Genomic DNA, 288,358 nt, shown 5'->3' on the forward strand with positions numbered 1-288,358 from the left:
TTTTGTACACAGTCTTTACTCCGAATTTGCAGATTTCTATCGAATTTGAGCAAAATCCTTTCTGAAGAAGTTCGTCTGTCCAGCTGTTCGAATACAAATTAACACTATAATTACAAAATGGATAGAACTAAATAGATAGGATTCGGTATACAGATTTAATATCTATAATGCAGACACCTGCCAAAGCTTGAGACAAAACAAAGGGTTTATAGTCTGTCGGTCTGTACATTCCGAAGCATGTAACTTCGATAATTCAAAAGCGCAATGACTTAAATATATGAAATTTGACATGAGATTTTGTGACTACAAGTTCAGTTAAGCTAAATTAACGTCAAAAATATTTCATAACTACTGTGCGCCAATACCATGCAAAGCATTTTTTGGCACTAGTTTATTAGAAAGTTTGCGAGAAAGATTTAGGGAGAAAAATCCCACAGGTTCCCTTAATATCTTTTTTCTTCCGTTTCTTACTAACAATAATTACTAAGAAAATCATTACTTAGAAGCGCTATTAGAGACATGGAAATTATTCTCATTTAATTACTTTCAAATATTACATTATATTAAAAATAAATCACGTTTTTCCGCACATCCTATTTTTTCTGAAATTTCAGCATTACACTTATTATTGTTGTAGAATCAACATTAATTCTTTCCATCTTATTAAGTGGTTTTCTACTACTTTAAGCCAATTTTTATCGTTCCAAGGGGCTTTCGAAAATTATGGAAGAATACTCACTAATTCTGTAAAGTTCATGCAACTAATAAAATCTTTGCTAATACTCATTGTTCAAAATTCTGCTCATAATATCTATTGAAACTCATTTCACAAGCATGTTTGTCAGGGCAACGTAATTGCGTTAACAGCAGGAAACGAAACCAAACAAAGTAAAATAGCGTGTAATCACCGCTGCATTTATTTTGGTGAAATAATTTTGAATGAGAAGCGAACTAATCAAATTTGTTTCTTTTCTCATCTCTGATGGAAAAGATAAACATTTGTTTAGAAGTTTCTAAGGAGAGCGTTTCATCCGTATTATTATTCCTGACAGAACAATCGTTGTTTGCGAAGCATTTCTATAACATGCTTTTCGTAAGGATTCTTTAACCCAGAATAAATAGAATCTGACTTTGTTTACAAAACTTCACTGAACTGTTTAAGCTGTTTATATATCATCGAACAAAGAAACCTGCGTGGAAACAAAAACATGATTTATCAATATTTAATCGCTTCTTCCGATGTTATTTATGATATGAACAAAAGTGGTGCATGATATAAAAAGCAAAAATATTCAGAATGCCAAAGGATTCTGAATTTAATATTTATTAGAAAAACCTAAGTTTCGTGATAGAATAAAATGATTATAATCTATTACTTATATAAAGCTCAATGTGTGTGTGTTTTGGCGCTCTATAGGCCAGGCCGTTTGACCTACAGCTACCAAATTTGGTACATGTATACCTTGGAGGTCGGGAATGTGCACCTGGGGTCCTTTTTTGAATTTTTTTTAGAATTTTAATTATTAATTAAAAACTAAATTTTAAGCCAAAAAATCTTTTCATATTCCCCATCGCCAAATGAATAAGGCTTCAGTTTTTTTTTCTTTTTTTTCATGCTAATAAGATTAGGCTTATGATTTTTCGGCCGATTATTTCGAAAGATTCTGTTTATTTTCTTAAAGTTTGATGCATTTAAAATTAAACATTGTTAATTAATCGATCTTTCAGATTCATTCTGAAGTACTTTTGAATTAAAATAAAGCAGAATAAAGGGAATTAAAAATGTCTAATCTGCATAGCATTACCGTAACTGGCGTTGAAAATTCACGCATGCGCATTGTGTTCTGATTGTTGACAACGGATGTGGACTTGATTTAAATTATTTTTAGGTTAGTTGCATGCTTTTGTAATTAAATTGTATTTATGTTAGTTATATATTTTATGTATATACTTAGAGTTTTAAGTACATCGTTTTTTAAGTAGTTTTTTAACCTGTTTTCAACCGATTATTTTAAACGATTCGTTTTATTTTCTTAGTGCTTGATGCATTTAAAATTAAACATTATTAACCAATTGATCTGCTCATGATGAATCTGAGAAAATTTTGTGGACAAATTCTTGAAATATTACATAAATCAAGAAAGATATTCTTTAGTGCCCACAAAGTTTAAACGCTCAGTGACTGTTTTCAGTAATCATATTACAAAAAAATACTTTGTTTCAGTAAAAAATATTATTATATTAATTGCAGATTGATCCTTTTCACTTTAATTTAAAGTATAAATTCTACGGGAGCTGAAAGAAAACGAGAGAGATACATATTACGTTATGACTGAAGGCTTTTATAATATTATGAGTGAATTATATGACTATCAAAATTTGAAGTTTTAAAATATTTTGATGAAGAAGCTATTAAAGTAGGAATTGCATAAAATATTTAATTATTAAAATTTTACGAACGTTAAGATTGGCGAATCGGCTGGTAGCCAGAGGCGGCTAGTAATGATATAAAATGCTATCTTTTACAGCACACGAATATTGTACGACATTAATCAATATTCGCAATATTGTATAATATTGTGGAATATTGATTAATATCATACATTATCGTACAATATTGTGCAGAAGGTTGTGCAACCTGGGAATTCAAGTTAAGGTGAATGTCTTATATAGAAATTTGTCAAATATTTACCATAATTGAGCAGTGGTATTTCTTGGTACATAAGCAGACGTTTGGTATTAATTGGATTAATGAAAAGCCTTGGATTATTTTATTCTACTACTGCGCCTTTCTGATGTAAATAAATTTCATCTTAGTTACAAGAGCGAGAAGTAACAACTATGGTAAAATCTGAAATTATTTGTTGTTGAGGATTTGGGGATTAATAATATCCAAAGCACAGAAAACTGAAAATGCATGAGTTACTCAACTTATTAGATTAATAATTCAATTTATAATTCTGATAATCTTATTTGGTATACAAATTGTATTTCGTTAATAAACAAGGAATCCGTTTATTTTTCATCTATTATGTATAATCAATAAATAACCAAGGCATATGATGCTTACATTACAGCAGTACATCGCCGATGGGAGGATCTCTCTAGCAGCATTTATCTATGAAGAAAGTTTTGCACCATCGTTTTAATCCATAATCTTAAAATTTTCATTGCATACATACAGGTTCCTTCAAAATAAAGGTCACCCCCAATAGTACCAGCAGTAAATTCTCTTGTTTTTATAAATTAGCAAGTGATTAATCCTTATATAGAACATGGAGTTAGTCTATTATAAAAATTTTACCTGTTTGTCCAGGTATGCTAAAACAGATCTATTTTGAAATAAAACGTTTACAGGGAAACACGAAAGAGGCTGTTTGTCAATAAATTATATAAAAAAAGAGGGCTATGCTAGATAAAATGCAGAATCCATATTTAAGGGGAAGCAAGTTAATAATAGCGCAATCATGTTGCAAATTAATAATTGCACGAACATGTTGCATTTATAGATACGGTAACAGCTAGCAAATAACTATAATAAATATAAATCTTTGTAGAAACCCAAAGTTAATATTCGAAACATATTGCTGTCAGAAATTGTTTATTTCGAACATTGTTTTACATGCAACAGATATTTTCTGCTCTTTTGAATTAGTGTTCTATTAAATATGTTTCTTTTTAAATTTTATATTTAGAGCACACCGTTAAATATCTCTTGTTAGCACTCCTTCTCTCTGCATTTTTCTATATTATACTATGCTGTAAGAAATGCTTCATTTCTATATTAGTCGCCTACATTTAAATCCTATGAACGAAACTTTCGTATACTTTATATAAGAAAACGCGTGACCATGAAATGCTATTTAGTTATATCAGAACTTCTTAACTAATCCTTTATTTTTTATTTTATTTCCCGGGATAAATTACTACTTCTTTAAACTATGCGATCTTAATTAGTGCAATAGGAGAAATATTCTTGATTTTTTTTTTGATATTTTAGAATTTTTATGAAATAAAATAGCTAAATAATCATCCCAATTGACTCGCTAATGTGTTTTATTAAGAATGTACACAAAAAAATTATTTTGAATTTTTAAGAATTATAAATAAAATATTCATCTGTAAAAAGAAATTGTTTATAAAATGATTAAAAAGGATCAAAATATTAGAAGTATGAACAACACTTAGTCCAAATTAATGACAGATGAAACCGTAAATGACTAAATGAATTTGCATGTTCTAATTCACATTTTTTGACTCAAATTGGAAAACAGGTTGAATTGCTTACTAACCAAAAGCAATAATCTGAGATAAAAATAGCCTCACCCGCGCATGGATACGACCCAAGATGCTGAGCTGAGTCGATTGCAGTGTGGCATAAAACTCGCGTATTTTAAAAACATCCTGGAGATCACTTATAACTACAAAAGAAATTGCAATATTTTACGGGAGAAATAAAACAAAAAAATAATGAACCTTATGGAGTCTGTCACAGACCATGAATCATGAGTTAACTCGCAATAATTATTTTCAAAATTTTTCTTACAATTAAGTAAACTTGTGAAATTTAAGAAAAGATTTAACCTATGGTTTCCAATATTAAATTATTTAGAAGAGGGAATTTGTATTTTTATAGCCCCCATATTCTGTCAATTTCTTCCAATTTTTTTTTCATATAAAGGATTAAGATAATAATCATAATGCAGACGATTCCATTACAACTAGAAAAATATCTATCCATCATGAACTTTCTTTTTAAAATCATCTTCTTCAGTTTCCTATTTTGGTACTAAAAATTATTCTGCCAGGAGAAAAATCGCGATTTTTTTTGGTCACTTTCGAAATTTATAAGAGATCATAGTATAAGTTATTGGTTTTTAAATTTCAGATATTCCATTTATCATAACAATAAAAGCTTATAAAATTCGGTGTTACAGGACTTCATTTTTTCATCTCTTAAATTCTTTAGAAATTTCAAACTTAAGCATTTTAATCTCTTGATCTATTTAATCACTGTAAATTTATATCAAGAAAATGTTCTTAATTCTTCTTATATCTGATGTGATATATAATTTTCTTACAAAATGTGAATCAAACACTGTCTCCTGAACATTGTACTTTTCTTTTCTAACCAAATTTCTGAATATTATTTATACAAAGTAAATGCTGACAGGATTTCTTGTTCAAACTTTCTTTGAATCTGTTCTAAAACTGAGATATTGCATGAGAAATAAATGGAATATCAGAAAATTCTTCATAAAATTATCATTTGTAGAATTGATATTTTTAGTACACTAGACATTCTATCTATGACGTTTATATGAAAATAAAAAGCAATTACATTAATTTTTTGACTCCATATGTGATTAAAAAATTAGCGTAATTAAGTTTTGTGAGGTGACGTTTGATGCGTAAACTTATAAACGTTATCTTACTAAAATATAATAAGAGAGGGAAAAAATCTGATTTTTTAGGAATATGTTCTTGTTGCTTTAAAATAAAATTAGTGTAACATTAAAAATTATAAACAAAAATTTTAATTAATAATTAAATTTTTAGAAAAAATGAAATTTAATTCATGAAAATTTATTAATTAATTAAACATTCAATAATTTGCACTATATAATGATTATACATTGATCAGTATTATGCATTGCAATCAGTATTATATACTGACGATACTTTTATGTAAACTACTATGACAATGGCATTTTCAAACAAAAAAAAACATAGAAATCATATGTTTTATTACTTTTACTTAGAAGATACCAACGATATACAAGATTTCTTACGTGAATGAGGGATGCGGAAACCTAAAATAAAGCTTACATCACTTTTTTTTAAAATAAAATATAGTTTATTTCCTTATTAGAAGTAAAATAACTAATTTTATATTTATTAATTCCCTTAAACTATTAAAATATGAAAGTATGCACATCATTAATAATGAGAAAATACATTCATTTTTTAAAAACAACTAGCTATGTAATTTAAAAATTTGTTGGAATCTGTGAGTTTAATAAAGAAATTTAAAAGCATGCTTGATTGCAAATGGAAGGAATTAATAATTTTATTATCTTTAGCGTTTTTTTAATTGCATATCTTTTGCGTAATTGAGAAAAAAAAAAACACATTTTGAATTGCAAAATGAAACGACGTTTTTCAACTCTTTTAAATGAAGAAAAAGAATTATATTAATTAATTTGTTTGGAAACGAGCTTCTAAATCATGTTATTTTTTTCCTTCGTTTTAAAAACATTTACTTCAAAATAATAGCTGTTTTTCTATGCGATGCAGCGAAAAGAGTAAACCACTGCTCAAACGAGAAAATAGTCATAAGAATAAAAACGAAATGATGAAATGAAACGTTTCAAAAGTCATTACCATTACTCATAAACGTGCATTTAAATCAGAATTTTTTGCATATTTTAATCAATTCCCAATGATTTATTTCCTCACAATGATACAAAAGAGCTTTTTTTTTCACATGAAAAGAAATACTACCATCAATGAATGGCAACAGAAAAAGAACAAAGCAAGAATGTATCTGTTATTCTAAACTGGCAATTTTTTCCATTCTTTTTTTACCCTTTTTTCAACTGTAATTTATCGTTTAAAAGCATTATTTTGCGCAGAATAACGAATATTCTCTGAAATAATTGCTCTCATTTCAGAAACCTCGTTATTACCCGAAAGATTCTTGTCGTAAGTGCAATTTATTTGGAACATTCTTAATTGCTACATCAATTACTTTTCCCTGATCATTTGCCATGGCTTGGATGCGTGTTTAAGACGTAATCTGACTTTACTTGTCCACTACTTTTAAAGTTTTAAAGAGGAAACTGTAGAACGATCAAGATAAAATGCACTTTCTACTCTTTCCTCGCGATATCTTCGGGCTAGGCAGTCGTTAATATTTCATAAAATAGTTTTCCTTTCGAAATGCTCGCTTTCCTTCATTAAAATGAATTATACCAGTTCTTTAAACGGAGAGGCTGGGAAAAAAATGGAAGATTAGAACATTTCAATTTTAATGAAGACATGGTAAGAATGAAATCTAATATTAACGTTAAATGGTGGTTTCACAAGTGTCTTTTCTTAAAAGCGCTTTTAAAGAAATTTCTTAAATGCATAGGCAATCAAAAACTATTTCCTCCATTTATTCAATGGTTTGACTGACTTCCTTACCATGAAATATACGTTATTCTATCAACTTCTCTTTAAGAATGTTTTGGCATTCGAAACTGGTTACATTTTTATACACACAATTTTACTGGATCAGATTATTCTCTTAATATTTTTCATATTGTAGCTGTTACATAACCTCTACTAACTTCTCTTTTGATACAATTGATGGTTTTACCTTATTAACATCAAAGTACCCCATATCCTTCTTGGGCTTCGTTATTAGATTTATTTTAAGTGAGCGTCGTGTATTTTTGTCTCCGTGTTTGTTTTGTCTTGTGAAATGTGGAGCTTTGAAAATAATTAAATAATTGTTCCTGAAATTCGTCTATTACATTCATCTACTTCATAATCAAGCTGGGCCGCGGTGGCCTTGTGGTAAGGTCTCGGCTTCGGAACCGGATTGTTTCAGGTTTGTGACCCGATTCCACCGAAGAACCATCGTGTAAGGGGGTCTGTTGCACGTTAAATCCGTCATGACCAAATGTCGTCCCGCTGGTGTGGTGTGGTGTGGAGAGGGGGTGCCAGCTCAGGTGTCGCCTCGTCATCTAACCGCGGTTCAAAACTACGAGGTCCGTCCCAAAATAGCTCTAGTGTTGCTTCAGACGGGACGTTAATATAACTAAACTAACTAAACCAATCATAATCAAGCTATAAAGAGTCTCGTCCCTCAACAATATAAAATATTTGTAAAGTAAAAGTAATAGTTTAAATTTTGTTTCTGATCGATTCATATCTTTTTTATTATAAGATAATCGCCTACATCGCAATTTTTGAAGCTATATAGCTTGTTTTCAAATACAATAAATGAAGGTGAATATATTTTTCTTAAGAATGAAATATAAAGCAGCAAATAAGTAGAATTGTGAAAAATACAAGCACAAAATAATTAAACATATAACAATAACACAGAAAGCAAAACATCAAATGCTAGATTTCCAAACAGATATGGTAAGCAACTGATTAGGGTTGCTTGGTGGAAGCGGTGTCGCAGATAGGTCAAATTTAAAAAAAAAATATTGACCTAGTTACAAAATAAAAAAATTGCAAAAATATGAATGCAATACTCCAAACTGTAAGTTTTATAAATTAAAAATTATAAACATATTGTCGAGTATAATTATTCAACTAATTGTATACTTCATTCTGTCCTCTTATTGCGGTTTTTAATACAGAGTGATAAGTGAATAATAAATAATAATCGATGCGTGTTTTTAAATGATGAAATCAAAACATTAACTTAAAATAAATCATAATGTTGATTATTTAAGAAAATTGAAAAGTATAACTGATTTTAACAAAATTAGGAGCGTTATTATACGCACTGTCTGTGGTTAAAAAGCGTAAACATGTTAATTATTATTAAAAAAATGAATCATAAACATGTTAATTATTTTAAAAAAATCAATCATATACATGTAAATTATTTTTTTAAAAATTAAATTTAAACTAAATTTATCAAATAGAAGATGTTTATTATGTGTATTGTCTATGATTTCAAAATTCTTAAATATGCCTTTAAAAATAATAATTTAAAAAAAGAGAAAAATACAAAACTTACATCTAAGATATTCAAAAGAGTGAAATGGAAACGCTTTATGTTACTGGATTTGAAAGTCAGTTCAAAAGGATTCTTGGCCAAAGAAATTCTTTTACAAAGAGATTATTCGCATGAAGAAAAAATGAAATCTAGTCCTTGACAACTTATTTGTGAAAGCTTTCGAAACCATCATTACCCATTCTGTATTGCAGAAATTTTTAAAGGTTAAGATAAAATTAGAAGACATTTTTAGACATATTCTGCCATCAAATTTTTCTTTACAAAAATAGGTATTATGTGTTTAAATATTGAAGGGAAGAAAATATGCGGAGGGGGGGGGGGCGTATCGAAGTCATTTAAAAAAAATTATTTAAATGAAATCCTTTGTTGCAAAAATGTTCCGATTATAACTATAAATTGCCTTTAATATTGCAAGCGTGCCAAAAAAAAGTTCATAATTCGAAGAAAAATAAATAAAAGAACCAGTGGAAGTGGTTTATACAAAACATTTTTACATACTCTCTGATAAAGGTTATATCTTCCTCTCTACTTTGTATAAACATTTTACCATGGGCAAGAATGTAAACGCCGTAAATGCTCAGATTTTTTTTTTTTCATAGTCCGATAGTCCGTACTTCGTTGCATGGTATAGAAACCCGATAAGTGTGTATAATAAACCTCTTGTCATCGGGACAATTGTTATAAAACAACCTAATAACTGTTGAATGAAATTTTTATTCGATTAATTGCCTAAATGTGCGTTAACACAAAAGGGTTCAATGCGTTTAATACAAAAATATCAGAGAAAACTAACTCTTTATCTTGAGTGGCTTTTTTCCGATTGATTAAAATTAAAATCTGATGCAGAACTATATAATAGATGTCGAAGTATTACATCCTAATGTCATCCTTTAAATATTTCTTTTTTGAGTTATTGGGTTTTCATGTATACATGCATACCTACTGACCAGGAAACGGTCAATCATTGACTGATTTGGCTCCAAATTTAATAGGTATATGCGCTTCAGATTCTAAATATGTGTATCAAATTTTATTCATCTAAATATTTTCGTTTGTAAGCTATATTGTTATCTTGAATTCAGACAAACGGACAGACAGACTTCTCTTTGAATTTCGTTTACAATTTAAAAGGAGCTTGTAATCTTGTTATAAAAACAGTGTACAAGATTTTACTTTTCTATCCCAAGGCGTTTTGAATTACTAAAATCATAAACAAATATACATAATTCCAAAAATATGGAAGGTTATGTTTGGAAACGAATAAATTCTTTGACTTCATATTTTCTGACAATTACAATATATTCCCCTCATATGCAAGAAAGGAAAAAAATGTATCCAAACTTTCGGCATATCATAACATGACAATTATGCTTGATTTATTTATAATGTCTTCATATGGCTCGATTGCAACAACTATCCTTTTCTTTGTAAAACGATCTTACATCACGCAATTTACCGATGGAATACCACATAGATGAAAGTTAATTCTAAATTTTATAGATGAATTCTAGTTAGGATGATTGTTGCTTGATTACAATATTTTTTTATCATAATATTAAATACAAATCTAAAAATATTGTCATTACGATGTTGATCAACGTTGTTTTATGTAGATTTTGCGATATAGTTTTTGAAATATTCATAAACATTGTTAAAAATTGTATTTCCAATATTGTTTATACAATACTCTACAATATTTTACAATATTCGGCTTCTAATTGAAAAATTGTGCAAGTGACTTTATTTGAATAAAATCCTAAATAAATTGACTTATTAAGCGAAAACAAATATATTAACCTAGGGTGGTGAAATTTTAGGACTTAACTGGCGAGATGCGGTCTACGAGACCGCATTTCATTTAGACCCGAATAAATTTTTCTAATGAATGTATTAGTATGAAAAACTGCCAATATATTTTGCAGATATTTTTCTTCATATATAGATATGTTTTATATTTTTTTTCAAAATATATTGTCATTGAAAAAAGTAAATGAGTTGGAACATACATTTTCTTCTCAAATTACATATTACAATAAATAATATTCTTGAAAAAGCATATTACTTTTTACTTTTTAAATCATATTTATTTTTACAGTATATGAAGGTATATAGAACACAATATAATGTAAAATTCAACGATTATATGAAAAATAAAAAAAATGACAATGGGTAAATTTGGCCCTTTTCTTATCGGCTTGTGTAACTTTCATAGCACGGTTTTCTAGGGCATTTCAAACATATAGGTTAAGAACTAATATAAAAATCAACCTATAAATTCTGTATATATCTCTCTTGGTATATTAATATATTTTATAATTTTTTCAAAATACATTATGACTAGGAAAATTGATTATGTTTGAACATGCATATCAAAATCAGTTCAATGCGAAGTTTCATCGAAAAAATCTTCTGTACAATTATCCTTATCACTAAAATCACTTTCTGCTTCATTTAAAAATGTCTGGAGCACTGCTTCATAATAGGATCAGTAAACTGGATGATGTTTCGGGCCCCAAGTTTTAGCGCCATCTGCTAAGCCTTGTTTATCACTGGGACACTAACAGGGAGATGCGGTCTTAGAGACCGCTCTCGAAGAAATAATTGAATTATTTTAAAAAACATCTGCTGAAATCGGTTGAAAAAGAACACGTGTATTGAAGGTCACGAAACAGGAAGCTACACGGTCAATCCATTCAATTGAGCTAAAATTAGAATAGGGGTGATAGAAAATTCATCGCTAGCGGTCTCACAGACCGCACGTCCCCAGTTATGGGTTTAAACTGAAATCTTACATTTAAAATACTTTTAAAAATGTCAGGCTATCTTTAATATTATTCAATATTGTATAACATTGTTGATACAGTATTCGGTATTTACAATATTGTTCAATATTTCCAAAATATTACATCATATAGTACTACTTGGGTTATCACATTAAAAAGGTTTCCGATATTTTCAAATACGGTAACTCTTTAGTTGTATATAAAATTGAAAAATATAATGTTCATTCTTTTTCATCCAAAAGAAGACTATTGATATATTCAGATAGATTAATTACATTACTTTATGTCAAACAATTATATAAAAGGAAGGCACTGCTATTAAATTATTTTTAAAATTTATTTAGAAACATTTTTTTTAGAATTAAAGAGAAGAATTGCATGAAAGTAAAATCAATATCCCTAAAATGCTACTTTTATAAATTTCAAAATGTTGTAAAATGGATCCTTGTGCAATTATATATTCCAGAAAATTATTGAAAAAACATAGTTAACATGCGAATTAATGTTTCATTGGTTATTAATCTAATTAAAAATTTTTATAAACGTTTTTAAAGAACATGAATTAACTATGAAGTAATGGCAAATATTATCCTATTGATATCCAGGTCCATTGTTCAATTCTTTTAAACGTTATTCGTTTTTTACATTAGGTAACTGAAAGATGCTTAGACGCCAAATAAATATTAAGTTGAAATTCATGTCGGGTATCTCAGGAATAGCTGATGGATTTTTAAAATCAATTAAAAAAGACTGTATGCAATAGTAATGTATTGTTTGTGACTTTTAGCTTTGGAAATCAAGGAATTTTATACCGCCAAATTGAAAATTTAGTTAATGTTGCAACCAAAAGGTGGCGCTACAGATGATCTGAAACAGGCGTAATTAAAACGAAGTACTACTTGAAATCGCCATTCTGTACTTCATTTTTGATTCAGACTCGGCACGTTGCTGTTGCAAATGGTGGTTACAATAAAAATGCTTTTTTTTTAAACAATTTTTTTTTTGTTTTTATACAAGTCCTGTTTATGTTTTGTTTTGCGCCGCTATTCCTATTGCATTCTGTTTTTTCTGTTTATTAATTTTTAAATCCGTCATTCATGAAACCGGGTATCTATCATGGACCCTGGCGTCTTCAAATAAATAACCACGAAATATAGTATTTTTTTTTTTTTAACTTTCACCCTTGTATAAAATTTATTCATGTTCTTTTCAACTTTCTTGTATGTAAAGAAATTATTACGGTCCTCGAATATTCGTCATCAGGAACTTGATAAGTCTCCGTAACATGAATTTCCATGAGTACAAGAAATCCATTCGTTCAATTATGTCTTTTTGTCGATTCGCTTGTGAACATGGCAAGTCATAAGTCATATCACTGACTCTGCAACCACCCGAAGGCACACGAATAAAGAAAACTGAATGACCAGACTGCCGCAACAGCAATACTTGCGGGAACTGTGTGTGAGTCCTAAGGGCCGCCACCGGCCACGGTACAACCCTTCCCGAAGGAAGTACGTCCCGCCATTGATGGGGGAGGCAGATCCCCCACCTTTTTGTGTACCCTCCAAGGTGGTGATATCCAACAACAACTGGTGGAAGCATCTCATCCTCATTTCGGGGTGTCCTCCACTGGGGTTTTATGAACATGGCAAATCAGAAGTAAAAAAGTAATTAGATATATGGAGTTTTGAAAGTTGTCTTTATACTACTGTTTAGACTTTTTATAAAAAAAAATAATGCAATCAATAAAAAAAGGCATTTCCAACTGCCGATGTATATGACCAACCGGATAGTTCAAAAACGCAAACAACAATTTTAAATTAGTATGAAATTTAATACAATCAGTGAAAATGTAATATGTCGGATTGGATAAGGTGTCGGATACGAACTAGATAGCTCAAAACATGAAGAAACAATTCTAGATTGTTATGAAATTATATGCAATCAGTGAAAAGGAGATATTCATGACCATCGATGTACATGCCAACTAGATAGCTCAAAAACAGAAAAATCAGTTTTATATTATTATGAAATTAAATTCAATCAGTGAAAAAGGAGATATTACGACCGACAATGTATGTGGCAATCAGGTAGCTCAAATACGGAAACAATAGTTTTAGATTAATATGAAATTCAATGCAATCAGTGAAAAAGATATATTCCTGACCATCGATGTATATGCCAAAATCAAATAGAACAAAAATAAAAACAATTATGAGTCAAACTGATGTATATTAACCAGATAACTCAAAAGTATAAACTACAATTTTAAGTTTGTATGAAATTTTAGACACATTACTAGTTGATTGTCTGTTTTCTTATCTATACTTGTGTTTATGAATATGGTAATTCAAAAGACTCAGAGTTTAATGAAGAAAACTCAGCCTGATTTCTTCCAAACGTAACCCTTAACTAGGGACGTGCGGTCTGTGAGACCGCTAGTAATGGATTTTCAGTCACCCCTATTCTATTTTTAGCTTAATTGAATGGATGGACTCTGTAGCTTCCTGTTTTGTGACCTTCAATACACGTGCACTTTTTCAACCGATTTCAGCAGATGCTTTTTAAAATAATTTAGTTATTTCTTTGAGCGTGGTCTCTCAGACCGCAATTTCCTGTTATTGTCCCAGTGATAAACAAGGCTTAGCAGATGGCACTAAATCTTGGGCCACGAAATATCATCCAATTTACTGATCCTATTATGAAGCAGTGCTCGAGACACTTTTAAATGAAGCAGAAAGTAATTTTAGCGATAAGGATAATTGTATAGATGAGTTTTTCGATGAAAGTTCGCATTCAACTGATTCTGATTTGTATGTTCAAACATAATCATTTTTTCTAGTGATAATGCATTTTGAAAAAATTTATAAAATATATTAATATACCAATATATATTTATATACAGAATTTATACGTTGCTTTTAATACTAGTTCTTAACCTGTATGTTTCAAATACCGTAGAAAACTGTGCTATAAAAGTCACACAAGCCGATAAAAAAGGGTCAATTTTACCCGCTGTCATTTTTTTCTTATTTTTCATATAATTGTCTAATTTTATATTATATTGTCTACTATATACCTTCATATAATTTAAAAATAAATATGATTTAAAAAATAAAAAGTAATATGTTTTTTCAAGAATATTATTTATTGTAACATGTAATTTGAGAAGAAAATGTATATTCCAACGCATTTACTTTTTTTCAATGATACTATATTTTGAATAATTTCTAAAACATATCTATATATCAAGAAAAATATCTGCAAAATATATTGGCAGTTTTTCATACTAATGCATTCATAACAAAATTTAATTTGAATGCAAATGAAATGCTGCCTCGTAGACCGCACCTCCCCAGTTAATTCCTAAAATTTCACCACCCCAGTTAAGGGTTAATAAACGTTCTTTTGTTGCAACAAACGCCCTAAATAACTAGTTATGTGTTATGAGATATGATAATAATGCCTTTAATTGAGTTTTAAATATTGAAACACATATATAATTCAATTTTTTTCTGTTGTGGAGAGTCTAAGAATGTAGAAATTGATCAAAATCCATACATTATTGTAGCTTTAAATTTTTATTTTAAAATTGCAATGCTTCTTCTTTCTATATTTTGTTTACATGAATAAAGAAAAGAAAACATTCTTTGATTATGAAAATTGCAATATCCAGACTAAATAAATAAAGAAAAAAACATGAAATTCTGAAATAAAGATATTGAAAAAGTTTAATTTCTTTATTCTTTTGTATAATACCATGTTTTTCTTCACATGATAACTATAAATGCACTTGCAAATTTTCTTTTACTGCAGCGATGCTTTTAAAAATGTCAATTTTGCTTCGTTTGAGCTTCTATTTTTATACTTTCGTTTGCTAAAGTAGCAGTAAAACATTCTACTATTTCTTTCATTTTCAAATACTGTAAATTTTTATACTTGTATTTCTTTAAAGAATTCGAAATTTATTCAAATTGAAAAATGTTTTTATATCTTTCAAACATCAAATAATTTGAAATTCAAATACTTTTTATCCTGATAACACCTACAAAAATATATGTATGATGGTTAAACAAATATTTAGATTTGAACAATTTTTCAAATGAAATACGATGACTACATAATTTTAATAAATATTGGTCTCCATGTTCTTCAGGGTAAACAATTTTAGTAGAGATTTCATTTCATGAAGGATTGAGAATGCATCATTAATAAAAGATCTGATTTTGAAACTCTTAGAATTTATGATGATTTTAAAATTTACACAACAAACAGAAAATATCTCTTAATTTTCTTTCCAGTATCCTATGTTTAATTCAAATAAAAAATAGACATATGCATATCTTTAAGAGTGCATTTGGAAGACAGACATGGAATCCTTGAGACAAATTTTTCTCTTTGTCTTTTAAAATTTTATGTTTTCTTTTCTTTTGTTTTCATATATTTTTCCTTTGAAATATCATCCAAAATTTAATCATTTACTTCTGAAATAACAACAAAAAGAGGATCTTCATATATTTTACGTCAGAATTTTTATTATTTAGGGTAGAATTTAAACGAAGACTTCATAACAAAAATAAAACTTTAATATTGATAATTCCGTGTTGTTTGCAATATGACATATATTATTTAAAATGTCTTCAGATATTCAGATATAATATTGTTTATTCTTAACTGATTCAGAAATTATTTCTTTATTATGCAGCAACATTTCAAACTGGAAGGATTCATAGCATTTTACATTGCATGTAATTCATTTATAAAAAAAATATCACAACTTCTAATTTGTATTTTCATAGTTTTTTATCAAGTTCATAAACCACCAGTAATAATCTTACAGCTTACTCAGTATTTTTTTAATATTTATCAGTTATAATTGTATACTTAAAAAAATCTGAAATAGTAAAATGATTTATAATGTGAATAAACTGTATAATAACTGAAAATTTAATGGGAGAGCTAAAAATATCTTACTATAATACAACCATATTACCACAAGATTTTGTAGAATATCTCCATGATGTTATTCATTTTTTCAAATGTCGGACAATATCATGATGATATCGTAACGATATTTTTGGGTGTTTTTTTTTTTAAATTTATAGGACAGATACCAAACCTTTTGCTTTCTTTATTAATTTTTTTTGCTTTTCTTATGGCAATTATAAAAAGTGGACTTTTTTTCCAATTTTTTGAAGCCCTAGCATTTATGTTGTCAAGCAAGAGTAGAATTGTTAATTTACATGGAATAATAAAATAAATGTATGAAAATATTAAGAGAATTTTAGAATTTTTAAATATATTTATAATTAAATAAATATTTTGCATGAGCTTTTCATTAAAATAGTTTATTTTATCGTAAATACACTAAAATATGAAAGAATGAAGAATAACAAATAAATATGAGATGGATTAAAAGACCTTGACTGATGTTAGAATTAAATATAAAAACATTTAATTAGAACAGAAAAACTCGATTTTCACTAACATTCGTTTTTTAAAGTAAAATTACTTCTTTTCGCGGATAAGAAACGATTGGTTATTAATTTGTCCATAGATGGTGCTGTACTTTTATAGCAGAAAAAATGTGCATCAAACCAACATAAATGTCATTGTTTGTTTATAAATTTTATTTACATGTCAGGCTTTCGAGATATTTAATTTAAACGGGAATTTTGCAGGCTATTTAATGATATACACAATCGATGGTAAATGTTGCGTAGATTGAATTCGAATGTTATTTTGATGTGAATAGTGCAATAGGAGGCGTTAATGGTGAAAAATGGTTTTAAATTGAACAATTTAAATGTCCACTAACTGATTGTGAAGAAATTAGTTCTCTGTATCAGCTAGAGATTTAATAATATTTGTAAGGTAGCGATTCTCAACCTGTGGGGCACGACCCCCCCCTACGAGGGCGCGAGCACACTACAGGGGGGGGGGCGTGGTAATATCCAAGAGAAAATATTATTTTAAAAAATTGATTAACTGGCTGAAAGGAAAGCACACATGCACATAGAAAACAAAATACATTTCAACATATTTAATAACTTATTAAAGTAAAACAACTTACTAAATCAAAATTTACTTAATTAAAACAAATTTAATAATTATTAGCGACTTCCTGGGGCCTGTCTCGCAGAGCGAAGTTTTTCGAAGGAAGGCTTAATATTAGAAATAGTCACTCTCAGTTCTGCCGAGATCTATATTTTGTCTTCAAAGAAACCACAGCATAAAATCCAGTTTCACAAAGGTAGGATGTTGAAAATGGTAATAGAATGCGAATGCCCTTGTTTATAGTGCAGAAAACTCATCTTTCAAAAACTTCCAAAATTCAAGTAGTGATTTATTACTAAATTGTCTTTTAGTTTCGCCACTTGTCGTGAAGTCTATGAGTTTTTCTTCCTCATCAATTGAGAGTCCTTCGGGAGTCTTGTGAAATGGATCCCTAACTCACTCGTAACTTACTATCAGTTTGTCGTCAGAAAGAAAATACTTTTTAAAATTCTTTGCCAGCATGGCTAAATGATTTTCAGTGGTTACAACAACCACTTTTACATGTTCTTCTTCAGCCTTATAAGTTTCAGTACAATCATCCACATTTGCAAACGTTGGATTTCTTTGCTTTAAATTTCTGCTCCACAATTCCATTTTTTTACAAAAATTATTAACTTTATCTCGTATACAACATATGCGTATTTGCAACATATGCGAAGATTGAAGTTATTTAATTTCTCGAATGTAGCGACCGAGTACCTCAATTTCATCACAAATAAACTATCGCGAAAATTCTCAGCCTCCGGTCTGTTTTCTTCTTCTAGGAAAATGGCGATTTCTTCTCTAAATTCATATACACGTTGGAAAAATTTCCCACGTGATAACCATCTTGCCTTGCAATAAAATAGTAACGCTGAATGTACTGAACCCATGTCTTTACTAAGTGCGGAAAAGATTCTCGATTTCAGGGGTCTCCTTTTTATATAATTTACTACGGTTACAACCGTAGTTAATACAATATTCAGACCGGGACTCATTTCTTTCGAAGTCAAAGCTTCTCTGTGGATCATGCAATGTGTCCAGACGCACTGAGGCGATTTTTGTTTTACAAGTGCTTATATACATTGGAATCTTCCGAACATTGAACGAACACCATCGGTGTATATTCCGACGCAATTTTTCCATTCTATGTTTGCCTCATTCATAAAATCATTTAAAATAGCAAATAATGCGAGGACCGTTGTTTTTTCTATTAATTTGCAGAAACGTTGTTCTTCTACAACTGATATATTATCACAAACTCGAACATAGTCAATTAAATGAGCATCTTTATTACTATCTGTTGCTTCATCAAGTAATCAAATTGCTTCATCATTGAAAACAATTTGTCACGCAACTTCGAGAAAAGCTGATAATGTACATCTTCAGCTATATCACCAATTCGAAGAGCAACAGTATCATTTGAAACAGGTACGGACTACAGTTATTTTGAAAAATTATCTCCAAACATAGTTTCTACAATCTCAATTGCTGCTGGCCAAATAAGCTCTTCACCAATGGCGTGTGTGAGGTTTTTTACATCTGGCTATTTTATATGAAACTTTGTAAGATGCAATTAAAGCTTTTAAATTCACAAAGTTTTTTTAAAAAATAATTTTTACTTTTTATATGATTTTAATTTTAATTCGAAAATTCTCTGTGTTTGTTGACGTACTCACTATGAAGCGTTTCCAAATGTCATTTAAGTTTATTAGGTTTCATGCTGCCTGCAGCCAACATTTTTGAGCAAATGATACACAGGGGCTTTTCTTCTCCATTTACTTCAGTACTGGTAAACCTTAAATTTAAGTATTATTGAGAATATTTTCTTGATTTTATTTTTGGAGCCACGATCGTCTGTGTGCTTGTTGATGCTTGACTGTCGTATAATGCTCCCTTACTTCCGCTTAAAAATTTATTCGCGAATCTGCATGAATCTGCTGCCATAAATATTTAATATGGTGAATTGCAATTAACACGAAAACATATATAACATACACATTCGCGATATATTCGATAGCGATAGAAGGATCGACTCGAATGAGACTGGCTGGAATAGAAACTTGCGTTATCGAACATTTTCCTTTTTCCTATGAGAAAACATCTTCGCATGCTCGAGACGGCATCGGTCGTGTGGATTCTCTTCCACAAACATTACTTATTTTTTTCTCTTTTGTTTAGTCACACTTCTGTTTTATTTCTTTTATTATTCCCAGTGTAAAAAAATGTATTCCCAGTTTTTAAATTTAGCTCATCCCATCTAGATCAACTTTCATTAACGAATTTTTCTAATTTTATATTCTTTTAACGTTATCTCTCTGTTATACTGTTTGGCTTTCATTTTAAATATAATATTTAAATTTTCCCCGCTTTCATTCGCTTCATCTGTTCACTGCCCGCTTGGCAAAATGCCAGATGTGATTTCTCGCCAATGTTGGCTCGCTTTTACTCTTTTTTTGGCAGTTAGTTAAAAATAATTTAAAAACAGAATACAATATAACATTTTTGTTGTATACATTTTATTGTAAGCGGGGGGGGGGGCGAGATGAAAATTATGATTGAAAACTGAGCCGCGAATACTGAAAAATTGAGAAACGTTGTTGTAAGGTATAAGGCCTTCTATCAAAAGAATTTAGATTTAAGTTATTTTTATTTGTGGAAGCAAATGCACAATGCGGGAAGAATTTTAAAGGACAGAAGATTTTCCGGTACCAATTAGTTGCTTTCGCATTTACTTTTAAAATTTATCAAAAATTTTTGGTACATTCCAGATTTTATTATTTGGAAAGCAAATCTCTCTTATTTGAAAATACATAAATTATAAAGCTGATTTTGCTGAGAATGAAGTATCAAATTCGAAAAAAAAAAATAAAAAATAAACTGTGCATTGGTCTCCTATAAAATTCTCGAAGGCCTACTTCCTTTCCGTCGCTTCCTCCAATTTATAACAAAATATTTCTAGGGTATCTCCAAGTTGGCTTTGATATTCTGAGTGTTTCGAAATATTCGTAATATATGTAACTCCAAGAAATGGACAAGTGTTTACCTGTAGATATCAATGAAATAGTTTGGTGAAAAACTAAGTATTTTATTGCATTAAAATATTCTGAGGAAAATATGGTATTGCATCCAAAAGGAATCGATATAGAAAGAATTTATTTGGCTTAATTTGTTGGAAATGCTTTAATTATATATTAGATTAAGTTGGCCATTTTGTCAATATCATGTAATAAATATTCAGAAATAGAAAAACATATATGTAAGATTGAAGCCCTCTTTCAGGCCAATTCATACCAAAATTTGGAGCGTAACTTAATGAAAGTTATAATATAGCATACCAAATTTATTTGTTTAAGCCATTATGCTTTTTATTTATTGCAATTACATGCATGAAAAAGAATAAGCGGGAAAATGGTGATGTCGTCGATTTGTATGAATCGGTATCTAATACATATTTATACTTTGGACTATAAAAAAGTATTAAATTTCATATAACTATTTTTTTTTTAATTATTGAGCTTGCATATATGGAGAAGTGTGTGAGACAGTCAGATTCTTGATGGATTAGCTTTCAAACTGGATTCTGATGTATATTTTAGATAATAAACATATGTACCAAATTTTATTTATCTAGTCTACACGTTTTGTTTTTAGCACCCGCACTTGGGTAACCGAACAGACTGCATGCGTTTACATGTATGAATGATTTTCTTCCAAAATTTGATAGATATCTGCAACTTTGCTGATAAATCCAAATACCGAATTTCAGCCGTCTAGCTCAAAGCGTTTTTGAAATATTGTGTTCAATAAATACATAGACATTTTTTTAATATGTCTTTTTCTGAATCAAAGAGGTCCTGGAGAGGAAGATTTGTCAAGATCTCGAATTAGAATAGTTTGACGTTAAAAATAATTTCTCTTAACGTACTTCATATGGGAGAAGATAATGCGATTGTAGAAATTAATATTTTTGGGTAAACCAATGGCATAATTTTAATATGAGTTTTTTTCTACTTTCATTTTATACAGATTTGCTATATTTTGAGTTACTGCTCTTTTATGTTATTAAAAATCTACGCCTTTTTTTTAATGGGCAAGAAAAACAGATTTAAAAGCCCATGTAAAACAACTTTCGCCTAGATATTTGTAAAAAAAAAATGTTAAAATTTCGTAAGCAATAAATAAAGCTAAGGATAAAAATGGAATTTATTTTAGAAATAATAAATAACAAATTATAATGTAGCTACATGAAAGTATGTGATAGCGTCTTTGTTTACTGCTGATAGAATAATACTAAGTTAAAATAACTGGGCTGCTTGTTTTCTTGTTTATACCAATAAATCTTGCCAAAACCACTTAGGAATACTGAACACAAAGAATGTAAAACAGTGCATTCTCGTTACCATAAAGAAGAAGAAAAAAAACCATCGCAATTTATCCTCTAGTAATACAGCAATTCGGTAAACCGTCAAAGAGCCCTTCTTAATTTTCCATCTCTTCGAATCCGAGCTCCAAGGACAATTTATATTTCGTTTTTCGATCTTTGGTTGTTGTATTTCATATTCTTTCCCAACCCAAAGAAGGGAAATTTGAGTTATGACGGCGACCGATTGTCTCCCCCCCTAAGGCGATATTATGCGCAATCAACAGCGCATAAAATAAAATGTTCCATCCAACCTCTCGAATATATCAAAGCAGTAAAAGGCATTTTTTTTTTTTAGTTTACCGTATTAAATCGTAGACGTGCACACTGGAGGCCATTTGCAAATGAAGTATCTCTTGTTTACCCAATTCCTGTTTGATAAATATTCAAGTTTACATTCGCTTCATAGATTTCGGTTAGCGGACCTTTTCCTGCTAACATCAATTTAGTAAATGATATTGGGTTTATTGAGTGTTCGGTGACAGTGTTTTTTTTTCTTTTCTTGTTGATGCATCTTAATTTATAAGCTATTGTTGGCTCAGTAAATTTATGAAATAATGTTGCGAGAGGATTCTGCCTTGAGCAATTTCTTTTAAGCAAGTAAATGAGAGGTTTATTCAAAAAGAAATGCTTGTTGGAACAAAGACGATGGATAAAGCTCCAATATGATGTTCTCCAAGTAATTAGTTTCCATTGTTCTTCAATGAAAAATAGCTCAATTCATTGTTCAGAATACCTATACATAAGTATGAATAAAATTTAAGAAAAATTCTATAAGTTTCATTGAACTAATGAAAAAAGAGTGAAGTTTGGAAAAATCTCTTAATATTTTCTTTCTACTAGATCAAAATAAAGACAATGGATATAAAATTATAGACTAGCACATTGATTTTATGAATACTGACATAAAGTGGTTACATAAATAAAAACAAAAGTATTCGAATTGACTTTTAAACCTGTTGAAACATCGTGGATTAAATATTTTTAATTTAATTTTGTACTTAAACATATAAAATGATTAGAATTTTCAATGAAGCTAAATGAAAATAATTTAGTTAAATATTTACTGCGCTGTAATATTTAAGAATTTATGAAGATTGCTTGGAACAAATATTTTTCTAATCGTCACAATCAACATTTCTCTAATCGCCATAATTCCTTGACGGTAAATTCCATGTAGACAGGAAGCACAACGGCGTTTAAAATCTTATTTTCTTACTAATTAACTTAAAAATCCGTAGATGGTTAGCTTTTAAGAATTTTAACCAAACTAATGATGAACTAATGAAATATTTTGTAGAAACTTACGCGAAATAATGATATATTTCATCTAATGGCTTTTAAAAAAATATATTTCAATAGAATGAATGTCAAATTGTTTATTTTTAACTGACTAATGAAGATTTATCATGATATTAATTAATATATAAAAATAAATCAGTTATAGACTAATTTTGATTAAAGAATATGAATTAATCTTGTTAGGATATACAAATGGTTTTTATAAGTTCAGACGATTGTGAAAAATATCATTACACTTTTTAAATTTTCATAAAATAGTGAATAATTTTTCCATTTTAAAATCATAAAACATATTCAACGTTTCAGAATATCATACTGTTTTAAAATTAAAGTGTTGAAAATTCAATATTTTGAATACAAATTTTAATTAAACAGTAAATTAATTTGTAGAAATTAATTTGCTCTATACCAGTAATATATAATTTTAATTACATATAAGTAGAAGTATTACCATTATAAAATACAGAGATGATTTAAAGTTACGATATTCTGAATATGGTCTTGTTTTAAGATTAAATGTTAAATTATATTAAAATTTTAAAAAAGTTTTATTTAAACATATCTCATATTATCTTCTAAGTAGCGAAAATGTCAAAAGGAAAATGTATAATGGACATAAAACTGATTGTATAAATATGAAATTTAATGTGATGGAAATAAACTTACAATTTTATTATTATTTTTAATCATGAATTAATCTTTATTATTTATAATTTTTTAAATAAATTGATTATTCGAATTTTATACAAAAATATTATGTTTATTTATATTATACAATAATGATTAAATGTCTATTGCAGTAATTGCAAAAACTGTTTTATTACAGTAATTGCTTTCTATTGCAGTAATGCAATAGAAATGCTACTACGAAACTGTTCTATTTCAATAATTGCGGAAAATTTACAAATTGTTTTAAGGCATTTATTTGAAAAAAATGCATATAGTTACATACCTTTTTGAAATTAATTAGACTATATTTTACGAATATTTAACCATACAGATTAATTATCTAAACTCTGCTAATGGCATGCTGCATTGCCTCACTGAAATTATTTCTTTCACGTTATTAACATTAAAAATATTTTGAATGATAAATTGAGAAATAACTTCAATGATTTCATTTTTTTAAGATACAGTTTGAAAGAAGCTAAAAATATTTTAGTTACTTGAAATAAATATTTTTAAAATAAAAATATTAAAAGTTTTCTAACAACATTCTATAATATTTTTGAATTAAAATCTTAGCTTCATAAATCCATAGTTATTGTTTAATATACCATAATTTTAAAACTAGATTATTAATTAATTGAGATAGATTAAGCTGATTTGCCATTGAAATAATCGGAAATGATAGAGCAGAATCTTCATTGAAGTTTATAATTTTTTCTAATTTTCAAAATCATATTTCAAAATAGAGACTTTTAACTTCCAGCCGGATGAAAATATATGCCAGGTTAGCATGTGTAAAGCAGTTTCAATGTGTTTTCGAGTGAATGTTAGGGTTTTTTTTTTTTTTTTTTTTTTAATTCGGATGGATTATGCTAATTTTTCGTTGCAATCGGACATGATAAAGCAGAATCTTCATTGGTGTTGATAATTCTTATTCTAATGTTTAATATCATATTTCAAAATACAGAGATGTTTAATCTCCAAAAAGATTAGATTATATGCCAGCTTCACACATGGTAACTAGTTCACACATTGTAATGTGTGTAGTAGTTTCATTCTGCTGATATGCCAGCTTACCATGTATGAAACAGTTTCATTCTGCTTTCGAGTGAATGCATGATTATTGATTGCTAGGTTTGTTTTTTTAATTCGGATGGATTATGCTAATTTTCCCTTGCAATCGGAAACGATAAAGCAGAATCTTCATTGGTGTTGATAATTCTTATTCTAATGTTTAATATCATATTTCAAAACACAGAGATGTTTAATCTCCAAAAAGATTAGATTATATGCCAGCTTCACACATGGTAACTACTTCACACATTGTAATGTGTGTAGTAGTTTCATTCTGCTGATATGCCAGCTTACCATGTATAAAGCATGGATTATGCTAATTTTCCGTTGCAATCGGAAATCATAAAGCAGAATCTTCATTGAAGTTCATAATTCGTATTCTAATTTTCAAAATAGAGAGTTTAATCTCCAACTAGATTAGAATATATGCCATATATAAAACAGTTTCATTGTGCTTTCGAGTGGATGCGAGGTTCAAATTTCACATTATTATACTCACGAATAAAGCAATACTGTCATGAAATATTTTTGTGCACGATAACTAACAGACAAGACTCAATATTTCGAATAAGACTCTAATCAAATATTTCTTTTTCCATATCAAGCAGGGTAAAACTGGAAGATATGGAGGAACTTCAAATACTTTCATTTAATCTTCCCAAATTTCGATTATTTTTTTCTTTAATAACATGAGAACTAATTTTAGGGGGTTGTTTGCTATGTTCTGTACAATCTGTGGATCGATTTTAAAGCTTGTGGGATTAATTTTCTTTTCTGGCTTCGGGTTACTTGAGAAATGTCTTTTCTCAAGCTGGTGGTGAGGGAAAAAGTATTCAGACTTTCTTTTTCAATAAAATTAAACAATTACGCCATGTTACTTATATTTATTGCTTGTAGTGTTTGCTAAAGCATTATTGGAAACTGCTTGCAAGAACATTAAATTTGCTGAAGGCTTATTTTTCTCAGATTGGTTCCTGAATACAAGTTTGAAAATGTGATTCTGTCTGCCAACGGAAACAAACTTTTCAGTTGACTTTGTACATGGAAGCTCTCGAAATTAAAATTTTTATTTCTTGTAGTTATTATTTACAACCCTCGGATTTATTCAACATATAGCTAGCGACTGACAAATATGGCGAAATTCAGCTAATCCGTCGTTTTTCGCTTGCTATTTCCTCTTCTTTGCCGCTACTTGATGGAGTGATTGCAATGAGCATTTTAAATATGTGTGAATGCAATTAATAAGAAGTATTTGGTGAAAATTTGTTTGATTCCTTCAGTGAAAAAGCAGTAAGCGGTTCTTCCACTGAAAAAAATTGGGTAAAAGAAAATCAACTATGGATAATGTATGAATACTTAAACCACTACCAGTTATATTAAAAAAAATATCCACTGTAAGCAAAACTGTGCTCTGTTTAGCTACAAATGAAGTTTTAAAACATGTTGTTGTTTAAGTTGATAGAGTGATTGCAATGAGCATTCTAATATGTGTGAATGCAATTAATAAGAAGCATTTGGTGAAAATTTGTTGATTACTTCAATGAAAAGGCAGTATGCGGTTCTTCCACTGAAAAAAAATGGGTAAAAGAAAATCAACTGTGGATAATGTATGGATACTTTAAACAATACCAGTTATATTAAAAAAAATCCACTGTAAGCAAAACTGTGCTCTGTTTAGCACAGTTTTAAAAAGTGAAATATAGAGTTTAAATTTCATAATTTTGTTGTGATTGAATTAGTGACCACAGGAACTTTATATATCGTCTTAATCTACATCGTAATATATATTGTAATGTACATTGCTCTACATTGTTATATATGCGATTCCTGTTACATATATCGATGGTATACCCTTCAGTAAACAAGTAAACTAATGCATAAAAAGCAGAAGATAAAGAAAGAAAGAAAGACTTGTGTTATGTAAAAGATTATTTTTCCCTTAGAAAGAGTTTCTTTTTCAATAACAATTTGATTGAGATTCAAGCTTTTTTTAACAATTGCTAAACTCATTATTTTTTATACTACTTAGATTTGTAATTAATATATATTACAAATATTCTATAAGCAGTTGGTTATTTTCTTCAGTGTTCTTAATACGGATACGTAATTGACAAGGTTTTTTTTAATCATCATTTCTGGTTTTAAGTGAGAAAGTGTGAGAAACAACAATTTTGAGTAAATAATAACTCTTGGCTTTTTAATTTTACTATGGGAACATTTTTATGAATAATTGTTACTTTTTCTATCAAGGAAAAATCATCGTTTTAAAACTTTTTTTTATTTACTTCATGTTTATATGAAATTTTTTAATCTGATTTACTCCCTTCCATATGTGTTACACCATATGTTATATGTTGCACATATGTGTATATTTGAGTTAAAAATATCACAGATATTTTTCTTGCATTTTTACAAATAAAGATTAAGCCCAAATATTTCCAAAACTATCGATTTGTAAGAGTCCATACAAAACATATTTAAACACCTGCCTAATATATTATATATATCAGATATGATTGGAAAAGATCATACAGAGAAAATTAGTATGATATTGTTTGTGTATATTTTTTATCACCCAGAGCGGTTTCTCTCCATATCAATGCACAGCTACTCACGTACTTTACAAGTTTACAAATATTTGGTGAATAGTGTTTGAGCACCACCATATAGCCCAGATTATTTTTCATGGTTTGTTCAGATAAAGAACATTGAAACGTCAGATTTTTCAATCGCATTGCAGTGCCATGAACACTATTCGAACCTGTTTCAATATTAGTCAATAAGATTTCTAAAATCAATACAGCAACACTTGGGGAGCCAGTGGATAAAGTGCTTACCTTCGTTAAGTGCAGAATAAAAATTAACATTTTATTCTGTAGTCTTGCTCCATTTTTTAATTGCATTATTTATGCATTCGTTTAAACGTAAATTAGGATTAATTTAACGTTTTGAAATTAACAACAGCGCTACTTTGGAACTGAATCCTCTATTTTGATTCGCAGTCGAATGTCAGGAAATAATTCTTTATTTTATCGATTTCGAATAACGGTTTTTCTAAATATAATACATCTTCGCAGCTTTGGGAAAATATCATTTCAGTAAATGTAGTTCTCTGATTTAAAATATGTGACATGATTTACGACCAGACAAGTAAATAATTTCCATCTAAACCTAAATTTTAAAAGACAAAAGCTATTCCAGCCATCTGTCCCTAACGATTTATAAAGATAAAGCAAGTGTTCCATATTCATCACCTGCATTTTCTTTTTAATGTTAGAAAGTCTCCTTTTGTCTCAAAAAGCACAAAATTGATTTCACCTCCGAACTAAACAGAATTTCAAACAAACCGTAAACATTCCGCCGGTCTCTCTGCCTTACAGTCGTCAGCGGGAATGAAAGTTTTCTCTTTAACAAATTATTTTCCTGGATTTTTAAATTCACGACTCAGTTAAGGTTTGCTTTCCCCATGGTTTTCTCAATTTCGATAATCTTCTTTTGTGTTTTAGATTCGGTTTAAACATAGCGTTAGAGTCTAGGTCGGTATATTATTTCAAAATTAGTTTCAAATTCTAGAAAATTCATTAACTAATTAAAGATGTTTTTTCCGACTTAAGCTATAAAAGTCAGTTAGCTGAATTTAAGCTATTTCTTACGAATACTTGATTTTGAACTATCCCTAAAGTTTCATAATGAATTGTCTCATCAATTCACACTCCTTTGAATAATTCCTTACAGTTTTCAAAAATATTATAATATCGTTAAAATAGAATTAATAATGTAGAAAGACGATGTCTTTAATTTATCCATCAGCGGATGCACGGGGTCTTTATGATCCATCCTTTCTCTTTTGTTTACAAATTCTGCGAATTTACAAAAGTTTATACTTGTTATACCTTGTATATCTTCATGGGGGAGTTAGAAGAAGAATGATATTAGAACAGCAGATATTAATGAAACAATATATCTCATTTTTTTAAAAAGAGTTTTGGATTCAATTTGATCCCTGCATATGCTAACGTTTCAGATTCTTTTAATGTGATGAGTATGTCAGGTAGCAACGTAGATTCTGAGATCTTCTGACGTATTCAAGTTTTCCTACTTATAGACAGAATGATAATAGCTCCGATTCGTCACATATTCATGACATTTTGGAAAGTGATTATGATACAGAACTGAAACAAAACGTGGATTCTGAATACTCCAGAAAATTTGATCGAATCCTTTCCTGCTCTTAAAAAATGTAAAAAGTCATTACATGACATTCATTCTTTTATTATATAAATAAATTATCTTGAAATTTATGTTAACAATTCATTTTATTCTGAATGAGAAATAATAAAAGTATTTCTTTTGAGTATATATATAAAAATGAAAGACAAAAGATATGGATTTTCAAAGTGGCATGTTTAAGTTTCTTTTACTAAAACAATTTCAAATTTCATAAAATGTAGATTTTCTTATTTTTCCAGTATTTTTATACAGAAAAAAACTGCTCTTATTAAAAATAATAACTTTCACATGAATGGAATGAGGAAAATGAATTCGAAAAGATGTGAAAAAAAGAGGCTAAATTCTATTTTAGTCTTTCTTATTAAAAATAGCATTTGTATCTTAGATATGAATATATTTCTATGAAAAAATATTTATATATTCTGATCATATTTTATTTGTATGCAAATAATCCATAAGATAATGAGTAAATGTCTGAAAATTTGGGGTAAAAATGACCTCGCGCGTGTGCTAATGTAAAAAAAAATATATATATAAATAAAAAAATGCTTGCATGTGCTGAAGGATTAACATTATAATTTAAAATGTTTTTGAGTAACAAGCACTGCTGATATTTACTCTGAATACCTGTTAGGAAATATATTTAAAAGTTATAAAAATATATTTAAAAATTAGAAGAATAGATTATACTATTATATCTGTTAAACAAGGAGTTTTACTATAAGATAGTGAATGAATTCCTCAGCTTGTATAATTAAAAAATAATTCTGCTGAATCATAATGTTTTAAAATCATGTTATGCATCCAGCTACAGAAGGATATCTTATGTGTCGTAAATAATTAATCTATTTTGTGAGATGAGTTTATCTGTAAAATATGCTCAGCGATTTTCAGCCACTATACCGTTTAAAATCTAATTGAGTTTCTAGATGTTTCGAAAATTTAATAGATTTCTTCAACAGGCTCGAAATCTAACAAAGGTAAGAATTCAATTGACGTCATGTCAGTAAAAGATGTGGCTACATTTATCAGATATTGGTAAGTAGTGAAGTCGGAATTTGAAATCTTGCGGAATCGTTGGACTTGATCGAGAAGTACTTTCAATTGATTTGACAGAAAAATATACATTTTTATTGCAATACCAATAGAATAATAAGCATTTGTGTAATCTGCAGATTGAAGTGAACGATGGAGTGTTATGATAATTTTTATGGACAGGTGAAGGAACGTTGTTCCCTCTGACAAAATGATTCCAACATGCAAAAGACAGAATGACCAATAATTTCTTCTTTGGGAACCCTGAATAAGATAAGAATAACTTGAATAAAATAAGAATAATTTGAATAAGATTAACATGTGGATCATTTATAGAAATTTTCTTTTTATTTGATTGCAACACCAACAAATCAGCAATTGGATACTACGTCTGAAATGACAAATTATATGTCTTCATTTTTTTCACAACCTAGCAAGTCGGTCCGAACTTCCTTAACTCCTGTTGTCTCTGGCTTTGTGGGAAGGGGGTTAAAAATTCATCAATATTGTAATCACTTTGTGAACTGGTTGTTTTGAATTTGGAAATTGTATGCATGATCACTGATACTCATCGATCTATTTTTGAACATATTATTTTAATATAACTTTTAAAAGTTTTTAGCAGAATCAAATTGATATTAAACTCTGTCATCTTTTCTGCAAGTTAGGTGGTAGCAGAATGCTACAAGTGCATAACAAATGGCACGAGCAATGTATTTCTGCTTATTTAATATTAAATAAAAAACGGAAACAAATAATAATAAAATTCTGAATAATTTTTTTAAACTTTAAAAATCCCACGTTTAACAATACAGCCATTATGTTGAGTTCGAACAAATTGTTTCACAATTCGCAAAGAAAATAAGATATGTAAAAGTGCAATTTTTTAATGTCTGCATAGGAATATAATTATCATGCAAAATTAACTTTGAATTTTATGCAAAAATCATTGTATTTAAAAGAAAATATTGCCAAGTATTTAGCAAAAAAGCAGATCTTTTTAATGAAATAAAAAAATCCTTATAAATTCTAGAAATCTTATACGTGCCCTTTACTAATTAATTGTTTTTATTGTAAAATGAAAAAAACAAACTTTCTGAGCTAAGAAAAATTAATTTATTTCATTAAAAATATTTTATTTTGCTGTTGTTGTTTCAGTTTTCAAAAGAAATAAAAGAAACAACTAATTATACCATCAGTTTTCTAATAATAATGAGATTTCTAAATTATATAATGAGTTCGTATTAATAAAAATTTTGAAGTCATTAACAATTGTTTCTGAAACGTAATAATGCATTCTTTTATTTAAAATTATTCAAAATTATATATTAAAAAAGAAGTTTTAGAAACAGTGGAGTTCGACCAATTGTATATGCAATTATGATATACGCAAGGAAGTTATCTGAAAAAAAAAAGATAGATGACTAATTAATTTTATTTGGGAGTTCGATTCTCCTGTAAGATATTATGGAAAAGTGCCATTAATAATGTATCCATAAATAACTTCATTTTTTTCGCCAATCAATTACAAATTAAGGGAAATTTAAAATCACGATGATTATCAGCACAACAAAATGATAAATCTTCAGAATCCATAAACAATTTATTTGCTGTTGTAAAATGACGACGTCTAATATTTTTAATATGTACATGATATAAAAAGAAATATGTTGTAATTTGCAAAATAATATAAATAGAAATATTCTTTGTTTCTCTTCTTTTTAATGATTTTTTGGCCAATGAACTTATTTTAGATTTTGTAACTAGCTACAATTGGGAAGGGAAAAATTCATATAACATGTGAGGTCAATGGGATGAATTCTTTATCAAATGAGGAAATATAATTTTTGCCAATGACGGTTGTATACGACATAAGTTAGAAGTCTAGAGATCATGAAAATATAAAAGTAATATAAAACTTTATTTTTTATTTTTAAGCCTTTTCTTTTTTATAATATCGATATCTATTTTTCTCAAATTTATAGCAAGATTACAATAAAAATGCTGCCAAAAAATTTTATTTAATCAATTTTTAGTTCTTTTTAGTTAAATTCTGAATATATTAAAAAGAGTATTCCGCAATCAAGCATACAATTTTAAGCTTCTATCGAATCAAAAAGTTAATAAGAAATAGGTTTATCAAATTCCATTTTTGCGAAGATTCGATATTTTGAAGATATAACATTGTCCAAAATTACAGCATAAGTAATAGTAAATCATATTACTGAGTTAGCAGATTTTTTATAACTTTTCTTGGAAAATAATTTGAATTTTAAATCGATGTTTAGAAAAATTATTTTATGAAAAGGGTAAATTAATCAGAAATTGAATTTACTTGGGAACCCAAGATATTACGCTTTGTATTTCCTAATTATATATTGCTATATAAAAAGATTTTTTGGATTGATCTTCAATTACTAGCATTCACTTAATATTTAATATGTTTGCAAATATTTATTTACTTTAATCATCAAATCTTTTGTAACAATATGTTAGAACCTACAGAGATGTAGATGGTACAGAATATAACTTCATATGCAGAATTTAATAAATATATTTCATGAGACACGATAAGGATTAGAAATTTATTTATGCAAAATAATTCTATAAAACAAATTTTTAAATGCATTTATAATTTTCTCATAAAAAGTTGAAATTGTTGCAAGAATACAAATAGTACAAAACTTTAAAGCTAAGCAGAGTTCCGCCTTTGCATTGGATTTTGGAAATTTTCTTAATCGTCTAGACCTAAATATTTAAGTTTTTACAATCACTGTGGTAAATATGTTTTTAATAATAATATTAAAACCATATGGCAGGCATTATTCTTTGATTAAAAATTTGTAAATGGAAGTATATAAAAAATTGAAACGAAATTTAATCTTTTCATTCCTAAGTTCATTCGAATTCCAATATCTCAAAATACTGAAACGCATGAATATTTCTTTTAATGATAAAAAATCTTTATCCTTTTAAAAATCACAATGATCTCATTTTAAGGGATTGTTTATTTTTTTAAGGAATTGATACAATACAAAAGAAGAACCCTCTTATCTGGTTGCTACTAAGCAAATATGCAATCAGACATTTTTTGAAAATTCTGGGAAAACATCAAAGTCCACCAAATTTTTCCTTACGAGCTTCTCTAACGTACAAAGCTAGTGCCATGGGAATTCAATTCTTTTTTTGACATATTTGTACGTGGTTGAATCTTTATTTTCATCGATGTTGTTGCGCTTTAAATAGAATTGTTGTGCTTTAGATAGAATTGTTGCGCTTTAAATAGAATCAATGAAGCATCAGAAGTTTTTCCGTTACTAGTATATTTTCTATAAAATCATCATTTTATATGACTTAGAAGCCTAACATCTACCATCACAATTTTTTTAATTTATTCCTGTGGTAATATAAGATTCCACTCAAACAGGAAGAAGATCATTTAAAATTGAATAACTGAAATGAATTTGTTGCTAATAAAGTATGATTTCAAATCCTTCACTTATTTATTCACTGTTGGATAAACTTTTAATTGCAAAAGTAATACTGATTTCCATGGGCTTGTTTATTCGGCTTTAAGTAAAACGCAATTAGTCTTCTTTAAAAACATGCAAATTTAGTTTTGCTGTTCATTAAAAAGTAAAAAGGACTTCATTTCTTCTTTTTGTTACTGTGTTTTAGAGAAGAGTCTCTTAAAAACAAATATGAGACCTTAGCAATATATACAGACAAATTTAACATATTTATAAAGAGTTAATTAAAATATGTTCTTGTTAAGTCTGAAGATACTAAACAAAAAAAAGGATAGTTAGTTCTTAACTAGAATTCAGTATTGCTTTGTTAGACGTCATTTTTAACAGCTAATTTGACTTGATAACGAAATTACATTCTTTTTCCATAGTGATCAAACGTTTTTATTTATTACTTACATGAAAATAAGTATCAAAAACAATTTTATTTATTGTGTTTAGTTATCTGTAGAATTAAATTTAGCTACGAGCAATCAAAAATAGTTTTATTTTTTGTTTTTATTTTAAATGTTAAAATATTGTTGGATAATTTTAGAAATTTGTAAGCTCACTAACTGAATTTTTATATGAGTATTTTTTTTTTTGAAAATAACGAAGATAATTTGCTACTATATGTAACATAGTTTTAATTATATAATGTTAATTACAAAACATGGAGTATTTTCATTAAATTGTTGGTATTTAGTCATTAATAATTATTGTAATAATTAATTTAAGTTCAGACTTTGAAATACATTTTTTCTTACGCGGATTAAATCTTGTTATTCATTCACCACTTAAAAAGGAAAATTTGAAAAAAAATGTCATGCTTTTTCTATTAACATAATTTTTGCAACTCAAGCCAAAATCACCTTGTTAAGTTTATATACAATAACAACTAAGATATTATAATACAACAGAAAGAATATCAAGAAATGACGATAGAATATATAAGCATTAAAATTTAAAAAAAATATATAAACATCAGATTTTTGATAAGTATTAGCAATTAATTCTTTGATATTTATTCCAATCTAATAACTAAATATAAAACTAAAAATTGCAAAGAGAAATATTCAAACTCAAATAAATATTAGAATTTCTCTGTAGATAATTATGTCTGATTATGTATCTCTAACTTTGTTTTTAATGATTTTGCGATCGCTTTTCTGCTTCATGTAATATGCATTAAAATGTCATTAATAAGTTGAGATAATAAAAACCAGGAGTGTTTCACTTTTCTAAGATATATACTAAAATTTCTTTCATATAAGTTAATTCCCTTAAATAGTTAAAAGAAAAAAGGAATCTTTGACAGTTATTCCCAAACAAAACTTTTGATTTCAAAGGATTCACTTTCATAAAATGTGTTCGTATATTTCAATCTTTTAACTAAATTTGCATAATTATATTAATTGTGGACTTAATAAAAAATCGTGTTCACAAGTTATATTCATTAAATAAAAACCAAATTAAAAATAAGCTGATAATTCTTGAAAAATAAACAATTAACTAAACGTTTGAGATACACACAATGAACGGAAGGACACCTTCAAAAGCTGAATCCATGTTTGAAATAAAAATCCCCTTTAATCAACAAAATTTCGCATATCTAAATTGCCTCTTAAGACAGTATTTTAATTAGAAGCCTCTAAGAATTCAAATTTAAAATACTTGACAGTTATTTGATCATAAATGGCAGCTAGTATTCTGTTTACGGCCACAACCAACAATGTTATTTTTCTCTTATTTCTCAAAATTTGAGGCATAAAAATAACTTTTATCTATGATTTTATGTTTATTTATTTATTTATTTTTTTCGTCTTCGTATCTTTTCAAGCATGTTTGCATCTCTGAGATCTCAGACATTAATGAGATGAACCACCAGAAGGAGAGGGGGAACATCGTGTATGCACGCAAAAAAACGAAGTTTGCAAAAGTATTTCGCTGAGGAATTTCTATAATTAAACTTTACCGAGAATATGTTGTGGTACAACGGGAGTGAAAGCAGATCTTGTTCCATTGAATTAGTTTATGGGGGGCTTCTGGAAATATTCGTTCTGACTTGCATCATTTTACGAATGAAATATTAAAAAAAGACTTTTTATTATTCTGTCAGAGAAAACATTTCAAGATATGCATTTAGATATTAATTTTATTGGGGGAAATTTTGCTTATTGATATTTTCAAATGAAGTGAAGTGAACCAATGTTCTTGTCAAATTATTTGAGATATGAAAAATAAAGATTATTTATAGTATTCATAGCATGATTTTGAATTAATGAATTTGATTTTAAAAATATTCTTTCATCTTACTAAACTATAGAAGAAAATAATTTCCTTTTTTGTATAGAAAATATATTTTATTAGAATGTTGGATATTTTCTAAGTTATGCCTTGTTTGAATGTTTAAGTAAATATTTTTCGAAGTATAATTTCTTTCAACAAAATTTTTATTTTAATAAAATTTTCTGCAGAACTTCAACTTTGAAGACAATCATAGATTCACTTTTCAAATTCAGCATGATAATTTATGTGATATATCTTTCCGAATATTTTTGTAATGATTTGCAAATTCTGTTTTGTAAATTTTTTTTTTAAATCTCATATAAAAAAATTACATCCTTAGATTTACATTACAACATTTAGAAGTTATTGGAAAGATAATGACTGTTTAATTTTTGCTGAAGATAATTTGATTACTGAATATCCTATGTAGTAATATATATTACTAAGTAAGGCTCATGTGATTCCCGGTTTTGTTGTATTAGGGATTTGTCCATACTGATACTCGATTGTACTGATTGTTCTTTTACTACAGCTTACAAATTATACTTGATACAGCCAGTAACCAATATTTTTTCCGGAAGAATGATTCTGGATGTTAGGCATATTAGTTCTCACACTTACACCGAGAATAAGAGAAGTTGAAAACCAAATTTGCATTATCTGGATCAGATTGATTCTGATACTCGTCTGTACCTTGTACTTATAATTAACAATTTTATACAACATACACTCGGCAACTATCGCTTTGCCCTTAATAGGTACTAAAATACCATTCGGAAATAGATATTAAAATTGAAGTGGGACTTTGATAGTTGACTTTATTTTTGTATTATATATTTTTTAAATATTATTAAAAGTCAAAGATTTTTATAAAGATTTAAAAATCAATTGCAAGAATTAAACTTAATTTTGTTTTAATTTATTATACATTTAGTTTCGAAACTTAAGTATCTTTTCTTAAATATATATTTTTTAAAAATAATTATATTCTAAAAATTCTATTCAAATTCAAAATTTAGTTTTTATTCGCTTTCAAATAAATTCTTATTATAATTTCGTTGTTACCTATTTTTATCTATTTTAGTTACCGTTTTTTTTTTCAAAAAGAAAATTGTTTAATACAAAATGCATTTACTTTTTCATCAAAACTCTCATTAATCGTGTATGATTTACACATTCACGGGCAAATTTTAAATGCGGGTAGAACTATTCGATGTCATATTTTTATTTTCTTTGTAAAACTGACCCTCTTTTCGAAATATTTATGGAGCATTATCCTAATGGCCGTGACAACTAAAACAAAGTACATTTTTGTTATTTGTTTTATTGAGGGATGCAGCCAACATCTGTATTCATGAGCAAGATAAATATTAAACTGATACAACCGAACTGTTTGTGATTGTGCCAATAAATATTGCAAGATACAAAAAATAAAGAAAGATTTATAAATATTTTAGTTGCAAGAAATGGTAACAAATAATGTATATAAGAAGCCACTGCACTAGCATTGTTGTAACAGATGTAGAGCTACGCACTAAGATTAGATGGTGTTGAACAGTCTGATACTTTGTTTTCAAGTTGATATGATGATCACCCTGATACTTTGCACCATATTGATATAAGAATCCCTACAATGCTTTATATTTAGTTGATCTAATATCTCCCTTATAGTATGACTCCGATATTTTGGATCAGATTGATGCATTATTGGAAATCTCAAGCGAGATTGGAAGCTGAAAATAATTCCAACGAATGTGATTGATACGAATATGTCTCCACAATTGGAATTTAGCTTGCTTTACTTGAGATGCTTTACTTGCTGACGAAGTTGCAGCTTAATTGTGATTGACAGATGCTTGAGAAGAGGAAAGAAAAATCTAAGTTAATTCAATTAATGTAGCAGAAGGCGAGAATGATTTTGAAATATGTCATCGATTGTATAGATTTATAACTAGGACAGTTCTGACGATTGAGAAAATAAATAACACCATACATATTCATAGTATCACTAAAGAAGCCATCCAAAATAACATATTTGATCTAATATTTTATATCAGGTTAATATATTATCACCGATTGAAAACAAATGAGCTCGAGGAGAGTATCAATTTAGTCCAAAAGCTGATACCACCAAGTTCCTGATATTCAAGATTTACATCAGTTTTGTATACCATATACTTTTACAGAGCTGATACAAAATATCTCATTGATATAGTTTCACCCACTCCTATTGCAAAATGTTACGAATTGTAAAGACGTTATTGTGAGTGACGAAGATAATGATGCTGTTATTTAAAAACAACCTTTTTCAAGAAGAAAAGCTAAGGGAACTGGGAAGTTTTTACCTTCAAAAAATCGATTTTTCAATTTTACCCAAAAAATAGAGTAAATTGTGCTGATTCCGGCAATGTATAACTGTGAAGGTTTCAAATATAGAAAGCTCATAAATTAAATTTTTAAAAATGTAAACAAAGGTGCTTTAGCATCAAATGTAGTCCCTTAAACTTTTTAAAAAGACTACATTTGATGAGAACACTAAAAACGCCATTATTTTGGTTTTTTTAACATATTTTTTTTTTAAATTTTAACATTCCCAGGAAGGATACGAATAACTCAAAAAAGTAACTTCGAAGTTTACAAGCTGCGTGAACTTGTATTTTGTTTACATCGTGCTTGTTCCTTTGTTCTGGCTTTCGTTTGTTTTTGATATACTTTCGTTGCTTCGCCTTGATTGTTTTCATCAAATTGCGTTCATATTTCTAGTTGTTTTTCAAATAACATAAGTAATAATTTCGACGTAAGCAGTTTGGAAAGCGGAAATTGCATCCTAATCAGATTTCTGAAAGGAACAGAATGTGATGTCTACTGATTGCGATTTATTGAATGCAAGTGCGTCGAAAAGAAAATTGAATAGCGGTGAAAATTAGTTTTCGGAAGATGTGGAGAACAGCGGTTATTTATGCTATGAACAAAATACAAATGTCATAGTAGACATAAATATTTTGAAGACACTTTTGAATACAATTTCAAAATGTAAGCAATGTAATAGTTGAAATTACTTTGATGTTCTTGAGGAAGTAAACAATCGCAAAGCACTTGTTACTTCTTTACATTATATTTCCAAATCATGTGGTTATTCCACTAGTGCAATGACTTCCAATATATCTAAGACTGGTTATGATATAAATACTCGTTTAGTGTATGCATTTAGATGTATTGTAAAGGGTAAAACTGCTGCTCATACATTTTGTGCAGTAATGAATCTGCCTCCGCCACCTGCAAAATTTGAACGTTTCAACAATTCGTTGTCTACTGCACTTGAAAAGGTTTGTTTCAAATCAATGATGAAAGCTGTTGAAGGTGCTGTGTCATTAATATCAGATATATCAGTGACATTAAATGGTACCTGGTAAAAAAGGGGTCATTCATCTATGAATGGTGTCATCACAGCTACATCATTGGATACAGGGATAGTGATTGACTTTGAATGTTTATCAAAGTATTGCTTCACATGAAAAAACAAATCAAGTAATTGGGAAAACTGCCAAAAAAATTATGAAGGTTTCAGTGGTGGAATGGAAAGCAAACAGCGTTCTGTTTCTACGAGAAATGTTCGCTATGTGAAATATCTAGGGGATGGCGATTCTAAAGGATACCAAAAAATTAGTGATTCTAAAGTGTATGGGGAGGAAATAATGGTAGAGAAGTTGGAGTGCATTGATCGTGTCCAGAAAAGAATGGGCCATTAATAAGTGGTGAGAAGTATGTTCGCAAGCATTCTCTTCCAGAAAAGAATGGGAGCAAGGTTAAAAACCTTAAAAAATAAGCTCAAATCAACTAAGTTAGCAGATGGAAAGAAAATTGCGAAACGTGGTCGACTTACAGATGCAGAAATTCTGCTAATTCAAAAATATTATGGACTAGCAATAAGAAGGATCGCTTCCAAGACAGTGACTGAAATGTCCAAATCAATTTGGGCAATATATTTCCACAAGCTTTCAACTAATGCCAAGCCCCAACACGGTTTGTGTCCTTTGTGCTCTGACAGCTGGTGCGGATATAACAAAAGTTTAATAACTGGTGAGAAGTATGTTCACAAGCATTCTCTTCCAGAATCTGTTTTGCTGGCAATTAAGAAAGTTTTCAGGGAGTTAGCTGACAAAACGCTTCTGTCTATATGTCTCCATGGGCAAACTCAAAATCCCAATGAGAGTTTTAACAATTGTATTTGGGAAAGAATTCCCAAAAACACATTTGTAGGCATTAATACTTTGAAGATAGGAGTTATGGATGCTGTGCTGTGTTTTACTGATGGTGTTTCTAGTCGAATTGAAGTCCTTAAACACTTGGGTATTACACCTGGAAGAAATACATGCGAGGCCTTAAAAAAAAAACGACATTTTACGCATTAAAGAAGCTGAAATTATGCACCAAAAAGTTAGTAAAGAAGCTAGAACACTTAAAATACATAAAAAAAGGTATCTGAAACTCAAGAAGCTCATCTTGCTGGGTATCTACAGCACGATGAGTATGGGCCAGGAAAGTTTTAAAAATTAAAATATTTTAATTTGCATGTAAATATAAGGTTTTTTGCTGATTTCTCAAAACATCTTTTTTCCAAATTGAGGTACGCTTAAAAAACATTTTTACATTACACATGCATCAAATTTTCTAATATGATATATATAACCATTAGGCATATGTTAAACCTTGTTTTATAAATTTTTGAGCAGTAATATTAATTTTAGATGATATTTCTATTAAAAATTATCACGTATTTTTGAGATTTTTCCTGATATGTAGTAGTAAATATTTTTTTAAGATTATTTTTTTAATATATTAAAATGAGAATGAGTTCACTGCAATTAAAGAACTTTTGTTTACATATTATACCAATTTTGGAATGATTTTAGACAGAAATGTGTTTTACGAGCGTACCAATGTGTATATATGTTTGTAAACATTTCCGCATCGCGACTCATTTTCAATATGTTATGAAAAGAAAAATACTTCAAGAAATAATTATTTTTGAGTTATTTTATAATTACATCATTACACTCCTTTAATTTGTGCAATATATTAATTTAGTTTAAATTTTTACTTGGAAAAATTTTCCTTTGTTTACAACTGAAATATTGACAGTTTTCGTTGTCGAGAACGTCCCAGTTCCCTGGTTTTTGAGGCAAAAGTATTAAATTGTTCAAAAATTGTCACTTAAAATCGGTAAAAATCAGAGTACAAAAGTGAGAAAATATCACAATGTTTACAAAAGTAAATAAATGTTTTGTGAAAACTTTGTTCAAACAAGGTCGCAGACATTTTTGCAGTTTTATGATATTTGCAAATTTATTTTGCAAATTTATGATAAAATTCTGTAAATAATGTATTTCTCCTAAACTATTCAAAAAAATTTCATCTTAAGAATTTTTTTTTATTGTGAAGTTTATAAGTGGGCAATGATACTTCATTAAACAAAGATTGCACATCATTTAAGAAATGAAAAATATGAAGAATATTTCAAATCAAAAATACAACAGTGTGTGTGGGGGGGGGTAGCCCATCACGGGCTAGACGATTAGAGGACGAAAATGTGCATTTCGGGGTGATTAATTTTTTTAATTTTAATCAGAATTTTTAATAAAATGTTAAGCTAAATTTTGGTTCTTTTATGCGATATCATTCGAAAATATTCTAAATAATAATTTTAATATCGTGTTTTGAGCAAATTTTCTTACAATTTATTTCACAAAAAATGAAAATAAAATTTTATCTGCGCGAGAACATTAGAATACATAGGAAAATATATATTTTTTTATCTACGTGTTGTCCTCTCATTGACAAAACTTCTAATTAAACGATTAAGAACTCTACTTGGAAAAATGTATTTCTACAGCACGTGTCTGTAAGAAACGATATAAACATGAAGCGAAATATTTTCTAGAAAGAAAACTTAACCCTTTGCATTCGGAAAATTAATTAGATGCATGATTATTAGCAGAATTTAAAAGTTCATTTCATTGTGAACAGGCATAAAATAGAAGGAATAATTATTTTTTAAAACCTCATTCTGTCTTTTTCTTATATATATATATATATAGCTAGTTAGGTTCTAGAAGCTTTTCCACTGAAGTTTCAATTAGTGACCACGAATCACCTGTCGAGGTCAAAGGGTTTAAATATATAAATTAATAATTCAATGATTTAGTTATTTAAAACAAACATTGTTTATAAGTATATACAGTAAAGTCTATTCGAATACAGTACTATTACAGAATTATTATATTACGGTTTTATATATTTAACCACTTCATTGCCATCTCAAATACGGTGCGAAAATCAGCACCCTGAATTTATTCAAGACAGATTATTCTAAAATTATAAAAAAAAGTTGATTATTCTAAAATGGCCATTTTTAAAATTTCATAACTCGGTCAAATTTTATCGAACAACATAGAAACTATTTATTTTTAAGTTCTAAAGAGCTGAATATGACTCCTTAGGATCAAGGCACTATTTAAAATTTAGATTTCTAATTCTTCATGAGTACATTTATTGACTGAAACAAGACAAAATAAAATATTATTATATACATACATTATTTAAAAGCTTTTGAATGTAAAATTAAAAAACTGAGTTTTGTGACTAATCTGATAAATTTTTATTCAGTGATTTTCTAAATTTTTTCGCAAATTATTAAAACACATAAAACTTTATTGCTGAATCATTATATTTTCTTATTCACATTTAAAAAAATATTTTTGATCTCGACAAAAATATTTTTGTATTAAATGGTTGAAGCCCTTTCACTTTAAAAACCAAATAATTTTATAGGAACTGATAGAATATTAGAGTGAAACATGGAACAATAAACTGAACAAGGTGAGGTTTTTATATTAATATGAATATCAAAACTTAAAGCTTAGTAATATTTTGACGAAGAAGCTATTAAGAAAACAAATTACAGGAAATATTTAAATTAAAATTTCGTATAACACTAATCCCGCCGAACCACTTGGTGACCAAAAGTAGTTAGTAAATAATAAAATATAACTTTTGCTCTTTCCGCAAAACGTTAAGGATGTACATATTAATAAAATAAAAGTAGATTTGAAAAAGTCCTTTTCTTCTATTTTATGTTACAGGAGCTATTTATGATATTTTTTTTATAATGGCACTTATATTTATGATTAATTATTTTCGACTTCATTTCTATTTGTAATTCAAGTTGTTATATGCGGATGTTGATAAGGAAATTAACTTCACTTTATGAATTTATTTATTGCCTCCTAACACTAGTTTTTACTTAAATCGTATTTCAGCCCTATTTTTTTCCAGAAACTGAATTTGATTTTCTTTTGTGAGGGAAGCAGTGATTAAACTTTCTATATTAAATTGTATTTTAGAGTAAAAAAGTATTAAACGTGTTATTAGAAAAATAAATTATCAAGACCAAAAATAATGTTTAGATAAACAAAATGATCATTCCTTTCAACTTTTTCATAATTAATTTTTATTTTATGTTGTGTAAATCAATTACTATTTCTAAGGCCTTATAAAATATCTTTTCTATCCTAGTATGAATTATCAGATGGTTTTTTATACACGTTCAGTAGTTATTTATATAATAAAACCTTAATGATTCAACTTCCCATTTTTTCTTGAAATCATAATTATTAATGAATGTGAAACACCAGTATACTATACGCATTTCAAAGTTTATGCTTAAATATTATTTACAAAATCATACTTTGACCATAAATAGAATATCTTTTAAATATAAAAGTTTTGTCTGTCATACGTAAGAAAGATGGCAAAAGCTTCTGTGATAGTTTTTGAGAAAGATGATTTTCTTTTAGAGAAACCCTCTCGGTATTTGTATGTAATATCTTAAGAAATATTTTTTTTTCAAACTGAGCAATTATCAATCATTATTAAAAATAATATTTTTTAAATTATATTTCACATAAATAAAAGGAATAAATAATTATTTTAAGCATAAAATATACAAAATAACACATAGTTATTCCTTGCATGAATGAAAATAATGTATTGAAAAAGATTTTGAAAACTATTTATCTCAATTTGCGTTTCTCTCACGATCTTATTTTTATTCCTGAGACAAGAATATTCCTTTTCTTTATAGCACAAGACAAATTGGCCTACACCTGGAACTAAAGAAAGCGGCCTTGTTGGAAGCATGTGATCCCCATGTTAATGGGATTCCTCCTACCCAAGAGCAAGCCTAAAGTGCAGACAAACATCACCGAATAAGAGCATTCGTTTGGCCTATTGACTACGATATCTTCCCCCTCACACCCTGCAAAGAGTGGAAAAATCCCCACATGCCAGATCTGCACATGCGTTCCTCTGCCCGGTGGCTAGCCGTTCCATTCTCCAGGCAGACGGAGAATTGAATCTTGAAGCTCAAGATCAGGATCTTTCTTTCTCCCGGCATCTTTATTGGCTTCTGCTCCTCACTTGTGTGCATGCGTTCATGGCTGGGGAATAGTGCTCTCCGGATCGCCTGGTATTCGGCGAATTTCTCCTGCTCACTAAGTTTATCACGGCTTTGCGCGACTTGCAAAGTATTCGCCAGATTTACGATCGAGTCAGGAATTCATAAAGACTCGTATAAATCGTGGGAAATATTTGGTACTTTACATTTAGGGTGCTATATCATCTGGCAGATTTATTCGTAAACTTTGAATGGAATCTTGTGGATGTGTCGTTTGTTGGACGTATATTACAAACGGTTAGTAGAGCGATATTACTTTTTATATATTTAATAAAAATTAGTTAAAGAGGTTTTTTTTTCATAAATATGTTTTAAAATGAGATTATTTATTTTTTGCTTTTTATATGAAAGTTCTCTCATCATGTAAGGACTATCTTTGTCGCCGAGAAATTCAACATATGCCATTTTTGTGAACTCTTACTTAAAAATCGAGTTATTTTTAAGTAAATTATTTACTTGAGTGATTATTTAAAAGAATTGTATCTGCATTATTTTTACAAACATTATTTCATAAGAATATTGGAACCTACTCCAAATTATTGAGAATACTTCCGAAGAAGTGTTTATATATGAGAAAGACGAAATATAAACTGATCATTTGACTATATCAAATATAAAATTCATGTGCGTTTGTATATATTTGCTTGCAAATATTCAAACTAATTCTACAAAATAATTTTCAAGACAGTCATCTTCTATTAAATAATTTTGCTGAAAATCGAACATGACATCCAATATCATTTTAAAAAACTCTTCACTGAGCAAGTTGCCTATTTATATGATTTTACTATTGTCTATGATATGCCACACCATTTTGTCCAGACATATAGACAGTGATTCCAAGACACTAAGCACACGAGTGGTCAACACACGTTATGGTTCTTTACGCGGCTTCATAAGCAGCTTACCTAGTCGACAGCTGCAACCCACAGAAGTATTTTTAGGGGTACCTTATGCTGGTGCCCCAAAGGGACGTTTGCGATTCATGCCACCTGTAACATCCCCACATTGGAAAGGTGTTCGACTTGCAGATCATTTTGGCCCTGTATGTCCACAAAAGTTGCCAAATATTGCAAATGAAACAGAAGCTTTGAAGAAGATGCCACTTGGTCGATTCCAGTATCTCAGAAGATTGTTGCCCTACTTAAATAACCAGAGTGAGGATTGCTTATATCTGAATATCTACGCCCCCCAGTCGGGTAAGTGAAATTTTAGCTTTGGTTTTTAAGAAACAGGTATTTTATTACAATAAGAGACACAAAGTGACACCTTTTACGTATGGCAATTTATTGATATTAAAATTTGTATATTTACAAATTCTATTAACCCTTTAAAGGGCTATTTTTTTCTAGTCATTATATATTAAAATATTTTTAAGATTGTGATTGGCTTAAGAAAAGTGATTCATTTAGCTTATTAGATAAATTTCTTTTGATTCATTAATTAATTTGGTTAATTAATAATTAAGTGACAAATCAAGATACACCATTTTGTGCGAAATAAGGAAATGGAGCATCTAAGGTTCCGTCTGGTTGAAATATTTGTCAGAACTTACTTAAAACTACATAATTCCATACAAAGATTGATGAATTTGGTGGGAAACATACTTCCCATGGCCCTAGAAAGGGTTAAAGTAAAAAGCCTAGAAGTGAGTAAAATAATAAAGAATATTATTATACTTTGCAAAAAAAAAAAAAACTCAACATTATTTTATCTTGTGACTTTATTTTCTTTTTTACATGGTGATTACAAATTTTCCGTGATATATAATCATTAAATAAAAACTTTTTCTTCTGAAGGTAGTGTTCGAATTATATATAAAAATTAGGAAAACGAGATACTGTTTTCAGCTTTTAGTAATTTTGATTAAAATATAGGTTCATTCGTCTCAATATGCAAACAATTTTATAAAGCATTTTTTTAAAAAAAATTACAAAGCTGATATTATTTAGAAAACGGAAAAAAATTACTTTCATTCAGAATTAACAACAATGCATTATATTTGTATATATATAAAAGGAACTATTAAAGCGGGCTACTTGACGATTTCAGTGTTTTTATCTAACTTTATTTGTAAAGACATCATTTTTTCATTTATTTTACATTTACTCATCGATTAAAATGAATATAAAGTACCGGAAACTTTCTATTATATAAAATTACTTCTACGAAAAGTTCCGATATTTCAAGAATAAAAAAACATGTTCCATCGATTTTTTACGATGTTTGAAGTAACAGAAAATCTCAAACTGAATATTATAAAGAATTAAAAAATATTTTTTGATACAAAACAATTTAATTTGCGGCAATAAAAAGTTGTATTCAGTTTTTATTTTATTCAATAAATGAGATAACTTAGTGTTATTTCTGAAAAAAAAAATTCGTAAAGAACTTCATAAATTGTTTCCCATAAATATGTTTTTCCTGTTAAAAAATTGTATATTATATTAAAGCATTTTATAGGGATATTATTTTTAAGTTTGCTGAAACATTGATGTTTTTTTTTCTTCTTGTTTTCCAATATAACGAAATCGCAATGAAACAAAAAGAAATAAATTCTTATAGCTAATGGACGCATTATTAAGGGATGCAACTTCGTAAATCTATCTTTTTAAAGCGAACATGGATGTAACAGGAAACAATTTTGTTGCACAAAATAACAAGGAGATTTCCACTGCATTTCCTTTTATGTTTAAATTGTAACATCAGATCATTTTCTATCGTACATACTTTTCTTAAAATAGTGCCGGGGGCAAGATTGTCTCATTTTAAATTTATTGCCGAAGTGAATGTATATTCAAGTATTGTTTCAAAATATAATATAATTGCAGAACATTTGAAAGTGAATTTTCGCAAAACAATTAGTAAGCCCCGTTCTATAATGAGATTTCTTAAAAATAATTTAGAAGTGGATAATAAAGAAGAAACCTTCATTTATTTAATGAAGGCTTTATGAAAAACGAAAGAACGTTTATCTGGAAATTTTCTTTTCCAGGAATTAGAAACGTTTATCTGGAAATTTTCTTTTCCAGGAATTAGAAACGTTTATCTGGAAATTTTCTTTTCCAGGAATTAGAAACGTTTATCCGGAAATTTTCTTTTCCAGGAATTAGAAAATTTATATAAAATGTTGGTAATAAGAATAGTGAGTTAGTTATTTAAAAAAAAAATATTGAATAGTTTCACAAGTTTTATATTTTTTGGGGCAGGTCCTTCTTAAACGTAAACCCGTAACTGCCAAAGTTAATTTTCTCAAAACCAGTTTCGAAAATTTTAAAATTGTGACTGTTTTATAATATATGCTATTAATTGTGGTAAAGAAAATGCAAAGCATCAACAATTACATTTGGTAATAAAATTAAAATATTTTTCGAAGGTTTTCACTGATTGATAAGTGAACAACCAATGTTGCTTATATTTTATATAGCTAAAGCTAATAACAAACAGTCTCATCATATTTACAGATAAACGTGCTCTTAAAATTTATGTTTCTATAAACATTTTTCAAAATGTGAAACAATCGCACATTGTGAATAATCTGAAATTTCAACCTGAGCTTTATCATAATGATAAAATTCATCAAGGTTAAAAAAACTACAATTTATTGTAAGATAATAAGAAATAACCTCTGAGCTTTTGACTAAATACTTCCTTTAGATAAGAATGCTTCTGTTAAAAATAAGTAAGGATCTGGGATATTTCAAAAATTTAAAATGTTGGAAATATATTTATAAGCCTTGTCCATTATCTTTCTTTTTAAACAAATTGGCAATCGGTAACCTTTAGAAATGAAATCAAATATATTTCTTTAATGCATTCATAGTGAACTAACGCACTGTCATTTCATTCCAAAATTAGTGTAAATTAATTTAGAAAATCAAACGAAAAATAAAGAAAAAAAAGCTTTACATATTTTAGAAAGGCATTTTATCTTTCGCTATCTAACAATGAAATAAATATTATCTCGATTTTATATTCGATATCTAACAATGAAAAAAAGCTTTACATATTTTAGAAAGTCATTTTATTTTTCGATATCTAATAATGAAATAAATATTTTGAATAAACAAATGAGATTCTCATGGTTATAACAAATTTCAAAAGTTTTTTTTTTTAAATTCATCTTAATTCATTTTTGATATATAATTACAGTTAACTATACATAATTCTGACAGTTGAAATATAAAAAATACAATTTCTCACCTTATTGCATACTTGAAACTTCGTTGCAAATTTGCTCAAAGTCATTAATATTATAAAAAAAATAAACATACGTGGAATCCGATAAAATAAACAAGCTTTTATTTCAGAATTTTATAAGCAATTTTATAGTGTGACATTCTTTCTAAACGTTTATAATGTTAGAATTATTTTGGGTATAATTATAAATAAAATAAAATGCGTACTAAATCGCAATTGAAATTCACTGAAAATTATTTATTCCTTAAATGATCCATTAAGTTCATACAATAGTTCCTTACAGACTTCTTTTTCCAGAATATTAGAAAGGATAACTAAAAACTTGAGTTCATTTTTTTAATTCCATGTGACATCCTTTCTGGAAAGTAAGAGCTTTGCCTAACTTAATATGCGTAAATGTTTTGCTTATCCTTATTTCAGGAAATAACGTTAATTCTGCATTAATATTCAACAGCATCAAATTACTATGAAAGCTTAAAAGGACGGCAAAAAGGAGGTTGTATAAATTAAATCTAGAGGGAAGAAAGAATCTACAACTTAAAGTTTTTTAATTGGGAAAGCCAAATGCTAAAAAATTTAAAAAGAATGCTTGAGGAAAAAAATAACTTTTTCAAGTTTTTTTGGTTGATGTTTATATCTTTATTTGTAACTGATTTTTTTACTGCATTTCAAGAATTCATTTCATTAAATTTACAGCTCTGTCTTTGCATTAATTAGTATAAATTAATTTAATAAGATAATTGTGATACAAACTTTAAAACAAATTTTTTTAGGTCATGTCGTTTCAGAATTTGTGCCTTAAAAAATTATATCAGAATTTATAATTAGATGCTGTGATAAGTAACCAACAAGGTGTGATTAGTAAAGAACAAATAGCTTTCAATACTAAAAATAAGGCAATTTATAAAGCATATATTATAAGCAATCTTTAAAATAATATGAATTCTGAGTTTATCAAAATTAGGAATGTTCGTTATATTCAAGTAAAATTTATAATTTTATTAGCTGTATTTTTAAAAGGTATTCTCATAAAAAGTTCATCTACCAATTACTGGTTAAACATTAACAAAATTAATATGTATTTACTATTAAAATTAACAAAATAAATATGCATATAATATTTTGGAGAATTATAGAGACTGTGTAATGAAATTTAATATACACAATATGGACAATATGTATGGCAATATACTAGCATCCGCTGTCTAAACATATTTATAAAAGATTATCATCTTTTATAAAGGTTCTCATTGCACGAAATCGAGGAAATTTCAATATAGTTTCCCTAACATGGCTCCTTGAATCCTGTGTATATTGGGATTATCAAATTATATTTCATCTGATAACCTGATGGAGGGAGTTATATATTTCAAAACTTCAAATGTAATCATCGCTTGTTACATGAAAATAAATAAACAAGCAGAAATAACTCAAAAACGAGAAAAAAGAATAGGGAGCAAAATGAAGTGAGTGTCTACTTAAACTGGTGCAAAATAGTGTCTTGTCGGTGATGAGCCGTTCGTCTGCGAAAATTTCTTGTAATAAATTTTATGCAGTAGTACTTATTATGTAGTTTGCAAGTGCTATTACGTGATTTCCGTATTATGCAAACAACATTTTGCATAAATATTTCGCCTTGAACGTATGAATGTAGTTGAAGTTATAGTATCACAATGTATTATAATTTGCCAATATACATAGATAATAGATAGTAGACTTGTGAAATGATTTGGTTCAAAATTTCAGATAATTTGCTAATTAAATGATGAGCATATGCCAAATTTAATCCATATAGTTCATTATTTTTTTAATTATTCATGAAATATGCTCCTAGAATAGATAGTTATGCATACCTTTGAAGGACTGGCATAAAAAATAAATAGGCGTCTATTACATTTCGAATTCAAGGATATATAGATATTTCCAAATTTTTTTCGACGAAATCTATATTTCTGAAGTTTTTCAAAATTTTGCAGTCAAAGTTTTTTTTTTTTTTTTTTTTTTCCAAAATTTATCTTTCTTATCTTTATATAAAAATGTATTTTTTCGAAGAGAAAACAAATTGTCAAAATATTAGGCCTTTTTAATTTTTTATGAATTGTATAAAAATAAATATAAATGTGTGTGAGAGTGTATAACATATAATACCTGCTATAAATAATAACATGTAAAAGTTATTAATCTATTTATCATATGAATAATAATGTGCATATATTTAAGTATGATAATTATACGAATGATTATACAGGGTGATCAAGAAATAACAGGAGGTGTTCGGAGCCATGTAGGTGTTATGTACTGGACGAAATATAACAAAATCTGGCCCTCATACACATTAAAGCGTGCGGTTTCGATTTGTCAAGAAAAAATATTAGTATTAAAAAACGCCGACAGTGAGGATTCTGACGCTGCGATCGAAAACTTCATTATGTAATTTGCATATACGGATACTTTGTGACACGATATCGAGGTTAAAAGGAAAGGTTGATGGAATTCAATTTATTCTGCAAGAATTTGCCCGTAGATGGCGTTGTCATTACGTCAACGTGCCTTATTAGTCAAACTGTTTTATCAGAGGGGTGAAAATGCCAGTACTGCTTCGTGAATACCGGTGGTTAAAACAGTTACGTAGAGGATCAATGACCATAACTAACTTACAAAGAATGGTAGAAAGATTTGAAGCAACAAGAATTCTTAGCAGCCAGGCCAAGGACGTAAAGTTTTCTTCATGCAGAGGACGATTTCTGATTGTAGGGCTATTTGATAGCTTGAAAGGCGTTGGTATCAAGGACATGTCCCTGACATTCCTACTTTAAAAGAACAAATAACATTAACAAATAACAACATGTTAGACGAATAAAAGCCGATATGCTGCGAGCCACAGTCGAAAACCTCGTGTACCGCATGCAATTAATTATTGGAACACCAGGCTAGGTCAAATTTGTAAGTTGCTATAATAAACATTTGTCATTAGTATTTGGCGTGTTGCTATTTATTGTTTTCATTGGCAGTTATGTATTCTTTTTTCTCACATTATGCGCTTGCAATACCAGGATTTCCTTTGTAGGTGCTTCTTAGTACTAATTTTTTTTTTTTGTTGACAAATCGAAACTGCATACTTTAATGCATATGGTGGCAAAATTTTGTTATACTTCATCCAGTATATAACACGCTACAGGGCTCCAAACACCTCCTGTTATTTCTTGATCACAATATATATGTAATGTAATAATAAAGAACCATAGTAAACCATTCAGTTAAAGAAAGATTCAAAGTTGTGTACTAAAAGAAAATAATTTGTAATTGTCCAAAATTTTAAAAGCGCATATAAACAAATCTGAATTAAACATTTCTTGCAACGTTCTTAATTTATTTTTATTAAATTCCATTGATGATCCCATACAAGGAGAATTTCGTTATAGTGATTCAAAGACAAAATCTTTCAAGATATAAAATATATTTTCGTGAATCAGATTCTTAGAAGAGATTTTTATCGTAAGTCGAAAACGATGTTTGAAAACATTTCATACAGAATTTTGTTGTAAGATTTATGTTGCTGCTTTGCTTTCAACAGAATATTTGCTGACTTGTTATGGGAGGAGAATTTTTTGCTGTTTTGAAATGTCACTCTCAGTTTGTTTGAATTTTGGCCTAAAAACTTTAAAAAACGTGAACTTAAAAAAAATTCATATTTACCCTCTTCGAATTGTTTGTAAAGTTATGCTTTTGCAATAAAATCTGAGATTTCTTAAAGAACTTTTACTTTAGTTTTCTTAAAAGTAATTGAAATTTAGAATATAAAAGAATCCCTTTATCCTTAAAAACGTTTTTAAAACCTATTTTTATTAGTGTTCTAAAAAATAAAATTTTTCTTATTTCAATCTCCCTTTATTAGATTCTAAATTATAATTCATAATTATAAATATAATTATTCTTGAATTATAAACATAATAATATAAACCTATTATCAATTCCTAATAAACATAATTGTTCTTATAACATAATTTTTCTTGAATTTCGAATGTAAATTCTTAATTTGAATTTAGAATATAAAATCAAAAAATGGCCGCCGCAAAATTTCTTTTTAAACATATTTTTATTAGTATTTTAAGAAATGAAATTCTTCTTATTCAATCCCCATTTCTAAGATTATAAATTATAATATAATATGAACATAATTATTCTTGATTATAAATATTTTATCAGTTTCGAATAAAAATAATTATTCTTGAAATTAATTTTGGAATATCTGGTGTCGTTAATATGATGAAATTGAAATTAAATTATTCGATAAACTAATAACTAAACTCTGAATATATGTTCCCATTGATAATATGCAAAATTTTTGTCATGAAAAATACACAAACGAATAAATTTCAAAACTCTAATACACCAGGAAATATTTTAAAATATTATTACTCAAAATTTTATCTTTGAAGCGTGAGTATCAAATTAAATAAAAGTTTATGGTAAAATAATCAATAAAAATTGGTAACTTACAAGACTTTTAATTAAGTTAAATATTAATTTCTTAATTTTAAAGACTTTCCTTGTATTAGAATCATAAAGCAATTTTACCTAAAGATAATTTTATTTTTAATTATTCTTGTTTTTGATTTGCCGATTCCATGTAATTTTGCATTTCCATCTAACTAACATGAATTAAATAATTTTTTTTCTGAAAATAATCGTACTTTAAACGAAGAGTTATGACAAATCAAATATTATTTGCTGTCTTTTTAGTAATTAATATATAATATTTCAAATTAACTTAGCAAAAAATTATTTTTCCTTGAAGCTTTCTTTAAAAAAAATCTGCATAATCTTCAAAATAATTTCCAACCGATTCATGCGTTAAATAGTTATTTTTTTATAAGAGATTTCTGATATATTTTCAATATTTATAAAATGCTACTATATTTCTTTTAGAATGAAATTAAAAAAAAGACATTCGAAGTAAGCTTACATTTTAATCTGAATGATATCAAATTAAATGTGTCAACTGCATTTATTTTCATTCTGAAAATATAAAACAAATGTTATGAATGAAAAAATGAATAATACTTCGCTTAAACTAGTTAAATTACTTCTTCTGTTTTACACGAATGATATCGATTTGAAGAAATTTTAATAAACAGATAACGGTCTATTGAGAATTATTTGCTTTGTGTTCTCTTATGTCTCGAGAGTTTCAAACCTGAACGAGAGTAATGGGATTTGAATTCGAAATTAATTGTTCTAAACAAAAGTATTAAATTGTTAAGCTGCTTACTATCTAAGAGAATTTAATCTTTAAAGAAGATAGCATAAAAAAAAGGGAAACAACTAATTTGTATCTTTTGTTTTAAATACTTTTACAAATGATAATATATTATACAAGGACCGTTTAAAATGGCTAATATATCATTTGAATTTTTTTTTCTTTTTAGAAAGAAATAAGTATTTATTTCCACAATAATTTCACTGTGGAAGTTATAAATTATTTTCAATTTGAAATTTCACTTTATCACAAAGTTCACTTGGAATATAAAACATGCAATTCACGCTTTTAGTTTAATTTGCATTCTAAAGATTCTTGTCGATTTTTTTGGGGGGAAGGGGAGTTAATTGTGTTAAATTAATTGTGTTTTGCTATTAAAATTCCCTTGTAACTGTATAACACTTTAAACCTTTAATTTAAGATTGTTCTTACGAATTGTCATACAATTTCTTTGACTTGATCATTTGAGACAGTATAAATATTTATATCATATAATACGTCAGTATAAATATTACGTCATATAATATGTCAATATAAGTTTTTACTTCAGTATAAATAATCACGTCATATAATAAGTCAGTATAAATTTTTACGTCAGTATAAATATATACATCATAATGTATTTGTCATCTTCATTAGAAAGAAAAGAAAACGAAATACTGAATTCTTTTCTTTTATCGGGGTTCGTGATCTGTTGCATATTGTATTTACGAATCATATTGTATCACAAAAATTAGATAAAAAATAGACGTAATGGCAAAACGTCGATAAAAATAAAGTTTCAAATTCTAGATGAAAACAAAAGTGATATTAATCATTCTTCCAGCTGATTCTTGCTCATTTCGGAATATACATCAATAAAGTGAAAAGATAAATTTGAACTTTTCCAGAAAAACTGAAAGGGTACAAAAATATTACGAGAACATCTCCAGCAGAATAATAATGATGAGAAACTGCATTACTTTATCCCTTTCCGATTAAATAGTGAAATAGACAAATGATTTAATAAACTTGTTAAATCAATTTCAAAATTCAAATCTAAGATCAAAATAAAGTTTAAGAATTTTTCAAGAAATTCGGTGATATGGAAAAATTTGTCGGGACATAAGAACAATTAACAAGGAAATTACAATACTATAATATATGAAGGAATGGCATTAACTGTCATAAATTATACACATAATTTATTAATCCTTCAAAGCTACTTATATCGAGAATTCTTAACCCAAATGAAATAAAAATAAAAACAACAGTGTATGCAGCATAATTTCACATGCTTTTTTTCTCATAGCTATTTACCTTTTTCATATAAAAAATATTTAAAAAAATCATATTAAAAAAATTACTGAATTAATCAGATACAAATATTTATAAGTAAATTTCTTTTCCCGTGATGTTTAGAATAAAATTGTTTTTAATTCACTTGATACGCTAGAAATCTGCATCGCATGTTATATAATTCATCAAACAGACATCAATTTTAAAAAAATAATAATAATTTGCTGTACATTTTCCGGCAGACAAATTAACTTTCGCTTCCTTGTTAAAGAGCCTTGGAGCCCTGTATCTCCCAAATACAGAAATGCCAGTATTCCTTTTTTAATGATTTTTTTTTCTTTTCATATTCAAAAATTGCAAAAACATATCGTATCTCTAAGGATTTAACATACAAATAAGAACTATACTTAGCAAATGGCTATGTGGAAAAATTGTAAAAGGAAAATGGCTCGACTCTTCCTTCTGTCAAAGTGAGACACTTTTAAGAAGAAAATTTAATCAATCCTAGAATTTAATTATCACACTTAATCGAGAGGGAAGGTAATTTTATAAGAATATTTCAGTGATCATCGTTCTTTGTTTGAATGGTCGTTTTCAGATGCTTTAGTACTTAAACAGTTTTAAAAAATTATACGAACATCGTGAAACACATTTATTTTTAATTTCCTGTGATTGAACCCTATTTGAAATTGTTTAACTTTTTTAATATCATATAATGAAATAATACTGTAAATTTTTGTTACAGCTTTAAAAGATTAAAAATGAAGAAAATTTGAAAACTTTAAAAAAATTAAATGTTAAATTTGTGAATTTATGATATTGCATTCGATTCCAACAATCCGTTGTATCACTGGTAAATAACGACTGATTTTAAAAATGAAATACTTTATTCTTTCACCTTAAGAAAGTTTTGCAAATTTAATTTTAAGGCGAACTGAAAGTTTTATAAAAATAAATTACTAAGAATTTCTAATTAAATTATCTTAACATTTTGCAAAATCTGAAACATTAAATTAAAGTTTTATGAGAAATATTAATGGATGTATGAAACATACATTTGTAGCTAAATTTAAATCCAATATAGGAGTAGTTAAAATAATATAATATATTTTTTTTTCATTGGACTTAATTTCCATGATATACGCGAAAGAAAAATATAATCTTATTTATTAGAAATATTCAATAGGAAGAACAATGCCATTAAAAACAGTTATAATTTAGAGTAAAATAAGAAATTTATTATGGCTAAATTAGATTAAGGTTTTAAAACATAATATGAGAGCTAAGAACTTCCTTTAAGTATATAGCAGACTTTGTAGCAAATAAAAATGTTGTAATAGTATTATAAATATAAAAATGTAATAATAATAATGTAAATAAAAACACAAATAATATGTCAATGAAATAATAAAGAATAAAAATATAAAAGATTTATAATTGTTTACATTTATATGATGAATCTGAAGAATGCCTTTTTTAACTGCGGTAATTGTATACATTCATGGAAAAAGAAATTTTTCTTCTGTTTCGGCATGGAATTTTAGATTTATTTTTCCATAAGCCGATAGATGTTTCAGATTTATATATTTTTTCATTAATTTAATATTTTTTATCCTTTGGAATCCTATCCTCAAAGAAAATGAATTTATGAATTTATCAGTAAAAGAACAAAAAGGAGATACGTAAAACATCTTTTAATTCATTTTAAAAAGTCACATATCTTAAATTTTTGGTAGTATTATATATTCAAATGTCTAGACATACCGTAAATTCAATTTAATGTCGATAAATATATTTTGATTAAGAATAAATTTAAAAACATTTTCACCCTTATTTCTTTCCAATTATTTGCATGAAATATTCAGTACATTGATATTGCAGGCTTTTGAATAAAATAAATCATAAAATGAAATTTATTCTTGCATAAATGATACTTATCTTTGCTATACAGATTTATAATGAATTTCATGAGTAAGAATTTATTTTAAATTTGAAATTAATGGCGGAGAAATTATTGCAAAAATTTTAAATGATACGTTATAAGGCTTTTTCAATATTTTAAAGCGTTTAACATATAAGATTATTAAATTCATTTTATTTATTATATCTGTTGTAATTTCTTTTTCATTGGTTAATTTATGTCTAATATTTGCAAAAAAAGTTTATAATATCATTTAAAAAAATTATATGTTTTTATATAACTTATTAAGTGGTTATTATTGTTATATGTTTTAAATATATATAGATATTCTGGAATTTAATCTGCTTTGGTCTGTTATGAAGTTAATAAAATTTCAGTTTGAATCTGCCTATAAAATCACACAAAAAAACCATTAGCGCAATTAAAATTTATACGAAATAATTTTATGTATTTCCTTTTATAAATAAAATCCATTCTGAAAATGTTTAGTTGTTTAAGTAGAAATAAGCACAATAATTACAAAACGTTAAGCGCTAGATAAATGAAATTCGTCTCTCTGAAAACATCTATAATAACTATATATTTCTTGTCAACTTAATATTTTTGCAATAATAAAGAAATTCTAAAATTTAAAGTCTTTTTTTTTCTAAAATCTCTATAAAAATTATTCCTTTGTGTAATATTTCGTTTGTTCCATGAGATGATTAATGTAAGTTTCCTAATTGACAGTTATGATAATTATACAGACAATTTTATACTTTAATTTCAATCATGATTTAAACAGAAATTTTTCACTTGATAATTTAAAAAAATCCTTATAAATGATAAAAAGATATTTATATACTTTATTAGTGCGTAGTAGAAAATTTAAAAAAAGAATGAACGCATGATAATATAGATATTTTGTAAAGTTAAATGACTTTTGAGTCTTCGATGTAATTGAAAATTAAGATTTGATGCATTAGGAAGTAAAGCATAAGTTTATTTAAAAATTAAAGAAATCACCAATAAAAAACAAGTTTTTATTCTATGATTGTATGATAAAAATTTGTTTAGAATAAGATAATAGTTAATATCCCATATTTTCAGTTAAACATGTTGAATTTCATTTCCTACAAAACATTTTTTTTTAATATGCAGCTTCTATCTCAATTCTTATGGACAAAATCATAGAAATCAGTCAATTAAAAAAATGCATTTTAATAATACTGTTTAATTTTGGAGAATGATTTGTAAAATTAAATGTGTTTAAATGAATTTTGCTTTTAATATGCATATGCTCCATAAAAAATTTATCCATAGTAAACTTAGTATTACGAAAACGAAAATCACGATATATAAAAGAAATACGTAAAATTTAGAATTTTTAAATACTATGCTTAATAGAGATGAAATTTTATTTCATTACATTTTTAGCTCATATTTCTTTCAAGAACTTAAACTAAAAATTCAGAACATCTATACTAATTATATTCAAATTAGATGCATTTTTATTAGAAAAATTCGTTGTCTTTATACATAAAGGTGATAAATGATTCTTTGTATATTGAAGATAATTTGAATATATTCAAGTATTTTGCAATTTTATTTCTGTATAATAATATTATTCTCGCTATTTCCTAATGTTAAATAAAGATATTCCTCAATGTTGAAAGATAACAATGACTAAAATATGAGCCTGTATTCAAGCACCATTTTGCTTTATGTCGCTTGCATTGTAAAATGTTGTAGTTCATATCCAATAAGCATGTGATATACGAGACGTTTTGTATTTAGAATGATTATTTCTAAAAAAAAAGTTATAATTGATTTAGCTGTGTCAATGTCTCAACATCGGGAATAAAAACTCAGCAGATCAAAAACATCAAAACCTTACATTTTGAATTTAATGTTTTTACTTTTGTAGATATCACAAATATATCAGAGAAGAAAAATCATTGAGTTTTCCTAAAATTCTTTTCCTGAAAAGTCTATTTCTGAGCTTATTTTTTCTAATGATGCTATTATTTTGTTAAAATAATCTCTCTAAATAAAATATTATAATTAGCTAAGTTAAAGATGATTATATAAAGTTAATTATAAAGTCAAATGTAAAGCTTTATCTATATTTGTTCTAATAAATAAAAATAACCCAAAAACTCATTAATAACTGCGATTAAAATAAAATTAATGACATTATGTAGTTGAAAAATTTTTAACGATATTTTTTAGAGATATTCATTAAAAGTTTTATGATTAAACAAATACTTTTTTCGTATTAAAAACAATACGTTCCACCTTAAAAATCGTTTAGAAATTAATGGCATTAAATGAAGATCTTAAAATAATTACGAAAAATAAAGTATCATCTTTAATATTATTTTTTTCATTAATTTATGGATGAATAAAAGGAAATTTCATTTATTAAAAAATGACGTTTCATTTTTAATCCTATGAATATAAAAATTATAAACTTATTTGAATTGGTTTTTTTTATTCCACAAATTAAAAAAAGACCTCATAATACATTTTTTTAAATAAATATACGTATGGAATACATATTTTCGCTTGCTGTATTATGTAACTTAATTTTTGTTATTTCAGAGAAGTTCACATTAACAATGAAAATATGGGAAAATAAATAGAACTAACTTATTCAATTTAACTAAAAATTTTGATCGCAACGAATAATATAAAATTGGCTTTAAATAAAATTTTATATATTACGAATGTGATGCTTACTCTTCGCAGACATGTTATTAAAAACAAACTGTGAAATACGAATCAGAATTTAATGCAACTATTGTATTGAGAATCATATGCTAAATATAATTCTTTAATGCTGAAAATGTGTTCTTTTATAGCAATGAAATATATAAAATAAAGTTTCTTAAAAATATTCACTCTTATTTCATTATTCAATTTAATTAGAAATTATGTTTATGAATTCATGTCCTTAATTCAATTTTATTTTGCTTTTTAATAGAAATTTTTCTTTAATAATAAGTAATATTCAAAATATGATAGTTTAAAACTAGAATTCATCAGGGATTTTTTTGTAGAATAGTGTGAATTAGAAAGCAAATAATTCTGAGGCACAATTATATCAATATTAAAATTGATATATTTAGGAAAATTATCCCTTTTTTTTCATACATACACCCACATTATATATAATATTGTACGGTAGTAACATTTGTTATAATAAAACTGTAAAAAAGTGCAGATAATACTAATAAAAATTTTAATACAGTGCCTGATTCACGCAAGTGGAAACAAAGAAATTATTTTACTTATGAAATCTATATCTTACTGTAAAGAATTTCACTTCCATAGAGGACTTTCAAGCACGACGCTGAATGGATATGGTTTTAGATTCAGATTGTCCTGATTCGTTGAATAAGGTAGATAGACTTAGATAGATTATTCATGAGCTAGACTTGTTTTCACACATTATCTTTAAAAAAATCCTTGCAATTGTAACTACACAATATATTGATAGCAGATATCTTTTAATACCTTAAACATATCTGCTATGAAGATATTGTGTGAATAATATCTTATATTATTCACACAATATCATGATATTGTGTGAATAAATCAAGATATTATGTGATTGCCATCACATGTCATGCATCATGATATTATGTGATTGTCATCACATGTCATGCATCATGATATTATGTGATTGTCATCACATGTCATGCATCATGATATTATGTGATTGTCATCACATGTCATGCATCATGATATTATGTGATTGTCATCACATGTCATGCATCATGATATTATGTGATTGTTATCACATGTCATGCATCATGATATTATGCGATTGTCAAGATATTATGTCAACATATCAAGACATTATGTGATTGATATCACTTGATATTGTGTGAATAATATCAAGATATTATGTGAATAACTCAGTACCTTCATAAACATATGAAGGTACTGAATTTATCATAGCGTCTTTCTGAAACTGTACGCCATATCTTTTCAGAAAATCTTTTAATAAGCGATATTTGGGATGTCAATGGCCTTCCGATTCTTTTACAAAATTGACGATAATTTTTACTTGATATTCCGAATTCTATGGAAAATTAAAAAAAAAAAAAAAAAACTTTGCCAGACAAGTTTATCAAAGCACAGTATTGACTGAACTATAAACCAGAATGTGTCTTACTTTTGACAAAGCAGGTCTCCTCACAAACCGAAAGAAAGTCGATTTATCCAAGATTCGATATATTGTTTTGAGGATAAATTTCATCGAATGAATCATGTGACAGACTTGATGGCTCTTTGAGTCCACTTTATAATGATTATACTTGACTGTCAGCGATTTCTAATAGCTGTCATGACTTCTACTGGGTTTTATTTCAAGTATCCGTAAAAAAAAAATCTTCTGTATTATTGGTACCATTCTATGTCGAAATTTTGTAACTCAGCCTGCCTGTAACTGCCCAAATGTTACTTTTTGAGCAGAATTTCCATGCGTTATTCTAATGATTAACCAATATGTGAACTAATTTTTACTGTTTTATATACTAAATACATAGAAAATATTGTAATCGTCAAAAAAAATACGAATTGGAGATTTTGGTGAATCTCCTTTTTTTTACCTCTTTGAATTCGACAAACTCATTTTTGAAAAATGTCTGTATGTCTGTGGCAAAGACAATTCAATACCTATTTTGCCTGAATGGATAAGATTTGGGATACGGTAATTACACTACTTTTGCTGATATCTATCAAATTTTAAATAAATTCCGTTCAAAGGAAGTCTGATTATCCTGGTGTCCGAACATGCATTCACACAATAACTACAAAACGAAGAAAGATATGTAGATAAGACTCTATAATGTCTACAGTCTATAGAAGTCTATAGATGGTATGTCCTTGTATCCGAATATGCGTTAACATGATAACCATAAAACGAAAAGAAGGAAATATATAAAATTTGATACGGATTTGAAATCCATGGTCTACTTATAATCAAATTTTAAATTAAATCGTGCAAGAGGTTAACCGTCTGTCGGTCTGTACTTTCATAAATAAGTAAACGCGATAACTCAAAAACACAATTACGTAAATATGTCAAATTTGGTAGTGGATATTTGTGACTACAAAAGTAATTTTTTGTCCATGTTTTGTTTTAAGTCGGTTGGGGAAAACGCGACTAAAATACAAATTCGGTTTTATGACACTATTAACTTGGCGAGTTTTATTGCCAAAAAACTCGCCAATGATAACTCGATAGATGCAATAAAAGTAGTAAATTCATACCAAAGGTGAATATTTTCTAATTATTGTACCAGAATGTCATGAAAGGTGTTCTTAGGAAAAACATCTTTATTAGAGATTTTGCGTGAAATTATGAGGAAACGCACTCCCGCTGGTTTTAATGCAAAACAGCATTCATATTCTGATTTCTCAATGTATGTTTTTCAACATAAACAAACGAAAAATCTATACATTTTTTCGCTTGTTCATTTTGTATGTCCATTATGTATATGCAATTTGATAATATTATTATCAAAGAATCTTTCAGTCATGTAAGGTTAATTCAACTGAGAGTAGCGTATTCATCTAACGGTGGATGTTTTCGATCAAATGGTAAGATATGTTTATGTCATATTAGGAATGTTGAAGAAAATTCTAATATGCTTTCAAACAATTCCTAATAATAACTATGGCAGGATAGTGATTCCTTGGATTTATTATGAAATGCATATGCCTAGAGTTGATTTATCTGGACAGTAGCATAGCGACCCTGAAGTAAAGAGGGTGTAGATCTCTGGTGATCCCCAGTCTCATTGAACGTTATTAGTACAATCATTTAATGCGTTTATGTGGTTTCTTGAAATAAATTACATGCAGTTGGTTCAAAACACTGCATAATGCCCTTGAGACATTTTACTTTCGTTACATCATTGCAGGTTTGTGGTTTTCTTTGCATTTAGACACCTGAATATCACGAATCCATACTTAATAAATAACATCATTTTATTTTATGATATATAATATTTATTCTAAATTTGAGTGTACTCAGTGCTGCCCTCTTTATCTGAGTTAACTTCAGGAGTAAATGAAAATTATTAACATGAAAAATAAATAAAATCTATATACACAGATTCATTGAAAACAGTTAGCGTGTTATATATGATAAATATGCTTTATACTTTTAATACTAATTAAGTTAAAACATTTTTTTTATTATTTAGAATCTGATACTGATACTGAAATTGGTTTCTCTGAAAGAAGCAACTGGGATTAAGTGAAATCTTTTCAATTCGGGATTTACGAAATTTACTTAAAAGTCTGAAATCACGAATCCTTACTTGAATCAATAAATAACATAGTTTATTTTAGGAAAATAACTATTTATTTAGATTTGAGTATGGTAAGTGTTGCCCTCTTCTTAATGTCAATTAACTTCATGAGTAAATTCGAATGATTAACATGAACAATCTATATGCGCAGATTCATTGAAACCAATTAGCATGTAGTGTCTGATAAATAAAGTTTAACTTTTTATACTTTTAATAATAATTAAATTAAAATATTTTTATTATTTAGAATGTGATACTGAATTCTATTTCACTGCAGGAAAAAAATGGAATGAAGCGAAATCTCTTAAACTGGGGATCTACGAAATTTATGTGGATAAGTAAAATAATCTTCATGGCGATTAGATTAATTGCTCAATTATAGATAAAAAGGAAATGCTTTTATTTCGTAAAAGAAAATGCAAATAAAGATATTAATACTTGTTTTTCACCGTCTATAGTTTAACCAAGCACATATTAACACAAAAATCAGATTTTAATTTTTTTGAGTGGATATATATTATTACACTGCTGGAAAAACAAAACTGGCCTTCATATTCAGCGTACTTTTTACATTCTTTAAGAGGAAAAATATTAATAATTCTTTTTTAAAAAAGCATAAAAAATATTCATTAATATACAAGTATACCGAATTAGATTTCTGGTTTAGAGAATAAAAGCAATTATCTAAATATGCTCTTTTCTTAATTAAATTTCCAAAAGAGTTCTGCAATTCACTTAGTTAAATAAAAATGAATTAAAAGCAGTTGTGATATGAAATTTCTATTAGTTAATGAGCTTTTTTGCCTGGAAAAGTAATGAATGTATACATATTCATATTCATACTTAATTTTGATTATTTTTTTAATTATATAATGCTTTATTTTAAGAAAAATAATGATTGTTAAGTGAATAGGTTTAAAATAGATAAAAACCAGCATTTTATATTAATAACAACATAATATCTTTAATGAATTGTTATTAGTTTAGATAAAAGAATTAAACAAATACAATTTGCATAATTAGATATGAGAAATAAAACTCTAATTTCTATGGAAGAACAGAGTTTAAGTAGTACAAGAAACGATATAAAATATACAAAATAAAAATAAATTTCCCAAAACAAAAGCTGTATGTTTCAAAATTATTAAAGTCCTGTAACAGTTTTGTGACGAAGAGAGATTACTCTTTCTATGATCAAAATAATTTAAGGGTAAGAAACAGTCTTTTATTTTACTAATACATAAATTTATATTTTATGTCAAAAACCGAACTCTTCAAATCAGTCTTAAAAATCACAACCATTTTAATTCCTACTGAAAATAAAGTGAATACGTGTGTTTGCGTCCGTGTGTGCGCTGCAGCTCAAAATTTATTTTAAACCAATTTAAAAACAATATCTTAACACCTGATAAAGTTTAATGGACATATAATATTTTGTCTAGTTGTTAATTATCAAAAAAAATATTTTATCTATATTTTAATTCTATATATTTCATTGCTGTAGCGAAATTCAAATAATTTGCATTTGTTTATATTAATAGTTCCTCTTGAACTATTTTTCAATTGTTATGAAAGTATTTTAGATATGAAATTGCTTCATTTATTTTTCTACGTTCAGTAGATTTCGGTATAAATACTTTTAAGAATTTTTTAAAAAATTTCTTTCATACGTACAGTTAAAGTTTAGCTTTAAATTTTTCCCCCAAATTCGTCCATTATAAAAAAAAAAAAAAAAAAAAAATGGTATTTCCTGCAATATAAGTGAATGCATTCTGGTGGAAAATTAAGGAAACTTATAGAGCAATGGGCAAAATTGTGTAACTTTAAAAATTAAATTAGTATAAATTACATGAATATTAAGTTTTAAAGTTGAAAAATATTTTGTTGAGAATGCCATAAGGACCATATAAAATACACACTTTATTCGAAATTTTAGTTTAGTTTAATTATATTAACGTCCCGCAAAACTAGAGCTATTTTCTGACGGACCTCGCAATTTTGAACCACGAACAGATGACAAGGACAACACCTGAGTTGGCACCCCCTTCTCCACACCAGCAGGAGGATCGAAATTTTAGCTATCCATTAATCCCAGTTAACCTACTGATCATCAAAGGTGGTTAGTATTTAATAAAGTAACATATTTACTCTTATTGCTTTGGGTTCAACATTTATTTCATACCAAATGAGTAAATATGATATCATGTTTGATCACTTCAACAATACCTTCTTTAGCATCTAAGTGACATTTAAGCCCTAGCTGTCCTTACAAATTTAGCGCTGCTGTGGCATGAAGGTTTATAGAATGAATACCAGCTCAGGTATCGCCCTCGTCATCTAACCGTGGTTAAAAATTATGTGGTCCGGGCCAAGATGGCCATATTATTGCAACAGGAAACGGGACATTAATGTATATTATCTAAACCAACAAATTTTGTATTTCAGTCAATTAAAATTTGATACTAAAATTGAGCGTATAAAATGTGGTAGACAAATATATTACCGTTTTATAAAAATTATTATTAACTGTAATAAAATTTTAGGTTTATCTATGGAGAATAAAGAAATGCTATTCATATTTGAAACTTTGAATCTTAAGTAAAAAATTTTGATTACTCCATGTTTAATATGATTTATATTATTTCTATTGGTATGATAGGCTTTATTTCGAAAGACAGAAGACCTTGGACAGAAAAAAAAAGCTTGCAATGACATAAACATGAGTCAGAAATAATTAGGAAACACGAGTTATTTCAACTGAATTCTAAAAATTTATAAAGATTTAAATATATATGTATGGCTTGAAAATACAATGCTAAAGAAAGACCTATGTCACATAGCAGAATAAAAATCGAACTAAACTTTTACTTTAAAAATTGTAAAAAATTCACAAAATGAATGATTGATTGTAAACAAATATTGCTAGGAAAAATTTATGCGCAGTTTAGAAAATGCTGATACAAGAAAAGCGAACTGCAATGTTGAAGCACTTGAATGGTTTTAACTTTTCGAAGGCAAGTTCAACAAACTAAAGTAACCTATCAAATTTCCTTATATATTGGATCAGCACTCCCGGTTTCAAGGCACTTAGGATGGAGATCCTGAAGTTTACTGAATGTTTTCGATGTTACTTGGGGAGCTGCTTTACTGAAAGCCTCTAGCTTTCGTATACATTGAAAAAAATACTAAAAATCGAGCCATGTTAAAGCTGAACGAATATAAACCAGTTTTGCGTATACAATGATTTGAGAAAATTTTTCAATCATTTTGAATTACTTGATTCATCTTTATATACATTCATATTTGAAAATTTTTCTAAAAAAAATCTATAACATTTCAATCAATCTGGAAAAAAATCAACATTAATTAATTAAAAAATATACTTAAAAAATTAAAAATGTATTTTTTCTCAAGCGAATTCAATATGCTAGAGCAACTACTATAAAATTTGATAAATACTTTATAAATGCTTCTATGAAGCATGTATTAGTATTTGCTTTTTTTGTATTACTCAAATGCTAGGAAATAATTTTATTAATTTTAAAATACTACTCTTAATCGTTTTATTAATAACTAAATAATTATTTTTTTAAATATAATTAACGGTTATGCAACTTATTCAGAACTATGTTGTTTCGCTCTCAAGAAGTATAAAAATACTGTAAATAAATACGTTCGGCTAAGTTACGCTCGGCTGCTTAAGAACAAGGAAATAAGTAACAAGTAGAAGCCCCTTGAAAGGTATTGCTTTTCATTTTCATTTAAAAATAAATTAAATATTTAAATAAAAGGTTATATATATATATATATATATATATATATATAATATGATAGTTATTAATCTATTTAATTCTTAATTATTTTTTTTTTACTTTTTTATTTAATTATTTCTAACGCGCTCTCTAAAAGTCAACGAACGGCATTTGGAATTTTTACGTTTAGAAGCGCATTGCCAAAAATTCCCTAATTTCCATACGGCAAAATTATTAATAGCATACATTCCAAAGTTACCTAATATTCATTTTCTTAAATAGACAGATATCGGAGAAATCTCTATAAGAATCTCTTTTTCAAAAAGATTAAAAGAAAATATTCACTCTCACCTTGTTTCTCGATGTAGACAGACGCAATTCATTGCTTCTCCCCATTTGTAATTCATGCCAATCCGTGGAAAGATAAACTGCATTTCCAGTTTTTCTTATCGACCAGGCACAATATATATATATATATATATATATATATATATATATATATATATATATATATATATTGTGCGTGTGTGTGTGTGTATGTACATGCAATATATGTGCAACATTTCTAATAAGAACTAGTAGTAGTTTCCTAGTAAGAACTTCAGTAAAAGTAATGTAAGAATTCTACTTTTCTCATTAAACGGATGTTATTTTAAAAGAACGAACTAATGATGCATTATTAAATAAAATTTTAGTTTATTGCCATGGAAATACAAACTTCCCTATACTGTGTCTAGAAATATGGACAGTATTGGAAATCTTGTATTTTCATGATAATAAACTGGAATTTTATTTAATAACATATCATTAGGTCGTCCATGTGAAAATCATTTAGTCAGAAAAGTAATGTCTTTATACCTTCAAATACCGCTGATATGTTTAAAAATGATAATACAATATATACATATATGAAAATCGCTTTTTGAGAAAAATTATAACTGAAAATTTTAATTTGTGTGTGGTTTTTTTTTTATTTTTAAAATATTGTTGGCATTTTATATATTTTTTTCCTTTATAAATATCAAAGGCCTTTTCAAAACAGCTATAATTCTGATGCAAGTGTCCATAATTCTTAAGTTAAAATTTTCTAAATAAGGAAATGTTGTCATTTTTTACTTGAGAAAAATCATTCCTTAAAAAAACAATTTAAGAAAAGTTAATTTTTCTACTCTCCGACTACTGCCAATGTAATTCTATATTCTCAATTACAGATTCATAAAAGATAATAAGAAAGTGGTAATATGGAGAAATAATAAAAAATGAAACTGATTTATGAAACCAATAGAAAGGAAAATTCGTATTTATAATAGTTAACAAAATGACAAACCTCTCAAAATATTTCTGAATTCTCATTGAAATGACTTGAAAAGAATAAAAAACTTTCTTACAAGTCATCCTATTATTTTAATAATTTAATCATATCCACGCTCTTAAATTTTTACTTTTGAAATTTACATTATCTATACATCCTCTTTATTAAAATGAAAATATAATTGCCGTATGTGGAACATGATTTTCACAGCTCAATCTATCCTCAAGCCAAAAATTCATACCCAAAGTATTAAATTATTTTTAGCCCTTTTTCTTAAATGTTATCGCAGTTTGGAAGAAGTTTTTCTACCATGGAGACAAGACAAATAATTTCAAAGTGTTTTTCTTTGTAGTGTTATGAAAAACTACAACTGTATATCATTTTATTTCCCATTTTTAAAACGATGTCATTTCCTCTGAACTCAAACAGAATTTTTATCACGAAGTACTAAAATTCGGCGTTGAAAATGGAAATTGGAGAGAAATGGCATTAAACATTTGCAAAGATATAAACCACACAAATTACCTCTGGGCGAATGAAACCTTTACTAAAATGTCCTGGACGGTTCAGAAAGAAAAATGAAAACTAATGTCTGGGAAATGCAATTTTTTATTTTTACCAAAGTTAAGCATTAAATTTTATAGTTGATGAAGCAATTCTCACAATGTTATATTTCCTTTTTTGAAAACTTCTCGTTTTTATCCTTTCTTTCAACAATTTCTTTTTTTATTTTTTCAATTTTTCATATGCATTTTAGTCTTTTTATTAAAAGTATAAACATAAGCTTTCTAAATAATAAAAATAAAAGCATCGAGTTGAATGAGTTTCAATTCAAGAGCAATAAAACTTGGTGGGGGAAAAAAAACAACGGTCTGGCATTTGAGCAAATCGACACATTGTTTTTTACTTTTATTATTTTTATTTTTACAAACGAAACTGTAGCGAGCAAATAAAAAGTGCCCGAATAATGTAGAAAGTATAAAAGATACCAACATATATCCTCATGAAGTACAGACTATCTCCCAGCTAGTTCCAGTTGCAAAAAAATAACACAGATAGCAAAGGAGGGAGATGAAAATAAATATACCTTCCGTTTTTCCATCCTTTTTCAACCGCGTATATTTATATCACTTCAATGTACAGCAGCAACTCAAAAATGAAAAAAATGGAGCGAAGCGGACCAAAGGGAACTTGGCGATTTACTCGAAATTTTAGCTGGATATTCCAATAGGAATCAGGATGAAGTAAGTTCGAAAAGCAAAAGCGAAAGTTTAAATGGCTACCATCTTCTTCTGGTCACTTGTGCCTCTTTTGGCCTATATAACTGGAAGAAAGTATTTCTTTCTCCTATATCGAGTAGAGGGCTATAAAGTATGGAGTATTGTTGCATAATATTTTTTTTCTGAATAAATAAAACAGAAGGTCTTTACCATTTCCAGGTGCATCGATGCCCGCTTGTGTATTGAGAGTATTTCTAGGTCTCAGTTCGTATCAGAAGGGATGCCATCTCTTCGGTTTTTACGCTATTCTTTGAATTTTAGAATCGTGAAAAAAATTATACTGCGTTGTGAATTTTTTTAAATGAAAGAAAGAGTATATTTTATGGGTTATTTATGTCTTGGAATATATATTTTCTGCCAGACTTTCAAAGACTTGAAATCTATAAAATGTTTCCTTGTCACTGAATCTAAATATTATAGAAAAGCTGGACATGCATAGATATTTATCATTTCACATTGTTGACGCTTGAGTTAATACTTTCTTACTACCACCAATAAGCATAATATTTTATTTATTTATTGTATTCTGCTAGTAAATTAAATAATTTATCTCTCATTCAAAAAGAATAAAGCAATTAATTTTAACTTCAAATTGCAAGGCCAATTTTAGAAAAAAACTCTTAAGTGCAAACAGATTTTTTTCTTTCACCATAATATAGAACATGAACAAGATATTTTTCAAATAAAGAACAAAATAATGCATGAAAGGATATAAATTGAAACAAATTTCACATTGAAAATATAATTAAAGATAAATAACTTTCACATTATACCTTATACAAAAAGTAAAAGGAAAACTACTCAAGTACATAAGAAATAACGTTCCTTCAATATTTGTAAATACTTCAGTATATATCACTCACATGAGTAAGAACACATTACAAAGAAACTTTCCCATTCACATGAATAAGAACTCATTATAAAGAATCTTCGTATCTCGTTCTCATGAATAAGAACGCATCGCAAAGAACCTTAATATTTTATTCACATGAACAGAACTCATCACAAAGAACCTCAATATCTCATTTGCATGAATAAGAACGCATTACAAAAAAATCTTTATATTTCGCTCAGATGAATAAAAAGGCATTACAAAGAACCTTAATATTCCAATGACATGGATAAGACAACATTGAAAAGAAACTTAACCCTACAGTGCATTAGGCTATATGTTTTTATTTCCGTTTATGAACTTCACATGATTACTCCAAAAGGCAACAATGAGGGATTGGAAAACCTTTTCCAAATACCTTTTGATAAATATTTATAGAAAATACCTACATACCTGATTATTAGAATTATATTTAAACTTGATACTCATTAAAATATCAAGATCGCTGTTTCATTATTCAAATATTCAAGAATAACTTTGAAGAAATAATAATAATTGCTGCAGATGGGCCGCATTATAAATGATAGGATGAAAAAATAATTAAAATTGTAGATGTAATATTCACTAGCATTATTACTTGTCTTTATAAGTCTTAAGTTCTTCCACAAATTACGCAAATGTTTTCTTAACTAATCTTTGGCTACATTTTTTTAAATGCCCAATTATGCATGGATACACCTCTAAATGACACTTTAAGTACATCTTTAAATTACATTTATTGATAATATAGGAATTGTTTTTTTATTTAATTTTTAGAAAGTTTTCTTTGTAAAATCTTTGAAATGTATTTCTGCCTTCACTCTTTGAAAAGTTACCTTCGCTTATATGTTTTCAAATTCATGCGTCTTATTCATATTTTCTCAAATTCTGAATCTTTCAAAATGATGTTGCTAAAAATTTCATATATTAGAATCTAATTTATATTTTTTGTTGAATTACGGTAAAAATATTTATTTTTCACTAGATTCTGAAATTCCTGAACTACGGAATAAGTATATTAAATAAAATTATATAAAATTTACTTCAAAATATTTTATAGATTTTTTAAAGTTTAATATTTAATAACAAGTTTTGAATTTTAAATATGACGTGTTATTTATTAAATGAATTCCAATAATTAAAAACTGTTTACAAAGACATCTTATTCCTGAGTTTAGGAAACTGATCAAATTATCAGAACAATTTTGGACAATTTGTTTAATTAGTTTTTAATGTAAGAAAATTGTTTTACATATTATTAATAAAAAAATGTATATTCCTTTCAATTTTCTAAAAAATTCTAATTTTTTAATTGATATATTTCTATTTCTTAGGTGTTTTATGTAACTTTTTTATGCAAAATTCTAAATATATTGCAACATATTTTTTTTTCGTAACATAATTTATCCTATAATTTGAGCGCTGTATTCTAATATTTTTGATCCCTACGACGTGATTATAAATAATTTTCACTATTTCTGTTTCTAAAAGATTTATTTAAGTTTAAAAAAATATTTAATGATTATTGATTGCAGTTTATTTCAAATACTATTCATACTAGTTTTCTTGCATTAAAATTTACTTGAACATATTAAAGAAAATGAAATATTTTTTTACGCTCTGACGTATGAAAGCAATAATGAATCAATATTTATTGTTTAAAATATTTTATTTTCTATAATATGCCCTTCTTCGCTCTCACGTAGGAAAAACAATAATAAATCAGTATTTATTAATTAAAATATTTTATTTTCTTCTCCTCTCTGACATCTGAAAAATAATAACAATTCAATATTTACTACTCAGAATATTTTATTTTCTTTAATGTGCCCTTCTTCTCTCTGACGTAGGAAAATCAACAATAAATCAATATTTATTGCTTAAAATATTTTATTTTCTATAATATGCCCTACTTTGTTCTGATATAAGAAAATAAATAAATAAATCAGTATTTATTACCTAAAATATTTTATTTTCTATAATGTTCCCTTCTTCGCTCTGACGATGGAAAAGTAACAATAAATCAATATTAATTACTTAGAATATTTTATTTTCTATAATATGTCCTTTGTTGTCTTTGAGTAGAAAAAACAATAATGAATCAGTATTTATTATTTAAAATATTTTATTTTCTATACTATGCTTTTCTTTTCTCTGACATACGGAAAGCAATAAATTTCCAAATAGGAAAACAATGTTTAGTAAATCCATTATCCCATTCCATTTCAGAGGTTATGAACGCGATACCTACACGAGACCTTGTTGTGTATTTATTAACCGGAGCGCGCATGTTCCCTTGCGTTGAGATTGACAGGAGACAGCGGCATTCTCACAAGAATACGTGACTCGCATTCCCCTAAATGGCAGCAACATCTGGCACAACAGAATGGAGTGTTCCGACTAGAATAGTCATATTGGTCATCCTCTGGACAATGCCGTCATTCAAATTCTAACGCGGCCTGGGATGACCATTGCGTTACAGTGTAGAGGAATACAATAAGACACTAATTAATTCTAATATGGCCTACTATCTGCCCCTGAGAGCTAAAATGTATATTTGTATTGTTTTACCTACAAACAATTTAGCTTCATAGAGTTTATCTTTAATATAAATAATGTATAAAGTGATTCTATAATGCATTCTTTCATATAACGATTCATATGATTATAACAACGTAATTTGCTTTAAAAATATATATATATATATTTATAATATAACTTTAATTGAGTAAATTTGATGTATTGCTTAGATAATATTCTTCGTATTCTAAAGTTAATATTCTCCCTTAGAAATTATATAATTTTGAATTAAGCCATGAACCTAATTAATGTTGAAACCCATTTAACGGGGCTCCCCTTTTAATAGCAATTATACAATATAGCGTATTATATAATTAGCTTTGTAGTGCCATGAATAAAGTCCACTATGCGTTGGCCGTCGTCGTTTTCATTAATCCGAATTTTAGATTTATAACTTACATGCCACAAAGATTTGTCAAATTCAATTTATTTATTCTACATATATGAAGTCCATAAAAGCACTAATAGACAATTATTTCGTTGAATTATTTATTTGAAAATTCGATGCAAATTTAATAAATGCAAATATTTTATGTAAATATTTTCGATGCAAATATTTTAACGAAAATAATCATACCCTTCTAAAATAATCTGCTTATAACCTCCGAAAGCAGCTCTTTAATCATCTCTATAGTTACAGAAAAATAGCCTAATCCTTGCACATTTTCATCTATGCAACAAAGACATAAGTCTTTTAGTACGGTGTGATGATTTCCCATAAAAGGATTCTAACGAAAAAAAATTATATGTATCCTCATAATCACCGCAATCTTCTCTTTATGTAATGAGGCCTCATCTTATTTGGTTCGGATGAATTCTCTTATGATATCATTTTCTTACGTGATTTTACGTGACTCTTGATTTCATCTCTAACAAAAGACACTAAAAATGGGAAAACGTATGTGATGCGGGAAATGCATAATAGAAAGAAGAAGAAGGCTAATTCAATAATGTGAGTTCAATATGTGGACAAGGATTATATTTTCATACGAAATGTTTCCAAAATTATGGGTATTCTGACTAATAAAAGATTGTTGGATGGAAACAAATGCTAAATATAATAATAAATTAACGACATAAAATTTGATTTAAAAAGTGAAGTGGGTATGTAACTATAAATGGCAAAATAAATGAATAATAAATTGAAAAAAAAATGAATTATTTATTTTAATTCAATTTATGTTGCATGCTTTTTGAGTTTCAAGTGAAAAATGATTTTTCATTTTTAAGAAAAAAAATATTTCAAATTGTAAAAATTCATTTTTTTAAAAAATGTCAAAGCTTTTAGTTATCCATTAACTCACTTTTTATTATTGCTGTTAAATTCAAGAGAAGTTGTTTAAAGAAGCATGTAAAATATTTTTCACCAAAGGCAAAATATTAGAAAATGATGTAATAATTTCATTATGAAAATATTATGATAATACATAATTAATAAATCATGACTAAGTCTTATTATACTGAAAGAATAGAATTATGTTATTTCTATAACATATACTGTACGAGGAAAAAAATCAAATAAAAAGCATCGATATTTTTATTCTTAACACAAAAAATGTCTAAAATACTTGGCACAAAACATAACAATTAGAGCAAGAGAATACGGAAAAATATAATATCAAGACAAAAAAAAAATCCTGATAAATATTAGACATAGAAGATTTTATGAAGATATATTTTCTGTAGCAAATATATTATATGAAATGGCACGTGATAAAATAATTTCTTTAGTGATATCATTGTAATCAGCAGTTAAAGAGTCATAATTATACCATGTTGAATTATTATGAAAAAATCTCTAATTTTGTGTAGTAATATATAAGTTAGAAGAAATATATCTGAAAAAATGTATTTATGCTTTCTATTCTTAATAAACAATTATTTTTTATGAGGTGACGACGGAAAAGCCTCAAAAAGTGAGATAAAACATGCTGAAGAGAAACATAAAACAAGTTATTTTAGGAAGATAAAAATTAATGGTTATTTTATTTATTTTATGAATTTATTACACAAATTTATATATTACAAAAAATCATTTACAAAGATTCATTAATAGGTTATCACTATTTATTTACAAAAAGACAAATAATTGATTCCACCACGAATAAAATATATCCCATGTATTAATAAATCCGATTTTTGCTTGATAAACCTGAATGAAATTTTTTTCTTTAATGGAAAACATTTTATACTCATGTCTCTATTTTAAATATTTAATGATTCAAAATCACACTTATACAATAAAAATATTTTTATATATACTTATGCAATGAAAAACATAAATTATTTAATAAAGAATTTTATGAAATTCTAAAGTTAATGAATCTTAGGTTTTCCATGTATTACAGACACGTAAAACTGAAACAAAATACCTTAAAAATTAAAGTCGGCGAAAAATTTCACTCATGAAATATATCAGCACTTCTCATTCAATAACAGTACTCCTTCATCGCTAATTACAAATGTTTTGAAAAAGGCAGGATGCTGTCAGAATCTTCCATTACCTAGACACAATTGAATGTGAATCTCCCATCGCAAATTGTCAAAGTTTTGCCATATATTTATTGTGCGAGATAAACTATTCCCACTCCACCTCTCAACCGCAGTAGAGATACAACTGATAGTTAAATTAAACCGAAAGACAAACGAATAAAGTCAAACTAATTAAAAGGTTTCCGAAGACACGGGTCTACGAAGCTGACTTTAATATCCTGTGAGATTGGATTGCGAAATTGTTTATCGAAATAATTAAAAGATAGGAACGTGGAATATTTGCACGCGGAGCCCTGTTTAATAATTCCGAGCATTAGATTTATCGTAGCGAATTTTTCTTCGAAACATATCTACCTCATTTTGCATAGGCACAATAGGTTTTCGTAAACGGAAATTTGAAATTGTAATAAATAGCTTTGCTTTAGTTCGGTTTCGAAGTATAGTATTCATTAAGTTTGTATAATTTTTTGAATTCTACATTTCCAGAATTGTATGAGGCAAATTAAATTTGTATGCAACAAATTAAAACTAAGCTGAAATTTTAGGATTAATTATAGTCAGCATTCATCAATAGATATCTCATAAATTAAAGTTGTCGGATTACAAAAATGAAAGATTTTTCGCAATTTCTAAAAAGGAATTATATGTAAATTTCATTATTTAAATAATATGACCAGAGTAATGCAATAGATAAGCCTAAAATCAAAATGATTAGAAAAATTCCAAAATAACGAATTTGTTTTGCGACAGAAAAAAAATTTTAGAAGCAATTAATTTAGATTTTTTTTTTTTTTTGAAGAAAGAGTTTAATTTATTTCTTTGTAATATTTTGTCACAGAAACTGAATGTAAACATTTAAGAAATCTTGTATTAATCATAATTAAATTACTATATAAAATTATATAATTAAATTGTTAAGGGAATGTCTGAAATAAGAATGATTATTTTATTATCTTAATTTGTAAATTTTGCCTTTCATTTAATTAAAATTTTAATTAAGATGTTAAATATAGCCTTTTAAATACATACGTTGAAATAACGAAAAAAAACCCTACTTTTCCGATATGCAATATTTACTCCTCTTTTAAATATTGCAAATCTTTAGAATCTTCATGTTTTCTAACGTTATCTTGTTCCTTCATCTGTCTAAATTTTATTCAAAAATGCACATTCTTGTGACGGGAATTATTTTAGTCAAAAATATAAATTCTTGCGAAGAGAAACCATTTATTACCAGCTTTGAATAGCTGTTGCTTATAATAGAACATCTGGAAGAATAAGATTCATATTTATATACTTTCTCTCAAAGAATAAGATTTGTAACTATTTCAAGCGTGCAATCTATTGAAATGCTTGAATTCTCAGAAAAAATTAAGAATTCAGTTCAGTTTTTCTTGGCTGTTTTCACATTATGTCATAAACATAATAAAACGATAAATAAAATCTTATAAAAATGCATATCAAAATTAGAATGTGACACTGCTTGTATTTTAAAAGTGTTTTCCTCAATGGTTTTTTTAATAGAATTAATTGATTAAAATTTCGAATTATAGTTTTAATATTTAAAAATAAATAATCGAATTTAATTTTTTTTAATTAGTTCATGCCAAAAGTTTTATTAATGAATAAATTTCTATATAAATACGTAATGGCTCTTAAATTTGATTTTAAATAGAATAAATTTCTATTTAAAATATATCTTAATATGCATTCCGCAGTCATTGCGTTTCTTATAAGAACTGAACATAAGCAAACTTATACTAAACAGAAATAAAATGTAAACGTAGAAATTTTAGAAAACGATTTTTTTTCCATTTATTGCGCCATGAAAAGTTTAGAAATTTACATGGAGCACAATTATAGTGCCTGGCGCCATCTATTGGTAAAACACAATAAGTAGAATTTTATGAAATTACCTTGTTTATATGTAATTTCATTATCATACTTGGATCTTGATAGTTGAGTGTTGATTTAGCATTTTAAAGTTATTGTTGAATTATTAAATGGGTGTGAGCACTGAAACAATCAGTTTCTTATTCTGGAAATGCATCCATAAAAAATAATGCCGACTTATGACGCAATTAATTTAATTTCACATTATATCTCTTTTTATTGAATATGTATACAACTATGAGAAGATTCGGAATCGTGTACTTTTGCAAGAACAATAATGTTTTTCTGGGCAGGTTTATGGAATAGAAGTTTGTATTTATTTCTCAAAACTAAGATCTTTTTTTCTAACTATGCTGTAAGTATCAAAATTTGGAACTGAAACATGTATCACTTTATATGCAATATTTTTGTAGCTGTTACAATCAGTTTAACAAAACTCTTTAAAATACTAAACCAATCCCTTGCAATCCAAAATAACGAATTTTTCGTATTAAAAACAGTTCCCCATTATTCCCTGATTAAATATAAAAAGCTATGCCATTAGGTTGAAGTTTATTCTTATTGAGTTAGTTAAATATATTTATCTTAAATAATCTGCCATATCTAAGGTAACGAACTTTCTTGCTTATTGGAACCTCTTTACTACTTCAAAAACATCCGAACACATTTTTACACTGAAATAAAAACTTAACGTAAAACCATATTTGTATTGTTAACTTTTACTTTGTATAGCTATTTAAAATTTAGAATATTCTTTAAAATCTTTCTCTACATGATTTCTAATTTAGCTTTTCCTGAAGACATAAAACATTCAAACATATTTTTACATAGAAATAAAAACGTAAACACATTTTTACATAGAAAAAAAAACGTAAAATCACATTTGTATTGTTAATTTTTACTTTGTATAGCTGTTTAAAATTTAGAATATTCTTTAAATTTTGTTTCTCTAAATGATTTAGAAATTAGCTTTTCCTGAAGATATAAAACACAAGTGCTTTAAAAATCATGTGCAAATCTGAATTTTTATCAGTCAGTAGGGAGTTGTTAACTTACAACTTAAAACATCATAAATTAATTGAAGTTTTTAATTTTCCTATAACAAAAATCATTTAAAAAGTTTATTACAATCGAAGATGAATTTTGTGCACATATGAATGAAGTTAAATGATTAGGTAAAATAATTATAGATAGTAAAATAAAAAGGAATAATTCTAATATTACAAAATAAAGAATATCGTCTGTTTTTTTTGTTTTTTTAAAGCCAGTATTCCTAATAATGAAAAAGCTTTTCTTTACAAGTATCAATATTAGAAAACGTTTTTCTTAACTTCTTAAAATATATTTCTTCATCCTTTTTTCCAGAATGTATGGAATTATCTTTATTGATGAATATTAAGAAATTGATAAAAACTGAAATTATTTTAGGTGCATGGATTTTGATTTCTTCAAAATATTTAATGTAAAGAACAATATTATTCATATAATATATTGAGGATATTTTGTTTTAGATTCGTTTAGTTTATTTAACAATCGTACTATATAAAATTTAATTTAACAATGACGTAGGATATACAGAAAAAAGGTAAAATATGGGCAATAATTAATTTCGGCAATTTAAGAAATATATTTTTCCAATTTATTTAGTGTGTTTTTTTTTTTTTTTTCCAAATCAAATTTCTTGGGCGTTTGCGTCTAAGTTAAACCTGAAAAAAATTCTATAAAACTTATTTGGAGCTAAATTCTTAAATACGTTGTCGAACGCATATACTAAAACTAATTAATTTTGCTATGAATCCATTGTTTATTTTCGTAATCCAATTATTTTTAAAACATAACGGGAGTGGAAAAACACTAAATTGTAAAGAAAAGATGAAAATGGCATATTTATACAGCTTTGGCATTTTTATATGATTGTATACTATCAAAAGTACTGAGTGAATGCTAAAAAAATAAATTAAAGATCCTCAGATGTTTCTTAATATCAAGATTAATTTCATTAGACAGAAAATGAAAAGGAAATGCTGCAGATGTTCTAATTAGCAGGCGAAATGCAATTACATTCCATTCACTACCCACTATTAATTTTACGGTCCAGAGCGCCGAAATAAAAGATAAATGTACGGATAATTCTTTCATACAAAGGGACATAAAATTTATACACGGATGCTCTTGTTCTACAGAAAACTCCTGGTTATCAGAGGGAAAAAGGATTTCTCTTATTGAAAAAGAAATACTGAGGATAAACTAAATGTTCTGAATGTTCTTTTTATCATTTTAATGAATTTCTTCTTTTTATTTTATATCTATCTTTAATTTTCTACTTTATTTTTATTTTATTTATTTCTTTCCTATCTGACACTTTTCTTATTAAAAGTGTAAAGGATTTCAGCGATCAGTCTTCTGTAAAATTAACACCTCGAAGAAGTTTTATCGTCGTCAAACAAAATTGGAACCACGTAGGGTTGATTTTTCTTTGAATTTTTCTTTCTTATTTCAGAACTATTTCCTGGAACGAAAAGCTGTCTATCTCAAACAATTCTTTGGATTCGAATTCTCTGTGTAGTATTTGCATAAATGTAAAAAGGAAAAAGAATTATTTTTTCGTCGAAGAAACTTGTTATTCGATACTCGATTTTATTATAATGGTATATTGTTGTCTCGCATTTCTATTAAAATTTAATATCAAAATATCTAGAATTTCTTTTAGAACTTTATCAGCTGAAATCTTATTCCAGAAAAAAACTAATTCAGAGATAATTAATTCCATATTTTGTGTATTTAGTCTGAATGGTAACATTTTTGTCAACAATGGAGTACTTGTAATATAAAATGTTTCAAAGGGATTTCATAGTTTGAAATTCAGCCAAAATATATTTTATTTTGCTCGTTTTGATTTATAGTGCAATTTTAAATTTCTTGGGAATGTATTTTTCTATCATTTTCCAACTTTAATCGACTTCTGATGCCTCATGGGATATTTTGTATCTGCTTTTGAATTCAAAAACTTCTTATCATATTGAAATGTTTATGGAGAAGGGAATATTTATGTCAGAAGAATCACAAAATTTCTGAAGATTCCCCATAAAATTATTTTTTTGTGTTTAATGCTATATAAAAATTACAAGAAAACAATTTTTCTACTGGAAATTCTCTTCTGAGAATTTTGAAAAAAGATGGCTGTTGCTAAGATAAAAATTAAATCAATATTTTTGTGTATTTCCGCTTTACAAAAATATGACATATATAACAAATAATATACCACAAGTGTGAAACAAAAATAAATATAGTTGTTATATGGATGAACTATGAGAGTTGTACAGAACTCTAGCAACGAAATGAAGCTAAAAATTCTTTATGGTATTCAATTTAAATCTGACTGTTGCATCTTAAAGTATCTATGTAAAAATATTGATAACTTTTATAATTGATAATAATAATAACTTTGTAGTTCTTTAGATGAATCATTAATATTTTTGATATCAATTATACACGAGTAATGTTTTTTATTTTTACAAATAATTTATTTGTATTAAAATTATCAAAACGACCCAAAATAAAAATCTTTAAAAAAATTACTGTTGAGATTTTTGCATTCATTGAGTATTTTTCAGCATTGAAATAACAATAAACATTGAAAATCAAATTTAAGAAGGCTTTTTTTTAATATTAATTTAATTCACATGCTATAAGAAAGAAAACAATTAATTGTACTTACGTCATGATGATACCTATTTAAAATTTTTATGCTTTTATACTATACATTTCTTTTGATGTCATTTATTCAAAATTTCTTCTTGCAAATATTTATGTGCTCTTATAAAAGTTAAGTTTCAGAATTCAAGGAAAATAATTCCCATTATATTCCTTGAATTCCCAAATCTTCTTTTTTCTTTTCATTCGAGTTCAGATATGACGGGCTCTTGAATAGTGACTACAACTTTAAACTTGAATTTCTATATTTTAGGAATCTTTCTTAATCTTTTTTAGGATTCTTCTTCTTTAATCTTTTTATTTTTACTATTTTATTCAAGGATTTAATAAGTTGATATGCAAAAATATCTTTTTAAAAATTTTTGTTGATCAATTTTTAAATTTACTGCCAACACTCAGAAAATTTTAAATAATAATACTTGAATAAAGCAAGAAAATTTTAATTTACGTGTGCTTTCTACCAGTTGCTTTTTCTTCCATTTCTTCGCCTTTTTCAATAAATGAAATGTTCTAAAGGCTCATTGAAAGCTTCGATAACGTTTTGTCTGTAGATTACTACACAAGATTTCTTTTCTTTGAATTAGGGACTACATTAGTTTAAGTTCTTCTACAGTGATTAAGAAATTTTCTTTAGGACAGAATTATGTTATTTTTTTATAAATGGAGTAAATAGCTCTTAATATAATGGCTAATTTTAATAACATTAATGCATTTTTTTAAGAAATTCGATTATTATAGTTTCTGAAATCAGGAATTCAATTAACTTCATGTATGGTGTATCCAAATTTTTAGATAATAAATACGCTGTAGCAGAAAATGTACAGAATGAAGAATATGGGTTAAAAATATGATACAAAATATCAAATAAAAATTCAATCTATGAAATAAATTTATTTAAATTTCAAAAAATGCAATAATTTGGTTTCATCATGGAAAGAACTTTGAAGTGAATGCATCAATAATATAACACTTTTTTAACATGCATAATTAATATTATATCCACAAGCCGACAACAGACTGTATGCTAAATTGTTCGCCAATAATCGGAATATTTAGATTTTAGCATTACGATTCCAACTCTTGAATATATTATTTATCAGTATTCTTATCCAATCTAGGTAAGATCATTTTTTAAATTTAACTTATCATGCTCAGAAATTTAAAATATCCAATACTTCTCCCTATTGTAAAACAAATTTGTTATTTATAAAGGAAACCAAAATATTGCAATTATTTCAAGCCTAACAAAGTCTGCTCTGGATTTTTTTCAACACGATGGAACATTTTTTGTGAGAGATATCACATCATTTTAATAAAAAAGATATTATTTTCTTCTTCAAAGCCATTATTATTTTGTTTTGCTTCTAATAATCAGAAACAAAAATGAAAATTCAGCTGCTATAGCGTGGAGCATTAATTGTGAGATTAAATACTGCATTCAGAATATGTTTAAATAAAAGTAATTTTGCTGCCTAATTTTCTGTGTGAATTACCTCATGGAATCTAAAACGTTTTTAATAGATGGAAGTGGCATTTAATGACTTCATTTATATATTAAAAGAAGCGTGTTTTTTACAACAAATACAACAAAAAATTTAATAATATTTTCATGATTCATTTATGATATTAGACAGATTTTAAATATTTGTTTCCAAGTATGAACTTTTTGACACACATCAATCATGATCGCAATTTGTCTGAAAGATGTCAAGAAAAATGTAATATAAATTTGCTTTTGATTAGATAAAAACTCCATGAAAATACAAACATCAATTCTTTTTGTTGTTGACAGTTAGTTTTGATGCAAAAAATAAACTAAAATAAAAAATAAACTAAAAAAGTGAAAATATTCTTCAGACAAGTGTTAGAGCGTTCAACTTATCTAAACTGGCATAAAAGACCAATTTAACAAATAGAAACTAGTAATTGGTAATACCTGAAAGACTAGATATCCTTTCTGTAGCGTTGAAAATGTTGAAATAATTTTAAAAATTTGCTTACTATGAATTTCATTTACGTGTGGAGAAGAAACCTGATAAATAAAACATAGTCTTACTAACTACATTTCTAAAATTTTCTATATATTTTTTTATTATTCTTATTATTCTGTAAAATATACCCAAAGCAACTCTAAAATAAACTGTTTCTTATTGCACCAAACTTTATATGCTAATCAAGTAAATAGATAGTAAATTTTAAAAAAAAAATTGCATCTTTGAAGCTAAAAAAAGGAAATGAGAAGAATGCAAATTCCATAAAACACAATTTATAATAGATATTTGCTAAATCTGAATAACAAATGCTTGCTGTTATTGTCATAATTCCCTCTATATCAATATCTTAAAATGATGATTGATTGACATTATGATTGTATATTGGTTTCTGGATCGAAGGGATTGAAGTTCATGTCCTAGTTCCAATAATTATTAGCAAGTAATCGGATCGACTGAACGCTAAATCTGCATTCCTAGATCAACAGCCTTGTTGATTTTGCACGAACTCTATATATAATAATGTACTAGTGGGCTAATCTTCCATGTTCCAGACCAAAATTTAAAATTACGTTGATATCAAAATAGGCCACGTGTAGTTAGAAAACAGGACACTAATCTAATTAAACCAAATCATTTCATTCCCACAACTAAGATCCTGTCATCAGAAATGTATAATCTTAGCATTAAATGACAAAGTAATTAATATCCGTTCTCTATTCATACTAGTGCTTCCAAACAGAAATGTATCCATTTGAAACCTATCGGTTTGCAGGTCGTGTTTATCATCTTAGACATCAATCAACGTCTTATTAACAATCTAGCCTGAAAGGGCCGGAAGTCAATTATTTTGAATTATGAAAGTGATACTGCTGACTCAATGCATTTGACGTATCGAAATAAATCAATGTATTCTCTCCATTCCCATTACAGGTCATCTCCGTTATCTCTTCTATTTCATGATTGATAATATCTCAGGTTTCGATTGCTGAAAATTGTAGCCAATAGGAAAACGGTGGAAGGAAGAATCTGGATGTAATTGGACAGAAATAGGAAAGATGCAATTATTTTTAATCGCCTATGATTGATGAGAACCTTGATTAAGAGCAGAGTTTCTAAGATGTAATTTCTTAAAATGGTTCATTTTATTAAATGTAAATGTTGATATAGTGTAAAATGATGCTCTTAAATGATAGCATCAAATAACTTCTAGTAAAAATCTTCAATATCAAGTTTTAAAATCATTTTAATTTTCTTAAAAATGCATTGATTACTTTTAAGTTTGTAGTTTCACGGTAAACACAGGATTGCACTTAGAATAATGAAAAACTAATTTTCTGAGCATACACGGTATCATTAGATCAAAATCTCTGGATTATAAATAATGAGCCAAACCAAAACTTCCATGATAATGCCATTTCTTCCTTCATTAAGATTTATCAACAATATTGCACATCGCAATAATTCCATGGATAGGTTAATTGACATTAAATGAAAAATTTAAATGCAAAACAATTTGACTTGAGCGAGGTTATTTTTAAATATTTTTATTTAACTTGACAAGTTTCATGCCATTTGTAAAATGATTACTTTTTTTACACTCTGAGTGCTAAAAATATTTACACGTATTTCTTATGATAATATTGTTTAATATTTTTGAGCTCAGTTACCTCTTTGTCATATCTTTCAGTTAAATTTCGATTTTATAGGTGCCATCTGGTTGTGAATATTATAAAAAAAATTGGTTTTTAAGTTTCTGTAACTTTAAAATCATTTTCTTCTGATGTTAATTTTATTCTTTGCTATTATTATAATCATTACTTTTTATTTAGGATTTTCAAAAATTCAATGATTGGCAATGCAGTTATACAATCTATTAAATGTTTGAAAACAACTAATGGATTTTTTAAAAGAAATTTCCTATTTTAAGAAAGTATACTGAGATACTGGACAGGAAACAAAATTAATATTTTATGACCTAATGACTGGTAAAACTTTTCATAATGAAACCAAGAAAACGTCTTTTTTTAAAAAATTGTTTTAAGACAGAATTTTTTTTTTTTTATTTCAATTGTCTCAAAATGAAATGCGACATACCTTTGATTTCATCTAAGCTCAAAGTTAAGACTTCAGCTTAGCAGAATTAAACAATTGTTTAATATCATCTACTTATAAAACATTTAATTTTCATTTAAATATGATCAAATAAATAAACCAGCAGATGTGGTCTAGTCTAAATTTTTTCTAAAAATGCAGATATCTTCCTTCCAAAATTTGTGACTTTGACAAAGTTCCCGAACCCCAAAGTGATCTTTTTTTTAATACATGAGTATTTCGCAGTAATTTAACGAAAACCTTTATTTGTGTATGAACTCCATACCATTCAAGAAACATAATTGTAATAATTGGCTTTTGAGTTGAATTTAATGTTTTTATTGAATCTAGCTTGCTATTTCAGGTAATTAATCGTTGACATGGGATTAAGAGATAATACCAAAAATAAATAAAAAATGACTTTCGGAAGTATTTTTTTTTTTTGAGAGAGATATGAAAATCATAGTTTGGCCAAAAACTACAATTGTAGGCATTTTTTCTTTTTTACATAAAATTTTTTATGTATTTAAATCTTTGCTTTTTTAAATTATTCTCTTTACATGCTTGTGAAAGTACAGTCAGAAGATACTTTCATGAAAGCCTTTTGATTGATTAACTGAAAAATTTCTTAAAAATCTACACCTTTAAATCATTAAATTGTAAACTAAATTTAATTATGATAAATTTCACATTTTTGAAATAACTGTCTCTACATGCATGAAAAAGTACAGACCAACTCCTGATAAATCTGGCTACAAATTTGACAACGCTATACTTTATAGATATTAATCCTGCATATCAAATTTTATCTGTCTAGAACTTTATGTTTTATATTCTATCGCGTTCTCATTTCCTCGGACAGCCAGACAGATTGTTTTCCTGAGAATGGATTTCGTTTAAAATTTGATACAAATCCTATAAATTTGTTGTAAAGATCTTATAAAAAATTCCATGTGTGTTGCTCAACGCATTTTTCAGTCATCAATTTCAGAAACAGATAGAATTCCAAAAATGTGTTTTCGAGAATCAGGGAGTCTTGAAAGAGGAAATTCGAAGTTTCACTTTTCAGTCCGAATTTTTTGATGATTAGAATACCTTATCGTTATAAACTTCGTACATGAGAAAGCGAATAAAGTTCAATTTTTTGGAAAATAGGAGTGTTGTTTTCGTTACTTTTCTTAAATATTCTTAGGATCGTTCATGGTAAAAAATTCGTATTCTAAGGATTTCACATTGTCTATATTTTAATCTTGCAAAGACTATATACGTGAAAATGGCAGTTATGCTTGGGTAATAAGTGGAAGAATAAAATTTTTAATTCATGAATAAACTAATAAGAATAAATAATTCTAAATTAATAAGATAAGCTAATCGATAAGATAAGCAATACCAAACACTGAGGAATACTTAAATGAAAACAGTGACTATGAAAAAATCAGAAAGAATGGGAGTATTATTTTCAAGTTGTTCTATGGAATTTTTTAAAAGAATTAATAATCTTGACTATTCATATTAAGCAAAGAGCATAATGTTGAAAGAAGATGTTGACAATACATGACTTTGTTTTGGAAAAAAGAATAAAAATGTTTTGAAGAATATACGATCATAAAACAAATACTTTATGCAAAGCATATTTATCTTAACATCTCTTTTAGCAGTAACTTTTTTCAGGATTTGTTGCTAAAAACGTTTTTTTAAAACTTCCTCTTCCTTCCCTTTTTGCATAAAAAGATTAAGGTTTTTGAACTGCTTTTAATTAATAAAAAAACTTCCTCCTTTAAAAATGTATGATCAAAAACTTATCTAATTTCCTTAGTGATTTATATTAAAATATTTTCAATAGATTTGATTTTCCTTTTTGAAATGCAACACTTATGTTTTTTTTGAAATTATATAATGCTAATCAAATTTCATTAAAAAGTCCCATGAGATTAATTTTCTTATAAATGCCAGGACTTATTTCTTGAAACATATGTACGAAACAAATTATATTAGAACTAAAAGGATCGTTTCAAGATGATATGTTCTCTATTTGTTCATTTAACATGAGCTTTCCCGCCTATTTTCATTCACATTCTAATTGAATTAAGAATCTGAAATCTTTATTTCAGAATTCAGATCTGAAATATTGCACACTTGATTGTTTTCGAAAAGAGTTTAATATTCTAATAATCTTAATAGTAAATTTTCACATAATCGACCAGTTTATTTGAATTTCTATTCCAAATGAGCAGCGCTACAATTGTAATAATTAAAAATAAGTATCTGAAGAAATTATTAAATATTTATAATTCTATGTCTAATATAAATTTATTTTCAGAAGAGGTGACAAATAAGAAGTTAAAAATATGGCATAGTTAAAATTTATAAAGCTATTCGTTTTAGAACACAAATGAAAGTATATTTTTTAATCTTTCTTATGATATATTGTTGGTTCCTTTGAACATGTCAAATAATTTCCTAGGCGTGTTATAAGTTTGGAAAGTATAGTAAAAAAAATTAATTATCAGATAATAGAGCATTAATATGCTGAAGGAAAGGTTAAATTCATCATATCAAATGATACACCTTATGTGAGACGAGCAGATTTTAAAAACTCATTGTGCTCTTAACAGGGAAAAAGACAGTAAACATGAGCACATAAAAGTGCAAAAAGGCGAAGATAACTTAAAATCACGAGTAGCTAAATAAAAATCTAATAGTTCAAATACTACAGAGCTCAGAGTTTTGCAAAGTAATTTTTATTACTTTCCTATAAAATGTATAAACACTAAAGATTTTTTCATTCAATAGAAATACTTGTTTTCATATTTATCTTGGTATTTATTAAAAATTTCTAATTCATCTTGATACAGTTGTTGTGTTGAGAAATGTTATTTGAAAATGGTTTTATAAATTTTAATTCAGAAAACATACAGAATAACGGAATTCTGGGTCCTCTTATTATAGAAAAAAATGAATTAAGGGCCAGTATCCTAACAGCGCACATACTGTATTAACAATTTTTGCAATATTCTATAATAACAATGTTTGTTTGCAATATTTTATAATAACAATGTTTGCAATGTTTGTTTGCAATATTCTATAGTAACAATGTTTGCAATATTCTATAATATTATTGCCCAATATTGTATGATACAATTTCATGCAATATTGGATAATATTGTACAAAATATGTTTTACTTGATTATTACAATTGTTTTCAATAGAAGTTATATGTGATTAGATCTGTAAGCGTTGCTATTTATCACGAAGAAAGGAAACAAATGCAACTAACAATAAAGCCGGCATCCAAATTCTTACACTTTAACCCTTTTATTAATCAATAATTATTCTCAATGAAATATAACAATCATATGTGTTAAAGTGTATTATTTATTTTTCTCTTGTTAAAATTCCATTTGTGTCGGATTTGATTCTTATATTTTTGTCTGTATATATGTCTATACAGTATTCAATTTAAAATATATTCATTATATTTTAAATTAAATATTGTACTCAAATTCAATTTCTTACTAAATGGTAATAAAATTTGTTCGTTTCGTCTTTTTCTATGTATGTCTATGTATGTACTGCGATAGCAATATTTTTCTTAATTTGCATAAAGTGAATTTAATATATATATATGCTTATACTGCACGAATAGATATTATATTTCAATAATATATTCATCCCAAATAACCAAAAATATTGCCTGCATTAAGGAAATTCCTAATATCTTTTATAGTATTGTGAAATCTAACTTCCATTTAGTTAAATTAATAGAAAGGGAATGTGAAATTCATTTTATTCGATAACAAATATCTTATAGCAATAAATGATACCCAAAATACATTCTCTGTCCATTTGAAAATGCTTTTCAATTTACTTACGATTAAAAGTATCTAGCATTAACTCATTAGATCAATAACCCATAAAGGTTTTAAAATGGTGAAATATCGGCAAAGGGATTCAGAAAAGTGTTTCGACATCATAAAATAAAAGATTTGCAGTTTCTAATGTTATAAATGTTATTTTTTGATAATGGATCGTGAATTTTATTATCCACTTAAGACTTATATTTCATTCCAAATGTTTAAATTATTAATAATTTTAATACAAGATGGTCCATGGAGACCTATGTTTTTCAAAGAAGCTCCAGTTTATTAAATTTTGGTAACCATAATATTTAATGCCATAGGAATAAATAATTTAACATGCCGTCTTCAAAGATTTGAGTGCAAAAAACAATTTTCTTTAAAGTGCTTGTGGTTTTTACGATTATATGATTGGAGTCGTTCTATCCTATATCTTATTTTTATTTTACTAAAAAGTTATTGATTTTGTTAATTTGACATAAATAAAGGCTTTAATCCTTCCATTTTGAGAGGTTCACGTTTTGGTTATGCAAATTCTCCTAATGATAAAAAAAAAATCGAATCGTACATAAGGACATCTGATTCCTAACTCTCCAATGCAACACCATATAATGGTTTTTTCATTAGGTAATAATTTCAACAATATAACATCATGATTATACAGTAGGGAGCTGATAATTTATAAAATTGCTGTTATTTATTATTAGATTACCATGAGATTTGGCAATAATTCGAATCATATGGAAGAAGCTATCAACATGGGGAGGAGTAAAATATCAGTAGAGGTTTTCGTCTTTGACGCATCAACCAACCTCCATATGATTAATAAATCTTTCCACGTGATAATAAATTCCAAAAAATTATTTTTTCTATTAGATCATATCATCATGAAACCGCCCATAATATACTATGCTGCCATCTTGCAAATATATATGGATCATATGCTTCATCTGTAATTTAACTTTGCAATGATGATGTAGAGACCAGTGCCGATGTTCTTTAACTTTCTGTATATTATTATATACTTAGTTTGCTATTGCCTAAGGATATCATTGAATTGAAAGTTTAAATAATTATGTATAAGGGAACAGAAGAAAGAAGAAATAGGGGATAAATTAGTTTTGTTAAGAAATAATCTATAACAGGCTTTGAAAGGAATTAGTGACAGTCAAACTTCTCCTTTGATTCCTGTGGGGTAGTATTATCTTTTGTTCGGCATTGCATCTCGGGAATTTATTATTCCAAACAAACGCAATGGATCATACACTATATTAGCGGTAGACTTTATCGAGATACCTTCTATTTTATGACCTTGATTTTGACCATATCTTTGACCTATTTTGATCATGTGGTGGAGTTATTCGTGCTTAATGACTACCTACCAGATTTATACACGAACGGATAAAATTATATGAAAATTTACCTTTTTTGCATAAACAAAATTTGTAACTATTATATTTTCTAATAACGTAGGCTCGTAGTAATGATAAATTTCGAAATAATTTATGCAAAATATTTAGACTTACTCAATATCAAATGTTTCCCATTTTCTCAAAAATATTAGATACTAACCTCTTTGACAAAAATATGACGATTGAAGTCAAGTTTCTGATAATAAGAATGTTAGTTATCTAATGTTTCAGAAAATACTTCAATGTCAGTTAAAATTATTAAGCCATAAAATACCTTTACAAGACAGTTTATAATTGTAACTTCTTATCACAGTGCTTTAATGGAAATATGTGGTACCACAAACCTAAATAATCTGTATTCAATTATGCTGGAAAACATTTCTTTTTTCCCCTTTAGAGAGCATCGACAGTTCTGTTTTGTATTCTGAGAACGATAGCTTCAGTTGTAATGCTAACGTCAAAATTGTTATTATTTTTATTATTATTTTCTATTATTTTTTGAGAGCACATTATTCAAAATGAAACAATCTACAGCTAAAAAATAATGAACTTGAATTTTATAAATAAATAAATCTTCTTGAAATAATTTTAATATGAAACGTGTAGAAATAAATCCATGGAAGGAATTTTTTTAAAAATTATACATGGAAAAAAAAGTTGATAAAATTATTTTAAGATATCCCCATGATATTATTTCGCATCTTGAAAGTCCTAACAGAAGAAACCTTATTTTATATCAAGAACTATATCTTCCTTCCAGTTATTATCATGAATATTCGAATCTCTCTCTTTTCAGCCATTTGTGAATGCAAAATAACTCTGCTTCAAAATAATTACATTCAAATATAACGAACATTGATGGTTGTTATAAACATATAGATTCTTGCAGAATAATTGAACTTCATTTTAAGAGCATTAATTATGTGCTGGTCATTTTTATTCTTCTTTGGGAGATTTATTCATTCCTTTGAGTTAATTCTTTAACCTATTTAGTTCATTCCTTGAATTCCTTTCAAGAAAGTAACCATTTATATGGATAAAATTTAAGACTTGGAATTGTTGCTTGCGGTTGATAATGACAACGCGAAATAGAGTATAAAATTTCAAGATTCCTAATTCCGAAAAAACGATGTAATTTTATACATGGCTGAATTTAATGATTATTAAGTTTTCCAAGTAAAGGCCCATAAGTGTAACAATTATTCGAAACGAGATTTTCTATTCGAGAGGTGGCAATTCAATATCTTAACGAAATAATGATGACCTCATTATTATTTTGTCCAATAGCAAATAAACGTATGAAATATTTCTTTAAAAAATAAGAAAATAATGATTTGAAACAGTTATCCGTATTCTTTTAGCCTTATCAATAAGCCTCATGAACATGCAGAAATATTAGAACTCATTCTACTTTTCTACTGTGTAAGAAAATATATTAAGTGATATTTCAACAAAGTTGTTCCTAAATCTGTTTCGTGAAGTTATCTTAATAATATTGTGAAGCATATCGTGCTAATAGGCAAAATTTACGATAAGCATCTGCTGGGAGGTTTGGAGATAATCCGCTTATTTCCCTCTGTCTTCTGTGAAAACCATCAAGGAAAGTTGTTACACATGTTGCTGGCAGAATAAATCAACAATCAAATCATCTGATATACTTAATATATATATGTGTGTGTGTGTGTGTGTGTGTGTGTGTGTGTGTGTGTGTGTGTGTGTGTGTGTGTGTGTGTGCGTGTGTGTGTGTGTGTGTGCGCGCGTGTGCGTGTGCGTGTATTAAAAAATATAGATATTGCATTATAATTCACTTCTCATTACTCTCAGAATGTTGTTTCGAAGTTCCGTTCCGTATTAGATTTTTTCTTTGATAACTTGGAGTGTTAGGTATAATTTTTATCCTTTATTCTTAAATTGCGTATTTATATAACAAGTAATAGAATAAAAGCAAATGTTTCCTATTTTAAAACTAGACTCTAGTCATTATAAATTTACTTTGTTGATTCCCAGTTCTAATTTTTTCGAATAGCAATCTTCGCCTGAAAATGTCAGATCATTACTAATTTTGTAGTGATTTTTTTAATACTTGTGTCGAAGTATTAAAAATCTCCTTTAATATCCGAAAAAGGGAAATGAAGGAAAAATCATTTATAAAAAGGTGGTCAAAATCTAGTAAAATAATCGCATGGGAATATTAGAAAAATTAAAAAGAAAATATTATTAAATATTAATATGTTGCTAAAATTAAACTTCTTTACAAAGAAAACGCCTAAATAATGTTTAATTTTTAACTATTTAAAACTTTGAAATAATTTATTCGAAATGCACATTTTTATCATCTAATACATATATTTGTCAAACTGAACCGCTCTAAGGCCTATTTATCTGATTAATAGTATGCCGACACGCTCATACGCTTACAGACAGAAACTTCCTTTTATAAATAAACTCAAATCTATTATTCAGCGCTATTACCATATAGCAAGAAACTCAACATTGAGTATCCAGTAGCATCAGAAAACCAATATACTAAAGAATAACCAGAAATCCTCTCAAGTTTTCTGAAATAGAAGAAAAGCTCCAAATACAGTTTGATTTATTTAACCCGCGAGCACTCGCACCCATTTTCGAACACGAGAACTCGCTCCCGGTATCTCATACCCTAATTCATTTCTGCTATTTAAATATTAATTAATACTGTTTATAAGCAAACCTTAGGTAATTAAACATCACAAAACGATGCATTTAAGAATTTAAGTGAATTTAATAATAATTACTTACATGTTTAGACACAATTTTTACAAATTACATACTGATGCTCTACACAGAGACTCCTTTCACATTTTTGGCACATAAACCTTGATTTTCTGTCTTTATTACATGGACAAAATGCACATCGTTTATAGTTTCCTTTGAGCTTTTTTGCAGGCGGTTCACTATTAGTAAATCCCAATTCCTTAGAAATGCTTGGATTTGTTATTATTCCTTGAGGCTTACGGTTTCTGTGTTGTTCTGAAAGAGCGAGTCCCAGTGTTTTCAGAAGCGACATTTCTTGAATAAGGTGTATTACCTAGAAGCTTGCTAATTATATTCCTGGAAGGCTTCCTAACATTTTGCCGATATTTTGTCTTTTCCCATTTTGTTACTTTATCTTTACCTATATAACAATCTGTTGTTGACAGTGAACATTCATCTTCTATTTCTGTCTCAATTTCAGTGGAAGAATCGTGATCGCTGCAGTATTTTTCATCCTCAGAGGCAACACTATCGTCAGATAACGGTTCATCGTCACTAGAAAGTTTCTATAAGATGTCGTAACTATTCACTTTCTTCCTCGTAATTCATATAGCGCGTCATACTGCACTAAACTAAGAGACAGAAATGGAAACGTTTGACGAACACGAGGACTCGCATGGGTATGACATGCCCCCAACCCCTCTTTCTCAAAATCTATTTTTAGAACATAACTGGTTTTTCCCCTAATGAAAGAATGTGGCCTTGGATGCAGCTACATGAAATTCTGGCCTAATCCGAAAAACAGGAAGTAACAAAAACGCTGAATGAAAATGGATCGGGCATGTCATACCCGGTGCGAGTGCTCGCGGGTTAATGCTGTAGATACAGGCACTCAATCATTAATGCCCCACAAACTGGATTAACGCCAGCATTACAACTGGATTAATGTCGCAAATCTAATATTAACCGCTATTAGCAATTATTAATACTAGACATGAGTAACTTATAGCAAGGAAACTCAACAATGCATATTCAATAGTATCATAATATCAGTATACTAAATAGCATCTCAAAATCTCCTCATGTTTTGGCAAAATATCATGAAATGGAAGAAAATTTCCATATACAGTCTGATTTATTTAATGCTGTAGATATAGGCACTCATTTAGTAAAGCTCCCACAGTCTGGATTAAACCAGCATTACATCTGGATTAACGTCTCAAATCTATTATTCAACACTATTAGCAAATGTTAATACTAGACAAGAATAACATATAGAAAGAAACCCAACAATGCGCATTCCAGTGGATCAGAATACAAATATATTAAGGAATAATCAAAATTTCCTTCAGGCTATGTCAATGTTTTCTGAAACGAACGAAAAGCACCAAACATAACCTTGTTTATTTAATGCTGTAGACACAGGACACTCTATCATTAATGCCCCCACAACCTGGATTAACACTGCAAATATATTATTCAGCTCTATTAGCAATTATCAATACTTGACATGTCTGGCATAGCAAGAAATTCAACAATGTGTATTCATTAGCATCAGAATACCAATATACTAAAAATAGCTAAAAGTGTCATCATGTTTTATCAACGTTTTCTGAAATGGAAGAAAAATTCCAAATGCAGTCTGATTTATTTAATGCTTTAAATGCAAACACTCAATCTTTAATGCCCCAACAGCCTGGATTAAAAGCTACAAATCTATTATTCAACACTATTACCAATTATTAATGCTGGCCACTTGTAATATATATAGCAAGAAACTCAACCATATGCATTCAATAGCATCTAAACATCAACATATTAAAAAAAACTAAAAATCCCTTTAGGCTTTGTCAAAGTTTTCTGAACAGGAAGAAAAGTTCCAAACACAAACTGATTTTTTAAATGCTGTAGATGCAGGCACTCAATCATTAATGCCCCCACAGCCTGAATTAACACCACAAATCTATTATTCAGCACAATTAGCAATTAATAATGTTAAACACGTGTGATATATAGTAAGAAACTGAACAATACGCGTTCAGTAGTATCAGAATACAAATATATTAAACAATAACCAAAAGTCCCCTTATGTTTTGTCAAAGTTTTCTCAAATGGAAGGAAAGTCCCAAATACAGCTTGATTTATTTAATGTTGTTGATGCAGGCACTCAATCATTAATGTTCCTGCAACCTGGATTAACGTCTCACATCTATTATTCAGCGCTATTACCAATTATTAATATTAGACCCGTGTATAACATATAGCAAGAAAGTCAAAAATGCATATTTAGTAGTATCGGAATACAAATATACTAAAGAATAACAAAAGTCCCTTCATGTTTTGTCAAAATAGAAATGGAAGAAAAGTTCCAAATACAGCCTGGCTTATTTAATGCTGTAGATGCAGGCACTCAATCATTAATGCCCCCAGAACCCGGATTAACACCTCCAGGAATATGTATTTAGCCGCCTCACTACACCTGAGCGCAGATGTAGCTGATAAGGTAATATTTTGAATCATCTGACACCACAGTCTGGACCACCATCGATATAGATATATAAACATTATTTTAATGAAACTCGACGCGTTTCATCAAAGTCAGTTTTATGTTGTAATAATTATTCGCGTCCCTAATTACCAAACTGCAAATGACGGCTAATTAAGCGAGCCAAGGAAATCTCCATCAAGAAATTCAATTGATACCGTGTCCAAGTTAATTGCCTTTAATTACAGTGTCGCTGAATGTCGATTCGCAATTTTTGAGAAGACCTGGTTGAGAAATCTGCGCTGAATTAGAAAATTTGGTAAGGCTTAGACGTGATTAACTCTGAGGAGAGGCCAATTTTGTTGAAATAAAATTATTTTTCTGATGGCGGTGTAATCTATCAATTTCTTCTTACATACGAACGTCCTAGTTTTTTTTTTTTTTTGAAACTATAATTGTTTCCCTAATTGACTGAAACAATTATCTAACTGATGACAAGACAATGGTAATTAAAATTCTCAACCTCATTTTTCAGAAAGTTAGCTTTTTCCATCATATTGGATTTTCTTCCATTTTCTGTTAAAAGAAAATTTTAAGAATCTTCATTAATGCTTCTAAAGTCGATAGCGGGATTTTATGAACAAATCGAAGAGAAAAGAATTTTTAAATTTATGCGTTATTATTTTTACATGATATTAATTTTGTTTATATAAAATACAATATAATTAAAGGTTTTTTTTTAATTTTGAAAAGACTTCAAGATCAGTTTGTTATCTACAGATCATTTAAAGATAGGGGATAGAACATAGATAAGGAGATCTATTTTCTTTATTTGCATGTTCCAGTTTCGACCAATGGTTTTAAATTCTCAACAGCTACATTCGGATTGGCATCGCAAACGAAATCTGATTACAATGTAGAAGACAGCGTTGGCAATCCCAATTCAAAACTTTAAATAATGATTTATTGTACACGATATCCATCGGCATGGAGAATATTGGAAAACGAACTTTCTATATGAACTCGAAACTCTATTATAAGACTTTCAACAATATATGATATATGAATAGCATTTGTGATGAAAACTTTTGTTACCAGGAATATTGGCTATGTATATTTTCAGTTATCTATTTTCTGTTATATTTTATGGTCTTTATACTTTGAATAAAATATTTTTAATAGTAAAATAGTGACAGGCTTAAAAGCCATGTAATTTTAAGAATTTTAAACTTATTCTATTTTAGGGTGCTGGAACCTTTCTAATGGAATCGAGTTTAATGCCATTAAGCATATTAAGAGTCATTGCAATTTATTTCAGATGTATCTAGTCATATGTGGTAATGTAATTTCCTTTTCGTAATTTTCAAGTAAACTGTACAGATAAATGGCAGAATCTCCATTTTTTCGCTTTCAGTAATGGATGAAAATCACTAGATTGAATATTGGATGATGTATTAAAGAGTGAGTAGCTTGAATTTCAGTGCCATCTGTTGCATAAAATAATTTTTAAAAATTTGATAAATTCCGAAAACTATTTCCATGGTAGTTGAATTGATCTCATTAAAAACACATTTTTTGAAATATTTTAAATTTTTCGAAATTAATTTTTTGCTATCCCATTATAGAGCTATAATGGGAAAAACGAACTTCTCTATTCAGGCTTAGTTAATTATAAGTTCAAACATTCTCTCTACAGTGAGTATTCCTTCCTTCAATTGCGAAATTCGGTATGCCTAAGTCAAATTGTATACCATGTTGTGCACCAACACACATTCACACATTCTCCTTTATTATTAGTAGTGATTATTACTTTCGGCTCCTTTCGATAAGATTTACAAAATTATAGCAAATTAGGGGGTATATAACACCTTTTATTTTTAAAAATAACTACTGTTTTAGTAGATATATACTAGATGCACCTGTAAACAAAGAATATATCAATGGTTTAGATCACTGACTTTATTTGTGTTTCCTTCAAATTATTTTGCCCAATATAATATAATATTGGGAAAATATATATAATAAATAGATATTGCAGTTTATAGCAACTAAAATTGCTATAAATAGATAAATCCATATTGGTATTGCTATAAATCGTTTAATTCGATGAATTAAAAGGATTTTTGTAAACCTTATGATCAATAGGTTACGTTTTTGAAAAGCATCATAAAATAATATTATTATATTTAAATAATTAATAATTTAAATATTTTAATGTTATTAACTGAAATTAATATTGAATATTAACTGTTACTCACGGTCTTGCTTTGTTTCAATAATTTCATGGTTTATTAATGATAATGTTGCTGTTGAATTAATTATCACTAACTTTCATTAAAATATTACTAATAATACAGTATTTGAGAGTAAAAATTGTAGTATTTGTAATATAAAATATATAAGAATATATATAACGAAATTTAAAATTATCAAATAATATATTTTTACGTTTTAATAAATTTCCAACGTAAATTCGTTTGGGAGAAAGTAACAGCATATTTAATATTAAAACAAATTATTATAATACACAAAATATTTCTATCGTCTGCCTCACTATCTTAATTTGAAATAAGAAAATAGATTGCAAAAAAAAAAAAATCCGTATTTTTTTTATTATTATTATTATTATTTAGAAGCAGACATAAAAAGTGTGTTAATTTTTTTTTAAAAAAAAGTTAATTTTTGAACAATAAATTTTTAAACAACAAATTCAATTAAATATTGTGAGAGTAAATTTAAATATATGCATAAAACAGGGAAAATAATTGAAATCAACAATAAATTCATTTGCCCTACGGTCATTAAAATCAAATAAAAAAATATTTGAATTTGTTTTTAAATAACAAGACAAATTCAAAATAATTTTGAAGGTAATGAAAAAAAAATCAATGCCAATCAAATAACATTAAATTTATTTGTAAATATCACTCTATTCCATGTTATAGGTTATTTTAAATGCAATCTACTATACAAATTTTGTATACCAATGTGTTGTATGTTGTGCAGTACTCTGTATGTTCAGTAAATATGTAATCTATAATTAATATAAAAATTCTAAAACGAATATCATGCTTCATAAAACTTGGGTACTGAATCACAATTTCAAGAATGAGTTTAACAAAATTGAATAAACAACTTTTCAGAATATTTAGATGTATGAGTATAAAGTTTGTTCAAAGAATAAACGTTTCAATTTTATTAATATAGATATTATTTAAGTCATTATTTTTGAGAAAGAAACTTTTTAGAATTTTAAATCGAATCTTTCGTTTTTTTTTCAAATTTTTATCAGCATTACTTGTTAAGATTCTAAAAATTTCGCGCATATTTCATTTACATCCATTTCCTAACTGTATGTGTATCGTTTATAGTTGCATTAGTTCATTCCTATTGTACTTCAATGTTAAGCTTTGTGATAACTTTAAATCATACATTTGGATCTTTAAAGTGAAATAAATGATCGCGTACTAGCAGTGGCTGTCGCAAAACCAAACATATGAATAATTTAGGTAAAATGAATATAAACAAGAAATGATTGTTTCACGTTTGATTAATCAACGTCCTAAATTGTTAGACAAGGATTTTCGCTTTCCATGAAATTAATTTCACCCTGGAATTTGGCTAATGGAGCAAAAATATTTGCAAACGCTTAAGTAGTAAACAACAGAGACCCTTAAATGGCTGTGATTTGAGTAGGCCGGATCGTTAATTATTTGTTATCAACAAAGCCAGGTCTAGGCTTAGGGTAGTATCGCTTAATATGGTACTCAAGTTAAACAGGCGAAACACAGACTTATATCTTTGCATAGTCCTTATCTTCTCTTTGTATATGGAGTTTCCAAATTATTGCAATCGTCAAAAAGTTTGACCTCGAGATTTTGATGAATCTTACAACGAAAGGCATTTTTGAATTTACACTTGCATGTCCATGCACACGATAAGTCAAAAGTGCAGTAAATTAGAATGATAAACTTTGACATGCAATTCTAGTATGAAATTTTGAAATTCGGGAGAAATTAATCCTGTTTACATGTGAATGTGATCTTACAAACGTCAAGAACTACATAAATGCTAATTGGAACGTGTTTTGTTTCATTTGTTTCTCATTTTGAAATTATTGTCCAATTATGTTTCATTTCTTCTTATATTTTGAAATTATTGTTCAATTATGTTTCATTTCTTCTTATATTTTGAAATTATTGTTCAATTATGTTTCATTTCTTCTTATATTTTGAAAGCAATCTGTCTTCATTTCATGCATATTTATTTTAAATCTGTTGTGGTTTACTTTTTGTGCTTCTCCGTATTTAAAACCTTGTGCATCATATTGCAAACTGACATGTCGATTCACAAGCTTTCAACCTTAAAAACTGTAATGAAGAATTGTCTCTATTAACTGTCCTTAAACTTCTTTATCATTCCAATTGTGATCTATTAATTCTAATATGTTTATCGATTTCTTGTTATTTATTCTAGTTTATGATCTATAAATAATTGTTAATGCCCTACAATGGTTAACAATGAATGGTAATGTTGTTACATGATAGCAATTACTCGCGACTGTACTTATGTCCTTAGAGAATGTGGGTTTCACTTTTTCCCACACATATCCACTCAAATTATAAACCGGAACTAGTAAGATCCTGGAAACAAGAATACATTGTAATACATATGTCTATACGGATATTATTTAATTTAAGGATCAAATCCGTCAAAAGAACTGCTTCTTTCTTGCTGTTTTTTATATATATATATATATGTAAAATCGATAACTCAAAAACGCAAAGAAGTATCTAAATAAAATTAGGTTTGTAACTTAGCTATAAAATTATTATTTTGGGTCAAGTTTTAGCTCCAATTGATGGAAAGGAGGGAGTCAAAAGTGTATTTATTTTTCATTATAATACAAATGCGCCTTGCAGTGTCATTACATGAGGATATCGGAATGCGGCAGCCCTCACGCGTGTGGATCATCGCGATTTCGAGAGTGTATCGCTTTAATTTTTCCGCAGGTAGCATAGTCTGGGTATATAAGAAAACGGCAATATCGCACAATATTGTGCTATATTACACAACATCATTGAACATTTAACAATATTATACAATATGCCGGATATTGTTTCATATATAATGTTGCGCATGTACTACAAGGGTACATTACCTCGTTTTCTTTCTAAGTACGAAAAATACAGATGAGAAAATAACACGGAGAGAAAGAAAAAAAAATCGGCGCTGCATCGTCTTACTTAACGAGAGTCAAGGGAAGAATATTTTCACTGGTTCTCTCTCTATTTTTTTTTTCAAATGAAGTAAGACCAAACTTACGTTAATGAGAGTAATTTAGAAATGATAATTATTTTAATTTCTTGTATATGTATAGTGAAATGCATTATAATAGAGTGTTTGGTTATAGATGGTTACATTTATTTTAGCATTTTTTTGAGTCCATGCAACATAAAATTTTCAATTGACTCCAAAAAGTTTCTTTAAATATACTGAAATTGTCTTTTCAATTAATGTTTCTGTGTTGTTATATGCGAGTATTAAAAATATATATTCAGTCATTTGAACATATTTTAAATAGTATCACTCATTTGTTTTATGTAATATCACTCCACATTCTTGTATATTTTAGTAAATGAGAGACTTTTTGCAAATTTGGAGCAGAAGAGTAGGTGTGGTGTTAGGTCCACATGTGAAATTTTATCCAACAACAATTGTTCGGTTATCATGCAATTTTTCGTATATATATATATATACTTATGCAGAGCTTGCCTCACTTTTTCAACAGTAAAAAGGCCTAAATATATATGCATTCCTGAATATTAAATTTTTAATGATTAAAATAGCTTCCATATGCAATTTCTTGTTCTAAAAATGTTCTGTTGCAGACAGAAATAAAAAAAAAAAATGTTATCACCAATATTAGTTATTCTAACTAAGACATTCTGAAAAAAAATATATGAATCAGCTTTCTAATGTAATATTTTTTTCTAAAACAGATGATATTTGTCCAATTCTAACGTCACTTTTTTTTCTTTGACAGAATGGTATCGAAGCACAACTGTTAAAGCATTTACGTTCACAAAACTGCCATTTCTTGGCTATTCATTTCTAAAGGGAAAATTTATTTTATTACCAGACGTCTGATTCTCTTTTAAACAGCTTTTGTGTTTTACTGAATTTCATCTGCATTTTGGCTATTTTTGCGAGATACTTAAAAATTTATTTTAAATAAGTTGCATCTAAAACAGTAAATTTAGCATACCCACCAAAATATACGAATATGCACTTATCCTAGATGTGGAATCAGAAACCATTCCATATTTAATTTTTATAATAAGTTTATTATCTTAAATAATTATTCAAATGTGATGTTGGAAGTAAATTTCATATTTAAATTAACATGAAAATCGTGTCATGTAACTGAAAAAGTTGAAAAGGTGTATCTCCCTTATCATGTAGTCTGAAAGATGTCATGTAATTGTAGTAAAGCACATTGATTGGTAAAAGTGTATCCCAATAGATCTTAAAGAGGTGACTTAAAATTTAATTAGAATGGCTTCACAAAATGAAATAAAGAAACTAGAAAGTAGATGAATTGCACATGTGGTTGCGAAAAGAAACAACTCAAAAACTTGACAGTTTTGAATTATTTTCTTTGTAAAGATCGGATAACCCTATGAAACATTAGAAACGCCTATTATCCGGAATTGGAATTTTTAAACATCATATCCATAAAATTAAATTTTTATCACGGAATTAATTTATGTATAATGCATTACGTTTCTTTAAAATGCGTATAATTAGTGAGCATCTGAAATTGATATTGATTATGACTTTTAATCAACCAAATTGTTCAGATAAATATAAATGTTGTAGTTTGTAATGTTTTTAGTTAGTAGGATCCGTAACTGTAATGCTCAAATAATGAAAGAGACACCTAAAAAAGCAACTTTTTTTATATATATTCCAACCAAGCTAGTGGCAGGATATTTGATTCTCAATACCACATTTAACGTCTTGGAGAAAAAAAAAGTTGAATTTGTCATTGAGAAAAAAACGTTGAGCTTTTATTCAAAAACGATAAATCTTTCAATTTGGTTTGGAACCTATAATACACTTTTTTAATTGCAATTTTATCGAATTACTTTATAGAATTTTATTGAAAATATATTTTAAATATTTTTTTCTTTCGCAAAGCATTTCATTGAGAAATTATTACCATAATATTTTTCATTTTCCACATGATCCATTAATGTTGCAAGAAATTCCACATTATCATATGTTTAGTATATACTTAATTGTATGAGTCCTTATCATTCACTAACTTTTGTGCCGTCCATTGAACTCCTATCTTAACCAGCAAGTTTCCATTTTATTTTGGTTGTCTTCGCTTGATAAATAGAGTATTAAATTTGCGACAGATAATTCTCGGTTATAGTATTAATATATATTAAGATTTCTCCTTATAGCTTCTTTACGTTATTCATTGGTTTCACTTAATAATTCACATAATAACACACTCATATAGTATTAATATACATAAAATACAATTGCTCAAAACCTCTATTGAAAAAAATAAATTTAAATTTCACTAAGATTTAAAAATTAATTAATTATTAATTAAATTTCATTAAAAAATTTGCTACAGGCCATCAATTTAAGTGATAAATTGCCTCTATCTAATTCAAAGAATATTTCTTTTAGCCCATTTAAATGCTCATGAACGGATAGACAGAAAGATTTTCGCTGATGAATACCATTTAAATTTCAATGCCAATCTAGAGGCATTGTTTAATGTCCACATTCAATTTTCATTCTTCAAGCTCATTTCATTTTTGAGTTATAATGCATATAGAAAGACATTACAACTCAAAAACTAAACAAACATAAATACAAAAAAAATTATATATTTTTTTCTTGTTTTATCATGAAAAAGATGACAATATCTATATCATGAAAATGTAAAGTTTCAGTTAATTACAATTCTTTATCTACTGCTGTGTTCGAGAAAGTATAAACAACCTAACTTTTCAATCAGAAATTTGAATTATTCATTCATTTATACTTGAAATCAATTATTTTTTTAATTATTCTGCTTTTAAGTAATGAAAATAATAAGATATCATCATATTTTATATTTGGCCTCATACTGTATTCCATTTCGAAACAAATTGTCTGACTTATCTAATTTATTTCTGGAGTTAATCCGTCTTCAGTAACCGAGTTAAAGTCACCATTCCCAGTAGCCTCTCCAAAGCCAATAGCAGAACCATCATTCTTATGTCATCAAGGGCAATAATAAACGCCATCCCGTGAACCGTATCCATCCCCTTTTCTATCGAACATGGCTGTATCATACGCCCCGATTCGCGAACTGGCTAAATGACACCCCGGTTATTTGACCGCCCCATCCACTGGAGTACATGTAATTAAAATTTCCGGGTAGCGCTAAAATCAAATTAAGTCCCATTTATCTTAACGTCAAAGCACCAATTTACCGCCCCATTTAGCTAACACAGGATACCCCTTTTTACTCCTTGTTATTATCCAGGGAGGGTCCAATTTATCCAATCCAACCCCCCCCCCCTCCTCCCAAACTCTGTAAATCTCTCGCCGTCTTTCGCTCCAGAGAAAGACAAGTTTATTAAGTGATAAACGGTGAGAAACTTCACTTGATTTCCTAAGTGCTTCGTCTGACGGCTTCTGTTGGAGTGACAACTAGCAATTCCCATTTATAAAGACACTTGCTCGTTCTTCGATACCCATTTATTGGTTGATGAGATTAATAAAGTTACTAAAAAGTAACAATGTCGCTTTAATTGACATGATGTAGCCCTTAAAAATGGGGCACGGATGAAGGAAATATGATTAAGATTGGTAGAGTAGTGGTTAAACTAGGGTTATTTAAACAAATGGAAAAGCTTAAATTTTGAATGCGATGTTCCTGGTAGATACTTCTTGAATTATTTGATAATATTTCATTTGAAATGGTTCATCAGTTATTTATTTATTTACTCTATCTTTCTTATTTCCTTTAGGTACATTCCTTATTTTTGTATGAGGTTTTAAAAATTGTTGCTAAAAATTTAAATAATTTCTTTGAATTAATATTAATAATAAATCAAAATTGAATTATAATTTTTGATTTCATAATTTTGATTGAAACAATAATTGTATTTTTCTTGAATTATTTTATTGTATTTCATTTGAAATGGTTCATTAAGTACTTATTTATTTATTTACTCTATTATTTAAATTTTCTTTATGGGCATTACTTATTCTTGTATGAGGTTTTAAAAATTGTTGCTAAAAACTTAAGCAATACTTTTTCTGAATTATTCATAATAATTCAAAATTGAATTGTAATTTTTGATTTCATAATTTTGAATTAAGTGATAATTGCAATTTTCTTGAATTATTTCAATTGAAGATATATTTATATTATGATAATTTCAATCAAATACTAAATTATTTATTTGATCTATCTTTTATATTTCCTTTAGGGTCATTCCTTATTTTTGTATGATGTTTTAAAAAATTTTGTTAAAAACTTAAACAATAATTTTTCTGGATTATTCATAATAATTCAAAATTGAATTATAATTTTTGAATTCATAATTTTGAATCAAACAATAATTGTATTTTCCTTGAATTATTTGATTGCATTTCATTTGAAATAATTTATCAGTTATATATTTATTTATTTACTCTATCATTTAAATTTCCTTTAGGGGAATTTCTTATTTTACTATGAGGTTTTAAAATTGTTACTAAAAAGTTAAACTGTTTTTGAATTATTAATAATAAATCAAAATCGAATTATAATTTTTGATTTCATAACTTTGAATCGAAAAATAATTGTATTTTTCTTGAATTATTTGATTGTATTTCATTCGAAATGATCCATCAGCTATTTATTTAAATATTTTGTAATTTAAATTTTTCTTTGAGAGCATTCCTTATTCTGTTGTGAGGTTTTAAAAATAACTGCTAAAATTTTAAACAATAATTTTTTCACACTGTTTATGTTTATTTCCTGAAGAGATTTCTTATACTTTTATTCCTCTCAGCTTGTAATGGAATTCATAATTCTATAGAGAGCTGCAATATTTTCCAGAAATTCAAATTTTAATTTTTGAACACTAAATCTATTTTCAAATATAAAGTTGCTTCAGTATTTTTTTTTCTCATAATACAAAATCATTCTATGTCAATAAATTTTTAATATCATTCAAGTCAGAATATTCTTCAGATAAGGAAAACAGACAGAAAACTGAATTAAAGGAAATATGTTGTTAAATCATGATGCTGAAATAATAGTTAATTTTAATCTTGTTTAAGCATTTTAATTATATTTTTATAAATACATAAAAATTCTTTAATTATTACCTATGAGGAAATAACCAGTTTTTTTCAATATGTATAATATCAATGTGTATTATAAGTATTGAGTACAAAAAATATAACTTTTGAATAAATATATTTATTGATTTTAAGAAGTATAAATTTTGCTATGTTTCACAAATATAAATATACATTTGTGGAGCATAAAAAGTTTGAAAAAGCTTCATTTATCGATATTAAAATGAAAATATTACTCTATTAATCCAGGATTCTAGATCGTAAAATTTTCCTCAAATTGAGAGTTTTCATCTGAAGAGCCATGTATTATTCATATTAAACACAAATTTATAGATAACCATTGATCTTGAAAGGTTTATATAGAATTCAAATAACTGAAATGCAAAATATTTGGTGACTGTTAAGTTCCATTTCATTACGCTAATTAATTTTTGAGTTATTCAGGAAAATGGACACCATTACTTAACAATTTCCACCAACTCCACTAGAACAACATTTGCATTGGAATAATTTCAGAACGAAAGTCTACCATTTCCATATTGACTGTTGAAGGCTTCCAAAATTTTAATCACAAAATGAAATCAGAAGGCAAATGAAACAAGTATAAATATTTAGTTTGTGGCTTTCATTACATTGTACGCTTGTGCGATTAGGCCGAAAGGCAAACTCTCTGTGAGCAACGTTCTGATAAACGAATCGGCAGAGAAAACTTTCGGCGGAATTCCAGGGGTAATCTAATCCACACCGCAGAGCAGCCCATGAGATAGCAAATGCAATCTTATTAGAGAGATGAGTCAGCAGCTGCGGTAATAAAACTACAGAATGCATACTGAAGAAGGAAATCCACATTGGATTGTCATCAGCTTCGTTATTCTCAGCAAATTTAGACCGGATGGAAACCGGTGTAATTAAGAGTGAAAGAATGTGGATTATTTTTAAAGCTTCAAATGCTTTATTAAAAATTTCAAAGCTTACAGTTTTCAAAGATTTCTCTATAATAATAGTGTTATAAAACAATTAGATTCTGGAAGCTCTAAACTATAATGTTTGTAATGGCTTTATATATATATAATAGAATATAATGCTTGTAGGGGCTTTATATAGAATAGAATATAATGTTTGTAACGGTTTATATAGAATAGAACATAATGTTTGTAACGGTTTATATAGAATAGAACATAATGTTTGTAATAATTTATATATAATAGAATAGAATAGAATATTTGTGATGACATTATATAGAATAGAATATAATGTGTGTATACTTTATAATAGCGAATAAACTAAGAAATTCTGTTTAAAAATTAAAAGATCATGCAAATGCACGGTTAAATTTATAAGTATGAGAAACATTGTTTGCATATAGAGAAATTTAGTTTATCTTAGATGTGCAATAAAAAAGGTCAAAGCTTAAGTAACAAAAAGATCCTTATGATCACATTAATTGATAGTAAAACAATCAGAAAAAAACCCATTTAGCAAATGACTGACTGCCAGATTTAATATATACGGTAACTACGTAAAAGTTAGACATCTATCTGATTTTTCAAAAAAATATTCGCTAATTAATAAATCCCGTTAAATAAGTTTTAATAAATTTGAAAACAATGTTAGCAACTGAAGCTTTAAAAAGCAAGGTTTATCTAAAAAATACTTTAATTATTGCTCTTCATCAGTTAAAAAAATGATCTGTCTATTTCTAAATTCCAGAATTTTTTTTATGTAAATAATATAAATCGAATATAATAAAAATAATATGAGATCTATGCATTTTCAAATATACTTTAGAAGAGAAAAAATTCTAATTAATTCATATTTGCTTTAGGCCAGTTAGAAAAATCTTTTACCTATAAATCTTCCTATTAGTTTAAGATTTTTTTTAAATTAAAATTCTTCAAAGATTTGTGCTTGGCAAAGTTTTAGGCATTAGTTTTTGTAGTTATCTTACATATTATTTGCTCAATGTCTAGACTAATTTTATGTCCACGATCGTGATTTAATTCCATTATAATTAAAAAATCATGTTCTATTAATAGAAAAATTTTTAGATTTTTAAAAATTTTCAATTAACTTTATCATACAATTTGAAGGATCAATTCCAGTAACAATTTTCCTAAAAACGTGCGAAATTTGTTCTTTTATCAAAATATTTCTAGGACTCATGAATTACTAATCAATTAAATTTTGTTGTTGAGTGCAAATTACGAAATTCAAACAACTTTACACTAACTAACTATTCCAAAAGTCTTTTCAAATATTTAACGGCTAATTCTGATTATTTTGTGAAAAGCATATAACTATATAGATTTTACACAAACCATTTCAGAATGTATACATCTATTTGTTCACTCTAAACTTATTGTGCTTAAATTTTCCATTTTACAGTATAATTTAATTAATCAAATATAAATATTTATTATTATGTATGGTTAATAATTACGATTAAAATATTAACAAATATGCACGGTTAAAATATTAACAATTATGCATGGTTAAAATATTTACAACTATGCATGGTAAAAATATTAAAAATTATGCAACGATTAACAATTCATCGTTTCTTAACATAGAAACAAACAAAATGATATCTTAATACAAAATAAACCAGAAGTTTTCTTTAACAGACTTCTCAAGAGTTTTAATCAATAGGAGTATGTGTAGACATTTTACAATATTTGGGGGGAAGAAAAAAATATATTGTGTAATCTAGAACTAAATTGGAGAAAAGCTGTTGCACGTCATTCTGCTTTTTGACATTAATCTCAGCATTTATCATTCCGTTTCTTTTTGGACTAAGTGCCCAGACTAATACTGAACAGAAGCTTATCACGATATTTCTTTACTTTTGTTTCAATAGTATAGCTTCGCTTTCAAACAAGAGAAGAGAATGTACGGTCAATTATGTTGCCCCTGGAGAGCCCGGGGCCGTGTAGTGACGTTTTTTACCCCCCTTTCTCATTCTGCCGACCATTAGTGGAAAGTTTCAGAGTGTTTCTAGAACAAATTATCCAGGAGGCAGTTTTTATTACACGCTTATTAAGCACGTAAGGGTTGAGTACAGGAGGTCTGTAGTTTGACATAGAGAGGAGAAGTGGTTTAGTTTAAATCGCAATTTGCTGAAGATGAAAATATCCGCAAAGCGAGACTTTAGAACTGTTTATATTGAGTGGAACATGGTTTTGAATGAAAATTCCCGACAGAAAAATGCTTTTATAACTAAATATGTTATACCAGATAAATTTATTGTTAAAATAATCCTTTTAATTAATGAATGAAAGCTATCTTTTAGAAGAAGTGTATTTTCATTTGTTTAGTACGAAATTTGAAGGAATAAATTTAATATTTATTTTGGTATCATTAAAAAATTAAACAAATTTCCATTTTCATTTATAATAGTGATTTTTATTTTCCAATATTCTTTATTACTTCAGTTTCATACTTGGAAAGAAAATATTCTTCCATTCATAGATAAAATAATATATAATCTTATTAATAAAGAAAACCTGGAAAGAACTTTCAGTAAGTAATAAACTAAAAATGTCTTAATATTTTGATCAGTAAAATGATAGTGCAATGAAATTAACTAATTTGCAAAATTTATTTCATTCAACCTTAAATGATATCGTAATTCTTGCCATTATCTTTTATTATTTTACAGTATATTTATTAAATATAGTTTTCTAAATTATTTGATTACGTAGCATACTTCTATTATGATTCTTTTTTTTTTTTCATTTGGGAAAAACAGATATATACAAGTAATATCTGAAATAATAATTCATACACTTATATGATGCTTTCCGTTTGCATTTTTGAAATAGTTTCTAAAAGGACAGAAGACATATTTTTACTGTAGGAAAAGATTATAATAGTTAAAAAATTCTTAAATTTACTTACTTCTCTTTTCAATCACTAGGATTTATTCATTTAACTAAATTTTATTTTTATGTTAAATTTGTAGTAAGTAAATTGGAGTGAACAATTTACTTCTTGATTCAGCAGCATTAAAGATTAATTATTAGAAAATAAATTAAGAAAAATAATTTTTAAAATACTATTAAAAATATGTTTTTAAAAACTCTTCTTTAAACAATAATATTTAATAATGATGTAGTGATTTAATAATGATTCATTTTATATGAACGAAAAAAAATTCATATAGCATTTTCAATATATAAGGTTGTGTATTTTATCAACATACTTAAAATTTAATAATTTTTTTACTAGTTCTGAGTAAAAGAGGTGAAGAAATAGAAATAAATTACCACTTTATTTAATATACTTTTATTTAAAATCCATAGAAAATAATAGGTCTTTGGAACCCACAATAGTTCATATAAAAAATGTAATATTTATTCAATATCACTAGATTGAAAACATGTTCTCAAAGTTCCTGTTATAAAGAAAAAATATAAAATTTATAAAATCCGAAGTGAATCTCTTTTTCAACCAGAGATCTGGTTACATTTTCAAAATTACTTCCAGAATTACGCAATATGATTGGGTTACATTTAGATATTACTCTATTCTACATTATTTTTTAAGTAACTCTATATTTTATGTTTCTACATAAATCATATAATTTTTCATGTAATATGTATTTTAATTTTCAAATTATCTTTCTATTTATAAATTTTTACGTGGAATTAACTTGGTTTCCACTTTGATTTTCAATGATATCTCTTTAATTGATCATATCTTTTTACATATATTTAATTTCACTTATTTAATAATTTTAAAAATGAGATTTTGAAATCTAATCACTCACTACCAGGTGAATGAACTAAATAGTCGGGATTTCTTATTTCTGAGTATTTTTAATGGCAATATGTTTTAAAAATATTTTAACAATTATTTATTGAATAGTGTTGCTTTTGTAGTTAAATTTTTATTGCATATGATTGGTTCTACGTACTAGTATATTTTATAACCATAAATTCTACGATTCCGTGATAATTTAATTGTAAGTTATGCTAATGGTTGGAGAGTAAAATTTAAAAAAAAATATCTAAAGTGTAAAAAAAAAATGTACATTTTAATTAACTAAGATTAAATTTTGCTTTCGCCGTTTTTTGTTAAAGGAATGCAACGGTAAACACTTGTCGAAATAGATAGTCGGTCAATGTCCGACATTACAGTTGAGCATATGGCAACATAACGACAGTTCCACATTAGTGAATTTGTGTTTGTATCACAAATATATTTTCGATCGAAAATGTCACTTTTTGTGCCAAATTCTCCTCATTTGTTGGAAAATATGATTTTCTACTTTCCTTTAAAGAAAATAGTGGTTGAGGTACATAGAATAATCTCAAGTATTTACTGCGAATCTGCTTTTAGTGAAAAAAAAAAGCCGAGATTGGTTTCAACACTTCAAACCGAATGTTCACGTTGTAAGGATATTTTTTTCTCAAGGATTCACTGCAGTGTTATATATTGCGAAATATTATAATATATAAACGGAATGAAACCTTCGCAGGGTATCAGCAATGAATGCGTTTAAATAGAACATTATAGGAAGAACGATTATTCAAATTGTGAAAAAGATAAGGACGTTTCGATTATACTATCTCATTTTCCATTCAGTTCATAATAATATCACCCTTAGATAGTAATTTTTGACTCCTCATTTTTACCACATTCGATCCAAATCGCAAGAAAACTTCTATAAGCCATCATTTATTCGAGTTCAAAATTAATATTAATCATCAAACGATTCATTTATTTTAAATTGATTCATTGACATATTAATTTTAAGAAATGTAACAACGCATAATGTTATAAAAACCTAAGTTTATTGTGGCATGTTATTATTCAATCTTTACCACAATTAGAACAACATTTTATTCATGCGTTTTAACTGTTATATACTATTTTTTCTCGTATTTAAATATTCCTCCCTGATTCATAACAAAGCTAAATGAATCAGGGAGGAATATTTAAATACGGGAAAAAATAGTATATACCAGTTAAAATGCATGAATAAAATGTTGTTCTAATTGTGGTAAAGATTGAATAATAACATGCCACAAACATCAAAAGTTAAGCGAATGTTAAACAGGTTTTAACCTGCCTTATCCTAAACAGACGATCATTGATATATTGCTTGTTATATAACCCTCATGTAGAAACTCTTGAATCGAGAGCAGGTGCAATCCTAACTACTCTCTAAAAGCCCATTAAAATACTTGCCTTTGACCAATACACATAGCTGGCTTCGCACTGATTGGTACAGGACCTGACAATCACAAACGACCTCTAAATGGTGTCTATTGCTGTTAGGAATGTATTCCGTTTGTACCTTTAGTGCTTTATAGAGTGCTATCAGGTAAGCACTCAAACAATTAATTTGAAATTTAAAGCGGATCAATGTTGTTACTTTAGACATAAATTGAGTGTAAATGTTTTGATCCTGTTCTAAATTGTAAATTATATATATATATTAATGAGATAAGATTACATTTATGCATAACTTTATATATCATATATTTGCATATAACTTTATATATTATGTATTCGTTTATAATTTTATACATCTTAATTTACATATTATTTCATATATATATATATATATATATATATATATATATATATATATATATATATATATATTCATTTTTTTGTTATTATGATATTAAAAGTTAATTAAAATGGTTTTTAAAAATATAATTTTAATTGTGCAGTTAAAAATGGATATTTTCTTTAGATTCTTCTTTTTTTTCTATTTTTTAAACTATAATTCATAATTCATCATTTAAATTTTTATATAATCTGACATTTTTTTCCACTTCACTATCAGATGGCGCCATTTTCATAGAACGAAAATTAATTAAAATAATCAATTAGCTGATAGTTAAATTTTTAAAATATTAAAATAGTTTATTCTAATTGATAATACCTAAGTTTATGCATTTTAAAAATTGAGTAAAAATTCAATCAAAAAATGTCATCTGTACGAGTATGAAAAGGGTGGATATGATAAAAGTGAAAAAAATAGTTTAATGCAGTTTAGATATAGTTATATCTTATAACAAAGATACATTAATGCTTAGTTGAGATAGATTTACGGCTTTGAACCATTTTAGATGACGAGGACGACATCCCAGCAGCTAACACCTCTCGTATCCTACACACAATATCAGAAAAAATGTATTTCACTACCGAGGATTCACATTTTTTAAATAATAAGCTGAGATGTTGAATTCAACTCTTGATTAGCCATTTCGATTAATTCAAAATGTTTAAGCTTTAAAAATATTTTACATTGTTATAACAATGACAAATATAACAAAGATGTTTTATTACTAACAGGAATAAAATTTTATTTTTTTGGTCAGATATATTTTTGTACTTATGAGGAAAAATAGGAGGACAGCTATAGCTGTATTCTGACGAGTTGGCAGGTGTTCTTTGTCCTCAGGCAGACGAGTGCATTTCCTGAGAAGGAGAAAAAATATAAAACTTAAAAGGAATAGGCGAGAAAAAATACGATTGAATTGAATTTAGCGCATTTATTTTTTTGCCTTCTTCTAATTTTCAATGCAGAGAGCTGTTGGCTAATTCGGTTTTATAAAAGAGCGATATGCAGCCTGATCTGGTAAATTTCCTTCAAGTTCATTTATGAGAGTATTAAAATAGATACGTCAGGTATAAAAAAATTCTTCGTCATATTCACTAACTCGTCAGAATCAAACTATGCAAATTTGCAAAAAAATAGAAATTAAACAGTGATTATAGTGATCGCTTTTGAAGCTGCTTAAAAAGTTGTCAAAATATTAACGCAATAATCGATTTTGCCACCATCCGTACAGTAAAGTGTTAGAAATCATCTTATTAAAAAGAAAATATTTGACCGATGATAGTTTAGGGTTTGTAAAAATGGAAAGTTACACGATAGAACAACATGTTTTCATAGCTGAACAATATTTCAAAAATAAAGAAAATCTGGCGGCCACAGTTCTAAAATTTGAGAATTGACCTTCTAGATCGTGTGATTTAAAACAATTGCATTTCTTTTTATGGAGTTATTTGAAGTCAAAGGTATATGCCAGCAAGCCCACAAGCACACTTGCATTGAAGGATGAAATTAAACGCCGCATCAACGAAACTCAGCAACATAAATGCAAAATGGCCATGGAAAATTTCGATAAAAAAATGCGTATGTACTGGCAGAGCCTTGGAGAAGATTTGTCCTATGTATTATTCCATACATAACCCTATACTGTTTATTTTACGATTCAATAAGAATTTAACAATTTAAAGGGAAAAAATGGGTTTTAATTTAATTCAAATTTTGCGTTAATACGTTGTTCTAGCGTGTAATGCTCCTTCTTTATTAAGCCTAAACTATCAGCTGTCAAATTGTTTTTAATAGTGTTACCAACACTTCACTGCACCAATGGTGGAAAATTCAAATCTTGCGTTAATTTTGGGACACACTTGATGTATATACTATTGAATCTGTATTTAAAACTTAAATGAAATAATTTATACAAACACACAAGGAAACGGTTATTATAGAAACTAAATCAAACCTCTTCTCATATTTAATTTCACAGATTTTTCTTCCTCATTTGTTAAATAAAATAATATTTCTAATATCATTAAGCAACATTTTTTTATCATTGATAGAGGAATCACTATAGTAAATTATTAAAACACCTTTGAAAAGAATTACACTTACATCTGAAATGCTAATCTAATGATTCTTTCGAAATCATTGCCAAACTATGGGAAGCACTTCAGCAAAATACCTGCCCTGAATCTTAAAGTCTAAGGTTAGACCACTGTTCTTCTCATCAAAGGCTGCGCGTGAGCTCAGGGCTGTCTTGTGGGTCATTAAAAAGCCATAAAACGTGCCTAGGAGGTAGGAAGTACATGTTTCTAAATTTACGCGTGTTAAATGATGGTGAGATAAATGCGTTTTTAAATGAAATGAGAGTTTTAATGGGGTGCAGATCTCCTATTCGAATTTCAGATAATGTTCAGGACAAGAAAGATATCTTAGTGCGAATCCTCGAAATTCTGAGCCTGAAGCAAGGAAAGTTTGTTGTTTTCATCTGACTGCTTTGTTTTAGCTTTTCATTTCACAGGATTTGTACACTGAATGGTTTTTCTACAAACCATCCTTTGGGTATTTATTTTTTCGTATGTAACTATAGTACAAATGTTTTTTATGTAAAATGTTTTTTCGCATGTGATTATAATATAATCTGAATTTCTTCTCTGATGCATACAGATGAATCAGAGAAGCCTCTGTATCAGTAAAATCACCTTAATTAATCACTGATATTTTTTTTTATTTATCAAATGATATATTTAGCAAGATGTGGTCTAAAGTATAAAGGTACAACATGATATGGCTAGGAAATAAGGATTAGAAATAGACGGTTACAGGTTCCATATTTTGGATGTGATTTCAATAAGTATTATATATATATATATATAAGATTACTATGAATTATAAACTGTAATTCGAAACATCATCTAGAGCATGTAAAAAAATCGTAAAAACATGTTTTAGCGTTGATTTTGCAATCTTTATATTGATTTTAAATATCAATTACGCCTTAACATGTAGAGAAAAATTGCATTTAAAATGTGCTTACAATGTGTATATGTATAAACTCCAAAACAATGGAAAGTATTTTATTAAAATTAAAAATTGTATTAAAAATATTTTTTACTTATTCATTAGAATTAAAGGATAAATGCGACGGATACAAAATTCATGTCACAGGGAAACGAAATCATTTTTAGTTTTAAATTAGTATAAAAACAAATTTTATGCAATAATATGCATCGGAATCATAATTAAACAGTAATATTTCAGTATTAATTTTTAATTTCAAATCTAATTAAAATTTTGTAAAGTTCCTTGCAGTGGAAAATTGCTATCAAAGCAATTTGGCATGTTAAATTTAGCAACTCTAGGATAAAATATCTACCATCATGTTTTATTGAAATATTGAGATGATGTACTAATTTATAAGCATTGAGAGGTTAAAAACTGGTACACCAAGGTGTACTTTATCAGTGCTTTATTGATGTGCCTGAGTTATCAGTTTGCAGAGTTTCTCTAAATAAAATACAAAGTATAAACTTTTCCCGTAGAAGTCGGCCAAGAAGATAAACTACGTCTTCATACTGGATATACCTAGTGTCTCAAGATTGCTTTCATTGACAGAAAATTTCATATTTTATTTATATCATGAATTTAATTTGATTAAATACCCAAATGATGGTAATACAAAACAGTTTTCATGATTTTTATAGTCTTATTACGTGATATGAGCTCCGATGATGGTAATCACTTATTGAAATTCATTTGAACCAAAACTACTCCAATACAAAATCACTGTCAATGGAGAGAAATTATTTAATCAAACTTACAGAGATTCAAAAACAGCTAGATTTTGTGTATTTATATTTACTTTGCCAAATATTTTGTTAAAAGCTTTGCTAAATTATATAGGATTAATATTATTTAATTTTTAAGTGCACTTTTCCACAATAAAATTTTATTATGGCGATCTGTATATATTCTTATTATTTTAACTTTCATATAAACAACAATTGTATATTAAGCATTCTTTATCTTGATTAACTTCCATCTTAGAGAAAACATTTTGTAACGAATCTCAGAGTTTTCATTGTATGGAATTTATTAGTCTGTATCCTATGAAAAAGTATAACATTATGTAAAAATATTACACATTTTGTAAATATTTCTTTCAGAATATTGATACAGTAGTTACTATATTTAAAATAATCATATAAAAACTGTCATGTACCTTTTTTTCTATAACTCAGATTAAAATTTTCAATGTTACAGGGCATTAAGTGCATCAAGGCATGCAATTCTTTGAAAATAATACATACATTTTTATTGTTATTATCTTTAATAGTTACTTTATCTACTTATTAAGGCTGCTATGGTCCTGTAGTAACATCTCGGTCTTGGGGGGTCGGAGGGCTCCAGGTTCGAGATTCACTAAAGATCCATGTGTATGTGGACGTGGCAAACGTTAGATCTGAGGACGCGGGCCAGATGGGATGCCAGCTTAGATATTGTCCTCGTCGTTAGACAGGGATTTAAATTTACTGGTGAAATCTCAAAATATCTTCATTGTTGCTTGCAAAAGAGAAGTTAATATAAATAATCTAGACAATTTGTTAGATGCATATCACTGATCAGAGGAAACAAAACAATAAGAGCTGATAAAGTAGAAAAAATATCATGAATTATTCTTCTGAAAAAAAATAAAAAACTACTTAAAATTGACTAAATTTAGCTGCATCTAATTAATAAGATTCAATAATATATATATATATATATATATATATATATATATATATATATATATATATATATATATATATATATATATATATATATATTTCCGCTGTGGTTTTCAAAAAGTATTAAGGCCTATCCATTTTAGCAGACATATTATCCAATAATAACCCTTGCCTTTATGTTCCATACCAGAAGCAGAGTTTTCATTGGAGAGTCTGAATTTCTAATTCATTATTTAGCCAATCACTTTTATGGTAGAGATGAGACTTAAATGTTATTGATTAAACAATTCCCCATGAAGCTTTGCCCTTCGCTCAATCGACCACTATTGAGGCCATATGCGCTTGAAAGGCACATATTGATTTTTAATCGATATTCAACCACTCGTTATTCTAAAGGCCAAATTCAAACTAAGTGTTTTACATTAAGTAAGGCTTGTGAAATTCAATTCGTGCAGTTGACTGCATTTTACACCAAATGAATGATATTTGAATCAGAATTGCTTTGATGAATTTTTATTTTGTATCCATTGAAAGTATTAAATCAATTATTTAAAACGAAAGTTTATGGGAAAAGGTCTCTTTTAGAAATATTTTAATGAATAAAAAACTGTGGAAGCCTTATGAAAACATTTATATTTTTTAGAATGCATTTATTATTTTTCTAAAACTTTTTTTTTCTAATTTTAGAATGAAAAGTCATAATTTAATTAATATTGTCTTACGATGGTATTGGTTTTATTAATTGCTAGCCTTCTTTAGAAAAGAGCTTGTACATTTGGTAAAAATGCTGGTTATATGTAATTTTTTTTTCAACCAGTTAACTGTTTTTGATGAATAGACAAGTCATGGAAAAAGTACAACATTTTCGTTATGACGAGTTTATTCGTCATGAGTAATAAATAATGATAATTTGTAGTTTTAATTACAATTTTATTAAAAACTCAAACATATTCGTAAATTTCAAGATATTTAAAATATTTTGAGGCCAAATTGAAATCAAAGGAACAAATAAGATTATTATGCATTGTACTATATTTGCGCAATGCCATTCTCTAACAGCAAATTAAAATAATAAATTATTTTTTATGTCTCTTTTCCTTCAAATGCAAAAAGAAACCGTTAGTTTAAGTAAATAAATAAATGTGATTATTGAAATAAAATAAATAAAAGCCATTTCATTACAACGTCATTTCATACTACACATACTTTGTGTTTGACGAGAATACTCGTCATCGCTAAATTTTTGCGACACAATTTGGAAACACATTTTCCGAAGAGGTTGAAACAATTAACTAATTCATTAATTCGAATTTTTTTAAGAAATTAAGAAAATTTATATTTGTACCCTTTAAAATAGATCTGTGCTAAATTTGGTAGTTCGAGGTCACAAGTTTGTCCTGTTTGAATTATAAAGTTAAGATAAGTAAATAACAATGAATTTCCTTTATTTTGGATTTCATTTTTATGCATCTATGTAAATCTACAGTACTAATCAAAATTCTTTTTGTATTTTGAAATGTAATCAATATGAAAAAAAGCCCGTTTTTACGATTTCTTTCTCTTTTTAATTTGTATGATAAATTAATGATGTATAACTAAATTAAATAAATGACTGAATTTAAAAACTAATTTCTCAAAATATTTATATTTCACAATAAGTTATATTTTATACTTATTTTAAGTCTGTTTTTATAATGCTTTAAATCACTTTGTTTAAATTGCTGAATTAAAAACAAATCCAGCTAATAAAACTTTTTTAAGAAAGCGAATTGAGATGAGACTTTTTGAAAACAGTTTGTTCGTTGTTTACCCATGGTTTAGTCTTAAGAAACATCTGCAATAACATTTTGCGCAATATCAGTCTGCTTCAAGTTTATTGACTTTTTTAGAAGTTTCTTCATCGTTTTTCAAATCAAATGATACGATGTTTCCCAACTTACTACTTTCTCTGAAGGAAAAAAGAAAGAAAAGAAATCAGTCTCTTACAATTCGTCCCGTCTTTGATGGTATATAAACATAGAAAATTTTAAGATTAAAACTGAGCTAAACTTACTACATGTGATTTATTTTTAAAAGATTAAAAATTAGATTTTTGATCATTAATCGTAATGTTATCTTAATGTTTTCTAAGACTTTGAAGAAATACTTCAAATATAAATTGTAACTTTCAAAAGTATAATATTATTATTGATTTTCCCATATTTCCGCTATATGAAAAAATGTTTAGTTCTAAAAGCAATTTTACAAACAATGCTTGCACCAACTATCATGAATCTATGGTACACTACAAATTAATTTATTATGGGATTTTTATGGAATTAAATCAATTTAAAAATTAATTTTAAGGATAATAATAAATAAAATATTAAATGAAAACCTGCAATATAAATTACGATCAAAGGGTTGAAGAAGCGTATTGATTAATTTCCTAAAATGCAAATATTTTTGCGTTTTGAGATTTTTTTAACATTGTGTTACAAAAAATTAGGCAAATATAATTCATTAACATAGTTTAAATTATACTTACATCGCGGTATATTATATTTATGCTATTTTAAATTTGCATGGTAAATGAATTCGTTTGACTGATGCAGAACATTTAAAAATTTAGAATCGAAAATAACAATATATTGTAAATATTTTTATATTAGCACAATTACATATTATCACAATCGCATAATATTATAGCATATATTTGCATATTATATTATCATAATTACATATTATCACAATCGCATAATATTATAGCATATATTTGCATATTATATTAGCATATATTAGCACAATTACATATTATCACAATCACATATTATTATAGCATATATTAGCATATTAAATTAACATATATTAGCATTATTATATTAGGATATATTAGCACAAACACATTAATATATCCGAGGGTAACGGGCAATTCTTATTTCAAAGTGAAAGTGAATCGATCGAGGTAATGATGTAAAAAAAAAAAAAATCATAACTTTTATTGGCATCTCTACATTTTAATCTTTTAAAAGAATTTTTATTTGAACTTTTAATTTTAAGTTTAAGTTCTAAAATTTTGCCGAACACTTTTTGTGTTGGATAATATGGCTAATGAAGGTAATATTTTATCTTCTCTATTTTCCTCAATAAATCCATTTCTATAGAAGAAGAAGAATCAAACAATGGAAATCGTCTTTTCTGTAAACAGGAGTATTAAATTCGATTCTCGATATATTTTTCATCATTCCTGAAACTAAGACATACATTAAAACACAACATCTTTGCAAATGTCGGCAAAATGAGCTGAAATCCAGTAACAGAATCAAACAAATGCATTAAAATCAAACAAAAGCTTTTATCTTTCCCTTTCAAAAATGGATCCTTTTTTGTTGCTGTTGTTTGCGAAAAGCATTCACTCCAGAATTTATCTCGAGCTAACTCCCTCAACTCTGGATCTGAACCATTTACAAAACGAAGATTCATTGAACAGGGTTTGATTTTGCGATATTCTCTGTCAATAATCCTTCCTCCCGGATAACATTTATGATTTCCCATAATGGTTTTATCAAAATCTTCATCTTTAAATGCCCTACCTAACCCCTGGAAATAATCTTTAAGAAAAATGCAACTCCAGTATATAAAAGCCTATCCTGCAGATTCGCTAATAGTCTTGAAAAGGTTTAAACATTCTACGAATTCCTAAATGAAAAAAATAATAATAAAAACAAACAGCCGATGCCTTCTTTCTTTCAACAGAGAGTGAATGAATTCGTTGCATTTCTTGAGATTCATTTGGACAATTCCATCTATGTTATCAATAGGAAAAAGGAAATTTTGCTCCCTTTCTTTAAAGGAATATTTTTCGATTAAGGTCTTCTTTTCATTGCTTTCCCGATCGAATCTTCGGTTTCTTTCAAGGTTGTACTTTCTTTATTTTTTTCAATGCTCTTTCCTCTCCTTTCTTTCTTCATATTCTGTTAACCTTTCCTTATTTTTTTTTCTGTCCACGTGCAGGAGAAAAAATATCAGAGATCAATATAGGGTTGCTGGAAGGATTCCAGAAAATTTACTTTTTCACAGAGCATTTTGAATGCTGCGATGTAATTAGGCTATTATGATATCAAAACGTGAGAAAAAAAAAAAGTAAACGCCGTCTGTTCTCCACTTTACGCCTCAGGCTGTCTTCAGTAACCTTTAGAACTTTTGGGTTAGAGATAAATTAAAACATTAGAGCTGCTGGGAAACAAGCATTGTATGAAAGCTTTAAGCTCGATCTTTTAATAACAAGACAATGAAAAATTTTGTATTCTAAAATATAATACAAAAGAAATATGATTAATGTAATTTATATTATTGCGAAGTTAAAGAATTTTTGGGCTATATTTTGAATAAGTTTTTAAACAAATACAGTTAATTGGTTGGTTATGTTTTCTTTTTGTTTTTTTGTTTTTTTGGCATAAAAGCCAAATCTGGTCATGCTGCGCCAGTCAAATGATGAAAAGAAAATTCAATGATAGTAAAAGGTTCTTTAAATTAGGTAAAAGTAAAATTAGAAAAATAAGCAACTGCATTAAAACTACACTTTAAAATGCATTAATTACCGACATATGAAAAAAAAATTATTTGAAATGGATAAGGAACCTGAAGAAAATTAACCAAACCAATGGTCTGTAAAAATTTAAATATATTAGGGTGAGGACTGTCACCCACTAGTTCACGTAAGTCCACGATTACTGCATTAAAATATCGGAGGAGAAGATTATTAAGAATAGGGCACTTAACTAAAACATTACGTACATTTAAACTTGTATGACATGTCGCACATGTTGGACATAGCTCATTAAATAAGATATGCTTGTGGATGAATCAAGTATGACCAATGCGGAGCCGAGTTAATTTAACATCGAGTTCATGCACTCTGTAAACAATTACAGTTTATTAAATTAAAACTAAAACTTTAAAAATAAATTTCAGCAATCATTAGGGTAAAATTTATAGTTTTAAATGTTAATAATTATTAACTGGCCTATTATTATTTATGAAAATGTAAAATAAATATCATCCAACAAGAGTTGCATTTATCTTATTAAATAATAAGTTCTAAAAGGGCACTTTCGTGTACCCTGAGAATAATTGTATCTTATAAACTTTAGAACAGTTTAATTAGAAATAGATTAAACCATTGATGTCAAAGATTAAGACTGTAGAATGAAAAAATGGAATACTATGCATTTAAACTAGCAATTCTTGTATATGTATACTTTTTTATGTATCTCGGAAACGGCTCTAACGATTTGGATCAAATTTTATATTTAGATAAGGTTTTACTTTTTAAGTTTATCTATAAAGGTGTCTTTCCTGAAAAAAACAATACTTTACACAAAACAACCCATTTTTTTGTAACTAACTATTAGAATAAGTATATTCATCATCTTGTGTTTAAAACTGTGGGCAGTACAGTGTAGTAACCAGAACAACATGAATGACACGTATGTTGCGGATCATTGGTTCGAATTGCGCCTTTTTACCTACAGTATTTATATTGAATATTTTTATTTTTTAAGCTTATCTATATAGATGACTTTCCTGGAAAAACCCTATTTTACACACAAAAAAGCACATTTTTTATAACTAATTATTAGAGCTTCTTTTTATCTGTTTTCATGCTGATAATACCTTATAGTGCCAGCGAGAGTTCGATTTCACCGTGGTAAAATTGTGTGTAAGTTCAAAATTATAGGTAATGATAAATAAACTGGGAACTGAATATTGTAATACAGCAGATTGTTTCGAATAACACGTTAAACTAAGTGTATTCATGATTTTTTTTTAATGAGAAATTCACATGTATGTAAGATTGGAAAATATTCATATGTAATCAGTATGGAATTCGTATCTAAATTTTTTTTTCTCCGAAAAAACATAATTCTACGAAAAAAAAAAAAAAAACTACAGAACGTAGTTTGGTTTTCCAGATATTATTAGTAACTAACCAGCCGGTGATTATGAGGAATGAAAAAGAGCAACATCATCTTTTCCAGATATTATGAGTAACTAACCAGCCGGCGATTATGAGGAATGAAAAAGAGCAACATCATCTTCAAATTTCTCATTATGAGGAATGAAAGAGAGTAACATTATCTTCAAATTTATCATATTTAATTGGCAAATTCAATAAGAAGAAACTAAAGGAATATCATTGGACATTTAGAACGTAAACATGTTATTATTTTTTTAAATTATAGGTTTTATGTATTTTAAATGGACATGAAGAAATTATGTGTTATTTATTTTAAAATGGACATGCATCGTGAAAACATAGCTTATATCCATCTAAATCAAGATTGTGTTTTTATGATCAGATGTGTACTTCAATCCAATAAAACAATAATAATTTCACTTGCCTCATTGAATAAAAAAAAAAAACCTTTAAGTATTTGGGGAAAGACTTGAAACAAACACAGATAAATCATTATTTCAGCGTAATAGTATTTCAAAGTTTTTTTTCTGTACTTTGTAATATTTGGAACAAACTTTAGATATAATTTTTTGTCATGCTTTTTTACTATGGGTTTGGTGAATTCTATCCGTTTTTCAATTTTTTTCTGAATTTCATGAAACCAATATAAAATTACATTCTGTGTAACTGATATGCAAATGCCAATTTTCGAAAACGATATTTTGTTTCATACTGAAAGAATATGTATTTGGGTTGTTTTTTTTCGGTTCAGTATTCAATTTGTTTCATCTTAGGTACTATATTGTGCAGGATTTTGCCTTTTTCTCATCCTCTTCTATCATCAAACATACATACTGGACAAGATACGAATCTATGATTTAACAGTTTTCTTAGAAGAGTTTTCGAATGTGATTATATCTTAATAAAAGTGATAGACAAATTTTTGTGAGATGTTCAAAAATATCAGGAATGTTTTTTTTTTCCTTTTCTTTTATTGCATTATTTCATAAATTATATAAAAGTAAATGTTTCCGTTTGGAAGTTAGCAAATTAAACTATAACTTCATTAATAAATGTTTTCATTTTATAAATCGATTTATTTCTTACAAACTATCATTTTTAAAATTAAAATTCAGTGTCAATCTTGGAAATTTCTAAAGCATTTTACAATCTGAATTTAAATTGTAAATTATTTTTAAAAAAATCTTAAACAGCATATTTTATATAATTTATTTTCATTCTGAAATTTTCGATTCAAATTAATTTCTATATCACTGAATTTGTAACGATTTTTTTTTGCTTTTAATTAAAAGCTTTTTACTGTCAATAATAAAGCATTCAATTTTCCTGATTGAATAATTGAAATTGCTTCTACAATAAAATATAGTAGTAAAAGCCTAGTAATAAATAATGCCATGAAACAAAAGTTTGAGAAAGAATTTCTGATCAAAAATAAAAAATTAAAAAATTGCATAGGAATTATTCTGATATCGCTATTACTTTAATGATAGGATATAATTCTCAGTGGGAATAATTTTAGTCCCATAGAAATAATTGCTTCGCTAGAGAAATAAATAATTTATACTTTTTTTTTTGTTAAAAATGTTTGAAACATATTTATGTTATTCTCGTCTGTTTTTCTTGTTGAAATTGAAGCAGCCGATTATCCTCTTTGTGAGGATTTAATATTAATGATACAAAATGTAACTTTATTCAAATACCTGGATATATATACTAGTCTTACAAGTACAGAGATAATTATTTTTAAACTTGCCACTCCATTCTAATAGGATTAAAAATAATCCATCCCTGGCATCCACTTAATACATCTCGAAATAAGATATCATAATCAACATGCTTCAGAAATTAATTGCATTTGTTTTAATTGCATATTTTATTTTTCCCCGTGTAATCCCTCAAACTGAATTCCAAATTCTTGAACATTTATTAATTATTTCTTAATTTAATATTTAATAAAATGCTCAAATGATTTATTTCAAAAAAAGGCTTTTTTTTATTTCATAGTATATAAGAATTTGGTAGTTCTTTCTTTGAATGTATAATTGTAAATTATCGGGTTTCGATTTAACAACGTCTTATTAAGATATGGCGAATCAAAATGAATTCAGTCATTCATTTATCTGTTTAGCTTAATTTAAAATTTATTCTTTTGAGATTTCCATTACATCGTAGAGTATAAGTATTTTAGAATAAACTTAATATATATAAAAAAAATAATTCGAGTTCAAGATTATGTAATCAAAAAGAACTTACTTCTAGAAAATGTACAATTCAAATTAAATTTAACTTTCTCGGAACACTTATCATATCTTAATACTGTTGAAGATAAGATTGTGACAATCCCTCAAGCAGATTCTTTCTTAAACTTCTTTTTTATTCTTTTGCTACTTAACATAATTTTGCGAAGTTATGAGTACAAAGGAGTATCCAAATACAGAGCTCGTCGCTTTTCGATTTTTTTTTCTTTCCCTTTACGATAACAATAACGAGATCCATCTGGAAAATGGCCAAGATTTGAACTAAAACCCTTTAAGAATCATCATCATTTTTTCCTTTCACTTATATAGATATATATATTTTGTTGTTATATTTTCCTTTCTCGTATTTAACCGGGGCTGTTTTCGCCTTTATGTCATCTGTAGCCATTGTAGTAATGCAACTACCGTGGATAATGTTTTGGGGAGTAAGTGGCGAAAATAGAAATGGGAAAACGGAGACAGCGATGAAAGAGATGTGAAAAAGAAAGACGGTTCCAGAGATCAGTTTATCTTCCGCAGAAACAGAAACAAAGATTCATTGGCAAAATTAGTCCCAATCCCCAAACTATACTTAGAGGGTAAAAGAAAGCAGTTGCTATTTTGCTGGATTGACAGTATTATATGAAACTGTTTCACGAGAAGGATATTTATCAAGAATTCATTTGATAAATTTATTTTTGTTCCCTTTATAAAAATGTTCTGTTTATGAAATGGTTGTCACAAATGAGAAAACATAATTCAGTACCACCAGATGGCAGCCCAAAACATTCCCTCGATACCTCTGATGGCATCGCTAAAAGGAACTGTTTTGCTGATTGGCAGTATTATATGATATATTGTAGAAAATGTTTCTCAAGAATTCATTTGATAAGCTTATTTTTTTTCACCTTTATCAAAATTTCCTGTTTATGAAATGGTTGTTATAAATGAGAAAACATAATTCAATACCACCATATGGCAGCCCAAGAGATTCCCTCGATACCTCTGATGGCATCGTTAAAAGGAACTGTTTTGCTAATTGACAGTATTATATGATATACTGTGTGGAAATGTTTCACGAGAAGGGAATTTATCAAGAATTCATTTGATAAGCTTATATTTGCTGCCTTAATAAAAAAAATTATTTATAAAATGCTTGTTATGAATGACGAACCATAGTGCAGTACCATCAAATAGCAAGACAAAAGATGCCCTCGGTACGTTACGACATCGCAATAAGGAAGTATTTTTGAGTCGAAACTGGACTGAAACTATTGTACTATGTGGTATTTTCAATTTTAAAAAAAAAACCTAAGTTCTCTTTTCACATTTTAATTTTCACTTATCTCTTAAAAGACTCACAAGCAACACACTCAATACAACATTACTTACATATTGCACTTGTGACGCCCTCTGTATACTTCAATATTCTTCGCACTGAGCATGCGCCAACAATTATGATGATATGGGTAGTCTAACCAATCTTGTTAGCTAACTTCCTACGCCTTTTATTCAGATTAAATGGTTCTTTAAATTTCTTCGATGTGTTAAGGTCATTTTTTACTCCATCTAACGCAGGGTTTCTCAACCTTTCAGTATTCGCGGGCCAGTTTTCAATCATAATTTTCATCGCCCCCCCCCGCTTACAATAAAATGTATACAACAATAATGTGCATTGAGTATTTTGGATTCTGTTTTTAAATTATTTTTAACTAACTGTCAAAACAAGAGTAAAAGTGAGCTAACGTTGGCGAGAAACCACATTTGGCATTTTGCAAAGCGGGCAGTGAATAGATGAAGCGAATGAAAGCGGAGAAAATTTAAATATTATATTTGAAATGAAACCAAACAGGGAGATAACGGTAAAAGAATATGAAAGTAGAAAAATTCGTTAATGAAAGTTAACTTAGACGGGGTGAGCTAAATTTGGAAACTGGGAATACATTTTTTCGAATTATAAAAGAAAAAAAGCAGAAGCATGAATAAACAAAAGAGAAAAAAAAGTGATGTTTATGGAAGGGAATCCACACGACCGATGCCATCTCGAACAGGCTCAGAGCAAATATTTTCTCATGTGAATAAAGAAAATGTTGGATAACTCAAGTTTCAATTCAAGCCAATCTCATTCGAGTCTATCCTTCTATCGCTATCGAATCTATCGTGAATGTGTATGTTTTCGTGTTAATTATAATTCGACATATTAAATATTCACGGCAGCAGATTTATACAGACTCATGAATACATTTTTAAGCGGAAGTAAGCAAGCATTAGATGATAGTCAAGCATCAACAAGTACACAGACTAGCGTGATTCCGAAAATAAAATCAAGAAAATATTCTCAAGAATACTTAAATTTTGGATTTACCAGTACTGAATTAAATGAAGAAGAAAGGCCCCCTGTGTATCATTTGCTCAAAAATGTTGGCCGCAGACAGCATGAAACCTAATGAACGTAATGACTTTTGAAACGCTTCAACAAACCCAGAGAATTCTTCGAATTAAAATTAAAATCATATAAAAAGTAAAAATCATTTTTTAAGAAACTTTGTCTGTAAATAAAAAAGCTTTAATTATATCTTACAAAGTTTCATATAAAATAGACAGATGTAAGTAAACCTCATACCATTGGTGAAGAGCTTATTTTGCCAGCAGCAATTGAGATTGTAGAAATTATGTTTGGAGATAATTTTTCAAACCAATTGCAGTCCATACCTCTTTCAAATGATACTGTTGCTCATCGAATTGGTGATATAGCTGAAGATGTACATTATCAGCTTTTCTCGAAGTTGCGTGACAAATTGTTTTCATTACAGCTTGATGAAGCAATAGATAGTAATAAAGATGCTCATATGATTGCCTATGTTCGATTTTGTGATAATATGTCAGTAGTAGAAGAACTACTTTTCTGCAAGCCAATAGAATTCAAAACAACAGCACTTAATTATTTGCTGTTTTAAATGATTTTATGAACGAGGCAAACATAGAATGGAAAAATTGCATCAGAATTGGCACCGATGGTGCTCGTCCGGAAGATTCTAAGGTATACAAGCACTTGTAAAAAAAACTCGCCCCAGTGCGGCTGGACACATTGCATGATCCACAGAGAAGCTTTGGCTTCGAAAGAAATGAGCCCTGGTCTGAATACTGTGTTAACTACGGGCGCGCCCCACAGGTTGAGAAACGCTGATCTAACGTATATATATATATATATATATAACCAATTTTTCCTTGTGGAATTTTAAAAAGTAAGAAAAGTTACACAAAATTAAGAACAAAATAAAATATAAACATTTATATACATAATTAAAGTAATTTTAACTAAAATAATGGAGATTAAATAAGCAAGGCTAATTCCAATTATGTACGACAAAATTAATCCTTATGAAAGTGGCTTAATTTAGCAATGGGTGATACAAGTTATTTTTCTATTTTCCATTCATAGATAATCGGTGACACCAAACAATAAATTCAATTTAAAAAAAAAACTAATAATTTTATAAATAAACCACAAAAATATCTGTTTTGATTAAATTTAAATTTAATCAAACAAATTTACCAAACACAATGCATAAATAAAATTGTAGAATAGCTTACAATTAAAAGCAATAAATCTTTGGTTTAATTTTTAAATATTTCAAGTTATAATAAACTTTTATCAGACTGGAACCACTTTCCAAAACTTTTTTCTTCTTTTCCTACAGTGCAGAGCTTTTAGAAGTCTGAGGCGGAATGAGTTGTCACACATTTCTCTAGGAAAGGGCGGTCGTTTTTCTTGCCTCGTTTTTCTTTTTCCCTCACTGGCCTCCCTTTTGCTTCACCATCTATCAGTCACTTCCCTTTCCCCCTGTCACAGGCCCGACAAGCAATCAAGAAGGGTTGAATGATGTATCCATTAATATTTTTCTGCCTTTATTTCTCACCTAAGTAATGAACACTTACTAACGAAAAGAAATTTTCAAACAGAAATAAGAAATCGGTTCGCGAAATGGTGGGCCATTTCGAACGCCTTATGTATTTTCCTTCGTAAGACCAATTTTGATTACACATCTTTCTTATCGAACGTAATAGCAACGTTACGTGCCAGTAAATCTTTAGTATTAGTTGTATAAATTTTCATAAAAATGTTTCTGAAATACTTATTCTTACAAGAATTAAATTATGCTTCTTTATATATATATAATTTTAAAAAAAATAAATATTTGTTTAATGATATAGAAATTATTTTGAAAGCATACATTTTTTATGAGCTGAAAAGGTAAAAAAAAATTTCTGGAAAAATGGATGTCGAAAAAATATTCTGAAGGAGAAAAATTTATCAGAAATGTTTAAGATATCCGACTACGTTCAAAAGAATATTTTTGAAAAATTGGCTTTTTTAAACTATTTATGGTTTTTAGATGTATTGCCAATTATAAACACTATAAATACAAAACAATATTTGAAAATATAATTAATTTTGAGAAATTAGAAAATTTGCAGTAAATTTTAATGAATTTTTACCAAAACGATTAACACTCTACACAAAATTGCAATGCAGGAATCCTATTTTTTTTGTACACAAGTTATAGAATATAATGATGAATGAAATGAACCAAAATATAAGAAACATTTTGAGATGCAAAGAAGTTATGGGTAAAAATATACGTATACACACCTTTTTTCCACAAATTTACAACTTAATTTTTCTAAAAACACCTATAAATGAAAAAGTATTTCACCAACAATAAAACTTTTGGTTCATTTCATTGCCCATATTATTTAAAACACACGCTGAAATTTTTATGTAAATACCTCTAATAGTTTTTGAGATATCATGTTAACAATGGAGAATTTTTATAAAAATTAAAGTTTGAAAAAATCGAAGTTAAAAACAAATTTTAGCTAAAAAATTGTTTAAATACTCCTGGATGATAGGCCAGGCCTTCCTTTTCCTAGAAAATACTATTTTGGAAAGAGGAAAGTCTGAACTACAAGAAATAATAATAAAAAAAGATCTCACCAGTGTGGTCGATAAACAGGGTTTTTACCGTAGTCGGATACCTTTATAAGTGATCAAAAATCCCATTTAATAATCTCTTTCATTTGCATTAGTTTTAATTAATTTTAGAACCGTTATTTCTAATTATATTAAAGCATTCATGGAGAGTACAGTTAAAGCAGTCAAATATTTATTCCACCGATAAATGACGGATATATTCGTCAATAAAAAAAAATACATATTTGTATTTTATTATTCGTCACATTCACTACGAAATTGTTCTAGAAATATTTCGAAATAAATATCACTTTTACTTAGAAGAAAAAAACCATGACATTGCGAGGTCTAGTTTCATATTAAAACTGCCCTTGAATGTGTTAATAGTGAATTAATTCTTTGTAATTTTGTATTTCAAGACTAAAGATTTATTTTATCAAATTAAATGGCTTTAACCTTCAGATTATTGACGAAAATTTACTTTATGCTTTCTAACTAAATACCAAATGTATATTTTTTTTTTTAAATCTTTATTTGCACAATTGTTTCCTTTAAATTCTTATTATAAATACAATTGACGAGTCTAATAAAAATTCAAAATTTAACAAATATAATTGTATAGTTAGAGATGTTAACCTTTTTATAAACCTTTTCAACTTTATAAAAATTTAATATGTCAGAAAGTAAATGAAGAATTAGTTAAAAGATTTCTTCTCTACAGAAGCAGAATTTGAAAACATGAAAGGCATTATATTTAATAGAGGGCATGTAAAAAGAAATAATTGCATGAATTTATTTATTTTTTTAATTTTTAATGTTCATTCTTATTGGGAACTTTATCTACCATAAGTAATATTAAACATAATTCTATGTCCAGCTTTTAATCACACGTGTTAACAAGTGCCATAGCATTATAGCATTATTTTATTATTTAATTTAAAAAAATAAGATACCTATTAAATCAAATTACAGCACACTGGCTTTATTTAGATTAATAATGGATAGTTAAATTTTCATTCATTTTAATATGTCATTATCCATTGAAATGAAACTTTGGATACTCATATAATTGATTAATAGGTTCTCAAAAGAAATGTTCGGATCAATTTGCTAACCTTACCCAGTAAATACTGTTGCTACATCCAATTCCATTTAACAACCGTTGTCTACATCCAGTTCCACTTAATATATTTATTTGTTAAAAAAAATTATTTCTCTTCTGTTGTCAGATAAGCTATAAATGTTTGAGGTTATATTTGACAATTATATTAGATGCAAGCTATATTTTTAGGAAATACTGTATGTTGCTAAAAGTCTACATATAACATTTTTCAAAATAAATGTACCATATTATTACCTGAATTATTTATTTATTCTCTTACGTAACCTATGATTATTTTCCTATAATAAAAGTTTTTTTTTTATTCCAAACAAATAATCATGCATTTAAGAATTAATTACGAAAATAGGATTTTACTAAGACTTTTAAATTACACTTAATCCATGAAGTTGTAAGAAAAATAACGTTACTGTATGAATAACTTCATAGGGCAGAAAGAGTTTCTGAAACATTCCTTTGTTTTACTGTATTACTTTTATTGCAAGTGGACAAAAATAAATTCAAATTCCTTTTATTATCAAAAAATGATCAATAACTCTCTTTAAGCAATTCAATAGCATTTTATTAAGGCTTTTAAATTATATTTAATCCATGAAGTTGTAAGAAAAATTATTAGTATTGTATAGATAACTTTATAGGTGCAGAAATAGCAAATTTTGATAAATTTCATTTCCTTATAATTGGGTATGCATTCAATAACTACAAAAAATAGCATGGAAAATCAATAATAGATAAGTAAGTTCTGATTTTGAAAGCATATTGGAATTGCATTTAATGTGTAATCAAACATTTCAGAAAAAATTGCTTTTTTTATTGTATAACTTTTATTGTAAGTGGACTAGCCTAAATCAAAATTCCTTTTATTATCAAAGACGATCAATAACTCTCTTTAAGCAATGCTGTGGATTTAAGTAGATGACTGTCGTATTCATTTCCGTCCTTCTCGGAAATTGCAGATATTTAATCTATAATATCAGTCCACTTTCATTAGGTTCGACGAACTTTTAACCAATAACTTTGCATCATCGATATTGAATGACGCTACGAAATGAAATGGCTGGAACGATTCCCCTGATTCTTCAAGAATGAAATAAGAATCTTCTTCAAGAACGACTTTCTGCTGTTTCTTTTTCTTATTGAAACAGCTTGAAACTTTTCTTTTTATTTGAAATACGATATAATAGGAAATGTAACAGGAAAAAAAATGTAAAAGTTCACATGTAGAAAACATTCGATTATGAAATAGTATACTGATGCAATAATCTAAGAAAAGTTACATATCACGAAATAAAATGAGAAAAGACAATCTTTCAATTTCTTCAAGAGCGAAATAAGTTTTTCCTTTTAAACTATGTTATTTTTTCCATTTTTGAAAATTAATTTTATTTACTTTGTGTGAGAAAGGACTATTGGAATCATTATTTCAATGATGTCATCCATTGCATGAGAAAAATAATATTCTCAAAGAGTTGTTTATTTATTTCCTTATATCATATAACACATGATTTTGTTTTGGTTTGAAGTTTTTGAAGCCTCAAAATGTGTAGGAAGAATATAAAGGGCATGTTTCGTAAGAAGTTATCATCCGAAGAAGCATAAAGAATAAAACGGGCATCAACGCAAAACGGCGCGGTGATTTCAAAAAAAAAAAAATCCGTACATTTTCAAATTTAATTTTTCTAGCTAGCAAAATGCGTTTTGGAACTAGAATAAATTGAAGTTTTTTTTTTTTTTTTTTTTTTTTTAGCTGCTGATTTTCTAAAAATTGACCGCTGAACAATACAATAGTCGCGTGATCATTCCAATCCAGTTTAAAGCAAGCAAAAATAAAAAAAATAAAAATAAAAACTGGCCTTGAAAAAACGTTTTGGATTCCAAATTATTTTGGCTCCACATCGTTTTTCTAAATATCGACGCATGTGTAATCTGATAGTCACGTGATTGTTTTAAACCGGTTTCAACAGGTTTTTGATGAAAAAAAATTTTTTTTGAACTCGATTCATTTTGAGATGGTCAAAAACCACCGCGTCTTTAAATGTCTGTGATTGCGAGATATGAATCATGTGAGAACATGATTTTGTTTTTCTATCGGATTGAAACCAAGTGATTGAAAAAAATTTAAATCAAGTCCTCATATAATGACTTGAAATTTGAGATGGCAGATTTCAGTTTTTCTTTTTTTTTTTGTTAATTTTGTTTACGATCAACAAATAAAAGGAACTTCTTTATTTAAATAGAACAAGAAATATGTTTACAAACTTTTGTCTTCATTTTTATTATAGATAGCTAACGTAGAGAGAACCTTTTAATTGTAGCCCAGTAGTTAATTTTTAAATCCAAAGAAGTTAGGATGCAATTCCAGTTGAAAATAGGCACCGCAAGATGAAAAGTGTTATGTTGTTTAAATCGATAAAGACGTTTCTAGAAATATTGTTTTAACTTTCATTTAGCCTTCGATCCTGTAAATTATACTTAAAAATCGAGGTCCAACATTTTAAACAATAATAGTCCATTCCTATGCAACTAAAACTTGCTGAGTTATGAAGGTTTGAATTTTCATATTTTATGCATATCAACGACCACACATAAGAAATGTCATTCATTAATTGCTGCTTTTCCTCATGTCCACCACCACTAAACAAAACTATCTCCTCGAGTCATAATAATCAAAGTTTTATAATTTATATTTTCATAAGTGCAGAATTAGCAGATTTATATTTTAAATGTTAGTATCTCAAGAATATTTCATTATAACAACTTCATGAAATTTTGCAAAATGTTACAATTTTTTCAGGAATTATATTTTGTGACTCAAACCACATAAAATATAAATCTTTAAAACGTCTTTTATTCTACAAGATCATATTGTTATTCCTCTTAGCTTAGAAATTAATTGTTACGATTAGTGTGTGATGCCAGAATGTGATCATAATTAAAATTTTAATTAGTTTTAGATTAAAAGCACGCATAATTTTAGAAATAGTTTGATTTTTTTAATGAATGTCAAAATTAATTCGAATGTTTCGAAAGAAAAAATATTAAATCTGATTATATGGTTTCTATACTTCTATAGAGAAAGGTTTAAATAATATTGGTCGAATACTCTGCTGTGAAAGTATTTTTCTGTTTTTTTTTTGTACTTAAGAGAATTTTTCAATGTTACTTTTGAATTGACTACGATTCAACAAATATCGCAGTTTTTTACCAGTTTCGATAAATAAAAAAAAATATTGAAAAATTATTAAACTGAGATTGTGCCAATTATTTACACACTTTAAAATCAGACGTCAGTCTTAGCGCATTCAGATAGCTTGTGGTGAAAGCTTATAAGCCAGTTAACAGCTACGCTACACGAGCAATTGCTTTTGTATTGTCGTCATGTTACTGGGCAACGAACTGTCAGGTTCTATCTTTCGCTGATATTGATTCGCAACATTGGTGATCCGGACGTGATCCTTCAACCTTCGTACAGCTGTTGTCACGCAATCTACCCACAGCAACACAAAGCCGTCAGGCTCACTTGACGCAGCAACACAAAGCCAGCAGACTCACATGATGCAGCAACAGCATCCTCAACCACTCACCCACATATGCTAGCCATAACACTTGGTGGTACTCAAATGGGTACAGGCACATTAGACTCAACAGCCAAACACATCACCACTCAACAGCCACATCGTTCGTCACATCTTCGCCTCACTGGAGGGAGAGTCTGTGGTGAAAGCTCATAAGCCAGTTAACAGCTACACTACACGAGCAATTAATTGCTTTTGTATTGTGATCATGTTACTGGGCTGCAAACCAAAAGGTCCCAGGCTTTATTCTTCGCTGATACCACTTCGAAATAAGCTTCTAATTTTAGTTGCATTTTATATATAAAGAATACTTACATTTTTGTTTTAAAGTTTAAATAATTACTTTCTCTTTGTTAAGCTAATTGGATAAAATGATAATGATAAAATGAATAAAATATTTGTTTGAAACAAGATTTGAAAATAAAGTTCATTTTTCAAATAATTCATGCTAATCAATTTATAAAAGTATTTGCATTTTTAAAATGGAATATTTATTTGCAATATCTTTGTAATTTTAACTTTGTAATAACAGTTTTTGAACCAAATTACACGACTAAGCAAAATCTATTCTCATCGCATTTGATATTTCAGACGATCCTAAGTTTTGCTGTCAAAACCCGTAAATGATTGATTACAACGAACTGAATATTCGAGATTGAATGTATCATTAGTTGAATTGTTGATAGCATCACGTGCTCTAAGTTTCCTGAAACAAATTTCAGGTCTTTAATGTGGAAGGGAAATACATTGATTTTAGGATGAGAATTCTTGTTGCAAATTATAAATACTGACTTTTAGAAACTCTTCTCTTTCAAATTTCGGTAATGAGTTTTAGAACTGGATTCCAATGCTGGATCTTAAAATTTAACACCAATGCAAATTTTAGTTATTTGTTTATTTTTTAAAACTTATGTACTTTAAAGGTTGCGTAGTATTTTTTTAATTTATAAGCATGCAGGCAAAATAATAAAGCCAAATTATTCCAAAAAATATTTTATGTAATATGGGAATTTTTTCATTTAATATATGTATATGTATTTGAAGTTTTAAATATATTAATAACAGATAAGGGAAATATTTAGAAAGTAGTAAATCGATCGTAGTTATCGAATTCATGAAAATAATTCGTAATAATATATTTTGAATTTATAAGATGTTAAATAAAGTTTGTTAACAAAATTATCTATTATTTTGTCTTCATAAATCACAATGTAATCGAAATATGATTGCATATTTAAGACGAAATATTTAATAATTACAAATCTTTATATATATATATATATATATATATATATATATAAATATATATATATATATATATATATATATATATATTCTAATATTCTTATTATATAGAATTATATATTTTTCTACGAGCCTATTTTCTAAGATAGTATTGATTTGTTGCAAGAAGACTCTTGGGAACTATACTTTTTTTATATATCTCATAATATAGAGAAGTGATTTATAGCAGTATCGATTTGTTTATCTGCTAAGATCTTTTGTTATCAGACATTGCATTTATATGAAAAAGTCTATGAATTCCATTTTTATGAAGCAGAAATTGCATTAAGTGAATCCACCAAAGAGTATTATATACCTTTGTTTTCATTAATAATTTTGAATTTAAGATCGAAAAAATATAGAAAAAAAAATATATATATAGAAAAAAAAAACCTTCTCTCAAATTTTGAGATAAAAAACGCACCAAATTAATAATAAGAAGAAAAAAATCGAAAATTTTAATTGAACAGACTTATTAATAAAACAGAATTCCTATTTAATAATTTCTAGGAGATAAAATCACTCATTTTCATTATTTTGGCATTTTTATATTTTTGGCAGACATTATATTTTTCATATTAAAAATTTTACTTATTTGTTAAGTATAATTAAATAGTTTTGCTAATAATTCTCTAGTATATAATTACGAGAACGTATTTTCACGCGTAGAAGAAAAAATTACATTTGGCTTTAAATAAATAATTAAAAAATATTATTGTTCCTACCACGTACATTAGAAAAAAAAATTATAGTTTCTTCAATAACATTGCCAGTTTTCATTGAAAAACAGATAATTACCATCATTATTCCTGTGATATTCTGACACATGATTTTCAAATTAATCATAACATTTTCATTTCGATATTATACACTTTGAATATTTTTCATTCAGTAAGAGTTCATTTAATATGGCATATTTATTTTACAAAAAGTGCTTATTTAGCTTTTTATATATTAAGAATTAATTAACCATGCTTATTGAGGGCTGAATATAATATATTCGCTTAGTATATTTTATTTATAGGTGATTTCGTAATCTTAAATAAACGAAAAAACTCTGCGACCATTTGGCTGAATAAAGTAGTTAAAAAAAAAACCTTTTTTTATAGTTTCTTCAATAACATTGCCAGTTTTCATTGATAAACAAATAATTACCATCCATATTCTTTTGCTATTCTGAGACATGATTTTTCAAATTAAACATAACATTTTCATTTCGACAATATACACTTTGAATATTTTTCATACAGTAAGAGTTCATTTAATATGCTATTTTTATTTTGTAATAAGTGTTTATTTAACTTTTTATCGATTAAGAACAATAAACTAATTAACCATGCTTATTGAGGGCTGTATATAATACATTCACTTAGTATATTTTATTTATAGGTGATTTCGTAATCTTAAATAAACGAAAACACTCTGCGACCATTTGGCTCAATAAAATATTAGAAAACAGCTGTTACAAAGGACCTAAACAAAATTATTATTATATTACGAATTTAATAAAGAATTCATATTATATTAAATTACTGTTTAAGTGCAAAATTTCTCCAGAAATTGCAAGTAAGACATCAACATATTTCAATATTCTTATATTCAGAACTGCTTGCACCTATTAGAAACTACTTAGTGCCTAAAAAAAAAAAGGAGATTCACTTCTGTATTGTGTAATTAGTTTATCCATCATGTTTCCAACAAGAGCAAATTGCAAGCCTTAGATCAATATCAGCATTCGGTATTAGTTTTATTTTTTTCCCTCCTTTTGTTACTATTTTCATTCTTTATTGCAACTACGTTGGTAAAATTAGTCAATATCGTAAAACGCTGACTGTCGCGTTAAATGAAGCAATCATAAACGGCTTTACTTTATTCTTTTATGTTTACTTTTTATTTGTTTTCACTGCAGCGCAGCAGTTTATCAATGTGCTGGTATCTGAAGCATGAAGAAAATACTCACTTTTTCTTTATTTTTTTTCAATGCACGGCGTCTAACATTGTGTCATCTCATTGACTATCCATTATTTATTTGTTTGTTTTTTCTGTGTGTGTACGCTATAGTAGCTTGTGTATAGTTTTTTTCCTCCTTGATTTCTTTCCCACGCAGAAATACGAAAATTTTGTTTTTGGTTTTGCTCCGATTTGTTATGTCGCTAACATGTTATTTTCTTTTACTCTTTTCTTTTTTTTAACAATTCACCGTGATAAATAAAGACAACTAAGCAGAAAAGGCACGATAAATTGACGTAAGGGAAAACGATTTTGTCGTTAATGTTGATTAGAAACGCTTCGATCAATTTTTAAATTATTTCTTTTTGAGGGATTCTTTTTTTTTTACGGATAGAAAAGAAAATGCAACCAGGGAATATTCAAAGTTCCAGTCAATAACAACATATGGAAAAGAAATTACTGTTTTGGTAGTTCCTTTTGTTTTTAGCGTATGACACGTTTGACATTTGTTCGCTAATTGCTGCCACAGTTACTCTGACAAATAATGTAAAAGTAACAAATCGTACTTTCATGATTTCTTCGCTTTGATTTTATAAAGCATTTTTCTGACAAAATAAGTAGTTAAACGAAGGGAACCAAGAATAATTTATATGCAACGAAGCGTTTATTTTAATGAAAGAATAATTTGATTCAAATGATGAGTAAGAAAATGGAAAAGGAAATGGCTGAAATAATTCGTAACTTGTTAATTATTAAGTGTTTTCTGCAATTATATCCATAATTTAAATGCATTAAATTTGGACAATTTATACTAACTCAATAAAATATCTGCTTATTTAATTATTGTTCATTTCACCCCACCCAAAAAAAAGTTTGGAATACAATGTATGAGAATTCTATAGAATTTTGTAAAATCGTTTTGTTTTGAAAAGATATATTTGATGATATTGGAAACATAAAATGAACAACTAAGGTTATTTCTGCGTAAAGAGTTGAAAACCAAATTGCTTGTTGTCAAACGAAATACTTCAAACATTTAGAATTGCACATACAGATATTTCATTCTGTCAGCCCAAATACTTCATTTTGCATGTACTTTTCACAGCTGTCAACAGAAAAATATTAAAATGAAACAAGCATTTCATACTTATTCCCTTTAAAATTGCCTGATTCCATAAACTGTCAATAGTGAATATATAGTTATTTTCACAATTTCATACAACTGATGTAATATAATGCGCATCTTTTAAATTCTTGATTAAATGACTGCTTTTTTTATTACTGATTATTAGGGATTGCAATACCGGTATACCGGGATACCGAATACCGGTATTTTGAGCCATTTCTACAATTTTGTAATACCGGTATTCACACGTTTAAATACCGGTTTTTCGGTATTTACTAGAAATTTTTTAAATTGTCTCCATTATATGTTCAGGGATCGCCAACATAGCAAAATAGTATGCGTTTTCGTTTTTATGTCTCCCTAACGGGCGAAATTAATTAGCTAATTAATGGCTTAATTAATTGCTTAAATCTAAATGAGCGAAACATGGATTATCCCTGAAAGATTATACTGTATCCATAACGACAGAGGGGCAGCAGTTATGAAAAAAGTTGGAAAGTTGATTGGTGCAAATCAGCAGTTGTGCTATGCACATGGAATTCAATTAGGAGTAATAGATGTATTATACCAAAAATATAAAGAACAGAAGAATTCAAACACTGTGGATATAGAAACTTCGGATTCCAATTTTGAAGAGAGTAAGAGTGAGAGTGATATTGACAATGAAGATAATGACAATGTAATTGTTGAAGAAGACATTGATAATGAGAATGAAATATTAACCTATCAAGAATTGCTTCCTATAATTTATAAGGTTAGAAAAATTGTTAAAATATTTAAACGTTCCCCTATAAAAAATGATATATTATTAAAATATATACTAACTGAAAATAAAACAGAATATATGTTAATATTAGATTCTAAAACACGTTGGAACAGTTTACTCCTAATGATGGAACGATTTTCGAAGCTGAGAAATCCAATCCAAAAAGCAATAATCGACTTACACCTGTAAAGTAATTTTTCAGATAGTGGATTCGACTTAATATCCAGAACTATATCAGCTCTACTTCCAATAAAACTGACTATTGAGGCATTATATCGGAGAGATTCTAATTTATTAACAGCTAATGCAACAATAAATTTCATGTTGCTGAAGAACAGCACACATTAGTATATGAAGAATTATATATTACATTGAATAATCGCACAGAAGAAAGGAATATCGAAATAGAAAATGTCTTATGGTATATACATAATTCTAATGATTTTAAAAATGAAAATGAAAAGAAAGAAAAAAACAACCAATTCAAATCTGATTAAGTTAGAGTAAAGTTTCGTAAAATTTTTTTTTCACAAACCTATACACATTCAGAAGAATTCGGTTCAATTATCGAAGATTATGATGTCACTACTATCGATAGTGAAAAGGAATTGTCTCTTGAACAAAAATTAGAATTAGCCATAAATAAATAAAATAAATAAATAAAAAATTCAACGAATCAAAATACAATACAGAAATTAGCTATATCCAAAACCATCCGATAAGAAATCGATTTATTTGACGATGAGGAATTTAGAGGTAAATACTTGGAAAAAGTATATCGCGCATTGCTAAGAGTACCACCAACTAGCGTAGATGCCGAAAGAGCGTTTTCGACAGCTGGGAATTTTTACACAAAATTACTTTTCAGGCTTAATGACAGTACAATGGATGCATTATGTTTTTTAAGATCACATTTCAAAAATTTGTAATAGTACCACAGACTGAATAGTGATATTTACACTTTTTTTGTGATTTAAATAAATAAGATGTTTCTTTACTTTTTTGTGATTATATACTGTTATAATTTATAAGTTATAAATTATTTTTTGTGATCTTTACACTCTCTAATAAAACTGGCAAATAAAAAAAAAGAAAAACCTCTGTTTTCTTTCTTTTTCCAAAATTTCTAATACCGGTATTAAAACCGATATCCCGGTATTAAGATTTAAAAAATACCGAATACCGGTATTGAAATTTCGGTCCGGTATTGCAATCCCTAATGATTATGTCTATGAAATTTATAAATGAAGAGTTTTTTAAGTAATTGAAGAAAAGATGAATTCTCTACTGCATTTATACATTTTCGTAATTATTATGGAAAAATTCTTTTTCCCATGATGATTAAGATTCCTTTATCTTAAGTATAGCCGGCAAACATCTATTACGGTGTTAGAAAGCAGTAAAAGTGCTTATGGGAAGGCATTTAATGTTTATAAATCTTGAGGAAGGAATTTTCTCTACATTTAGCCAACATAGCATGTATTTTTTTGCGTAAAGTATAATAAAATTAATGCTCTGACATCCTTTTTGTAGCTAGATGATATGCAAAATATATTAGGTGTTAATCGTAAAATTTAGTTAATTGAATCTTTTAAAGTAGAATTGCTTGTTTGCATTTGTTCCAATACAATTTTGCTTGATTTCTAAGATTTCAAATCTTGCAAAGTTTAATCGGCACTTATAATCAAACTATAAATGCTTTTATTAGATACCACTGCTCATTTTCTTCTTCTTAACCTCTTTAACCTTAAAATAGAATCTGCCGTTATGTAAGCTGCCAAATCTGAGCATGCGCCAGTTGCTAGACGTTTTCGTCACATAAATTCTATATAATTGAAGACCCTTCCGATGATGTTTCTGAATTTCCTTCATGTTCTTACTTAATCATTTATTGTAATGTCATCGTGTGTGTGTGTTGCTATATAAATAGATGCTTTTGATATTTTGCAATATTCGATGTGTAAATCTCCAATAACTTTATTATACGAAATACGATAGGAAGAAATCAAAAATCGCATGTGATTAAATCGGAAAATTATAACAAAAACATCTATAAACCTCTTATACAAATTAAATTGGAGTGAATTCTTTGAAACTTCGTGACGAGTTCATAGCACAATAAGTGCTTAGGTACTTGTAGCATTTCTAGATTAGCTAATGGTTTTCAATGTATGTTTCTTATAACAAAAATCAACATCAGCAATTTTTAAATCGAAATAAAGCAGATTCATGTACATGCAATTACAGATTTCAAATTAAGCATGAAAATATTATTTCAATTTTCCAAAACATATTTTGTTAAAAGTTGATTCTATTATACCTGTATTTAATTTTCTTGAATCTTGTATCCAGCATCAATTAGAATTCGTATCTTGCATAGAGATTTCCCAAGTTTATTAATATATGATAATCCAAATTCTATATTTTATTTCTGATTATATGGCACATTTTACAAATAAAGTTACACTAATTCATTAAATTTAGATACTTGGAATTTCTTAAAACATTTTGTATGCATTTATACGAAAATCCCCATAGTATACTACAAATTATACAAATTATTCGAGTAATCATGCCGTGATGTGCAAAAAAATAAATTATTTATATTTCGAACAGTTCATTAGATAACAAATTGCTTGATAAATATATTTTCCTCCTTTTAATCATAAATTAATAAATAGTTTCTTCTTTAATGTGTGCTATGCTTTCATCTATTTCGAGATTTTACTCTGAAGGTAAACAGTGGATCATCTCTTGAGATGATGAGTAAATAAAAGCAAATGTAACTGGATATTTTCTCTCTAAATAATTGATTGTTGCGAATAAGTTTCGTCTCCTAAATAACATCTTTATAGACGAGTATAAAGACTAACTCAGAGGTACAGTAAATGACATTGAAATTATCATTCGTGTTTCTTTTCAAAATTAAATGCACTTAGCGGATTTTAAAATATTTAAATATTAATTTTTACCTTGATGGTAAATACAGTTTCATCAGAAATCCCTTCAAAATATCCTGATTAAAGCATTTTGTAACATTGAAATTGATTTAGATAAGATGTTAAATTACAAATTTTAAATAAAATTAGAATGTTCTAGAGCATTACTGCAATTCATCATGCACTCATTGGAAATATAACTTAAAGTATTGCTTTGCAGAAACAGGTAATATTTTGTTACTAAATGTTTATAACATGGGTAAAAAGAAACCATTATTTTAAAAAGTCTCCTAAAGCCCGAGAGCAATTTTATAGCCATATTTCCTTGTTTAGAACATTTCCAACAGCCATTCTCTCTTTAAAATCATTGTTTGGCACTTCTGGATGGTTGGTAGATTTTTCTAACCCTGAAGGTCTAACATGAATAAAATGCATTTTTTTTCAGATAATATATTTCAAGAACATGAGGTTGAAGGGTTTATACTGTAATCAACAATAAGTATGAGGAATAAATTATTTAACTAAATATCCCCCGTAGTTGTTTCATATTTTTAGAATAGTGATGATAGACCAAAATTAAATGTTGAACGTTTTAGAAAATGATGTTTTATTCTGATGTAAAAACTTGGAATTAAGGATCAACTTAAGGAACATCTTCTGGTAATTATTTGTTTTATATTTCGAAGACTTTTCAGAGTTTCCCTATTTTGTTTTAATCATGATTATGTTTTATTGTTTTTAGTTCTAAAGATGTAACTTGAATAAAATGCATTTAATCAGATAATGTAATTCAAGAAAAAAAATGTACATTACGTGTTTAAATGGTTAACATCGCAATCAGTATGAAGGTAAATATTAAACTGAACTTCATCAAGAATTTTTTTCATATTTTTAGAATAGTATTTATAGACCCATATTAAATGTTAAATACTTTAGAAATGATGTTTAATCCTAATGTAAAAGATGAAAGTACGGATCACCAAATTTCACCCCATTTTCCTAGATTTTTTTTAAGTGTAATCATGTTGATGAAACACTATCTATAGGAAAGTACTGAAATTGTACTGTATGAAATTCCTGTATTACCGTTTTGTTACCTACCTCTTTAGAATTACCATCTTAGTGAATATAATTATAACTATTTATATTTTAAGCAGGGTGAATATTAGTGAAAAATAAATCTCACACCTGACATTCCTTTTATTTATCTGTTGCATTCAACTTTTCTTATAATTTCAGTTCCATGCATGTATGGAGGCATAAAATTTTTATTCTTTAAAATACATTTTTTTAAAAATTTTATTTAAATATTCTATGATTATTTTTGCAATCAAAATGAAGATTGCTATAGATGATTGTTATACATTTAGCAAATGAAAGGAATACACACTTTGTGAGGAATTTTAAGAATTTATTTTCTCTTTGATTTAAAATTGTTTACAAAATAACATTAGAGAGGAATATTTAACCAATGCTACTATAGTTATTTAACATATTAAATTGATATTTTAAATTCTATTGAAAGTGTGAAATAGTATCTTGAAAATCAAGAGTTATTTGGGTAAAATCTGAGATTAAAGTTCACTGTACAATTTTGTACTGATATTTGAGATAAGCTTGTCTGTCCCCATTGTTAAGATTATAAAAGAACAGCGCTAAACAAGTTGGTCGACGTTTGGAAATTTTACCAAAACGTGATCCAAATACTGAGAATGGTGAGATTTTTCACGAGGGTCTATCCGCTCAGAATTCTAAAACGACAATAGGAGAGAATTCTTTTGCTTTGCGAATAACAAGTCCTCCTAGGAGTTCAGAACCGGGAAGAAAGCAAGTCTCTGGAGATCTTGCAACAAATGTGGACCTTTATTTAGTTTGAAGCTCTGAATTTTGAGAAGAATGACAAACCAACTTATTTCATTTATATTTAAAGCACGGTTGTTTCCTTAAGTACATTCTTGTTGATACTGAAACCAAAAAGAGATCCTTATTATAAGAGGAATGTTGAAATAGAGTCAATCTACAAAAGGTCAAAGTCATAGAACGTAAATGTGTGTGTAATCGGATTCCTAACCTTACTTAATTGAATACCGTAAAATTTTATCAAACCATTTATCTTCATACAAGAAAACACTTAATGTTAAATCTAAACAGATCGGAAAGTTTGAATGTACATTTCATGAGTGTGAATAAATTCACTCATTAAACCTATCCTTGAAAACAATCATAGAAAAAATTGTCACAATTTATTCAAACAACTGTTAAACTGGTATATGATAGGCAAATGATTTAATCGACATTTAAGGCTTCAACAAAATTTCAAGACTATATTACCTAATTTCATGAAATAATACATTCGCATAGAAGTGTATCAGCATTTCTTAGATGTTTCTAAATTAATTACATTTCTAAATTAATTACATTCTTTGATACAAAATTGATTTATATTCCTTTATTTTTATTATATTTAACATTGTTTTTTACATATTCATTTAAGAATGCTTCGTAATAATGTTGAAACTTCGCCATCGCTCTCATAATATTCAGGAGTCCTTTGGATTGTAGCACTCGTGTATTCTCTAAGCTAACATATTATTTTAACCTTATCAGAAATTTATTATTTGTTAAATGGCCAATTTAAAGTAGGGTTTGGAATAAATTTGATTTTATTATTTCATTATATCTATAATAAAGGTGGAATAAATCAAATTCGAATAAAATAGAAATTAATTAAAGTTGAAATCTACTTTTTTATAGTGAAAGTGTGTTTTTGAATTCTGACTTCATTAAATTCTTTTAACCACTTTGATCACATTATCACAAAAATATTCAAATATAAAATCCTGTAATAGTCATCGATAATCATACTGCATCGCTTATAAATAAGCGCGAGTTACAAGTTTTTTTTCTCTCTAGTATACTCATTGTTTGAAAACGTAAATTAAGAATAACAAGTAGTCTTTCAAGTGGTTTCCAAAACAAAATGTTCTCGCATCGTTAATCTAATACTATGTAATTCTTTATAGTTTCGGATTACAAAAAAAGAAATATGCATTTGATATCTAGTTAATAGCGAAAGACTGTTGAATTTCGATAGCTCTGGCGTTTCTCTATCTATTAAAGTAATCAAAGATAAAAGATAAATTATATTTATACAAATCATAATCATTTTGAGAATCAAAAATTTCTCTTCATTCAAAATAGCAGAAATACAACAAGGCATAAAAGCGAGATATTCTTAAATCATGAAGCACTAGTATCGAAATTATCGAAGTATTAGTGCATCTCTGATATCGGTTTCGATATCAGAGAATATCGAAGCCAATTATTCTCTGAACTTTCAGGTAAAAAAGTAAACTGAATCATTTATTATGAGCGCTAAAATAGTGACTATACAAGTTGGTTCATTATTAAATTTCATAGGAGACTTCTTAATTATTTAGAAAAAGTATAGAGTAATAACAAAAGTAAGTAGAGATGACGAAAATATTTTAGTATATAAGAGGTAAATAGTAGAGAGGGCACACAAAAAAAACCAGTTTTTCAATGGTAAATGTGCAAAAAATACGCGCATTAAGATGTAGATTGTTTTGCTTAGATCATAATTGAAAACAATCAATTGGCGTAATTGACCGCATAGATTTTAAGCAGTAAGCTGTTTTCAATATTTCTCCAGATACTTGCTTGCAGTTCCAATTTGATGGAGTTCAGATTATTACAGGAAGCTACTTAAGGTTCGAATTATATCACAGCAAATGGATTAGTTCCGTGGCTATAACGATTACTTAACTTGGCAGTCATGAATTTCTTCTTTACATTTAGATTATATTTTTTAAAGTCCCATTCAAAATGGAAAGTAGATTTTCAGTTGTTCTTAAAAGGAATATGTTATGCAAAAGATTCTTGCTGATATTCTTATCTATAAGCCTCTGCTATGGATTTCGATTACTCTGAGTGATCTTTCTTTCAAACATGTGTTATAGAGAAGGTTCAATCGTTGAAATATTAGTTTCTTTGAACTATAAATATATTTTTCATTTACTTGTTTTTAACATTTTGTTTAATACTCCTTTTAAATACAAATTTTCCAATACAAAATTTGGCCATTTTGATCCCCTCCAACAACCTTTATATTTCTGCCAAATATTTTAATTACACCTTGTAAATGTAACTAAGAATGATTCAAGGAACTTAGAGCAAAAACATTTTCCAAATTTTAGTATGTCCTTAAGGATAATCACTAATACAAAACGACAAACAAGAATCTGGTAACGAAATTAGTCGCAATTAATTTTCACACAACATATGCTTGCAAAAATAATATTATAATATGAAGAGTTCAAACGTTTTATGACTAAATAACGTAATTACCGAAAAACAGATGCTTTTTGTTTCCACTGTGTCTATTTTTCTACTAGTTTTCTGGCCAGACATCTTTTTCTATGTCTATCTGTCCAGACATGAGCTAATTACATTGTCTCTTAAAAATCTCGAATCCAAGGCATGCATAATGAATTGAATCGAGGATATTCGTTGCATTGATACCAGCTTTATATCATCAACGGTACAAATTGAGAAACAAATTTCTAGACTAGGTACTCGCCTGTTAGAAAGCGTTATTGCTACTTGTCAATTAAAGCTCCAAAAGTCCTTCTAAAGATATTATCAGCAGTTTACAGTACGATAAGCATTGCAATTTGCTTTTAGGAGAGAATGAGAATGAATTGCTCTTATTTGATTGCTTTATGTTCTCATAATGGCGATTTCTAATACTTATAGATATGTATCGGGGCATTTATGACCAAACTTCCTAACACTTATTATGTTTGCTTTTGTTTACAAAACTAGGTCTTTTATTTAGCCAATATTGTTTTAAATCTCAAAGAAAAATTTATGACCACAATTATCATAAGGTGTTTTAGAAATTTGATAAAAGTTTTGAATATTTGATATACATATAAGTAAAAGCACATTTTGCCAAAACACACCAGAAAATTTGCGCTCTTTAAAGCTTTAATTTTCATAGAATGTTTGCTTTGTTCACCACTAAAACATATAAAAAATATCGGGAAAATGATATACATAAAAGTAAACTTCTATGAAAATGAATTTATGTGATTAGCAAATGCTTATATATTTAAAATTTTATTTCAATTTATATTCGAAAATTCATTTGCATATAGTGGGTTACATAATGTTTGCAAGACAAATCCCATATGAATCTAAAATATAATACTTATTAAAATTGCATATTTTTGATCAAAATTTGAACTTTCAAATTGCAATTTAGGGTGAAAATAATGACAATAATAAATAAGAGCTGAAACATATATATTAGAAGAATGCAAATTTGAATTGCAAAATATATATATAAGTCGATACATATAGACAATGTAATACAGTATAAAAAATACCAGCAACGGTTTATTGTGATTAAGTTTAATAATATTCTTTAAAAATAAGATGAACATCGACTTGAACATATGCGAAAACGTTATAAGAACTATCGTTTTAAAAATGCAGGCTTTACTTAATAAAAATCTAGTTAACTTTTTTCGTTTTACAAATACTGTTATAGTTAGCCCTTTATCACAGTAACATATTGCACGCAAATATTACACGCAAAAAGAAATATTCCGCTTCATAAGTGACGCAGTCAATTTAAAGCGCTTGACAGCTAATCCCTTTTTATAAATTACAGTCTTTAAGGGATTATAAATCCAAAACCGTACGGAATAAAGCTTATATAATTTTTTTGCTCTCTCTTTTTCTCAAGTCTTTGTTTTTCAGCTCTTATCTCCAACAGCGTTATGTTTGTATTCATTCTTAGTCCATCACATGGTAGGAATTTTGCATTTTTTGTTCATTTTTTTTTTCCAAATCCTCTTCCATTCATAACTCCAGAATGCTGCCGATAAACGAATATCTCTGCATTGAGACACTAGTTATGCAGAAGATCATAGAGAAAGTTGACATCATCAGTCATTTTAATGACTTTTAGATGATTATTTCTGCCCTCTCGTCGATTATTTCGCTTTCGGAAGAAGATGAAGAAGAAAAAAATGACTGTGTTTGACGAGTTGAGCGATGAAAAAGAATTATAAAAGATTCTTTGTTCTTTGTTAGTCTGGGTGTAATGTATTCTCAGAGGTCATTATTTACAGCGGCTATTCAGAAAAAAAAAATACAGAGGAAGAAGCTTGTGCAAGCCTCTTTCTTATTATTATTTCTTCTTTTTTTTAACTTACAATCTTTCTCGTTGAACTGAGCTAATGTAAATTGATGATAATAAGTGTTGACTGATTGCCTCAGCTCATCTTAGTTTGTTTTAAATTTATTTTGTGCGAAGGAAGCTAGCGCTGCCGCTTTCAAGGATTCTTTTCTTTTGTTCTTGATGGAAAACAATGAAACTAATTTAACTAGCTCAAAACATTGTTGGAACTATCTCATATTTTAAGTACCTGGAGAAAATACTTGTATAATTTTCATACATAATATCATTTTTTTGAAAAGATTAAATATTTTTGGTATGCTGATTTTATAGCTTAAGGTGGAATTCTTATAAATTGATATAAAGCTGAAAAATAATAAAAATACAAAATATTATATAAAATCTTTTAAAGAACAAGAAAAATATGGCTATCACAGAGTATCCAAAGAAATAGCTTGTAGGGCATATTCCATCTAGCGTCTTCGGTTCCTTTCGTAACTAACGCATATTAATTATTAATTTCACATTTTTTTCTGAATATGAAATGCAAATTTTTAAATTAATTTTTTCACTAGTTGGAAAAGAATGAATAAATTATAATTTGAGGTCAAGTTTTAAATACAGTGATGAAAAAAATACTAAATATACTCGCATGATAAAATTCTATTGATTTAAAAATCAATTATATTGTTTACTAACGCTAAAAAACGATATAATAAATGTTACAATACATATATTTTTTTAAATAAGCCATTATATACTTATATTTTCTTTTGTTTCTGTTAAGAATTTCAGGTATCAGTAAATTTTAAGACACAAAAATAATAAAAGTTTACTCAATCCATTGGTACGCATTTATTAAGAAGAATATTATTACGGACATTACAGAATCCGGAAAACATTGACTCTTATAGTATTTTGATCACGATTAGAAGCTCTTAGAAACTACATTTTGTGATATGCCTCTTTTCTTGGTTTGTTTAATAATGCGATTATCTTCACGTTTTTGTACAAATATAGAAAAAAAGTTATTAGAAAGGTTTTAAAATTAGATATCGGAAGATAATTTTCAGCACTGAATATAATTCTTTTATTCTCAAAATTTACTATAAAGTATATCAACAAATAAGTAGCATTAAACTTTTTACATTAAATCCAAATGCTTAAAAACGAGTTGCAAATTTTAATGCAAGAATAATAGAACTGTATAATGGCATTTCTTTTGATAAGAATTTAAAAGGATATAAATTTATTTAACTGAAATAAAGTTTTTGTTTTTTCAATTACCAAATTCTATTCTTATTCTTCTATTGCCAAATTCTATTCTTACATATTCAAATTTTAAATGATATTTAATAGAGTCAGATTAAATTAGGCTTTTTTTAAAGCTTTAATATAATTGTATGTAACTGAATAATTGGGACATGAAAAATAAATTTCTTCTTTTTGCTTTTTTGAGCAAACAAATTGCTAAAGAACTTAAATTTCAAAATTTTTCAATCAAGTAAGTTTCGATAATTTAAATATCAGTTTATGCTCTTAGTCTAATTAGTGCCAATTATTAACCATAATTTAAAACTAATTTTGAAAATAACAATGACAGGATATTACTGTTTGAAGATTGTTAGTAATCTTATATGTTCTAATTTCCCTTTCTACAAAAAAAAAAAAAAAAAAAAAATATGTTGGATGAAAATTAATTATTTATTTATTTGAATTATGGTATTATCTGTATTTTACATTATATAAATGCATTTTATTTTTACTTTGTTTATTATTTTAGTTTTTTTTAAATACCTTTTTTGATTTTAGCAAAATGTATCCAAGAGTTTCATTTTTGATGCCAGTTTATAAATAATAATAGCCACTTAGTAATCTTTATAAGATGAATTTCTTGAAAGTGAAATTCAAAACGCTGTAACAAAAAAAAAGAAGTTAATTAAATTCTTGAAGAGTTTTTCATCTTCTTTTCCAAAAGTGAGTAAAGTCGTTTGCTCCCAAGAAAAAGTAAAAATTTGAAAATCTCGTTTCCTCTATTTTTACGCTTATTATTTTTTACTTCGTCAAAATTCATGAGGTTGAGGGAAGGTCGGAAAAGACATCGATTTATTTTGCAGTAGAAATGTCACCGGATTGAACCCTTGGGATTCACCGACAAGTTGTTGAGAGATAATACGTTGTGTTTGGTTGCTTCATTTGTGCTCAGACATTTTATAAAAAAATGGCGTGTTTAGTGTAATCACTGATAACCGTTTTTTCTTCATATATATGGTTTTTGTATTTTTCAGAATGAATTATCTGATTCATTTTGTACGTCGGAAATTAAAATCCATTATAGAATTTAAGAGAAATAACCTTATGTAGCTTATCAAATAATACGACTCCAAGATTATGGTTTATTGCATGGAAATTCATGAAGTTGTGGAAGGTTGGAAAAGGCATCGATTGCAGTAGAAATGTCACCGAATTGAACCATTGGGATTCACGACAAGTTGTTGAGAGATAATTTTTGGTTGTTTCATTTGTGCTCAGACATTTTATAGAAAATGGCGGGTCCACTGTAATCACTGATAGCATTTTTTTTTTCTTTATATATATGGTTTTTATATCTTTCACAATGAATTATCTGATTCATTTTGTACTTCGGAAATTAAAATCCATTAGAGAATTTGCGAGAAATATTCTTATGTAGCTTATCAAATAATACGTATCAACTCCAAGAATATGGTTTATTGTATGGGAATTCATGAAGTTGTGGAAGGTTGGAAAAGACATCGATTGCAGTAGAATATCACCGGATTGAACCCTTGGAATTCACCAACAAGTTGTTGAGAGTTAATACATTGTTTTTGGTTGCTTCATTTGTGTTAAGACATTTTATAAAAAACGGCGTATCTGGTATAATCACTGATAACATTATTTCCATATAACTGTTTTTATATTTTTCAGAATGAATGGTCTAATTCATTTGGTGCCCCATAAATTAAAATCCATAACATTTTTTAACGAGAAATATTGTTATGTAGCTGATAAAATTTATACTATGTGTCGATTCCATGAATATGGTTTGTTGTGTCTCTTAGAATGCATTATATTGATTATTTTAATTGTCTAAAACTGTAATTTCCAATACAGATTTTTCAAGAAATATTTTATGAGACTTGTCAAACATTCTTTACTTAATGATATTATCGCATGTTTTGAATTTTATTATTTAAGAAACTGAATGTGAGTCTCAGAATTTTCAAGAAATTTTCTAATATAGATGGCTAAAAGTGTATTAGAAGCAGTTTTTCAAGTATATAGCTTATTTTTAAAAAAATGAGTCGTTTTTTCCTTTTAGATGATTTGACTTATTATATAATAATATGTATATTTGTAATTCATATCTGTTTATTATCGTTGAAATGGTCGGTGCATTCAATAAAATTCCATACATAAAGCACATGAAAGAAAGAAATTGTTCAACAAAAGTTATAGTCTGTCGGAGATGAGTTGTCGGATGTGACATAAGAACTGCGTGATTAGAGATATGTCACTTTTATATGGTAAGTTAGGAATCGGACATGAATCAAAATGTATTAGTTATGGCTGAATATCTCATTAATAATACGAGATTGAAAATAAATCAATTATCAGAAATAAGAACTAAACGCTTTCAACTGAAAGAAAATGGCAGTTATTATAACTATACAATTTCTTCACGACCTGTTCAACATTTCATACTTTTCTCTTTGTAGATAAATGAACTCGAGTGTCGACTAATCAGAACCATGCACTATATTAATTTTATATAATTATAATTTATACATAATAGTAATATTTTTTTAATATTTACATACTTTAATACCTGATATAACAGATTCTCTTTGCAGTGCAAGTTCAAAAGGAGACATCTGATTCAGGAAAATCATTATTTATTAGATACAAATAAACTTCTAAAAATTTTCATTATCAATCGAAATTCAAGTTTTAGTAAATTTACAATGCTTTTTCTAAACTAACTTTAAGTCACTTAACAGAAATAAAAAACGAAAGCCAAACCTGAGCTCAACAACAAATTCTTAATTGCAGAATCATTAAATTTGATATCACTGCACACTGACATCTATTAGAATATGATCAGTCTTTAAAAGAAGTTTATATTCGAAGAATTTTTTTTAATGTTTTCCCAAATTGGTCAGTACACGTGACTAGAGGATTTTCACATGTGCTTCTCATCAGTTAACATATACAAGGCGAGTTCTGAAATACCTTTTTGAACTTTGAAAGTGGCATCAAGTTCGTTTTTAAAGGGAAACAACATGAGGATGAGTACAATGGCTATTATCGAAATCAGATCTTTCAAATAAGATATAATAACGTGTAAAAACTGAATACTTTTTTTGAAAAAATAATTTGGACATAATCAAACTTTTAAAATTATTTATGAGATATACAGGGTGTTTATAAAGTCTCGGACCCATTTTGATGTTTAATAACTCATAAAATAATGAAGATATAAACAAACTTATGGCATTTATCGATGGAATAACTCATATATTTTCCTTTTCAGGTTTGAATATTTTTACTTTTGTAAATATCGTCTGCGCGTGTGGTTAATTTCAGATAATTTCATTTTCCAGCCTAAATATCTGTACTTTTCTAAATATCGTCTGCTTATTAATTGCATTTTTCTGTCTTTTGTTTTTGGCAACTATTGCTATGTTATGTTTACTTTTGATGTGTTTGTTCTATGTAGTACTTTTGTATGTGATGTTTTATTCGAGCGGATATTAATGAGAATGCATACACCACAAGAGAAAGAACAGATTTTATGGTGGTTCATAGAAACGAAATCGATAGTGCAAGCACAGAGAAATTTCAGAATTTACCAAAAAGATCCTCCAACGTTTTCAGGAGGAGAGTGTCGAACATTGATGACCTAAAAGCCAGAATTACAACCGCAAAAGGCTCTGTGGATGCCGACATGCTTGCCGCTACCTGGCGTGAAATTGACTATCGACTTGATATTCTCCGTGCGACGAAGAGGGCACACGTGAAAGTTCATTGACAAGGGTCATGAAACTTTTTGAGTCTATTTAACCATTTATGTTATTAATTTTAATCTATCTTTATTATTTTATGAGTTATTAAGCATCAAAATGGGTCCGGGACTAAATAAACACCTTGTATTACTACTGCTCTAGAAGATTTCGTTTTGATTTTAGATGAATTTAGGAAAGTAATGAATACATCTTCTGAAAAAATTCCACCCCTAATTTATCAATTTTTAACAATGACAGTATGAAATTTCATTTAAATATGGCGGTTTGGAATACATATTGAAAAAGGAGAAGTAATTTAAACTATTCTCTCAGTTGGTGTACTGGAAAATGTATCTATAAAAATTCTGGGAAGTTATTTCAATTCAAAAGTTATTAAATTCATCATGCTGTTAATTCAATAGTCATGTCTTATCATGTGAGTCACTACTCTATATTATAGTTATTTGATAATTTTTCAGCATCATTTATTTTCGTTATATCAAAAATTATGCAGCTGTTCTGATTTTTTTACTAATTTTAACAACATCGTTAAAATATCAACATCTCAATATTATTGATATTTTACAATTTTAATAGCACCGTTAATTATTTTTTCTGATGAGCTATTTAAAAAATTACAAATTTCAAATCTTTTATTGCCATCTTAAAGCCATCATTTTATTGATATATAAATAAATAAAGCAATTCTATAATGTTTTAAAAACTGCTTAAGCATTTAAATTTATTTCCAGTTATCAAGAATAATTCCTAAAAATTCAATTCTTTACAATATTTATTTTCTTGATATTCTTTCATAGTGTTAACAACGTGAATTCAGAAAAACACAGCAAACTTTTGACAAAAAGTTTTATTTCACTAAAAACGAAATATTTATCTCCATTATATTGTATTCATTATACAATATAATGAATACGGTTTCGGTGTTTGCAGAAACTTTTTAATGTATCTAAGAGATATTTTTTAACAAAACCTTTTTTCAAAGGAAAAACTGAGTAAATTTGAAAAGGAAGCAAAGATTCATTTTCCAATTATATTTGAAAAACAGAAAGAATTCATTTAAGGAATTATTCATTATTAATTGAATGTTTCTATCCTCCCTGTCCCAAAATAATATTTTTATTCAAGATGTATTTGTTATTTTGTTTATTGTTACGCTTTGTAATGAAAATATTACATAAATACAGTTTAATCATTGTTATTATAATTATTAGTATAATTTAAGCCTGAGTCTCTTTTTATCAGAGAATAAATATTACAGAAATAAAGTTGGTATCAACGAATAGATATGTTTTAGAATTTAAAAATAGTCCGACGATTATTTTTCGGATAATATATTTTAAAGTTCCCGCCAAAAAAAAGACTAAATTAAGTAAGAAGAGATGCAATAAAAATAAGTCATCGGGAGATATATATTACTTGAATATTTTTAGCAAAATCATGTAATGACAAATGGAAAGTTTTGTTATATGCTTAGATGAATAAATTTTTATTCACTAGTTGTCTTTGATATTTTTAGCTAGATTACGGGACAAGTAATATTAGGAGAGTAGCTATTTAATTATATTTTATTTTGCAAGTAAACAATAATAAAAAAATACATGGAACTAAAAACAATATTATATCTAACTATTCTTTGAAATTGTACAAATATTTCCAAAAGGCAACTGAAATTTTAATGTTGATTTAAGTTATTATTTATAATGTTTCTGTGTTATGAAAAAGCCCCCTGCTGAAAGAAATATTGACAGATCCATATATTTCCTTTTCGCCTTTCAGTCTGTCAGACTTACACGAAATCCCTTTCAGCTATCACCAGATATTGACGCCTTTCTGACAGACGAAGGAAAATAGTAAGCGGCTCTGTGTGACATACTCTAAGAGTTTGGGCAGAAAAGAAAAATAGTTTCATAATTTGCAATTTATTTGCTAGCATAATTAACAAAGTTTTCTTTGAATATCCTTCCGAAATGAGAATGGATATTGATTTTTATAACGGATATAGTATTTCTAGGTTGGCTTACTGCTTTTAGATTGTATCAAACTCTATACAGAAATTGTTTAAAAGATCTACAAGGGAAAATACGTTGGACCTTGATTTACAGGATATTGTTTGTAATTATTTTCCGGGCACTAAATGTTTATAACAAAGTGTTTTTTAATTTTTTTTTAGATAATTGCTTAAAACTTTAACATTTTTCTCTCAATTATTTCAGAATATACTATTGCTAAAAAAAAAAAAAAAAAAAAAAAAAACCTATTTTTGTACCGATTTGCAATCCACAATATAAGCCTTTCATTGTTACCAGTTTCTTTTCTGTATATTTTGTTTTCAATTTTAATAAATTCCAAAATTATCTTTTACAACAATACTTTTCATTTCTCCATTTACGAGATATATTTTCACTCATGCTCTAACCATATTAAATGAGTTTTTTTTTCTGTATGCATGTTACCACTGGTATATAATAAAGAGTAAATTTTAAAAATAAAAATATTAAAGATTATAATCTAGCCTAAAGTTTTATTATGCTTTCACGTTTCGAAATAGATATTCTTAACTACTTCCTTTTATTAAGAAAATTAAATAAAAAAAGATGAATATGTGTCATAAGAAGAATATAAAACACTAAAGATGCTGTGCTCATGCATAGTAGTTAAATGCTGTAAGGACAATAATTCCTGTATATTTATCCACTTTTTATAAAATTCCCAAATATATATGTCATAAACAGCCACGACATCTTTCTTTTATGGATTAATCTAAAATTAATTTCAGGTTTGTGTCAGATTTAAAAGATTGCGAAATAGAATATGAGTCCAATTCAGAGTGCCACAATCGTCAATATTTAGACATAAAAAACATTATATGCAGATAGATAACAAAATATTTATGAATTCGATTTTAAAACAAGTAATTTTAGCAGACATAACTTCATTACTTGAAGTCGGTAAAATGAACAGAGTAATGTTAACACCCTATATTAGATGAAAATAATAATAAAGAGTTCTGGTTTATTTCAAGTTCCAAATTTTTCAATGAGTTTCTCCTGACTTAAGAAATACACACGAATAATTCTTTAATTCACTACAATTCAAATCGCAGTTAAGTAGGATGACAAACAAATTATTTTTCTTTAATTTAATTGTATTTATTTAAATAACTTAAAATTTAATTAAGTCTTGATTAATGAAGATTATAATGTTTAAATCGAAGCTTGTATGATATTTCAAAGGCAAAGAAATGGAATTTTCTTCTTAATTTTTCAAATATATTTTTAGCAAAAGAAAAGAACTTGATTCTTAATGCAAACCAAGAATTTTAGATAAGGTGGGAATTAAGAATGATACAAAACTGTCGTAGGCGACTTTTGTTATAATTACACAACTATATTAAAAATAATAAAATATAGAAACAGTTTATCAATAAAATTAATAGCAAAAAATTTTAGTATTTTTTTATTTATCAATAACATTGCCCATTTAAGCATTTTAACTTAGAAATAGTTATATCTTTTAACAGTTGACAATTTTATCATTCAAGTGCAAACGATTTCATCTTTATTTTCAGTTTTTCCTTTGATTAGTTAGTGCAGCATATAATGTCTATTTAAATGTATTTTTTGGATTGTATCTATAAACATAATAATTTTCATAAATATAAGGTCGTTGATAATACATATAATTTTTAGTTTTTATTTATGTAAAATTATTTTACTTACATTTTAGAATATTATTCTATTGCAAATGAATATAAATTAATGTTTAAGTTTTAAATGAAATATGATGTAATAAAATAAAATGAAAAATAAAAAAAGAGATTAAAAATGAATTTATCTGAATTAAGTAATTTAAAATTGTTAGAGGTGGAAAACAGTCAGAAAAGTTTATTTAAAAACAAAATTTACAAAAAAATGATGAACTTTACTAATTATTACATAGTTACTGTTTAACTATTTTTTTCTCTTCATTAATTCTTATTAGAAAAAGTAAAAAAAAACAACAATTTGTGTTTAAAAATTCTTTAAAACAGAATTCAATTAGGATACTTGTTCGAATTCAGCTCTCGATAATAGTATATTTTGTCCGAAAGAAGAATATCTTCCTCGACATGACCAAATGAAAAACGTTTCTGCAGCATACACTTTTTTTCTGGAAAAAAAAAAAAGATCCTTTAACCTTTACTTCGAGTTTGAGACTTTTTAACTTTCTAACATTCACTCGTTTTTTTTTTCTTTGTTTCTTTCCTAACCCAACTTTGAAAACTTTTTGAAATAAAAAAATATGTAGTAAGGAATAAAAAAAAAACTATTCTGTTTTTACCTTAGGGATGTTTTTAATCTTTTTTCTTTTTCTCTTTCATGGTTCTACTATTCTGTTGGAAAAGTAATGAAATACTTTGAGCTTAGTAGGTACCTACAAATGAACATGTTTGGATTAGGTCATCGTTGGTAAATTTTGTATTTGTGGACCAAAGGCTCTGTAAGCTGATTTTTATCCTTTTTTTCCCCATCATTTTTGCTCCTTTAACTTCAGGCGTCAGAAAGGCTCCGAACTTTTTATCTCCTAAACTTGTGTTACTTTACGGAAAGAACGAGAGTCGTTTTTCTGATAATCTCGAACATTGACGCAACCGCAATTCTTTATACTATCCATTCTTTGAGAGAAGAAGTGCATTAAGAATTCACGTAGAAGGATTTCTTTGTCCAGTGGAACAACACTGCAGCAAGAAAGATTTGTATTGAATTTTGTGAACAGTTTTTTTATCAATAAAATTCTTTTTAGTTTCTCGTATAAGAACTTACAAAGAAAACAAATAGTGTAATAGTAAAAAAAAAAAAAAAAAAATGTACGAATTTTCATGTTTCAGTCCGCCTCGAGTTAAAAGGGGGAAACATAATACATTTTTGAAATTATGTATGCTTGTATCTCACTATAATATTTAAAGACGCACTGAACAAGGATATGTAATTGTATATAGAGACATAACAACAAATTTCTGGATCAAAAAAATCCCCTCATTTTTGGTATTATGTATGCTTGTCTCTCACCATAATATTTCAAAAATGCATTGAGCAAGGGAAGTGAAATTAGATTTGGGGCCATAATAACAAATTTGGGGATAAAAAAGCCCGCATTTTTAGAATTATATATACTTGTCTCTTGCCATAATAATTTAAAAATATATTGAGCAAGAGAAGTGAAATTAGATATGGGGACACAACAACAATTTTGGGGATAAAAAAACATATTTTTGGAATTATATATACGTGTCTCTCACCATAATAATTTAAAAAGGCATTGTGGAAGGAGAATGAAATTAGATATAGAAACACAACAACAAATTTGGGTATAAAACTGCCCGACTTTTTTGAATTGTATATACTTGTCTCTAACCATAATAATTTAAAAATACATTGAGGAAGGATAATAAAATTAGATATGGAGACACAACAACAAATTTGGGGATAAAAAAAACATATTTTTGGAATTATATATAATTGTCAGTCACTATAATAATTTTAAAATGCATTGAGTAAGGAAAATTAAATTAAATATAGAAACACAACAACAAATTTGGGAATAAAAATGCCCGCCTTTTTTTAATTATATATACTAGTTTCTCACCATAATAATTTAAAAATGCATTGGACAAGGAAAATAAAATTAGACATGGAGACATAAAAACCAATGTGGGGATAAAGAAATAACAGTGTTATTGGAATTCTGCATGGATATCCTTCATCAGAATATTTCAATAATGCATTGAGAAAGGAGAAGGATATTAGATATAGGGACATAAGAACAAATTTGGAATAACTATTGGAATAATTTTTGATCTAATTAAATTCGAGTTTTCCCCTTAAAATGCAAGCATTTTTATACCCACTTTGTATATTTTTATTTAAAAAATGAGATTTATTCATCAGAAATATGGCATTTTTTTATTATAGTGGATGTTAAAATTCTCAAATTTAAGTTCTTGATTGCAAATTAATGAGAATGTTCATATATTATAAATATTTATTCTTATTAACTTTCCTATTGCTGAAATAATGTGGATAGATATAAGAACATAAAAAGTATTGCTAATAAATTATAAAAATATCCAAACAATAAATTAATGAATTCTTTACATCCTAAATATTACCGTCAATTTATGCATGTTTACTTTATGGTGAAGTGTTTTCTGGATTGTTTTAATTTAATAGAAACCCTAATTAAAACGCGAATATATCCAAGAAATTCTCCATCGATAAGTAATATTTATTGATGTAAAAATTAAAACCAAGCACAGTGTAAAAATGAAAAGCACTTTCAATTTATTACCAGTCGTCTGTAACGGAGAAAAAAAAATACTAAATGTCGAATATTTGCTTCCGTTTACTTCCCAAGTACTTGTGTAAATTAACGCCTTTTGCAGATTAACTATTTCTTTTCTTGGTGATGTTATTGCTTCCTTTCTTCTTCAAGTTAATTTTTTTAGCTTTGATGCTCTGTAAAGAATGTTCTCTACGTTTCATATTTTACTAATTACTGAATTTTTCCAGGTTTGTAGAGTAAAAAAAACATGGAAAATGAAATATGTAAGGCAACGAGCCCTAAAAACTGAGTATATGTAAGTTTTTATCTGTCTATTATGCACGGCAACAACCACGAATGTGTTTTTATAGCACTTAAAAGCATTTTTATTTGGAAGAATTTCCCGGGTTTTTTTTTCTTTTCTTTTTCTTTCGTCTTCTTCTTGTTGTTGTTTCACGTGGGTTTTTTTCCCTCATAGATGAAAAACCAGAAAGAAAATCTTGTGAATACATTTATTCAAATGACTTCTTTATTCGATGACACACGCATAAAAAAAAGAGAAGAAAACTATTTAAAAACTGAAATTTATTGCGCCATTTGCATTTTTATTGAAAGAAATAAAAGTAGAATTAAAAAGACAGAGAAAGATTTGGAGAGAACTCTTGAAAGAGAATCACAAAAAAATCGAAATCTTAATTAAAATGGATTCTTTAACGAGTATTAAAATAAACATTAAATAAAAATTCAATGAAATTTAAAGTAATTAATCAGTTTGTTGTATATAAAATGATATATAATTCAATTAAATATAATCCTTAGAATACGCCTGTTTTTAATTTAGAAATTTAAAACAATTTTAAAATGCCTTTTAATAAGAATGTTTTCGTAAGGTATCAATTGTAGTCGAAGATACTCTATAGAAAAAATAATCAATTTTATTTGAATAATATTTCAGTTAATATGTGAATTGTTCGTAATATTTTCCATTTTTTTATGGTAACAAAATCAATTAGATGAAAATTTTGGACATAAAGCATTCATATCCTCTGGTTGAAGTCTCGAAAGGAAACGAAAAATGAATATGTGCTATAAAAAGGAGATATATGGCATTGCATACACACGGAACGTAGAAATATAGAAGTGAAAATAAGTATTGAAACCATAATGTAAATTAATAATGACCATAATGTAATGTAAATTTAAATTACCGTAATGTGAATTAAATATAAAAATATTTCAATCATGCTCAGTATGATTACTGAGATTAATTTATTACAGGCAGTGAAATGTGTATGATCTCTGGGAATAAATTTGTATTCTACTAAGAAACACTGCTTTCGTTGATATAAATTGGAAACTTCTTTTTTAATTTGATTTTGGATTGCGAATTCAAATATTAGTTTAATTTCTATCACGGTTTTTATAAGTTCTCATCCCTTAAATTGTTTCTATTGCATCAATATTTTACAACACAAACTTCCTTCATTTTTCTAAATATATATATATGCAAAATGGAAAATAAAGAATCACTAATCTGATTATAGTTAATTTATTTTGTTCCTATAAAGAATGATTTAAAGCCATCGATTAAACTGGATACTGTGACGAATTGAAAATTCGGGCATGTTTAATCCATCTTTGGACAATCTGGTCGAATACTTCACCGATAATAGAGCAGCTTGTAACAGTCCCATTTACTTTGATATTCACCTTACTGGACCTTCAAATCTTGCTAGAATTGCTCTCATTGTATATTACTGGCGGCTTTAAAGGTTTTATCGTATGATATTAAAATTGTTATGCAAAAAGTGCATATATTTACATTGCAATCAATTGATATTAAGAAAGCTATTTTGTCAACTATTTTGAAGGAATCTTTTTTCTCTATAATTTCGAGGTAATTCTTTTCTAGTGAATTTTTTAAGGAAATCATTCGCAGTGACTATGAATGATAACTACAATTTTTCCCAGTTTTGATATATTCAATTAATTGTATACCTTTGATTAACTACCAAATCTGTAGATCTTCATTTTTTCTATCAACTGTATCCAGAAAAATATAGTTTCAAGTGCAGCTTTGAAAATATTTTTACAATCAACAGATATCTCGGGTAGGGTAATCAGGTTTGGGGGCACAGAATAGAGATTTATTACTTTCTTTCCAAAGGTTTTCACTAGATTTGTTATATCAAAAGCATAGACAGAAATGTTTAATTAATTCACGTTTCCGACAAGAATGAAGAGCAGCACAGGAAAACATATACAGCTAAATTGTATTTTCAATATTATTACAACTCAATGATTATTTTTATGCGTCCCTATCTTTACTTAAATAGAGTGTCTTACGGGAAGTGATCCTAATAAATTACCGATACACAATTCAAGCTCAGTTTTGATATATCAATAAACAATCGATAATAAATTGAATTATATTTTGTAAATTTAAATCCTGCGCAATATGCAAAGAAATGAAAACTTCTAAAGTGCTACATGAATTCACTTTCTCTGGCAAGTACTATGCTTTTTTCATTCTTTATTCAATCAAGTTTTATCGCATTGCACTGACACTGGAAGTTCTTAAGTCTTCTTTAGCAATCACAAACACTGAACTCATGTTAATTATCATCTTCAATTACCAAATCTCCATTACTAAAGTCAGACAAGTCATCACTATAATCCTATTCTTCGAGAAAGAAAACGTAATGAAAATCGTATTAGTACTGAATTAGACTAAGAGTGTATAATTTATATTTCTTGTAATAACTTTGTATTTTTGCAACGCAAAAATCTATGTATATAATTTCTTTGGAATCGCCCAAACATAAACATTCTTCTCAGAAAGGAGACAACTCAATTTCTATTAATATCGCCTAAATCCAGCAATAGTAATAGTATGTAGATAATCAGGTAGAAAAAAAACCCAGACGTTATTAAAGAAAATCATCTGCAGCATAACCAAAATCGTATTGGGATTGATACTGGTACTATCAGACTATGAGCATATAATTGACGGTACGCTACATAAAATTTTTATTTCTTGTAATGCCTAGTTATTCTTATAATGCAAAAATGTAATATATATATATATATGATTTCTTGGGCACAATACCCTCTCCTCAGAAATTAGAGGACTAGATTGTCATCAGTATCTCTTGAATCTGGACAGCAGTAATAGCATGCAGATAATCAGGCAGGAAAAAAAATTCACAGATGTTATTGAAGAAAATCATCTATAGTTTTATAGCATAAGTCAGTTGAAATCTCGAAACTAACCAGAAGGAAAATTAAAAATTTCTCATTTACATTATATATATTAAAATGAAGAGGAAAATATTTTCATTGCACAATTCCCTTTTTAATAATTTACATTAAAAAATATTTCAGAAAAAGCGAAATAATTAGTAGTTTTACGCAGAATGGCACGAATAAAAAATGTGTGACTCATTATGAAAGATTTAATTAGAATTATTTATAGGTCGAAATTAAGTTATGTAAAACGATTTAAACTGAACATTTATTTTTTACTTGTATGTTAAAATAGATATTTCTAAAGAATCTTTAAAAAAAAAGCTATAAAGTAATTTTATTTCCTGGCTTAACTAAAACGTTTCCGGTGGTTTATGTTTAGAAAATAAAGTTTCTTAGAAGAGAAAAAGAATCATAAAATGACTCTTTTTTGTGTGAACTTCGATGCATAAAATGTGTTTAACCTTTGGCATTCTTTCTATCTCATCTAAAACAACAACCATTTGTAGCATCGATCTTCATTATCAGAGTCTTCACTCAAAGCATTGAGTATTTTTGTTTTGTTTTATGCCATCGCTTTCATTCAACAATCTTAATAGACTTGTCCAGATTTTTATCAGGTATAAACATAAAAATAAAATATTAACGCTGTCTCTTCCAATATTTCTTGAAGGAATCGATTTTTTTTGTGTGTTTTATTTATGACTGTCAATTTTTGGGGCTGTCAATTTTTATTGTTATTACCCTGCATCTTTCGGGAGATTCCTACCAAAACCAATTTATGACAGAAAAATAAGAAAAGGAGGCGGTAATCTCTCGTCAATTTGTTACACACACTATCTATATCCATGCCATAAAGATTTCTTTTGTTTGTCTGTTTCATTGGAGATGCGATAGGAAGGCTTTTTAAATGATCGCTGTTTGTCGTTTGCAGCAGAAGTGACATTTTTAATTTACAGAAATTTTGAAATAGAGACTCGGCTTATCCTGTCAAGTCTCTTATCGCTTGGGAATTTGTAAATTAGAGAGTGCTATGTTTTCTGATTTATTTCGATGAACAACATTCTTCGCAATCAGTTAATTGAATTAAAAATATTATATAAGATAAATTTAAAAAATGCATATATTATTATCTTATTTACTGCAACTGATATTTTAAAATGTTTTTATTTTATATTTTTTGCAAAGGTATATAATACACCAAACATAAATATTATTTTATTAAAGAAATAACAGGCGTGGGCTTTTTTATAAACAATTCTTTATTTCATTTATGTAAAGAAAATATAAATTATTTATATAAAGATATTATTCGAAAAAAGTCTTCAATTTTCTTTGTATGCGTTTTAAAGACGTTTTGTTAGAGCCATGACGAAGTACCAGCGTAATCCTGCTAGGAAAGAGTATGGAAGGAAAAATAGATCTTGTGAAAGTATTAGGAACTTATATAATTATAGAAAAGTATTCTGCTGTAATTATAGAAATTATAGAAACATATTCTTGGTTTCAACATGTGAAAGAGTCAGCGCGGGAAAATCAGGACTCCCATAACTCACAAGTTACAGTGAATCCTGAATTATAGGGGTTAGAAAATAATTGTTTTTAGAATATGTATAAACTCAAAATATCACATATATGTATTGCTTTTATAATGATATAAAATGTAATATTTTTGAAGAAACTTTAACCTTGTAAGTCTAGTCTCATCCCAAATCTCCCGTCTGAGAAAACCCCGAGTTGGACGATTTGTGGGCATATCTGAAATATAAAGGTAATTCGCTAACAAAAACTAACGTGGAAGGGATGATTTCATTTTGATGTTTCTGCAACAGCGAAATTCTCAAATTACATGTTCAGTGAGTCAAATAGTGTCATATATTTAATGTTATTATATTTTATTCATTATATAATCTCGCAACATCAGTTAGGTTGCATGCAGCAATTCAATAATTTGATTAAAATATAATGAAATTCCAAAAAAATATTTCCAAAATGTTGCATTTTATGATTAAATATCTTTTCACCTGTTGCATTCTATGATTAACAATGAAATAAGGCATCTACATCTCCTGGCTTATAAAATGTTAATTTTGCTATATATTGATATCTCTTATTTCTAACTAAAATTCTGATGAATTTAGTAATAATGAAAAATATCTTTATACAACTATATGACTTCTAAATTTTAAATATATTTTATTTTCAACCTGTATATTTACTTTCAAATATAAATTTCTATAAAGCAACTTTTTTTGAAGATAATATAGCCATTTGCCTATATTTTTCATTAATTCCAAGCATTTTTAGATTTATATAATACTGATGAATTGAAATTAGCCATCCAAAGTAAATGCATTAACTCTCGAATGAAATGCTTTTATATTTTGCGATTTCATAATTTTACAACATTTGTATTCCAAAAATAAAAGTGTTCATAAGTTTTTAAACAAGAATTAAATTTGAAAATATTAGTATATCTCTACAACTGCATTCAAAGCAAGTGTAAGGTGTTAAATAAATATTTTTTAAATAATTAATATGGGAAAAAAATTACGGTTATCAGTTTCAATATTGGTAAATTAAGTAGCGATATGTAAAATGAAAGAACAAAATCTATCAAGTTATTTTTTTTCTAAATTTATTATTTTACTGTATAAGTTGTATATTGCAAAAAGTTGTGGAATTCCCTAGGCATGAAAATCCCGATCCTTGAATTTTTCAAATAAATAATAGCAGTGTACATACTTGGAACAATCTGCGCCATTTGCTAAAAACAGTTTTCAATTTTGAAAACTATAACTATAATTTCGAATGAAATGATTTGATATTTTACTATTTAATAATTTCGATACATGTGCGTTTCAAAAATAAAATTACCCATTAATTTAGAAATATGAATTAATTTTTAAAATATTTGTATATCTCGTCAAATACATTCCAAGGAAATGTAATATATTCAATGAGTATTTTATTAAATATCAAGTTATTTTTTTTCCAAAATTTATTATTTTGCTGTATAAGTTGTATATTGCAGCATGTTGTGGAATTCATTCAGCATAAAAAAAAAATCATAATCCTAGTTACATTTTTCAAAACTTCAAACTTATTTTAGCAAATGGTAGAGATAGTTCCAAATTTTATAACTGAATGCAAGTATTATTTATTTTTAAAATTCAATATTTTGTTAGTAAACATCAAATTGTATATTTAAGAGTAATTTATTTATCCGAAAAGGAACGGGAACATCCGATGATTCTTTATTATTTTCAAACAACATAAAATAAAGAAGCCGAAAACACAAACGTATGATAGATTTCTCCTTCCATTATTTTCTTCATCTTTGCTTCCAGAACCTTTAGAAGAATGTGTAGAAAGATCCTCTCAGATCCCCAAATATTTGTTGTGGTTTTCTACTTCGAAACAGAGGCTCCTAGTTTGATAAAATATGTAGAACAAGATCCGTCGAAGTGTTTTTATATATTTTTCCTTTTTCCTTATCCTCGCCTCCTCCGAATTCGTAAAAGTTTCTATTTTGTTTCTATTTATTTCTAGACTATACCCTGTTTTCTCTTTACGGACGTTGCATTTTCTTCCATTGAACTTTTATTCAAGTATTCCCTATGTGAAAGACGAGATGGTTTTAAATTCCGATATTTTCTCACGTGTCTTACGTTTTCTTTTAAGATAAAGTAAACATCCGCATCTCGGTGCTATATCTAATCTTTTATGCTTCTGAGTACATATGACGCTTGTACGTAATGATCAAATGCTTTTCCCAGTAATGATAAAAATTCTACTCTGGTCGATTAAATTTGAAAAAAAAGGCGGTAATGGTTGTGTGGGGTCCATTAAATCTGCAATATTTTTAGAATACTCTATTTTTTCCGGAGCTTTTACATTTATTTCCAAATAAGGGAATATGTCGAAACATTTTGAGTACTTCTAATGTAACACTGTTCGATGTTTTTTTACAAAAAAAAATCGGATTTAAATTTGATTTGACACATATCCCAGTGCATTGTCAGCATCAAAATATCAGTATATCTTAAACATATGGATATTTTATATACTACCTCACTTTTATGATTTAATCTGTAGTTCATAGTGATACTCAAGACAAGTAAACATTAGAATAGTAACTATTTATTTTACAAAATAATGCCCGTCGGATATTAAGGGTATTCTATTATTTAAAAAAAAATCTACATACATCTACAATATATTTATTTATAATGATACTTCTTGCATTGGAATTAGTGAAGAACTGTGGTTTGGTGACCTGTACAGAAGACTGAAGAACTTTATCATATTCTCGGCAGACTATGACAAAAAAGTGATTGTATGTATGACCAGTACTGGAAGATGAAATTTAAACCTTTGAGTAAGTAATATATCATGTAATTCCTGTTCGGACACACACTGCTCTTCATAGCTGTGATGTAGCTGCATCTTAACTGGTGTTTGTTCTACTTACTATATAGATTAGCATTCATGCATAAGTGTAGACAGATGCTCAATGAGTTGTGTACACCTTCGCAGATACTTGGTTGTTATAAAGAAATCATAAAGACGGATGCCTGTCATCCACCTTGTGGCAAAGTGCAAAGTGTTTTCGTGATATCTACACCACCTTATGGAAAAATGAAAGGTGTCATCGCTCGCAGATGCATTGTGTAGAATTGAGCATTCTATAGATGGGAGGTGCCATCGCGCATATATGCTCAATGCCTTGTGTAGACTTCGCAGATGCTTGATTGTCATAAAGAAATCATAAAGACTGATGCCTGTCATCCACCTTGTGGCAAAGGGCAAAGTGTTTTCGTGATATCTACACCACCTTAAGGAAAAATGGAAGGTGTCATCGCTCACAGATGCATTGTGTAGAATTGAGCATTCTATAAATGGGAGGTGCCATCGCGCATATATGCTCAATGCCTTGTGTAGACTTCGCGGATGCTTGATTGTCATAAAGAAATCTTATAGACTGAATGCTGTCATCTTTCTCGCAGAAAAGTGGAAATTGCTATCGAGAGATTTACACCACTTTATGGAAAGACGGGAAGTGCCATTAAAACAAATGAAATGATTGCCAAAAATGGAAAAAATAAATCTTATTTAGAAATAAAATTTATTGTCAAACATGAAAATAGTTATTTGATTAAAGTAGACAACTCCAGTTAGAAATGAGTGCAATTTATCCAAATTGAAACTGTTTATGTTTAAAATATTACTAAAATATTTCTTATTAATTAAAAAAAAATCATTTGTTCACTAAAATTTATTTAATAAAATGATAATTTTAAGATAAAATTGCATTTTTATTCAGCGAAGCAGTTATTTATTCCATTACGAATAAACCAGGGTAAAACGAAAATTATTTATTGGCTCACAGCCAATTTTAAATGAATTAAAAATAATTCAATTTTTTTTAAAGACTAATATCTCCAAATTATCTTTTTTTCTTCAATTTTTGATTATTGCAATTAATTGTTGTTTCATATTCAGTAAGAATGTTTTTATATGGATATAAAAAGGAATAATTTTTCACTTAGTATGTCTAGATTTACTCAGAATTCTGAAAAGTACCTAGTACAGATGAAGAATGGAATAGTAAATATTCATTTTACCCAATTATGCACAGAAGCACTTGTCCTATATTAAGAAAACACTACAATAAAAATAAAATAAAAAAAGATTCACAGATATAGTTAACTATAACAACATTCCTCGCACCGGAATTACTCAAGGTGCTTTGGTGACCTGGAATCTAGAAAACTGAACAGAACATTGAAGAACTTTTTCATGTACTTGGCAGGAATCTTGGTAAAAGGTGTGCACATGTATGATCAGCACTGGACTGTGAAAATGAACTTGTTAGTAATAAGTCATGGGTTTCCATATGAGACATGTTCCGCTCTTCATGGCTGTTCTGAAGCTGTGTCTTCACTGGTACTTGTACTACTTACTATACAAAGCATCATTCAAGCATAAATATCAGGCTGTTCGATGCATTATGTAGAACTCCGCAGATGCTTGAATGGTATAAAGAAAAAGACCCATATGGAAAGAAGGAAACACAGACATTTACCCCTTTCTGTAAATTTGCATGCTACACCATGGATAAGATGCTTGGCAAGCTTCAAATTTAATGTATATCATGCTTGTACATAGGACAGTTCTTCATTGGATTGCAAACCATTGGTGCGTCATCACGAAACTGATTCATTCTGTCTGAAGACACTTAGCATTTCGCTAGATGCGGTCTTTATATATCTCATGTTAAGTGAGATAATCTATTCGATCTGAGTTTTTTTTAATTTACATCTTATAATTTAATTTTAAAATTAAATATTTTATATGTAATTAGTTCTGTACTATTATTTTATTTCCCTCCAGAATTTTTATAAATGTTTATCATTGAAATGAATATGCTTTTATAGAAACAACTGTGAATGGTAGAAAAATGCTCTAACATTAATTGTCCTGAATGTAGAAAATCATTTACTATTTCTGAAAAAAAAATAATTTTATTTAAATAGGAATAGCAAGCACCTTATTAGAGAAAATCTACTAAGCAATTGTCATATTATATAATTTATACCATGTAAAACAATAAAAAAATGTAAGAGAATAGAAATAATTGCGATCAAAGTCCATGGCTTCTTGAGAAAGATGATTACACCCTAAATTATGTTAATTCCTGTTCCTTGAAGATATATGATGCTAGCTAAAAGAACACGAAAACCATTGCCAATTAATTTCAAGAAAGAAAACAAAATATTAAGTAATCTGCAACTCGTTCTGTCCAGTTACGGATTAAGATTATTTATAAATTATCTAGTAATTCGGAGCTGAGCGCAAGGAAATACTACTTATAATAATAATACAACCATTTCACTTAGTGAAATTCCCTATCAAAAAAGATCAATAAAATTCTATGCTACGACAGTATAATTCTTTTTCTTCAATGTAAGATTTAATTTGCAACTATCGCACAATGCACGGAGAGTTTTGGTGAAACTTCACCAGAAACTGATGGTTTTCCATGACTTAAAATCGAATCTCGAGTCAAAGCAATCATAGTTAATTCAGAAAAAACTAGTATTTAATGAAGAATCACCACAAAAACTTTAAGATAGAAGAATAATATAAAAGTGTTTTCTCAAGTGTTGTTTCTTTATTGAGAAATATGTTTATTGAGGAAATATTTTATAACATTTTACAAATGTTTATATACGAGAGGAAAATAATAGTATAATAAACATAATACAAAAAATATTGTTCATCCAATTAGTCTTTGGCTATGATGAATGCCTGCCGTCGCATGCATATTTAAACTTAGTTTATCCATAAAAGACCGACGAGTGTTTTCGAATCTACCTGATGAAGGACCATTACAAAAATTTCCAGCTGTAAGAATGATATAAAATTATTTTCTCAAGTGTTTTTTCTGTGCATAGAAACATAATTATTATGGAAATATTTTATAATTCTTTATAAATGTTTATATACGAGGGGAAAATAATGATGTAATAAATATGATACAAAAAATATTGTTCCTCCAATTATTCTTCGGCTATGATGAATGCCTTCCGTCGTATCCATGTTTAAGCTTAGTTTATCCAAAAAAAAAACCGACGAGTGTTCTCAAATCTACCTGATTCAGTTTTGCTGTCATTTATATGGAACGGAAGGAAGTAAAAGCACAGAGTAAGCGAAACGAAACACACTTCAAAAAATGCGTGCTTCTTTCTTTTTCATCCGAAGGAAAAAAAAAATATAGAACAAAAGACCACTTGAAAGTATCACAAACTAGAGAAACTAAACAATGTGTTCCGTTCTTTTTCTTCTCAAAATGTCGCCCGTTGGATCCTTATTGAGGAGAACAAGATATGACGAATGATCTCAAAATATAGAGTAAAACATTTTTGCCTTGTTTTTGAGAGGAAAAAAAATGCATGGTTCAGCTGGTAAACGGAATTTTCAATCAGCTTGGTTATTTGTCAGATTTTGTGTATCCAAGATCCCTTTTTTGCATTTTGTTCTTATTATTTCCTTCTTTTGCTACGGAAAATGCCGGAAAAATTGTTGTCTCTTGAATTTTTTTTCGTTATTTATGATATCGAGAAAGCTTCTCTTATGGCGTCTCAAAATTTATTGTGCCATTTCAGGGAAATGGAATGAAAATAATACAAGTCTTATTTTTCTTTAAAATAGATTGGGCATTTTTTATGTGAGATATTGGTATTGTTTTATGCATGGACAAAAATGAATTTCTGTTCTGAGCTCGATTATCAGAAAAATTATTATAAGTAATTCTTATTTATTTTCTTCTTAATTCTTATTTAATTCTTAATTATTATAAGATTTTCTTTCAGAATTTATTCCCCAAATATTTAAATTTTATTTGTAATCAGCAGCAATTATTTTTTTCCCTCACATTTCGTAAGAAGAAAAAGAATTTCGAAATAAAAGGGGGGAAAACACAACAGATGTTTACTCCCTATTGAACTTTCCTTGGAATTGTAAGTTTAAATATTTGAAATGTTATTCTGAATTGATTTTAAAATATCATTGTAAATGCGAATTTTTGTTTTCTGTTTGTTTTTCAATGTATTAAATATAACATTATTATAAAAGGATATGTATATGTTAGCTGGTGCTGCCTATGCCAGAATGACTTAGTGATACCAAACTTAGCACAAAAATCTTTTGGAGGGTGGGAATGTGTATCTCAGCTCCATTTTATTTAGCATGCAAATATAATTTTCGTTAATTAATAATTAACTATATCAATATCGGAAAGATCCAAGCATTCATATACCAACGCTGCAGCGGAGGTGGGAGGTCGAGGCAAATGAATATCATTGCAGAATTCCTCGCCCCTTTTGTTGCGATTCGTTGAATACCCATTGAATAAGTCCTTGAATACTAGTCAGAGTCTTGTACTGATGCACATACTTAAATACCTTATTTGTTAAAACGTTCGCAAAGATTTTCTGAGCAATCTCAACATATTTTCTAGCAAAAAATTGCTTAATAACCCTCAGTTAAGCGGAGCCTCATTTTGTATATCTACCCCTTAATGTGTTGTCACTGTGGTTTTTAAAGTGCTTGAAAAGTTTTTCTTTACATCTTTGAAAGACAAAGTTTCAATATCTGTCGTATCTGTACAAATGATCATCGAAATGATATGGTTAAGTGAGAGTACAGCGTTCTTCTTCGAAAAGTCCCGATAATATTACTGCAGAAAAAGATTGTTTTATATTGTTTTAAAATTTAAAATAATATTTTTTTCAATGATACTTACTTAGTTTTGGTACAGTTTCTTCTGAATATTTTTTTAATAATTATTTTCGCTAAATTTTCTGTGATACTTTACAAAGTTGCAACGCATTTCAAACAACTATCATTGTTTCATCAAATATTTAACCGCGTGATTTTCTTCCATCGCATATTTTTGAATCTTAAGGAAGAAGAATTCTGCTGTTATCTGCTCAATTTATATAGGAAATCATTAAATAAAATTATATTATCACAAAAAATAATGAGTATTTATAATATAATACTCAGGAAATAAATTTTTTAATGGAAAAATGATCTAATGTGTTTGACTGTATTAGGAAGATACGTAATAAATAGAGCACGTGCAATGCTATTAAAATGACAAAGTTGTATTAACTATCACGATATATTTTGAGAAAAATATTTTAATTTATAAAATACTTTTCCAGAGTCAGGGGATCATTAATTATGTATGACATTTAAATCTCAATAAATATTCTGGATATATTAATTATCTCATAAGTAATTAATTCATGATTTATCTCATTTATAATCATAAATAAAAAGATTATTTAGAAATAAAAACTTTTATTTTTACTAAATATTTTTTTTTAATTTTATTAGTGATTTTACTTATATATTCATTATTTAGATATTGATATATTTAATATTACTTTTTTCTTAAAATTAAATGTTCAGTATTTAAACACTGAAGAAAAAAATTTCAAATTTGAAATTAAAATTATTATGTAATGATCTTCTGAAAATTAAAAATAAAATTATGCAGAAAAGTCCATTAATTAAAATAGATCGGGAAAAGATGATTTCATCAAGGTTCATACTATTCCAGCTTCGCAACCTTATGGATGTTACTCACTCTCTATATTGCTGGACGCCAACAATTCGCGCAGTGGACTACACATGGCGACTAAAAATCCAACAAAATAAAATTAATTAATGAATTAGAAGGAAAAACTTTTATTTTTGTATTCAAAAAGGGCATTTAACAATTTTTTTTTATTAATTAGAGCTCAGTCATATCTTTTAAGAATAATAATGCATTCAACTTTTAAAAAAGAATGCCATCTTCAACTGAAATCAAAATCATTTTCCTTCGACACCGAAACAAGATGTCATTTTGTAATGTCATTTAACTTCAAAATAATATTGTCTAAATTAAAATAAATATTTAATCATCTACATACAATTCAAAAGAAATGTTATTCTAATAATATATCCAAAAAAACCCATTTTCTCCTAAAAAATGATTTATTAAAAATGGTCAGTTGTTCATCATCGTTGTAAGCGTAATCTCCTAAAATCGCTTTTGTTTTAAAAAGCATTTTGGAAGGACGCATATAAATATACATATGCTAATAAGAATTTGTTATATTTTGATTAAAAGTGAATTTGATTCAGCTAAAACTCGCAGTTTAAGCTGTGAATACGTTCGTTCAAATTTGTATTGCCATGACTGAATATGAGAACAATAATTTCGAAATGACTCTATCAGATCAGCTATTTGGAAATTTTATATGTATAAAATAATAATTAAAGGAATATACATTAATAACTAAATAAATTTAAGTAAATACTAATAAAATATTCAAGAAAATTTCTGAATAAAAATATTTTTTAAATAATATAATTATTAATTTTTATAGTAAAATATGCTTTGTATGATTCATACAACCCTCGCATTATCTTCTCATAAATTTAATAATTAGGCATTATCTACATATTAACAAATTTGCTATATTTATCGAAAGACTAAGTGTAGCTTTAGCTATGTAGCTCTAACGGTGATAAATGATTACAACTAATTCTACATTCTATGAAGGGCAGCAATTAAAACGTTTTATCGATATGTCTCAGGGACTTTAAACGTTTATTTCAATTGTCTGAATTGTTTCGCGTCAGTTGCAACCAGCCCGCGTTGAGGTATTAGACCAATATTTGAACTAGTGCACCATGAGGCTTAAATTGGAATCCTTTTCAACAGCTGGATTAATCTGATATACTTCTGTCATTAATTTGCGATTTAAGCTCCCATTACCGGGAAGCTGTCAACCATAACCGTGATTTATTATCTCCTTTTGGCATTAGTTGAGCATGTACTTGTGCTGCCCTCTCGGAGAGCTCTCACATTTCCCTAAACACAAAGGCACATATACAACTAATGTTTCAACTTTACCAATCTTCGATTCTGAAACAGGGTATATCATGGATTACAGAACATACTTCTGCTTTTGGCATGAGATTAAGTAAAGATCCCAACGAAATGCTAGTAGGATTGGAATATTCTGAGAAGCACTTAAGCCCTTGTTGTTCGTTCTTTAGACATTGGGTTTTAAGAATGATTGCGTCAAATATGATAAAGCCGTTGCGGATTGTGAAATCAAATTGTGATTAACTGATTAAAGAATGCTATGTGCATTTTGTCATCAAGCATTAAAGAATTGAAATATGAAATTCAGTAATGGCGATTCAAATAAATAATTCTTGCAAAGGAATTACAATATCCATGAATAAAAGATTGAATTTGAATATAATATATAAAATTTCCCAGCAGTTTTATTTTCAATGTGATTGCTTAATTATATTGATAAATATGATATTAAATTAACAATTAATTGAAATACATGATACAATCATTCCAATTTCTAAAAATTGAAAATTTTTAAAAATCGAAGATTATGTATATAAAAATTTAAATTTTATGTTTCGCAAAAATAAATTTATTTGGAATTTATAATCAAAGCAATAGAAAGAATAAAAAAAATTTGAAAAAAAAATCAAATCAACGATAACAATATTTAATATCTTCAATAATCTTAAGAAATGTGAGAGGGTTTGATTCTCTATGGTCATAACTGTGTTGGATAGATACAACATATGATTTTGTAAAATATATTTTCAGTTTCATTAACTTTTTTAGTCATAATTGAATCTTTTTTTTTTAAATTTTGAAAGAATTGCAACATATATGAATAAAATATTAAATATGGATGTAAAAAATTAAAGTTCTCAGTAGAATTATTTTCTATACGACTGCTTTATAATGTTGATAAAACTAATAAAAATAGATAATTAAATGAAATACATGATGGAATCCATTCAATTTCTGAAAAAGTGGGAATTATCAAAACTATTTAATTGAAAGTTATGTACATAAAGATTTAAATTTTTTATTTCGTAATAAAAAGTAAATTTTTGGAATTTATAATCGAAGCTATGGAAAGAATCAAATATTTAAAATAAATCTAGGAGGGAATATCAGTATTTTTTGAACAGCTATCATAAATCAAGCATATTATCAAAATTTATATTCCGCAAGAAAATATTATCAAAATCCTTAGCAATTTAAGAGGTTTTTGATTACGTGCGGTCATAATTGTATTGGGTAAATACATCTGTTTTTGTAAAAATTGGTTTTAATTTCAATGACTTATTTATTATTACAAGTTATTTCAGTTTAGAATCTAGAATAGTGGAATAACATTATAAAATCTTAAATTTCGTTTAAGATAGGGAAGTTTATATTAAACTACAAATTAGGCCTAAATAATAATTATTTTTTATAATAAAAAATAATGGGTAATATCTAATCTTTAGTTACAAATAGCCATGATTATCTTATTATATACACCTAAATATAATAAGACGACGAAGAAAATTATATCGCATACATTTGAATTTTCTTACTAAAAGTAGCTAACAGAGGATGCACATAATGACAAAAATAGCTTATTTATGTTTTTGTCAACTAAATCTCTAATATTTTCATTGATGAAGATAAACCAGTGATTTTTGGTGATCATCATAAAACAAAAACTTTAAGCGCGTTACATTCTTAAAAACGTTCGATGCAGGAACAGAAACAATCACTATTTTGTGCCTCATAGGGCAATACAATGGTATTTTCAGTTTTTAAATTTTTAGACCTTTATTTTTGTCTCAATACTCAGGTAGCCTGTTCCACAATATTGAACAATATTGTGCGATATTACATTATTCAATTTTCAACAATGTTATACTATATTGTAAATTCTGTTTAGTAGCAGGGAATATTGTACATTATATATACGTTGTGAGGATAAATATATTTTCTTTCAGTTCTTTCTTTCTGTTTGTCCTTTCAAAAAATAATATTTGTAAACCTTTTTTTCAGTTGGAAAACAAGGATTGAAAGTTCCTGTTATGGTGTATATCCATGGTGAATCATATGAATGGAATGCAGGAAATCCTTACGATGGACGAGTACTTGCAAGCTATGGCAATGTAGTTGTTGTCACCATTAATTTCCGGCTTGGAATCTTAGGTAAATATCTATTTTTGACTTATATATTTTTGTCTTTTTGAAAAGTAACATTTTTTAATTCATAATATTATGAATATTTTGCTATATTCTGTTGTTTTTAATTTGTTAATCCGATATCAAAAAAAAAAAAAATGACAAAACTTTTTGAAGAGCATGGTGGAAATTTCCGAACAGTTTTTATTTTAATATTAGAACTATATTGATTTCGGTTATTTAAAAAAATATATGTTATCCGACAGAAATCTTTACCAGAAGTAATCTTACCAAAAGTATTATATCTTTCAATCTTCTTGATCTGCATACTAATGCTTTCAGGGTTAGCTAAGCATCCCTTTATCTAAACTTGAGAAAATATTTTCAGAGTTTAAGGCATCATATTTTCACAATACCAGTAATTTAAGCCTTTGTAAGTGCAATTTTAAAAAAAATGGATAAATTGGACAAGTAGCAGCTTGATCGCCTTCATTATAATAAAGTACAGGATATTTGGATTTTTTTATTTAAAAAAAATTATTCTTATTTGACTCTATTAATATCCACTGCAATTATGCGCATCTACTGTAAGCAATAACGAACAACCATTACCGTCATTACGCAAATTAATCCTATACTCTTACATCTTTTCATTGGTTTGTCATTTTTTATGTGTGCTTGAAGGATAGTTAGCAATTGTTAACTATTTACAGATATATCTGAAGTAATTCACTATCATTTATGAATTAATTGTGCCATTTATACAGGGTGTCCCATAAATACCGCCCAAACTCTGTACAGCCAGATTCCTTGTGAGGAGTGCATAAAAAATACCCAAAGAACTATACCTGTATGACCACATAGTTTTCGAGAAATATACGAAAAACAATGTATGGCGTCACATCCGGTTCAAGGGGAAAATATTATAGTGGACACATCAACAGAACTACTTGCATATATTTCGAGACGATGGTGTTTAAAATGTATGGCGCTCATATAGGGTCATGCATGTGACCACCTTGGAATGACGTGAAGCTGCGTATAATTCTTATTTAAAGGGCTGCATCATGCAACTAGCGATATTCTTCGCATGGTGATTATGTATTCCGTTCATGATTATTACAGCATGCACTTAATCTAAGGTTAATGTAATGAAAATGCTTTACGAACTGCTAGGGAGTATATGCATCGATATTCGTCACGATGTACTCCCAATGCCAAAGTCATCCACAGGCTGGACCACAGACTGCAAAATACAGGAAGTGTCTGACCGATAGCCAGTCGTCACAATGTTGAAAGACTGAATAATGTCCTGACGGAATCACCTGAGAATGCAGTACTGCAGAAGGTAGAATAAAAACCCGAGGTAGGCACGCTTGCTCTAGCAGGTGAGCTTAATTCCATTAAAAGTATACTGTGTGTAAAAGCTCTGACGGTCAGAGAGGTTATAGCCATTTCACGGCAAGCAAACACATGTCTCGATATGCACGGAGGGCGTTTTAAACATCTATCTGCCTTTGTAATTTGAAAATAGCTGTTGATGTGTCAAATAAAGTGTTTTTTACTTTGCATAGGATGTGACATATTTTGTTTTTATATTTTTCTCGAAAACTATGATCGTACAGGTACAGTTCTTTGGGCATTTTTTATGATCTCCCAATGAGGAATCAGGCCGTGCAGAGTTTGGGTGGAATTTATAGGACCTCCTGTATATATCACATAACACTTTTTGGTGACGGGATTTTTTAAAAAGATTTTTATATATGTTTTGAGAGCTTTAAACAAATATGACTTTAGGTATTACCCATTAACGTTTGTTTGTATGATATGACGGTGTTATTCTTAAATTCACACATATTTACTTAAACATAGCTTAGTGAATTTAAATTAAAGTATTTTTCTTTAAAAATATATAAAGCAATTTAACTGCTTAGAAAAAGGTAGCTACATGGTTGAAAAAAGAACTGCAGTTTAATTTAAAATTAGGAATAAGAAGAATCAAATTGAACAAAGAAGTTATTTTGTTCTAATCTAAAAACTTCTCTTCTCTTCTTCTTTTTTGCATTCTTGGAAGAACTTTGTTTACAAATCTGTTCGTAGATTCCTACAGTAATCTGCAATGAGATAAACAGCCCATATGTACTGTTATTGGATATCCATTTTCTTTATGTTCAAATGAAATCTTTTTCTCTCTCTCTCTCTCTCTCTCTTTTTTTTTTTTTTTTTTTACTAATATTATTCCGATTTTCAAGGAAATGATTCGAATGACTGGGGTTAGATTAAGTTATTTAAAATGCGTTTCCTTTAAGAAATTTTGTAAAACTTTTTTTAATTTGGAAAAACAATGAGCACTTCTGTAAAACTCCAACAGCTTAATTAAAAATTGGAGATGTAATGATATCAAATAAAAATATAAAGAGCAGCTATATTTTTTGTTTCCAAAATCTTCCTTTGTTTGAAATTCTTAATCGAATATGAAATACAGAATCTTTTTGCAGATTCTAACAATAATTTACAATCATATGAGTGTTCTATATGTCCTAGCATTTATATTTCATTGCCTTCATTCCTAATGAAACACCTTACTTTGGCAATCAATCAATAGTAGTGCTGAGATCTGCAAAAAATCCTAAATAGTTATATCTGCATCCTAAATAGTTATAAGATAAACAAATGTGTTCAAATTATAATCAAAAAATCAGATGCTGCTTTTAAATCAAGATAATTTTCTTTTATCAAAATAATTTTCTAAATTACAAAATAAGAATAGGTTTTATCTTTTTGACTGCACAGAATGTATTTGATAACAAGGATTTTTGAAATCCAGCTTTTCATTCTGCTTCAGTATTGAAATACACGAAATGTGGATTATTTCAGAGCTGTCTGATTTTGCTATTGCAAAATATTTCTGTTTTATAAATTATTTTTATCTACAAAGTATTTTTGCCACATACTCAAAAGAAGACATTTCTGATCATAATTTTGTTTCATCAACTCTAGATTTATAAACTGCTGAGGTACGATGATTTTACTAAAGATTTTGGTGGAGTTTTTTTTTCTGTAGCAAAAGTATTTTCTCTGTGCATCAATTGTTTTTATTCAGTGAAATCCTAAAATCCTTATTGTTTGTTCTTACTATTCCGAATGCTCAAGTGCATTTTATATAATTCTCTAATTGGTTAGGCAATAGCTAATCATTTTCAGCGCCACAAAACTTATTCTCTGATATCATATTGTTCTTTTTTACGTATCACAAGACTTCCTATGAGAAAATAAATACATGTATTCCTTTTTTCCTTTTCATGAGATTCCTTAGTTCGAAGAACAAACTGCTCTTGAAACTTTTAAATGCCTTTTTATCTTAACTGCACTAAATCTTTAAAAACAAAGCTATTAGAGATTTTTTCCTATTTTAATACAGTAAAATAGATATAATCAAAATCTGTTTTAAAATTTTAAGTATTATTCCAAATTTAGTTTTGTTGCCATGAAGTAGTTTCTGATCGGCCAGCTGAACTATTTCGCTTTCAGATCTTAAGCTTTTACATACAAGAAAACGAAAATCTTTACAATTTTCTCATTTTTTGACACAAGTATTAAATTTATCTGCATATTAGAACGAATGTTGAAGTCAATGGACTTTTTTTTATTTAATATATCCAATAATTTAAAAAAAACATTTAACCAAAATATTCTTCTTCACTGGCGCAACTATTCTGGAATGGCAATGGCCTTTACCAAAATTCCATTTCATGCCTCCTGACCTTGGCTAAAGTTTATAAATTTGTCAATTTAATAATTATTAAGTTTTTCCCTGGCCGTCAATCCATTTACGTTTTGGCTAAACAGATTAGTCTGAATTATCTTTTTAGTGACCCGATTGCCATACAATCTTATTAAGGGTTATGTTCGTTTAATCCTGTTTGTTATAAATTTAATAATATATAGTTCTTTCAAAAGCTTGCAAATTTACAAGTCATAATTATTTTTTACCAATAATTATCGTATTTAGTTCCATAAAATAGGCTTCTTCATCTATTACAAGGGTCTCTTTTCCTTTTTCAATCATTATTCATGCTTCAGTAGGGTATGTGAAAAAGGGTCTAATCAAAGTTTGTAAATGAGTAATTTGACATGTCTGAAATAAATCTCAAATATATTTTTTGTTTAAAAATCAACTGTTACCAGATGGGATTCTGTTGTGGTTATGTCGTACAATGTATACATTTCATAATCTAACTGTTCGAATCTATTGGAAGTTTCGAACTTGCATTTTTTTATTTCAAAATAAGGATTATTAAAATCGATACTTATCATTTTTTTTTATTCTGGTTAAAACAAGATAACTTGTTTCAGCTATCCAAGAGGAAAAATATTACTATTTGGAAAAGAAGTATGAATTTTACAGAACTCATTTTTTGATAAAATTTCTTATTTGCACGTTAAAGTATGATACTAATAAAATTTTGTTTACATAGGAATTTTAAAATATTCAAGCTTTCTTAAATTTAATAAAGCTAACAATCAGAATTGTTCAGATAATATATATATATATATAAACAGTTTTACTTAAAAATTATAGAAACATTTTTTAAAAAATTATCTTACTAAAAATATTTTTTAGGTTATCTGAAAAATATTTTACTTTATGTAAATGAAGCACTTCACATAATTCAATATAAAAATAACATGCATAATTTTATTAAAATATCTCTTATTTTTCTTTTCACTCAGTAAAGTTTTCATAAATAACAAGAAGTATTCATTAGTTGAAAATTTTTAATCTGTCTGAATTCAGAAATGTTCATTACAGATTAAGCGGTCTCGGGACTCCTAATAATTACCCCTGGAAACAAAAAAAAAAAAAAAACATCCTTCTTTCAACCCATCTAATTAACAAAACAACAATTGTGAAATTTCAAAATTTTACCATAGAAAATTCATATAGAATTACAATGTTTCTCATGTTTTCATATAGAAAAAAAAGTTAAAAGTTATAAAGAAATATAAATTTAAATTTTTTTCCAAATCTTAAAAATTAATATTTTACAGCGTGTAGGATTCTAAATCTAAAAATTGGTCACATTTTTCAAAATTGAATGTAATTTGCAGAAAATAGTCAGTTTTGAAATTATGGATACTTTTTATAAAATTGTTTGAAAAAATCATTTTAAAAACAACTATTTGATTTTTTTTTAATTTTATGAAAAATCTGATTAAAATTCTTAAAAAATTTATGAATAATTCATTTGAAAATGGTTGTATTATCACAGTGAAATTTACTGAGCATGTGGATAAACCTTTAGATAATAGAATATGCGGTTTTTGAGAATTCCTGCGCACAAGCTTCATATGTTTTTTGTTTTGAGAAAAATGATTTTAAAGTAAAAACAGTAAAAAATGAATTTTAGCAAAGCAATGAAAATTATAAAAAAAAAAAAAAAAAAAAAACCCTAGAATCATAGTCCCTTTATCATTATCCTTATGTGCATCAAAGAATGCTGAGGTTGTATGTCTTTTGACATTCTGGGCAGAGGAAGTTTCTATTTACATTTAATACATTAACAGTTATTATTTACACTATATGAATTACTACATTATATTACACTATATGAATAATTACATTATATTTTCTCGATAAGTTTTAATATTATCGTTAAATTTTTGTACCAAAATTGCTCTGAAATTATACATAATATTTTTAATCTAAAAATTTAAAGAGCCTTCTTAGACTACATGCAGCTTAATCAATGTGGAAATATTTGAAACATAAAATCAGAATTCAAATTTCCGTACTTTCCAGCACCAAAATACTAAATGATGGTTATAAATTTTCAATGAATACTGACTTTAATTATATATTTTAAAAATCAATTTGGATATATAATAAATTCGACGCCTCAACTGTGCAAAAAATAAAACCCAAATACAAATTTCAAGATTTATAATTTATTGCTAAAACTTAAATATAAATAATGCAATTAGAAATTAAATGGACTCTAAAAAACACCATACTGTTTTTGTTTATTTATAAATCAATAATGAATTTGGAAGAAATCAGACGTTTAATATATTTGGAGAAGACAATTATGATTAAAAATATTGTTTTCGAATTATTTTCCTTATTTATGCACCAATACCATTCTTTTGGCAAGAATGTCTGGCACATTTCTTAAACGATACTTTTCTGATTACAACATTTATGTAAACATTAGTATAAGTCATCTATTTGTTTCCTCTTCATTTAAGCAATATCTCAATATACTAACTTAAACAAAGGCATTTCTTTACGGCCATTGTAATCAAGCCTGTTTTCATTTATTCGCAAGCCCTCTTATCAATAGCATCACTTTGACGCATTGCCGCCGAGATACTAGTTTTATATTGGTAAAGTACGTGAGGAACTGAAGTTAGAGTCTTTCCTTTTGGCCAAATAAAGAGCAATAGAACTTCGTCTCAGATGTTCGCAATTGTCTTCTAGCTGCTCCTTTGATATTGATGCATTTTCCCAAAAGACTGCTTTCCCACTGCTGCATTTTTCATAAAACAGTTGTGAATCGTCTGTCAAGCGAACTTGTTTGTCAGACTTTTCCCATTCTTTACAATACTGTGCGCATTTAAAAGACGTTTTCTTAGAAAATTCCCTTATATATTGGTAAGATTAGAATTTTTTTTAAATGATTCTTCTCAATAAATTATGAATAATGCAGTAATTTTTATATTGTATTAAATATTTATGTGTCTGGTTTATGTGAAAAATGAAATTTTGTCTGGATTTTGGACAAATAAATGGATATAAAATAATGTTATACATGAATTCTTACACAAGAATAATTTAATCCAAAGAATTATTGCATCCTTTGAATTAAAATCAACATGGAAGACAAAATTGGTGCTGACAGTCTAGATTATTACTTCAGTCCACTATTAAAGAAAAAAATTATAGTTTTCATGGATGTTCTTATTTTAATCAAGCACCCAATATATATATGATAATACGTAATTCCTATTTTTTATATTGTTCATATACTGTCTAGAGTAAGAAATTCCGATTATTTTAAATTAGTCAACATAAATATGTCATCATTTTTTTCATTGTAAACTTTATTTAACACAATTAATAAGGTTTTTTTTTCTTCCTTATATTTTGATTTCTTTCAAAATGCCAAATAAGCTAAATTTTTTTAAAGTAATAATCTTTGAAATAAACTAAAAAAAAACAATTTTTGAAACAAATTAACTAAATTTTCTTAAAAATTAACTCTTTTTCTCAGTAAAACCATTGGTTTTAATAAGATTAAGTAAAACTTTTAAAACTCCTGATAGATCTCATTTATTACTAGAGTTTTTCAAGCAGAACGAGACTTAATTAAATTGTCAAGACATTTTTCAATACCAATTAAAATAAATTAATTAACACAATTTAAAAAAAACATATTAAAATGAAAACAATTTCAGAAATATTTTTAATATTTATCCAACTTTCTCAATTCTTAAAAACGATTAAGTTTATGCAGAAAAACACGATTTTTTTTTCTGCTAGAATAATATAAAAATAAAGTAAGCTTTTAGTTGCTTATGCGCTACAAGTTTTAAACAGCACCTAATTGAAATCAGACTGTGATTTGAGAAAAATATTTAGTTGTACAGACAAAGAAATCTAGCAACAGATTATTTTTAGTACCTAAAAATATAATTACAGACTATTTCTTTAAAAGTTCAAAGATAGGATAATTATAAATTTTATTAAATTTAAATACTTATGCATAAATTAAAATACATATATTAAAATTTATCAATATTTCTGTTGTTTGAAAAGTTACATTTTATAATAAAAAATACAGAATAAAATATTAAACAAAATGAAATTTTATACAAACTTTAAAAATAATCCGTTAAACGCCCATCTAAATCAGTAAAAGTTATATCCGAAAATTTAGATCATGGATATGAAGCTATATCTAAACGATTAATCTGCTATTAAATATACCATTATTTCTGGAAAACCAACTCATTTCAAAATAGTCCAGTCTTTAATAATAATAAAAATGAATGTATGTTTATATGTGTGAGTGTGTATTAGCATTCTTTAAGAAAGAATATGAAAGCAACCGAATTATTCACAGATATAATTTGGAAAGTAGGATAATGCACCTTAGAAAAATCATTTCTCTAAAACAATTTAATTAATTAAAATTTAAACAAATTTTGCTTTTTTCCATAATTTTTACCCAAAAACCAATTTTATCTCAACTTAAAATTCAAAAATTTATTTAAATGAAAATCATTTTTGACCTCGATAAAAATTATCTCTATGTTTAACTTATTTATTTAAAATATTTTAAACAAATTTTACATTAATGTACTCTGTGAATCTGTAATTGTTGCTACTATAATCCTGGATCATTTTTCAAATGTTATTAATGTAAATATGAAGATATGGCCTGTTTTCCCATGTTTGATAAATTTCTGCTTCTTTTTATTATACTTTTAATAAAAAATATTGTTATACCGTTGTAATTAATTTATAATAAACTTTATAATCAAAATTTTTTAAATTCCATTCTAAACTAAAGATCAGATTTTAGATGAGGTGAGAAAAAAATTAAATACAACATTTTTATCCTTATTTACCACAATAAATATTACAGCACAAGGCAATTTGTGAGAAAATCATTAAGACCAGTTTTAGTAAAATATTTAATTGGAATTTTAACTAACATTAATCCCAGCGAACCAACTGGTTACCAATGAAGGTGACAAGTTTTTGTTAAAATGATTTTCTTCTTAATACCTGGAGTATCATTGAGTTGGTGAACGACCATTTCGAGGATCCTGTGGATTATATGCTGCAAATGATATATATTTACTACATTCCTGACAAAATTTAGAATCTATTAAACCATTTGATTGAAATGATTGGATCGAAATGTGTACATGGGTTTATTTCCACCTAAATTGCCTTAAATCATGTTCACTAGAGTGGGACAATGGATTTCGAATCTGAATTTGATTTCTTTTGACCGCATATTTATTGCAGAGTCTATATTTTGAAAACTAATGAAGAATGAATATTATACAGTTGGAGAAACAGAAATTTAATTGTTGCAGAATTAATAAAAATGCTTGTAACCAACTAAATCCTCGCAATAAGTCAAAGGAATTAATAAAATTTTAAACTTTAATCAAGTATTTCTCTGATCTTTAGGAACTGCGCCATTTCTGAAGGGGTGGGGCATTCCATGAATTTTAGAATAGGACAACGTTAAACTATTGTATATCGCTTATAAAATAAGTTTCAAAACTATTTGCCGATTTGAGAAGAGTATCAAGGACTACATGAAATCAAGGCTCTTAACCTCCGGGCATAACAAATTTATAGAGTAATGTCATGGCAATTAGATTGCTTAGTAAATGGTTCTGCAAGATAAATTGAGGATTTGTTTAATATATTAATAATATAACAATTAATTAATCAAGAGAAGAAAATAAATAAATAAAAATTAAAAAAGAAGAATTTACATAAATGAGTTTCTGTATAATCGATCCAGTTTTAAGTCGAGGGTAAATTTAAAGTGATGTAGTAGATACATAAGGGATGGAAGGGTCGCTTAGTATTCTTTGGAAGTAATGGATCGTTAAAAACTATTATTGTTCGTAATATAGGTAATTATATATATGAATTAAAATTTTTATTATATTTAGGATAGTTTCATTATAACCTTAAAGATTTTACAGAAAAAATTGCACAGTAAAAACAAAACAAAAAAAAACTTTAAAAATATTATTCTGCGTTATTTTAAATTTTAAAATCTTGTCTCGTAATAATATCAATTAAATAAAATTGTTTACAGAATTATAATATTTTTTTACCTGATGTTCAACATTTTATTTCATTTTAGGTATAAAATTCAAACCATTTTCAGTACTTCAGTAACATTTAAATGGCAGGATTTTCTGTCACTGTTGAAAGCTGGAGAAAAAAAAAATGGTTCAATAATTTACATATTCAACGTCGGGATTTAAAAAAGTAACTTTGCAGTGCAACAAAAGATAAAATACAATTTAAACATAAATTAACTGGGCAATTGCTTTGCATGGTTCTGTGATGCTATAGAATTTGTCATATTATGATAATGAACAATGAGTACCACAAATATATTGCTGTTAAAAATGTGAGGGTTTAATGTTTATCATAATTTGAGGCTTAAAAATAAGTTTAAAAGTGGCCAATCTCAATTTACTCATGAAATTTTTATTTGAAATTAAATAAAATCATTTTTTACTTATAAATCAGATCATTGCCAAATGCGGATACTAGATATTCAATTAAGGGCTAAATGAGAACAATAAATTCTTAGTCTCAGTAAATATTCCAAGGACAAGTTAAAAAATATCTAATCTTGTTTGGAGTCAAAATTATTATTGATACAAGAAATATAATTCATCATATATAAATTCAATATTAAACCTTTAGTTTAAACTCAATTCGATTATTTCGTTTCATTTATTTTAAAACACTTATTTTCAAAAGTTGCAAAAAAATAAACAAGTTTCAGAATGTTTAATGTAAACTAATTTTAAATTAACAAACTTTAAATTAGCATGCTTTTAAATTTTCAACATGTTTTTATTTCATCTTTTATATATACCTTAAATCGTTTTAAATTATACTACTTATGGCTTTAGGAAAGTCAGAGCAGAAACTCCTTAAGATATTTAACTGGAAATTGTGCGTGATACCCACAAACCCACACGCTTGGGATATCCAGTTTCCCTCTCAACAATCCAGAACGTTTAATTTGCATAAATAAACATATATTCTTGATTAGTTTGTTCATCGGAATCTCAGTTTCCATTCCGCACGTATAACCCATTCCCATCCTATTCCGCCCGAAAGGACGAGGAAATAAAAATCAAGTTTTCGTTATTATTACTTTCGCCTCTGCTTCTCTCTCATCTCCATAGCGTTTCATTGTTGCTGCTACCAATCTCGGATTTCTCGTTTCGGACGCAAGAATGAAGCAATTTCAAAATGATGCCGTCTATTTCTTTCCAGCGCCAATGCCTTCCATGCGAGGGCAATATGTTTCTTTTCATTCTCGCATAGAACCGAGAGAGGAATATGGTGTTATCGGATATCCATCTAAAATGGATAGAGCATCGCTTTATGTGCTTTATGGGACATGAATATGGATATTGTAAGGCTTTTCATAACTTACCTCGCCCCCATGTTAGATAGATGCGCTCCTAGTATAGGTTTTTTCGCCATTTTCATTCGGGCTTGTCACTGCAAAACGAGAGATGGAGAATGGAGGTTTCATTTAGCTGAAGCTCATTTTTCTTCTGGCTGTAGGAAGCATGTAACCTTTGGAGATTTAAGATCTTCTGGGGGTGCGAAGTAAATGCAGATGTGTCTCATCATTTTTTCCATCGATTGCTCCGTCAGGCAACAGGAGTTGTTGGTACGAATCTGTAACATCCGATATCGAATAGTTTTTCTTTTTTCAGAAAAAAAATGTAAGTCTTGGCTAAGATGCTCCAAAAGATTAGCAATGCGGGTTGATGACTCCCTATCGTGTTTAGAGGATCTTTTTGTTGCACATCAATAATATTCCAATGCAGCATTGATATCTTAAGAAGAAGGGTATTATGATAAATATTTCGGTATGGCCTTATAAGGAAACATCTTTTTGTATCTATGAAAAGCCTTTTATTTGCACCAAATTCCATACTTTGCACAAAAGAAAACGTATTTCCTTTTAGTTGTGATAATGCTAAAAATCGATTGTAAATACGTTGAATGAAAATGAGTAATATTGTTATTAGAAAATTGAATTATGTTAGAAAATATATTGTATTATATTAGAAAACATCAGATAAATAGAATTAATATATGAAAATGCCGGCACTTGTTTCTCTTATAGAATTGCATACATTGTTCTGAAAATTAAATTATATTAGAAATTATATTTTATTAGAAAATTGTAAATAAGTCAAGTGAAACATATGAAAATGTCGATACATATTTAACTTATGCAATTGTATACATTGTTAAGGGAACAATACAAATTAAGGTACCTTAAAAAGAGTTAAAATATTTACAGAATAGACAGATTAAATTAAATCTAAATTAATAACTAATGGAATTTATTAATATTCTGTTGAATTCTAGGATTTTTACCAGCTGTGGATCGTTCAGCTAGAGGCAACTATGGACTGCTGGACCAGGTTGCTGCTTTACACTGGATTCAGGAAAACATTGGAGAATTCGGAGGAGATGCAGAAAATGTGACAATATTTGGACAAGGATTTGGAGCCGCATTCGTAAATTTATTAATGTTGTCTCCGATGGCCAAAGGTAAGGTTTCATTAATTTTTACCGAGAGAATTAAGTTATTTAATTATCGACTATAAAATTTATCTTAATTTTTTAAATTTATTAAATAAATACTGCAAATTATCTACATTTCCTTGGTTCTTAAAATATTTATCTAATGTCTTTAATTATAATATATGTAATTATATTTTAAAGTATTTTCATTGTATATCAGTTCTATTTTTAATACCAGTATTTTTATTGTATATTCCGGAATTTTATTTAAAAAAATAAATGATTTTTTTAAAGGGAGAATTCTTAAAATCTTATAAGAGTTTAAATTATATTTATTTGTATTAAATATTTAAATTTAATTAGGATTAGTTATCAGCGAAACTTGTAAAATGCAAGTAAAACAAACAGTTATCTCAAGATATGGTAATATTTCAACCAAATTTAGTTGCATCTGCAGGAAACAATTTTTAGAAATGGTTTTATCTTGTTTCATATTGACAAACATTATTGGAGATTTCAATTAAAGAGATAATTGAAAACCCAATAATGGATAAAAACCCAACCGAATGTTGGGTTTTTATTTAATTCATAATGTTGCACTTATCTTGTAATAAGTCAATTAACTTAGATATTGTCTTCGTTATGCTTTAAAAAAGGCAAATATGATTTTGTCACCTATTTTAATTATGTAAAATTGAATTGTGCACTATTTGAAAATTTTAATGAAATCAATTACATCATTATACAAATAGTGGTGACATTATGTATTTTTGACATGTAGCAGTTCGTTATCCTTTGCAAATCTATATCATCGCGTCCCTTATCCTCATAAAATCCTGAAAATCATCATACATACAATCTTTGACATGTTAGTCTTCATCATGTTAGTTGGCTCAATTAGAGGTTTAGAATCTTAAGCTTCATACGATATAATTATTTCTAAGATATTTAAAGCTATTTTTAGTGTAATAGTAATTTTTGATAATACTACCAAATCATTTGTATTTCCCCACACATTTTACAGGTCTCTTCCATAGAGCCATAATGCAAAGTGGTTCAGCTCTTAGTCCATGGGCAATTGCCAGAGATGCCATAGCTCATACATTGCACTTAGCCCGAGTGCTGGACTGCCCTGCACAGCACAATACGGCTTTGGTCGAATGCATGAGAAAAAGAGATTTGCAAGATATTATGAATGTGGAGATCATGACTCCTGATTATTTATCAACTTTTGGTCCAACAGTGGATGGAATAGTCATACCACAAGACCCATCTGAAATTATGGAGAAGAATTCAGCATTGTTCACCCAGTATGATCTGTTGTTTGGTGCTACGAGAGTTGAATCATATTTTCAGTTTTCAGCATACGAAGAGAAATTTGGTATGGACAGTGAAAGAAGAGACAGAGTACTCAGGACGATGGTTAGGAACCTTTTCACATATCATTTACAAGAGGTAAGAGCTCATACAATATTTAATAATGTCAAAGATACGAAGAATGCATCATATATCACATAAAATTACTTAATAATGATTTTTATAAAACCATTTTTATGCATGTATTCCTCAAAATATTCGTGGTTTACGACTACTTCTTGACTCTTCAAGTCTTAAGCGTGTTTTATCTTGTATGCATAAGTAAAAGATATCACAATTCTCTTAGAGCTAAAGTGAGATAGTAACAGACTGATTATTTTATTGCTTTCTCTATCTGTCGTATAATCTAGTTGATTTTCCAAGAGAATCCAACTGCACTTATTAAAAACCGGAATGTCAGATCAGTGGCTGTCAATGCGGGTTCGCTGCCTGGAAAGCTTTCGATTTAACAAAGATTGCAAAGTGAAATAATTTTGATGCATGGATATGTCAAATCTGAATGAAGTTCCATGATTAATATCCTACTGATTGATGTTAGAGTTCTTTTGATGTGCCATATCATAGTGTTGACAGTGTTCAACGGCACTCGTCCAACAATCAGGAGTATAAGTTCACAGGATATGTTCGCTTCACATGAAGGTTGTAATGGACCGTATTTTGCAGGCTTAGTTTAGCTTAATTACATTAAACGCCCCATTTTTAAAGCAGAACATTTTCTATTTCGGAAAGGACATCTTAATGTTGATACTTAGTCAGATGACGAATACTACACCTGAGCTGGCATCCCTATTTCTAGTCTTCCGACCCACACCAGCATGAGAACTCTTGTTCCCGACGGATTTAACATGCACCGGTTGCGCTTACACGGCAATTATTAGATGGAACAGGGTCTAGAACCAGACACGACCATACCACTAAGCCCCCACGACCCTACCTATTTTGGAAAAATAACGAGTCCGTAAATTTTGATCTGAGCAAATATGAAATCGCAGGAGAGTTCGAAATTTTTTGCAGCATAGATATCTGGCCGTAGAGGTATTATAATTTCACAACAACTACAAAGAAAATATGTGAGAATCTTCAGTTGATCTATAGATAGTTTGCTTTTCAAATTGTGGTCATTTCCAAGTCTCTGATGCTTGATTTTATAAAAACGACAAGAAATATAGTCTTAACTGTGAACTATTTCATTTATAGACGGATAAAATTCCATTTTTTTTTACTATTTGTCATCAAATACAACTCATTTTAATACTTTTGTCGATGTTAAGTATTCCTTCATATCTTCTAGTTAAATGGTTAAAATATGATAGTACTGTATATAAAAGAAATGGATATGTTTTGATAAATATATTTCGAGATTATACTACATATCATTCATTATCTATGTTATAACAATTTTTAATCAAATTCAAAATGTTTCCGTTTCATGGGAAATTTCTATGTCTCTGAGGTGCGCAAAAAAGACGGTTGATGAAATCATTTATGATTTGGCTGTTAATAATTTTTAATGTTATTGCTGATTATATATGAAAAAAAGAATTGCAGTCAAGTGATATTTTGTTAGAAGGGCTTTGTTTAAAGAAAATGGTTTATAAATCAACAACATAAATTTATCAGTGTTTATAGAAAAACATATTTTTATAAGGAATTATAAGTTATCTTTATGGACAAATATTATTACATTTTTAGCATTGCTTAATTAATAGAAAATTCTTTAGGATTTGTAAAAATTTCGGTCTAGTCATAAATTTATCAGTATTTACTAATCTAAGTAAGAGCTGCTCCCTCACAGTAAGAATTTTGATCTTAAAGTAATCACTTATAATAATATTGATCCTACAAAGGGAGGGTACAAGGTTGAAAATTCACTTCGGGTTGAGATTTAGTACAAAGGCAGTATACATTTAGAATGTTCACTCACGAAAATATTAAAGCACAATAGCCAGACAATTTCGAGGAAATAACTCTGAACCTTACTGCACAGATTATATACTACTAATGAGTTGCTGTTGCAGAGGCATGACTAGTCTAGTGGTTAAGACATTAGCGTAGTATATTTGTGACCCAAGTTCGATCCTGGGCTAGTATTTCTTGCTCTTAATTATATATATATATATATATATATATATATATATATATATATATATATATATACATATATATATATATATACATATATATATATATATATATATATATATATATATATATATATATATATATATATATATATATATATATATATATATACTCTAATTTATTTCAAATTAATTTAACAATTTACAAACAGTTTATTTAATCTGTTTTTAATTTTTTTCCCAAAAATAAATATTTATTACCCTAATTCTTGGATTATAATTTAATTTTTAGAAGAAATATAATTATAATTATAAAAGCACCTTTTTAAGTATTCAAAATTGATTAAATTAAATTAGCAATTTAAAGATGGTTTCAATTTATATGACACTAATTTTTTATGGAAAAAATAAATGTATCTTCTCTTAATGCATAGATTATAGTTTATTATTTTAAAGAAAAATAATTACATTCATGTATATTGTTCTTGAATTATAATTTAATTTTTAGTTTTAAAATAATTATAAATATAATTTGAACTATAAAAATATTTAAAAAAATAACTTTTTTTTATCTTAAAATCATTAAAAGTTTTTAATTTTTGGATTTTAATAAATATAAATTATCTATATACTTATAATAAAGCTCAATGTGTGTGTGTGTGTGTGTGTTGGCGCTCTACAGGCCAGACCGTTTGACCTACAGCTACCAAATTTGGTACATGTATACCTTGGACGTTGGGAATGTGCACCTGGGGTTCCTTTTTTGAATTTTTAATTAGAATTTTAATTATTAATTAAAAACTAACTTTCACGCCAAAAAGTCTTTTCATTTTCCCTACAGCCAACCGCCAAATGAGTAAAGCTTCAGTTTTTTTTTTTTTTTTTTCCCAACAGTAATCAGGCTAGGCTTAACATTTTTCGGCCGATTATTTCAAAGGATTCTGTTTAATTTCTTAATGTTTGATGCATTTAAAATTAAACATTGTTAATTAATCGATCTTTCAGATTCATTCTGAAGTACTTTTGAATTAAAATAAAACATAATAAAGGAAATTAAAAATTTCTAATTCGCATAGCGTTACCCCAACTGGCGTAGAAAAAATCACGTATTTGCGTCACCGTAACTATCGTTGAAAATTCACACATGCACATTGTGTTCTGAATTCTGCATTGTGTTGACAATTATTATCAACGGATGCGGACTGGATTTCAATTATTTTTAGGTTCGTTGTATGCTTTTGTAATTAAAATGTATTTATGTTAGTTATATATTTTTTGTATAATCTTATAGTTTTTAAGTACATCGTTTTTTAAGTAGTTTTTTTAAAACCTATTTTCAAACGTTTATTTTAAACGATTCGTTTTATTTTCTTAGTGTTTAATGCATTTAAAATTAAACATTGTTAATTATCCGATCTGCTCATGATGAATCTAAGAAAATTTTGTTGACAAATTCTTGAGATATTACATAAATTAAAAAAGATATTCTTTAGTGCCCATAAAGTTTAAACGCTGAGTGACTCTATTTTCAGTAATCAGATTATTAAAAAATGCTTTGTTTCAGTAAAAAATATTATTATATTAATTGCAGATTAATTCTTTCCACTTTAATTTAAAGCATAAATTCTACGGGTGTTAACAGAAAATTAGATAGATACATATTACGTTATGACTGAAGGCTTTTATAATATTATGAATGAATTATTTGACAATCAAAATTTGAAGTTTTAAAATATTTTGATGAAGAAGCTATTAAAGTAGGAATTGCATAAGATATTTAATTATTGAAATTTTAACGAACATTAAGATTGGCGAACCGGCTGGTCGCCAAAGGCGGCTAATTTATAATAAATCAACGAAGCAGTATTTATATCTGGAAATTAAAGAGAGCAGCTGAAATAAATAAAATGATATCCGCAAACATTCAAAATGTTAATAAACGAAAAAAAAAAAAAAGAAAGAAAAGAAAAGAAGAAAGCAGGTGTTAATTTATGGAATGCATAGGCAGATGGTTCAAAATTTTTATTAACATACTATATGCTTTGTGCGCTGCTCGATTTTCTAAAAAAAAACAAATATTTCTTTAAGGTAAATGAAATGTGTTTTTTTATCGATTCTTTTAAAGTTTTACTTGCAGATAATAATTATTTATGAATTTTGCAAAATGTCAAAATGTATCTATCAAATTGAAATATTTTTATAATTACCATTCTGTCTCTTGTATTTAATATAATATGAATGAAATATTTTTATGATGTCAGTAATTTAATTAACGTTTATCATCATTGAAGTTATATATGTAATTATTTTTCCTGCTCAAAAATAAAATTATAATTCAAGTATTATGAGAATGAATATTCATTTTTGAAGGAGATATTTTTTTTTTCATTTTTCATTGATAAAAGAGCTAAATATAAATTAAAACTGTCTGTAATTTTATTTAAATAAATTTTAAATGAAAAACACGTTTATATCTTTTTTTTAAAAATTAAAATTCAGATAGTAAGAGAAAATACATTTATTTTTCCGCTTAAAACTTAGTATCATATTAATTGAAATTATCTTTAAAATTTTAATTTAATTTAAGTAATTCTGAATATTTAAAAAGTTCATTTATAATTATAATTATATTTCTAAAAAATAAATTATGATTTAAGAATTAAGAAAATCAATATTTGTTTATGGGGAATAGATTACTAAACTGTTTGTAAATTATTAAATTAATTTGAATATAAATTGGAAATATATATATATATATATATATATATATATATATAAGCAAAAAATACTAACTCAGGATCGAACTCACCTGTTTACTACGTTACCATCTTAACCACTATAATATTCGCGCCTTGGCGGCGGTGACACTTATTAGTATATAAGCTATGCAGAAAGTTTGTGAGCCCTTATCTCGAAATTGATTTGCTATTGTCCATTAATATTTTCATGAATTGGCATGCTAAATGTACACTACCATTATACTAATCTCATCCTGAACTGAATTTTCAATCTCGGAGTGTACTCTCCTTGTTAACAGTAATCGTTTATATTTCTCAGATAATATTTATATGCATAAGTTTGTAAATCTTTAAATAGAAATAATTAATTTGTATGTCATTTAATGTGAATTATATATGTGATTAAAATTCTCTTTATCAGGACCATGCAAATTCTTAAAAAATCATAATGAAATGGAGGGCATTTTATTAGATAGCTTATTTATGCATATAAATAATAAAAATAGCATGACATTATTTTAATAAATAAATATGACGTATGCGATCATCTGTTTACGTAAATAGAAATAATCTGGATAATGTTTGCGAAGAATGACTTTAATATATATCCTAGATCCACTTTTAGTAATGGAATTGAGTAATATAATTTTCATCTTTGTCCAGATAAATATTTAATCTGCTTATGTTTGCTCACCAAATAGTCTGGGAATAATGTCATAAAAGGTTAGCACAGCCAAAATTCTAAAACTCTATAAAAATAGTACTCTAATATTATTAATAATAAAATTCTGAATATGTAAATGTTTGGAAATTAAATATCCCATATTTAGAGATTAAACAAGGTATGCATCTTCAATAACATATGGATTTGTTTAAATTGTATTTTTATAATAATAAAAGATTTAGGTTAAAGTATATTAGCTTTTCTGATTTCAATAAAAACATTTTTAAGATAAATCTAATTATTTTTAATACATAAATATCTTCTACTTAAAACTTTTTTTAAAAAAATTTTTTCTTGTAATATTGAAATACCTGATCATTAAACAATATTTTTGAGCACAAACTAAGAATCTTTTAAATGTATTTCTTTTAATTGTAAAGCATTGTTGTTTTGAAACCGAAATTTATTTATTGAATTTTCAATAAGCCTGTACATTATTTCTTTGTTTTACGTGTCAAATTAAAATTAAAAAGAAAAGGTCATCCGCTCAACATTGTATTTGCTGTCAGATTTGGAGAATTTCAATAAATGCCAAACTGCAAATTTTAAATTCATAGCAGCACTGTCCTTGTCACAAGGATGCATTTAGTGAAATTTCAAACTTCATTAGCAGCAACCCAAAACACAGAAGACGTAGGGGATGACAAACTGCTAGGAGAAATCGAATGTAGGGGCAGAAAATTGAATACATAGTTTATCATAACAATAATGGCTTTTTCAATTAAGAAATAAACTACATTAATCAAATTAGACACATTTTAAACTAGCCGCCTTTGGCGACCAGCCGGTTCGCCAATCTTAAGGTTCGTTAAAATTTTAATAATTAAATATTTTATGCAATTCCTATTTTAATAGCTTTTTCATCAAAATATTTTAAAACTTCAAATTTTGATAGTCATATAATTCACTGATAATATTATAAAAGCCTTCAGTCATAATGTAATATGCATCTCTCTAATTTTCTATTAGTTCCCTTAACATTTATGCTTTAAATTAAAGTGGAAAGGATAAATCTGCAATTAATGCAGTAATATTTTTTACTGAAACAAAACATTTTTTTTATAATATGATTACTGAAAACAAAGTCACTGAACGCTTAAATCTTATGAGAACTAAAGAATGTCTTTCTTAATTTATGTAATATCCCAAGAATTTGTCAACAAAATTTTTTCAGATTTATCATGAGCAGATCGTTTAATTAACAATGTTTAATTATAAATGCATCAAACACTAAGAAAATAAACATAATTGTTTAAAATAATCGGTCGAAAACAGGTTAAAAAAACTACTTAAAAAACGATGTACTTAAAACTATAAGCATATAAAAAATATATAACATAAATACAATTTAATTACAAAAGCATGCAACTCACCTAAGAATAATTTAAATCATGTCCGCATCCGTTGATAACAATCAGTTATCAACAATCAGAACACAATGCGCATGCGTGAATTTTCAACGCCAGTTGGTAACTCAAAAGCGTGAATTTTTATACGCCAGTTGAGGTAACGCTACGCAAATTATAATTTTTTAATTTCCTTTATTCTATTTTATTTTAATTCAAAAGTACTTTAGAATGAATCTGAAAGGTCGAATATTTAACAATGTTTAATTTTAAATGCATCAAACATTCAGAAAATAAACAGAATCGTTTGAAATAATCGGCCGAAAAATTTTAAGCCTAGCCTCATTAGCGTGGGGAAAAAATTGAAGCCTTACTCATTTGGCGGGAAAGTTAGTTTTTAATTTATAATTAAAATTCTAATTAAAAATTCAAACACACACACACACACACACACACACACACACACACACACACACACACACATTGAGCTTTATATAAGTATAGATTTCATGATTAAAAGATTATTTAAAGCAGTACGGATCTTGAACTGGTGATAAGCAAGATTTAACAATCTATTAATCATAAATTTATAGAAACATTAAACTTCAAATGTGTGATTAAATTTTTCGAAACATTGGTTGCTTGAATATTAGTTTATTAAATATGTATATATATATTCTAAATTGGAAAGTAAGCTGTTTTTAAAATGCTATGGAATCATCATTTATCAGAAATTTTAAAAATTTCTCTAATGAATTTTCTTTCTTTTTATCTAGATATTCTTGACAATTGTGAACGAGTATATGGACTGGTCAAGGCCATTCCTTCACGCCTCTGATATCTTTGATGGTACCATTGATGCGATTGGTGATGCATTGGTTGTGGCACCGATCATTCGAGTAGGATCCTTTCATAGTGGTAGTCCGAGAGACAGCTACTTGTACTCTTCATCTCCATCGTCCTCAAGAGAAAAGAAAAGTTTTTTCTACGTTTTTGGATATCAGTCGGAATATGGGGACTATTCATCACGACTTGGAGCAGTTACCGGTGAAGATCTAGCTTACGTATTTGGCGCTCCTTTGGTGACGTCACTCTCCCATTTTGCAAACAACTACACGAAAGCCGAAGCTACACTTTCAGAGATTCTCATGCTACAATGGACAAATTTCGCCAAATTTGGGTAATTGATTTCTTTTAGTTTATTTTTTCAATTCCTAATATTAGTTCACACTCTCCCAATATATATTTATATATCTTATTCAAATTTTCAATCTTTATAAAATAATTTTTATTCATCCACTCAAGTTCAAATACATTTTTTAAAACTTGTAGTTGATGACACTTGATGTTAATACAGTGTTTTCAAATATTAATTCATTAATTATTAAATTTAATTAATTTTTAATACTTTAAAAAGAGTTTTAGCAGTTTGTAATGAAAATTGAAATCAACAGGCAGTAGCTCAATCGGTAAAATGCAAGGATTTCAGTATTTTTCACGTGAAGGCGAAGAACGCGAGTTCAGTTCTTGCGAAAGTAGAAATTGACTTTATTTTTTTATATCACTTGTTTAAAATAAAACTTACTATCATTGATAATATTTAAAAAAAAATGTTAAATGCAACAAGAACTTGAATCTTGATTGCACAGCTTGCACAATATTTTGATATTCTGCGATATTATATTATTCAATTTTTAACAATATTGTTAAATATTGAATAATATTGTGTTACAATATTGTGAATATTCCTTGATAGCATACAATATATGAGTACAATTAGGGTGAGATATTTATAAAGGGCTAATTTGCAGATTATTAATAATTCCATCAGCAATATTAATTATCATCTTAATTTACGAATCCAAAATTATGGAAGCTTACCTCAACAAGAAAATATACAGTAAAAGAATTTGGAATCAAAATCATTTAGACGTGCCTAAAATTTATTTTAGCAGTTATATAGTGTAATAGATTACAATGCCTCCGAAACGTTCTCGCATATTTCCCAATTTAATATTTCGGAATGCCCTCCCCACCGCATAAAATTATGGGCCATGGGCCTGTAATTGACGATTACAATATTTCCTCTACATTTTGTATATGATAACTAAAAATTAAAAGTAAAAATTTTAAAACTACTAATAATTAGAGTGCTTAAAGAAATGTAAGGTATATTTAAAATCAAATTCCTCCAATGTTTTAAAATAAATTTCCATGTTGTAATTATTTTTATTGCAAATCAGAAAATAATTCATTTTTGTTTTCGGATATAGTAAGCATAGATAAAAAAAAATTCTAATGATCTAAATGCTTCGCAGTATTTAATGTGTAATTTTATGTTTAAAATATTTTTTTCAGTTTTTTTTTTAACTTAAAAAATGATTTATCATTATTTGTTTTTCTAAATACATTTCATGAACATTTTTAGAATTAAAATTTATGTTCTTCCAAATAAAGAAACTCTGAATTTCGATACTGAAACAGCTATAATTTATTTCATAAACACAATACAGCCGAAGCAAGGAATATATATATATATAATTTCAGGTATGATATCTGAAGACATTTTTCTTCTGTTGTTGGAACCATCAGATCTGTTTATAATTATTACTTACTTGCATGGTATTGATATTGTTTTTGATTTAAGAGAAATTAGTTTAATTCCCCATGACGTTTTATCAGAGATTGAGTTTGGAAAGTCCAAGAATGCTTTGTGTGGTTAAAGTAACCATCAATTTTAATACGAAAAATCATCTGCTGGATCTAGAGGAATTTTAAAAATATGTCTGTAAATCTAAAGACTCAAAATAGTGAATTGTGTTAAGCAAAATAATATAGAATAATATAAAACTTATACTAATTAGAAATTATTATTCCATCATTATCGTAATTCGAAAATATCATATCGCGATATAGATGTTAAATATACCAAATAAAATATTTCTTAAATTATAATACGTGGTTATATAAAAACATATGATGTTTTAAAAAATAATTTTATATAATTATTATTCATTGAATCACTATTCTTCTGTAACTGTGATTGATTATGACAAATGGTGGGTTTAAAAATGTTGATGTCTCACTTATAATGATTTAAAGTAGCTAAAAAATAAAGTATAAATTACTCCAAATGCTAATTTAAAACGAGAAATAGGTTTCAATTTCCCTTCATTGTTATACAATCGGTATAAATTCTCAAAGGAGCATTTTATGTATTTCGTCAATAACTAATTCAAAAGTCAATTATTTTATTATTATTTTTTTTCACAATACATATAATCCTCAACATAATTCTTATGCGCATAATCAACTAAAATTCATCCTCCATATGATTCTGATGGAAAGCGATTATAAGATCTGCTCTTTTAATAATGAGCTAATATTCTGTCCTTGATGCAATGCAGACTAGCTGTCACATTTTCACGCAACAATCTTCAACATACAAAACTGGATTTCTGGTTCGGAAATAATCCATCCTCAAAGTATCAACTCTCTGCTGGATATCAACGACAAACTAAGCTCTACAGGGCTTAACATTATCACCAGTTTATGGACAATGTCAGTTGCGAAACACTGATCAAAATAAGATGAAAGAATCCTAGATTCTTATCACTTTATCATTTAAATTATGCTTCGCGGAGAAGCAGAATAACATTTCCAGTGAGATTGGGGCTTTTCTGTTCTCTAAGAGTCTTTGGACAGTTTGGAGTTTTCCCCGAGAATAAAATTATGGAGAGTAGTTTGAAGATGATAACCAATCAAACATCCTTAGTTGATATTTATGTTTGCTGAGCACATAAGACAACATTGATTATGCATACTTGAAAATTAAATCAACAATTTTGCATAGAGACCTAACAGTTAGTAGGCAAAACTTCTTAAAAAAACAGTGCTTTAGCTTCCGATTTTTTTTAAAGGTAATATTATGAACTAACAAACTGGATTGATAAAAAATTATTATTTCAATAAATTGAAATTGATTATTGAATATTTATTAACTGTATTGTATAAATCTGTTTTTCAAAATTGCGTAAATGATGAAATATAAAATTACTTAATTGTATACATTTTTATTACGTTAATACTATTAGAAAAAATACACTGAGTTGTTAAGAATTTCGGGGAAATAATTTTTATGATAACAAAAATTGCGATCATATAATTCCAAGCAAATTGAGTTTGTAAAGGTCATGCATATTTATAAGCTCTAAAAGTGTGACTTTTTTCAATCAGTCCTGCCTCAACGGATATGAAATTCGCTATATAAGTATGAAGTATCTGAATTATATCTATCTTATGACAACTTTATTTTTGCATCATTTAAGCGATTTTGAAAAAAAGATTGTATTTATCTATCTATTATCATTTTGTATTATTTATCTGCTGGCAACTTTATTTTTATTATTTACCCAATTCTTAAAACAGATGTGTACAATACAATCAATAAATATGGAATAATCAATTTCAATCAACTAAAATAATAAATTATGATCTATCAACCTTGTTATTTCATAATGCTCATATAAAAAAATTGGAAATCAAAAAACAGCTTTTTTGAAGAAGTTTTTTCCCCTTCTAAACAAATTTCGATTTTTATTCGAAAAATTATTATAATAACAAACTTACCTTTTCGCTTTAAACTGTGTACTTAATAATTTGCAAAATCATGATAATTTGTTTTTAGAATTACTTGGGGGAGGAAAATTAGCAGAGACATTTTATTAAGATATTCTAGTTTACAAGCGTCTAAGTGCTTATTTATTAGAACACGGGATAGTACCTGAAAAATGGAAAATAGATTGAATGAAAACAATTTAGAATTTTCCCAATTCGATTTTCTCGGTGTTTCTAGTAAAGTGTACCTCACAAAATGCATTTGTTTAAGTAATAAAATAGGATGATTCGAAATAGAAAATAAATTAAATATTATAAATCAAATACCAAAGTCAAAATGTTACTGATATACAGCATAAATTTATTCGATATTTTTTAAATGATTTATGTAATATTTAATTATTTATTATTTATGTAATTACCAAAATTTTTATGTTACAAAATTAATTGAATTCTTTGAAATCTAATTTAGAACGACAGAAATAATAAATGAGCGCCATTTTTATTCTCAGTTCGTTACTGAGCAATAATTTTTTTACGAATACCGTTTTCATTTTTTAGTATCATCAATTTTAAATAAGAATTTAGTCATTCTTATTCAATTAATATTTAATCCATGTTTGTAAATGTTACTCCAATGATTCATATTCTGTATTTATTATCCTCAAATTTTCAATTAATTTTATTATCGAATTTAAACAACTGTAGCAATCAGAAGAGAAAAAAAAACAGTTCTTCTAATTTAGAATAGAAATAATTTGCCTTTATTGGAAAGAAAGCAAACAATTGGGAAAAAATATTTTCTTTAATGAATATTTACTACTTTCTTAATATTATGTTGATATAAGATTATAATATTTTCCGAAACCTATCTCAGATGTAATTAATTTTTATTTTAATCATATGATGAAACATAGGATAAATTGTGCACAAAATTTAATTTAAATTCTTTATTAGGAGGATTCTTTTTTAAATTCATTTATTGTTTAAAATCTTTATTCAACTGAATTAGATTTTTTCATTTAAAAATGTGATCTTATAGTTATGGATATAATTTAATATTTGATATTTAAATATGCTTCATTAAATTCATAATATATTTTCGTATTTTATTTAAAAACAAAGACTGCATAGCTTGTTAATTTTCAAACATTAATTCGAAATACGATATCCTCTATTGCAATTCAATTAAATTATATTTTGGTCATGGTAAGTTGGAAGATATTTACATCTTTAAACTAATTTTCCATTTTAAGGTTTCCATTACTTCTTGCTAACTATTTGCATTGAAACAGTCTATCCCTAACATTAAAATATGACTAAATTCTTGTTAAATTATTCATTGAATCTCGTTTAGTAGAATTATAGATTGATATAATTTTTTGAATAAATTGCATGATAAAACTACATCTCGTAAACTTTTCGATTTTAAAATGGGAAGATAATATTTATGGATAACAAAATATATGGAGAACAACAAAAAAATTTCTCCATATATATTTTTGCAGGTATCAAATATTTTCGTGTCAGCAATTTCACACCAAAAAACTTATTTGGAATAAACATGTCTTTCGATGCGTAAACAAAATACTTATTTTAAAAGATTCATGATAGCTTATATTGATTCATGCCCACGATTGTTTTCCGGGATTTATTATTTAGAAAAATATATTGTCATTTGTCTTTATTTATCATTACATATTTATTGCTTTTTATTTGTATATATTTTCCATTTTATATTTATTAATTTATATATATTCCATATATATACTTATTTGTATTCATTTCCATTTAATATTTATTATTGCATATTATTATTGTACATATTTATTATAGCTGTTGTAATTAATTTTTTATTACAATTGCTGTTGTACAAAGTGAAAATTATTTTTTATGATTAAATGTGTTTAAATTATATCTTTTCATAGGGATCCAAACGTTTCACCACCAGATGGAGATAGTCAAAGTGAAAATTTGAAAGGACGCTATGAAAAAGTAACTTGGCCGGCATACGAACCAGTCCATCAGAAATATCTCAGCATATGTAAGTATTTTTTTGGAAAATATTAACGCAACTAATTTCCTAAAATATTATAAGCAACTATTAAACTAGATATATTCTTATCGCATATGATTTGAGATGCTTCTTAATCTAAATGAATTTTCTATTTTTGTCTTGACTCTGCGCTGCATGATATAAAAATATGACTTTAATCATGTCCAATATGTACTTTTAATGCTTTAATGTTCGAAATAGAGGATATATTAGCTAATCAAGTCTGAATCACTTAGCAAAGATAAGGCGAAAATTAACTACGCATTTTTCAGTGTGCGTAGGAAACACAAGAAATGAAACGTTATCCATAAAATAAATGTTTGGTTTATTAATTATATATATATATATATATATATATATATATATATATATATATATATATATATATATATATATACATGAAAGTACCATAGAAGAATATGAATTGTCATTCACGATCGTGGCGTGGAAAGCAGGGCAATCTTTAAATTCCGGACGTCACCTGTTGCATTACTTGCAACCTTGTTCTTCTCGCCGTCAACATAACATAACGCCACCCTGTTTCCCCAGTGACTATAACACTGAGCTATCTAACCAGTTGGATGAGCACAAGATGGCAGAGGAAAAAGAAGATAAAAGAAAGAAAGAGACGACAAACCATCCAGGATCTCCAGGGAGAATCCTATCGGTGTCAAACCTATACGACTGTATGTTATGTTGTGGCGAAGCAATGACTAAATTAATTGAACAAGAATACCTAAAAACAAATCGTGACAATGGGTTGAACTTACAGATAAATGATATTACTAATTAAAGAGGAAAAAAAAACCTGATAAATTATATTGTGAACATAGAAACAAACATTGTGGAATCAGAAATCTGTAGCGTCCGTCTGGTCCTGTGGCTTTCATTTTCTTCGTGAGAACGTGGTTCTGTAGGGCATTACACTTTTGAGAGAATAATTTCGGCTGATTTTGGCCTCAGATATTCTGTGGTCATGAAAAGGTCTTGGTATTTATGAATATGATTTAATATGGTGTGGATCTTGCCGCATGAAAGGGTATTCGATGCAACTCTCCCGTACCATTCTTCCTCAGGACTTGTTTTGGCTTTCTCATGTGCCATGGGAAAGTCAGTAAACACTCTGTGGTATAATTAATTGGGGTTCCTATCTCACCATAGTCTCGCCATCGATGGTCCGATGATCAAGAAGATAGCTTTGGTGATATGAATCGTTAGATAGCAATAGAATTTGGATTCGGCAACTGATTTGCTGGAGAAACAGCCACTGAATTTCTGACATATGATCTTTTGCATTATGAAAGAGATGAACTAAAATATCAGGAATTAGTTAATAGGCTACGATTAGAGTTAAAACTTTACATTATAAATCTTGAATAATAGAAGAAATCTATTTTAATATTGAAAAACATTCCTATTTTACTAACATTTTTGATGGAATTTGACTAAAACAATAAATATCAATTGAGAACTGTTAAATATACACATCGATTTTATATTTAAAATATAAAAATGTATAAATAAATATCAAATCAGTGAATTTTAATCAGTAAATTATTTAAAAATGTCATATAAACATTCTTTACCGATAATAACTATTCATACTATCAAAAGAGGGCTTTCATAAATTTCTAAGAAAATACTTTCAATCTTATATTCTTTTCGTGCAAAATGATATTAGAGCACCTTTCCCCAATAATCCACATACCAAACTAAATATCTGATATAACCCTTAACTGGGGACGTGTGGTCTGTGAGACCGCTAGAGATGGATTTTCTGTCACCCCTATTCTATTTTTAGGTCAAATGAATGGATCCACCCTGTAGCTTCCGGTTTTGTGACCTTCAATACATGTGCATTTTTTTCAACCGATTTCAGCAGACGCTTTTTAAAATAATTCAGTTATTTCTTCGAGTGCGGTCTCTAAGACCGCATCTACCTGTTAGTGTCCCAGGGATAAACAAGGCTTAGCAGATGGCGCTAAAACGCGGGCCCGAAATATCATTCAGTTTACTGATCCTATTATGAATCAGTGCTCCAGACACTTTTAAATGAAGCAGAAAGTGGTTTTAGTGATACGAATAATTGTACAGAAGAGTTTTTCGATGAAAGTTCGCATTCAACTGATTTTGATATGTATGTTCAAACATAATTAATTTTTCTAGTGATAATGCATTTTGAAAAATTTATAAAATATGTTAATATACCAAGATATATATATATATATACATAATTTCTAGGTAGATTTTTGTACTAGTTTTTAACTTATATGTTTAAAATGCCCTAGAAAACTGCGCTATGAAAGTCACACAAACCGATAAAAAAAAAGGCCAATTTTACCTATTGTCAATTTTTTTTTTTTTTATTTTTCATATAATTGCCGATTTTTACATTATATTGTTTTTTATATACCTTCATATACTATAAAAATAAATATGATTTAAAAAGTAAAAAGTAATATACTTTTTCAAGAATATTATTTATTGTAACATGTCATTTGAGGAGAAAATGAATGTTCCAACGCATTTACTTTTTTCAATGATAATATATTTTGAAAAATTTCTAAAACATCTATATATCAAGTAAAATATCTTCAAAATATATGGCAGTTTTTCATACTAATACATTCATTAAAAAATTTAATTTGAGTGTAAATGAAATGCGGTCTCGTAGACCGCACCTCCCCCCTTTAAGTCCTAAAATTTCACCTCCAGCAGTTAAGTCCTAAAATTTCACCTCCCCAGTTAAGGGTTAAATTAACGCTTGCACAAATCAAACTAAATCTCAGTATTAAATTCTCCCATGCTCAATGATCGGATGTGATGATTTTCTTTCACTTATATTCTCAGAGCATACCCTATTTTGATTAATAAATAGAAATTGAATATATGTATCCTAATTGTATAAATACGTTTACAAATAATTTTGATTTAACTGCTGATTCTCAATGCTCAACGATTCAGTATGTTGTTACTTTTAAGCAATTTTGTTTTTAAATGCTGTTGTATTTAAGCATATTTAATTTTTGATAATAAAATGCTATTTTTCAATCCTTTTACTTTTAAAAGTACTTTTTAAAAAAATATACTGATAACAAGATTTAGTTCATTTTCAGTAATTTTATCTCTCAGTTCTAGGCAAAATCAGATGATATTAATAAGACTTTCTCGAGAATACTTTATCCGGCGTCAAGATGAATTCATACTAGATTATCCGCCATTTTTTTATTGAATCTAGAAGTAATGGCAAACTACAGCAAAATGAATGGAAATCCGTGTATGGTGGATAAAATTCTATCATACGTCAGGATATTACTTAGTTGAATCATTACAAATTCTGAAATGCAAGAAAAATTCTTATTATAGTAAACTTTAAATCGAAAAAAACAACGAAACATCAAAATATTATTAATCAAAAAAGTTTTAAAAATATTTTTGTTAACTCTTTTCCGAAGCACCAAATGTTTTAATAAGTATTTTCAGAATAATCTACAGCATTCTTGAATACTCTCAATTTAGAACTGAAACCTTCTGTACAATTTTAATTTAAATAATTATATTTAAAAGAAGTTATTCAAAAATGGTACAAAAATAAAACATTTTTTTAAAAAATAATAATAATAATTTACATTACATGCATGGGAATAGATTAAATTAATTTTTAAAAAAAATTAATTTATTTATAACATAAAGCTTGAGAATTAGTAGATGTAATTATTGCTCTTAAATTTTCCAATTTTTAAAAAAACCTTTTTTTTTTTTTTTTTGTAACTAACAAAAATTACTTTTCCTCTTCTCCTTAGCTATGAAACCGCGAGTTCGTGATCATTACCACGCCCATCGGCTCTCTTATTGGTTGAACCTCATTCCTCGTCTTCACAGTTCCGGTGATGTCAATGTTTCGGTCCAGCATCATAGGCTGCAAGATCATGATAATCCCTTAACTTACGACGGCACTGTTCGACATCTGCCTGGGGGTGGTTTCCCATTCCCATCCACGTTATCTCCACTGACCAACGGCAATGAACATTCATTGGAGCAAAGGAATGACACTAGAAGTGATGGTAACATATCACTGAAAGCAGAATCGAAGGAAACAGAACTTATTTCCAGTCGGGATGATGGCAACAGTACCCAGTCGGCAAGAAGTCCCCAGAAGTTTTATTCCACAGCTTTGATTATTACGATAGCAGTTGGATGCACATTACTGGTCTTAAATGTAGTCATATTTGCTGGAATCTATTACCAAAAAGAAAAAGACAGCTTGGAAAAGAAACTGCAGAAGAATTTTTATCAAGTAAGTATTCTTTTTATGTTTAACAATTATAAAGGCGCATGTGTGCCCTTGTGTATATGTAAGATGGTTCTTTTTAGGACATACCGCTGGGCTTGGAAATTTAAATTTGGCATGTTTGTTGATTGTCATTCTAAACCTTGCACTTTAAAAAAAAATCCAATTATAATTTTAAGTAATTAAAAACTAATCAAAGTATTTTGAAATTTATTAGTGATAATCTTTATAAGCATAATCGTGCAAAAATAATTTCAACATAATCATAAAAACCAAGGCTCAAGGCACATATTAAATATGTAATGATATATTAAAAACTAATTTAAAACTTAATTAATTTTTTTTTAATTTTTTTCTTGATTTAACCCATATTTACTTCATTCTAAAAAGGTTTCTTATTTCTGGGTCCAATTCCTAATTTTTCATACTTTTTATTGAATTATTTTAAACACGCACTCTAGAAAAAGGATGATATGCATTCCCTCACGATCCGAGCTAAGGGATAAATATCTCTAACACTTGCTTCCAAATATACCTAAGATTCTCTTTCCTAAATCTATTCGTGACAAAGAAATCCCTATCAGAATTTAATAGTAAAATCACTGAAGGGGGAAAAAATTCGGTCACTCCTCTTTTGTATTGCGATGTAAACATACATCATTTTATTATCGCTTCTCTTTCAATTCTAAAAATTGCAAAAATTTGTTTTTCAACAACACGTCTGCAAAATTATTTATATTAGTTATATTAATAACGCTATATTCTATAGCTTTTAATTTTTAATCAAATACATTCTCAATAAAATTTCAAAACAATAAGTCCGAGCTGTACATTCCCTTCAAAATATTTTCTTTAGCTGTAGGTCAAATGGCTTGTTCTGTAAGATTTGTCCTGCAAAGACGCATATATATGCTTTATTATTAATAAAGATTACTTAATACTATTTTCTAATATTTCGAATACAATTTTAATTTCTGAAAGTTTTGGAGTTTTGAAGACATTTTATCAAGTGAAACATAGATAATAGGCAACTGGAGGCATGCAAATTTGACTAAACTGAGTTACTGTAATAGTACTGCATGCATGCTATTAGTCCAACATACCAGCGAGACTAGGAAGTTCTAAATCATTTTCGAATTAGACCTGGAACGAAAATAATTAGACCATCTCATCCGAAATAATTAGGCCAACACTCGAATTGAATTTCTACTGTAACCGTTTTGTAACCACTTTAGGAACCCAGCATTTAGTTTGTAATTATTCTTCCTTTAATAGAATTTAAAGTAATGAAACATCGTGATTTTCAAGGGAAATATCGTCAAGCTTTTAATTAAAGAAGTCTCGTCACTGCACTTCAATACTTCATTACAAATTAGCTAAATAGAAATTTGTAAAGTAAAGTTTATAATTTTACCAATCCCATTTATTTATTTTATCATATATCCTAAACTGCGAAGAAGTCTGTAAACATGCTTTTCTAAGGTTTAATATAAAGGACACCATTTTCTTTAAAATTTCTCGGTTTTGCAAAGATAGAAAGGCATTACATTTTCTCTACAGTTACAGGCATTACAGTTTATTTTCAAGATTACTATAACACCTCCCTGGAAGTTATAGCAATCTTATATATATATATATATATATATATATTTCCCTTTAAGGATATCATTACCAAACTCAGTCAATATTATAACCCAATACCATTTTTTCGCAGGAAAAAAGAAGTGATGATGAAGAAGGGCAACCTTCCAGCGAGAAACCATTCCTAGTAAAAGATCTCTCGTCGTCCATGATGCTCAATCAGTATTGTTCCCAGCAGGAGTTTGATGGAAGCCAAACGCTTGATTTAGTTCAGCCCAGTAAAGTGAAGCAGTACCAAAGCCAAACTCTGTCATCTGCCAACAGCCGCGAGTCATGCGACTCACAGTACCACATGAGCAGCAGAACCCCACAGTCTGAAAAAGGAATAAGCGTGAGAGAAGCACAACCTCTGCTGACTCCCCCGTCCTCTAATCCTCACACCATCACTGCAACAGTCGATTGCCTGCAAGGATGGCCGAATGCTCAAGAGATGTCAGTGTATGTATTACTTCCTTTATTTTTGGAGACGAAATATTTCGTGAACTGAATAAACCTGTATAAATGTATATCAAAAAATTTAACCAAAAGTTACTTAAATTTTAGATAAAATGCTAAATTTCAGATCATAGGCGAATGTAATTCTTTAATCTTCTCATAAACTTCAAACTAAAGATCTTAGGAAAATTTAAAAACCTTGAGACAAGTGCTAGAATTTTGATATAGAAGCACGGAAGACCTTTACCTTCCTTTATTTTTGGAGACGAAATATTTCGTGAACTGAATAAACCTGTATAAATGTATATCAAAAAATTCAACCAAAAGTTACTTAAATTTTAGATAAAATGCTAAATTTCAGATCATAGGCGAATGTAATTCTTTAATCTTCTCATAAACTTCAAACTAAAGATCTTAGGAAAATTTAAAAACCTTGAGACAAGTGCTAGAATTTTGATATAGAAGCACGGAAGACCTTTACCTTCCTTTATTTTTGGAGACGAAATATTTCGTGAACTGAATAAACCTGTATAAATGTATATCAAAAAATTCAACCAAAAGTTACTTAAATTTTAGATAAAATGCTAAATTTCAGATCATAGGCGAATGTAATTCTTTAATCTTCTCATAAACTTCAAACTAAAGATCTTAGGAAAATTTAAAAACCTTGAGACAAGTGCTAGAATTTTGATATAGAAGCACGGAAGACCTTTACCTTCCTTTATTTTTGGAGACGAAATATTTCGTGAACTGAATAAACCTGTATAAATGTATATCAAAAAATTCAACCAAAAGTTACTTAAATTTTAGATAAAATGCTAAATTTCAGATCATAGGCGAATGTAATTCTTTAATCTTCTCATAAACTTCAAACTAAAGATCTTAGGAAAATTTAAAAACCTTGAGACAAGTGCTAGAATTTTGATATAGAAGCACGGAAGACCTTTACCTTCCTTTATTTTTGGAGACGAAATATTTCGTGAACTGAATAAACCTGTATAAATGTATATCAAAAAATTCAACCAAAAGTTACTTAAATTTTAGATAAAATGCTAAATTTCAGATCATAGGCGAATGTAATTCTTTAATCTTCTCATAAACTTCAAACTAAAGATCTTAGGAAAATTTAAAAACCTTGAGACAAGTGCTAGAATTTTGATATAGAAGCACGGAAGACCTTTACCTTCCTTTATTTTTGGAGACGAAATATTTCGTGAACTGAATAAACCTGTATAAATGTATATCAAAAAATTCAACCAAAAGTTACTTAAATTTTAGATAAAATGCTAAATTTCAGATCATAGGCGAATGTAATTCTTTAATCTTCTCATAAACTTCAAACTAAAGATCTTAGGAAAATTTAAAAACCTTGAGACAAGTGCTAGAATTTTGATATAGAAGCACGGAAGACCTTTACCCTTTCTACAAGAAATATTTTTAAAAAAATGGCGTGTTTTCCTTTACTGCTAGGAAAACTGATTCTAATAGTTTACTGGTACAGCAGTTACTATCCTCCGTCATTACAAGGACTTCGGTTGCCTGGTGGTAAGTTATCGGCTTCGGAAACGGAAGGTTTCAGGTTCGAGACCTGATTCCATCGGAGAACAATCGTGTAAGCGGGTCTAGTGCACGTTAAGTCTTTCGGGGTCAAACATTCACCCACTTGTGTGGTGTGGAAGTTTGGAAATGGGCTTCGATCTCGGATGCCACCCTCGTCATCTGACTGTGGCTCAAAATTATGAGTCCGTCCCAAAATAACTCTGGTGTTGCTTTAAAATAGGAAATTTATATAATTAAACTAAACTAAATCTCCTCCATTCAAAGGTAAAAATTCTGCTTCAGCATCTGTAAAGACATTTTTAATACTGCAATTTCAATGAAAAAAGATAAATGGTCTATCCCTCCCTTTTTGGCGGTTGATAATTGTTGGGGTTATTGGCATCTCATGGAGTCATTATTTTTATCATTGGTCTTTGGTAGTGAATGAGCCTATCACTGATTAAATGATTAACTTGATTAGACAAAATGGATAGGGAAGTGAAATGATCTATTACAAAATTAGTGTGTCGAAGTCTTAGTTTTACAGGGAGATTAAAATTAAAATTGATTAGTGGCCCAGATGAAAGAAAAATGTATAATGATTTTTGAATTCTCATAACAATCTGAAGAGCTGAAAATGTTATTTTCGAATTACCAAGACTATATATCAGAAAAAAAACAACTTTAGCCAGTAGTGGAATGTCATCTTCTTAATGTAGGTTTTAATCTTTTAAATTTGGAAAAAAAAAAAAAAAAAAAAAATAGGAGTTCCTACAGGGAGAAATAATTAAACCAATATTTTTTTTCCTAAAAAATTTTAATTTGAAATTCTATTATAGGAACTTAAAATGTACAACATTCTGTTGCACCCTTCCCATTTATAGAGAAGCTTATCAATAAGCACTATGAATATAAGCCGGCGATCGCGGAATTTAAATCGGAAAAAATATGGTTAAAGTTTTATTTCTTCAGTATTTAAGAAATAAAACTTTGGCGGGGAAGAAAAAAACATTCAGTTGTTCTTAACTTATTTAATTTTAAAAGGACTTATATAAAAATTTAGAATGTAAAATTCGGCGAAAAAGGAATTTTTACAATATGTTTTTTTTTTTTTTTTTTTTTGCATAAGCATAAACATTCCTTTTCTTTAAATTCTCGTGTTTTGTCATTTTTCTTCGTTGTCTTTCTAAAGAAATGCATTGGTTTTTTTTTTTTTTTTTTGCAAATTAAAAAAAAGCCTTTTTTAAAAAAGGCGACGCTTATAACCATAGAAAAATTTCTAAGTATATGTATATGCACATAAAGTAAATATTTTTGCATTTGTTAATGCATTGGTACTAGAAGTACTAAGATGTAAAAATTTGAAAGCATTCTGAATAAGATTGCGCTATATTTAATTGCTCACGATTAATAAATTTGAAGTTTATATCAGAGATATATTTCATGTAACATCTAAACAGTGCATTAATCTTACTTAAGTAAACTATTATAAAGCAAAGCAACTGTTTTTAGGTTGAATCATAAGATGGAAATAGGAATATGCTACACATGGATAGACTTCATTGTATACATTAAAATTGTCGTACTTTCAATAAATATTTTAATTAAACAAACAAGTGCTATCGCTCCAAAAGGAAAAATAAGAAAATTTCTTTGAATCCAAAAATTCTTTTCCGTGGGATCTCAATTCTGAAAAAAAATCTGACATTTAATTACAATATTACTTGGCATATGAATTGTCACTCTTTAATTAAAATAGCTTGAAAAAGTGTCATTTGTTTCTTACATACTATTCATCTTAATTTCGGTCAAAATGCTTTGTTTGGTTAAATCCTATATCACTAAGGAGAGGATACATCCCGCACTGTCTAATTTGAAAGTACCTGGTTTTTCGCTGTCAGCAATTCTAGACAAACGCATTCACATTAAGGAAAATGTTACAGTCAAGAAGTTACTTGATGATGGGTTGCCGAAAGATCTGCAACTGAAAATTACAAATCAGCTAAACATTTTAGAAGTTCTAAGAGACACAAAATATCGAAAATAGTATTTAAAGGATTGATGATATCGATGCGGCTACAGACTGATTTCTCTCCAATGTTTGTAACAAAAGAAAGTTTAAAAGGATGGCTAATAACAAAGAAAACCAATTGTCACTTGATTATCACTATTGAATTTCTACTGCCGATTAAATAATTGTCCTGCAATAATAGAGAAAGACATTAACCTAATCTTTGCACTAACAAATTAATCTTCATTATCCATAAATAATTATTTTTGGAGCTGAGAAAAACTAACTCACCGAATCTCTCTATCAGCAGTTGTAAGCATTTTTTATACTTGATAAGAATTCCATTCTTTCTTCATTCTCTCAATTTCTATATGATTTGCTCAAATAGACAAGGAAAGAAGCTGATTTTCTGTGTTATAAATACATTCGTTTGCAATACCAAGCACTTCCACTTGGGCAAAATATATATATGCAGAACAAAAATTCATGATAACTACTTCGTGGAGGTAAGGATCATCATATCTTGAATGTTTTAAGTGTTTATTTATTTGCAAAATTACTTTCAACAACCAATTTTACTTTGATTTCAATATTTCCAAGTGCGTGCCAAGCGTAAAGCTAAATTGATAGGTTAAAATGTATTTATTGAAAGAGATGAATTGGAATTGCGAATTACGAAATATGATGTGTCTACCAACACCAGCACCAAAGAACTTTCTAAATAGTTTCTACCGATGACTACATTCTACAAATGTGCAAAGGAGTGTTAGAACGATCAACTATCTATGCGGAATGCAAAATATAGTCATTCGCTAACGCTCTTCATGAAGCTTCTTTAAAGAATTTTCGAAAATGAATATTCACTCAGCTGAATCATTTTTTTTTATTTATATAAAAAAGATGAAGTCTCAAATGATGATGAAGAAGCGGGAGTTTAAAATATATTATCACAGAATTGTGCGTGGTTGATAAATGTGCAGTGGTCTTAATAAAAAGCATTTTTTTTCTTATTTTTACAGTTTATTTTTTAATTTTTTCCTTTATTTTCTTACTTTTCCCATATTTAATATGCAATTATAATTTCTAGCTGATGAATGAAAGCTATTCTTCTGAAATTTTTTTCTGGATTAACGAAATCTATCACATTTTTGGTTGCTCCGCTTTTTCCAATCATTCCCACCATATTTTCGCTCTTGTTCTTTCGCACTAACATATGTCATTACAAATAATAATAATAAAATTACATATCTTATTTAGTTTGATTATTTCTTTGACTTTCATCATCTTTCGGATTTGATTTTGTAAAACTATCAGAACTTTAATACGAGTCGATATTCATAATTTTTCTCAGTTAATATTTATTTTATGTAGTTTTATGTTCTACATTTGTTTACAAGTCAATTTTCGATTTGGAGGTGTCGAATTTAAATAATCCTAAACAAATTTAAAAAAAAAAAATTCATTACTTTTTTTTCCATGTGGGAGTGTTTGAAGTTGTCACATCAGAGTTTTAAGTGATTAAATCAATAAAAACCTCAAGGATATATTTTCCCCCTATTTAAACGCCATGATTACTGGTCTATGCACAGAATGTTTAGATGTACTTTCTGCCAATCCGCCAAAATGTGGGAATCCTTCAGCAAAATGTCAGACTTTTGATGCTTCGTTTAAAATGACATAAATAAGATCGATTTGTAATAAACTTTGGATTAAAATTTTTCCCAGTATAAATGCTACCGTTATTGAACTATAGCAAGGAGACAAAGCACCATATAAATAGTGACAATACTATAAAACAGGATATTTAAACTATCTATAGAGAAAATATGACTTCCAATATATTTGCCGCCAGTGAGAATGTTAAAAAATAATGCTCGTATAGTTGGATATCTGTAATGACTTGTTTGCAAAAGAACTATTTATTCGTGCCTAGTCTATCAAAGAAAAAATGGGTAACTCAACGAATTTTCTTTCAACTTGATGCATGACAGACCATTTCGATGTACGCGGAAGCTATTTGGGAGTGATGGAAAAAACAAAACAAACGATTAATAAAGGAAAATAACTATTTGAAAAAACTATTTTTCCCTAATATACGTAGAAATTGGAAATTTGTTCGATTAGACGAACAAGAAAGCAACGTAAACGAATGAGTTTAATTTTTTATGTAGGCTTAATTGGAAGTGTTTATCTTAAGACTGACTTTCTTTTGATATCGTCTGGAAAGTTTTCTGATTATGACATATTGATCGGATTTTGAGCTTTTTTTTCTAGTTTACAATCTGATTTTTAAAAATAAAAGCAAAGGTAATTGATGTTTGTGTAACAATGAAAGGAAAGTTTCTAGAATGCAATATTTAAAAAAAAATCACACTTTTCAAAATAGAGAACTTGAGGAAACAAAATTCTTGTCTTTAGGTGAATATGGAGAACACATAACAAAATGAGTTAGTTCGCTGTAGCTCAAGAACCGACATTATACACATATGTTCATTTGATTTTTATTTTATATAACTCAGTACATTAAAAAAATTAAAGAATGTCGGTAAATTACCGTCCATTTTAAAGTTACCCATCGCGATGAGTAGTTGTTTTCAGTTGAAATTAATCTGAATTTCCCACTTTTTTGACATTGAACTGATATTAACATCTACTAATAATAAAGTTGAATAAGTATGTGTCTGTGTATATATGTTGATGCATTTACTGGCCAAACCATTTCACTTATAATTACCAAACGTGATATATATGTGTTCCTCAGACGGAGAAAATTTGCATTTCAGAGCGATATTTTTAAAAACAATTGCTAGAAATTTAATGGATTGGGAATTTATCTGCATGCAACAATTTAAAATTTTAAGAAAAAAAAAAGGATTTATATATTTTACCGTGAATGTCCGAAATTGGAGAATATCGACAATAACTGGTGAATGCCAATACATACCAATTATCTCGGTGAAATATCGAATATTTTATTATATTCGTATATATTCGGACTATCACCAGTATATGTCGACAGTCACCGACATGCTCTGGTGGATGTCGAAACGGGACGGAGATGTCCACGGAGAGGCGATAACACTGTGCGAATATAAGCCCCTTATGTTGACCGCTATCGTACAGATAACCGGAATGTGTTGGTGGTTGTTGTTGGAATAGAAGACTCCATCTTTTATGAATTAGCAAACAAAAATGGTACTCTCAAGCAGCTTTATACCCGTAATCAGTTTGTAATTTGTAAAGAAAAGTTACTTTTCATAGATGAGATTTCATCTGAAGAAATGTCTCTGAGAGAAGCCGCTGCAATTAATTCGAGAAGTGGAGGACAAGGCTATACACGCTGTCATTGCGAAGAGAAATGTTTCACTACTGAATGCAATTTTCAAAGCAAGGGACTCTTGTGCAATTCAAATTGCCATAACACTTAAAATTGTTGTAAAATATAAGATAGTATGACGTCAACCACATAATTAAGTTTAATACTGTAGATTGAAGTTCAATAGTTTAATTACTATAATTTAATTAGTTTTAAGTTTAATAGTTTAATTAATACAGTTTGTTAAGTTTAATTACCATAGCTTTCTCCTATTTTGTCATTCTTAATATGTTTTAATAATAAAATAATTGATTTAAAACCGTTAAAAAAATATTTCTTCAACATTCACCATCAGTGCATGGTGTTTGTCGACATACACTGGTGATAGTCCAAATATATAAGAATATAATAAAATATTCGATATTTCACCGAGGTATTTGGTATATGTTGACATTCACGGGTGAGTGTCGACATTTTCCAGATTTTGGTCTTTCACGGTAACATATATACACAGAGTGACCAAATTATTCTGACCACCGGACAGTTTTAAGCAAAATGAGCTATTGCGTTCCAGTTTTGCCACTCGAGGGTGAGATAGCTACAAAAAGGGAACGAGAAGAAGTGAATCATCAATTACATTGTCTTACGCGTGGAGATATGGGCATAAAACGTGACTTAACTGAGTTTGAATGCGGGATGCTTGAGGGCGCTCGAAGCGTCGGAACCAGTATCAGCAAAACGGCTGTTCTTGTGAAGTGTTTGAGAGCAGTAGTTATTAATGCTTACAGAAAATGAATTACCAAGCAGAAAACCAGCACTGAACGTCAGGCGTGTGGTCGTCACAGGCTACTAAATTCTCGATATGAAAGGAGACTCACCAGAGTTGTCCACTCCAACAGAAAAACAACCGTACGTCAAATAAGGAGCATCTCAATGAAGGATCAACTGCGAACGTCTCTGAAAGAATTGTGCTGCGCACATTACATCATATAGGCTATGGGAGCTGACGACCAGTTTCGAAAGCCTCTGCTGTCAGCCTTGAACAAGAGCAGGCGTCTCCAGTTTGCAAAAGCGCATAAGTATTGGACAGTAGATAACCGGAAAAGGGCCATGTGGTCAAATGAATAGCGTTTTCAATTACACCATGCAGATGACAGGTCCAGATATGGCGAAACCAGCACGAAAGCATGGTCCCCAATTGCATTGGTGCAACATTTCAAGCTGGTGGAGGCAATATTATGTTTTTGGGGATTTGTCTTGGCATTCTTTGGGTCCTTTGATCACTGTGGAACATCGTCTCAATGTCCTAGGGTATTTAAGTGTTCACTCAGATCAAGTACATCTTGTTATGTTAATGGGGTATCCTACAGGAAATAGATACTTTCAGCAAGACAATGCTTCTTGTCCTTCAGCTGGTATTGTCATCAGATGGTTTTAAGAACAAGACGTTGACTTTACCTACCTTCGTTAGCCTGCAAAATCACCAAATCTCAATCCAATTGTGAATTTGTAGGATGAGATCAAACGGAGCATCAGACAGCTGAATCCAATGCCATCCAATCTGAAGGAACTGGAAAGTGCATTTCATTGGATATGGGGTCAAATTCCTCCTACCATCTACCAACATCTCACAGAATCTATGCCAGGAAGAATGTACACAGTATTACGGTCTAAAGTTGGTCCAACACTGTACTGACGGGGTGTTCATAAAAATTTGGCCACTCAGTGTATATATTTTGGGAAAAGATGTAAGAAGTTTAAATTTGCAGCAAAGAAAATATAATATTAGTTTCACTGGACATTCATTCACTCCTTTGACTCTCATATTCTTTATGATTCACATATGCATACAATATTAATCATAATTCACATCTTTTAAAAAAAGTATATTACGTGCAACTTATTGTATTTACCTCAGTACTAGAGTGAAATCAATGGCGATTATCCTGTGAAGTGGGAAGTAGGATTTTTATGTCTTTTTTGATAAGTCACTGTCTTTCATTAATCCTGAAAAGAATAATTCCGGTCAGTCTTTGGAATGTCAAGTGATTGAACAGAAATTTGTTCAAGGAAAGTTAAAAAATATACAACCTTATATATTTAATAATTCAATGTTTATAAGTATTTAGTTAATGTGAACATGAACAGGTTATGCAATATAGATTTAATTGAGATTCTACATTGATATTATTCATGGTGAAACAAGTAGTCTCTAAAGGCTTCTATTTATGACTAAAAGTTACAGTACATTGTGGTAAGAGATTAATGAGAAGAAAGAGTTTTCATATGTAGAGTACTAATGAGAAAGGTACAGAAGGAAAAAAAAAATATTTAAAGAATATTATTTTTTGATAAATAATAAATAAGTATTACATAAAAGCTTTAAAAAGAGTTTTGTTGTTTTTATTTTTTATTGATAAATCGTTTTTTTTGAATTATTATAGGTCATTAATTGTTTGATCTTAACAATGATAATATCCTTAATACATTTATGAAAATGACAATTATGAGAGATACATTAATTATTTGATTTTTTTATAGGTTTGGAATAGATGGTCGTAATTAAGAACTTTCTTTTCTTACAATGGGTGCTGAGGATAAAATAATCGCCCATTTCATCAGCAAACGATGAACACTTTATCTTTGGAAGAGAGCTATGACTTAAAAAAATGGTACAGAGAAACATAGCTGGACATAGTCAACAAAGGAAAATATTCAGTAATTTAACATCATAAGCAAGACTTTATAAAATTTTGTATGAATTTGTGAAATGCACATTTAAAGTTTTTAACTGTGATTTAACATCTCAATATAAAATGTTAAATATTTTTACAGACATGTGTCTCATTTCATGGCTAATAAATATGGTGTTACTTCAAATAATTATCTTTTGGAAAACTACTTTTTATTCACAGAAGCATAAATTTTCTGACAATTTAAATTGCACAAAAAGTTCGCTTTGTTAAAACCAGTATTATATTTATTTCAATAATATAAATGAATTAAATTTAGAACTATCAATACCGTCATTTTGACGGTTTTCAAATTTTATGCTAAAAAATTTTGATATAGTTTATGTATTGTTCTAGAACTTTATGGCAACTTTTAATGAAATATATGAGCAATTACATATTCCTAGTCAATTCCACTCAGCCATTTTAATTTCCGAAAACAGAAACCTATACCTATTTATACTAAGACGCGTCAAAATGACTGCTTTAGTAATTTCAAAGTTTCTGATATTTTATACATCATCTATGCAATAATGCGCATCAATACATATTTACATTCATTTATGCATCGCTTTTATATATTTCCAGGAAAAATTTGAATTACATTTTTCATATGAGATCATAATGATTGATCCAAAGTTTTTGGCAGCCGTTATAATGAGATATATTTTATTCCAACTATGATTCAGTTTAGGAAAAAACGCTAAATAGCAAATGTAATCTTGACGCAATCATTATCAAACTTTTTGTTTTTTTATTAATAATTAATAATTTATTATATTAAATGTTTTTTTATTAAATTATATTCTTTTATTTATATAAACTAAGTTAAAAGTTACAATGAAAGGTGATGGTCAAAATCCCGCCAATTTGGCGGATGTGGTATAAGTTGGTATATATTTAACATCGACAGTTCTAGCATTAAAAAATATTCATCGCAGTCACTGAATCTTTTTTTTTTTTAAACAATGCGTTTTAACTTTTTTGTTAGGTAGCCAGTTTGAACGAAATAATGATAATAGTTTTTAGTTGTACATAATTAACTACTGTATTTTATTTTCTAAAAGCTTTATTCATAAGAATAATTGCAGGTAACATTCAAATTTTTAAATTTAACTCTCCATTCCATGATTAACCATAGAAATTCTCACTGATAAAATGTTATTAAAATTTTTAGAGAATTTTACCAAATAAGATTTGAGTTTTTTCTCAAAGGACAAAATGGATATTAAATAAATTTTAGTTATTTAAATGTTCCAAAATAATAAAATCAGCGTTCATAGTTTGATCCATTAAGAGCTTGCATATTAGTTCACAATTTCACGTTAAAACCTACGAAAATTTAGTAACTGTATAAACAAATTTTATTATATTCTTTAACTATTACAATTTCATCAAAATGCATTCTCGATCAAATATTGAATTCGAAATATTATAGTTTTCTGAATAAAATACAATTATATTCGTCATTCTACCTGAAATTAAAAGATAATTATTAGGATCTAAATATGTATCCAATACTGATCCTTTCTTTAATAAGATTTTAGAGTTATGGACACATTTACAATGATTAATCTACACATTTCACCAACGTTAGAAGCAATCAGAAACACCGAAATGTTAGCTAGTACTTTCAATGATCAAATTATGCTTGAAAGTTCATAGCTTTGAAAATAAATTGACTGGCATATTGATTAAAACTGGATATTTAGTTCAGTAATCATACTTGGGATGAAATTGCTAAGCAATTAAAGAGAGGAAAGTTTATCAATGTGAACGGAACTGTATTTGAGAATCAATCATTCGGGAAAATTTCATTTCGCATAGTTCTGTCTTTAATTTTAATCGCTGAAAAATAAATTAGATTGTTTTGGAATAATTTATCACAAAGTAATATTCGATATTCAAATGGTAAAGGGAAATTTTTGAAAGAGTGAAATTCATTGTATTTTTGCTTATATCGATTAATGAGTTTTAGTTTTGACATTAATGAGAACAGACTACTTAAAAAATTTTATATGTAAATATTAATTTAACTCGTAACTAGATACATGATTTTCCTAAAGTGACCAGAGACATGGAGTCAAAATGACTCCATTGTTCTTTTTCTTTTTTTTCTTTTGTAAACATCATTGGAATTTATTTTGGAAACAAAATACATATTGAAAAATCATGTAATTACTAACAATATTTAAAATAATAATATTAAATGTTTGAAAGATTTTTTAAGGAAAACCTCAACAATCTTTTAATGCGTATTTACTTCGTTTAGATATTACGGAATTACACTAATTTTAATAATTGTTCAAATTTAACGAAAAATGACGAATATTTTAAAATATTATTTTAAGAATATGTATTTATTCTTTTTCCAATATTCAAATTAAAAGCAGATTCAGAAACTTGGAACCAATGACACCATAAATAACAACAAAAACTTGGAAAAAGAATAACTTGGTTATACACGCGTGTTCATACTCACACTTTTACCAATATACTGCTGAAAGAGCAATTTGAAGGTACTCAGGAGATGATTGAAATCAAGGACAAAATACCACGTAATAATCAGAGCTAATAAACAACGTGGACTTATTTTGACTCCCGTCTAACGTTACTTGTTAAAAGAAATAACATGGATAATGTGTACAAAAATATGTTTGAATGCAAGGTATATTTTTTAACAACTGGATCAAATAATATTTTTTTAAATTTATTATTTTACTATATTTTTTTAAATCATAGCATTGGTTAAAAGTTTATATTTTAACACATTTCACAGATAAGCTCAAATTAGAAGATGTTTTTTTCAAAGAAGAGAAATAGGTAACAATATGTAAAGAAAATGAATATGTAAAATAAAAATAATCGTCAAGGTCAATGAAAAGTCACAGATCAATGATGATGTATAATTAAAATTAAAGTAATAATTGGAAATTATTCAGGAAGTCTCTTTAAAAATTAGTTAATCAAAAAATATTTTTTTATTACTAAACTAACTAAAGCACGCTTTAAAATGACACCTTTTTTCACTTCTTGTTAACTTAATGTTAAAAAATTGACGAAATAACAAGAATTTTCTTCTATTACACACCACCTAATAGTTTTCCACAATATAAGGGTGATAAAACAATAACAAAAATATACTATATTGTGCAATACAGGTATTTCAGTTAGCTGTAAGCAATTTCTTATAATCTTTAGGACATGAATTAACAAAATCAGTAAAATAAAATCTAAAATAATTTTTTATACACAGAAAACATTTTAAATCCATCTTTAAATTCACATTTGTTTGTAAAATTGTTTTGTCAATACGTCCTATGGTCATATGAGAAGATTTTAATAAATATTACCATTCAATGAAACAAAGGAAACAAAGTGTAAGATGAATAAAAATGATTAAAAGTGTAAAAAAAAAACATTCCATCTCATTAAAACATAACTATTTCAAGATAATTACAGTTTAAAACAGCATCATGACTTTTAAAACAATATTTTAAAATTTAAGGAGACAAAGTTATACAAAAATATTTATTAGGAAGAATTCAGAAAAAATCTTAAATTTCATATTGATTTAAATTTATATAATTTCAAGAAAAGAAAGTGAAATGTCATTAGCAGAAAAAAAAATACAAATGAAAGTTTTTCTGTAAAATATGTAGGTCTGCACATATTTTACATAAAATCTTCTTTACACATACTTCTACGGCAAAAATTTTATACAAACAAGCACACAAAATAAAAAGAAAAATGGATATAAAATATGCAGAGGCGTAAAGTGTTGTAATATTTGTTTTGATTTTTGAAAATATTTAGTTCTGTTTAAATACTTAATATCATTATGGCCAGCATGTATTCTGTTCAGTCTTATTCAAACTAATCCTAATCTAAAAGTGTTGTAATTCCGCCCTTGATTTATAATATACTTCTCAAATAAAAAAAATACACTTCAATTGTATATAATTATTTATAAATAGGAAATTTCTAAAAAAATTGGTATGCGGAAAGAATGTAACACAAAATAAATATATTATTCCAGTTCATAATTATTCTTCTATATCAGTCATAGAATATTTCATTCCAATCTCAGATTTTCATTAGATCCGTAAATCTTATACATTGACGCACAAATAAATGAATCTACTCCCAAAAATCTTAAAAAGCTACAAATGATTAATTTTTTTCTCATAATATTTAAAGTAAACGATTGATATTTTAAGATAGACCCCAATACTTTGAATTGTGATTTTAAGAAAAGCCAATAATCTCTTCTAAATTTCTTTCCCTACCAGTATTAAGTTATAAAACATCATTGTTTTTTTGAAAAAAAAAAAAACAATAGATACCCCGAGAGCATTAAATTTAAAACCGTAAATATTAAAATGCGCATATTTTGTTCTTGATCCTGAAAATTATCAAATTGTGAAACGTATTTAAAAAAAAAAGAGAGAAAGAAAGTCAGTTTTCTTAAGATGGCTTTCTTTGCATTCTCAGATTGTTGCTTTCTGCTTATTACAAATACATTTGAACTTTTCCATATTATATCAAGTAACATGAACTAAACCTTCAGTAAACACATTGGAGACTGCCGCGCTAGCGAAGAGGTCGCATACACCTGCTGTTAGATGCATTCCTACAAGAAAATGCTCTCAGGACAAATGAGCGTGGAGACCACGATTTGGAAACCACATCCGATTATTTATTGCTGCAGTGTCACCGCCAATCGCATTTGATGTCTTGCGCGGAGAATTCCCATCATGTCGAAGCCATAAATTATTCCTAAAATATATTAGATCATCTATGCTGACGACATACTTCTACTGTCGTCCACATTTCACGAGGCTTTAGTTTTAAAAATCTCCGACAAACTCATGTACAATATAAGTATTCTCTTTTTGGAATTTATATGAGCAATGTTTTCTTTTTATACCACTAAATCTAAAATGCTTTATAGCTATTTTGGTTTCAGCCATCTTGTACCGTGTCAAGAAAATAACCCCAGTTCCTCTGATTGCCGTCATGGAACACTAAACCCGTCCCCTGTCTCATGGCTCATACACATTTTACTATACTGACACATGATGAATGTAACTGCAGTCATGCTGAAGTTAAGATATATATTTAGAGAGCAACCTAAATGAAAAAAAAAATATTAGACACACTGTGTTTCTGATTCACATTATACATACATTAAAAGGACAACGTCTTATATTGCAGTGATTCTGCAGCATCTGAAGAAATGCTTATATCAAATATTTCATGAAGAATATTTGCTGTTCGCCATTCAAAATGAAGCTGTATAAAAACAAATGAAAAATTAAACAAATAAATTAAAAATAAAACAGTAATAATTAAGAATTAAAAGTGTGTTAGTCTCTGAATTTATATTGATGATTTCTTTTTAAAGTGTCTTTTTTTTTTCTTAAAAGTTTTTTCTGGATGTTCTGGCATAATTTCAAAATTCTCTTTATTCAGTTTAACTCAGATTTATGGACCATACAGACAACTTTTTTTTCAAGTAAAAATACAGTTTTTCTTTATGTTTCTTTCTATTTACAAAAAGTAAATTGCAATTTTCACAGTGAAGACTTTTAAACTTGAATTACAGAAAGAATTTGCACTATGCAAATACGAAATTTTGTATTTTTAGCACTTAAAATTAAATTTTTATAACAATATTTGAACTGCATCTTTTATCTCTCTAAACAAATCCTTAACGGTACAAAAAATATTTCAGAAAACAAAGGAATTTCATGACAAATATGAAACTTCAGGTTTCAGATTTATATGCAACATGGCTGTCGATTACAATCGCCAAACAAGAAGCTATGGGAACATGAACTTTTAATTAATTCAACACTTTTATCAATTCGGGAAACTCTTTTATAAATTTAAATATAAATTTTCACTTCAGTTACTTTGTTATTGAGACACAAAGATTACGCGATTCAACTTCTACAACTGAAGACAAAAGTTAGAATATAAAAAGTAAATGGAATTATTTAATCTCAGTTAACAAGTTAATTGTCAATTTTTTAAAAAAAGTGTTTCATATGCTTTATGTTATTTTAAATTAATTTATAAGATTGGATATTTAATCATTTCAAAGGTAAATCATCAAACAAAACTGAAATATTGAAATACATTAAATTTTATTTCAAAGAAAAATACTGATTATTAATAAAATTAATATAAACCAAAAATTGAGTTTTTATTTTTCTAGACATATTCCATTTTGAACCCAAATCATCTAATAAATGAAACACTATTCGTATTTTTTTAATTAATGGAACTGAGATATAATTCATAGAATAAAAATAATATTCTACGAATTTCTCCATTTTTATTTCTATTAAAATCATTTGTTATTTTATATGAAAAATATTTTTGTCTTATATATTCACGGATTTATTTATTTATTAAATCTCGTAAATCACAGAATCATAGAAGAATTTTTGAGTTCGTTAATTTTTACTGCAGTTTGACCAAATTGTGACATCAATAGGAATAGCATGTGTTTCATTGTATCTTTGGCAAAAGTGATTACATTGAAAATTTACAAAAGGAATAAATAAATAATATAAAATGTGATGCAATAAAATTTTTAAAATATTATTCATTGTTAAATTCTTAATATTTTTTTAAAGATAAATATTATTAAATGATAATTTATATATTTTAAGATCAACTATTTGCTGTACAAATTTACAATAATGATTCTTTTATTATTTGGCACAAATATGTTCCAAACAGAACGGATAAAATTAATAATAAGATTATTTTTGTCGAATAAGTGAGATGAATCTATTCCATTTCTAATTGTGATTTATAATTTTCAGTAGAAGAGGCGCCCAGAGATTCACAGGAATAAAATCCTTGCACGTGTACTTCTTTTGCATAAAAACTATATTTTTTTTAAAAAAATATTTTTAAATTTTTATAGATATTGTTATTTTTATATGTGTTTATTTATTGTAGTAATAAAAAAATCCTTTTATAGTCTGAAATGTTTAATTAATATTATAATATTAATTAAATCAAAATATCAATCATTTCAATGAAGTAGACGATTTTAAAAATCGTCGACAACAGATTTTCTCCTTAAATTTAAAATATTTCTTATATAAGTACTGCAAAGTTTTTTAATAAATTCTGAAGTATTAGATAAGTTAAACATTCATTTTAAGACAAAATTAAACAATAAGCTGAGCTTAAATAAATAAATAATGAGTTTTTATGATAGAAATTGTTAATCGTCTTTGCTTCTAAAATTTTCTAGTAGAATTTTACTTATACACTCTGGCAACAGCAATTCGAATGCATTCCTGTTCATCAATAATATGAAGTTTTACATTCACCCACAGAACTTTCCGTGCAGTCGTCTGAATTTCAACCGAGCGTTTTTGTTTTCTTTTGGTGACAGGCAGACTACTAATTTGAATTAAACAAAAAATATTGTTAACCATTATGTAATAACATTAAAGAGAGTTTTTAAAAAAGTAGTGATTGATTAGTTCAAAATCTTAACATTTCGTAGCAAAGGAGTGCCTATAAATTCCCTTATTTCAGAATCAGAGATATCACTTATTGAAAAAGATAATATCATTGAAAAAATGCACAGATAGCATGCACAGATTATTATCTAATAGATTGTCTTCAAAGGCCTTTTATGACTATTATTAATTAGTTCTACTTTAGAAATTTAATTCTTCATATAAATACTTCTGGAGTGAAAATCATTTCCTTTGATTCATTCCTATGGACATAATATCACTATAGTGCCCAGTTTGATAATAATTTTCAGCTATTATCAGAAAATTTTATCTAAGATAAATTATGACTAAGACACTAATCATCAAACACTCCTGATAGATCCAATGCATGACTCTTCGAGATTGTCCTAAAGAACCAGTGTTGATAGTTCTTAACCATTAACTTCTTCTGATGTATGATCGATCATACTAACTCCTTTATGGAGAAAATCATTTCCCAGTGGACCACTTTCGGTACCTCATTAGCACTATAATGGCAAAACTGTCATTATCACAAAACGTCTTTTTTATACAATAAATATTTTTATCCAAAAAATGTATGCTTACGAATATATGAGCTGTAATGCTGAAATGATAAAATGTATCATAGCTGCGTGTCAAATATTTTGGCATATTTTTTATAAAATATTAAATAATGCATATTTTATGAAATACATACCATTTCTTCGTATCCATTCCTCACTTTTATCTTAATGTGTGAAAAAAATAGTGTTTTTTTCTTAAGAGTGATCTGCTACTCATTATATATTATACAATTTTTATGTCTCTTAGTAGCAAGGTATAATTAAAGAAATCAGAAATATTATTTATATTTCATTTATCTTAAATGAACTAAATCGTTAGAATATTCAAAATATTATTTCGAGTTTTCTCTTTAAGAAATATATCTGTAGTTTATATTCACCAATTAATTTTCGTAGACACTAAAACTTCAATAGTTACTACTCATCCTACATGATATGCAGAAATCAGACATCCCATACATCCCTTAAAAAATTTAGAAACATGCAGAATGGTTTTTTGAGTTCTTAAACATCCCCTGGAGTTAAGTACTGTTTTTTGAAGCGTTGAAAATGTGTATTATTTTACTATTTTTTTCACAGGTTATATTCATAAGTTCTCTGCTAATAGGTTTGTCTGAAATTTCATAGCACAAGAATCAGCATTTAAGTTATACTGCACCAAACAAGTGATTTTTCTTTAATCCAATAAATAATTTCAAGCAAAATGATTCATAGTAATCAATGATAATGTAGCAAAAGGCCAAAAGAAAAAAAAACACTAAAGCTTGTTTTAATTAAGGATAAAATCCAATTTAAAAATGTAAAAATATTATCATGCGAAATTTTTCAAGCAGCGTATTCAGAATCACTGCTGTTATTTTGAAATGAAACAAGCACTAAACATTAAAATCCTACTAACTGGAGTAATATATAATAACATAAAAACAAACTAAGCAAACATATAGAAAATATCACATTTTGAAATGAAATGACGATTTTATAATTTTGCTTTTAACGCCCGTTTGTAATTGAAAATTTTGATTAAAGTCTATCTGCATTTCCATTTTTCAATAATTCCTAAATTTTTACTATATTGCTATTGGCATGTAAAATTCTTTGCAAAACACATAAGGCACACGTAAACATTTTGTCAAAAATATTTGTCATAAAAAGTACGTAGATTTTAGAGAGCAAATGAAAAAACAACAATAACAATAAACAAACTAGAACATTATTCTCTAGTAAATGTTTTTTGCAATATTCTTTCATTTTAAAATATACATAGCCTTATTTATTCAGTGGTGGCAATGTGGGCAGCTGTACGCAAGGAGAAGAAGCCTTATTTATTAGTTTTGCTCACGCAATACAATAAAATTTATTCAAGAATTCATTAGGAAATATGACTAAAAATAGATATCCAGAAATATCCAAATTTAAATTCAAAATGTTTATTTAATCAAAATTCTCATCCTCATTCAAGAAGCGTAAATTAAATATTCCTTTCATAAAATGTTAGGATTCTATGAATATACCTCAAGCATTAACTGTAAGTGCGCTGTTCGTTGAAGTCATGATTAATGTATAGACTGCATAATCCATGACAGTATTGAACAGGAATAAAACCCTGGACAGACAGAGCAAATCACGGTTCTCCATAAGCAGATTAAATTAATCCCAGATGGTTTACGGATTTTCCAATGTACGTCATTTAGAAATATTCCGTGGTCCACTAGGGGCAACATTTAAGCATATAATCTCTGGTTAATCAGCCATGTCACATTTGTAAATTGCCGAATGATTCGTACGTGGACTGAAAGCATTTTCGTGGACTGCCATGCAAATGCTTTCTGTTTGAAAATTACTCATTTCTATAGATTGACATTCCATATTGATCTAATCAATAAAGATTATGTTGATTGAAAGCAATGTAATAACGAAGTGCTTGATACAAACTGTAAGTAGATACTTTCGCATAATATACATCTCCCTTCATTCAAATGATCCGCGCATAACGTAATATATCTTGTTAAATACATTAAAAGAAATATTCAAATATAATAAAGCAGAATTAATATTTCTCACTTTCTCTTTGCGTGTTTCAGTATATATGTATTTTTGGCATTCTACAGTGCAAACTATTTGAATTAGAAGAACAAAATTTGGTAAGTAGATACTTGGTAAAATGGGAATGTGCATTTCGGAACATTTCAGTTTTTGAAATTTTTATTAGAATTTAAATTAATAAGAAATTAAGAGACAATTAGAAATTTTTATCCAATAATTTTCGATAATACTACTTCAAACAAATAGTTTTAACACCATTTCGAAATTTAAAAAAAAATGTATTTTTTATGATACAAAATTAATCCTCTTGAATTCAACAATCTAAAAATACATTTTTATGATACATTTAATTAATGAACTAATTGAAATTCAAGACATTAACACTGATTTATCAAAAATTTAATTACTAAATTTATTAATTAAAATTTAATTCTTTTATTATTATTAAAAAGGATAAGAAATTGAAAATAGATGAGTGAGACAATTACGTTTTTTTACAGTTCTCTGATACCGCTGGTTGGATGAGCTTGAGCTTTGATGGGACAAAATGAATTTCTGCCAAACTGCATCAAATTTATGATTAAATCATGCCACAGAACAAATTGGATGTTCTACGATCCCATTAAACACAGGAAATGTAAGGTTATTAAAATAACATAAATTTAATGCTTAAAACTATGTTATGTTTAAAATTAACTTTTAAAGTAATCATGGATATCAGATTATGCATAAGATGTTTAGTTAAAATGAAACAAATCCAATATTCCTTATGAACTACCGCTAGCTAAAGGTGGCTAGTTATTAAAAAATATTAGATATAAATAATGTTAATCTCTTATAATCAATTTGTTTATAATGATGCATATACGAAAATAAACATTCGTGAGGATTTTTAATGGAAATGAATAAGGTATATCTCTCTTTGAGAATTTAATAATGCGTTTCTTGAGAACTGATTATTCCCAGACGATGGCATAAAATGTATTTAAAATAGGAATTAAAACCAAATTTGCAAATTATCGATCGTGTCTCTTTTCACTAATTTGAGTAGCATCCAAATGTCAAAAACCAACAAGAATCAGCTTTTATATTGTCTAGGCATCCTACAGCGATGGTGAACGTCTGAAGTTTCACAAAATTAACATCCACAAGCTCACTGGACTTCGAAGATATTTGTTGAAGTTGAGAAATCAACTCCAGCATTATGGTGATGAAACGATGATTTTCCTCGCTATCATTTCATTGAAAATAATCATCAAATAAATATTTTCAATGGTTTTTAAAATATGATTGAAAACCAAAAAAAAAATCAGTTATTAACAATTTGAATATTCATATTAGTATCTGCTTAACTCAGACCAAAAGTGATTATATAAATACAACTCATTGCAGCTGTATAAGTATGTATACTTTTTATCCTAAAAACCTACCCTGGTTTCATCCTAAATGCGCACATTTATTGTTTAAGTTAAGAGACTGAATATTGCCATTTTTTAAAGTTAAAAATTTAATATTTAAAGTTAATTAGAAAATGATTAAAATTTATAAGTTTTTAACATTAATTTCAATGACAATTATTTTACAAAAAGTATTTTAACACCATCTTAAAATTCAAAATACTATCTTTCAAATGATAGATATTTAATTTCTTTTCACTTCTATCTTCAGTTTTTATTATATTTTTAAATAACTAATTAGATGCAGACGATTTTCAAATTAAGAATATTATAGATATTCCGTTGCTAGGCAACAGTGAAAGCGTGAATTACTTCAGCTTATTTTTTGATATTTTTATTTTATTCTTAACTTTTAATTTTATTTAGCTGCATTTTTAATTTTGTTTTAAAAGAATTCTAAAGCTTATTAAATTAGATCAAAGGATCTCTGTAGCTAAATTTTCCTGTCATTTTTATCTGCGTCTTCTATGAAGTAAGTAATAAATAAAATGAAAATTATTAAAAAAATTGTAATATTTTAAGTAGAAAGAAATTTGGAGTAGCGAATTTTCAAGAATTCTAAAAATTAATCTCAGCTTGCCACTCAATTTCAAGTGAAGTGAAGAAAATGTTTCCCAATTAAATGAAATATATTTTTTTAATGTTGAAAAGCAAAATTACATAAAACAGCTGTTCTGAGAACGCACTAGTAGAATTTAAAAAAATAATAAAAGTATCGATTAACAATTTGTATCATAAAGAACTATAGATGTTGTTTGTTTTCATATTTTTTGTTACATTATTATTTTTTGTGTCTCAAAATTTCTTTAAAACGTTCGTATATTTCTGCATTTTGGAAAATTGTACTTATATAATGAATTTACTATCTACTTTTTTTTTTGGAAATTTTTGGCCGGATACGTTGCATATATGCACAAGATGCAGTGTGCGAATATAATTATATTTTGCTTTGAAAATATTTGAAAATTTAAAAAAAAGGTATCGTTATAAAAGGATTAAAAAAATCATTTCAATAAAAAATATTGAATAAGTAATAGATTGTTACTATAGCCTCTAAATTACATATAAATATACGGTATTCCGTTTTAATCTAAAAAGAAACCAAAAATGTAATGCTTTAAATCTGGCAATTCTGTTCCGTTTAACTTTTAGAAGAAATTCAAATTTTCCGGCATGTTAATATGAGATAAGAAACGAAACACAGAAAACACACCATTGACTCATATATATATACAATGAAACTAAATAGTTAGGTGTACCAAATATATTTTGACACCGAATGGTATATGAAAATTTCAAAATTCCCTAAATGGGAGCTTATGAATCAATAACTTAAGGAGAAAAATTAGTTTCCATTATTTCAAATTATTTTCTTATTTTAATTACAAAACTTTTGAAATGATAAAAGGATAGCCTTTATTATAATAATTAAACAAAAAAGTAGTTAGTATATTATAAATATTACGCATGAAAGCTTTTCTATTCCAATTACATTCCAATAAGGGCCAGGCATTTCAGTAGGTTAATTACATTCTGCTTAATGTAAAAAGGCATGTTCATTTTTTTTGAGTTAGACCATCTGATCTTTCAAAAAATAGAGAAATCAATCTAATGTTTTAACTCAGTTCAGATAGATTGTTTCTGGCAATTTAATGAGTTATATTCTAATAATATACGTGAGTTTTATATATATATAAATATATAAAAGTTAGCCAGATAAGTTAACTGTTAGCAGATCAATTCTCCCAGTGGCAGAAAATTGTGATAAATGCTGAGGTATTCCAACATGTTTAAAAACTAATAAAACTATTAAATTTTCTTTCATTATTATTTGATTTAATTTTTTATATACCATTTTTGGCAAATTTAAATTTGTTCTTACTAATCACTTACATGGCGAAATTAAAATAAAGTGTTATTCAAAATCTCAACAGGATTTCAGATACAATTTAATGTCTCAAATGATTCATTTTGGCAAAAGCAAAATTGGAGATTTCAAAAAAAAAAAAATCTTAGAAATGCCCATGATCACATGATTATATTATATATGAATTCGAGATTTTAATTTGAAATGCAGTGTACTCATTCAACTTAACCCTTCTTTGCATCGTGATGGAAATTTCCATCATAACATTCAGTGAAAAAAAAATGTACTCAAAACAGGTAAACTGTAAATTGGTTGCTGCTGACAACGCTTTTCACGACTATTGCATAATAACGAACGTAGCTATATAAAAAAATGTCACAATTCTTATAGCTGGTTTGAACTTGTCATTCCGCTATTTGTTCTGGTTGAAAGAAGCGTAAGATTTCTTAAATATTTTTTTTAACTAATCTGAAATTTTTTCCTAATAAAAGCGATAATGAGTGGAGAAATATAGAAGAGAGGGACATTGAAGATTTTGTATTGAGCTTAATACGTAAATTTGAATGGTGATGGATATTTCTATGATGCTGTTTTTTTTAATTATTTTATTTTATATATTTGTGCTAGGATTCTTTAAAATCATTTTCCTTTTAATCTAGAGCATGAATTATATCACCCCGATTTATTTCACAAAAAAGAAAAAAAATCAGGCAAAGAAAGGTAGATAATATAAAAATGATTGAAATTTTCATTCGGGAAAAAATATTTCAAGTATATGTAGTTTTCTCGGCCAGGTACCAAGTGTTTGAAGAGTGACAGTAAAAAAAGATTTATTTTAGGATTTCAATTAATAATAACGGAGCGCATTAATATATGTGCGTTATTTCTCTACAAACCAGGCAATCTGATATAGAATTTTAAAAAAAAAATCCATAACAAAGAAACAATGACAACAAGCAAAAATTTCAAAATTTCAGCAAATAAGATATTAAAATATTTGCGTCTTAGTTCTTTATAAGCAAGATCGTTTATTCTATATCTAGAATTTTAATGAAAAAAACATTGACAATAAATATAGTTTTTAAAATTACAGCTGTTAAAATAAAGAAGATTATATGTGTGGGTTGTTATTCTATAGACCCAAATCATTTTTCGTTTGATCTAGAGCTAGATAAATTGACAACAATAAATAATGATAACTAATAGAGTTTTAAAACTCCAACTAATAAAAAAGAAGAATGTGTGAGTATAATTTCTTTATAGACAAGATTCTTTGATCTACAGTGTTGAATAAAAAATTGAAAAATGAATAAATTATGACATTTAACAGAGTTTTTTTTAGAAATTTCAACTAATAATAAAGTAGACTAAGTTTATGTTATTACTCTAGAAGCCAGATAGTTAATTTTAGAAAATTTGACATGTGTATGTGTATACTTTTATTGAGTGGAAATATGCATTTATGAGAAATATTTTGGACATTTCAATCAATTAAAAATTAATAGAGATTTTATTCTTTTTTTCTCGATAACTTTTGAAAATATTATTATAGTATAAAAACAATGTGAACTGTTATAAGATTTAAATATTTCTTAATAATAAAAATTTATTATTTTGGATAATTTTTTTCTGAGTTTTGATAACTGTTTAAAAAATATTTTGCATAATTTTCATCAATATTTCCACTTTTACAATAAAATGTAGACCATTTTCTTTGCATTATGTAAAATTTAATTGTATGCCTTTGATAGGTATAAAGATTCTGCTTATTACCATAGCAGTTTAAAAGAACAGTGAGCCATGAAAGATAAAGCAGTAGTAGATCTGAATAGATCTAGATTATCTTCATGGTAGTATTTCTAATGGCATTATAATGGTATCCGATTCAATTTCATTAAGGAAGTTCATGCGTACAAAGGTGTACGTACACACTAGAAGATTTTTTTTTAAATTTTAACTTTAAAAATCCATATTTTTCACAGTAGGTTTTAATATATGTTTAAATTCATTTCAGTGAGAAAAAAACCATATTACACTAATTATTAATTAATTAAATAATATTTAATGAGTTAATTAGCCTATTTTTTGAAACATGATATCTTAAATTTTAATTTGTACAGACACACAATCCTAGTTGGAAATTATGCCTAATATTAGGTCTTCATGTTGTCTGTCTCAATCAAGTTATAAAAATATATATATATTTTTTTTTTTTTTTTTACAATTTTTTCATGAACGGTGAATAAAAGAAGCGAGATTTTTTCTGTAATTTTAACTTTTAAACGGATATTAAGAATGCATTTCTATAAATATAACTTTAATTGAGGCACAAAACATCCGCTATTTCATACAGATTATTTTGATATATAAATAAATGTATTTGGTTCATTTCTTGTTGAGTTATGATTGTTTGAATGAAGCAACATAGTGGAAAAATACCATTCTTCATAAAATCAGTTTTAAAAACACCGTAACTAGAGTTTTCAATGAAAACACCTCAAGAAAATAATTATAGCTCGAGAAATATTTGGAATATTGGCAATATCTTGGTATCGTTTGAAAGCTAAACAATCAGCGAACATTATTAAGCAATAAAAAATATTCGATATTTTGAACGATTATCGAAGTTTCAAGTGTGTACATACACCTTTTTAAAAAAAGGTGTATATTTGTTAAAATAATACTTTTTTTAAGTTTAGCGTAATTGCATGCTTCTTTATAGAAGAAAACATGAATAAGTTGTAAATAATAGACTTAATAGAATCGAAGTATTATCTATTTTTCGACTAATTATCTGGTCATAAAAAATATTAGAAATAGTAATAAAAATGTGTTACATTATGTAATACAGATATACAGAATATATTTATATTACAAATATTGATAACCCTAAATAAAATATGTTAGTAATATTAAAGATGTTAGTAAGAATACATAGTAATACTATTAACATATTCTAATAGTAAGAAGAAAATATAATTTTCATATTTGAGGTAAATTATTTATTAATTTTTTAGGATTTATACATATTCAATTAACCCATGGTAACAAATAGATATAGAAATATAGTTGTTATTATAGTTTTATTTCAAATAAATCTTCCAAACAGAGAATTTTGAATTATTTTAATTAATCAAGAGGCGATTAGATTTTCTTTAACATTGCAAAATATTATACATTGTATCAATGAAATTATCTGTCTCCAGTAATTGAATTCTTTCAAAATCAAGCAAATGCATATAAGAATCCCAGCAGAAAACTATTTAAAGGATTATCGGATTAAAAACGCAGCGATATTGCAATTGAAATTCCAAAACTTTCCTCCAAGAACTTTTCTAAGTTGAAAATAGTTTCGTAATAACCCCAGTACAGTTCACTTGACATAATTAAATTGAGAAGTTGCGAATGCTTATTCTTAATTAACTGAACACACACACCCCGACACTCATTTCGAACACTGCGAGAAAATCAAAACATTTGCAAGGGGGAAATTTTATGTCTCTAGAATTGTGTGGTAAAATATCGAAATTAACCAATCAGAAATCTTTTTGGAAAACCAACCACCCCTCTCCGAAGAATAAAAAAGGGAAAAGGGCTCAGTTAAAGACTTTCCTTTCAATTTTCTCTCAGAGATCTAGTATAATGAGATCGGTCAGAAAACTTGTTCCCACGGGAGGAGAGGAAGGAAAGTTTTAAAATTTCCTCCTGTCAGAAAAGGATTGGATGAATTCTCTCTTCGATTTGGGAAAGTGTTTTTCGCCAAATGGGCCGACTCTCTCTGTATAGATGAAAGAGATATGGAAGTCGCGCTGTAGATACTGATTAAAGGAGTCGTGCTCGTATTTCCAGATAAATCTTCACTGAAATTTAGTTTTTATATTTTAACAAATTTTAATCATGACTAAGTTAACAGTTTTCATTATTTAACAAATTTTACTCATGATTTAGTTAACAGTTTTCATTATTTAACAAATTTTACTCATGATTTAGTTAACAGTTTTCATTATTTAACAAATTTTATTCATGATTTAGTTAACAGTTTTCATTATTTAACAAATTTTACTCATGATTTAGTTAACAGTTTTCATTATTTAACAAATTTTACTCATGATTTAGTTAACAGTTTTCATTATTTAACAAATTTTACTCATGAATTAGTTAATAGTTTTATGATTTAACAAATTTTACTCATGAATTGGTTAACAGCTTTTATGATTTAACTAATTTTACTCAGGAATTGGTAAACAGCTTTTATGATTTTACAAATTTTACTCAGGAATTGGTTAACAGCTTTTATGATTTTACAAATTTTACTCAGGAATTGGTTAACAGCTTTTATGATTTAACAAATTTTACTCAGGAATTGGTAAACAGCTTTTATGATTTAAAAAAAAAATATTCATGGTTCTTTCTGTTAGATACAATTTCATTAAAACAAATTCTGACTGCCTTTAATATCTGATTTTATCTGTAATAAACATAGATGATTACTTATTCATAACAAATAAGCACTTAGGATAATCTATAGCATTTGTGTGTCCTTTATTAGAGTTACGTATATGATTGGCTATCAGAATAGTAATTAGGAATTTGTTGCATCTATGGTTCTGTGAAAAAATACACAGTTCTTTAATTAACGTATTAACTATTGCAAATATATTTTTCAAGCCACTTTCTTTCACCTCTGATAGCATACATAATAATAAAATTTTGATACTTATAGTATAAAATATGTTTTTCAGTTATATACAATATATTTATTTAAATAGCAATACAAACATGCACATGATATTTAATGTATGAAAAAAACATAAAACATTACTTCGCTTTGTTTAACATTATTTTTAATAAATAAGAAAATGTACATATTTATATTGCTTAGCATGTCGTAGAAGACGAGATGCTAAGACAAAAAATAGTGTTGAAGAATTATTCATAAGATGCATTCATACCTTTACTGCCAATCGGAATGAGTGCAGTAAAGATGTTTACGTTTTAATTTTCAAAACGAAATATTCGAACAGGAATATCGCAATATTTATCGCCAATTAATTTCACCACTTTGAAGCATAACTATCCACTCGGTAAGCTCTATCATTATTGCAGAAGTATAATTTAAAATAATGCCGAAAAAATAATACGACATTCTTTTGTGATAAGATGTATTCATCAAGTTGGTTAACATTAATAAATTAATATTATCAATGCTCATCATTTTCGATGATTATTTCAATTTTATTAACATTATGTCGATTAAAAAATAATTTTTATGATATTCATTTTATTAAAAGAGAGTGAAGGAACTAAATTTAATTTTGATTTTTAAACATATACGAATTATATATTTTTGTTTTCTGATATTTACATATACATGTGTCTGTTACCGAAAAAATTTAATTTTACAAGTTTGATTATTTAGTTAATAATAATTTCTGTAAAACTAATATTAGCAGTTCTTGCAATCTGAATTACTTGAAATTTATTTTTACTGATGAATGCATTTATAATCTTTTATTACTGGCAGAAGTACAACTATGTGGCAAGCAAACGAGCCGACCTATGATCACAAAGTGAATCAAAATGTATCACAACGTGATTATGGTGGGTTTTTTAGTGGAGTGAACCGGGTGTATAGCCCTAGCATTAAATAATTCTTTATAACTTTTAAAGTGGAAAATTGCATTTCTTTGTTACAATTTAAAGCAAAAGTATTTAAGCCTGTTCGCGCCACTATTGATATTTTGATTATGTGTATTATTAGTATTAAGCCAAATTATTTAAAATATAAACATTCTTTCATCAATACACTTTCTAAACCAACTGAATATCTTTCATTTTTAGTTGCTTAGGAGTTATGTTAGAACGTTGGAAAAAATGGCACTATTAACTTGCAAGTAATATGACATCTAATACAACCTAAGCATTATCATGAAAGTATTATCACACAAAGTAGTGCGGGATATATAAAATTGATTTAAATAAACTTCAGCTATAAATAGCAGTTAATCTCAAACCAAAAAATTCTGAACATGCACTTAAATTAATTTCACATTTAGAGCAAGAGAGCATGATGGTATCGTTTCGTGAAAATTACATCTATTTCTTTCTCCAAAACAAATTTTCTTCTGAAACATTATTGATTAGTGTAGCAATTTTCATTTTAGGATTTTTTTTTTGAAATCTACATGCTTTTAATGAAATAATAGTATGCAAATAGAGATTTAATATAAAGGAAATAGAATGTTAGTATCAGAGAAAATTGAAATGCTTTCAATTTTAAGCGATTGTTTTGGAGCCCATTTGGACCTGCCCACTCTTCATTCATTTGTGGATTGAATTTTTTAATGCATTTCGCACGTTTATCAATAAATCGAAAAATGTAATCGATTTAAGTAATGATCATATCATAAGATTGAGAGTTAATGTTATAACTATTCCTTCTTCTTTAAAAGTGTCGATACTAAATACATAGTTTGCAATATTTTTTTTAATAAAAAATGTCATTCAAATCAAATAGATTTATATATTTGTTTTTATCAATTTAGAACTTTATCTAAAAGATTTTTCTAGACATTTCATTGTAATAATTTTCAAATTACATACATAAACTTTTTCTCTTTTTCATGCTAGGTTTATTTAACTGAAATGTTTTCATGCTCTTAATAATTTAATTTCGTAATCGATTTTCACTTAATATTTGGTATAATAGTATTATATTTGCATTTTATTCATATTCATGTACATTTTGATATTATCAGAACTGAATTTTCATTTGATTGATTGACTAGTATCAATATATTTTGATTCTTTGTTTTACGGTAATATGAGAGCAAATTTGATTAAAAAAAATTCGAGATTGTGCATTATTTTTATAGTCATTTATATACCAAATATTAATAAGTATAAAATAAATAAAATGAAAAAAAAATTCTAGTTTTAGTATTCTAATGAAAATGTTTTTGAAAATTGTTTTTATCATATTTATTTTTTTAAATGATAGCGTTATAAGTTTTTTCATATCTTGTTAATATCTATTATTTTTAATCGTAAATAGAACATCAACAATGATGAAAACTGTTATTAAATGTTTCATCTTATCCTAAATATCACACATAACTAACTATACGAGAAACACTCTTCAACCAAATCCAAGTCAGTGACTTTAATTTTGAGCGATTGCCCTCATACCTTCCTAGTAGTTTTTGAAAACTGAAGTCGCGGAGGAAATTGCAATCGTTTCAACGAAAACATAGTGTCAATTGGAGTGACTGAAATTATAGGAATTAATGCAAGTTTCTCCTTCCACACTTTAATAATAGGAGACTAAAATTTTCCCTATTAGTCTAGAATCACTTCACTTCTGCCCCTTATTTTGCAATCAATTTTTATAAATAACACCTTTTGAAAGTAATATATATATATATATATATATATATATATATATATATATATATATATATATATATATATATATTTAATGATCTAAAATGGACTCCAGAATGTCTCGCCAATTTTATGTCTTTGCTAATTACCGGTTTGAAGATGTTCTTGATATGCATATATATATATATATATATATATATATATATATATATATATATATTTTAAGTGCATATTTTTTTTAATCTTATTTTATAGATTTTAGTTTATATTTTTCTACAACATTATTTATTTATTAGAGTTATTAGACATTAAATATGACAGTTGTGCTTATTCTCATCATTAAAAAATCATTTGAAAGCAATAAAACATAACAAAAGATTTTTTTTTTTAAACTAATGAGACGAAATCTCAGGAAAGAGATTCAGGGTAAATAGACAAAGGCTTTTGCTCAAAAATGCTAACTAATCATCACAACCATGTCCAGAAATATAGCATAAGATATTTAATTTGTATTCATTTTAATTAATACGCATAATTATTGGATTAGAATCACTATTTTAATAATTAGTGGGTTAGAAAAATCAGAAATATTAAAAAAAGTCTCAAACAACAACAACAAAAAATAAATATTTTTTTTTTGTCCAGTCAGTCAGCGTTTAAAAAAAATCTGAGCTCATAAATAAACCCGATAAAATACATTTGGTAAAAAAAAATGTTTTTAAACGACTTTTTTTGTGGATTTACATGTTGAAATGAAACGTATAAAAAACAATGAAAAATACAAAAAGGAAATGAACCACTTTAAATGGATATATTTTTCAAATATGAAAAAAAATATCAATATAGAAATAAAACTTATTTTTAATTCTTTTTTTTAACATACTATTTATAGGACTGATATATTATTTGTAAATTATGGCACATCACAAGTTCGATTTAAAAAAATCGTCAGTGGACTTGCACCTAAATAAATCCTCACGTATTTACTTTTTAAGCAAGTAAGTGCTGAATAATAAATTGTTTTTTAAGTTTATAATTTCATTTTTAATTATATGTTAATAAAAAATATGAATTCTTATTATTGCCATTTTTCCACCGAACCCTGGGAGCCTATTATTGCAGAGAGCCGTTTTTACCCTATTTTTAATTAAAAATATTAATTATTTCCCGACATTAAATATGTTTCAGGACAATTACTCAACGAATTTTCATCGCTTTTGAAATTGGAATTACTTACGAATTTCGATGTCATTAAATATACTTTTTGTATATATATCATCGCTGCTATAGATTTTAGAACACATTTTAAAAATGATACATGAATTAAGTGAACACATTATCAGTTTTCCCTTTTAAAACTAGATATTCAACTTTCTTTCAATTTCATTATTTAATTATCATTTTTTTAAATGTTGCATCCACAGCATTAAAAATATTTGGAACACTGACTTCTGAATACATCAATAATAGGGATTGCAATACCGGTATACCGGGATACCGAATACCGGTATTTTGAGACATTTGTACAATTTTGTAATACCGGTATTCACAAGTTTAAATACCGCTTTTTCGGTATTTACTATACTCTGTTTCACCCCAACTTGGCAGTATTGTAAAAGGCAGAAAATGTGACGCTCCGCGTTGGGAAAGAGTTCCCCATCAATTCCGACTTTATAATAGTTAAAATGCTCAGAAATTTATCAATTAATATCATAAATTACAGAAATCCTTTTTTATCAGTATGTATTTAAAATTATTCTCAAGTTAGAAGTGTTTATCTGTTAAGTATTTTGTAAATAAAGCGAACGAATAAAACGAAACGATTGACATAATGAATTCCACTTTGGCTTGAACCGGTCTTCAAGGTCAAATATTTGGCGCCCTTTTCTTTTACGTCTCCGCCAACTCAGCTTCATTTAGTTCCCAACCATTATCATCTTTCGTACTTTTTTATTCTCGCTTTTTTACCAGCTGATATTTTTGATACTATTAATCACATTAGTAGTTATTAGTTTTGATTGTTGAATATTTATTCGATTCGTCTTTTCTATTCACTTCTAAAATGTCAGAAAAAGAAAAAGTGTTATCACCGAATACGCTGTGCACCCCTTCAAGACGAGTGAAATCAACAAAAAGTGCAACATGAAAACAGAAATAAAGGCACCCAGTCCTTTAAGTACCCCTGGAAAGAAACGACCAGGCTCAGTAGGTAAACATTCAGGTCATCTTATGAAAAAGTAAATATGATGATGTAAAAATGATGATTTTACATTATCCTGTATCTGACGAAAAATCCATGCATTTATTCGTAGAAATGAGATCCCAACATTAGATAAAGTTTTAAAAGATGTGAACGATGATACAGATATCTTTTCTAAAAACATTAACCGAACTACGCTTTACAGAATATTGAAAGATTTAGGGTTTTCTTTTGAGAAACGATGAAACGAAATGAAATAACTTTAATGATTTATTAAAATAATGTATCAATAATATTGAACAAAATAATGAAAATAAGGAAAAAATTAATTATCTGATTTAAAATGATAATATAATAAAGTTAATAAATATTTACTATTTGGCGAAAAATTTGCGAGATAAAGTTCCGCCAGCGATCTGCATTTCTAGTAACTTTATAGTTTAAAGTAACCCAGTTCCCCTCACAGCGACTGTGATTCGGCATGCCTAGAATATACACTACTGCCAAGTTAGGGTGAAACAGAGTATAGAAATTTTCAAAATTGTCTCCACTATATGTTCAGGGATCGCCAACATAGCAAAATAGTATACGTTTTTGTCTTTATGTCTCCATAACGGGCGAAATTAATCAGCTAATTAACGGCTTAATTAATTGCTTAAATCTAAATTAGCGAAAAATGGTTTATCCCTGAAAGAAAATAATGTATCCATACGACTGATGGAGCAACAATTATGTAAAAAGTTGGAAAGTTCATTGGTGCAAATCAGCAGTTGTGCTATGCACGTGGAATTCAATTAGGAGTAATAGATGTATTATACCAAAAAAATAAAGAACAGGAGAATCCAAATACTGTGGATATAGAAACTTCGGATTCCAGCTTAGAAAAGAGTAAGAGTGAGAGTGATACTGACAATGAAGATAATGACAATGTAATTGTTGAAGAAGATATTGCTAATGAGGATGAAATATTTACCTATCAAGAATTGCTTCCTATAATTTATAAAGTTCGAAAAATTGTTAAGATATTTAAACGTTCCCCTATAAAAAGGATATATTACTAAAATATATACTAACTGAAAATAAAACAGAATATATGTTAATATTAGATTCTAAAACACGTTGGAACAGTTTACTCCTAATGATGGAACGATTTTTGAAACTGAGAAATCCAATCCAAAAAGCAATAATCGACTTAAACTTGTAAATTAATTTTTCAGATAGTGAATTCGACTTAATATCCAGAACTATATCAGCTCTAATTCCAATAAAGCTGACTATAGAGGCATCATGTCGGAGAGATTTTAATTTATTAACAGCTAATGCAACAATAAATTTCATGTTGCAGTCATGAAAGAACAGCACACATCACTATCCGAAGAATTATATATTACATTGAAAAATCGCACAGAAGAAAGGCATACCGAAAAATTAAATGTCTTATGGTATTTATATAATTATAATGATTTTAAAAATGAAAATGAAAAAGAAAAAAAGAAAATAATCAATTCAAATCTGATTAAGTTTATAGTAAATTTCCTTAAAATTTTTTACCCACAAACCTATCCACATTCAGAAGAATTCGGTTCAGTTATCGAAGATTATGATGATACTAATGTCGATAGTGAAAAGGAATTGTCTTTTGAACAAAAATTAGAATTAGCGATAAATAAAAAAAAATCAACAAACCAAAATACAATACAGAAATCAGCTATATCCAAAACCATCTGACGAGAAATCGATTTATTTGAAGATGAGGGATTTAGAGGTAAATACTTGGAAAAAGTATATCGCGCATTGCTAACAGTACCACCAACTAGCGTAGATGCCAAAAGATCGTTTTCGACAGATGATAATTTTTACACAAAATTACTTTTCAGGCTTAATAACAGTACCATTGATGCATTATGCGTTTTAAGATCACATTTCAAAAATTTGTAATAGTATCACAGACTGAATAGTGATATTTGTACTTTTTTGTGATTTAAATAAATAAGATGTTTCTATACTTTTTTGTGATTATATACTGTTATAATTTATAAATTACAAATTATTTTTCGCGATATTTACAGTCTCTAACAAAACTGGCAATTAAAACAAAGAAACACCTGTGTTTTCTTTCTTTTTCTAAAATTTCTAATACCGGTTTCCCGGTATTAAGATTTAAAAAATACTGAATACCGGTATTGAAATTTTGGTCCGGTATTGCAATCCCTAAATATGATCAATGAGATTTAATAAAATATTAATATTATCTTAATATTTTATAATAAATAGAATATTGACAAATTTATTTATTTTGGCAACTAGAAAAAACAGAGTCGTTTAATTGATCCGTTGCGGGATTTTCTCATCCTGTTCACCGTCTGCTGTAAATTGGAAATATGTCATTGATTACAAAAGTGGAAGTGCAGCCGAAAGTTATAGGGTCTAGTCGAAAGATTCAGTGCCATTCGTGCAATTTATTTTTCATATCTAACATATTCTAATTTCATACATAATAATGTTTAGAGATTGGCATTATATCTGTAATTTATAACATGCTGGATTTAAAATTTTGCAAAACACTTTTCAAGACAGATTGTTAAAATTAAAGCAACCAAGCATCACAGATAGTTAGCACTTGGACGTTAGATGCTCATTAAGAAAAGAATTTTCAAACCATTAATTCAATTTTTAATTAGAAAATAATCGAAGAGAACTTACAACAATGACATTAAAAATTATTCCATGTCATCCAAGTGCCATCTATTCAATTGCTGCTGATTTAAAACCAGAGAATAGAGGATCTAACCTCATCCAAAAGCAGTTATGTTCGCAGGCATAGTACGCTATAAACTCATCTCGCTGACTTGCGCATTGAAAGATATAGAGAAATCAGTAGGAGTAGTCTCCCTGAAAGGTTCTTGTATATCACAAGTAAAGTTCTTATTCCCTCCCCTCCATATAAAGTCGGGAATGATGAGTAAAGTCTCAATTTATATCTCATTGCCAAGCAATAGTTAAGAAATAGAGATCTTTATCGAAAAATCGGCAGTTTCGCTTAATTTAGCGTGTTGGTGTGTATTTTGAAGATTTTTTATCCGCCAATTGAAACCGAAATTTCACACACAACTATAATTGAAGTCACAAGAACTTTGCTAATATCGCAAGCCATTGCACTTATGAATTATTGCGTTAGCATGCCTGCGTCAAACTGTTAACCATTTGACAGATTTGATTCAAACTTGATGTATCTACATTTTACATCTTTAAGTACCAAATTTTTTCTAATAAATGCTTTGCGTTTTTTGTTACGGAGACTTGAAGTCAAACAATTAGACAGACGGTTTGTTATTATCTGAATGTATTTCATTCTAAATTTGATAGATATACAAATCTGGTTTTAAATCACTATGCCGAATTTCATCCGCTTAATTCAAAGCATTTTCCAAAGTCTTGTTCACAGATAGAATGCCTAAACGGAACTTAATAATCACCTTTTATTCATTCAAGGTAATATGTATGTACCTCACATGACAGATATTTTAAAAGTGCTAGTTTTTAATTTGACATAATATAATGAACATAATTCGCTGACATGAATGCTGCCGAGTTCCTAAGAGTGAATATGGCGTCCAATCATATAATAAATAATACTAAATATATGAAAAATATAGGAATTTATTACATTAAAGGCAAGTTCCTAATTACTTCAAGATACATATTGTACGGAGTAACTGAAAATCCTTTCCTATCTCTCAGCAGAAAATCGAAAAATGGAAATTCGTTTTTTTTTCTTTAACCTTTATATCCTAGTATACAAGAAATATAAATATATATGGTATCTACGGCGACAAAATAGTAATAGATCTGGACCTCGAGGCGGGAGGGGGGGGGAAGAGATGGATTTCCAACATGCAACTATTATCTAAATTGGGGCTAGCTAAATCCTTCTGTTTTAAATAATTGGAACCCATCAATGCTGAAAGGGATGTTAACCGACTTACCGTCCCCACGGTTCAAAATTACGCTAGCGTTGTTCAATAAGGATGTTAATATAACTGAACTATATGAAATCTTCTTGAGTGAATTTCCATATTAACATTTTATATACTTTACCATTGTAAACTATGGATTTGATTTCTCCATATAAATTTCTATAAGCATATTTCGGAACATTTTTATTTAAAAAAAATTATCATAAATAGCATCTAGAAATCTAGCTCAAAGAATTAGAAATGTCTCACAGAATTAGAATGAATAACTATAGAGAAAAAGGAATTTAATCAAGCCTATGAAGCTTAAAATCATTAATATTTCTGCAATTATTTCCTAACTTCTTACACATATAGCTCAACGCAGATACTTATCTCCCAACACATAAAACAAAATGGCGGAAGTATTGCTCCCGTAACATGAAATTTTATTATGTTTTTAAAGCTTTTGAGCTCTGAAAAAAACTATTTATAAATGATCTGATAAATATTCCACCTTTCAAAATTAAGATGTTCCTTTTTGGTTAAAATTAACTCCCCCTTTCTTTTTTCTGCCATTTCCCGCCTAACTCGTATCCATCCCTAATTTTCTTTGTCCATAGTCAGGAAAAAAAAAAAAAATTCTTATTGTCCCATTTGAAACGTTTTATTGAAATATAATTTTTATATTTTGCTTGCATTTTTATTAAGCTATATTAAATTTACCTCCCATAAAAAGTCATATTTTTATAATACTTACATTAAGTAATTCTACAAAAATTAAAAAATTCTTTTTGATATTAATTTTTTCCTTTCTCCCTCCCCTTACATCCCTAATTTGTATTATTGATAGTCTTACATTTGTTGGCTGGATAATAATTATTGATCATATTTTAGTTGTTAATTTCAACAGTCACTTTTGCTATTGTCAACAACATTATAACAGTTTAAATGTTTAACAAAGTTATAAATTCTAAACAATCTAACAGAATAAACAATGGATTCTTATTCTGTTCTTTCTGTAAAAATTCATTCACTGTTTTGCAACCAAACGTTGTGCGACTGTTTTTGCTGAGTTATAATGCTTAGTGCGCTTTTCGAGAACTTCAATGAGGCTTCGGCCATCATTGTGTTCCTCGTCTTAATGACGATTTGGGAAATACTAGAATATTTCCTTACCCCCAATTTGCCATCTATTGGGGATGTAGATTCAAATCCAGTTTTGGATCTTGATACAGATATATCATCTGACCCGCCTGTACCCCGAGTTGCTGTAGTGCGCTCGTTTGTCGTTTATAAGATCTGCCGAGCTCTGGAGCTACCTGTTGAATTGGCTCCCATTCAAGTCCAAAAGGCTGAGACTCCGATCGTAAAATCTGTCATGGTTTACGAAATGTGCTGTGCGTTAAAGTTGCCAGCACGACTGGCTCCTATTGGAGTGCCAATTGTGGAGTCATTTGCAGTTTACCAACTTTGCATGGCCTTGGACTTGCCGGCTGAATACCGGCAGCGGCAGAATGCAGTTTAAGATCAGAACTGTAGTATCGATGCTGTCTTAAAATCAGAACTGTCATCGGATGTTGAAGGGAGGGTTGGCGGGCGGGGAACGAGAGTAGCACACCTCCACGTGGTGTTCCCTGGGCAACGGGGCAGTTCATTGGAACTGCAACGGCTAAGATGCTACTCAAATTTGAAAACATAAATAAAGAATTTATTGAAACATAAATAAAAAAAATTATTATGTTTCTTTATTTATTATGTCAGACTAAATAATAAATAAAGAATTTATTATGTTTCTTTATTTATTATGTCAGACTAAATAATAAATAAAGAATTTATTATGTTTCTTTATTTATTATGTCAGACTAAATAATAAATAAAGAATTTATTATTTAGTCTGACAAAGTTTACACTCTTATTTTTATTATTATATTTGTCATTAGTCATTTCATTACTATTATCTTGTTTGGTGTAAAAATTCATATATAGTTGGCACACCATTATATTGTCAACAGATACCAAGATTCCAATTAACATTAGTTAGTGTAGCTATTGAAATTCAGTGCCATTTTATTGAAAGAAGGCTTACTATTCCTTGGTATGAAATCTGAGGACCAATCCGTTTTGCTTAAAAACATTATATTTGATAAAAAAAAATCAAAATTTGAAAATTATTGATTTTTTTAGAAAAGAATTTATACAAGATTTACAAACTCAAAAAATAACAAGAAAATTCTAAAACAAAGCCTTTAAAAAATTATGAAATAAAAATAGATTTCTGAACAAGCTTAGTATCATTTATAATGAACTGAAATTTAACATTAATTTTGAAACCTCAAAATTAATGTTAATTTTTGAGTGAATACTGAAGAAAAGCGATTTGCATTATATGCTCTTCTCTCTAGGCAATAGAATTCATCAGTTGTTCAAGTTTCTATCAGTTTCCATAATACAATAGAGTTCTTTAAATATTTGGAACTTGCAATCATTTGTTTTCAGTTTCTTTTCAAAATAGTCTTCTTTAAAACATAATATTTGGTAAATCGTCATTAGGAGTTTTAGTGTATTGGAAAAATATTCGTTGTTACGTCCAATTTTGATATCAGATATAAGTAAATGAATATAATCCATTCAAAGACGATTTTCTGATATTATCCTTATGTTATCATTGAATTTATTATATTTCCAATGAATATTTATTTGGAAATATAACAGTGAATCTAGAAGCAAATTTAAAATAAAATGGTTAAATTTTCTTATGAGTTTATTTATGTAAACATGCACTTTGTTTGAATTCCGTTGTGAATATAACGCCGTATACCACTTTCTTTAGCTCTATAATATTAATAATTTTTAAACCAAAAAAAAAGGATGAAATACGATTTCAGAATGTCAATGTACACAAATGAAAACTGTAGCTCATAAAATTGTGAGAAATTCAATATTTTTTCAGTATCTCGTCAAAAACTTTTATAATTGTTAAAATAAAAATCTTACACTTCTGATTTTCGATTTTCTTTTTACCGGTTTGAAATGAAAGCGTTTTGTGACTCCAAAGCAAATTTGGGTTTTTCACTATCGTTTAGCCTATGGCTCTTACGGAAATCACCCCTACTGAGATAAGTGCGTATGTATCTCTCTACGTTGGCTTTCTACAGACTATACCGTCAAACTTAGAGTTAGTTACCAAACTTGGACCAAAATAAGAGAAAATACTTATTGCTCAAACATCAATTTGATATCATTTAAAATTTTTTAAAAAATATCCTTTTAATGATATCATTTGAATAATCGTGAAATTTTTTTCTGATTTTCAATATTTTTTAAAAATTATTTGTGTGCCTGATTTTCTACAACAGATTATATTTTTCACATGAAATTCCAACTGATTTTTATTATTTATCAAATATTTAATCGCAAAAGTTTAATCCATTAATGAAAGCAAAAAAGAGATCTGTTTCATATCTGTGAAGTTTACAAAACGAATAAAAATTGAATTTGCAAAATCAAGAAAGTTCGAAGAGAGATGAACCGGGCAATTACGTTTCTAACAACGTTATGTGTCTTGGGCTTGATATCCATTTTCCCTTAGGAATGCTCTTGTACATAATGAATAAAAAAAAATAAGATGCACTATAAAAACAACATGGTTTTAATGTTTGACAGTTTGACCGAAGAATGGACATGAAATTATGTCTAAGTGATTTAAATGAAATTAAATACAGCCGGTATTCTTGATGAACATGCTGGTCACCAATACGGATAACATAAGAGTAAAATACAATTCAAATCACACACACAATGTGCGTTTTTATTTCTCCAGTAGAATTTTTGCTATTCGAGCAGTTATTCGTTCACCAAAAAAAGAAATATTATGAAAACATAGTCATTAACTAAACAGTTCCTTAACCCATAAAAAAATAATAATAAAAATGTTTCAAATATTTGCAATAAACAGACAACCGATACATATTTTCTTAATTCCTTAACATTTTAAGTTATATTATATTTAAGGATGTTCTTATTAGTCAGAGAACGGAGGTTGTAAAGGCTCAGCTCAATCACCCTGAAACACTGGTAACCACTGTGACGTCCCTTTTTCCCACACTCAATAATTAACATTTCTGGCCAGCTGTACATCATCAAGGTGTAAAACTCCCACATTGTTAAGTGCCTCTAGATTGCCAGATGGGGGGACCTCCTTTTATGTATGGTCATCTGGCCAATGAGTGTGAGTCTAGATAAGAAACAACACGTGCGTTTCCCAGGGAAACAAATCGTGTCTTCGAAAGGGGAGAGTGTCAAACTTCATTTTCCCATTTTGGAAGGTGGATCATCAACGGACATTCTCACGTTCGACCGGAGACCATTCAGGTTTGTTGATTGGGTATCAGAGAGCCCGAGTGTACCAATGTGGACACGAGAGGTGCAGTCTGAGAGAAAAATAAAATGCGTGATTTTTCGAAAGAAAAAAGAACGGAGAGTAGGAAAGGTCAGAGAAGCTTAGTGTGAATCGGACTTCTGAGCAAAATTCCGAGAGCTACCCCTGTAGTAGCCTGAGACACCAATAGCCTGTTAGCTGTTCTTGTGAAGGTGTTTTATCCGAATTTGTTCGAGGAACTATTCTTGTTTAATTTTCGTGCTGTAAATAGCATCATTCATTTAACCTAGATAAGAAAGAGTTGTTTTTACGTAAATAAGGCTGTAAATAAAGAAAATTGTCTATAAACGCTACCCTTTATTTGATCGGACAGTATCAAGACATTAGAAGGTATATTATCTGGATATGAGATAAATGAAAATCGGATCTCCAAATTGTGAGATTATATGCATCTGCAAGTAATTTCTAGGGTGACAAATCTATCAATATTACATACTAACCGCCTTTGACGGTCAGTATGTAATATTTTGCTGGGATAAATTTCAGTTAAAAATTTCAAATGAATTCTTCCTGAAACATGATCCTAATAATTTCCTCACAAAATATTTACAATTTCAAATTTCCATAGGCATGTAATTCATACTATTTTAATAATTTTACATCATTCTGCCTTGTAATATACATTTCCCTAACTTTCTGCTTGTATCTTTCTACATCTACTTTACCCTTCCCTGGGAGAATTTCAGATGCAAGGATGAGAAGCGTACAGTAAAAGCGTGGGGTGGGCTACCCTTATCGATGACCTGAGATTCCGTCTGCAGGTCCTTTGATGGCGCTTAGGACTCAATCATAGTTTCCGCCCATGCTGTCGCTACGTTTCAATCATTCAATTTAATCCCTGTGCCTTCGAGCGATTTAAAATAGCCGCTTATGGTTATACATCTAATTACATCCAAGGAATCTGCAGCAGTGTTTATAAACGGCCCATTTGAAAAATTATCGCTACTTGATTCTGAAGTTAAGCTTGACTATTTATATCATCATGATATAATTATTTAAAATCTAGATTCATTTAGGGAAAATTCAGGAATGTCATAGAAGTTGCCATTTCCTTCGATGTAAGATATTCTTATGAGATGGAAAATAAGTCTATAATTTTTGAGGGCATAATTATGCTTTGAAAGGCTCTGCAAACAATCCCTTTGTGTTCAAGTTTATTTATTAACTATCTACTCTCAAAAACATGTGAATATACTGGGATAAAATTTCATTATTATTCCAGTATATTCACAATTAGACAGAAATTCTCAGAAAATTGCGATAATGGGTTATACCTGTTCTGATCATAGAAACGAACTGATTTGAAAAGAATATATTTGTAATGATAAGAAATTATTAATCCTTTATTTATTATTATCTTTATTTTCCCACGCATTTTCAAGTACCCCAAAAAACTATTTTCTTAATGTTCGTCAATAAAAGGTATTATATTTCTTGAAATATTATATAATTTCTTTAATATCTTCGCTATAGAATAATTTATAATAATTTTATCCACAATTTTGTCGAGACAAGTCGAGAAATGAACCCGTATTTAAACAGAAATGTCTGAATATTATGAGATACGAGAAAAAAGTATATAATTCTCAAAATTTTGCTTTTAAATCCCTGAAGAATTATTAAAGATTCATCACGCCTGTAAAAAGATATACATGAAGAGCAAAACTTAGATACTAGAGACTTGATCTTCTCATGTTTCAGATATTTTCTGCTATCCAGCATCATATATCTTCAGGCCACAACCCCCACCATTTTCAAATTGGTCTTTTTTCAATAATGTTGGAGGGATAAATGCAGTTTCTCTATTCTCTCCAAATATGTATAAGTCCAGAATTGTTAATCAGAGAAAAATTAGCTTTAATAAGTGAAGAAACTCTCACCTCTATTGCTGGTCTTTGGAGTTTCTAGTACACCTGGAAACTCGTAACTTAAGAACAGACTTTAATGGCACACATCATTCTGAGTGTCTTGAAAACAAATTACCTCTCTTTATATGCTTTCTTTTGTGTGGGGCAAAGTAAAATACAATATATGCTTCCCAGCAGTCTGTTGTATGTATCTTGTGATTTCCTTCGGTTTCTCTCGCCTGTCTCTTATCAAAGGACAAGATGCATATCGTACCACATCACTTTAATTCGTGGATAATTTAATATGGAAAATTGTATGGGCAGCATAGTAGCTTCAAGCTCGAGACATAATAAGTTATTCTTCAGGAAATGCTAAACACACTTAATTTCATAATTCCCTGATTCAATTTCGTTTAAAAAGAATGCAAATATCATCTGCAGAATTGCCCATTGGAGTAATAGGTAAGGAAGAAAAGTTTTCTTCAAACCTGTAAAAACCCGAAAATAGAAATCTAGTAAATATTAAACATACAAGACCCTTATGTTGTGGCCATCATTAGACTGGATATGATGTTTATTAACAGCTAAATTCAAATATGTAAGGGGAAATAAGATGCAGTTTATAGAGATTATTAATTGAAATATCAAAAAATATTTTTTCCTGAAAAAATAATTAATTATAATTGAAAAATTTTGTCTTAATGAGTAGCATTGTAGACAATCAAAATTAAATCTGATTTTAAGAGATAATTACTTTTCGATATATTTCGAGAATTCTAGATAACACGAGGACTTTCTGTTCCGGTAAGATTCTTAAGAAGTTAATGTGATCAACGGAACAATACTGCTGCTCAAACGAAATCTGATTCAATACTCGAAAACTTGTTCTCTTCTTGAATTTGGAGGTCTCAGTTCCTGGAACATATGTGAAGGTTAAGCACTCTTTATTCTCAAGGTTTCAGTAATATCCTCTTTTGCTAAATTATGGCTGCTATTGAAAAAGAAGGCTCAATCTTCTACAAAGTAACGTATTGAAATCGTTTGCCGAATTCTCCATCAAGAATGACACATGGTTGAGTCTTTGAACCAAGAGTGCTTCTGATAAGAAAGCTAATACATGCGTATGAAACAAAAATCTTTGGAATCTCTGATTAGTACTTAGGAGGAAGTGTATGAATTGAAAAACTCTACTAGAAATGCGTCATTATGAGGTACTAAAAAAAATAGAAATGAAGCATTAGAATGCATCTGAAAATTGAGAACAGTTCAAATAAACAATTTATATATGCATATATTATCTTTTTTTTGTCTTGTTTCTTGAGAGTAAATTAACTATCATGCTTAAAAATCATCTTTATAATTAAAATATATATATATATATATATATATATATATATATATATATATATATATATATATATATATATATATATATATAAATATATATACCCTTTGATGATCATATAAATACAAGAAAATCAGTTTTCAAAAAGTTTCGTAACATAGTTATCTCAAGAAATACAGTTTTTCTTTAATGAAAATGTTTCTTCTGTTGGATGCTGCATAGATTTCTTCATAGAATTTCTTATTCATAAGTAACATTAAACATTCTGAATTTTAATTAATTTAAAAGATGAATTAATTAAAAGTTAGAAACCAAATGATGAATTAGCATGACGTCACTTTATAGAAAATGACGTCACTTTATAGAAACGACGAACACTTACCTTTTATTAATTTTCTTATGCTAAGAATTCCATAAAATAATATAAATTACAATTACATTCAATATTATGAATTTCTAAAAATTAGGGACTAGTTTTGTTTTTAAAAACAGAAGCAGCAATTATTACAAATCAGTATGTTTTGAATGCAATTCTCAATTCTTTAGCATTCAAAAACTTCTTTCATTTACACAAACATTTTATCTTCTATTTAAAATATTTGAGTTATTAATTGCTGATAGAATACTAATGTGCATCGAATTTTATATTCATTTCTTTACACATAATATCATTCTCGAAAATAAAGAGCATGTATAAAGAAGAATTTCTCAGCTTATCCTAATGGCTCTTTGATGAAGAGGAACGAATCCATTATCAGTTCAAATGAGAAAGCAAACAAGATCATCATTTAGTATAGAAGAATATTGTTCAGGGTCTTGGCGCATTATTTTGGAATTACCCCTGTACTCTAACAGATGGATGTGAGAATTTTGAAATTTCAGAAATTACTTGTAATTGTAAAACTTGGGGTTAGGGGTTGGAATTTAAATCATTGCAGATATTTCCGACATTCATCATTTATATGTTAATTAATTTTACTAGCTTTCAATTACAAATGCAAGGGAATTTAAGTATTTTGCGATCCCAGACAGATTATCAAGACCTTTTTTGATAAACAGGTAAATTTAATTTCACATTTCATCTCATTTTTGACATACTGATATTTCATTATACAATAATTTTTTTTATCTTATTAAATTTATGAAAATACATTTTTTTATTTATCCTTTGTGACTCCAGACTGCCTGGCATTCTCTTTTATGTTTCACATTGGGTTTATAAATAACCTAATAACAAAGTTAATGCAATGAAACATATAAGAATCTGATCAATTACATTTAATAAAATATTTATATTATTTTAATGTTTTATAATTCATAGAATATTTACAAATTTATTTATTTGGCAACTAGTAAAAACAAGTCGTTCGATTGACCCGTTGAGGGCCTTTCTCATCCTGTTCACCCTAAGCTGTTGTCTAGTTGGAAATCTGCAACGGAGTACAAAAGTGGAATGCAACCAAATGTTATAAGGGTCTTGTCGAAAGAATCAATGGTAATCGTGCAATTCATTTTCATTATCTAATCTATTCTACTTTCACACATGATAATCTTTATAGATTGGCATTATATCTGTAATTTATAACAGCCTTGATTTAAAATTTTCCAAAACAATTTATAAGGCAAATCGTTAGATCTGAAGCAACCAATCTTCGCTGATATTTCGTACATTGACGTTAGCAACTTATTAAGAAAAGAATTTTCAAATTATTAATTCAATTTTTAATTAGAAATAATTCGAAGAGAATTTACCTAATGAATTTAGAGATTATTCTATGTCTCCCTAGTGCCATTTATTCAACTGCCGCTGATTTAAGATCGAAGAATCGAAGATCTGACCTCACCCAGAAGGAACTGTGTGCGCATATCTAGTGCAGTTTTGTAACATGCTCTTTTAAAGATATGGAGAAATCAGCAGGGATAATCTTCCTTTAACTTTTTTGCATACTTTCCAATAAAACTCTTACTCCCCCAGAAAGGCATAAAATTGTGGATTTTGAGTTTAGACACACTTTATATCCCAACAGAAAACAATAGTTAAAAAATATAGAATTTTATCGAGAATTCAGCAGTTTCGCTTAATTTAGAGTACTGTTGTGTATTTTAAAGATTCTTTTCCCCACCGATTGAAAACGAAATTTCACAGAAAAATACAACTAAATTCACAAAATCACATGTCAGTATTACAAGCCATTATGAATTATTGCTTTTGCATATATGATATATTATCAACCATTTGAACGTTTTTGTTCAAAATTTGATGCATCTACATTTTACATGCTAAACTCAAGTACCAAAATTTGTCTGATTAATTCTTTGCGTTTTGTTTTTATCTAGTTCACTTGCAGTCAAACAATTAGACAGACGTTTCGTTGTTATATGAATGGATTTCGTTGTAAATTTGATACATCTACGAATTTAGTTTAAAATAACTACTGCCGAATTTCATTCGCCTAGTTTTCAACATTTTCCAATAATGCCTTCACGGATAGAATGCTGAAATGGTTTTTTTTACGTAAGGCAGACATAATGCCAAAGTGAAGATATTAAATAGTTATCATAATCTTCACTGTAGAATAATTTATTCCCAATTCTGTAGAAGAAAAGTCTAGAGTGCCATTTTATAAAAATAGAAACGACTAATTTTATGAGATATGAGGAATGAATTTCTAAGATTTATAAACGCAGTTTAAAATGAATAGAGATTACTAGTTCAAGTTAATGGTAAAATGCATAGCTTTCAAGTAGAACGTTCGATATCCTATTCAATTTATTTTTTTCTTTAATATTTAAACTGTTCAAAATATTTCAATAAGGGATGAGATTAAACTTTAGAATGCGATAGATATACTTTTGTATAACTCTCGGAAATCTCAAACTATCATTAAAGACCAAAATAAATTTTGATTTATTCAAATTGAGTCTGTTATATTCAGTTGATCATCGCGAACTCTTTCAATGCATCAAGTTACGATTAATGAATTTTCATTAATCGTAAGCTTTAATAATTCATTCATTCTGTAATCTGCAAACACATTCGATCAAAAATAATATTTACAAATAAGAAATGATTCTGAATAAAAAGTACTTCCTCCATATTCACAACTTCCATTTCTGATTTTAAAAAATTAAAATAATTATGTTCAAACTCCAATTTCAGCATTAAGTTTGTCTATTACCTCTATATCAGTTCATTTGTTTTCTTCAGATAATAAATTATTCCAAATTAATAAAAAATATAGGAATTTATTACATTAAAGGCCTGTTGCTAAATGCATCCTGTCCAAATTATTCCAAGATGCATATTCCTCAGTAGGAAATCTAAAAACAAAAATTCTTATTTTTAACCGTTATATTCTAAGACACAAGAAATGTATATGCTGTCCGTAGTGGCCAAATAGCAAGGTCTGGAGATCGGTAGAGGTGGACGCTAACTAATTCCGCTTGTGCTAAATTATTGGGGCCAGTTCTGAAAGGGGTCGCTAATCGACTCACCGTCCCCATGGTTCAAAATTACAATTCTTACCCTAAAATAGCCTTAATGTGGTAATAGCCCAGTAGCCGAAATGTAGCCTTCAAAAGGGATGATAATATAACTGAACTAGGAAATGCTTCTGATATGAATTTACAGATCAATATTGCATTTATTTTAACATTGCGAAGTATATTTTTGATATTTTTCAGAAATTTTTATGGAAATTTATATTTCTATATAAATTTCTGTAAGTATATTTCTGAACACTTTTACTTTATATAAGTGTTATTTTACTTTATAAAAGTGATTATATACTGTGTCTAGAGATATTTTGAAAATTAGAATGAAATACTGTTTGGAAAAAGGAAATTAAAAAAATTGAAAAGTTATTTCAGTCATTGTTCATTAATATTTATCTAATCAATTCCTAACTTGTTACACTTATAACAAACCACAGATATTTTATTATCAACACATAAAATAAAAGGTAGAAAATGTTATTTCCAAATGTAACATGAGCATGGATTCAATTTCTTAAGATTTTAATAAGAATAGAATAAAGCTGCTTAGAAATGATTTGAAAATTATTAAACCTTCCAAAATACGAATGCTTTATTTTTTGGTAAAATACCAGCTCCCCCTTTCTTTTTACTGCCATTCCCCAGCTCTGCCTACCTCCTAGCTATCCCTTACTTCCTTCATCAGTGTAAAGGATAGAAAAGAATATTGTTTCATTTGAAACGCCAAATCAAAATATTATTTTTAAATCTCGTACACTTTTTCATTAAGTTATTTTAAATTTACTCCCATAAAAAGGCACATTATTTCTAATACATTTAAAAATTCTACAAATATTTAAGAATTATTTTAGGTATTAATTCCCCCAATTTTAGCCTCCCCTTACTTTCCAAATCTGTATTATTTACAGTTATTCTTTTTTTGGCTTTGTAATAATTATTGGTCATTCTTCAATTGTTAATACATACAAAATATTTCAACAGTGACTTTTATCATTGTTGTCAACAGTAATGTAACAGATTAAATGTTTAACAAAGTTATAAATTCTAAACAATCTAACAGAATAAACAATGGATTCTTATTCTGTTGCTTTCTGTAAAAATTCATTCACTGTTTTGCAACCAAACGTTGTGCGACTGTTTTTGCTTAGTTATAATGCTTAGTGCGCTTTTCGAGAACTTCAATGAGGCTTCGGCCATCATTGTGTTCCTCGTCTTAATGACGATTTGGGAAATACTAGAATATTTCCTTACCCCCAATTTGCCATCTATTGGGGATGTAGATTCAAATCCAGTTTTGGATCTTGATACAGATGTATCATCTGACCCGCCTGTACCCCGAGTTGCTGTAGTGCGCTCGTTTGTCATTTATAAGATTTGCCGAGCTCTGGAGCTACCTGTTGAATTGGCTCCCATTCAAGTCCAAAAGGCTGAGACTCCGATCGTAAAATCTGTCATAGTTTACGAAATGTGCTGTGCGTTAAAGTTGCCAGCACGACTGGCTCCTATTGGAGTGCCAATTGTGGAGTCATTTGCAGTTTACCAACTTTGCATGGCCTTGGACTTGCCGGCTGAATACCGGCAGCGGCAGAATGCAGTTTAAGATCAGAACTGTAGTATCGATGCTGTCTTAAAATCAGGACTGTCATCGGATATTGAAGGGAGGGTTGGCGGGCGGGGAACGAGAGTAGCACACCTCCACGTGGTGTTCCCTGGGCAACGGGGCAGTTCATTGGAACTGCAACGGCTAAGATGCTATTCAAATTTGAAAACATAAATAAAGCATTTATTGAAACATAAATAAAGATTTTTTATTTAGTCTGACAAAGTGTACACTCTTATTTTTATTACTATAGTTTTCATTTGTCATTTCATTACTATTAAATCGTTTGGTGTAAAAATTCATATTTATTTGACACACCCTTATATTGTCAATAGATGCCAAGATTACCAAGCATATTAGTGTTGTTGTGTTGTGACTTATGGCATTTTATAAGCCCGCTAAAGTTATCTGTCAGCGAATTATGCCAAGTGAGCGTCTCTTGGTTTTTCAGTAGTGCCAACTAGGGCCATGAGTAAAACTTAGGTACTTCATGCATCACATTCGCTTGAGCAGTCCCTTTTAACAGGGGTGCGCATTCACACATTTCACAGATAGAACACAGAAGAACAACCATACCCGAATCGGAAACTGAACCCGGGAAGCCCAGATCACGGGGAAACGCGCTACCCCTATGTCAGGATGCCTACATGCATATCAGTAAGAAATGTCATTAAAATTCATTGCCTTTTAATTGAAAAAAAAGCATATTTTTCCTTGGCATGAAATCTGTAGACCAACGCTTCCTACTTCAAAAATTCTTATGTTTGATTTTAAAAAAAATCAGAATAGGCAAATTATTTATGAAAATTATTGTTTCTTTTGAAAAAATGAACTATACGGGATTTTCAAACACTCAGAAAAAACCAGAAAAGGTCTGAAACAAAACTTTAGGAAAACATTAGGAAGGGTTAATAGATTTTTGAATAAGCTTAATAGCATTTATAATACTACATGAATATTGAACTTCAAAGTTAATACTTTGAAACATCAAAATAAATTTTCATTTTTCAAAAGTAAAATTACAATGAAGACATGAGCTTTGACTAAACAGTTCGGTAACCTATAAATCAAAAATCCGTTTCAAATATTTGCAATTAGCAAAAAAGCGATATAGACTTTCTTAATTCTAAGGAATTTTAATTTATCTTACATTTAAAGATATTCTTACTAATTAGAGAACGAAGAAATATTGTTTGGATATGAATGAAAATGGAAATTGGAAATCCGAATTGTAAGATTTTATGTATCAGTTTCTAGAGCGACATATCTATCAATATTACATACTAAACGTCTTTGACAGTTGGTTTGTTGGCTGAGATAAATGGCAGCTAAAAATTTCAGTTGAATTCTTTCTGCAACGTGATTTTAATAACTTCCTCATCAAAATATTTCCACTTTCAAATTTTCATAGTCTTAAATAGACGTTTTAGACTTTTCATATATTCCCCTAATTTTCTATTTGTATCTTTATACTCCTAATTTATCCCCCTTCCGAGGACTTCAGATGTGAAAAGGAGTAGAGTACAGAAACGGTTTGGGCTTGATACCCTTACCGATGATGGAAGATACCTTCTACGAGAAGTGCCAGTGATGGCCCTTAGGACTCTATCATAATTCCAGCCTGTACTGTCGATTCATTCATTTAATCCGTGAGCTTTCGTGCAGATCGAACTAACTACTTACGGTTATACATCTAATTAAAACACTGGGATAAATAGTAATGCTTAAAAATGGGTCTATTAAAGAAAATTACCGCTACTTGATTCTGAAGTGAATCTTTAATATTTATATCATTATGATATAATTATTTAAAATTCAGATTCATTTAGACTCATTTTAGTAATATCGTAGAAGGTGATTGAAAATGTTCTGATGAGAAGGAAAATAAGTCTATAATTTACATCATGCACAAGAAGGTTCTGTAAACAATCCCTTTGTATTCAAATTCATTTATTAACTATCCACTCTCAGAAGGAGTGACGTTCATTAATACTCCATATATTCATAATTAAATAGAAAACCTCGGATAATTGGGATAAAGGGGTATACATATTCTGATCATAGAAACGAATTGATTGAAGGGAATAGATTTGTAATTTATTATTTTACATTTATTTATTATTACTAGGGATTGCAATACCGGTATACAGGGATACCGAATACCGGTATTTTGAGCCATTTGTACAATTTTGTAATACCGGTATTCACAAGTTTAAATACCGGTTTTTCGGTATTTACTAGAAATTTTTAAAATGGTCTCCACTACATGTTCAGGGATCGCGAACATAGCAAAATAGTATACATTTTTGTTGTTATGTCTCCCTAACAGGCGAAATTAATTATTTGATTAATTGCTTAAATCTAAATTAGCGAAACATGGATTATCCCTGAAAGAAAATATTTTATCCATAACGACTGATGGAGCAACAATTATGAAAAAAGTTAGAAAGTTGATTGGTGCAAATCAGCAGTTGTGCTATGCACATGAATTCAATTAGGAGTAATAGATGTATTATACCAAAAAAATAAAGAACAGAAGAATCCAAATACTGTGGATATAGAAACTTACGATTCCAACTTTGAAGAGAGTAAAAGTGAGAGTGATATTGACAATGAAGATAATGACAATGTAATTGTTGAATAAGATATTGCTAATGACGATGAAATATTAATCTATCAAGAATTGCTTCCTATAATTTATAAAGTTCGAAAAATTGTTAAGATATTTAAACGTTCCCCTATAAAAAAGGATATATTACTAAAATATATATTAACTGAAAATAAAACAGAATATATGTTAATATTAGATTCTAAAACACGTTGGAACAGTTTACTCCTAATGATGGAACGATTTTTGAAACTGAGAAATCCAATCCAAAAAGCAATAATCGACTTAAACCTGTAAATTATTTTTTCAGATAGTGAATTCGACTTAATATCCAGAACTATATCAGCTCTACTTCCAATAAAACTGACTATTGAGGCATTATGTCGGAGAGATTCTAATAACAGCTAATGCAACAATAAATTTCATGTTGTAGTCACTGAAAGAACAGCACACATCACTATCTAAAGAATTATATATTACATTGAAAAATCGCACAGAAGAAAGTCATACCGAAATAGAAAATGTCTTTTGGTATTTACATAATTATAATGATTTAAAAAATGAAAATGAAAAAGAAGAAAATAAAATAATCAGTTCAAATCTGATTAAGTTTAGAGTAAATTTTCTTAAAATTTTTTACCCACAAACCTATCCACATTCAGAAGAATTCGGTTCAATTATCCAAGATTATGATGTCACTACTGTCGATAGTGAAAAAGAAATTGTCTCTTGAACAAAAATTAGAATTAGCGATAAATAAAAAAAAATTCAACGAACCAAAATACAATACAGAAATCAGCTATATCCAAAACCATCCGACGAGAAATCGATTTATTTGAAGATGAGGGATTTAGAGGTAAATACTTTAAAAAAATATATCGCGCATTGCTAACAGTACCACCAGCTAGCGTAGATGCCGAAAGAGGGTTTTCGACAGCTGGCAATTTTTACACAAAATTACTTTTCAGGCTTAATGACAGTACAATTGATACATTATGTTTTTTTTAAGATCCCATTTCAAAAATTTGTAATAGTACCACAGACTAAATAGTGATATTTACAATTTTTTTGTGATTTAAATAAATAAGATGTTCCTTTACTTTTTTGTGATTATATACTGTTATAATTTATAAGTTACAAATTACTTTTTTGATATTTACACTCTCTAACAAAACTGGCAAATAAAACAATGAAACACCTGTGTTTTCTTTCTTTTTCTAAAATTTCTAATACCGGTATCCCGGTATTAAGATTTAGAAAATACCGAATACCGGTATTGAAATTTTGATCCGGTATTGCAATCCCTAAACAATAATATAAGACATTTTATAATTTTAAGGGATAAACTTCTATCCTTTTTTTTCAATTCTTGATCATGGTATTTTTTCTCCGAATAATGGAAATTACTCAATTGATTTAATTAAATTGATCATTATGTATATTTCATGAGTGTGTTTTTTGCAAATATCCGTTGTTAAATGGTATGTAGCTCTTTGTTTAAAGCTTATGTAAATGGACATCATTGTGGGTATAAATATAAGTTTGAAGCCATAAAAAAATGAAGCTTCAATTTGAAGTAGTTTGTACACTCCGGATACTACAATAGAACTTCTTACCAAAGCGTGTTCAGTTTATCACGATGCTACTTTTTCAGCCTTAATGTTCTACCTTCATGATTTGAAGGAAGATTCTATAGCTTTTGTACTCAAATTTAGTATTACATCTATATGAATAAAACAAAAACTTCTAAATATGTTTTTTTTTTTTGCCCATTTGCATCCTTACCACTGAAATACAGACAAAATAGAGTTTCTGAAAGTTTTACTGATAAATACTCTGAGCCATGAGTAAAGTTTTAGTAAAGGTTTCATGGCAATTAATTAAAGAGCTGATTTTAATTAATTTTAAACTATGTTTACTTTACGCCTGTACAAAACAAGTTGTCTGGCTGATCCATGTAGCGAGTTGTAATATCACTATATTCTTCTTCTGTGGGGAATAAAGGCGAAATGACTAATTATTGATAGCTCCTTATGTCTTAATCTAGAAAATATATATGCTTTTCATTAGGTCACATATAAACTAATAATTTTTCAAGGAAGGGGAAAATTTTTTCATTATATATTGCAGGAGCTTTAGCAAACAAGAAGCTGATTTTGCATATTACAATATTTTTTTAACTATTACTTACATTCAAAATATATTAATATAATTTTAAAAATGTATTTATTTAAATCCGTATTACCATTCTATTAAAATTGATATTAATTTTTTTCCCCGCATATAACGTTTGTACAAATAGAGGACAATAGCTAATTTTTTTATACCATTTATATTTGTTTTATTGGAAATATTTGAAATATTGCTCACAAATATTGAAGAAAAAGAAAGTTTTGTTTCTTAATAGTTAATAAACTGTTTAATTTTTATTAATAAAAAGTTTAAAAATTTATACTGGCAAATCTGTGTATATTACAAAGATAAATAACATATTTACGATAAAACATAAATTTAATATATTACTTTTTTAGCAAATGTATTACGGCTGGTTACTTTTTGTCCCAGGTCATGATATGAAATACAACTGAGAACCAACAAACGTGTTACATTAATGAAAGATAATTCTGATGCATATCTCAAATAAAACTTCAAATGTTATATATTTAAAAGGCATGTAGAATGCGACATCTTATTGCTTGGTTGAGGGCAATAGCTTTCTAAATTTCGGATATTTTTCTCTTAATATTTTAAATATTTTACTTAATTTATAAAATAGAGCAGATTTTATTTTAAAGATCCGAAATTACTAATCTATGATAGCTATCGAGATTATTAAAACGAGAAAACACTTATTTTCATTAAGTTAACATTAATGAAAATATTTAAAATACTTCAACAGAAAGTTTAAAAGTATTTAATTAAGGATTAATTATTCGTTTCAATTTTGATTAAAGTTGATGATTAATTATTCTCTAGTAAATGTTGAAAATAAACATCGTACAATTTACTCCAATGTACATTGTTACCATGTTTTTGTGATGTTAATACCAAGATGCATTTTCAAGCAAATATTTTTCTTTTCGCTGCTTTTCAAAATATTTGTAAAATGATTATCAATATTTTTATGATTTTATTTTTCTGATAAAATGGGCTCATTTTTTAAAAATAATTTACTAATGGATCAATGTAAATGAAAAATAATTTAGGAAAAAAAATATCACAGAATCATGACTCCCATTTCCTAGAATATTTATACTAAAAACATTTAGCTTTAACTATAGAGAAATATTCGTAGACGAATTTACACATTTCTTTATTTAGCTAAATAATGAATTACTCTATCGAAGAAGATTGAAATATTGTGACATATTGATATTTTGTGACAATTCATACGTATACTTCCTATTACAATGATCACCTTTTATTATTTGAAATTAATATAAAGGTTCCTTTTATAGATACAATATCGGTATACATTAAAATGTAAACAAAAATAAATTTTATATCTAAATTGTTCCGAGTATATTCTAGTCTGTGTGACACAGTGATTTGAAAATTCACTAAATGCAGGAAAAGTGAAATGAAATCTAAAAGCTTCTCCAGAAGGACTTTTCAAGGAAATACGATGAAAATTGTAATAGGATAAAGATACTAAGCTGAAAAAATATTCGAAATACTTATCAAAGAAATCTTTAAGTATGAATATAACACAAAAAATGTATATATTGTTCAAGACCCATCTATTATTATAATATTGATATATTTACATGTATTTAAAATAAACCTAAAATAGAAATAAAAGGTATGTCTCTTTGTAGAATCTATATTCTATGTTATATAAGTTGCAAATATTTGAAAGTCAAATAAGTATGCATTTATTATGAGAAACTCACTGCACTTTACAGTAATTTGTTGACAATACTAAGAAATATAGTTTAAAGTATTCAATGGTAAATATTTAATCTTTTCAAAATATTGTCACTTGTAGGATTACAATGTTAAAATAAACAAGGCTGTTTTTCCAAATCAAAATAGAGCTTTCAGAAAACTTGAATAATGATAAATTATAAGAGAAAAATGGATGCGCCGTATGTTTACACGTATTACAGCAAATTACGGGAAATTTTAAAGTAGAATATATTTTCATAAAAGTAATGAGTTGATATGGATCATATGACACTTTTGAACAATTAAAATAAAATAATGAAAATTTTGGACAAAGAGTTTTAAATTCGTAATTTCCCAGCCTGTTGGCAAAATTGGATACTCGCTGTTAAAAATGTGGCAATATTTTTGAATTTTGCTTCTAACAGATTCAGCTAAACAATTTTTTTGTAATTTTGAAAATCTTTCTATATTAAGGAAGTTTCAGCGAAATTTCAATTTCACTATGAATGAAGGAATTAATTAATGAAATAAACAAATGAATGAATGAAATAATTAATGAAGATAAAGAAATATATAAAATTAAATGCCTCATTAAGACAAACAGCTTTTTTATTTAAAATGTTTTGATAACTGCAGTATCTTAGGATTAAATGTGATTTTAAAATCCTAATTATACCTGAAATTAGATTCATGAAATATTAATTTATATTAAAAGGAATCTATATCTTCTTCCTATCTTGTAGAGGGGGGGTTAATTTTTTTTCTTATTCTTTAATATAAGAAAAATTCTCCTCAATATAGAACTTCAACTATTCAAAAATTTTTGATAAGAAGAGATAAATATCCTGAACTCATCTTCTCTTTTCGTGGGATGATTTATAAAAATAATTTTGAAAAGATACTAAAAGAATAAAAGACAAATTTCAAATCTTTAGAATTAGAAAAATATTTCTTAAAAATTGTACTGTTCTTGAATATTCAATTCTTTGTAGCATTAAAACTTCTATTTATAAATAAAACAAAGCGACAATTGTGATTTTTTTTTCTTCTTAAATTTATTGAATTTCAAATTTTCATATTCTTGTGATGAAGAAGAAGTGATGAATACCAAAAAACTCGCCTTAAAAAGTTTTTCTCTATTCGTGAGATCATTAAAAAAATAACTTTAAAATGACGCTAAATAAAATAAAAGACGAAATTGGAAGCTTGGCAATTAGAAAAGTATTCCCTAAAAATTGTGCTATTTCTGAATTTTCACAATTCTTTCTTGCAGAAAATTTCGATTTATAAACAAAACAAAGCGACAGCTGTGATTTTTCTTCTTAAAAGTATATAACCTTCCTCTCTTCTAAATAGCGTGATAAGAAGCGATGAATATCGAAAATTCATCCCAAAACGTTTTTCTCTATTTGTAAGATCATTAAAAAATAACTTTGAAATGATACTAAATAAAAAAAGACGAATTTGGAAACTTTGCAATTAGAAAAATATTCCCTCAAAATCTTGCTATTTCTGAGTTTTCACATTTCTTTCTTGTATTAAAACTTCGATTTATAAACAAAGCAAAGCGACAGCTGTGATGTTTCTTCTTAAAAATATAGAACATTCCTCTCTTCTGAATAGCGTAATAAGAAGAGATGAATATTTAAATTCATCCCGAAAAGTTTTTCTCTATTTGAGAGATTATTAAAAAATAACAGTTTCAAAATGACACGAAATAGGGGAAAAAAATCAAAACTATGCAATTAGAAAAACACTGCATAAAAATGTTACCATCCCTCTGTTGTATTAAAGCTTCGATTTATAAACAAAACAAAGCGACAGCTATGATTTTTCTTCTTAAAAATATAGAACCTCCTCTCTTCTAAGTTTCGTGATAAGAAGAGGTGGATATTAAAAATGCATCTTAAAAATGTTTTTCTCTATCCGTGAGATCATTAAAAAATAATAACTTTGAAATGACTAAGTGAAAAAAGACAATTTTCGAAGCTGTGCAATTAGAAAAACATTGCCTAAAAATAGTACTATTCCTGAATATTCACAATTCTTTGTTGTATTAAAGCTTCGATTTATAAACAAAACAAAGCGACAGCTGTGATGTTTCTTCTTAAAAATATAGAACCTCCTCTCTTCTAAATTTCCTGATAAGAAGGGATGACTATCTTTATATTGGGTTCAGATAGCAGAGTTGCTTGAGTATTGAAGCAAAACCGAGAAAAAGAGTAAATATTCCTTTTATCCTCAGAGATCGTTTCTTCGGTCTGAGAAGAAGACAATAGTTTCCAGAAATAGGAAGGATCCATTGTAAGAAGAAACTGGAGAATTGAAGATCAGTTTATTTTCCTCTTTTTAAAAGGCGTATAAAGTGAGTAACTGCTTCTTATTTTCCAGATTGTGTGGAGTGGCTAGTGCATGGAAAAAAAAAAGAAATGCTCCTTCGTTCTCCTTCGAGAACTCATGTTTTGTAAAGCTAGCAAAATTTATTCTGCTCTGCTAGGCATCTCGAAGATTTGCAAATAATAGGGGGGAGACTATTTATTCTTTCAAGTTCATTTTATCTCAAACTTTACTTTTACCAGACCATTATAGAAGCGTTTCTTTGATTGTCTGCAGAAAACGAAAATAGAGGAACACAAATGTGCAAATCCCATTTCGTGTACTGAAGCTTTGTTATCCTTAGTTTAAAAAAATAAAGGATCTGAATTGAGTTTTTTTTTGAGTCCATGCTAAGAAGGAGAAAGTTTTATTGTTTCTTAAAATAAATAGAATTTTCTTAGACTTCTTTTTTGGATTTTTGAGACAGTCAGGTATTTGGAAACGTTTATATTCCATGAATGAAAAGAAACAAATTTAACTTGGTATCAATAATTCGGATATTTGAAATAATATTAAAGCAATAATATCTGATTTAAGAAAATATTTATACTCTGCAGAATCTACTGAAAGATATATGACCAATTTCTGACAAATTGTCCCATTTTTTGATGTAAATATATTTTACATCTATTATTTATAATTATATTATTATTTGCAACATTAAGAGTGCATTAAATTTATCTCTGCAAAAGTCCATTTGGAAATATATATTTTAATGAACTTTATTAATTTGAAGGAAAATACTTTTAATTAAAGAAATATACACCTTTTAAACATTAGATAATTTTTTTACAATGTATTCTCCTTTAAAAATTGAATAATAAGAATTCGCAATATTGGAAATATACATAATTTCTGTATCGCATGAAAATACTTTGCACTAGTCGCTTTTGGCGACCAGATAGTTCACCAGAAATTTTAGTTGTGCTTACTTTTCAATACATTTTTGTGTGAAATATAATCGTCTTCTTTTAAAAAAATAATTTTAAACATCAAAATTTTACAGAAATTAAAACTGTGATTAACAAAGTAACGTTTATTCAAGTATAAAAATCGAAACATCATAGCACAAAAAAAAAAAAAAATCAATTTATTTTATATGGGGGAGGGTGATAAAACCTTATTTGGAGATTATGCGAGAAAATTTCCGGGAGACCAATCTTGTTAGTCATTAAAAGAATGATAATATCTTAGAACAGACAATCGAATAAAATAATTTTCAATAAAAAAGTAACAATATTAATAATTTTAAAGAATTATTTTCTTATATAAACTGTAACTTAGAGTTAACCTATTTGTTCTCGATTTCCTAATGCAGGATATTTTCGTAATTTCAGAAAAAATGAGTAGAAGTGAAATCAGAAAGAACAACAACAAATGGCAAGGTTTAGATATTAGTGAAAATATGACCACTTTTTTTTACAGAATTCAATATTAAAGGCAGTTTTTCCCAACTTAATTGAATTTTAATAGATCTATTATGTCAAGAGAAATTATTAATGACAGTTATACATACATGATTTATTACTGCAGGATTAATTACACTTTTATGGCTATTATTAATTATACTACCGTAATAATTATTTTAAATTCTTTAAATAAGGCCTATTTAAAAAAAAAAAAAAAAAAAAAAAAAAAAAAAAAAAAAAAAAAAACCAGGTTTGATTTTGCTTTTCTTTTCGATTAGCCCATGGAACATGGCATTTGCTCTTTGCATCTGACTGTTTTGTTTTTGTTTCATTCACGAGTTGAACAGAACACTGTAACACTGTATTTATAACACTGTATAATTCTGTTAAACTGTTAACTTAACAGTATATTTATAAATATACTCACAGAAAGTACTAATATTATAAATATATATATATATATATATAAAGAGACAGAGGGGGGGGAGGAGGAAAAAAATGATAAGTAAATCAGGCATAATAAAGTTTTTTTTTTTTCTTTTTTTTTTTTTAACAGGGTAAGAAAAAATACGATAAATAATAAATGCATGACTATATGTTCAAATATATTACGAATATAAATACGTTATTAATATTCGTAATATTAAATATATTATGAAAAATTTATATTTAAAATATAGCTGCATCATTTAATAATCATAATACATATATATTATGGATATTAATCATAAAAGTAGTACTTATTGTACTTTTTATCACAATATGGTGGAATAAGAAACAGTGAAAATGCTTATGAACTGCAAGAGAATTATCTTTAAAAACAGTTATATATGTATAAAAATGGTGAATATGTCATCTTGTACTTTTATTTGATGATGAATATTAAACATTTGAAACAGGAGACACATAAACGTTTTAAACTGAGTACGCACGAAAGTTGGGAATTAAGAAAGCAAGAAAAGATCTCTGAAAGATATGAACATTCTATTCGTCAAGGTATGGGGGAGATTTTGCAGCTTTAGATCAAACGATCTGGCCCGTATAGCGCGAATACAAACATAGACACACACACATTTATCCTTATTATTAATAGAAAAGTATAATAAAAATTATGCAACATAAACAGTAGTATATATATGTAATATTTTGGGATAAACTTTCAAATCGTACAAATATGAATTATCTAAGTTCTGTAATTCTCAAAATTTCTCCAAAGAATTTTCAGAGTATATCTTTATGCTATACTTGAAAAATGTATTTTGTATTAAAAAAAATAGTCTAAGTTTGAGTAGAAAACTTTTCTTTGGAAATGTTTTATGTAAGTTCTAAGTTTAGGTTTTGTAAATATGATTCAAGTATAAATAAGCAGTAGACATCAAAGAAACATTTTCATACAAAATTCAGCCCCAACACGCAAAGGAGAGCCTCTACCTGCTTTTTTCTTTGCTTTTTTGTCTGATACACTTAAGAAGCTCTCTGCAAAATTGCATTTATGGTGATGCACAGAAGCTTTGGAAATCTTGAGTTTCACTCTAAATGTACAATCAAGTGCCTCTAGTAGTATAAGAATTTTGAGAAACGAATAAAAATACCTAAAAATGATAATATTGTTCAGAATATTCGTTTTTTGGCTTTAAATAATTTTTCATGCATTTTGTTCTTTTAAATGTATGATTTGATATGCTTTGTTTGTATGCATCTGTTTATCATTTCGTATTCTTTCTTAAAAATAAACACCTTTTTTTGTCAGCAAATACTCTGTTATAAAATTTTTATTTCAATATTTCCAATGTTAGAAATCATTTTTAGTACACTTTAGAAAATATGTTTATATTTGCACTAAAAATATTTTTTCAAATATTATTGAAAATCAAATGCACAAAAGTATTTGTATTTTTGAATGCAAAAGAAAACTTTTTTTTTGAAGTGATACGTTATCCGTTATAAAAATTTTCCCATTTATTCTGAAGATTTCCTAATGTGTAATTAAGTGAATTAATGTACTATACACTCATTTAATAATTAAAGTATTTTCAATCGTATATTTATAAAACATTTTACGAAATTTCATAGATATAAATCGATTAAAACTGCTCTTAAACTATTTATATTTACATAATCATAATTTTTCATATTAAAATCACATTTAATTTTGACGCACATTTATTTCTATGGTAATGAAATATTCAGGTTGTTTGCCAGATAAATAAAAAAACCACTTTTAAACGTTAAAAAAATATTTTTTAATGATGCTGATTTCATATTCGTGGAAATGTTTCAGAGATATGCTGGTTTCTTTAAAAAAATATTTTTCATCTAATTTCGAACAATAGTTTACAATATTGATTTGAGATTCAATTTTTTTGTCAAATATTTTATAGTGTGTTTATTTTTCTATTTTTGTTTAAAGTTAAAGAAGAAATATCCTGAAGAACAAATAAAAAAAGTAAAATTATAATAACGCTTTCATAAGTCTCTACTTTTGAAATAGTGCTAGGCATTGGACTGGAATCTGTTAAAAAGATTTATGTGCTTAATAAACAAAGCATATATAAGACAGTTAAATTAACACCAGTTTCATATCTTGCAGATTAACGTAATCATGAGAATGAATTTTTATTAAAAATGATTTAAATGAATTGGACGTAAGCAATATTCCCCACAAACTATTTGGTTTCCAAATGAAATAAGTATGAAATATTTCATAAAAGTATTGTTTTAGAAAAATCCCTCTGATGAGTATATGATAAAAACTCTAACTACCTCAATAATGGATAGCAATGCTTCACTTCACCAGTAAACAAGAAGTACAAATGCAGAAAACAGAAACACAGCACTGCATAAATTAATGATACACAAACAGCAAATCGTTATTAAAAAAATGCAATTGTACAATTGTTTTCGATGAATTTCATTCCAAAGAGATAATTATTTCAACTGCTGATTCAAATGTCTATGCGCTTTCGTTTTTATAGCTCCCGTGAGAGGCCATCGAATGTTCTAATTCATACATTGGAACTCAAGTCCTAATTAAAAGATTCTCAAATTTTCAGGTGCTTTCAATTTTCTTTCAGGTGCCAAATTCATCGTCATTGACCGTAATCAATTCAAATATAGTAAATCTATCTTAATTACCAGGAGACTTACAGCGTAGGAAAACACAATATAATTTCGAAATAGTATGAAAAAAATTTGAAATTTCTCAGTAACAATGAACTATATTATTTAAAAATATACTCTGTCATTTAACATTTATAAAACTTTGTCGAAATGGCCCTCCCCCCAAAAAAATCATGTCAACAAAATTGGATTTGTTATTGGCAAACTTTCAAATCTTTAAACCCAGAAAAAAAATTTTATCGAACAGAATTTTTGAAAATTGTTACGAAAAAATTTCAATTATGAATAAATAAAAAAAATTTAAAAAAATCCTTCCAGTGCACACATTTTTACATAAAAAAGTGGGTTTTTTTTGCCAGATTTTGTACATTTAGGTCTACCTGCCCTGTATAGTGATTGAAAAGATACACATACACATATATTTGATTTTATTAGTAGTGGAGGTAATGCTGAATAGTTTTTTTTTACATGTTTTCTTTTCAGCTTTATTAATTACTTACTGGTTTAAATAATATTTCTCATCATTTTCTTTTTGCTTGGTATGATGTGTTGTTAAAAATTTTCTTATCAGATTATGAGTCTTAGTTGCTTGTTTACAGATTTATCAAGAGAGCAATCGCTCGGCAAAAGTATCTCGTGACATTAATTATTTTTCAGTTGCATAATTATTACTATTTAACGTACATTATTCTTCATAAGTTGTTGCATATTTAATTTAGAAGAAAAGCCTGTCTTTCCTAAGGTAAAATTTCTGATCGACCATTATTATATCTGTAAAGAACGAACCGAGGATTTAGCAGAAATCAGTTCGTAGTACGTGAAAATAAACTCGAAACATATATCACTCAACTTATGTTGTACATAGTTTTTTGAATTAATAGAAACTGAATATACATGTAGAATTTGAATGAATTTCTAAATAATACAGGTAAATTACGCAAATATTCTAATAATCCCCGAAAGCCATCTCAGTGTGAGAAGCGAGAACAATGAATGATCCAAATTGTTGCATGAAAATTGCCGCAATGCTAAATAATGAAAGCTGCAACAAATTATCAATTCTTTTCAAATAATAAAAGCTGTATTTGGAACTTAAAATTGATTGCCTTACTAATTTACATAATGCAAATATTCAGGACTAATTTCGCATTCAGATCAAATGCGAAGTTACGTTGTAATTACATAAAACAGCAATTAATATGCGGCAAAGAATACTATCATAATTTAATCTATAAAGTGAATTATCAAATAGGGTCAAGACTTTTTTTAGCATATTAAAATTTGGGTATTATTTTTAAACAGTCCAGCAAATTGGCGTCTATTTCTGTCATTTTGAAAAAAATGAAAAAAAAAAAAAAAATAGAAATAGAAATCATTGAAAAGAGATTGAAACTGAATATTATTCTGACGTAATTCTTTTAAAGCATTAACTCTTTCGAAATATATCATTTAAAATATATTTATTTAATCAATACCAAAAAATAAGTAATATAGCATATCAAATAGAAGAGATTTCTTCGTGGCATCAATTAAAAAACGATCAACAGTTAAAAAGAATGATTGGAAAACTTCTATTATATTTCCTAAAATTTACTTTACTTAATGAAATTAATAGTAAAGTATTATATATTGACATGAGAAATAGTTTATTAAAGAGAAATGAGAAATCGCTTTGATGTTTTAACACCTTTGTTTATAATTTGAAATCTTATACTATTTTTTGTGGAATGCAATTTAGCTTTACATTTCTGTTCTTTAACTTTATTCCTTGTATTCAATTCGTTATATATGCTGCATTGTTTTTATCTAAATTAATGGGATATTAATATTAATATTTTATATAAATTAATAAGTGGATCATGTCCATGTTATCATAATATGCTAAGATATCGAGTGTCTTAATTAAACTATGAAATTACTTAATTCTGATTTTAAAAAAATGATAAAGATAAATGACTGTTTCATTTCTTACGCCAAAATGTTAATCAATATTTGAAAAAAAACTTTGAACATCAACATAAGAATTATTTCAATGAAATATATTTTGCAATTTCTTAGTGCTTTTTTGTAAGAAAACTATTATCACAAAAATAAACCCCCCCCAAAAAAAAGGAAGGAAATGTCAAAAAGGAAGTCGTTTTCCTTTTTCTTTAATAAACGTAAAATCTCAGTGGAAAATGACTGAAGCTAAAAACAAAGAATTTGCAGTCCCAGAAGGTAAGATTTCGTTTCAGTAGGGGATGGAAATGGTGAAAAGACTGAAAGAATAAAGAAGCAAAAAATGAAAAATAAAATCGAAGAGAAACTTTAAACTCGTTTTTCATTCCCCAGAATTCTCCAATAGGTTTGGCATTTCCGGAAAAACCGGATGGATCAAAAGTGCGTGAAATGCATTTTATTACCTCTTATCGAATATTTTTGATTTCATTTGGTCTCTGAGGAATGGAAAAAAGAGCATCTCATTCTCTTGACCATTCCAGTGCCCTCCTATCAGATTCATTGATGAAAACTGAAATATCCTGTCACTCTTGGAAGAACACTTCAAAATGAAAGAGTATTCACGTTTTTCTATCAACAACTACTCAAGCATTTAAATTTCAGTCTCTGTGCAAAATAATTTCAAAAAAAATACTTTAATACCCCTTTCTCTATTAAATAAATGCAATAATTTTTTAAGTTTAATGTTTAAATTGGACAAAATTAGTATTTGAATCCTAGATAACTCATGAACACATAACTTATACAAAGAATTCTTTCACTTAGAATGTGGTAACGTTGAAGATGATAAGCATTGTAAGTGCATTTGATGTATTAAGTACGAATACAGCTGTTAGGGCATTTATTGTATTCTATGTGATATTGCTGTAAATTGTAGAGCATTTGTTGTATTGCGAGCGAATAATGTATGAAAATCATACACAGAAAAAAAAACGCTGATGCATAAATTGTGTTAAACAACAGAAAAAAATAGAATAACCTCTCAAAGTACGTTTGTTGTTTATCATCTTTCTATGTGTTTAGAATTGGAATTTTTAATGAAAATTGATACAAGAAAGATGACTACGCGGAAAAATCTTTTTGCAAAAGTATGAAACATTTTCGATTCAATATTCTTAATAAAAGTATCATCTTGAAAAAAAACTGTCTGAATTTCTGAGGTGTTTTTTTCTGGGTGTTGGAAGGCTTACATTTATATTTACGTTTTCATAAAACACGTTTTAATGCTTATTGCTCTTTAAATACGATTTTCTGAAATTCAAAATGGGGGCAGAAGTATCTTAAGGAAAATATGCAAATTAAAATATAATTCGTATTATTTATTCAAATTAAGCATAATAATTTCTTAGTTCATTACATTGCTTATTGTGTATTTATTGAATACACAATAAGCAATCTGGTCATTTAAAAATATTCTACTGTTGTTTTAATGCTTCGCAATGCGAAAAAAAGTTATCGTAAATTTTAGTTTTGTGGTGAATAGCATATAAGCCAGTTAACAGTTCTTCTACCCGAACAATTGTTTTGGTATCATGGTTATGTTACTCGACTGCGAACCACAAGGACCCAAGTTCTATCCATCACGCATCCCATACCGCTACAGTTTCATTGATATTTTCTAATCCCTTTTATACAAAAAAATCAACATTAATTTGTGTTTTTGAAAAGCAACTACGGTGTTTTTCACAAACATTCATCACGAACAAAGTCACATACCATAAAAAGAAAAAATAATAATGGGAACGCATATGTTTTACACAAATATATATTGGCCACCATATACTGATGAATAGTTTATCACATTATAAAATCTTGTCTAATACAAAAAATTGTTTAATATTTCTGCCATTCTCTCTTTTCACTTTCATTTCTCTGGAAAGCAAAAATATTCGACTATCAGCAGCCAATTTAATTGTCCAGCTTGAAGCAGAAATGGTTAAGTCAACATATATAAAAAATATATGGATGTCCTAATGGTCAAACTTCTGGAAGACTAAACAGGAAAATTACTGGAGATTACACATAATTACAATTTTGATAACTTATTTGTTTGTTACAGATTTTTTAGGTAAGTCTGAATGAATATCTCATATATGAACATTCATCTAAATTTAATTATTTTTTTCTGTTCTAAAATTAACAAATAGAAATAATAAATATATTTATAGAAGAAATAATTAAGTATATATGTGACGGAAGAGTATAATCAATTAATTAATTATGATAAAGGAATAATGTTTTGTAATTCAGTGGAATCAATGCATACCATCAATTCTTGTTTAGCAGAAATGAAATAATTTTCGCTTCTTTCCAATATATATTTCATTTAGCATAATGCAGAAAAACACAGATACCTCGACTCATTTGCTTTTTCATAAAGATAAATATATCTTTTTTACGAATTCAGTACAAAGTAATATGTTTTTTTCAATAAGTCAAATATGAAAAGACTACGATATAATTTGTTAAACTCTTCTCAGTTTCATAAAATTCCAAGTCATCCCGCATCGCTTTTATAGAAAATTGTGCATTGTTTCGAGAACAAATACATTATTTTCATCCATTTGTTTTTGCAATGCATTTAAGTTAGTTATTATTCCCTGTTCTGCAATTATTTTCCGAGTTAATATAAATTACCTTTTATCCCCAATGTATTATTTTATTCCTGTTTCCCTTTAATTATATTGAGATTCCATTTAAAAAGAACAAAAACTGTATTAAATATTATTTGCTTTTCTTCGCGTGGAATCTGGAAACGATTTAGGATAATGATATTTAGACTTAATTTGCTTTAGTTTATTAATTTGCTCGAGTTAGGAATATACGGTATCAACCGTATTTACAGAAATGGAATTACATTTATAATTGTTTTGGGTTTTTTTCTATTTAGTATGGTAAAAAGACTTTGTTCTATTGAATTTGATATTTTTTTTGAGGATAAATGTTAAGAAAAGAATGTTCAGGATTTCTCCACGTTTTTATTTTGCAAATGGAATGTAGGTTTTATGTTTATACAAAGGTAGGTTCAAAAAGTAAGTTACATTTGTTCTTCCACAGATGCATTCGTAGTGAAACAAGAGCTAAGCTTGCGCAGACGATAATTGAGTCCCATGACTTACAACGGTGCCATTTCATTCGTATAGTGAAAACCGTAGTTGCTGTTGTAATAACAAGGAAAAAAATGGCTCGTTAGCTGGAAACTTACACCAATATTGAAGTACGTGGAGGAGTACGTTTTTTGTAGGCAAAACGTTTAAGGTGTACGGAGATTCATCGTGAAATATTGGCAATGTATGGACCACGTGTATTGTCACGTCCAGCCATTTTGAAATGGTGCCAGCAGTTCGAAGACGATCGCACATACTCAACCAATGAGAGATGTTTTTGCGTACTGGAGTGTATAATAAGAAAAACATCTATAAGAATGTTGGGAAATTCTTACTACGCTGCCAGTGTGGGAATCAAGTATGTCTATTTGTTAATTATTTTATGAGTGATTTTCAATTAAATAATGGCGACATCGTATTTTACGATGAGTTTAACGGAAACATAATAATTTGAGCTTTTGTAAATGTGCAAAATTCGATTTTATATTGAATCTATTTTTGCATTGACTCCTCAAAATACGGTTCTAATATAATAATGTTCATTTCTTTCATAAGACATCCAACTTAAAGCAATACCTCTTAGTGGCATTTCAGAAATAACAGGCATTGCGGTCTGCTCGCTTATCTGACATGAACACATTAGTTTCCTTGCAAAAAAAACTTGCAGAAAAATAGAAACAGGTGTATGCTATATACTGCGACCAATGCAATACTCTCGATAGTGTACGCATGTTGTATGCACCAAGGCTCATGCATGTTGTACAGTCATGCAACGTAAATTGCAGTGCAGAGTACATATATAAATTTTGGTCCATGGAAAACTTTTGGAGCAAATGGGATGAATAAAACCAATGGCAAAAACGTGCTTCTATCCTTTGCGCTTATGACATACTTGTTACGGAAATAGCAATAGCACAAAAGAATATTCTATTTAAGGTATTAGCGTGTTCAGTATGTCTAAACAAAAACGATAACGCTTTAAAACATTTACCTACTTCTTCTATCTTGTTTTATTTTAAGAGAAAAGAACATTTTGAGGCTAGATATCTCGATAAAATGTCTTATTGCATTAGACATACATACATCAAAATACCTAGATATCCATTTTGTGACTATAGCTATTATGCTCTGAAGTTATTACAGTGGAATAAGTGTCTATTGAGTAATTTGTATATTAAATTGTTAAGCTAATTCGTGTTCAAAATTTGAATTTAAATGTTTGTTTGTGTAATATATGGCATTTTTGTAAAAATTGAAATTTAAAAATTTAACAATAGTAGAAGAAGAAAGTAGTTTTCATTTGTATTAAATGAAAGAATTTAATACAAAATAACTGTTTTTAAAATTTGGAAAATATGCACCGTTTTTAAACGAAATAAAACATTTGAATTTTACCCAGTAGTAAGTTTATTTTCCCACCAGCTTAAAAGCCGACGCTTATGAAATTTGGTGGTGAGGGTTTAAGTTTTAACACATTTTAAATTCGAAAAAAAATGAATGCATGAAAAAAAAGGAAAAAAAAACTGAAGACATTTTGCTAGTTCTGCACTAATGTTTCTAATTAAAATGTGAAATAAAAATAATCAATGTATATTTAAAATCTAATAAGTCGATTTCAGCTCGTAAAACAAAAATTTAAAAATATCGCTTCAGAATAAACCAGTAATGACTTAATCTTTTGTCCTATTAAACCGCTTTCTCCAACATATCCTGAGATTTATGATGCTAATAAGCATTCACTTGCAGCGAGTATTTCGATCATTTTTAAAGAACAAGGTTAAAATAGCCTGCATGCTACCAAAACTCTAATTTGCAGATTTTATTAAAAAAATAGCATCAAAGCATACATTTAATTTTACTTTATTACTTCTAGATGGAAAGTTACAAGCTTAAAATTTTGATATTTCAAGCAAATAAGATTTTTAATTATTCCATTCTATGCATCTCGCAAGATTTTCAAATCCTACTAGTCAAAGAATAATCTATACGACATAAGTTCTAAGATAAAAAAAAATTGCTTATAATTAAATGAACGTTTCAGAACAGTTTCTCTATCTTGAGAAAATTGCCTCGTAAAAGAGCAAACACCGTAATTAAAGAATGAAAAGCAGTCGAGGTACAGGAAAGGCGTTATTTGTTTCGGTTTTTAAGAAATTAAGAAATTTCTCGACGAAACCTAATATTCTTTTCTCTTTCTGAGATTCATCGAGAATAATTTGATTAAAAACAAAAATAAATGGCCTTCCTTTTTTTCCAATTTTAATCAAATATGTTTATGATTTATAGTACTCTTTTTCATTCACTTTTTTTTTTGCTTTGGATGCTTCTTCTTTTGAGTCTTAAGCTCATAAAATATCTCGTAATATTTAGCATTAGAGCACTTATTATAAAAGTGTTTTGTTTAAAGCAAAATAAAATGTTTATGGTACTTGATTCAGGTAAAGCAACGTGAAAGTCAGATTAGAAGGAAACTCTTGAAATAATTACTACATTGTAAAAAAGAAACTATTCTGAGGCATAATTAATTAAAAGACTAAAATATTATCTAAGAATTTGAGTATTTCTTTACATGATAATTATTTATACTATGCAATATTTATTATTCCATATACATTTTAAGTATTGTGAAGAGATTATTTAAAAATGATATATTTTCTGCCAAAATAATTAGATTATTTTCATGAATCTTGGTGAATGAGTTTATAAAAAAAATTTATAAATCACTTTTTATTCTTTATTATGCATAATCAATATTATATTGTTTTCCATACATTGCCATTGGGACGCTAACATTGCCTGAACCCTTCAATGTATGCATAGAGAAAGTCAAATACTTTTAAAAGTGTGCAGTAACTTGTGAGTATAAGGGAGAAAAATGCAAAATGAATTTTTTCCCAATCTTTTGCTCCAATTCATCGATTTTACGTTATACTGAACGAACGTATATATTTATTTTTTTCCTATTTATTTATTTATGTATTTTTAATTTATTTATTTTTGCATTTATTTTTCCCCCTTTCCTTATTTTTTTATTTTCAAATTTTAAACTGCCTATTTTTGGCAAATTTTATTATTTATTTATTATGCATTAATCATAATGTTACTGTGGAATATTATATAGAGTCTTCTGCTTGAGCAATTTAGACTTTCTTCACTTTTTCTTTTTTTCTTATGCCTGCTTTTTTATTTTTTGTTCCGGCTTTTTTTATATTATTTGGCAGTCTTTAACTTCTTTTGCATCTAGCACACACGCGTATGAAAGATTTTTTTTTGAATATCTAGTCCTTTGACAACTATTTAAATTCTATATATTTTCATTTTAATTATAAGCTCTATACCGGTGTAACGCCCCTTTTGGTACACACCTAATCCTCATCACAATATATCAGAATATATTGCCATGATCTAAATGCAGATGAACAATTGTTGCTGTTATTTGAAACTAAGACAAGCGCTCTTGCCCAGATCGTATCCTAGCGTTATATCCTAGAAAATTCTGCTCCAGCTTTAACGTTGATGAAATTTTACTACTCTCTCATTATTCTCTCCAATGTAGGTTTCAGTGTCTGACAACCTCTCTTGCACTTCCGACTTTGGCATTGTTTGACACACCCAGTTCCGGCGACTTTAATTTCTCAGCCTTCTTCCTGTCCCTCTTGTACAAAGGCTCAACTATCATTTTCGTCTTTTCCATCTCTAATCGGAGAACAAAGCGAGACCATGCAAATCATTCATTTTACCTCTTACATATGTGGCCATCTTGCATCTGCTTGCAGTTTTATATATTCTTTGAGAGACTGTGCCACATATTCTATATTGATCCAATCGCAATTAATAATCTATAGTGATTAAATGCCAATCACTGAAAAGATAATTGTGACTATCAAAATGATTTAAGGTTAATGAAATCTTATGCTTGGATATGAGGCATCTAAAAACTAAAGGCATCTAAAGAGATACACAAAATTATGCTTAAATACAAAGTTAATTTCAGTTAAATTTTTTCATTTGAAAAACGGAAAATTGTTTAATGTTCTGATAAAAAATAAAATAGGAACTCTTAGATGCAAGACATTTGTTTCCAATGACTTAATAATATTTATTGTTAAACCCACGATTCTTTTAGGTCAGCAATTGAGAGTTTTAGGGTTTTGTAGTCGTTTCTTCTAGAATAGAAGTTACAATCTACTTAATTTCTCTAGTACTGATTATTGACAAGAAACAATTTTTCAATAGAATATCCCATGCCTGCCTATTACTCGGATATTGATTGGAAGTTTTCTAGTGGATATTCTTCATTGAATGACATGCAACAGGTTTTTAAATTCTTTACCGTAAAAATAATTTAATATGAAAATTATTTATATATTCTTCAATTTCAAATATCACAATTTGCTTTTTTATTAGTGTTTATGCTGTCAATAAGAAACATGAATTGTGCGATTATTTCACTTGAAACTTAGAGTTACTGCCTAATTGTTTGATTAAGGCAAAGTTTTTCCCCTACTGTATGTCTATATGCTCCCTTTCTACTCTGTGTTTCTTTCTACAAAGTTTTGAAAATTTTCATATATATATTAGCATCAGAAACATTCAATAATTGTGTGCGAGTTTGTTTCAAAAATAAAACTTGAAATATTATTAGAAGATTTACAGATTCTTATGGCATAAAATTCTTGATTTCCTAAATTAGCTTTTGAAAATTAGATAGATAGTTATTAACTTTGATAAATATATGCTATCACATTAATAGTCTGCATATTGTTAAAAAAATTGCTCACATATGACTACTTAATTTGGAAAAAAATAATAATAATAAAATAACATATTAAGAAGAAGTATCTCATATAATTTAAATTTAACTTGGATAGAATAAGGTCATCAATATTCCCAGATAATAAATAGTGTGGCTACTTCGCACATTTATAAACTTTTCATATTTGAATCATGGGTTGAAATTAAGGTTATTAATTTATACTTGTAGCAACGATCTATAAGATCAAATCATTTCAAATAGAAATGATTTTGAGCTCTGAAATATCCTAGAAGGGGAATGATGTCAAACGCTTTTATAAAGCAAGCGCAATTGATTTTCATATGATCCGATGGTTGTTTTCGCTACACTCCACTACCCATATTATGTGCTTTGAATGCATTTATGCTGTTTTCAATAAAAATTAAATAGGCACAAGAAAAAGTTTCACTTAAAGTTCTAGAAACATATCTTTATCACTTTGAAGTCTCAAAAAAGAGACACAGAAGTGTGTGGTGGTGCGACATAACTTTTCCGCCAGCAAGAATTCCACTTCTTCCCAAGCGATCGATTTTTCCTTATTCTGGAAGGGGATGAGAGTAATTGTATCATCTTTTCCAGATGAAGATTCACTAAAATCTCCTCCGTGTATTGAATCTCCACTCGGCAGTGCAGAAGAAATTACTACAATCCTTCTGGGCCCAAGAACTGCACTCCCGATTCCACAAAAAATAGATTCGCTTCTGCGATGTGTTAAGAGAAACGGATATCACTTTCGCCAGAAAACAAAACCCTTCTCAAACCAAACACCTATCTTTCTTATAAATACTTATAAACTTAGGACTTAACTTAGAAATACTTACTTATATACTTAGAAATTATTACTTTAATTAACACAGTGATGCCCAAAAAGATTCTATGGTCATATCTATTTGACAATATGCATTTAATACTGGTTTTTGTAGTTTTCGTTCCCTTCAAGATAGTATGCATGTTGTTTGAAATATATTCCTTAACATGAGTATTAATATCTTGTTGATACTGAGAAGGGCCAAATATTCAGATGTATCATCACAATAATCTATTTTATTAACGACCCAATAAATATAATAATTTAGTAAGTCAGTATTGAAATTTTCTAAGGAAAGTCACATTTATTTATTTTTAATATTAGACTATGAATTTAAATACATTTTTTAACAATTTCATACTTTATCATTGACAGAATGAAATTTAAGTGCATCGCATTCTAAATTGCAAAGACGTATTTAAGTTTAACAGCTAGGTAAGCCTTATATTGAAAATGGCGCTTTGAAATCAACAAACTTCAAATAAACTTGGGAAATATTAGGAGAAAAGCTGATCATTATTACAACCTGCAAAAGTGGTTTCTCCAAAACTTTCTTTCATGCTATCTGATAAATGTGTTATCCCAGAGAATGCTTTGCATGGTACTGTCGTACAATAGTTATGAATAGTAATTCCATTGCCCTTTGGCCTGGATTTAGCAATGGTGTGATCTTTGGCGAGTTTTATTGGCGATTAATCCCTGACAAACGATAAATAAAAACCGAAAATCGAATCTATCTTTTCTGTGCTTTTTACAAAAACGATTGAAACAAAAATTTGGCATGAAACTAGATTTGTAGTCAAAAAAATCAGATACCAAATTCGATATATTTAAGTTACTGCGTTTTTGAGTTATCGTGTTTACATAATTTTGAAAGTGCAGATCGACAGACGGTCAGACCCTTGTTATATTCCAGCAGCCAGAAAGACAGATTTCCTCTGAAATTATTTTGCTGCAAATTTGATAAAAATCCAAAAGTCTGGTTTATGAATTGTATATTAAATTTCCTTTGTCTAGTTCAAAGCATTTTTGAGTTATCTTTGTCACAGATAGAAACACAGACATTTTCCAAAAATGAATTTTTGGAGTTTAAAGAGCTTTAAAACCTAAAGATTCATCAAAATCGAATATTTTGACGTTAAATAAACTTTATACTTCGTATACGAGAAAATAAAAAATACTTGAGAAGTAGCTTAGAAAATTACTTTTATTTGGGAATAATTGAGCATAATTCAAGAAACAATTACTTTGAATATTTCATTTTATTTATGGTAAACTAATTATTTCGCTATAAAATTTTAAAATACTGCATAACATCGAAACTGAATCAAATGCAACTAATCATAAATTCTTTAGTATATATCTGGAAATAAGCATCGTTTACTCTTACAATTCTACTAAAAGCATTCCTTTACTAAATTTAGAGCAAACATTTATAACTTTGCACATTCAGCTCGTTTTATTTGAAAAATAAATGAGACATGTACTCCAGTATCAAACTTGATGAGCTATTCTAAACGGCCTTTAAATAAGGGAATTGCCATCCTCATTCATATCTTCAAAATTACACAGCGAAATTCTGAGAAACTTTATTGAGATTCCTCACCTCCCCTTGAGAGCAATTGAAAAGATTCGGCCGAAGTCCCCCAAGGCTTATTGCTAAACCGTTTATTGAGTTCCGAACGTCGAACTCTTTATGGAGTTTAGAAGCTATTCTCTATTGTCACATTGAGTAAAGAGAGATGAAATATTCCTTAAAGATAGTTTTATAAGCGATTGCTGTTTTATCGTGTTTGTTGCAGTTTTGTTTATTGATTTCTTCAAAAATCTTATTATAAGAATTGATTATATTCATAAAAAATGTACATTTAAATAGTTTTATATTAGTTTAAATTTCAATAAACATAAAATTTATGCCGAAATAAAATCACTATATTATAAAATGTTTTTTTTTTATACTGTACGAGATTTACACTGAGCAATGTAATTTTGAAGTCAGATTACGAGACTGTACAAGCGGAAACGCTACATGATCTAGACTCCGATTCAAACTAACCATCTCTTATCTAGTCAGAGGAGGCTTACTCCTCAAGAGTTTTAATATTCATTTAGGGTTATGGCTAAATATGAACTTTCAAATGATTTTCAATTCCAAGAGTAGCATTTTATGCCATATATTAGAGCTTTCCTGTGCGAATTTAAATTATTAACCCGTAACTGGAGACGGGAGTCCAAATGACTCCGCGTTGTTCATTAGCTCTGATTTTCACATGGTTTTCTGTCCTTGAATACAATAATCTCCCCAGTACATTCAAGTTGTTCTTTTAGTAGTTTGTTGGCAAAAATCTATGTACGAACACATGCGTATAACCGAGTTATTCTTTTTCAAAGTTTTTGTTGCTATTTATAAAATTGTTGACACCACGTCTCTGAAACTGTGATTGAAAAAAATATACAACACGCCAGTTAATTCTACGTGTTTCGCATTGTAATTAGCTTCCAGTGTTAAAAATAATATATTGTTGCTTAAAAAGAAATGAATAATACTCAAATTGGAGCACCCAAGAAAAAAAAATACGGCCATGTGATCCAGATTTTGATAAAAACTGTAATGCAGTGGTTTGAAGAAGGCGAACTGTCGGAACTTGATTCTGATGTTAGTGATGCAGAAACGAATATAAGCGATCACGAAGAAAAAAGTCAGCAAGAAAGTGGAGAATATTTGGACGTAGATTCAGATGAAGAGGAAGGCGATATGGTTGAGATGGGAAATTATTTCTATGGGTAAGTAAAAAATAGATTCAAGTGATCCAAGACACATTTCCAGACGCCTCAATACGATATTCTTTTGAAGCTGCCCAGGATTCTTCCTAATTTTCAACGGTTATATTTGACTGAAAAGAAGCCTGGAGTTACATTTTCTAGACTGACATGGTGCTTATGATTGTAAAAAAGGCAAATTTTAAATTTACTGCAATTAGGTAAAAAAATAGAGACCAAGAGAAATCAGATTTTGCGTGTTTTGTATATAGTGGTATTACGCGGCTTTATGGGTCTGCTGTTTTACATTAATGCTTTTAAATTTAAATAAAGGATAAAGAAATATTCTTAAAATATTGTATTCTTCATTTTTGTTTGTTAAATTCTAACAGTCATTAACATTAATGTAATTCCATAATATCTAAATGAAATAAATACTCATTAAAATATTGTTTAGGTTTTCCTTAAAACACCTTTCCAACATTTACTGTTTTTAATATTTTTTGGGAACTATATGATT

At 27.8% G+C, this 288,358-nt stretch overlaps 1 protein-coding gene across 1 annotated transcript; it reads left to right on the forward strand.

The window, feature by feature from the left end:
- Positions 1–45,148: 45,148 nt before the first annotated feature.
- Positions 45,149–221,376, forward strand: LOC129967030 (neuroligin-4, Y-linked-like). The gene is made up of 9 exons (XM_056081662.1): positions 45,149–45,807; positions 177,901–178,050; positions 190,199–190,384; positions 191,382–191,812; positions 199,400–199,803; positions 205,169–205,284; positions 209,100–209,593; positions 211,302–211,666; positions 221,071–221,376. Exons 1-9 carry the CDS (start codon positions 45,333–45,335, stop codon positions 221,093–221,095), a joined length of 2,646 nt encoding a protein of 881 aa, XP_055937637.1. The 5' UTR covers positions 45,149–45,332; the 3' UTR covers positions 221,096–221,376.
- The last annotated feature ends 66,982 nt before the right edge of the window (positions 221,377–288,358 follow it).

This window comes from Argiope bruennichi, chromosome 4 (assembly GCF_947563725.1).
Source record: "Argiope bruennichi chromosome 4, qqArgBrue1.1, whole genome shotgun sequence".
Taxonomy (NCBI): domain Eukaryota; kingdom Metazoa; phylum Arthropoda; class Arachnida; order Araneae; family Araneidae; genus Argiope; species Argiope bruennichi.

Coding starts and splice junctions, on each gene's coding strand:
- LOC129967030 (XM_056081662.1), top strand. CDS start 45,333: ATGACATCCAATATCATTTTAAAAAACTCTTCACTGAGCAAGTTGCCT. Junction 209,594..211,301: donor TGCAGAAGAATTTTTATCAA/GTAAGTATTCTT, acceptor ATTTTTTCGCAG/GAAAAAAGAAGTGATGATGA. Junction 211,667..221,070: donor AATGCTCAAGAGATGTCAGT/GTATGTATTACT, acceptor ATTTTTTTATAG/GTTTGGAATAGATGGTCGTA.